The 288358-nt window shown below is 45.5% G+C and overlaps 4 protein-coding genes and 1 long non-coding RNA gene across 10 annotated transcripts in view; 3 read left to right on the top strand and 2 right to left on the bottom strand.

Moving 5' to 3' along the window:
• The window catches only part of LOC143694784 (uncharacterized), a 13226-nt gene extending 1506 nt beyond the window's left edge, over window positions 1-11720 (top strand). Inside the window, exons 2-4 of one of the 3 annotated variants that reach the window (XR_013183499.1) lie at window positions 362-554; window positions 6522-6582; window positions 8881-11720. This is a non-coding gene — a long non-coding RNA (uncharacterized LOC143694784). Of the gene's footprint in view, window positions 1-361; window positions 555-1803; window positions 2973-6521; window positions 7126-8880 lie in introns of those variants that run through there. The other 2 variants (XR_013183497.1, XR_013183502.1) reach the window with 2 other exon arrangements.
• Window positions 11721-147375: 135655 nt separating this feature from the next.
• Window positions 147376-175249, bottom strand: SNAP47 (synaptosome associated protein 47). Of its 2 annotated transcripts, XM_077183243.1 has the most exons (5): window positions 175158-175249; window positions 160160-160712; window positions 157714-158198; window positions 152268-152389; window positions 147376-149560 (listed from the first exon to the last, which is right to left on the bottom strand). In XM_077183243.1, exons 2-5 carry the CDS (start codon window positions 160651-160653, stop codon window positions 149414-149416), a joined length of 1248 nt encoding a protein of 415 aa, XP_077039358.1. In that variant the 5' UTR covers window positions 160654-160712; window positions 175158-175249; the 3' UTR covers window positions 147376-149413. The 2 variants fall into 2 exon arrangements, with proteins under 2 accessions (XP_077039358.1, XP_054504044.2); XM_054648069.2 differs by lacking the exon at window positions 175158-175249 and having other exon boundaries at window positions 160160-160735.
• A 31-nt stretch (window positions 175250-175280) lies between these two features.
• On the top strand, window positions 175281-198035 carry JMJD4 (jumonji domain containing 4). Its single transcript, XM_077183154.1, has 7 exons — window positions 175281-175398; window positions 182392-182875; window positions 187410-187575; window positions 188683-188808; window positions 192586-192853; window positions 195533-195679; window positions 196521-198035. The coding sequence occupies exons 2-7, from the start codon at window positions 182617-182619 to the stop codon at window positions 196830-196832; spliced, it is 1278 nt and encodes a 425-aa protein (XP_077039269.1). The 5' UTR covers window positions 175281-175398; window positions 182392-182616; the 3' UTR covers window positions 196833-198035.
• Window positions 198036-198245: 210 nt separating this feature from the next.
• Window positions 198246-246558, bottom strand: ALS2CL (ALS2 C-terminal like). Of its 3 annotated transcripts, XM_077183030.1 has the most exons (26): window positions 245322-245441; window positions 242986-243103; window positions 241901-242093; window positions 240920-240985; window positions 239872-240037; window positions 238118-238246; window positions 236274-236393; window positions 234836-234912; window positions 234223-234289; window positions 233552-233748; window positions 229432-229497; window positions 228447-228545; window positions 227302-227460; window positions 225951-226062; window positions 224335-224412; window positions 220345-220463; window positions 214946-215119; window positions 214004-214097; window positions 212656-212813; window positions 211578-211640; window positions 208352-208525; window positions 207020-207062; window positions 206743-206804; window positions 202257-202406; window positions 199889-199985; window positions 198246-199654 (listed from the first exon to the last, which is right to left on the bottom strand). In XM_077183030.1, the coding sequence occupies exons 1-26, from the start codon at window positions 245439-245441 to the stop codon at window positions 199592-199594; spliced, it is 2964 nt and encodes a 987-aa protein (XP_077039145.1). In that variant the 3' UTR covers window positions 198246-199591. The 3 variants fall into 3 exon arrangements, with proteins under 3 accessions (XP_077039145.1, XP_077039098.1, XP_077039195.1); XM_077182983.1 differs by lacking the exons at window positions 198246-199654; window positions 199889-199985; window positions 202257-202406 and adding an exon at window positions 203372-204172 and having other exon boundaries at window positions 245322-246558; XM_077183080.1 differs by lacking the exons at window positions 198246-199654; window positions 199889-199985; window positions 202257-202406 and adding an exon at window positions 205338-205880 and having other exon boundaries at window positions 245322-246556.
• A 14155-nt stretch (window positions 246559-260713) lies between these two features.
• TMIE (transmembrane inner ear) lies at window positions 260714-274711 on the top strand. Its single transcript, XM_077182906.1, has 4 exons — window positions 260714-261033; window positions 263924-264041; window positions 272106-272255; window positions 274191-274711. Exons 1-4 carry the CDS (start codon window positions 260947-260949, stop codon window positions 274295-274297), a joined length of 462 nt encoding a protein of 153 aa, XP_077039021.1. The 5' UTR covers window positions 260714-260946; the 3' UTR covers window positions 274298-274711.
• Window positions 274712-288358: the final 13647 nt, after the last annotated feature.

Raw genomic sequence — 288358 nt, 5'->3', positions numbered from 1 at the left:
AATAAATCCCAAGCCCAAGCCCAAGCTGTAGAGCAATTCTGAGCAATGCAGCTCAATCCTCCCTCTGGCTGGGGATGGGGAGGGAAGGGGATGGGGGAGAGAGAAAAGGAGGAGGGGGCAGGACAAGTTCGTGCTTAGATGGGAGCACATGGAAAAGGGAGAAACTCCCAGCGTGTTTCATCTGAAAGAGAAGAAAAGGGGGGGGAAAAAAAATCCCAAATTCCGGAGCAATTCTGAGTGATACAGCTGGTTGGGGATGGGGAGGGGAGGGGATGGGGAGAGAGAGAAAAGGAGGAGGGGGCAAGACAAGTTCGTGGTTATGTGGGAGCTCCCACCCATTTCCTTTCCTTGCCCTTCCCAGGCATGTCAGAGCCGGCAGCCAAGACAAATCCAAGTCTCCCGACGGACGGACGGACAGACAGACAGACAGCACCGCTCACCGGGAGGGAGCCCAGCCCTGCAGCGGCGGCGGGGAGGGGGAAAACATGGCCAAGGGGGCAGTGCCCTCTGCTGCCAGAGCACCGGTGTGGATGTGGAGGATTCCGAGGAGAAAAGTGAGGGACCGGGGCTCTGGGAATGTGTGGATGAGCAGCCCGAGAGGGGAATCTGAGCGCGGTTCGTGTGAGGGCAGCAGGGGTCACCTGAGGACTGCCCGAGGTGAAGTGGATCCGACAGTGTCCGATTCCCTCTGATACACCTCAGGGTTTGGCTTTTATATTTTCAGATTCTGTGCTGCTTTAGTGTGTGGGTCTGAGCTTCACATCAGGGCATGCTGAGCTCTGTGCACAGAGCAGGGAGACAAAACAATTCCTGCTCCAGCTGGGCACCAAGGACAAATGATCCAAATCTCAGCCCAAGAGCACAAACCCCGTGGGCTGGAGAGAGAAAACCAAGCAGGGTGGGACTGCAGGGGCTAAAGCTGGAATGGGACAATGAACTGCAAGATGCAAATGGAGCAGAACTGATCCCAGGGAGAGAGCCCGGGAGCGCTGGTGCATTTTGGGGCCATTTTGGTTCATCTTGGGTGCAGCCCTGGCTGGGCTCTTGTGCTGCCCAAGGTGCATCCATGGAGGCCTTTTCATAAATCCCTGCTTTATTCTTTAGCTCTGCCCAGCCTCTGTTCTAGGGCAGCCTGCACAAGGCATCACTCACTGCTCTGATCCCATGAGTTTCCATGAGGTGAAGTCGATCCCATGATGTCCCACTCCCTCACTGCTCTATTCCCATGAGCTTTGATGAGCTGGGATCTTTGTCCATCCTTGGATTCCTTGAGCTGGAGTCCTTGGAGCTGGGATCTCCTTGCTGGGGAGTTCCCAGAGCTGTGTTGTGATGCCAAAGGTGGTGGCACAACCAAAGCCTCTGGATGGGATCCCTCACCTCCACGCGATGCTGTGGACCAGAGCTGGAGCTGGGCATGGACCACAGCAGCTCCACAGGGAAACAGAGGGCAAGTGAGAGGGGTGGGAGGAAGCTGCACCTGTTCAACACCTCCCAAAAAATATCTCCATGATAACTTGTGAAGGCTGACCTAGAACAGAGACTAGACAGAATTAAAGAACAAAATAGAGATTTATTAGAAGGCCTCAATGGATACACCTTAGGCTAAATCAAATAGATTTGGATTATGAGTCTAAACATTCATAATTTTTAACATTATCTCCATCACAAACCCCTTGCAGCTGTAGCTCTTAGTTTTTTCACTCTTTTACCTTTCCCATCTTTCTCCTGTCCATCTTCTTCCTCTATTGATCCCACCCAGTCCCCAAAACAAAAGGTTTTTGTGTCTTTCTCACATCTGTCCAGGTGAGATAAAAGGAATCCAAGGATTGCCATTTTTCCTCCGCATTTCCTTCTCCTCCATGCCATGGAGTGTTCCATGAAATCAGAACTGGTGTCCCACACCTGAAAGGTGCAAAATAGAAGAAAAGGATCCGTTGGATGCTGTGGAAATTGGGGGTTGCAGCACAGGGTAAGAACCAGGATTCCCATTTCCAAGGCAAAGCTGGAATTTCAGGGAACACCTGCTTAGTTCTGACGTGGAGTGTGAGCAAAGCCAAGGAATTCCAGATTTTCAGCCTCTTCATCAAAATCAACGAGAAGGAAACTGAATCAGGAGCTTTGGGAATTGCAGGAACTGCAGCCAGAGTTTGTGTTCACACCTACACCTGCAGTTCATGAGCCCTGTGGGACGGGCTTTGTGCAGATTGGAAAAGCAGGAATGATGTAAAGCCCTCATCATACGTCTTCCTGACTCATGGGTATCATCACATCCATGCTGGATGAGGGGCAAGGAAATGGGATTCTCCACTTGTGGTGTGCTTTGCATGGCATCTCCACAGCAGGTCGTGTGGGGAGGAAAGGATTCCAAGAGTTATTGGAAAGCTCATGGATTGGGATGAGGAAAGGAGAGGTGTGAGGTGTCCCCAGCTCCAGAGGCACTCCCGGCCTCTCTGGGATCCAGGCAGCACTCAGAGCTCTTTGGAAGGTTATGGATGAAGGAATATGAGAGCAGCCACATGCTAAACTACAATGGAACTAAATAAAGTCCAGACAGGCCAGGAGTTGGACTTCCATGATCCTTGTGGGTCCCTTCCAGCTCCAGGTATTCCATGATTATATGATTAAAACAATGAGACATGTGGGATCCCCTATCTAAGTCTCTGATTTATTGCCTAAGAAGGTCAAGAACTCTTTTCACCACAGGGTTCCAACTTCAGGGGTCAGAAGAAATCCAGGGACCTTTTCTCTTGTATAAAATTTTCCAGTAATTTTGAGGAGGGGCTGACCTGAGCCTGAGGTCACCCAAAATATTTCTCTCTCTTTCACTCTCCTCTCCTGTGTGTCACTGCTTGGAAAAGATTTGTACAGGACCTCATCCATGCAATGACCTTGTGACATCCTGGGATCACCTGGGGGAGGCCGGATTGGTGCCTTGAGAAGGCTGAGCCAGAGCAGAGGCTGGACAGAGCTAAAGAATAAAGCAGGGATTTATTAAAAGGCCTCCATGGATGCACCTTGGGCAGCACAAGAGCCCAGCCAGGGCTGCACCCAAGATGAACCAAAATGGCCCCAAAATGCACCAGCGCTCCCGGGCTCTCTCCCTGGGATCAGTTCTGCTCCATTTGCATCTTGCAGTTCATTGTCCCATCCCAGCTTTAGCCCCTGCAGTCCCACCCTGCTTGTTTTTCTCTCTCCAGCCCACGGGGTTTGTGCTCCTGGGCTGAGATTTGGATCATTTGTCCTTGGTGCCCAGCTGGAGCAGGAATTGTTTTGTCTCCCTGCTCTGTGCACAGAGCTCAGCATGCCCTGATGTGAAGCCCAGACCCACACACTAAAGCAGCACAGAATGTGAAAATATAAAAGCTAAAACCTGAGGCATCAGGATAATCTAAAATTCCTTATCAAATTCACCTCATTTTCATCTGGGGAACACAAAACCTCTGTTTCAGGGTTTGTCCTCTCAGGCCATGCTGAGGGTGAGCATTGAGGCTGTTGGATTTTTAGGACACGGCCGCCAAGTCAGACACTTGAGAAAAGCCAAAATGAGGAACTGGAGAAGCCAAGGAATGATTCAGAACAAGTGCAAGACAAGAGAGTGGGAAGCCACAGCGTCTCCTCTGCATGTCCAAACAGGGCAAGGATCCCACAAGGCAAAAACAAAGTCAGGTGGGCTGGGAAGAGGCAAAGAAAAGGCGTCAGAGCTGAGAGAGGCGGGTGCGAACAAGCCACGGAAATGTGGCCGCAGCCAAGCTGCACATGGAGCAGCCAAAAGCAACTGAGAGACTCCTTCTGATCCCGGAGGGGTGGAGAAACCACAGCTTTGGGTTTCTGCTCCTGTCCAGAGTCTCCTGGGGCATGGACTGTGGGCAGCTGTAACCAGGAAGGTCAAGAGGAGGAGGAGGAGGAAGGTGAGGGTGGAAAATGGACCAGGGGAAATATTCTTCTTCATCCCTGGAAGTGTCCAAGGCCAGGCTGGAGGGGCTTGGAGCACCCTCGGGGGTGGAAGGTGTCCCTGCCCATGGCAGGGATTGGAACAAGATCATTTTCAAGGTTCCATCCAACCAAACCCACTCTGGGACTCTGGAGGAAATCTTCAGGGCTGTATTATAACTTAACTTCATCAGGTAGCTGCTAATCTCAAACATTAATTAATTAAAGCCTCAGTACCTGAACTGATGGTTTTCCTTTCCCTTTGGAGAAAGCATCCATTAAGAAAAGAAAAATACATTTTCAATCATCCTCCCCAAAGACTCAAAAATAAGAAAAAAAAGTCATCCCCCCCCCAAAAAAAACCCCCATGATTCACAAGGAATAATAAAATAAATTAAATAAATTAAACAAAACAATATCTTAATAATTAATTTATAACTATCATATAGTATTAGTAATATTATTAAATAAAGCTGGTTCAGGTTTTATTATAAAAAAGGAATAGTGAAATCTGAGACTTCCATCCTTATTTATGTAGGAAGGGATGATGCAATAAGTTGATAAAACACTTTTGCCAATCTTCACAATATTTGATATTTTTCTTGCAGTTTCAGCTTGAAGGAATTAGTCATTATATGGGGAAATGAGCTCTTTTAAAACAAAACAAAAAACAAACCAATTTTCAACATTTTTTTTAGCTTTCATAGTGTTCAAACAAATCCTGAGGAAGTCAGCTTTAAAAGAAAAATAAATATCATCCTGTTCAATGAATTTTTAAATCAGAATTTAAGGTCTTCCTCTGTCTTTTATATATCTCATTTCTCCCAGCTTTTCTCTGCTTCCTGAGAGGATTAATCAATTAAAAAGCTATTATTCATTCACGCCACTTTAAAAAGATTTATTCTATTTTAATACCTATTAATGAAGACAAAGTTAAATTTGTTTGGAATATCATCATCAAAATAGGATCGCAGACATTTATAACAAAGGCATTTAAAAAAACTATCAAGAATTAATTTCATTTCCCTGCCTTTCTTAAGTACAGAATCTGTGAAGAGCCTAAACCGTCTTTGGAGGCACAGAAATTAAAAATTTGCTAAATTCCAAGATAGGAAATGGAATTGAGGATGCCACTTACTTTATTTTAGGACGACTGAATGAAAGTAGGATGGTTTCCCCTTACAGAATGTGCATTTCCCTACTGATGCCTTGTGCAGGCTGCCCCAGAGCAGAGGCTGGACAGAGCTAAAGAATAAAGCAGGGATTTATTCAAAGGCCTCCATGGATGCACCTTGGGCAGCACAAGAGCCCAGCCAGGGCTGCACCCAAGATGAACCAAAATGGCCCCAAAATGCACCAGCGCTCCCGGGCTCTCTCCCTGGGATCAGTTCTGCTCCATTTGCATCTTGCAGTTCATTGTCCCATTCCAGCTTTAGCCCCTGCAGTCCCACCCTGCTTGTTTTTCTCTCTCCAGCCCACGGGGTTTGTGCTCTTGGGCTGAGATTTGGATCATTTGTCCTTGGTGCCCAGCTGGAGCAGGAATTGTTTTGTCTCCCTGCTCTGTGCACAGAGCTCAGCATGCCCTGATGTGAAGCCCAGACCCACACACTAAAGCAGCACAGAATCTGAAAATACAAAAGCCAAATCCTGAGGCATCACTACATTCTTGATAAACAGGGCCTGAAGTGATTATTGAGGCTTTGGTGGAGTTCCCAGCACTGCAGGCAGCTGGGATGACATTCTTGCCATCACCAGATAGAAATTCCAAAGAATTATCTTTCCCTAAGATGCAGGGAGAGGGAACTGTTGGAATGACCCCAGGCAGGAAGTGGATCCCAGAACTGAAGCCAGGCTGGAGAGCTGGGAATGTTCCCCTGGAGAGGAGAAGGCTCCAGGGAGAGCTCAGAGCCCCTGGCAGGGCCTGGAGGGGCTCCAGGAGAGCTGGAGAGGGACTGGGGACAAGGCCTGGAGGGACAGGACACAGGGAATGGCTCCCAGTGCCAGAGGGCAGGGATGGGTGGGAGATTGGGAATTGGGAATTCCTGGCTGGGAGGGTGGGGAGGGGCTGGGATGGAATTGCCAGAGCAGCTGTGGCTGCCCCTGGATCCCTGGCAGTGCCCAAGGCCAGGCTGGACAGGTCTTGGAGCAGCCTGGGACAGTGGGAGGTGTCCCTGCCCATCCAGGGGGGGCACTGGACGATCTTGAAGGTCCCATCCAACCCAAGCCCTCCCAGGATTCTGGGATTCTTGTCACATCCATAACCTGCTCGCTTTTCCCAACACCTCACTGAGGTCACATCCCTTGGAAGAAACCTCCACCAGCTCCAGGGACTGAAGAGGGCATTTCCATCACCACATTTCCCTAATCCCTGTCTCTGTATTGTCTGCAAACAGTAGGAGAAGGGGAGGGCAGCCTGGAGAGCTGGGAGTCACGGGCACCTCGAGCTGGATGGAGGACAGGAACCAGCCACGCTCGTTAGTCCTTAAATTAGCAAAGCGCTGCCAGGGTAACGGCTGTCTCCACAATATTGTTGTCTTGACTAAACAACTTTCCCTAAGCTCCGTTGAAATAATCTGTTTTTTCACCTGCAGGAGTGAAACATTCGAGCCGACATTCCAAGACGGATCTGGTTAAGGCCATAAAAATTTTGTGGTAACCTATATATTATTTTTATGCATATGCTTAACACGATGTGTTTTATGAATGTGCTAAAGTGCAATAAATCACCTAAAATGTGGTGTAAAACACTTCGGGCTCTTAGCAGAGTATCAGATGCTCGCACATATTCCACACCACCGTGGGCTTGTGCAGATGCGGGAGGGTAGGGACATGTCATCTCCTGGGAATAGCAGGAAGATGGGAATGTGGCTTCTCTGCTGCATGGGAGGTCGGGAGAGCAGCCCCTGGCCCTGTGGTGGATTAGCAGCCAAAATGGAGGCAGAATGTGTGGAAGAACCCAGCCTTTACTGGGAGTAATCCCAACAACTGGAGTTTCACAGGAATTGTCCTGCAAAAGAGAGGAATTCTGCCTCTTCTGGTGGATAAAAAATACACTGAAATTCCTGGTTTTTGCAGAAGCCCAACATGAGAAGTCCTAAACTGAATCCCTCAGCTGGCTCTGCTGAGGGTCAGGATCCAGAGGCCTGGATTAACCTCCTGCTCCCAGCTCCCTCGGATGTATGGATCTGGGATTAGAGCACCATTCCATACCACGTCCTTCATTCTTACAACTCCAGCAAGTGTGGCCTAAGTTTAGATGCTTAAGTCAGGCTGGAAAAGCATCCAAAAACCTTTTCATGTTAAGGGATTGGAAAAATCTGGAGATGAAGGTGCTTCAGAATTTTTCATATTCTCATATCCTGTTCATCGTCTCCAAGTCATGGTGGAAAAACTGGCATGAAAGAAAATTCTCTGCTTTACTTAATTTTTTTTAATTAAATGTGGGCATAATGATCCTTTTTGCTTATAACACTTACAAAACATTAAAAATTAGTTTAAAAAAGGGATTTATCACGGGAATTTGGGCAAGGATTTGATAGCATTGGTCTGCAGATTTGATATCCTGCTCCACTGATCATCAGTGAAGGACATGGTGGGAATCTGGGAATGTTGGAGTTGTCCTGTGCAGGGCCAGAACTGGATCCAGTGATCCTTGTGGCTCCCTTCTAACTCAGGATATTCCATGATTCAATATCCCAAAGCTTTAAATGTGTAAAAATCAGGTGGATTTAAAAAAGAAATGGTGCTCTGAGCAGAGAAGGGATAAAGAAGTGAGTGTTGAATTTAACTTTTTTACAGCTTTTTGACTGCCTGGCATCAGGGAGCTCTTCCTGAGGTGATTTCAGTTGTCCAGGAACTCCCAATCCCTACACCCTGGAGTTTAGGATAAGGCAGCTCCAAGAGAAGCATCAGATGGGTGAGGTGGCAGGAGAGCTGGAAATATCCCAAAAAGTTTCATATCCTGCCCGTGCCCCACCAAAACCAACACATTTCCCCAGAGCACTTCACTCTCATCGAGGTGAGGAAGTGTTTTCCAATGGAAAAATATTCCATGTCACCAGATCTCATAAAAGGTCACTTCAGGCCCCAGTAAAATTAATTTGGGTTCTTTGAAAGTGGGCATCCACAGGGACCAGGTAATTTTTTATTTGTTTTAACAAATAATTTGTTTGTTTTTGCTTGAGGAAACTCCCGTTGACTTTGGCTGAGCTCAGGTTTCTGCCCTAAGGACAGAAAACTCCAAGTTATGGACTTAAATGGCTCTGGAGAGACAGGATGGATAATTATGGACTGGGAGAACTTTTTGGGGGTTAGGAGTGAGAGGAAAAGAAGAAGCAGGAGGAAACAGGGGCATAAAATGTCTGAAGAGCAAAGCCTGCTCCTTTGTTTTAGCGGAAATCCATGGGATTTTGTATCCCTATAGAGATCTCTCATGGACCAATTTAGAATCAGCCTCAATATCCCAAAAAACCCAGAAAATCCCATAGAATCCCAAACCCACAGGAGTGGCTCTGGAAGGGCAGGAGTGTGCAGTATCAGTCAGTGTTTGTTGGTATCAGGGATAAGCCCAGATCCTGTGCCTGGAAGTTTGGGAAGTCTCCTGTCCTAGTGGAATTCATGGAATCACCAACCTGGTGGGGGGATCACCACAGTGGTTTGGAGCTCTTCTCTCTCTGCCAGCAAAACAGGCACCAGAGGGCTTTGGAAACATGGGAGAGGAAAGGAATAAAAAGGGGGGAAAAAGGGGAAAACAGGGAAATACAGGACAAGGCAGCAGTGCCAGGATCAAACACTCGGGGCTGGGTTTGGGATGCAGAGATGGATTCACGTTCTCAGGCCAGGACACAGGGGGACAGGAGGATGTGAGAGCCATGGGGTTCTGTGTGGGTGAAGAAGAGGAGAAAACTCCACTACCCCCATTTTTTTTTTTTATTTTCCTGTCCTTTTCAGCACGTCAGTCCTGAATTTCAAGGAGTAAAAACAGGGAGACTCCAGTGGGAAAATGTTGGAGAGTTGCTGATGGCCCTTAGGGCGTTTCCAGGTTAACCATCCTGGAAACATGGAATATCCTGAGCTGGAAGGGATCCATCAGTACCATCAACCCAACCCTGGACTGATGCACAGACACCCCAACAATCCCACCCTGGGCATCCCTGAGGGCATTTTCCAAATGCTCCTGGAGCTCTGGCAGTTTTGGGGCTGTGCCCAGCACCCTCTGGGGGAAGAACCTTCTCCTAAACCCAACCTAACCCTCCCCTGACAGGGATAATGGTTCCACCACTTCCCTGGCATCCTCTTCCAATGCTTGACATTAGAAATATTTTTTTCCTAATATCCAATCTAAACCTCCCCTGGTGTAAATTGAGGCCTTTTCCTCTTGTTCCTTGTTCTGTGATCCAGAAGAATCTGCTACCCTCAGATTTAAATAAAAAATATTTTAAAAAACCCAGAAAATTATTTCAATAAATCTATATTTAAATGTCACAAAACAACGTCCTAAAGGATTTTTGGCAGCTCAGTTGAAGTGCCTTTAGAAAACCAGATTAATTTGAACAGACAAGTTTAAAAAATCCAGCTCATGTGGATTCCCACTTCCAAATTTGGAAGGGATATCTTCCTTTTGCTTCTGCTGTAAATATTTCAAGAAGAAAATAGAGCATTCTCTTTGTTTCTTCTTCACAGTCCCAATTATTAAAATGGGATTAAAATATTGATTTATTACAGCATGGAGAGGGATAAAACTCCAGTGTTTTCATGTAATTCGGACCAAGGCTCCCTTTTTATCTCTGCTGCCAAGAGCTGGAATAATCCCTTCCCATGGCTGCCTGAGCTGGAAACGTCTGCCAAAAGCATGGAGATTCCCAAACTACTGCTGTCTCCCAGGGATCCATGAAAAAGCAGCTTCCAAATGCTTCCTCTAGGCAGACAAAAATATCAAACTGCTCAGAATTAGGAATGGCTCGAGGAAATTTAGTGATCTGCTACCCCAAAACCTCTCCCTAGACCTAAAGTCAGAGACATCAAAGCTTGGACTGGCCTCAAGGCTTAAATTTCCAATTATTTTTAAGTCCCACAGCTTTAAGTTTTTGAAGCTTGGGAGGGTTTATGCCTTTCTTTTCTCACTTAAAGTGCCCCGAAATGTGAATTATGTCGTGACCTGGAGCAGCAGAACAAATCTGAGCACATATTTCAGGTCACCCAGACCTCCAGACAACCTGCAAGTGGTAACAACCTTTCATCACTTCTCCCTTTTTCCTGCTGGAAGTGGGAATATTGCAACCCACTGGACTTTGTGCTGCTTTCCCTGTGGAGCAGCTGGTTTGGATCTGGAAGTTGTGTGGCTGCACTTGAGTTGGTGCTGAACCTGAATTATTTTGTCTCGCTGGGCTGCGCCGTTGTTGAGCCATAAATTTTCCTGCCTGGAAGAATTGTATCAGAAATTTTGAGGGAGAAGGAAGGAGGGGAGTGGAATGGACAGGAGAGAGAAGGAAAAGGAAAAAAGTAAAACAATATCTGTGACACTTTTTTATTTTCCAGTATATTAATGTTTTTCTTTCTTACTTTTTTTTTTTTTCTTTCCTGCAATGTTGAAAATAAAGGAAAAACAATTTTTTTCTATCCAGCTCATGAAACTCCAATGCCAACACAGTGGTGAATAATCTGAATAATCTCACTTTTCCAATTCAATTGCTTCCCAGAGCTGGGAAAGGGAAGGATCCTTCCAGCAGGAGCAGCCCAGCAGGCCCTGTCCAAGGTTCTAGTCCAGCTCCCCACCAGCAGCATTCCCTGATATCCTCACCCACATCCCAAATTTATCCTAAAGACCCCTTGGGAACAGCTCCTGACTGTAATTATATGGTCAGACATCCCAACCTACCTGCAAGGAAAGAGGGAAGAGCAGGGAGATGGGGACAGGTTTGAGTGGTTTTTTCCATGGGTTTCCAGGTGGTGTTTATGGAGTTGTCTGAATCCATGGGAGATCCTCAGGGAACAGCATTTTGTTCTGAAAAGTGGGAATTTCAAGGTTTGGGGCTTTTTTGGGGCTTTCTACCAGTGGTTTGTGGCTTCCAAAGCTCCTGGGTGGGTCCACGCCCCACCCAAAGGACACATGAGGGTTATTTGTTGCTAATTAGTCTTTCTGCTCAATGGAGTAACAGTTATGTAATTAACACAAGCTTTGGGAGAATGGCCATTTATACAAGAATTAAGATTCCCAAGGTTTTTAGGACATTGCATTCCCCAGGGCCTCTCAAAGCCCAGATTTTACACACAACATGCATAGCCAAGTTCCAGAAATTCCCCTGCATTGTGCCGGTCGTCCTGGGCAATTTATGAGGAGAGGAAGAAAAAAATTATTATTATTATTATTATCATTGCCATTATTATTAGTATTATTACTCCTGGGAGTGCCAGGTGTTGCTGGGAAAAACAGATTTTGTTGGTGGCAACCAGCACAACCAACTTTCCCTTCCATAGCCTGGGGAGATCCAAACTTGGCACAGCCCATGGACACCTTCACCAGGACAATCTTGCTGCTTGAAACAACACCTTGCTTTGTGTATTCCTTGAGCCAGCCTGGAATTTAATCCCTGTTTCTTTAGAACTGAGTCACACCAGGCTGTTGATCTGAGCAGTCATTCATGAGGGATGTTTCATGGAAGGCTGAGGAAATCTAAGACTGCCGCAGGCTGGCATGAAAGCCTTGGTGGTTTGTAGCTTGTCCTCAAGAATGGATTTCTCATCCAAATACGTGACCTGAATATATTTATAAAATAATTAATCTGCGGGACCACATCTGTGCTGGAATTTAATAAGTGGTTGGAACAGTCTCTAACAGGATCTTCAGACTTTAAGCATCCTCCCAATTTAGAGATGATTTCAGTGTTTGAACATTCCTGGTACCACAGGCTGTCCAGGGAGCTTTTGGAATGCCCAGGCCAGGTTGGAGGACCCTGGGGTAGTGGAAGGTGCCCCTGCCCATGGCAGGGGGTGGCACTGGGTGATCTTGAAGGTCTTTCCAACCCAAAAAAGCATTCTGTGTCACTGACATATTTTCTGAAAATTTCCTTTGCCAGGATCTCTTCTCTATGGAAGCTGGGAAGCTTCAGCTTCTCTATGTTTTGCTCCTCTGGAATGTGATTTGTTTACCAAGCATGTGAACTGTTTTTAATTAATGGCCAATCACAGCCAGCTGTGTCAGACTCTCTGAGTCTGTCACAGGTTCTTATTATTCATTCCTTTCTAGCTTTCTGATGTCTCCTTTCTCTTTCTTTAGTGTAGTTTTAGTTTATCATTTTCTTTTAATATAATATAGCATCATAATATAATAAATCAGCCTTCTGAAACGTGGAGTCACGATTGTCATCTCTCACCTCATCCTGGGGACCCTCAAACACTGCCACAGTTCTGGGATTCTTTACACACACAGATGACAAGGACGCAGGGGATGATGGATTTTCATATCTATGTCTAATTTTAGGTGATTAATCCAAAAAGTAAAGCAGAGAAGGATCAGGGATAGGGAAACATGGAATACAACCGGTCCGACCCTGGATGGACACCTTGAGCTTACTTGTGTCCAGTTCCCGCATTTTCTATTTCTTTCCACATCTTTCCTTGGCCTTTTATTCCCAGATGTTCCTTTTCTCTTGCTCTTAAGACAATGGTGGCTTCAGGCTGTCCCCAGGTCGTCCCTTTTTTCCCTTGGCCAGAGCACGAATCCTGGATAAAATTCCCTGGCTGGCACTGGTTTTGTCATTTCCTCTCCCAGGACGTGGAGCACCCCATGACCTCACCATGAGCAGGAACAGCTTTGGGGCTGGATTTACACAAAAAAACTTCCATAGCTCCTGGGGGCCTGAAAGGGAAGGGCCAAAGCTTTCCTAGATTCTCCCCTTTTATTCCATATCTCGGGATATTCTGATATCCAGGCAGTGAATGAGGAGGAGTTGCTCAAGTGTTGGTGCTGCAAAGTCACCTTCCCAAAATCCTCTCCCTTTTGCTACAGTGTGAGAAGGAGAAAATTCCCATTTCACAGAGTGGTGTTTTAAGATTTTGGCTTATTAGGGCCTGTGGGAAATGAGCAGTAATCCATGAGGGTCAAAAATATTTTAAGTTTCAAATCTTCCCTGTGTGTCCTTCTCTACCAAATGGCAGCAGGTTGCTGCTTTTCCCCAATTAAACGTCCACAGACTCTTTTTTTTATCTTTCATATTTCACTTATATTTTCTTTTAGGATAAATTGAGTGGGTCTGGATTAAAAGTCAAAAGAAATTTACTTTCATTTCATGTATTCATGTATTTATTTAATGTATTTTGGGAAAGCCCTGTCAGAGACAGCATTGAACACTGCCTTTTTGTCTCCCTCATCATTTGTGCCAGAGGAAAATCAGCAGGAGATGCTGTCAAATGGCTCGGAGATGGTTCCAGAAAAACCACACTCCCCAAATCCCTGGAGGCAACATCTCCAGGGGTCAGGAGTTCCCAGGTATTTTTCAAACCTCCCCAATCCTGAACCTCCCGAGAGCCAAACCCAACAGAATGTCTGGCTGTAATGACAGATATATTAATTAAACACATTACCCACCAGGAATGTGTCTGTTGTCACCTGCAGGAAAGGAGAGCGATCCCATGGCCCATGGGTTTCATGGAACGTCAGATGATGTCGGCTGCCCGTGAGGAACAAGCCAAACTCTGTTCTCCCCCAGCAGAAGGGTGCTTTGAAACCATGGGATATCAGATATTTGTGATTCCAGAGGTTTTTCCAGGCTCCTCCTGCCCATCCTGTTTTTCTGGTTCTGCTCCCCAGTGCAGGGGATGAGGCAGGACCTGCATTGAGGCTGTGGATCAGCCTGGGGGAAAATCCACAGGAGACCTGGGGTGGTGGGAGGTGTCCCTGCACACAGCAGGGCTGGAGCTGGAGGATCCTCAAGGTCCCTTCCAACCCAAACCATTCCATGACTCTATGAATTCCTTTTATTTAACATTCTCAAGAATTCACAAGGATGTTCCACAAAACCTGATGCTCACTAAAGCCTGAGGATCCCCTTCTCTAAATCCTCTTATTTCATTTTATTTTATTTTATTTTATTTTATTTTATTTTATTTTATTTTATTTTATTTTATTTTATTTTATTCCATTTTATTTTATTCCATTTTATTTTATTTTTTAATTTTTATTTTGTTTTTTATATTATTCCATTTTATTTTATTCCATTTTATTTTATTCCATTTTATTTTATTTTTTAATTTTTATTTTGTTTTTTATATTATTTCAGTTTATTTTATTATATTTTAATTTTTTTTTTTCTGTTCTACCTCATGTTCACACAAGCTAAAGTGGCAAATGAGACTTAAAACTTCCGTGAAGTTCCCAGTTTTCCAAAAAAAAAAAAATCTTGCCAAGTTTATGAATTCCCATATTCTGTGCAACGTGGCACCCCAAATCTCACAAAAAAAATGTGAGAGTTCACATTTTTCTTTACATCTTCCCATGACACCAGGCAAAAATTAATTGGCTTCCGCAATTTATTTGTATACATCACGATGGGAGGTTCATTTGTTGGGCTGAGGACATCTGGTGACCCAAGAAGCTGCTGCTTTGCCGCCTTTCTGGAATTATTTTCCAGCTTGGCATAGCCCCAAGAGCCACCATTGCTGGTGGCACTCTGGGAACCGGAGAAGTGACCTCTGGAATCAAACCCAGGAATTGCCTCAAGCTAAGCTCCAGGTAGGATTGGAAGGAACAGGAGTTCTCTGAAGAGCTGTAGGTCACAATTTCCAATGAGATCCCAGAAGGGAAAACTGGGAAAGGCAACAACATTTTTCTTTTGCCACGTTTCAGGGATTAACGTGGAGGAGCACAAGCGTTTTCTCTGTGTGGAGGAGATGAAGAACAGCTCCACTGTCATGAGAGAACCAGCAATTAATGGGCTCAGAGGGTTTTATGTAAGCATTAACGTTTTAAGTGCTTGGTATTTGTAGGGCTTGTTATTCCTGGATATTCCTCCCGAACCTGTTGAGAGACATGAAGCAAATTTCTGGAAAGTTTCCCCGGAGTTTCTTCACGCAGAGCAAAGCTTGTTGTGTGTCTTCTTGGCTTCGGGATCCCAGAGATCCTGTGCTGTAGGAACATGAAATGGGACTGCATTCCATCAGCTCCTGGTGTTTGGTTAAGGTTTGGGACTAACACACCCATCTGGGCTCGTTTCCATTCCTCTCTTCCTCCGTGTCACACCCACCTCGCCCGTGCAGGCCAATATTCCTCTCAAAATGAAGGTTTTTAAGGATCCATAGAATGTTTTCGTTTTCCCCCTTCTCCAGTGACACTCATCAGACTGTCTGAGTCTCTTAGGGCCAGAATTATGCAAGAAAACCCCAAATTGGGCCAGCCTAAGCCCACCCAAAAAGTGAGGGCTGATGTTTCTCTCTCCCAGGCTGGAGGTGCAGCGAAATCCGCTCCACCGGACTGAATTCCAGCTTGATTTGGTGGGACAGGACCATGGAAAAGCAGGAGAACTGAGCCTGGAGCTCCAAAATAAAGGCTGTAAACACAGCCACGGGAACAAGAATCGCATTTTCCACATGCAGTGAGTGAGTCTGGCCTGAAAAGGCAAAGCCCTGGATTCCATCTCCTGATAGAGGGCTCTGCAATGGTCCATTGCCTTGGTTTGGAAAGACAGGTGCCTGCTAAGGAAGGCAGGAGCCTCCCCTGAAATGGAGAATGTGAACCCTCCCCACCCCTCCCAATTGCTATGAATTTTAAATTAAGGGGCTCTCAGGCAAAAAATATGGGAAAGCAGGAATAACAGTTCTTTAAGAGGGAAAGGAAAAAAAAATAAAAGGATAAAATAAACAATGCAGTACACAAGAACAACAGTGCCAGAGTCAGAACCCAGCCTGACACCCTGTGGGTCAGGGTGCTGGCAGCAGAACCATTGGAATTGTGGCTCAGCCCTCCTGCAGTGTCAGGGGTGGCTCTGCTGGAGCAGGGATCCTGGAGAGAAGGATTTATTCTGCCTCTGAAGATCCAGGGGAAGAAGAGCCAGCTGCTGTTCCTCTGGGGAATCCAGTGCAGAAGCTGTGCTGGTGTTCCAGAATCTCCAGATTATATCCAGGTAGGAATGCTTGGCTGGTGTTCCAGAATCTCCAGATTATATCCAGGTAGGAATGCTTGGCTGGTGTTCCAGAATCTCCAGATTATATCCAGGTAGGAATGCTTGGCTCCTCCCCCTGGGCTCACATCTCCCAATGGGATGCTGCAGTTCTTATCAGTCATGCAGGGACATTCCATGGCTGTTATCAGCAGGTATCTCCCCAGAGGGAGGAGTGAGTGTGGTCACTCAAAGAGAGAGATAAGGCAAACTGCCCACTTGACAGAAGACATCTGCCACACAGATGGTAATGGAAAACATCTTGCCTTGCAATCTGGAACATCCATGGAACTCACCCTGGTTCTGTGTTCCTGATTCCATCCCATGACCACATCCCTGTGCCCTGCTGGGGTGGAATGGAGCTCTGGACAATCCTTTCCCTCATTTTTGTCCAAGGGAAATGGGAACGCCCGGCTCAGAGAGTGTGATCTGTGCACCCGGCCTTCAGCTCACACCTTGGGCTGGGCCAGGCTCACACTTCTGAGGCCTGACCAGGGTGAGCAGCTCGGTAAATTCCAGAGAAAGGATGGTTATTTATATGTCAAAGGTTAATAAATATGTTTATTGGGATTAATTTGGGGGCTATGTTTATGTATTATTACTAATTCATTTATTAATAATCATTCCCTCCTTGCTCACAGGATTACTAGCTCATTCAGGCAGCAGGACTTAATCACATATAGAGTTTGTTAATGAAGATTTCTGTTATTAAAACCAATATTTGGGGTGTCTTTTTTTAGCAGAATAAAAATCAGAGTTAAAAGCATGGAAAGAAAAGAGAAAATAATTTCATACTGCAGCTGTGGAGAAGTTGGATTTTACCCCCATTTATGCTCAGAATTCTACATTGATGTATGACTTCAAACCTTTATTTTTTCCCTCAAAGCTGAATTCTTGCAGATCTTGGATTTACTCCAAGAACTCTTAGAGATGTTGAAGTTGAGTAGAGATTTTCTTGAAACAGTGCTGAAAATGACAAAAGTTTTGAAAAATTGTCCTGCAAGAATCAGGCCAGTCTCACCTGAATTCAAGTTCCTCAAGTTGTATCAGAATTTCTCTTGAATCAAAATAGAGACACAGATCTCTGGATGAATCAGAACATGTATCCCCAGTCCATCTGTGGAGAATCCACCAAATTCCTAATTTAGGCAAAATCATTCCAGATAGGTTAATTCAGGTCCTGGGGCCTCAATCCAAACTCCAAACTCAGTGGAAACTGAGGTGTCCCATTTCCTTTTGCCTCTGTTCCCCATTACAGAATTCTGTGCCACTGTTTGCCACAAGAACTATAAAAACACTGTCTTAAAAGGTTTGGATAAATGGGATATTATATTAAAATGTGTGCAAATGTGAACAGAGTAGATTTGCAGCGGGTGCCTGTGAAAGAAACATGGAAAACGGGCTGCACATGAAGAAAATCATGGATATTGTTTGGTCTCATGTTTGTGAGGTTGGTGTTTATCCTCAAAAACACTCTGGAAGCAGCTGAGGTGAGCGTTCATCTCATCCATCCCCAGCACCCGGAATCATGGAATCTTTTAGGCTGGAAAAGACCTTTAGGGTCACCAAATCCAACCCTCAGCCACCACCACCGTGGTCACCGCCAATCCATTTCCTCAAGCGCCACATCAACACATTTTTGAACACTTCCAGGATTGGGGACTCCATTTCACTGGGCAGCTGTGCCAGGGCTGGACAACCCTTTCCATGAAGAAATTTTCCTGAATGTCCAACCTAAACCTCGCCTGGTGCAACCTAAGGCCATTTCCTCTCATCCTGTCCCTTGTTCCTTGGGAAAAGAGCCCAACCTGCAGCTCCCCCCTCCTGGCAGGAGCTGTGCAGAGCCACAGGGTCCCCCCTGATCCCTCTTTTCTCCAGGCTGAGCCCCTTCCCAGCTCCCTCAGGAGTTCTCCAGCCCCTTCCCCAGCTCTGTTCCCTGCCCTGGACACGCTCCAGCCCCTCAATGTCCTTCTGCTCATAATGAACCCAAAACTGACCCCAGGATTTGAGGTGTGGCCTCAGCACTGCCCAGCACAGGGGGAAAATCCCTTCTCCTGGTGCTTCTCCTACAAACCAGGATGTCTTCGGCACTTTTGGCCACCTGGGCACACCCGGGCTTGTGTTCAGTCTCTGTTGACCAAAACCCCCAACCCTTTTCCCTTGGGCACATTCCAGCCCCTTTAATGATGATGTGGCAAAAAAAAAAAAAGAAAAGGTGGATCCTGGTGTGATCCTGCGCTAAAACACAGGACTGACTCTGTGCTAAAACATCCCTGGATCCCAGGCCTGCCCTAACGTCTCTCATCTGCAGCAAAAAATAGATTTTCACCCAGACAGAGCTGTGAGCGGGTTTGTGGTGCTTGGCACTTGTCCTGACATGTCCCCTGCTGCCACAGCCATGGGGGATGAGTGACATAAAAGCCATTTTTGCCAGGTTTTCACTCCTCCCATCCTCGGGAAGCTATTCTTGGATGGGTCAGTACGGCCAAGACTCAGCTCTTCTGCACCAACAAACTCATGGAAAAAAGGCTTGATTGTATCGGAGACTGCAGCGCTGGGAACTTTATCTCCCAAAATGTCTGATCCCCTGCAAGAGGCAATCCCAGGAATTCTGGCGGGTGCAGCAGGGAGTTTGCTTTAGCATAGACTTTCAGGGAAGAGGGGCTGCTGGATTTACTGGAGCTTCCTTTGCTGTGAAAAGGATTCTGTTTAAAATGCTGAGTAATCCATTGCACAGCAGCTCCTGGGGGCTATTTTGGGAATAGAATCATTGGCTTCGTGGAATTTTTTCCAGGCTGAGAACCATCACCTTCTCCCAGCTCCACAAAGGGCCTTTAACAGAGACATTTTCTTCACAGAAACAGCCAAGAGATAATGGCAGGGTGAAAATCCAGGGAAAAACAAACCTTCCTTCAGAGGGACATGGTGGGATTTCTGAGATGTTCCAATGGCCCTGCTTTGCCACCTCTGTGCTGACATAAAATTGTTTTCCCTCATTTAATTATCCTAATTTAATTATCTCAGCCTGGCAATGAGTGCTGGTGCAGGGAATCACTGAATTACGGAATCCTTTGGAAACAGATTCATGGAATGGTTTGGGTTGGAAGGGACCTGTAAAGGTTTTTTAGTCCAAACACAATGAAATGAGCAGGGACATCCTCAGTGAAATAAGGTCAAGGTTAATCAGGTTTAATCAAGGTTAATTCAAAGCCTGATGAAGTCACAGCTGTTGTGAGCAAGAAAGTTAAAACTGAAAGAGAACTTTTTGTGCCCCGGAACACAACAATTTTAACTTTTAGAAAAAAAGATCTCGGTGTGATTTTAGCCCAACTTTCTCTTTACAAACCAACTTGTGGTCATGGTTGAAGAGGGATCAAGATCCAGGGACCATTCCCTGTTGGTTTGATGCAGCCACAAGGATTTAGAGCTGGAGACAGGATCATGTCACACAAGTCATGATCACATCATGTCCTGAAGTGCTAATTGGAGTAGTGGAGATGAAAAGTCAAAATGAAACTAAAAACACAGCAAACGCCCCTCCCTATTTTAAAGCTCCAGATCAGTTAAACTCAGTTCTGACCTACTGAGAAGGAAATTTACAATTTCATTGAATAACAGATAAAATCAGGTTGCAAAAAAATAATTTGGTTTCATCTTTTGAACTTCTGCTGCCTCTGAGGACCCCTTTTCATACAGCCGGTCAAAAGCTATCCCTGATGAAACCTTTCCCTTACAGGAAGTGTGGCTTTTATCATAACTGACAAGGAAAATATCACGAATGATGAAATGTTTCAATTTCCCAGTGGGATTTTTTTTGACTTCTCAAGTGTTTCAATTCAGCCAGGGTTTAAATGTCCTGCTGGGGGTGAGCTTTCTCTGGGGCAGAGATTACAGAGCTCCAAATTGCTGATGAGAAATTCTCAACCCCAACACAAAGTGCAAACGATACTCCTCCCTGCAATGAGCCCCGAGGCAATCAAAGCTTTAAAGGTGGATTATTCAAAGAATACGGTTTAGAACTGGCCCAAAATTCCAAGTTTAGGGCTCTTAAATTGGGGCAATTCTCATCCTAACCAGATGTGTTTAAATTATTTTAACTGAGGTGGTCATTGGAGAGAAGAACGAATTTGTGCCCAAATTAGGCTTAAAAGTCTTAATTTTAAACTCTTGCAATTAGCAATGATAAATCCTTGTCTCCAGCTCCTCTGAAGCCTCTCAAACTAAGACCACATTTTAATTTAGTCATTCCTAGTGACTAAAGCCTTGGAGCTGGTCCCACAAGGAGCAGATTCCCAGGCTTGGGTCTCCATGAGCACCTGGATTTGGTGGTTTTCCTCATGGAGCTGTGATTTCTGGGGTATTTTTTACACTTCCACCAGAGAGATGTCCCTGCTCATGGCAGGGGGTTGGAATGAGATGGTTTTCAAGGTCCCTTCCAACCCAAACCCTTCTGGGATTCCACATTGCTCGTTCCCCCGTGTTTTGCAAAATTTAGGAGATGCTTTCTGCATTTTTAACTCGCTGCTTCTCCACTTTCCTCCTTGATGCCTCAATCCAGATGGTCCCAGTCCCAGCAGGACATTTTAAGCTTCTTTCAGACTAACTGCTTGATTAATTCACTCTTGTTTAAATTATCTAATCCTAGGCAGGGTTTTCCAGTATCCCACCCGTGTTGGAACATTCCTCCCACGGCATTAAACAGGAGCCGTGTTTTCCTTAAATATCATCCATAATTATTTGGTGTCATTCTCTGTTGCCTGCAAAATCCCCTCTCATTCTTCCTTTATTTTTTTTAGACCTCTTTTCCTGATGATTTGTATGTGATAGTTGCAGCCCAGACCAGAACAGGAGGGCTCATTCCCGTGTCTCCCATCGGATCACGGATTCCGTGCATCCCATCGGATCGCGGGAGTTTGGATCTCCCACATGGGATGGGAATAAATTTTGGAAGAGAAAGTTCTTCCATTATTTTTTTTTACACCTCTTTTCCTGATGCTTTGTGTGCGATGGATGCAGCCCAGACCAGAGCAGGAATGTTCATTCCCACATCTCCAGAATCCCATCGGATCATGGGAGTTTGGATCTCCCACGTGGGATGGGAACAAATTTTGGAAAGGGAAGTTCCCCATGGCTGTGACACAGTGCAAAAGAACCTTGGCAATCCTGACACCACCCTCAGCGTAGCTCAGCCTCACAACCCAGTCAGGGATGAGCTGGAATTGTTTCCATGTTTGTCTGGCTGGAGCTCCAGGACACAAAAGATTTAATATGGAAGAAGTCGGAACAAGTTCGGGATGAGCTCACCTCGATTTTTCTGCCATTCCCAAGGCTCGTTGCATCCTGTTTGTATATTTAATGAAGGGATCTGCAGCTTCTAGCTAAAATTTTTGATTTAAATGCTCACAATTTTATAAAAATAAAACTCTGAGTATGAAATATTTACCATCTCATGAATTCCCCCAGTTCCCAAAGATTTCATGTTCCTTAATGACCATTGGAAGTCTTTTAAAACAAACTGACAGCAGTCTATTCTCATGAAAAGGAGTTTTTAAACTGTTCTTTAGCTTAAAGCTGGGACCTGGGATGGCTCTGCCTTTGTATAAAATCCATGGTAGATTTTGGAGAGTTGGAGAATAAGGCAAGGAATTATGGGAATGATTCTCAGTATGGGAATAAGGCAAGGCAATGCTTTTTCCCAAGTCAGACACACAATATATTTAATATGGATAAAGTTGGAGCAAGTTCAGGATGAGCTCACCTTGATTTTTCTGCCATTCCCAAGGCTTGTTTCATCCAGTCTGCAGATTTTAAGGAAGGGATCTGCAACTTCCAGCAAAATTTTTTGATTGAAATCCTCACAATTTCATAAAAATAAAACTCTGTGTATGAAGCATTTGCCATTCCATGCATTCCCCCTGTTCCCAAGGATTTCATGTTTCTTAGTGGCCACTGAAAGCTTTTCAAAACAGACTGACAGCAACATTCTCTGATAAATAAAATGTTTTGAAAATGTTTTTAAAATGTTTTTTTGCCAAAAGATGGGAGCTGGGATGGCTCTACCATTACATAAAATTCATTGTACATTTTGGCGAGTTAGGGAATAAATTATGGAAATAATTCCCAGAATGGGAATAAGGCAAGGCAATCCTTTTTTCCAAGTTGGGGTAGCTCTGGGCTTTTTTAAAATAAAACTCATTGACAGAATTAAAGTTTTTTAGTTTATTTGTGTATTTTTATCCATGAAATGAATTTATCCACACATCAAACGTTACATCACCATCCACCCAACAAATCCCAAACTCTTCCTGCTGCTTACAGTGCTCAGAATTCCCATTTGTTTCCCAGACATCCTTTTAACCAACATTTAGTTGGGAAAAATATCAGTGAGTGAGAAAAACTGAGCGACAACATCTGACCTTTCACCATGGCCTGGAAGAGTGTTGGAGTTTCAGGGACGACAAGTCAGTTTTCCTTAATCCAAGCTAAAATTATCCCTAAAAAATTGGATTATGAAGCTAAAGAATGGACTTTCTTTCACTTTGACTCAAAAAGTTGGGTGGGAAATAGTATTTCATAGCAAAATTTTATTTTTAAGGAATATTTTCCTTGATTTCCTTTTATAAAGAAACTTCTAAAATAAGTAAATGTTTGTAATTGGAGTAAAAACTTCTGTTCAATTTCAGGATGTTGACTGGAAAGGGAAATTTTCAAATTTTCCACCATAAATATTTGGTGAGGAGTGATTGAAATGACGAGAGCTTGAAAACCATTTTGGGATTCTGGGATTTGTTCTTCTTCCTCACCATATTAGAAATTAAGAATTTCCTCTGCCCGAGCATCCACTTTTCCATGAGACTCATGGAGCTGCTCCATGGAATTTTAGGGATGACAAGTCACTTTTCCTTAATCCAAGCTAAAATTATCCCTAAAAATATTGGATTTTGAAGCTAAAGAACTGACTCTTTTTGACTTTGACTCAAAAAGTTGGGTGGGAAATAATATTCATAGCAGAATTTTATTTTTAAGGAATATTGATTTCCTTTCCTAGAGAAACTTCTAAAGTGGTGAATGTTTATAATTAGGGACAAAACTTCTGCTCAATTTCAGGATGCTGCCTGGAAAGGGAAATTTTCAAATTTCCCACCATAAATATTTGGTGAGGAGCCGCTGCTTTTTCAGCTGAGTCAAAGACTGGAGCCTCATTCCCATGAGTTTTTAGTGGGATGATGTTATTTTATGGCACTGCTCTGCCAGGATCCAGCAATTCCATGGATTTTAAGGAGGACAGAACCCTAGAGCTGCCACCTTTTCAGCTGACCGGGACCACACACCACGGATCCTTTGGAATTGGGTAATTCCAGCCCTCCAAGTCGCCTCCTTCTGTCCCTACTTGTCCAAGGAAATGGATGGCTCAGCTCATCTCTCACTGGAAAACTCCTGGAATCCTGGCAAAGCAGAGCTGGGCGAGGCATTTTGTGCTCGGACAGCAGGGCAAGCACAGGAATTGCTGTGGAAAACTGGGGGTTTATGGAGATGGAATTATTGGGATTATCCTGTGAATATCCCACCTCTGCGGCAAAATTTTGGGATGCCCTTTTCCCAAAGCTGCTGGAAGGCAGCAGGGAGTTTCCAGAGAGGTCATGGATTCCCCATCCCTGGAAGTTCTCAGGACCAGGTTGGATGGGGCTTGGAACCACCTGATCCAGGGAAGGACATCCCTGTCCTTGGCAGGGGTTGGAACAATGTGAGCTTGAAGGTCCCAAACCATTTCGGGATTCTGGGATTTCTTTCTTCTTCTTCCTGGCCACGGGGAATTGTGCATTAGAATTTAAGAAGTCCCTCTGCCCAAGCATTCACTTTTCATGGAGCTGCTCCATCCACAGAGCTTCCCCTGCCTGAAGGAGAATCCATCGTAATCCATCATAAATGATCCCTGTTCTTTTTGCTGCCTTTCCTGTGGTTTTCATCCCAACAGGTTCATGGAATGGCGCCGAAGAAATCCCAGCAGACACAATATTCACGGGATTCATCCCGAAGTTTTTCGGAATATTTTTATTTATATATTCTCAAATTATATGGAAACAAAATTTATAAATTCCATTTTTTTAGAGGCAAACTGAATATTTTCATATTTATCACCTTGATAAAAATAAGACTGAATGATGTAACTCATTCACTGAAATATTTTCAGAAAACCATCATTGTAAATAGGCAAAGCAGATAAAATAATCTATCATTATCCCATATTTCTGACTGTATCTTTGAAAAATTAACATTTTACCCATTGCCACATGTAGTGTGGGCTTGAATCAGGCACTTGATCTTATCTTAATCTGTCTGATGACTCATTTGTCCCTAAAATAATTTATTTTAAATTTTAAAAATCCATATTCCTGGGAGTGATTTAAAGCATCACCTGGAATATTTTTTCCCAGAATCTTGTCCAGGTTATCCAGGACAATTCCATGAAATAAAAAACCCCACAAGGCACATCTGGCACAATGGTTGTATATTGAATTTTTTCATACTCAAACATATGCAAAAGATGCACAACACAAACTCATCCCTTTAGGAAGGGGAGAAAAATTGGGATTTGCTGCCATGAACCAGCTAAAAATGAGGGAAGTCGTTCCTAAACTTTAGTCAGCTCTGCAATAAATAGTTTCGATTAAAAAAAACTTGGAAAGTTTTGTGATTTTAAACCTCATTCCCAGCATTTATTATTAAATTGTAAATTATTCCCAGCATGAAGCTTTTTTTGTTTAACACCTATCCAAAAGGAGCCCCTTCTCCTGCTCAAACCGTCGGGTCCAATTGCAACCCAAACAAGGAGGGATTGAACAATGCCCTTGGGTTTTTCCTGGGAAGATGCCATGAGGAGCAGCCACGTGGGATAAATCCCTCCTCGGTGTCAATCCCGGCCTCCCCTGAGTGGGAAAAGACAACAAAAGGTGTCCCAGAAAGAAGTTTGGGATTGGTTTCCAAGATAACAACGAAAATAAGCCTGGAGGTGTTTTTGAACGAGCCCTGGAGGCTCGTGGGTGGTCACGGCCACCTCGGTCAGACTTTCCATGGATCCTGACAGGGGATGTGTGTGGTTTTTCCTGAATAATGGGGTTTTGATGGAGATTAGCTAATCTTGGGTGTGTCCTTCTAGGGAATGTCACGGAAGGAGGGACGGGCTGGGAATGGGAGCGGCGAGAAGAGGAGCTGAAAGGAAGGAGTTGCTGCAGGAGACAAGACCCAATCATCCAAATATTCCCTTCTGGCCTCGGACGGAATCTTTCCAGGACAAGGAAAAATGCAGTATTTAAAGTGGTTTAGCTGACACAATCACTCCTCTGGGATTTATTCCATGCTTCTTCCTTCATATCTCTTTTGCATGGATAATCCTGGTGGTGACCTAACTGGAAACCCCTGACATTTGGTGTCATTGAACCAGCTAAGAAGGAGCTGCTGGAAAAAGGAGAGCAGATTTCTTAGGGAAAACATAAAAATAAAGAACTCCTCAGTGTTTCTTCCCCTTTCTGAAAAAATTTTCTGGTGAAAAATTAATGGCCAACTCTGAATTTACTTTTTTTCTTAGTTCAATATCATATTTCTGTGAAAAAATGTTGTGTTTGTGTGTGTTTCTTCTTTTTATTTTTTTTTTTTTTTTTTATTTTTTTAACCAAAATCTTAAGGCCTGACCTGGTCTAGCGCTGCTCATCACTTGGGTGCTCCAAGGAATCGAAGTTTGGACCAGAGAACTCTACTGGTACCTTCCAACCAATCCTACAATTCCAAAATTAAGGAGGCACAAGGAAAGAAAATTATTTCTGCAAGGAGTCCTGAAGAAATTACTCCTTGAATAGATGAGAGATGACTTTAACTCCTCTCTTTGGTTTTGTGACTTCCACAGGTTCTTGTGAAAATCCCACCCACTGGACCTGCGGAATTATGGAGAGATTTTCCATTAATCCTAGAAAAGCATGAGCCTAAACCCCACCTATATCCAGTGTCAACCCGTTATTCCATTTCCTTCAAAACCCCCAGGTGATATCCATGGCTACATAATTTATATATATATTTATAGTCTCCTGTCAGTCAACCACTCAGAAATTATTGGCATGGAAAAGAAAGCAAATTTGTCAGGATAATGCGGGTTTTTTTTTAAGTTCCAAACAGATCCAGGACTGTGAGTTCTTGGAAAACAGGATTTGAAGAGAACTCAAGGTGTGTGGACTTCATGGGAAAATTCCTTATGTAGTGTTAGGAGAATGAAAAAATATATCAGTGAGATAAAAATCAGCTGATGTATTGGAACACTTCAGACAGGGAGGTAAATTTGGGCTCCAGGAGTCATTCTGGTGTTAAATTCTGAATACTTGGCCTTCAACACTCAAATTTGAATTTAAAAGATAGAATAATGAGAAAACGCAATGATTGAACTGATTTGACATTCAGGCCGTTTTCAGGAGGGGAAGGGATTTGTCAGAATGAACTGAGGAATAAAAGAAATTATTTTGATTATTGAAATTATTTTGATTTTTGAAATGAATAATCAAAGTATGACTTGGTTGTGCCCTGCATGGTTTCATTACAAGATTTTCATTACTACAAAATCAAGCTCTGAGAAGAATTACAGAGGCTGGAAATTCAGGAAAGACATAGAAAAGATTTTTTTTTTGCCCAGGACTAGACAGAAGAATTATGCAAGAAATAAAACTTTATCACTCTTAAACAGATCTTGAATTAAAACCTCGAGGGATTAAAGGTATTCTCAAAAATATTTTGTTCATTTATTTGAGGAGATGTTAATTCCTTGAAAGAAATCTTGAATCTTTTCCGGATTTATCCAGGGAAACCAAGGATTTGAGCCTGAACTCCAATTCCTGTGAGTGTCAAAATCCCCTGGCTCTTTAGGATCCATTATTTTCTCTTTTCCCCTCTCTCTGTTCATCATTTTTGTTATATTTTAATTTCTCAAAGTCCCTCATTTTCCTTCCTAGCTGGCAGGAAAAAGAATTCCCAACCTGTCAATGCCTTTTCCCACCGCCCAGCAGAGATTATTAATAAATGGCGAGATTTCCCAAAGTTCAGATGGAAACAACATTCCTGGAGTTCTCCTCCACTATTTCAGCTATCCCTGACTTCTTCCAGAGTGGTGTCAGCTGATTTTTATAAATACCTGTGAAGACACTGAGAGAATTTGGTAATAAAATCATCTTTGAGGTGGTCCGTGAGCAAAGGGAATGAAAGAAAAACCATTCCTTCAAGAGACAAGACTAAAAAACAAATTATGCTATGGAAGAAGAAAGTTAAGATGTTTAAAGAGGGAGAAAAGTGGGTAAATCATGGACTATTTATTTGTTTCAAACAGAAACAAGGGGAATTCAGACCAAAAAGAGCCCAGATGCCCAGAAAGACCAAGGGAAAAAAAAGATAAAATAAACAAAACTGACATAAAACCAATTAAATGTCTCACTACAGACAGTAGCAAGTTTGTAGCTGCAGCAGGAGCTGCCAATGCACACATTGATTTTATTGGAGCTTTTAACACTGTCTCACATGACATTCTCAGAAATAAACATAGAATGGATTAAATACCGTGGGTTGGAGGCAAAAAAGTGCTGGAAAACCTAGTGGGAAAATAGGTACAAATGGAAATTTATAGCGAGAGAGTTCTGCGAGGGAAATGTCTGACAATGAATAAGGGGGAGGTGATGAACCATCATCATCATCATCATCCTCATCATCTTCATCAACATCATCATCACAATCATCATCACCATCATCATCGTCATCATCATCATCATCATTGTCATCATTGTCATCATCATCATCATCATTGTTGAGGATTCGGAGTGTAGGAGAAAGGAAAAGAGTTCAGATTTTTGATAGCAGTAAAAAACAGGATGGACCAACACAAAATTTCCGTGATCTGATTGTTTATAGAGAAAAAAAAAATAAATAAAAAGAGGATTATAGTCAGGAAGGAGCAATAGAAGGGGGTGTGGGGAGTTGGGGGTAAAAACCTCTACAAAATTTGGGATGCTCAGAAATTGGTTCCCCTGAACCCCTGCAGGGAAGATTTTGGGCATTCTGGTGGGTCCTAAGTGAGTAGAAACCAATTTCCTCTGCCTGTGGCCAAAGGAAAAGAGCATCTGGGAATGTGTGGACCAGTGCCTCTTAGGAATGACCTAGGAATGGGAGGTCCTGTCCTTTTTTCCTTGGAGACTCCCAGAATGGTTTTGTTTGGAAGGGAATTTAAGGATCATCCAGCCATGGGGACACCTCCGACTATCCCAGGTGATCCAAGTCCCATCCTGGCCTTGGACACTTCGAGGGATCCAGGAGGAGCCACAGCTTCTTTGGGAATTCCATCCCAGCCAGGAATTCCTTCCCAATCTCCCATCCATCCCTCTGGCACTGGGAGCCATTCCCTGTGTCCTGTCCCTCCATCCTTGTCCCCAGTCCCTCTCCAGCTCTCCCGGAGCCCCTTTGGGCACAGTCAGTTCTCTCTGAGCCTTCTTTTCTCCAGGCTGAATGATCCCATCTCTCCCAGCCTTTCCTCATGGATGCTCCATTCCCTCTCATCACCTTCACCTTCAGTGACAGCATTTCCAGAGATTCCCTCGTCCGGCTGACTTGGGACACACAGGATGAATTTTCATGGCAGCACCTCCCACAATTCCAATGCCAAACCCCAGAGCTTTCCCAGCGGGACAGGAGATCCAAAGGAAAACACTGGGCTTTATTTTTAAGTGGGATCCGATGTCTCTGCAAGGGACCAAGGCAAACACCCAGCTCCAAGTTCCTGAATTTGTAGGTATGGATAGTCTGGATCTGAATTTCATGGCTCAGCCCTCCTCTAAGTGGGACTTTTAGTGCTGCCATGAAAAATCCAACATTCCATCTGCTATATTCAAATCCCTCCTTATATTTTCCTTTGGAGACCTCCAAATGCTCTTAAAGCAGCCGAGCCTCTTCCTGAAGAATGCTGTTTATGCTTTGCTCCGTGCAGTTCCAACTTGATCCATTTCTCCACGTGGGACACTGGAGTGGGAATGCAAACAGGCTGGCAGGTTTTATTGGATCACCTTTTATTAGGAGGAGAAATCCCCACGCACCATCAACAATGATTCTTTTTACAGCAGCCCCCCTCACACACTCCTTGTGTGCCCTTGACAGCCAAAATTTGCTCCTACTTTGAGATTTTTTATTTTCTCTCTCCCACTGTGATGAAGTTTATCCACTGGAGCTCATGTGGCCACCTGGATCATGGAATCATGGAATGATTTTTGGTTGGAAGGGACCTTAAAGATAACCTTTTTCCACCTTCTGCCGTGGGCAAGGACACCTCCCACTGTCCCAGGTGCTCCAAGCATCATCCAGCCTGGACTTGGACGCTTCAGGGACCCAGGGGCAGCCACAGCTGCTCTGGAAATTCCATCCCAGCCAGGAATTCCCAATTTCCAGTCTCCCATCCATCCCTGCCCTCTGGCACTGGGAGCCATTCCCTGGCTCCTGTCCCTCCATGCCTTGTCCCCAGTCCCTCTGCAGCTCTCCTGGAGCCCCTCCAGGCCCTGCCAGGGGCTCTGAGCTCTCCCTGGAGCCTTCTCCTCTCCAGGGGAACATTCCCAGCTCTCCCAGCCTGGCTCCAGAAGAGCTCCAGTCCTTGGAGCAGCTCCGGGGCCTCCTCTGGATTCATTCCAACAGATCCACAGGCTGTGAAGGTTCTCACACAGATCCAGGGAAGGTTCTCAAATGGATCCAGGGAAGGTTCTCACACAGATCCAGGGAAGGTTCTCACACAGATCCAGGGAAGGTTCTCACACACATCCAGGGAAGGTTCTCACACAGATCCAGGGAAGGTTCTCACACAGATCCAGGGAAGTTTCTCACACAGATCCAGGCAAGGTTCTCACACAGATCCAGGGAAGGTTCTCATGTGGATCCAGTGAAGGTTCTCACACAAAACTGGTGAAGTTTCTCACACGGACCCAGTGAAGTTCTCACACAATGTGTTGGCTGCCCACAGCATGGCCAACTCCAACCCCTTTGGAATAACAACCTCATGTTTGGTTTCTCAAGCATCCAAAATCTTCTGAGTGGGTTACAGCAGGGAGTGCTGCCAATGAGTGAAGGCGATGGCGGACAGAGGAGAAGCAGGATCTTCATTTCTCCTTCCCCACATTCTCCCATTTTCCACAGGAGGAGAGATCCCACAGGGATGAGGTCAGGAACTGATGATTGCAGGAAGCTTTATGAGCTTTGATTTCCGCTATATATCTTTAACCTCCGAAAATATCTGGTTAAAACTCCTCATGATCATCCAGCATCACCCCTGGAGAGACAAAAAAAGCACAAATTCAGTCATGGGTTTTATTTTCAGCCATTGCTTCTCTTGTTTTGCTGCCTTTCGTTTGAGCTGTCCAACGCCCAAACTTCTGCTCATACAGAGAACTCTTCTGATAATCCAGTTCTTTTTTCCACCAAAAGTATCCACTGGCAGCATCAATGTGACACAGATTCTTGGAGTTCCATGTTCCAGAAAGGAGTAATTGTTATTAAAACAGAAATTTCAATTTTTCTTGAAATTGCTGTGAGTTTTGTGTGAATGAGACCACCTTCATTGTTAGAGAACATAAAGCTGGGAAAGGGAGGGAAGAAAGAAGGAAAAGAAAGGAAAAATCTCCCTTGGCAAGGTGGAAGTTTTCTGTGAATACCCTGGGAGCAGCATCCCAATAAAGGGTTTTTTACAGTAAATTATTCCCAAATTTCTTCTTGGTTATTCTTCCTGTTAATACTTAAAAGGGGGAGGATAAAAGATGAATAATTAAAAAAAAAAAAAAAAGAAATTTTAATAAAGAAAGAAAACTATTAATTAAAAAGAAAAAGAAAAACAGACATTGGGGAAGATACTGCAAGAAATAAAGGAATCAAAAGAACAAGAAAAGGGAATAACAACAAAAGATCTTTGTGGTAAAATCGGGGCGGGGGGGACAAAAAAAGGAGGGGAAAAAAAGGAAAAAAAGGATTCTGGCGCTAACCCCGAGCAATTTGCACCTTGTGCCCAGCTCGTAACTCTCTGCTCCACAGCTCCCACAGCCCAGGATTTATGGCTGACAGTCCCAAAGTGGTTTGGAAATGGCACAGCCCCGAGACCTTGTGGTGGGGCTGAGGGATGGTTGAGAAAACAAAACCGAGTTAATTTATGGGAGTGTTCCTTGGGGCTGGAATTCCAGCTCTCCTCTCGTGGAAAAGTTTTGCACGCACACACACAGACACAAAATCGCCTCTTCTTTTTTGGGTTCTGACTCTTTCTGTCTTAATTCTCCTCATTTTTGCTTCCCATTTTTGCTTCAGAACCTCTACTCACCCCAAAGAAAATCCCATTACATTCTTTTAAAAACTCTCATTCTTTTATTTTCTATTTCATTTCTGAAACCATTTCAACTACGGATAATAAAATTTCCTTACTTTTTAGAATTCCTTTTTCTTCTGTCTCACATCCTGCTTACTCATAAACATTTTGGAAATTTCCTTGAAAAATGCAAGCATGACATTAGTTTAAAAAATTTAAATAGTAATTTCAACAAGCTTCAGACATTTTTTAGTTGTTGAATTTTGAGAAGATCAGGGAAGTAATTGTCCTTTGAATCTCCAAAAGTGGGTCCTAGGAAAAAAATATCATGTATTTTCTGACTCTTCCTTACATGATAAATGTGATTTGGGAGAAAATCCTGGTTTCCACTGGGTACTGGGTGGATCCTACAACTGAAATCTTCCTTCCCCTCTGGATTCAATGCAGGAAGCCAGGGGAGGGGAAGGGAGGCAGATGTGGAGCCAGTAGATTGTGCTCCAGCATTCCCAACATTTGGAATGTCTGCAAATGTCTGCATTGGAAACATTTGGGATCCAGCCAGGAAGAAAGAGCTCGGTTCCCACTGGGAGAGCTGAGGAGATGGGATGGGTTTGGATCACACTGAAGGAGATGATGTTTTCCAAACTTTTCCTGGGAATTCTGGCACGGGTTAAATGAGTCACACAGCGACCAATAGCCCGGTCTGGGGTCTGCAGGTGCAAACCAGCAGTGAACAGCACAGCTGGGCTATAAAAGGTGTCACATTTATCAGATTTATCACATTTATCAGATTTATCAGTATCAAGTAGTCCATACTTTGTCCTTCCTTAACATTATCCTTTGTCCCATGTACCTGATTTCTTCTCCCAGTCCCTTGTGTTTTTCCAGGAGCAGATTAACATTCCCAGGTCACTTCTGGGCTCTGCTTAATGGTTTCCACTGCCAGAGGGCAGAGATATCGGGATACTGGGAAGGAATTCCTGGCTGGGAGGCCCTGGCACAGGTGCCCAGAGCAGCTGTGGCTGCCCCTGGATCCATGGAATTGTCCAAGGCCAGGTTGGATGGGGCTTGGAGCAGCCTGGCTGTGGATATCTCTCTCTGGGAATGAGAAACATCATAGATACAATATTTTTCCCCCTTTTTCCCCTTTTCCCCCATTTTCCCAATTTCCCCCACTTCCCCCATTTTTTCATGTTTTTTCCCCATTTTTCCCATTTCTTTTTTCTATTTTACCCTCATTTTTCCCATTTCTTTCCCATTTTTCCCCCATTTGTTCCCATTCTTCCCCAATTTTTCCCACAAGCAAATCCTTTCCGTGAGACCCACCCAGACAACGCCACCTTGGACCTTCCCCTTCATCCCTGCCCGCCTAAACCCAGCTCCAGAGGCTTTGCTCCAGCCTGGCCCTTCCCTGTCCTCCCTATCAAGGCGAGGATGTCACCCGAGGCCAGAGCTGGGTGTAAAGCTCCGAGATAGCCCCGCTATCGCCTCCCCCTCGGGGTGAGAAGAGGCGTTATCAGCCCGTCCAGAGATAAGGAGCTCTGCCCTGAGTGACAGCGCCAAGATAAATGGCCCCGCACTGACTTGTTGATAAGGCCCCCGGCTTAAATCCAAGGGAGCTCCCTGATCCAGGAGCTGGAATACAGCCCCGCCAGCCAGGACAGGGGTTGGGGTGGCCTCCAGCAGCTATTTTTGAGCACAGCTGAAATAGCTTCCCAACAAAAAGGGTTAATCCACCCCTGGCTCTAAGCCCCGGCTTTGGCATCACCTCCCGTGGGATGCAGGAATCGGTTTGGGCTCCCAGGCTTTTGTTTCTCAGCCACCAGGGTGGATCCAGGGAGGAAGACAATCCCACCCTGTGGATGTGAACTCTGACTTTTGTCTTGGCCCCTGATCTTGTCCAGTTCACCATCAAATATCCATCAGTAGCATCCTTTGGGATCCCAGGAGATTGCCCAGTTCACCAGCAAGGATCCAGCTGTAACATCAGGCTCCTTTTGGGATCCCAGGAGATTGCCCTGTTCACCAGTAAGAATTCAGCTGTAACATGCTTTTGGGATTCCAGGAGATTTCTCAGTCCACCACCAAGGATCCATCAGTAACATCCTTTTGGGATTCCAGGAGATTTCCCACTTCACCAGCAAGGATCCAACTGTAATATCCAGCCTCCTTCCAGGATTCCAGGAGATTTCCCAGTTCTCCAGTAAGAATTCAGCTGTAACATCCAGACTGTTTCCAGGATCCCAAGAGATTGCCCAGTTCACCATTAAGGATCCAGCTGTAACACCCAGGCCACTTCCAGGATTCCAGGAGATTTCCCAGTTCACCGGCAAGGATCCAGCTGTAACATCCAGGCTTCTTTTGGGATTCCAGGAGATTTCCCAGTTCACCAGTAAGAATTCAGCTGTAACATCTAGACTATTTCCAGGATTCCAGGAGATTTCCCAGTTCACCACCAAGGATCCATCAGTAACATCCAGGCTCCTTTTGGGATCCCAGGAGATCCATTGCTCTTGTCAGAAACTTCTCCTAAGATTCCCAATTTTCCAAATTTTCTGTGTCTCATCCCATCCATTGGAATTATCCCCCTACAATAACACTAAATAATTGCTCACCCTCTTCCATGCTCCAACTCTTCCTGGAATTTCAGGTTTCATTTCTCTCCATTTATTTGCTGTCAGTCTGTGTTACATCCTTCAGGTTTTTTGGTGTTCTTGAATAATCTGACAGCCAATTATCAATTAATTCTGATCAATGTATTGATGAGTGTGTAGACCACATTCTGTCTTTATAGAATCATGGAATTCCAGGATGTTTGGGTGGCCAGGGACCTTCAAGTTCGTCTCATTCCACCTCCTGCCATGGGCAGTGACACCTTCTACTATTTTAGGTGTCTCCAAGTCTGGTCCAACCTGGTCTTGGACATTTCCAGGGGTCCAGGGGCAGCCTCAGCTCCCTTGGGAATTCCATTCCAAGGCCTCCTCACCCTCCCAGCCAGGAATTCCTTCCCAATATCCCATCCATCCCTGCCCTCTGGCAGTTTAAAGCCATTAAATAGAGCCCACAACTGAACTGGGAATGTTTGGTGAACTCAGGAGATGCCAAGACTTCAAGGCCAAAATCTAATTCAATTTCAAGTTCTTGACCACTTCAATCGAAAATTAATTAATTCTGAGGCAATTTTTGAAATTTCCAGCTTAGAAGAGACTGAAAAACCCCTGTGGCAACCTCAGAAAATTTCCTGAGAGTCGTCCTATTGCTCTGAGGCAGCTGCAGAGATTTTGGGATCCTTTCAGAAGCAAAAATTTCCCAACACTCTGGAACATTTCCCCCAAAGCCGTGGTTCACTGCACTTTTCCTTTTGATGAAGAACTGAATAGCAGAAAAAAAACTTTTGTTGGACCGTTTTCCATAAAACTCTTAGGATCTCCTGCTGCTTTCTTTCCCATATGTTTATTTTGTGGACCACCACAATGGTCTGTATGAATTATTGGTGGTCTGCGCTCTTTAATGTGGAGACTTACTGCTTTATAATATATTTAATATTTTTTAATGTTATTTTGAGTCAATATTTTCATTTTTTCAATAAAATATTAACTCGAAAAATGCCAAAAAATGTAATCACCGTGGAGCTTTGTGTTCTTACACTCACATAAAAATATTATGGTTTTTAATGAAAAAGCAACTCATAAAGTATTTTCTGTTCAAAATCATTTTGGAAGTTATCAAAATTTTTGGCTTATTTAAGATCTACATTCTAAGTAGTACAAAAATGGGTTTCAGTAGCAAAGAGGAAAAAAATTACACCAGTTTTAAGAAAAAGAAAATATGGGAATGAGAATTTTAATAGGAAAGATATTAGGAAATAGTTTATTGGGAAAAGGGAATTGACTTTCAGCACTCAGAGGTGGTAATTAGGTGCCAATACTGAAATTGTTCACGACATCAGCCTGGCCATTTTTCAGTGGCTCTGGTTGCCCGTTTGGGATGGGATCAGACACCTCCCATGCCTTGGATGCTCCCCAAGGGGATTTTCACTGCCTGGGCTTCCACCACAATTCATGGAAAGGAAGGGGAGGAGAGGGAGCAGGAGCGGCGACATTCCCAGCACCCCACCAGGCTCCTGCTCTGAATCATCCCAATTTATTTGTTGACAACAGGAAATCCCAGCAGCTGAGTCAGCTGAGAGTGGAACAAATGTTTTCTTGGGATGAGGATCCACTTCTTCCAAATTTTGGTCCGTGTTTTATCAGACGTAAAATGCTTGTGTAAAAAAAAAACCAATTTTTTAAAATTTCAAATGCAGCTTAGGATATTTTATCTGTTGATTAAGACAAAAATCTGAATTTGTCCCAAATACCAGCACCTTGATGCCAATGAAATTCCCAGTGGGAATGGATTTTGGGAGGGGAGGCGTGTCTCCTTTTAAAAGAGGTGTATTCATGCATGTGTGCCTCTCTCTGTGCATAAATAGACACCCTCACACACATTCCATGTTTGGAAGCACTTTGGAGTAGAAAGTTTGGCTTCCCAAGGAATTTTCTGTGTTTCCTGGCAGCCACTTCCAGCCAGGTTAACCTGATATTTCCCACAGAGCTTCAGGCCAGGGAATGTGATTATAAAACTTTCCCATCCAGGCTACATTTTAAACCAAACTCATGATACCGAAGGATGGACAGATTCCATTCCCAGTGTGTTTGTGTGTGAGGAGTCCAATGGATGGGAAGGCTTTAGAACCTCCATACAATATTTTTCCTTCTTTATTTTCCAGTTTTTTCCCATTTCCCCCCTTTTTTTTTCCTTTCCAGAAGTGAATCAACGGAAGAGAAACCATTGGCCAAAGGAACCGGGTCCATCAGAGCTGACTGGGGTTGAACTCTTGGAGCCAAATCTGAACCTCAAAGACCCACCACAGTCTTACACTGAAGAAAATAAAAGAAAAACAGAAAAAAAAAAATTATCAAACTCCTCATTTTTAATGGTATTTTGCGGCAACGTAAGTGCGGAATTCCGAAAAATCAAATCAGCATTCGTGGAATAAAATATACAAGCAGATAATTTAAATAGAGCCAGAGATTGCTCCCTCCAGGCTCAAAGCTTGGAGAGAAAACCACAAAAACAAAGACACTGAAAAACCAATTTCCCCCAGAACAGCCCTGATTAATCTGTTCTCTGTGCAGACCTCACATGAGAAAATTGATAACGTGCTGTGATTCCCTTCAGCCTTTGGATCCCAGTAAATTTTATCATGGAATTCCAGAATAGTTTGGGTTGGAAGTGTCCTTAAGGATTATCTCATCCCAATCCTCTGCTGTGGGCAGGGACACCTTCCACGATCCCAGTGTAATTAATTATTATAATGAGGAATTCATAATGTCCTATCTCTAATATATTCTGGAATTACGGTGGAAAACCCAAGTGACTCCAGCAAGTATCCATCTCCTCACAGCAAATTATTATAAAAATAATCTATAAAAATGAATTTATTTCCATTTTTCCTCTGAGGGACAAAATCAAAGAAGAGCCTAGGAGAGCCTGCCAGCTTTGCTTGATTCATTTTATAATCTCAGTTATGAACTCCATTCCCTCTCGATTCTTCAGGAATTAATTTCTTCAGGAGTAGGAATTTCACCTAAAATAACATTTAAAAACAGCAATGTCCCGGTTTGTGGCACCACTCCCAGAATGTCCCAGAGGAGAAATTCCATCCCAAACTCTCATCTGCCCCATGCCTGTTCCTGGGCTGTCCATCAGCCAAGGAGCCCATTCTGATCTTAATTTCCAAATGTGCTTAATGGGACTCCTATCCAAGAATTTTTTAGATGGAAATTATCTGAAAATTTATTTTCTCTAAAGAAAGACGTGGAGCTCCTGGGTGGAGTCGGGTGAAGGGCAGCACAAATAACGAGGGGACTGGAATATCACCAGGATGTGGGGCCTGGGGCTGTTCGGGGTCAAGGAGAGAAAATTGAGGATCTTATCAAAGTTTGGAAATGTCAGCCAAGCGTGGACCAGGTTCAGCTCCATGGGGTCCAGCCATGGGACAAGGAACGGGCAGGAACTGATCCCAGGAAGTTCCACCTGGACGTGAGGCAGAACTTGTGCCCTGGGCAGAGACCAGAGAGGGGCTGGAGCCTCCTCCCTGGGGATATTCCAGATCCATCTGGACACATCCCATGTGCTCTGGGGTGGAGCAGGGGGATGGGACCAGTGACCCACCGTTCTCCCTCTCCAGCCTGACCCATCCCGGAATTCTGGGATTCTGTTGTTCACCCACATTCCAAGCACCAGATCACTGAGTTCATCCCTGTTTTATCAACCTTTTGGTGAAAAATGACCCCAAAACTGGAGGTGGCCAGTCATGTAAATAATTTGTCAGGCAGGATTAATTCCTGGGATTTACTGGCAGCCACTCCTGTTACTAATCCAAAATTTAAAATCTGTTAAAACCATCCCCATATCGTTTAAAAACCTGAAAAGTTTTGCTGCATCCTTAAATAGATTTTTTCCCCCCATTAATTCCTAGAACTGACCCAGAAACTGCATCCAAATGTTTTTTTTCCTCCTAAAAGGCAGATATCCCTAAAAAGCACCCCTCCACTGTTACTTCTGACAGATTTTGAGAATGGAAAGTGAGTTCTTAAAACATGAAAAAGGAGTTCTGGACAAATATTTGGCCATTTGAATTTAAAGATGGCCAAAATCAGCAGCCCTGGTTTTTGTGAAATTCCCATGGAAGATCAAAGGGAATATGGGGGGAAAATGCTCATTTTTTGTGTTTATTTTTAGGCATCTCCCAAGGGTTTCTTCCTAAAAAGCTTCTTGGTCTGAGCTGTTGTGTCTCCCCATTCATTTTAATTGGAATAAATTGATTTAAGACGATTTTGGCCAGATTTAAAAAGAATGTGATGAATAACCACAATATTTCTGAGCAGTCTATCTCACCTTTCTAGGAGTTACTTTTCAAAAGTGTGATAATGTTTCTTTAGATGAAGGTTGGTTTATTTTTCCCCTAATTCTAATCTCGAGGAGCATAAATGTCCCTGGAGAAATTGGTCACTTCATAATCTTCAAACATAAAAGCAGAAAAATTTGATTTTAGAGTAATTAATGACCTCTGGGCTTCACTAAATGATCCCATGGCCTTAAAGAACCATGGAAGAAAAGAGGATTGGTTATTCCACATGGATAAAACTCCACTTTGTATCCCTGTCTTCCTTCAGATCCCTCCCAATCTGATTGTATCCCATCTTACTAAAAATTAGGATGAATTACATGGATGGATCTTCCAGAATAGCCAAACAAAATCAAACCAAATTGAAGTAAAACATGAACATTCCACAAAAATAACAGCTCCCATCACTGCCCTAAATCACTGGAACATCCTAAAATTCTTTTTCTGTTTTGGGCTCATTCCCACTTTTCCCATCTTGAATTTTGCTTTGGTGTTTGTGGTTTTCCCCTCTTTAATTATTTTTTTCCCATTGGAGTGTGAACGCAAATATCACCACCAAAACCCATTCCCAGTAGGATGGAAGGGAGACACACACAGGGAATATCCACCATCTCTGGAGCATTCCAGGGACCTCGCCAACATCTGGCCCACCCATCCTTAACTTCCCAGCCCAAATCACCACTTCTGAAGCCTCCTGGTGCAGGCCCAGCCTTGTAAAGCTGAGCTTTGCCTGCACTTGTGCTGTTGACTCAGCTGCCGCGGGTATCCGGTCACTTGGGCTCTGGAGCTCCAGGCAGAGGTCCGGAATTCCGGCCAAATCCTCCTTCCCGAGCTGCTGGCTGCAGGAACTGGCACAGAGGCCCTCACTAGCCCAGTTGGCCACCTGGATCCAGGCTGATCTTTGACCCTTTTCCTGGCACGTCTGAGTGTTGTAAAACTCCATTTGTTGGCAGCCTGGGGAAATTCTGGGATATTTTTTTTCCGCAGATGTCCGCAGGAACCACGAGCTGATGTTTCCCGGCCTTCCCAGGGTTCCTCTCTTTATTCCCAGACCTTACGAAGTCCTCAGTGAGGTGAAAATTCTTCTGTGGGAAGCAGGACAGGGAGGGACAATCCAGGGGTTGATTTCACAGCCAGTTTTTCAGGGATGCACAGCAAACAATCCCTGCAGACTGGGACATCTTTGCTTGGCAATTCTTCGGGATTGGTTTCAGATGGCAAAGATCTCACTTGAAAATAGGGACTGGGAGCCCTTCAAACTAAAATCTACAGATGAAGACCTGGAAATGGATGCAGTGGAGAAGATGTGAGTGAAGGAATAAAAGATAGGAAGGAAGTGATGCCTTGTGCAGGCTGCCCTAGAGCAGAGGCTGGACAGAGCTAAAGAATAAAGCAGGGATTTATTCAAAGGCCTCCATGGATGCACCTTGGGCAGCACAAGAGCCCAGCCAGGGCTGCACCCAAGATGAACCAAAATGGCCCCAAAATGCACCAGCGCTCCCGGGCTCTCTCCCTGGGATCAGTTCTGCTCCATTTGCATCTTGCAGTTCATTGTCCCATTCCAGCTTTAGCCCCTGCAGTCCCACCCTGCTTGTTTTTCTCTCTCCAGCCCACGGGGTTTGTGCTCTTGGGCTGAGATTTGGATCATTTGTCCTTGGTGCCCAGCTGGAGCAGGAATTGTTTTGTCTCCCTGCTCTGTGCACAGAGCTCAGCATGCCCTGATGTGAAGCTCAGACCCACACACTAAAGCAGCACAGAACCTGAAAATATAAAAGCTAAACCCTGAGGCATCAGAAGGACCCCACATTTAAAACTTTCATTTACCTTTTAAACTTCTAATCCCAAAATTCTAGCCAAGCTCCTGAAGAAATTTGTGGGTTTACTGAGCAGTGTTTAGGGAAGAAAGAAACGAAGATTTTGGCAAAGTGATCAGGGGATGGGGATAATTAAAGAAAAGAAAGGAAGAAGAAGGGAAATTCAGATGATGATCTACATGGAAGGCAGGGAGAAGAAAACATCTTCCCTCTTAGCTGCTCCCTGCTGGAATTTTCTGTCAAAGAAATGAAATATATTCATGGAATCACAGACTCCCAGGATGGTTGGGGTTGGAGAGACCTTAAGGATCATCTCATCCCATGGGCAGGGACATCTCCCACTGTCCCAGGGTGCTCCAAGCCCCAATGTCCAGCCCGGCCTTGGACACTTCCAGGGATCCAGGGGCAGCCACAGCTGCTCTGGGCACCCTGTGCCAGGGCCTGCCCCCATAACAGGCATGAATTCCTTCCTAAAATCTACCTAAATCTATCTAAATATTCAACTAAAATTAATCTATCTAAATATTTAATTTACATAAATAGTAATGCATTATTGACATTGCCAAAGACAGCAGAATAAACAACCAATTATTCCTGCCTTTTTCCTTTCCTTATTTGTTTTCCCCCCTATTTAAACAGGTCCAGGCTGAAATCTTCTCCTCAGGGAATTTCCTCCTCCAGTTCTAAGATCCAACACCCCAAATTTTTGGGAGAAGTCATCCCTCAGATCCCAGCATGACTCAATCCCCCTCACCAAACACAACATTATCCCTCAGGAATCCAGCACTCACACACACCCAGTGCTCCCAGCCAGCCCCTAATCCCAGGAAAATCGAGGTGGCAACGCATCTGAAAACACTGCTGGGGAGTTTGGATCCAGGCATATTTTTCTCCAGTCCCTTTCCCATTATTCCTGACTCATTTTTCCCTCTGGTTCATTCCTGACCAGGGGCTATTGTCTTGTGTTTGTGACATCACAGGCCATCGCCATGGCAACAGTGATGATGTCACAGGGGTGGAATTAGCGCCTATTAACAGGAACAGGCGCGGGGAAGGGATGAATAATGACTTCAGGGCCTGGATTCGACACAAATTACCAGGAATTTTTTGGACAGGAAAAATCCTTGAAAGGTAAATGGGGCTTATATTTAAATATTATGTTTTCATTGGGCTTGGCCGGCGAACAAAAGCTGATATTTGAGTTATAAAACTGCAAACACCGGGGCAAGAACAGCTGGAGGGTCAGGAAAGTTTTTTTCCATGCAAATGAGCCAAGGATTGTGACTTTATTTGGAATGCTCACGGACAGGAGCGTGTGCCCCAGAACCCAGCAAAGCCCAGGGCTCATTAACATTGAGTTTCTCAGCCTGACAGAGAATTGAGTTGTGTTTTACCACACTTTGCTCTAAGTTGTCTTTGCCTTCATGATTTGCCTCTGTTTTCTGATTAACCTTATCATTTTCTCCTTTTTCCAGCCTCAAACCCTTTAGGTTTGGATGAGGATGGATTAGCAGCAGCACCCTTCACCCATCACCAACCAGCAGGAATAAAACCACTGCTGAAATGCTGAATTTTATTAAAATCACTGAACACACAAATTCTGTTCTGGATTAAACCAGAACTGTAAATATTGACTTTTTCTTTTTCCTGTTTTCTTTTGTTTCCTGAGGGGAAAAAATGAGGACTAAGATAAAGAATGATGGATTTAGATGGGATCTTGGGAATGAATTCCTGGCTATGAGTGTGGGCGAAGGCTGGGATGGAATTCCCAGAGCAGCTGTGGCTGCCCCTGGATCCCTGGAATGTCCAAGGCCAGGTTGGACACTGGGGCTTGGAACACCCTGGGACAGTGGAAGGTGTCCCAGCCCATGGCAGGGGTGGCACTGGATGATCTTCCAGCCCAAACCATCCACAAGCTTTTTTCCCCTGGATTTTGGACCAGCGGAACTTTTCCAAACAAAGCTGGTCCATGGGTAGGAGATAATCCTGGGTAGAAAAGGGGATTTCATTCTGGCATGGGTGAGGTGGTGCCTTTCCTGGACAATTCCTGCTGAGCCAAATCACCCTGGCACACAGGTGCTACTCTCACCTTATTTCCTTTATTTTTCTGTTCCTTAGTCACATCCACAATTAAATCTTCTGAGCCCACAAGGTGTCCCCTGCCCATGGAACTGGATGATCTTTAAGGTCCCTTCCAAACCATACCACTCTGGGATTCTGGGATTCATTGGAAGTGTTCAAATAAGAATTCCAGCCACCTGCAGCTTTTCCAACATCCAGGAGGGAAACGGAGACACCTCCAGAGGCTGCTCCTGCCGCTGCCCCCTTGTTTGTGCGGGGACAGCAAAGGCCCAGGAATCCCAGCCCTGATAACTGGAATATTTTAGGGTTAGGACGGGGAATTTGATGAAATGTGAGAGGTGATTTTATCCGAGGAGAGCCACTTGAGCACGGAATCGCCACCTCTGACCTGCAGTTCCACGAAGCTCCAAAACAACCCCTTCACCGAGCCATCACGGCCCCACTTGTCACACTGTCCTTGCTGGCACCTTCCCCCCCTCTCCTCGATCTCTGCTATTCCTTGGCATTTAGTGTGACATTTTCATACTGATTTAACAACAACAACAAAAAAAAAAGTGGTTTTTTTTTCATAATTTCTTTCCTATAACAAAATAATAGCAGTGCGCAGTTTTTCCCTTTTCACCACTTCCTAAGATTTCTCTTTTTTCCTTCTTATTTTTCAGAATGAAACTGGGAGATTATTTTGCAAGGAAAAAGAAAAACAAAAAAAAAGAAAAAAAGAACATGAACAGGAAATTGTAGCTATTTAATTGTATCTTTTAATTCAAAATTTAGGTTTTAAAGGATCAGGCTCTGAGATTCAGATGGAAGTTTCAATTCAGGTTGAAAAACTTGTTTCAAGTCGAAATTGCTTCATCTTCAGCACCTTGGGCACACTCAGAGAGGATTCCCAATGTGCCCAGGAGCTCCTGACAGCTGGAACTCCCTGTGTTCATTGTGACATTTTCCTACTGATTTAACAACAAAAAAAGTGGTTTATTGCACTATTTTCTCCTATAGCAAAACACAATTTTTCCTATAGCAAAATAAAAGCAGTATGCAGTTTTTGCAATTTTCCCTTCTTACCACTTGCTAAGATTTCCTTTTTTCCTTCTTATTTTTCAGAGTGAAACTGGAACATTATTTTGCAAGGAAAAATAAGGAAATTAAAAAAAAAGGAACATGACCAGGAAATTGTATCTTTTTAATTCTAATCTTTTCATTCAAAATTTAAGTTTTAAAGGCTCAGACTCTGAGATTCAGATGGAAGTTTCAATTCAGGTTAAAAATCTTGCTTCAAGTCGAAATTGCTCCATCTTCAGCACCTCGGGCACACTCAGAGGATTCCCAATGTGTCCAGGAGCTCCTGACAGCTGGAACTCCCTGTGTTCATTGTGACATTTTCCTACTGATTTAACAACAAAACAAGTGGTTTATTGCACAATTTTCTCCTATAGCAAAACACAATTTTTCCTATAGCAAAATAAAAGCAGTATGCAGTTTTCCAGTTTTCCCTTTTTATCGCTTGCTAAGATTTCCCTTTTTCCTTCTTATTTTTCAGAGTGAAACTGGAACATTATTTTGCAAGGAAAAATAAGGAAATTAAAAAAAAGGAACATGACCAGGAAATTGTATCTTTTTAATTCTAATTTTTTCATTCAAAATTTAAGTTTTAAAGGATCAGGCTCTGAGATTCGGATGGAAGTTTCAAATCAGGTTGAAAATCTTGCTTCAAGTCAAAATTGCTCCATCTGGGCACACTCAGAGAGGATTCCCAATGTGTCCAGGAGCTCCTGAGGGCTGGAACTCCCTGTCCCAAGCACCTTCTTGGGCTGAGTGTTTTTCCAGAGGCCCCAGGGCTCCCCCTCCATCCTTTGGCAGGTGCCAGCAGCAGCGCAGCCTCCGGGCAGGAGGGTGCAAGCCAAGCCTGGAGGGTGCTGTCAGCAGGCAGGGATGTGCCGGGATGGAGGCTCCGGAGATCCCGGGCAGGTGGAAAATGTCCCTGGCTGGAGGCTGTGTGCAAATCACCAATGGGATGGGAGTGCTGGGAATGTGCCTGGAGCTGTGACACCGGCTGGGGGCTGTGCACAAATCACAAACGGGACAGGGCTGCTGGGAACGGCCTTGAGCTGTTTTATTTTCCAGCATCAGTCTCATTCCATGGTTATGACAATGGGAAGATGCCAGCAGCTCACATCCTAGGCAGCAGACCAAGAACTTAATGTTACAACTCAATTTATAAGTTTTTTGACCAATCACACAAAGCAAAAGCACATTGACAGTAGTTCCATCCAACCACTATAAGCACAAGTACCTTTGGTTAAACAGTGCTTGCTTATTTCAAATACAATACCTGCTTGTGAGCCTTAAAACACAATGCACAGAGCTCCATTATTAAGCTTAGAACTCCCCAATATCTCACTAGATAAACTTTTCTGTAGCTTAGGGAGTTATTCTAGACAAGTGTTAATACACAGATCATTGTTCTATTTGTCTTTACTTTTCTACAGTTTAAACAATTTTTCTGCTGACCAATCTCATGGCTGCTGCTTAGCTCCAATCACAGTTCTACTGCCTCTGAGGCCTGCCTTTTGCAGCTTTCCCAAAACCCTCTGATTTTGTGGATTCCCACAAGTTGTTTTATTTTCCAGCATCAGCCTCATTACGTGGTTATTGTTGCATTGTGATTTCAGGGTTTACCTCAGAACCTCGGGTCCCTCCCCTGATGATCTCTCCCAGGTGTGTCAGCCACCTCTCCTTCCCCTCCCCGACCCCTGCCCAGCACTGTCTGTCAGTCCTGGCATTCCAGAAGGGCTTCGAGTGATTGGGCAGACCCAAAGGATGCCCTCTACCCCTGGGGGGCATTGGGGCCATCCAGGTGTCCTTTGTCCCTTTGTCCCTCCCCTCCTGTCCCTGCTTGGTGGCTCCCTGCCCCTTCCCTGCCCCTCTCCCCGGGGTTCAAAGGAGCAGCAGCCACGGGCTCAGGGAGTTCTGTTGGAGCTGGTGCTGCATTCAGAGGCCTGTGGGCCAGAATAAAGCTCTGGATCCAAACCCTCCCTCAGAACCGACTCCTTTCCTTCACCATCACCTTAAAGCTTCTCTGCCAGAGGGAAACCTGAGGAGCAGCCCCTGTTATGGGGGGAAGCTCCATCCCAGCACCACCAGAGCTCCTGCAGGCCGGGACTTGTCAGGGCCCAGCTGCAGGCCTGGACAGCAGGGCCCAGCTGCAGCACCAAGCCAGCCAAAAGTGTCTGTGGGGTGAAACACCACACACCCAGCAGCCAAAAGTATCTGTGGGGTGAAACACCACAGACCCAGCCAAAAGTGTCTGTGGGGTGAAACACCACACACCCAGCCAGCCAAAAGTGTCTGTGGGGTGAAACAGCACAGTTGCCGCTATTTGGTTCAGCACCAAGGCCAGACAAGCTCAGGCATGTCCTGTCTGGCTATATTGGTAATTATTCCAATAGTTATGACAATGGGAAAATGCCATCAGCTCACATCCCAGGCAGCAGACCAAGAATTTGATGTTACAACTTACTTTAAAAGGTTTTTGACCAAACACACAAAGCAAAAGTGTGGTGTTGTGAGGTCCCAGGACGAGGTGAGAAATGAGAATTTGAGTCTATGTTCTCAGAAGGCTGATTTATTATTTTATGATATTATATTATATTATATTAAAAAAATTATATACCAAAACTATACTAAAGAAAGAGAAAGGATGCATCAGAAGGCTTGACAAGAATGATCATGAGAGCTCGTGACTGACTCCTCAGAGGCCGACACAGCGTAAGGGGATTGGTCATTAATTAAAAACAATTCACATGGAACCAATCCAAGATGCACCTGTTGGTAAACAATCTCCAGAACACGTTCCCAAACAAACATTGTTCTATTTGTCTTTGCTTTTCTACAGTTTAAATAATTTTTCTGCTGATCAATCTCATGGCTGCTGCTTAGCTCCAATCACAGTTCTACTGCATCTGGGGCCTGCCTTTTGCAGCTTTCCCAAAACCCTCTGATTTTGTGGATTCCCACAAGTTGTTTTATTTTCCAGCATCAGCCTCATTACATGGTTATTGTTGCATTGTGATTTCAGGGTTTACCCTGAAAATAATTATCAGATAATTATTGATTTTATTCTTTTCTGGGGCCTCTCAGCTTCCCAGGAGAAGAAATCCTGGTGAAGGGATTTTTCAGGAAATATCATAGTGACACAAAAGCACATTGACAGTAGTTCCATCCAACAACTATAAGCACACATCCCTTTGGTTGAACAGTGCTTGCTTATTTCAAATACAATACCTGCTGGTAAGCCTTAAAACACAATGCACAGAGCTCCATTATTAAGCTTCAAACTTCCTAATATCTCACTAGATAAACTTTTCTGCAGCTTAGGGAGTTATTCTAGACAAGCATTAGTACACAGAGCATTGTTCTATTTGTCCTCACTTTTCTACTTCTTACATAATTTTTCTGCTGACCAATCTCATGGCTGCTGCTCAGCTCCAATCACAGTTCTGCTGTCTCTGAGCCTGCCTTTTGCAGCTTTCCCAAAACCCTCTGATTTTATGGATTCCCACAATCCCTCCTCTCGTTCCACCTAAAAAGAAACCTTCGTAACCATTTATTATTCATGATAAACTACCTGTCATTTATTAACTACTTTGCATTTTGTAGCTTCACTACAATATATCTGCTTATTACTTACTCAAAGCATCTTTTCACTCCAATATATCTGCTTGTTACTCATTTAAAGCCTCCTTTTGCTCTCTGGGATTTCACTCCCTGCTCCTGACAGCAGGATCAGGGCTGCCCATCCGCCTCCCCCGGATCCGCGACCCCGCGGATGCCGCGCGGAGATAACGCTGCGGGAGATAACGCTGACCCGGGGTGTCCCCAGCTTGTCACTCCCCATCCCAAACATCCTGAGGAGAAACAGCCCCCCTGGGACAGCAGGCACAGCTCCCACATTATCTGCCCTGCTCTTCAGGAACTTTCGTGCGTTTAACACAGATTTTTCTCTCTAGAAATCATAAAAAAAAAAACATATTTTGAATTTTTGAAGGTGTTGGAAGATGTCCCAGTGAAGTCAGCGTGATGTAAGAAGTCACTAAGTAGTGCTTGTTTAGAAGGGAGGTTGCTTCCTAAGAGGCCCCACACAAATTACTTTGTATGTATGTAAAAATATGTAAAAATGTAAAATAAAAACATGTATATGTAAAAATAAAAATAAAAATAAAAATAAAAGAATGTAAAATAAAAATAAAAATAAAAATAAATACACAGAAATAGAAATGAAAATATGAAACCAAATTAAAAATAAATAGAAATAGAAATAGAATATAAATAATATAAATATAAATATAAATATAAATATAAATATAAATATAAATATAAATATAAATATAAATATAAATATAAATATAAATATAAATGTAGTACTTCACAGACACAGCTGCTCACATGCGACTCCACACAGACATTTGAGAGGGAGCTCCTACTTTGATCATCTCTCATTTTAACCAGGGAAAGGTGGTGTTGGTTTTATTCCGTTTTACAGATGGGATGAGCCCAGGATCAGGGATTTAGGGCTGAGTTTAAGAAGTGTCTCACAAATGAGATGAGCTGAGAATCAGGGACTAAGGGCTGAGTTTGGGGAGGATCTCACAGATGAGATGAGCCCAGGATCCAGGATTTAGGGCTGAGTTTAGGAAGTGTCTCATAGCTGAGATGAGTCCAGGATCAAGGATTTAGGACTGGGCTGGGGAAACATCTCACAGCTGGGATGAGCCCAGGATTAAGGGCTGAGTCTGGGGAATGTCTCCACACCCTGGATGAATGAAGTCCACGTCCTTGCTTTTCATAATCCTTCCCTTTGAACCTCTGGGTTCCTAAACAAGATCAGTGTGGCAGAACTTGGTTGACCTTTGGAGATGTTTTCCACACCGGACTGACCTTCCTCAGGCTTCAGTGAAGTTGTGTGACTGTTTGTGGGTAGGACAGGGAAAATCAATGTTGGGATAATGAGAAACACCCGCTGGAAAAGGTTCCCCTTGCTGCAAGGAGCAGATGCAGCACATCTGGCACCAATTCCCAACCATCCAGCAGCAACAGGCCACGAGAAGCACCGAAAAACAGCAGCCCCAAATCCTGGGCTGATCCCAGCCCCTGCTGATGCTCATGTTTTTATGGAAGTATCAGTGGCCAGGGTCTCTGTACAAATCACAAATGGGACAGGGCTGCTGGGAACGTGCCTTGAGCTGTTTTATTTTCCAGCATCAGCCTGATTCCATGGTTATGACAATGGGAAGATGCCAGCAGCTCACATCCCAGGCAGCAGACCAAGAACTTAATGTTACAACTCACTTTAAAAGTTTTTTGACCAATCACACAAAGCAAAAGCACGTTGACAGTAGTTCCGTCCAACCCCTATAACCACAGGTACCTCTGGTTAAACAATGTTTGCTTATTTCAAATACAATACCTGCTTGTGAGCCTTCAAACACAATGCACAGAGCTCCATTATTAAGCCTAGAACTCCCTAATATCCCACTAGATAAACTTTTCTGCAGCTTAGGGAGTTATTCTAGACAAGCCTTAATACACAGACCATTGTTCTATTTGTCCTCACTTTTCTACTTCTTACATAATTTTTCTGCTGACCAATCTCATGGCTCCTGCTCAGCTCCGATCACAGTTCTGCTGTCTCTGAGGCCTGCCTTTTGCAGCTCTCCCAAAATTTTATGGATTCCCACATGGAAGGCTTCCTGCCTGGCCGCTGGGGTGGCTCTTCCGCGGCGGGTGAGTCACTGGGAGCGTGAGGAGCCAAAGCTCTCCACCTCTCAATCCCTCATTTATCACATCCCTCCCCTCCCGGCTGTCTGCACAGGCGTCATCGCCCCGGCTGCGGGGCCAGCACCGCTGCGAGCAGACAGAAATGGTGAAACCAGCAATATAAAATTAAAATATTTCTGCTGGTGTCGCCCTGTATCTCCATCTGATCTTGCATTTAACACCGGGCCAGACAGGCCTGACAAATCCCACTGGCTCTGAAATGTTCTCATTCTAGGGAATGCACCATAGGGAAAGTATTCATCCCTCTTGGCCTGGATAAATATACAGGTACAGATAAATATGTGCACAGAGAGAGATTTTTAAAATACGCACACCCACGTGCGTTTTATGACCCTTCACCCACATATCCATAAATCTCCAAGCTCTTCCATGTAAATTTCCCCTGGAGTTCAGCTGCAGATGGTTATTGATAAAATATGAACTAATGCTCACAACATCCCCGTGTGTTTAAGGTGGAATTGAATTTCAGTAATCTCAGCCCACTAAAAGTCAAATTTTGAGGCTGGATCAGTTTTCTGGGTTTCTTGAGAGCCAATAAAAAGGGACAGGTCCATCCAGGGGATGATTTGATCAGGTTCAGGATTTATTGGTTAGATATAGATGTCAAGTGGGAAGCAGCACAGAGAGGGAGAGAGAAATGAATTGGGAATATTTGGGGTGACATTTAGATGCTTGTTCAGAGCCCTAAGACCAGTTTTCAGCGCTGGCGAGTTCCTCTGAGCTGGACACAAAAATTCCCATTCTAATCCTTGGGGAACTACTCAGTGTAGCCGTGTGGACCCTGAGGAATAACACAGGTGAGCCCAAAATAGTTATCTGTGAGCTGATGGCCTGAATTTTGGCCTCTGCAGAAACTGAACTCACTTCAGGCAGGTCGCGGTTCTCCAAATAAACTTATGGAACTCCAGATTAATGGAGACATCAGCTTAGGGATCCCACCCATGGCACAGGACCTCTGGGAAACCTGCATCTGTCTGAAGCAGAGCTGGAGGACCCACAGGCTTCACCAAAATATTTCAATATCCAAAGCTTTGAAGCATTCAAAGAGCCTCAGAATTCCAAGGACTGGGAGCGAAGGAGATAATCAGATGATAATTAGCCACAGAAGGATGTGGGCCTCAGCTTGCATCACAAAGTGTGGGACCGCAGGAGGAGCAGTGGAAGAGGCATTTATCTCCTGACTGAAGGACAAACCTCCCAGAATTCTCGTGAGAAAATTTGAAGAAAGGGACCCTGAGGATTTTCCTTCACCTGAAGCATTCCAGAGAATCTTCCTCTTGATTTCTTCCCAGTGCCATTCACCTGGATAGCAAGTGTTTAGGATCAGCTCCTTTTTAGGTTTTGCAGGAATGTCAGTGGTCACCAGGAATGCAGCTTGACAGAGGAAACGGCTGAAAAAAGAAGAAAAAGTGAAGCAAAAAAAAAAATTAATAAATTACAGGGTTTGATCTCCATGTCTCCATTAGAGATTCGATGTCCATTGGAAATAAAATTCTTGTTTCTAGCAATTATTGTTGCTATTTTTGACTCATTAGTTGGATTGGCCAGTGATTGTTTAGGAAATTATTATAATCACATATGGAAACAAGGGTTAATGAATATGAAGGTATAAATTTATTTAATTAATTAATATTTTCATCTTTCTTTGAGAGCAGCAAATGCCAAGTTGCCCCTAAATGCAGCACATGGAAGATCCTGGGATTGTCCAACAGTGGAATGACAGCCCTAATCCCCCCTTCCCAGTTAAAAATGACCAAAAATGATGGAGACTCCAGAATTTCCTTGAGAAATTCCACAGCTGTTAAGTCTTGCAGGAGCTGAGCTCATGGGTGTGATTCAGCGGCGATGAATTTCCAGCACGGGGCCCTCAGAGGCTGGACCCAGCACTGGGCAGCAGCTGGAAAACCACACAGCTTCTGCTCCTGAGCCATTGGGAGCGGGAATTCCGCGCCGGAGGCTGAGCAAAGCCGGGATGGGCAGACACCCGTGGCAAGGGGAGAGGTCTCAACCAGGGCATGAAGTTCACCTGGGGGTCAGAGCAGCTCTCAGCTGAGGAGAGCTCGTTTTTTTCTTTTTTTTTGGTCAAAAATCCACTGACTCAATCCAAAGCGTTCCACTGGCAGGGTTGGAGTTGGTTTGGAGATGATGGAAAAGTTCTGCAGCTTCCAATTCCCTGGTTTTGGAATTTGCAGGTGCTGGGATGAGCCGCGGGCTCCTGCTTTGCTCAGGGGCTTCAAAGCTCAACTCAGACATCAGGGAAGAAAAATTAATGCAATTGCTCAGGCAGGTAAGTATTTAAATTTGGACATTCTCCAAAAATGCATTTTTTAAAAGGAATTTTGTATGGTGTTGAATAAAGGGAAAATTATCCATGACACAGCGACACTGATGAACCCAAAGGAGGGCTGAAGGCAGCCATGACCCTCCAGCTTTTCAATTTAGGGATTTCCAGGCTTAATCCCATAATTGTGCTGCTCAAAGATTCCCTTTCTTTGCAGAAAAATGTCTCAGTACAAATCAGAACAAGGCTTCTTAACAACAACTGAATGAAACAGCAAATTCAAATAAATTCAGAAGTTTCAATCTGAATTATGATAAAATAATCTGCTTTTGCCATTGGAGACTAAAGCAAGGATTTTATCTGAGTTTAAATTCAACAAGAGTGAAATATTTTGAATATTGGCTCCTAAGAGTAGAAAATCCCATGTGAAGTTTCATCATTTCAAGATTAAACCACCAAAAATTTCAAGATTAAACCACCAAAAATTTCAGCTGATCAGCCTGGAGTTCATAAAAAAAAACAGATATGGGCTCCTAAAAATCTTCTGGTCCATCCCAAAAAACAAAAGGAGTTTGATTTGAGTTTCAGGTCCCAAATATTTCAGACAAAGGCTGTGTAAAGAGATTTCTCTGGCACACACACAGGATTTCCTACCAGCCTTGGCTTTACCAAATAGATTCATTCCAGTTAAATTTTGGGATTGTCTTCTCCACAAATTCTTCTGGATCACACAGGATTGGTGGTGGGATAACAAATCCTGCAGCAGGGCGTGCAGGGATCCCCCCCTAAAGGTAATTTCTCTTTGGAGGAAGTCATGGCCATAGAAATTAAATAATCATCAAGCTTTTGATGATTAAATCCATGTCTATATTGGTAAATGAATAATGAAATAATAATGAAATCATCTTCTCTCCTGCCCTGACCACTCAAAATCTTTATGCAGAGTTGAAAATCCCAGTTCTTCCCATTCAGTGCCCATCAGGAATTTTCCTTTGGCTGACTTCAGATCCAATTTGTGCACACTCAGGTTAGGAACATTTTTCTCATTCCCAGAGAAATTTGTGAGAATACAAAAATGCTCTTTATGAGAATATTAAAAATGCTCTTTATTTTTTAATATGGAGACAACACTTGAAGTGTGCCAGAGGTTTCTTGATCTCTTCCCAGGAAGTCTGGGAGGGAACAACCAAAGTTGATTATTTTCCTGAACTTTGGGAGAAATTCAGCTTCAGAGGCTCTGTGGCCACCACTTGGCTTCTCCAAGGTCGTCACTTACTCCAGGATCTCCTCATTTTGATGGAATATTGCACGGAAAAATTGGAATAGTACCAATAATAGGGGTTTGTCTTTTGTGGGGTTGGTTGATTGAGGGTTTCTACCTGTGTGGGGGGACAATCCACTGTTTTCCAGGAATTTATTCCTTATCTGTTCTACTTAATATGGAATAACAAAAATAAATCCTTGGCTTAGATTCTACCTCAGACAAGCAGATAATTGGGATTTACTTTGGACATTTTCTCACCTGCCTCTAACATTTTGATACTCCAAGACAATAAATATTGGAAAAAATAAAATGAAATAAAAGTTAACACACAGAACTTGAGTGAATTAAAACTTCCCAGGAGGCACCTCAATAGCTGAAAAATACAGGGCAGGATTTTTAATTATTAACAACATTATTTTTCATGAAGTTATTTTTTGAAATATTCAACTTTTTACACTGTTCTTGTACCTTAAAAGAAGAAATATTATTATTATTATTAATTATCATATATTATAAAATAGTGTATTATTCATAGTATATATAATTCTATATTATTATTATTATTGTTATTATTACTACTACTACTACTATTATTTTCTGTACAATTTTGATAACTTTTGATACCATTTTCCCATCAATATTAATGAATAATATAATAATTAATATTCCAGTTTAATGAACCCTTTTCTAACAATGTTCTTTTTTAATTCATCTCTTATTTCATTTTATTTTTCCAATGGCAGAACTCCTTATTCTTCCTGTACATTTTATGTCCTAGGATTTTTTTGGGAGGTATTTTTATGATTTTATTTTTCCATAGTTTATTGCAATATGGCTTTATGGACCCCAAGTGCACCATAATAAATGATGGGAAAAATAACTTACAAGGGCAATAATCCCAGTTATGACTGCTATGGAATATCCAAGAAGGATTTTTAGGAGCTCCAGCAGCCTGGGATGAAGTTTAGTTTATCTGCAATGCTGCTGGAATTTGTCCTTTTTATTGGGGATATTCTGAAACACTTCAAAAATGCAGCTTAATTCCCATGCTGGTGCTTCATGGAAAAGCTCTGTCCTGGAAAGGATTATGGTTAAATCCCAAAAATCCCAGGCAAGGATCCCCACAGGCTTCCCTGGGCTTTCAAACTTTCCCCAGTAACTCATCTCAATTTAATATTTAATTTCATATTTAAGGAGGCAGCAGCGATAAAAACGACGGGAGGAGGAAGTTTCCTGGTGGATTTTGACAGAGGCTTCTTCAAAATTATCCAGGGCTCCATGAATCCTTGGGGCTCGGGAGCAGTGGATAATCCTGGTCCTCACTCGTGGTCTTTCCAAGGTTGCTTTTCTTGCTCTGGATTTGAGGGATCAATAAAAGGCTGGTAAGAATTTAAATTTGCAACTCACGAGAGCCAGGCTCATCTCCTCCCTTCCTTGGGCTTCATCCAGAGATCTTCCAGGAGAGGGAAGAGGAGGGGAAAAGGACCTGGCACCACTGCTTGCCCCTTGTTTGCAGCCAGGAAACACAAAGTTACCCCTCCAAACCTGCGGAAAATCTGGGAAAGTTTGGTTCATCTCCGCTTTCTTATCTGTGTCCATAAAGAGGTGGCACCAGCTCCCCGTGGCCTTTTCCATCTGCTTCAGAAGGACTGGGAAAACTTTTCCCATTCCTGCCTGGAGCAACCTCAGCTGATCTCCACAGGTCCTTCCAAGGATTTCCAAGGGCTGCTCTCTGATTTGGTCACACAATTTACACACAAATTATGAAATTATACACCACGATGTATTTGCATGTTTGTGTCCATACCCACGTATTTCATAGTTTATATTTATTTACTTTGTGTCTCCTTATGCCTTGTTTTGGACGCAGAAACCATAATCACATTAAGAGGTCAAGAAATCTTTAATTTTTTAAATTTTTTTACGTGATTCCAGGTTTAGAAAGGAGAAAACAGGAAAAGGGAGTTGTGGTAGAAGATGGGAAAATGAGGAAAACACCCCAGTGCTACAAAGAGATGAGCAGCGATGGTGTTGTCTCTAAGAAATTATCTGTTCTCCTCCCAGTCCACCCACTTTCCAGTTAAACAAAAGCAAATTTTCCTCTTTTTTCCCTCTGGGAATGGGGAGCCATTGCCTTTGCTCTCCAGGACAGAATTTGACAGCTCCCATCAGGAACGGGTGTGAAGTTGCCCAGATGTGTCTGCTGAAGGAACCATTTTCCTGGTGATGACAGAAGCCTGGCGAGATTCCCAATCAAAATTGGAGTGGGATTTTCCGCCCCCCCCCACTCTTTCCAAACAAAAAAAAAAATCAGGAAAAGAGAAACCTGAATGCATCAACCACACATAAATGAGAAATCTCCTTATTTCTTTTTTTTTTTTAAGGTTGTCAGAAAAGACAGGAAATCTTAACACTGCCCTCCCCAGGGCCTCATCTATCAATCAGGTCTTTCCTTTGGCTCCAGGATATTCCAGCCCTCTCCCTCTCTTCCTCAATTTGTAGTATCTTGTACAGGAACCCCAGGCCATGTTTAATATGTTTGGGTTTTACACTGACAACGCAAAGGTCAACATTTAAGTTAGATTATGGAATCAGAGCAGTCCCTTGGGATCAACACAGAGCCAAATAATTCCCATTTAATTGTCCTCCTCTCCCATCCCCCCCTTCTCCCTCCAAACAGCAAAGTCCTGTTATTTCCTCATTCCCTCGGCCTCGGAATTATATCAGGGCTGATCTCAGGTTTATGTGAAGCTGGGATCAAATTTTCCAAAGTACTTAAGCGAGGCTTTGGTCATAAAAGACTGAGGCATTTGGGAAGGAAGAAGACTTTTTTTCCATACTGAAATCCTAGGGGATTTGGTGGGACAAAAGACACCTGAACTCCGTGGTTTTGTAAGACAGAGAAAGGGATAAATGCAATCTTTTGTCTTGGTATTCAATTAGAAACATTTTGGTGTTTGGGTATAGGCTGGAAAGGCAAAATCTGGAGCAGGAGCTGGGGAAAACGGTGAGTGCCAAGGGGAACCCAGGATGGGAATAAACCTGAGGGCCACCCACTGTAAATCAGGCAAACCACACCAAAATGTAGCAAATCCCGGGGAATCACACATCCCATGGATGAAGTTGGAAGGGATTCATGCCTTGTGCAGGCTGCCCTAGAACAGAGGCTGGACAGAGCTGAAGAATAAAGCAGGGATTTATTCAAAGGCCTCCATGGATGCACCTTGGGCAGCACAAGAGCCCAGCCAGGGCTGCACCCAAGATGAACCAAAATGGCCCCAAAATGCACCAGCGCTCCCGGGCTCTCTCCCTGGGATCAGTTCTGCTCCATTTGCATCTTGCAGTTCATTGTCCCATTCCAGCTTTAGCCCCTGCAGTCCCACCCTGCTTGTTTTTCTCTCTCCAGCCCACGGGGTTTGTGCTCTTGGGGCTGAGATTTGGATCATTTGTCCTTGGTGCCCAGCTGGAGCAGGAATTGTTTTGTCTCCCTGCTCTGTGCACAGAGCTCAGCATGGCCTGATGTGAAGCTCAGACCCACACACTAAAGCAGCACAGAATCTGAAAATATAAAAGCCAAACCCTGAGGCATCAGGAGCACTGGAGATCCTCCTCAAGCAGGGTCCCCTTTAGTCAGGAGAAGCTCTGGAACACTCATCCTTCCAGGTGTGCAAGGCACAGCCGAGGCTGACCTGATCCACAGCTGGTTCTAGTCCTGTCCCACCTGGGATTTTGAGACCTTTGCTTGTCTCTTCCAAATAATATTTCCATCATTTGTTGGTTCTGATAATATCAGATGGCTCTGAAATTGCCCTTCCCAAAAACACATTTCTAATCCTCCTAAAGGTCCTCAGAAATCTGGAACACGGTGGAAGAAATTGGAGAGTTTGTTTCTTCCTCCAATTTATCCCACAGCCTTCCATGGTTTGATTTTCATCACAGAACTGGAAATTTGGATTTCCTCACGTGGAAACAGATGAAATCCCTCATGCCATGCCTGATTCCCAGGATGAATTAGCAAGGAGAGGGGATATGAAACGATCTCAAGGCTCGCCAAGGTTTCTGAAGTTTCTGGCCACCATTATTGGCCACCCAATTCCAAGGGCTGAGCATTAATTTGTAGCCGAGGAAAAATCTTTGGAACGAGTCCTGTGAGTGATTAGAGGTTGTGCCCCTGAATTCATAACAAATTATTTTAATTGCTGTGCTGGCCAAACCTCTCTGTGTGCATTCTGTTGTGTATCTAAAGAAGGATGGAGATCAGAAATTCCAATTTGAAATACATTTTTTTATCCAAACACACAAAATACCCTCAAACAGCTGAAATTTTTATCCTCAGGTCCTTGGAACTGGCTTGGACAGCTGAGCAGTTGCTTCTAAGATGAGTTTTTCCAGGTGAAATCACACCCTGATTCAACGAGGAAATTCCCAGCATGGATTGTCAGGATCCCGTGATCCCCAAGTTTGCTGACGTCACTAAAATCAGGATTTCCTCCCTGGATTGGGTGTCTGGTGCCATTGGATTCCTCTGCGGGGTGCTTGGATAAGACTGAGATCCTGAGGTCCTGTGTCCTTCCGGAGCTGCCGTCCGAAATCATGGAATCATTAAGGATGGAAAACACCTCCAAGATCATCAAGTCCAACCTTCAACCCAACAGCCTCAGGGTCACTAAAACGGGTCACAAAATGCCACATCTCCTGTTTGCTGAGCCCCTCCAGGGATGGAAACCCCACCGCCTCCCCGGGAAGCCGCTTCCAATGTTTAACCATTCAGTCAGGAATTTTCCTGTAGTACCTGACCTGAACCTCCCCTGGAGCAAGTTTAAAATTAATATAATTGTTTAATAAATTAACAGATCCTCTTTTTTGTTTGTTTCTTTCTTTTCAGTCCGGATTATTATCCCTGGTTGGAAAATGTTTCCTGGGAGAAGCCAGGACAGGGGGCAAATACAGTTACAAGCAATATCCATGTTTTTATTCCTGAAACATAAACCCCTGGCAAACTGATGGAAGGAAATCTTGGAGTTTTATCCCAAATTTTTTCTTTGTCTTGGGTTTGAGGTGTTGCATGATTTTTTGCTTCCAATAGCAAAGGGAATATTGATTGGAGAATGTATCCTGTGGGATCGTGTCCTGAGTGGATCTCTGGAAAAGATGAGCTTTCTGATTTCCTTATTCTCCAGACACTTTTCCTGAAATTGTTTATTGTGGTTCGAAGAAGGATAATTAGAGGGTAATTATTCCCATCCTTGTGTTCTTAACACTTTGACTAACTGGGAAGGAATCAGAAGGGAAGTTCAGTGGATAGAGGAAGGGGCTGGAAAAACAAAAAAAACCTTATATTTATGCCTCAAACCACCCCGAGTGGTACAAACAAAGTCAGATCCATGAATTCCCTAAACTGCATCACCTTTAAAACCTCCAGAGCAGCAGGGACATTCCATAGGTGCAGGAATCAGTTATGTAGAGAGATGAAACTCAGCACCAATGGCATCTTTATGTAAATATTTAAATTCAGGCTGCAAAACACCCACATTTTATTGATACCTCTAAAATACATGACAAAAGTTGCTGCATTTTTGGAGATTAAATTTAAATGAGAAGATGTGGGAGCTGTCAAGGAGGAAAAGTCTCTGCAGCCAGGGCGAGGCAAATAAAATAACCCTGGATTTTATCCATAATTCCCTGCTGCAGGAATGCTGCTTTACCATGAGCAGAGGAGAGGGGAATATTTGTTGCCTGGCCTGTAAATTGAATTTAAAAAGGTAAATTCAGCAGCCCATTCCTGTCCTGCTGGAACAGCACTGGAGAACATGGAGACGGATTAAGCATTCCCAGAAAGAAACATAAAAGAATATGAAACACATAGAAAACAATGCATTAAAAAAAGAGGGGGAGGGGGGAAAGAAACCATTTTTATTTTTTATTTTTTTTTAGGCCATGCACAGAATAATTCAAAGCAAATGTGGAGCCTTTCTCTACAACGAGACAGCCACAGAGGGTCACGTGAGCTCTGTGGTGGTTTGGTTTCTTGCTAATCCACACATTATCCCAGTGGTCCTGGAATTATTACTGGGAAATATCCCTTGAATGGCCGCATTTGCCAACTGGCTGCTTTGTATTTATTTTGTAATTATCCTGATTATTTGATAGATGAATTCTGGGCTGGTTTTCTCCCCCTCCCAGGAACAGAGAAGCATCAGCTCCCCATACGTTTCTCATCTTTGGGATCAAACGGATTCGTGGAAAATCTGCTTTGCTGTGGGCAGGACTCGGGTACTTTTCCACTGCCGGATGTTTGGAGAAGGGTTTTAAGCACACACACACAAACCTCCACACTTTTTTCTGGTTTTTTGGTGCATAAACCATTCCCTGGCTGCAGAGACAGCCCAGCTTGGCTTTGGTGAATGGAGGATGAAGCTTTCCACGCTCCAGAACCTGCTGCAAGTTGGGATTTTACCACAGGGAGAACTGATTCCAATGGCTGCTCCCATTCCCGACTGCCAGCCCCATTCCCAGCTCCCATTTATGTATCCATGAGGTGAAATGAGGGAAGAGGCTGAACCTGAACCCCAAAATTGGTGTTGCCCCAGGTTTGCTCCCGGGTCTGGCCCAGGGTGATGTCAAACAAGGGCTTGCTCCGGATTTGGCTCCCAAATTTAATGGATAAAGGACGGAGCTCTCAGTACCCTGGGCTGGCGGAAGCTGTGCCTGCCCATGGAACAGGGTTGGAATTGGATGATCCCTAAAGTCCCTTCCAATTCCGGGAATCTGTGATGGAATGAAAGACAAAACTGCTCTGGGCATGCGTTGCTTTCCATGACAGTTTTCCCAACCCTTCCAGGACCTTAAGGACATCACCAGGACACTTTCTCTGCCTTGAGACCATTTCATTTCCATCCATTCCATCCATCATTCTGCTATCCAGAACATCCAAACCCAAAATTGTCCAAGCCCAGTGCTGCAGAGTTTGGGGCAGATTTGGTGCTACACCTGCACCCAGAACTTTGTAAATTTGGGGTCAAAAAGCCAGGGTCAAAAGACCCCACTCACATCAGGGAATATTTTTATTGGTGTTTTCCTTCTTTTGCCATTTATTTCCAGATCTCAGGAAGAGACACCAGTGCCCAGCTCACTCTCACTCTTCCTTGGGAGGTTTGGAGTCTCCATCCCTGGAGATGCCCAGGGCATCGGTCACTGGTTGGACTCCGTGATCCTGGAGATCTTTTCCAACCTCGGTGATTCCAGAATTCCGTGATTTTCTTGTCCACCCAGCTCAGATGGGCTGTACTGAGCTGACAGAAGCGGCCCTGGGGACATAAACCCTCAACCTGAGAAGCTTCGTCCTTCTCTTGATGCTTGCAACAGCTTTCCTCAAGCTGCTTCCTAGAATGGGATTCCCAAATTAAACTGCTCACTGTGCTCCCAGGCAGAAGAGCCCTGCTTGGGCCTGAAGAATTCCCTGGAAAAAACAGTCATTTCCTGGGAAAAAATGGCCAGTCCCTGGAAAAAAGGGGCCATTCCCTGGAAAAAAAGGACCATTCCCTGCCAAAAATGGCCCTTGATCTGGAAAGCTCCATCTCCAACCCCTGAAACAATTTCTCCCAGCCCAGGGATGTGCTGAGGGTGTTTCTATTTAAAACCTGAGCTAAAAGGAGCTGAGGGAAAGCAGAAGGAGAAGGAGGAGGGGGGGGAAAGAAGGAAAAAATAAAACCCAGGGAAGGAGGGGTGGGGAGGAGATGGTGGAGCCCGTTTCCATGACACGTGAAGTGTGTGGGGTGTGACAGAAATCCCATGACCTGGTCCCACAGTGACAACGGCACCTCGGGAGCAGTGGAAACAGGAGCTCAAATCAACCTCATAAGTGGAGATTAGGAGGCTGTGACAATTCCCCTCGGCCAAATCCTTCCCTGGAGGGACTGAGGGATTCAAACCTGGTTGGTTTGGAATGTCCCTCGTGGTTCCCATGACCTGCAGATAACCCAGAGTGAGGGGGCAGCGTGTCAGGGCAGCCCCGGGGGGATCAGGGCCATCCTCACCCCCTGTGCTCCCAAAAACACAGCGAGGGTCTCTGTGGAAACCCAGGGCACCGGGAATGTTTCTGTGTCTGCTCTGGGCTGCCCTGACCCCCAGGGCAGCTCTGACTCTGACCCTCATCCATGGAGAAAGTTTCCCAGACTTCAAGATAGACTGGAACCCACAAAAGTGTGAAATAGATTATAGAGAGCAGTGCAGGTGTGTCACTGGGTGAGAAATTGAGGTTTTGGAGTTTTTAGTGTGTTGTGGATGGAAGCAGATGGAGGGCACAGGGTGTCACCCTGGGTTTCTGCTCCATGCTTCCTCTTCCTCCTTCTCCATGGGTTTGGGTGGCATTTTGTAATTGGGCAGAAAAGTCCCCATTGCAGCTCTGTGGGATCAGTGATTGGGTTCAAAGGGAAAATAATCCAGGTGTCAGCTCTTCATTGGGCAGTTTAGTCTGAAAAGGCCTTGGAACAAGAGATTGTGGTCATTTTGTGCCTTCTAATGAAAAGCTGCTGAACTCCCAGTAGTGAGGCTGTTTTAGTGATAAGAAATAATAAACACCTGAGTGTGAACATGAACTACTGTCTCAAGTGCCTTCAATGCAGACCCAGAGAAACCCACAACTGGAACCAACACAGGTCTCAAAAGGGAATCAAATCTTTGGGACAGAGAGGGGTTTAGAAACACCCTGGAAAATATCTGGATTATCCCTGGTAGGGGAGACGTGGATATTTTAATGTTTCACTTTCCATGTGCCCTCTGGAGCAGGGAGCTGCTCCAGATGATCCCACTGTGGTTCCTTCCAGCCTGACCCATCCTGGGATTCTGGAATTCTCTGTGGCTGCAGCCTCCCTCCTAACACCTAAAAAGAAGGAATTCCGCTTGCCCTTCCCAAAAGTCTTGCCTGGAGCTGGGATTGGCCGCGTTCAAGCCATGTGTTTAAAACCTTGGCATCAAATCTCCTCCACCTGCGTTCGCTTTAAACTCTGCCTTATTACCAGCTTAATAAAAACTGATATTAATGTCTTCATTTCATTCTGCAGGGGCTGGGATTATGAGCCTGGCAGCCAACCAAGGGCTTTGCTGCAAATTGCACAGCAAAGGCCTCGTGCAAATGACATTTTATCCCTCAGGTTATGAGTAAAAGGATTTTTCATAGGCAAAGGAGGGAAATAAAGGTGATTTCTGAATAAAAGAGGGTGACTGAAGTGCTACCTTTTGGTGAACCAGAACTGCTCAGACAGCAAAGTTTTCTTGATCATTTTGATTTAGCTTTTTTTCTGATTAGGAACTGTAAAATATTCTTCTGTCACCACAGACATGAAGGTGAGAGTGCAGTGGTTGTGATCACTCTTGGGAATTTATTTTTTTTTACATGGTGCCTTATTTTGTCCTTTATTTGCTGAATCCCCAGCTACAAGAATTACCTGACTCTCAGACTGTTGTTTTTATTCAAAAATCATATTTTTTTCCTTTCAGGAGTAAATAAACACTTGAAAACACGATGCCCTAAAGCCCCTAAAATCAAAATTCAAATCAAAGGGATGCTGTCATTGTCAGTGATTTAGACTCATGGAATCATGGAATGGTTTGGGTTGGAAGGGATCTTAAAGATGAAATTCCAATCACCCCCCCCCCGCCATGAGCAGGGAATCTTTTACTTGATCAGGTTAGAAAAAGAAAATCAATTATTTTTTATGGATCTTTATTTTTTTTCCTTCATTTTTGGGGGCAGGGGCTGCAAAACAAGGCCATCATTGCACCCATACCCTGCAGCCAAACTCAGCTGAGCAAATTCTTCAGGGTCAAGTCCCAATTTCTCCTAAAATCTCCATCAGCAGCTGGTCCTGTCAAACCTTCCCTCATATTTTTGCCGTCAGTGCTGTCCCTGGTGAGGTTTCTGACCTTGGCATTTCACGCTTTCATTTCCAGTCCTGGTGGCCTCGACTTGACCAACTGGATTTTTATTCTGATAACAACTGGGTGAGTGACGCTCAAATTATCACAAAAACCGGGTCAGTGACACTGGGATTATCAAGGAAAATTGTTCTGTTTCCATTGACTCTTGCACTAATTTTAAGACCAGAGGCTCAGCCTTGGGTGCTGTGGTCAGTGAACTCTCTCCACACTCAGTGAGTGTTTTACAACAGCTTTATGTGCTGCCACAGCCAGCAGTTGAGTTATTCCTGCTTTAAAATCATTAATTCTGCAGGACCGGTGGCTTTGAGCTCTGGAAATTACTGGGTTTGTCAAAAATGTGGCTTTGCGTTTCCATCCCGTCCTTGTCACCACTTGCTGAAAGGTTTTGAGCTTTGATTCTTCAAGAATCTTCAAAATTCTTCACCAGAGCCTCCAGTTCTGTCCGTGGTTTCTTGGAATTATTGGGATTTGTGTTACTGATTTCAACAAGGGCAAAATGGGGGCGCTGGAAACCAAATTTATTCATCCCCCAACATCCAACTCCTTGAGAAGATGGAGAAGCAAAGTGAAGAGGGATAAAAGCTTTTGGAAGAACCTCCAGCATAAATCCCTGGAAGTGTCAAAGCTGCAGTGAGGAACAGAGCAGCTCCCTGGATTTGGTGTCTGAAGGAGCCTTTGGAGTGATTCCTTCTCCATGGAATTGATTGGAGACTTTTCCAGTTTGCCCTGAACTCATTGGAACTTCCTGGGCTGCCACTCCCTCTTTACCAATTTGTTGATAAGTAAAATTTTTTTTAAGTAAAAAAAAGAGAAAAAAAATCCTTTGATTCAATTTCCTTTTGTTAAGATTTCCTTAAATGTTGTCCTTGATGGTTGTTTATTTTATTACAATTGAAAGGGGCAGTTGTGGACACGCTTCCCACTGCTGAGGTGTCTTAGCCTGGAGAATTCCTGCCTGGAATTACTGGATGCTGCTCAAATTCCTGAAATCCAGAATCCAGTCTTAGCCCAGAGAATTCCTGCCCGGAATTGTTGGATCCTGCTCAAATTCCTGAAATCCAGAATCCAGTCTTAGCCTAGAGAATTCCTGCCCAGAATTGCTGGATCCTGCTCAAATTCCTGAAATCCAGAATCCAGTCTTAGCCCGGAGAATTCCTGCCCGGAATTGTTGGATCCTGCTCAAATTCCTGAAATCCAGAATCCAGTCTTAGCCTAGAGAATTCCTGCCTGGAATTGTTGGATCCTGCTCAAATTCCTGAAATCCAGAATCCAGTTTTAGCCCAGAGAATTCCTGCCTGGAATTGTTGGATCCTGCTCAAATTCCTGAAATCCAGAATCCAGTCTTAGCCTAGAGAATTCCTGCCTGGAATTGTTGGATCCTGCTAAAATTCCTGAAATCCAGACTGAGGGAAATCTTTTTCTGGTTTGTGACTCAGGTGATCCTGGAGAGCGTTGTGTTATCACTTAGGGTTCCTGGGATTGGTGTTTTCCATTTAGGATTGATCTCTTCCTGCTCTCTACAATCCCATAAAAGAGGATGGAGCCAGCTGGGATTGGTCTCCTCTCCCAGGGAACAATGGACAGGACAAGAGGAAACCACCCCAGGTTGTGCCAGAGGGAGTTTAGGTTGGATTTTAGGGAATATTTCTCCACAGAAAGGGTGGCCAGGCATTGGAACAGGATGACCAGGGAAGTAGAGTCACCATTCCTGGAAGGGTTTTTAATTGGATGTGGCACTTGGGGACAGGGACTGGGTGGATTTGGCAGTGCTGGGTTCCTGTTTGGACTCGATGAGCTCAGAGGGCTTTTCCAACCTTAATAATCCTGTGATTGCCAGAACCCCCCAAATCCTCACTGGAGCAAATCCTCTATTATGTCAAAAAACTGGGATTGGGGGAACAGGTACAGCTGAGATTATCCCAGAACAGGACAGGTACAGGGAATAGGTACAGCTGAGATTATCCCAGAATGGGATCAGTACAGGGAACAGGTACAGCTGAGATTATCCCAGAACAGGACAGGTACAGGGAACAGGTACAGCTGAGATTATCCCAGAACAGGATCAGTACAGGGAACAGGTACAGCTGAGATTATCCCGGAATAGGATCAGTACAGGGAACAGGTACAGCTGAGATTATCCTGGAACAGGATCAGTACAGGGAACAGGTACAGCTGAGATTATCCCAGAATGGGATCAGTACAGGGAACAGGTACAGCTGAGATTATCCCAGAATAGGACAGGTACAGGGAACAGGTACAGCTGAGATTATCCCAGAATGGGATCAGTACAGGGAACAGGTACAGCTGAGATTATCCCGGAATAGGATCAGTACAGGGAACAGGTACAGCTGAGATTATCCCAGAATAGGACAGGTACAGGGAACAGGTACAGCTGAGATTATCCCAGAACAGGACAGGTACAGGGAATAGGTACAGCTGAGATAATTCCAGAAATATTCCCAGAGCAGGGACTGCATGGACATCCTGGAACTGTCCTAATTCCCTTATTGTGGAGTTGATTCCTTGTTTTCCAAGGAATGGCATTTTCCACACCAGGTGTTTGGAATCAGGGATAACTGCTCCATTTTCCCAAAAATGTCCCAAAAGGTCAGGTTATGTACAGAAATTTAAGAATGGCATTTTCCAGCTCTGACCCATCGTATCCAATGAAAAATTATGTTTAATTGGTTTTGTTTAGTATCTTCCATTCACTGAAAATTTCATACAGTTAACAGAAGTAACAAAAAGTATAAAAAATCCCCAAAATGTTCTAAAATTCTGTTATGAAACTAACTATTTTTTAATTTAATAATTTTAAAGTATTTCTTTTTTATTAGTTGTTATATTGAATTAACACAAGAGCTATGACAGATTTTAGTGCTAAGGATTAAATCCCAACTGACCATCCTATTCCATTCCCATTCCATGGAATTAGAGAATCATGGAATATCCTGAGCTGGAGAGATCCACAGGGATCATCCAGTCCAAGCCCTGGCCCTGCATGGACACCCCAAGAATCCCACCCTGGGCATCCCTGGGAGCATTTTCCAAATGCTCCTGGAGCTCTGGCAGCCTTGGGAATGTGACCATTCCCTGGGAAGCCTGGGCAGTGTCCAATCTCCCTCTGGATGAGGAACCTTTCCCTAAAATCCAACTGGAATCTTTCCCTAAAATCCAACTGGAACCTTTCCCTAAAATCCAACTGGAATCTTTCCCTAAAATCCAACTGAAACCTTTCCCTAAAATCCAACTGAAACCTTTCCCTGAAATCCAACTGGAATCTTTCCCTAAAATCCAAATGGAACCTTTCCCTAAAATCCAACTGGAACCTTTCCCTAAAATCCAACTGGAATCTTTCCCTAAAATCCAACTGAAACCTTTCCCTAAAATCCAACTGGAATCTTTCCCTAAAATCCAAATGGAAACTTTCCCTAAAATCCAACTGGAATCTTTCCCTAAAATCCAAATGGAAACTTTCCCTAAAATCCAACTGGAATCTTTCCCTAAAATCCAACTGAAACCTTTCCTTAAAATCCAAATGTAACCTTTCCCTAAAATCCAACTGGAACCTTTCCCTGAAATCCAACTGGAACCTTTCCCTAAAATCCAAATGGAACCTTTCCCTAAAATCCAACTGGAACCTTTCCCTAAAATCCAGCTGAAAGCTTTCCCCAAAATCAAAATTAAACCTTTCCCTAAAATCCAAGTAGAACCTTTTCCTAAAATCCAACTGGAGCCTTTCCCTAAAATCCAACTGGAATTTTTCCCCAAAATCCAACTGGAACCTGCCCTGGCACAGCTCCAACCATTCCCTTGTCCTACCATGCTTCAGGTTCTCCTGAAAATTCCTCCAAGGTGAGGATGCAGCTTTTCCAGAGGGTAAAACTTTGGGAAACAATCCCTCATTTTCCAGGCCCTCATTCACCACTCATCCATATTTACCACCCAAACCTTCAGGCTTCCAAAATCCTGGAATTGTGAAGAGCAGGAAAGCACAAAGGTGGGATTGTCTGGGAATTTTTTTTTTTCCACGTCGCTTTTGCTGTCGCTGATCCTTTTAGGAAGGATATTCTGGTTTCCAGGGATTTTCCAGATCACAGTTGTCCCTTCCTTGCAGCTCCATGGTGTCACCGACACCTTGAGCAGGGCAGGGAGGGGCCTGGACTCCCTGGAGGTGTCACAAAAGCCATTAAATGTCACAACCAGGCCTGAAGTCGCCTCTTGGCAGGTGGAGCAAGGTGGTTCCCTCCAACCACTCCCGTTCCAGGGAGAATTGGCAATCCCAAACATTTCTTTCCCTGTTTTAGCACAAGCAACATATTTCAAAGAAAATCACAATTAGGAATGTGCCACTCATCCCTGCCCAAGTTTTAATTGGTTTATGTACAAACATTCACATTTTATCTTATGATTCCACTTTAATTACAGCACACAAATATTCCTGGGATTATTTTTTAATCTTTTTTTTTCTTTTTTTTTTTTTCCTGCAATTCCTGCAGAAAACAAGCTCAGAAAAACGGGTGGACCTGTTTTCCTTGTAGTGGAAGTTTTGTTTTCCAAACCAAGCCACAGCCTCGCTGCCTGGGCCTTGCCCTGGTGAAGAGCTGCTGAGAAATAGGCAGAGATAGGAGCCCTTGGGAAGGGAAGCAGGAGCACTGATATCCCTCGGAAAACATCCCTGGGCGAACTGTCAGCACCGGGGCTGATAAGGAAGGCACAGCCTGGGATTTGGGAAGTGTGGGAGGCACCGGGTGAGAGGAGGCACCGGGGGCTGGCTCAGTTAACCCTTGCTGGACTCATTCCTTGCCTCCCAAATCCACCTTCCCACACCTCTCCACATCCCCTTCCAAGTTAAGGCTTTTATCCCAAAGTGCTGAGCCTACCCAAGGCTGGGTATCCTTGCTGTGATCCCTTTTCTCTCCACCTGAACACCATAAATCCCTCTTGTCCCCTCCTGGAATTTCTGCCGTATTCCTCCTCCTCTCCAAAGCACAACCTGAATTCCACCTGTCATTCTCCAGCCTTGAGCCCTTGGGAATTCAGACACCTGCTCCTGCAGGAATCCTCTCCTGCCCAGGAGGAGATCCCCGGGACACAGCAAAGGGAGGAAGGAAGAAGGATCAGAGGAGAAATCCATGTTAATTAGTGGATTCTGGGACAGTCCATTCAACGAGCACGCGGGAGACTGGGAATACTCCAGTGGGAATCATGGAATAGAATAGAATATCCTGAGCTGGAAGATTCCCACAAGGATCATCCAGCCCAGCTCCTGGCCCTGCCCAGGATAATCCCAACAATCCCACCCTGTCCCTGAGTCGTGCAAACCCTCCTGGAGCTCTGGCAGCCTTGGGAATGTGCCCATTCCCTGGGGAGCCCGGGCAGTGCCCAGCACCCAGAACCTTTCCCTGATATCCTAAATGCCTCTGGCACAGCTCCGTGCCATTATCCTGCCAGCACGATGGGGTTTGGCAGAAGGGATTTGCTTTGGGAAAATCATTTTTGCTGGAAAACACTTTCATTCCCTCGGTTTGAACCGTGAGTTTGAACCACAATAACAGCACAAAACCAAAAACCCCACAAATTTTTGTTTGTAGGGAGTTTATATTCCCTAATAAAGGACAAAAGTGGGAGAAGAGGAATTTTTGGGTTCCTGAGGGATGTGGATGCTCTTCCCAGAGAGTTCCTGGGTTCTTTTCAGTCCTGGCTCCCTCTTCAGTGAGAATCGGGGGCAGCAAATGGGTAAAAAGTTTCCCGTGAGGATTGAACATATGGAATAGTTTTCCCAAAGAACGAAGGACACACCAGGAAATCAGCAAGGCAGAGAAAGGTTTGATGCTGGACAGGATCAAAGGATATAAAGTCAGGAGTTAAAAGGGGGAAATGAGCAGGGAGGGAGAGTTTATTCCAATAAAATCTAAAATGCAAGGAAATGAATGGGGGTTTCCAAAGTGCTCCACACAGCCTGGAGGTGAACTTTGGAATTCCCTGAGGGATGGTGACAGCATTTTATACCCACCCAAAACAAAAACCCCAAACCCACGGATTCATGGATCAAGGAATGCTTCCTTTTTTATTGAAGGGAATTATGTGAGTGTCCAAACAAATGAAATTCCAAAGTTTACAGACACATCCTCATCAATTATTTCTCCTGGAATTAGCCACTTAAATATTTTTTAATGAGGATTCAGGTGAGCCAGAGAAATTTTTCCAGGATAAAGATTCAGAATCAAGAAATGATGGTTGATTTCCTAATTTATCACTGGCACATTCAATGAAATAATCAGCCAGGAACCGGGAAATATTTAAGCATGTGTTAAAAAAAACCTGCCCCACAAAAATAAGAAATTGAAAATATTAATAAAATCAACCATATACATAAATATTTGGAAGAACTAGGGATGTGTGCTGGGAATGATGTTCTCAGGCAAAGGGAATTTTGTCCCTGGAATGACAGCAGGAGGAATTCAGGAGGCAAATGCTGACACACTCCCCTTGCTGCTCCTATCCAAGGGGAGAGGAACAGCCTCAGGTTGTGCCAGGGGAGGTTTAGGTTGCATATTTAGGGAAAATTTTTTCATGGAAGGGGTGGTCAGGCATTGGAATGGGGAAGTGTTGGAATCATCACACCTGGAAGTATTCAAAAAATGTGTGGATGTGGCATTTGGGGACGCGGTTTTGTGGTGAGGGAATGGTTGGACTCGATGATCTTGGAGCTCTTTTCCAACTGAAATTATTCAATGATTCCTGACAATTTGAAGTGTGGAGGTTGTTTGGGGTTTTTTTTAGGTATTCTGAAGATCTCCCAACCCCTCCTCCCTTGGAGTCATTCCTGGATTTCAGTGCAACCCCCTCATTCTTCACTCATTGATCTTGGACACCCCAGAAACCTGGAAAACTTGAGATTCACAGGAAAACATCCTCTGTGATTATTACAGAGACAAAACACCTGGAATTTTTAAATCCTTATGGAATACTGAAGGGATTTTCCCTGGATCCTCCAGGATTCTCTGGATAAGCAAATTAATTTTTTTTCCTTACGACTGATGGGCCTTACTGGTGACATAACCCAGCACTCGGAGCTTGAAACCAGCTGGGAACGATGGAAGCTGCTGGAATAAATTGGGAGAGGGAATTCTGGATTTGTCAACAGGGCAACAGCAGCACAGCCAATCCCAAAGGGATTTGGGATGTCAGTTACTGGGAAGGTTATGGTTTTGTGGGAAGAAGGAACAGAAAAAGAGTTCAGGGAATGCTGAACTCCATGAAAAAACAGCCAGGAAAAGAAATCCCTCACTTCAGCAGCAGGAACCTCAAAGCTGGACATGGTCAGACTCCATTGGTGGCAAGTTGGGAATTGGATCCCATGCCAAGAGCAGGAGACTTCCAGCCAAAGCAGCTGCGGGTTTATGGAGGCAAGGAAAGCCTTTAACAGGGCTCTTGGGAATTCCCAGTTCAACGGGATCACCGCAGAATCCCAAAGGCAAGAAAATGGGAGCTGGGCTTTTAAATGGAAGAGTGAATGAAGTGGATTTTTTTTTTTTTATGTGTTACAGCCCCACATTTGGTGTCCCCTCAGAGCGTTATCCCAGATTTTCCTCTCAGGATCACAGGGATGTGTCCAGGAAAATCCCAGCACAGCCTGAGCCGGCATTCCGAGGCTGGCAGCATCATTACTGCTCCCTCCAGGGCCTGGTTTGTGCTGAGGTTGGACCACACAGCTCAGCCTTGCTCAGGATAGCTGGGAATGATATCCCAGGGAGCAGAATTGGGAAGATTTTTAGTGGATGAGGGCAGTGGAGTCAGACCAGGCACTTACACATTCCAGCAGTGGAACATCATCAAATCCTTGTAGGAATAACTTTCAAAATGCATTTTTCTTCACAGATTATCTGCTACAATCCCATTGCTCCAGGAGCTGGGGTGTTTTGGGTAATGATCTGCCAAAAAAAAAACCCAAAACCAACCCTGCCCATGCAGGAATCTGCATCAAAACTTGCATTACCCAATTAAATTTTTAGCAGACGCAATAATTCCTGCAAAGTCATGGATTTGTCCATGCCATTGGGTTTAAATGCATCCCAAGGTTGGCTGGGATCGCCACCTTGTCATTCCAAGGTGCAGAAGGAATTCTTGGAATCCTCCAGAGCTGAAACTGGGAGCGGCTGCAGCAGCTGTTAAAAACCTGTGGATCTGCTAATGAACGCGGGAACAGCTGCCCTGGATCAGGGAAAAGGTCACTCCAGCCCAGCATCCTGCCCAGGAAGAGGACAAAGACCTTTGTCCCCTTTTCTCAGCTTCTGGGGGAAAGAAAATCCGGAATCTCTGTAGGGCAGCGGGCACGGAGAGCACAGAAATTCACCCACAAACCGGTAAGAGACTCTGGAAGTCTGAGGGGATCCCACAAGGGATGAATTCCCAGGATGGTTCCGATGGAATGTGAAACAAATCAATATAAATCCTTTTTCCAGGGAGATGCCACTTCCCAGAGGATGAGGAGCTCATCTTCGAGGAATCCTGGAATGGTTGGGCTGGAAGTGACCTTGAGGACCATCTGTGGCCAAGGGCTGGGACAACCTCCACCAGCCCAGGCTGTTCCAAGCCTGTCCCACCTGTCCTTGGACACTTCCAGGGACAGGGAACACCTCCACCTGCGCCTTCCTCTGCAACCTCTCAAAGCAGAGCTCAAGAGCCATCTCTCCTGCTTTTGTTGATCTTTCGGCACAAAAAAGGGACCTTATCAGTTTTCTTATCAATTTGGAATGTGCACATTCTTTACCCAGTGGCTCCTCATTGGAAAATGTGAATTTCAACCAAGTGTCAGCTCTTTTCCTTGGACGTGGAGTCCTGTGGACCTGGCAGGAGAGCACTTGAGATGATCCATGGAGATAAGGAAGTTGATGATTGACCAATACCTCTCTGCTTTGCCAAGTTATCCAAAAATAGGTTCGTAAACCTGTGAGAGATTCATGGAATCACAGAATTTTTTAGGCTGGAGATCTCCAAGGTCATTGAGTCCAACCATTCCCAAGGCCACCACTATCCCATGTCTCCAAGTGCCACAACCACGTGGATTTAAAATCCATCCAGGGATCCACCCCTGCCCTCAGGCCATAAAACCCTTTTGATGAAGAAATTTTTCCCAATATCCAACCTAAACACACCCCCAGAGTTTGGATCTGGGGAATTTTTAATGCCCCTTCCAACCCAAACCACTCTGGGATTCAAGGATTCTGGAATTCAGAGAGATCCACTCCTGATTCCCCTGGACATTTTTGTGGGGAGAACATCAATGGAGAGGGAAAGAAATCAAAACCTTTAAGTTTAAATTTGTTCTTCTCTGCTTTTACAGACACAACCCAAAGTCTCTGTGTGCTTCTCCCGAGTTCAAACTGAGAGGTTGTTCCCCTTTGGAAGTGTTGAGGGATGTCTGGATATTCCATGGTGCAGCAGAGAATTCCTGGAAAGGGACAATGGGGAAAATGTGGGTCCTGCATCACCCTGCAGAAGGCACATTCATGGAATCACAGAATGCTTTGTCCCAAACCACTCTGGGATTCAAGGATTCTGGAATTCAGAGAGATCCACTCCTGATTCCCCTGGACATTTTTGTAGGGAGAACATCACTCGAGAGGGAAAGAAATCAAAACCTTTAGGTTTAAATTTGTTCTTCTCTGCTTTTACAGACACAACCCAAAGTCTCTGTGTGCTTCTCCCGAGTCCAAACCCCACCGAGGGGTCGTTCCCCTTTGGAAGTGTTGAGGATATTCCATGGTGCAGCAGAGAATTCCTGGAAAGGGACAATGGGGAAAATGTGGGAAAATGGAATCACAGAATGGTTCATGTTGGGAGGGACCTCCAAAAATTCCCTCGTATTCTGGACTCCATTTCCACACTCCTGGCATTGCCTCTCCCTCCCTTTTCCCACCCCCACTCCCAGTTAGGAATGACCAGGGGCCGTTTTGGGCTCCCGACCCCCATGCTGAGGCCAGCCCAGCGATTCTGGGGGTCAGCTCTTTGCACAAACATCCCTCCCTCGGTGCAGGGCTGCTCCAGAGGCCTTTGCCCTGTTCCCCCAGGAGCTGCAGCAGGAAATTCTCTGGAGCTATCCCAGGGCTAATTAAAGGAGCAGCCCGGAGACCCCGTCACCTCCTGAGAGTCCCCAGAGCTGCTCTGGCCTCTGTCAGGGCTCGTGACAAGGTTAATTCTGGAGGAGGCTTCTTCACTCAGGGGCCACTGTTTGACAGACCCTGCTCTAAGCTCGTTAGCTGTAATTAACAGGCTTTTTCCACGACAAATTAAAGCTCCCTCAGTGTTCTCCTGGCAGCTCTTCCCTTAGGAATAATGATCACTCTCTGCTGTCACTGCCATGTCTTGGGCAAAGCTGCTCTGGGCTTTGTGCAGCTTTAATTAAAACAAAGTGGTTTTACTCCCTGGGTTTATGTTTGGTGCCCTTTGCTTTGCTCTTCTCATTAAAATAAGAAAGAAATCTGGGATTGGGGTTTCTCTTTGGGATTTTTTTTTTGAGGATGACTCAGCTGGAGTTCAGTGTCGCTAACAAGATTTTACCAACACAGAGGATTTATATATCAGGAAAAAAGAGAAAATAATATTCCTTACTATGGAGCTATTATCTCCACTATTATCATTAATAAGTAGTGTAGTAATTATCCCTACTACTATATATTAATAATAAGAAGTATTATCCCTACTATTATATGTTAATAATATTCCTTTTCCACTCCATGAATTTTTGGATGTGTTTGGGGCTGACATGGGAATGAGAGGGGAGAATGATGGGGCTGGATCAGTATTTGATGAAAAACTTTTCAGGCCAGGCTGGAATAGTGGAAGGTGTGCCTGCCCATGGCAGGGGGCAGGTGCTGGATGATCCTTAAGGTCTCTTCCAACCAAAACCATTCCAGGATTCCCCGCTGGATGCTGGGAATGTTGAGTGCTGATGATCCACAAGGAGCTCCTGATCCACAAAGAGCACAAACCAGGACTGTGGGGTTTCATTTATAAACTTCTTGAGAGGGATCAAATTGCCTCAAGTGTCATTTCTTGATGTTCTTCCATCCTGCCAGATGCCACCACCTGCAAAACATGGATCATGAAGTGATGATTCCCTCCATGGAGCTCTTTCGTTTCTCCAGTAGTGAGAATTGGAAAATACTGCCAGAAAAACACCTTTCCTTCCTTCCTTCCTTCCTTCCTTCCTTCCTTCCTTCCTTCCTTCCTTCCTTCCTTCCTTCCTTCCTTCCTTCCTTCCTTCCTTCCTTCCTTCCTTCCTTCCTTCCTTCCTTCCTTCCTTCCTTCCTTCCTTCCTTCCTTCCTTCCTTCCTTCCTTCCTTCCTTCCTTCCTTCCTTCCTTCCTTCCTTCCTTCCTTCCTTCCTTCCTTCCTCCACTTCCGCCACTTCCGCCACTTCCGCCACTTCCTTCCTTCCCTGAAGAGCGTGGCCACAAATATCCCCTAATTTTACATATTTTAATTTAGCCATTTTAGGCTGCCTCATAACTGGCAGGAGAATGCAAACATTCCATAGGGATTTTCCCAGCCATTCCCAAAGGAAAATACAAGGCCAAAAGAGTCGTAATTTGTTTTGTGCTCCCAAAAACCGAGGGACTGAGACCTAAAAACGTTCACTACAGAGCCAAACTTTCAAGATTCACCAGGAATCCCTTCCACTAAAGGGACTGGACTGGCTGGGATGCCAGATTCCAGGAAAATATCCCAGGATTTGAGCTCCCTCTGCCCTTCAGTTCCCTCCCCACAGTGGGCATTTGGCTTGGGAAGAAACCTTAGTGCGAACATCACAGGATACAAATCCCACAAGGAGCTCTGCTGCAATTTCTTGCAATTTCTGGATACTCAGGAGCTGCAATGTTGACATTTTTATTTATCAACAATTCCTTAAAAACAGTGATTAGGAATATCCATATCTCTCCCTGCTGCAACAGAAAATTCCTTGCTCTTAGTGGACAATTCTTGGAAAGCTGATCCCTACACCAAATAAAACTCTAGGAATTGTTTAACCTCCACAGCTCAGCTTTCCATGACACACAATTTTATTCTCGGCCTGCTGGTCAGAAGGTGAAGGCAGGGAATGAACATGGAGAGATCCAAATCCCAAATATTTTCCTTGCAGATGCTTAGTCAAGGCTTAAAAATAAACCACCCCGTGAGCAAACAGGAATATTTGATTTGGTCTGGAGGCAAACACACTCCAGGTTTCCACTCCTTGATTTTTTATTTTTTTTGTAGGGAATTTTTGAAGTGATCCCTTGGCCCTCAGCCAATCCCCACTTTTTATGATGTCCGAGAATCCATTTGCTCCAAGTTCTACATTTCCCTCATTAAACAGCACTAAAAAGGGAACTCCAAGCCACAAGACCACACACGTTGGCATCAGACATCCAATATCCAGAGCTGGCACGATCCCATAAATTAATGTTTGCTCCCATCTAGTGGGTGGAAGAAGAAATTGTCTTTAGGTGGAATATTATGCAAATTTCATTTGCATTGAGCTGGGGGGCGGGATTTATGGGAGTTTTGTTCCTTCTTGGAGCTGTCGGGTTTTAGGCCTGATCTAAGATTTTCGCGCATATTTGTTAAATTTAGTGCTGTGTTTTCATGTAGGCCTCAAGTTTCAGCATCTCGCAGGCCTCAAATCACAGCATCAGCCAGGAGAAACTTAGATTGGATATCAGGGAAAAAAATCTTCATGGAAAAGGTGGTCAGGGCTTGGAAGAGGTTGCACAAGGAAGGATCGGAGTCCCCATCCGTGGAATTGTTCAGAAAATGTGTGGATGTGGCTCTTGAGGACAGAGTTTAGTGAAGGTGGAGCTGCTGGGTGAGGGTTGGACTTGATGACCTTGGAGATCTTTTCCAACCTTAACAATTCCTCAATTCCATGGGTTTTTTCTGTATTTAAGACCATCAAGTTCAACCCTCGACCGGCACCACCACCATGTCCTCAAGTGCCACATCCACACATTTTGGTTTTTCCACATTTCCAAGGATGGTGACACCACCACTTCCCAGCCCATTCCAGCCCTTTCCCTCAGGATTTTTTTTTTCCCTAATATCCAATCTTAACCTCCCCTGGTGAATAATTAATAAGAAGTAATGATGGGGAGAACAATGAGAACCATTAATATTCCAAGTCATTAAATAATATTTATTTTTAAAAGGATTTCTGGGGGATCCTGGGAAAAGCCCCATGGCTCACAATACACAGGGGAAACAACTCCAGAAAATCCAAGACATGCTCAGACTTTGGAAAAAGGACAGAAGGATTCAGGAATATCAAGAAAGTGCAACTGGAACCAGAGAGGAGGTCAGAAGGAGGCCTGGATTGTCCTTTTCTGTGTTTCCCCAGGACATGGACATGAGAATCGCCTTCCAATTCCAGCCCCTGACTCCATCTCTTACAACATTTGGTGAACTCCATCAGCTTGAAGTTACATTTTGACCTTTTTTCTCTATAAATTAAAGAATTTCCTCCTTTTTTACCTCCAGAAGGCAGAAAAAACGCTCTGCACTGTGTGGTTATAACATGGCACAGACTTCTGCAATGGTTTTAAGCTGAAGGATGGCAGGGATAGAGGGAATATTGGGAAGGAATTCCTGGCTGGGGAGAGGCTGGGATGGAATTCCCAGAGAAGCTGAGGCTACCTCATCCCTGGAAGTGTCCCAGGCCAGGCTGGATGGGGCTTGGAGCGCCCTGGGATAGTGGAAGATGGGAATGAGATGATTTTATAAGGTCCCTTCCATCCCAAACCATTCCAGGTTTCTGTGAAATCAAGGGAAGGTGTTTGGGTTTCCATCTCTTCCTTTTGAGGAAGCGTCAGAATTCCCAAGCCCTGGAAGCAGACACAGCTTTGGTGCTCACAGCCACGCTCTGGACCATGCCTCAGAATTACCTCCCCTTTTTTCAGAGCTATTTCAGCTTCTCCTGCTGCAGCAGCCCTATTCTATCTGCTGAAATAATTATAATTAACGCAATAATGAAATAATTCACCAACGAGTTCCCTGCAGAGCCTGAAGTTTCCTGTCCCTCCCTTTAAATGTGGCCTTGTTTGCTGAGGACCAAACTTCTGTATTCCAACAAAACTCCTTGGGCTTGTTAAAGGGTGACCTAAGAGGGACAGAGGGATCCAATTCCACCTTTGGGGCTGGGATTTAGGAAAACCTACAGGTGTAAATAGTTCCAGCTTCCTCACATCCCAGGAATTTATTGTCTCCCTTGGAATTTCTTGATACATGAACATTTTCTTGAGTTTTTTCCTACAAAACCTTCTTAAGAATTCTTCTCTCAGGTGAGGTTTTTCAGAGCTCCTTTTAAAATCTTTCTTATCTCTCAATTTCTAATTGATAATTTAGGGAGGTAAATGAAAGAGTCTCGATTTATCTGAGACGCTGTAGGATATCCTGGTTTTCAGATGCTTCTCCAGAAAGAAGTGTAGGTTGGGGGAATAAATAAACCCATATTAATAATAATCACATATTAATAAATAATCCCATAATAAATAAATCTCCAGGGTTATCCCTCATGGGATTCCTGGTTCCTGGTGGGATTTCTGAGGGAATTGTTGGTGACCAAGTCTTGGGGCTTTCTTGGTTTAATGTGTGATGTGTGTTAGGGAAGGAAGGAGCTGGAGAGGGAAGGTTGTCTGGAAAAGTGGGGATTCTGGGCGTATGGGATCTGTCTCCAGGGAGCATTAGTGCCTGCAAAAAAAGCTGGAGAGGGACTGGGGACAAGGCATGGAGGGACAGGAAAAGGGACAATGGCTTCGAGCTGAAAGAGGGGAGGTTTAGATGGGATTTTGGGAAGGAATTCGTGGCTGGGAGGGTGGGCAGGGGCTGGGATGGAATTCCCAGAGCAGCTGTGGCTGCCCCTGGATCCCTGGAATGCCCAAGGCCAGGTTGGAACAGCCTGGGATAGTGGAAGGTGTCCCTGCCCATGGCAGGGGTTGGAATTAATGAACTGTCAGGTCCCTTCCAACCCAAACCATCCTGGGATTCTGTGATTCCATGATTTGGGCACCCCTCCTCTGTTTATGTATCTCAAATCCTGTTGATATTTCATTTCCACCCCTATTCTTTTTTCCTTAAAATTTTTATGTCTTTAATATCTGTGCCATGTCTTCAATTCTGCGCCACCTCCTTCTTTGAAACCCATCAGTAGGATTGAAACAAAACAATTCCATGACTCAAGAAATTTTAGGGCAGGTCTTATATCCCAGGATCCCAGAATTCCAGAATGGTTTGAGCTGGAAGGGGCCTTAAAGTTCATCTCATTCCCACCCCTGCCATGGGCAGGGACACCTTCCACCATCCCAGGGTGCTCCAATTCCCATCCAACCTGGCCTTGGACAATTCATCGGGGTCCTCAGTTTTGATCTGAGGCATTAATCATTGAAAAATTTACCCAGCTTTGAATTCTTGGGAATGAAAACCCCAGAGAAGTTGAGCTGAACTCGACTTTCTTTCCACCAGCAAGTTCTGCCTCTGATCCACGAGGAAATGTGTAATGGGAAAGGGAAGGAATGGAAAGAAAATAAATTGAGGATGGAATACAACAGGAAGGAAAGTGGGAGTCTCTTTTTAGGAGAACGCTTGGATTTATCCAGACCTAATCTGCTCTTCCTGTTTTGGAGTGGGAAGATGGAACAGCAGAGCCACCAGGAGCTGCAGGAGAAGTTTTGGAGCTCCTCCTATTTCCAAAGATAACGGCTCAGACCTTCCATGGGCGAGCACCAGGCGGAATAAAGTTGGCAGGATCTGATTCAGCTCCAGGGAGTGCCTCCTTCCATGTTTACCTTTCTTTCCTGGGATAGAAGAGGCTTTTTCATGGCTTATTTTCAACTGGGAGTCACCCACCCACCCACCCCAGCTGCTGCCTCTTGCCAGCAGCTCCCAGGTGTTCTCCAGTGAAAGCAGGACCATGGAAGTGGCAGTGAGGGATGTGGAGACAGCTCCAAGAATTAAATTTACATCTCCCAAGCTGCCCCGGGGCAGCTGTTTCCTATTTGGGTGTTTTTTTAGGTTGACATTTGGGAGAAATTGGAATATTTTGTCATTTCCCTCCGTGCAGATGTACAGGAGGGAGAGGTCCGGTCAGCTGGGAGCTCGGGATCAGCTGGAAAGGGGGAATTTTCCCTGCAGAAAGGGTCAGATTAAGGAACAAAACAGGAACCTATGTTTGACTCCTTGCTCTGAGGGCAGGCTCAAGTTTAGTCTGTTATGGAAAAAAAAAAAGGAAAAAAAATCCCAATTTTCTTGCTTTTGTACCCGGTGAATGTTTTGCAGAGAGCTTTAAGGAAAAGCAGCCGGGGCTCTGAGAATTCCCTCTTCCCTATGGAATTTTAGGACCAGGTTTGCAGAGACTTAAAGAAGAGCAAGTGGGGCTCTGACTATTCCCTCTTTCCTACAAAATTTAATTCTCCGAGAAAATATCCTGGGTTGGGTAAATTTGATTTCTTCTGAAAATTCTGGATGACTCTGAGCATGGGGTTGATGAGCCATAAAAATATGTAAGACACTGGAGGGGAAAAATACCAAACAAAATCAAAACCAAACCCAAAACCCCAAACCATCCCCTCAAAAATCCCAAAAAACCAACACCACCTTGCCAGTGATTCCTAGGATGACCTTGGCCAACTCATCTGATCTCTAATCCAGGAGAACCCACTGGAAATGAGTCCTTGGCCCAGGAAAAATCATTATTTTTTAGGAGCCCTGTGGCTGCCAGGAAGAGTTTATTCCTTTCTGGATCAATGGCAAAATTATGGGTTTGGAACAGGAAAAAAAACCCGGATGATTTAAGAATGGACCAGCTTGGAGTCAGGAATGATGAGTTACATGGAGACAACATCTCCTGCTGTAATAAAAGGTTTGGAGAGCTTCTCTTCCCCCCCCATCCCCCCCCAAAAAAAAACCCTCATGGATCTTTGGTTCATTGAGCCTGGCCCAGGAAAAACTGCAGGGAAAAATGTTGTGGTGGAACTTCAAGGAACAAGAGGGGTTACCAAAGTCCTACCCTAATTCTGGAAAAATCTAATGGAAAAAAAATGGAGTTGGAAGGGAGGAAGAGGTTGTGATAAGAGGAACAGGATGGAAAATCCAAGTATTTTGGTAACTTGACCAGAGCATCCCGGGTTTGGGGACGGGATCATGTGTGGAAGATGCCTTGAGGGGAGCTTGGTGGTCAAGAAGTTCCCTTAAAATTCCCATTTGATTCTTATCTAATCCATGGGGAAAGGCTTTTTTCGGAGTTGGATGATCCCAGAGCTGTGACATCACTGGAATTACTCCATGGGAATGTTACTCCAAGGGAATGTTACTCCAAGGGAATGTTACTCCAAGGGAATGTTACTCCAAGCTGTAGGATGCGGGGAGGGATAGGGAGAGACACAAAATCCCAAAGTCAGACCCTGTTTTAACACCTGCTGGTGCCAGAAAAACCAGGAGAACAACTCTGGGACAGCATAGAGATGAAAACAGGAAATCAATCCCCTGAAAATTCAAAAGCAGCGGATAAGGCATAAAATGAGAATAATTTTCCCCCGTGGGTCCAGACTCCAAAGTCAGGAACAGGCTCTGAGTTGTCCCAGGGGATATTTTGACCCAAAGTCCCAAATCCCAGAAGTGACTTTGGATGATGGAATATTGAAGATCCTTTATCCCAGTCCCTCCTCCTCTCCCGTGCATCTTCCCTGCTCTCCGACATCTTCAGTCTAGACAGGATAATCCCATTATGTTCCCTAATTCCTGCTCCTTGCTAAAATCAGCCTGGATGAGATTCCATGCCAGATAAGGCAGAAAATCCACCCGAGCCCATTTGATCTCATTAAACGATGCCTTAATTCCTATCTCTGCCAATTAGAGGGATGTGTTCTGTGGAATCCCAGGAAGGCAAATTCCATCAGTTTCTTCCCTGTCTCCTGATTTCTCATCTGGCTGCAGCCAAGGATTTTCAGGAATGAGGTAGGTAAGGGTAAAACTCACATTTTAAAGGGATCTGTCCTCTTTTCCAAGGCCTTTTTTCCCTTCCTGCCCCACAGGTGGGATAAAAAGGGCTGGAAACTCCTCCAGATGCTCAGCTTGTAAAGGAGGATTTTCCTGCTTTATTTCACCTGCCGGGAATATACTCTGGGGGAAAAAAATGGGATTTTCCAAGGACGTTTTTGCTCTGTGCTAAATGAAGATGCTGCAAAAACTTGACACACAAACAAGACAGACAGATGTGTGGAATTCCCTATATTCCCAGCCAATTCCACCTTGGATTAAACACTGATCCCTTCAAGCACTCCTTGCACAAACTCCGGAGCTAAATAGGATCAATCCCAGGATAAAGGGATGAGTTTATGCTGTCCTAGAAGTGATAAACAAACTCCTCTTCATCCAAAGCTGTGAATTGGCTTCAGAAGTGCAGAATCAACTCCTGCTCCGAGGGGAGAAGCAGGATCCAGCTGTCCTGGCTGCTGCTCAAACTGGGAGCAAAGAAACCTGGAAAAGCTCCAAGATTTGCCTGAGACCGTTTGCTCCCACAGGGCTGTGAGGGATCAGAAGATCACAGGGAGGAGAGAGGGGCTTAGAGACACTAAAACCACTTAAATTCAAGAGCTGTCAGAGCTCAACATCTTCAGTGCTGAGTAAAATAAAAAAAAAAATAAAAAAAAAAACAATTTATTTCCCCGTGGCTGCAGAATGAGGAGGATTTTGTGCTGCAGAAACAAAAGGGGCTTTCAGGGAATTTTGGTCCTAACATTTATGGATCATAACAGGTCCAGCCAGGGGTTTTGGGAGAAGGAGTCTCCCATGGTTGGAGGAACCTAAAAGAGGTTCGGAACCTAAAGGAGGTTTCCAAAGGGAGCAGGTCTTAAAGGAATGCTGACTTCAAATCACAGAATCATCGTGGAATGGTTTGGGTTGGAAAGGGGTTAAAGCCCATCCCATTCCACCCCTGTTACGGGCAGGGACACCTCTCACCATCCCAGGTGGATCCAAACCCCAATGTCCAGCCTGGCCTTGGGCACTGCCAGGGACCCAGGGGCAGCCACAGCTGCTCTGGGAATTCCATCCCAGCGTCTCCCCAGCCTCCCAGCCAGGAATTCCTTCCCAAAATCCCATCTAAACCTTCCCTCCTTCAGCTCAAAGCCATTCCCTGTGTCCTGCCCCTCTGTCCCTTGTCCCCATTCCAGCTCTCCTGGAGCACTGAAAGGGGCTCCGAGCTCTCCCTGGAGCCTTTTGAGCCTTCTCCTCTCCAGGCTTTCCCTGTTCACCGAAGATTTCATTCTCTGTCACGCATTTGGAACAAACCAAACCCTTGCAGGAGAAAAACAATTTAAAAACCCAGAGGCAAAACTGAACCAAAGGAGCCCCAGAACCGAGAGCTGAGTGACGCGAACGCCGCCAGTTTGAGCCTCCGGGCCAAACCTCGCTCCTGTTTAATTAACAGAGCCAACAACAGCTAAAAACAGAGCCCTGGAAAATCATTAATCACCGTGGGACAGGCAGGGGGTGGAGAGGAGGTGGGTGGATGGATGGAGCAGGTAAGCAAACACGGAGTTATCAGCACAATATCATTTCCCGGATGGAGAACATCCGCGCTCCTGCCTCCTCTAAATATAACCAGGGGTGCCAGGGTTGCTTGGCTACCCCGAGGTGGGAACAGGATGGAGATGGCATTAATGAGCTTCTCCTTGCCTGGGTGTTCTGCAAAAAATAGAAATTCATCATTAACGTCCTGCTGGGCCACAGGTGCCGCTTCTTCTTCACTAAAAAAAAAATAAAAAATAAAATATGGCAATGTCTTCCCACCCGGGGATCGAAGGATATTGCAAAGCCCTGAGAACTCACAGCTTGTCCCATCCAGGACTGGTGTGAAAACCAGGATATTTCACCTGAATAAACACTCCCTGTCTGCTTTGCAATGCCCTTTGCAATGCCCTTGGCTGTCTTTGTGTTCCTTTAAAAATCAGAATAACCTGCATGTGGTTTTAGGCTTGTTCTGAGGAATAACAGATTACAGATAATTTATGGACAAAGGAGAAAATTGCAGAAAATCAGACTTTTTTTTGAGCCACAACTAAAGATAAGAAAGGAATAAGTTTAATCTTGTTTTCTGGAAGCTGCCTTGTCTTGCTATTGATGTAAAACACACAAAAGGCAGGATACAGAAACCTTTTGAATAACCTGCAACTGATTTTAGGTTTGCTCTGAGAAATAACTGTGGCGTGCACAGATAATTTGAGGGGAAAGAAGGAGAAAATTGCAGAAAATCAGAATTTCTTGGAGCCACAACTAAAGATAAGACAGGAATAAATTTAATCCCTATTTCTGAATGCCATCTTGCCTTGCTGTTGATGTAAAATACACAAAAGAGAGGATAGAGAATTTTTTTAATAACCTGCAACTGATTTTTTGTTTGTTCTGAGGAATAACTGTGCTGTGCAAAAATAATTTGGGGGGAAAGAAGGAAAGCATTGCAGAAAATTGGACTTTTTTGAGCCACTACTAAAGATAAGAAAGGAATAAATTTAATCTTGACTTCTGGACAAGATCTTGCCTTGCTGTTGATGTAAAATACACAGAAGGCAGGATAGAGAAATTTTTAAAATAACCTGTAACTGATTTTAGGTTTGTTCTGAGGAATAACCGTGGTGTGCAGAGATAATCTGGGGAGAAAGAAAATTGCAGCAAATCAGAGTTTCTTGAGGCCACTACCAAGGATAAGAAAGGAATAAATTTAATCTCAATTTCTGGGTGCTGCCTTGCCTTGCTGTTGATGTAAAATGCACAAAGGGCAAAACAGAGCAGGGGAACAACCAGATCCTGGAGCTGCCTCCTGCCCCACAGAGCTGCAGGAGCCTGGACAGTTCCTCTGGAGCTGCCCACGGAAGGGATGTGCCTGATTTCCCCTCCTTTCTGAGGACTCAGCGGCAGGTTGGGTCTCAGGAGCTTGGCTGGGATTTGTTCCTCTCCTCCCTGCATCCCTTGGGAATTCAGACAGTTCAAGGAGAGCCCAGGAAAGCCTTCAACAAATCCTGACATCCAAGAGGAGCCAAAATCTCCAAACCCAAGGCTCTGACTTATTCCTGCTGCTCCCTCTGAGTTTCCAGGAGCCACCACGGCCCTTCCAGGTGGGATGTGCATCCATCCCTGTGGAGTCTCTGTTTCTTTTTTGCCAGGGTCAGGATTAAATGTGTGAGATGGAATTTCTTGTTGGGACTCAGATGTTTATCAGTTCTTATCTCTGTCACACTCTCACAAACCCTGAGTTCTGCAGCACTTCACTCCAACAAACTAAAAATGGAGCCCATCTCTCTCTCTGCAAGGCCTTTGAAGGATCAACTGTCCAGTTAAGAAGTGACACCGAAATTATTTTCACTTTTAACCCAATAACCAACCACCCATGGCTGCAATGGGGACTTTTTATCCAATTACACACAAAACCACCCAAACCCATGGAGGAGAAGGAGAAGGAGAAGGAGAAGGAGAAGAAGAAGAAGAAGAAGAAGAAGAAGAAGAAGAAGAAGAAGAAGAAGAAGAAGAAGAAGAAGAAGAAGAAGAAGAAGAAGAAGAAGAAGAAGAAGAAGAACCAGCTCCCACCCTAAAACTTCCATCTTGCTTTATATCCATTCCTGTATTCTTAAACTCTGAGTTTCCCACCCTGTGATCTCACACACTTCTATCCAAACTCCACATCCACAATCCCAGTTCTGTCATTCCATTTTGGAAGCTTCTCCAGGGCCTCAGGTCAGTGCAGTGTTCTCTTGGGGGTCAGTGCCTGGCAGCACAGAAATCTGAAATTCTCAGCAGCCAGGAATCCAACACATCCCTTACTTGATTCCATCCTTTTTCCACCCAGCACCTCTTCCCATGTGCTGTGCTCCAGGTTTGCTCCGTGTTTATCCTCATTCCATGCACCAACAAACAACAGAGGCGCTTCAAAGGCAAAGCTTTTTTTAATCACCCAAAAGTGAGGGACAACTCCTGCCCTCCTCAGAGGGGGAACAGTAATTGTTGACAGGGCTGGAAAAAATGTTCTCCTCAGGAATATAAACAGGCTGGAAGGAGCTCATGGAGCCAGATGTGTCTAGGAAGTGTTTAGGACTTGGGACAACATGAAATTTCCATCCCATTTTTATTAATCAAGAAAAGGAGCTGGGTGGGGGATTTTTTTCTTCCCCTGGTCAGCACCAAGCTGGAAAATTGATGTCAACAATGTTCCTCTTTTTTTTTTTTTTTTAATCTTTTTTTCCCATCTCTCTGCCCATTCTCCTGTTTTAATTAGAATTTAAATTAAACTAGAGATGGTCTTGGGAATGTTCTGCTGGAAACAGTTTGCTTTTCCCATGTTTCAATGGTTTTCTTCTCCTTTCTCCAAGCTGAACATTCCACGTGTTTTAAGGCAGTTGCACATCCCCTTCCTTGACTCATTCCCAAGGAAATGGATTCCAACAAGTTCCCCAAGGAAGTGGATCTCAGGAGTTTTGATTTTACAGCATCTCGGATGCAATACCAGGACTCCAAAAAAACCAGTGGGAATGAGAGATGGATTTAGTCCTGCTCTGTTCCAGTCTTCCGGAAAGGTTCCAGATTGTGAACTCACATTCCTTGGAGATTTTTGAACTTCTGGGATCTCTGTTTCATGCAGCAAAAATTGGGAAGCACAGCGATATAGAAGAAATTTTACTCATCCTATCCTCTGGGAATTCATCCTGACTCCATACTTGGAAATCTTTGGATTGGGAGAGCTTTGGAGACCAAGTTGTCTAAAGGAATGGTCCCTAGAATTCTTATTCTTCGGGCCAAAATCTGGGGAAAAATCATGGCAAAGTGAACTTTCATTTTCCTTGGAAATTGTTCTGTGCAAACAATGGAGAAGAGACTCCAGATTAGTGTGGGGTCCTCAGGGACCATGGAATATTTTTCCCCTCAACAATTCCATGGGGGCCAGGGCCCTGCCACGCAGCTGAGGAATGTTAACTTTGATGCCTCAGGTTTTGGCTTTTATATTTTCAGATTCTGTGCTGCTTTAGTGTGTGGGGCTGGGCTTCACATCAGGCCATGCTGAGCTCTGTGCACAGAGCAGGGAGACAAAACAATTCCTGCTCCAGCTGGGCACCAAGGACAAATGATCCAAATCTCAGCCCAAGAGCACAAACCCCGTGGGCTGGAGAGAGAAAAACAAGCAGGGTGGGACTGCAGGGGCTAAAGCTGGAATGGGACAATGAACTGCAAGATGCAAATGGAGCAGAACTGATCCCAGGGAGAGAGCCCGGGAGCGCTGGTGCATTTTGGGGCCATTTTGGTTCATCTTGGGTGCAGCCCTGGCTGGGCTCTTGTGCTGCCCAAGGTGCATCCATGGAGGCCTTTGAATAAATCCCTGCTTTATTCTTTAGCTCTGTCCAGTCTCTGTTCTGGGTCAGCCTGCACAAGGCATCAACTTCCCAAAATTATCCAGGAATCAATCCCGGTGTTCTTCTTTCCTTGCTGTTGGAATAAGAACAGATGAGGGCGTGAGGGCTCAAGGCACAGGGAAAAATAAAGATACACGTGGGATAACAATGGGTATTGTTTCCCACATGGTGGGAATTGTGTTGTCTTTGCAGTGGGTGGGGAATTTCCCATGGATTATGTGTGTTGATTCCTGCCGTGCTTTCTCCGCCCTCTCCAGCCTTGTTAGGAATAACAGAGGAGCTGGAATATCCTTTACCTCGGACTGTCCCATATCCTGCATTTTTCCAAGTCTCCTTCCTTCCTTCTTTCCGGCACAAATTCCTCCCATCAGGTCTGCAAGGTCAAGGATTGAAGGCCAGGTTTGCCTCCACTTCTTCCCAAGTGAGAGAGCTCTGAAAATCCCTCTGGATCCACTTCTCCAGTGAGAGAATTCCCACTTTTCTGCTCTGTCAGGCTTTGCTTTGGAGCTCCACCATTCCCAAATTAAAAACAGAGTGTTCTCCATGGATTTAGGAAAGGCAGCTGCCCCCTAGCTGAGCATTATTCCATTAATATTTTTAATAATTTTTTTTCCTTTTTTTTCTAATTTTAATAAATTTTTACTATTCCTTTAAATTTTCATATTCCATCCAATTTTATAATCATAGAATTGAATTATTTTGTCAAATTCCATCTGAAATAAAACACCAATGGTTTAATTTCTATCATTATAAAAGTAATTATTATGCAAATTGATTTAACAACAGAATTTCTTATTAAAACAGGAAGAAAAGAGATAAGAAAATATATTCCATGTTTTATATTCTGGACACCGTCTTTAAATCAGCCCTTTTTTCCAGTCTAGATGAGCAAAAGTCATCCCAAATTTGCTTTTTTTCTCACACATCTGTCTCCTTCCATGACCTTTCATTCCTACACCCCCCAGGCTTCCTAGAAAAATCCTTGGAAAATCAATAAATGCTCTGAGGCTGGAGAGATTATGCTCCAAATCCTGAAATTTGGAGCTGGCATTGACAATATTCCAGAGAAGTCAGGGAGGATGAAATAGGTCAGGTAATTTTTATCTCCAACCCAAACCATTCCCAAACCATGATCTGAGATTTTTCCATCCAGATTTTTCGTTCACATTTCGAGATTGGAGCGAGGGGATAAAACGCCTGATTTTTCCCTTTGGATTTCACAAAATTTGTAGAAGATACAATGGGAACATCCAAAGATTTAGGTGGCCACATTTCTGGGAGAGCTGTCCCAGAAGTTCATTCCCTGTCTTTATTTCTACACCAAGCCTGGAAAAGCAGCTCGTGTCTCCTAAAGTCACAGGAACCCAATAATTGAATTTATTCGCGTTCAATTTACTCGAGGGGGCTCCTGAAATTTCCCTCTGGCAGAAATCCCAGCTGAAGTATTTGCTCCTTGGGGAATGGTAATTCCTACCATGCTGGAATGGCCAATCCACACGTTTGGGGCTTCAGTTTTTACTTCAGCACCATAAAACTGAAGCTGGAGCAGCTGAGGCCTTGTAAAGGCAGATTTGCGACTCACCCCCACCCTGAGGCAAAATATTTGTTTAAAGGATGCTGGAATAGGATCCCAGTGGGAACAAATTAAGGGAATTCGTGCCTGTAGAGTATTAGGGAGATGGGAAACATTATTATTTTTTTAGTTGTTTTATTGTTTTCGTTTGGGAAAACAATGTTTTTTAATGATGAGGAGAAATTATCTGCAGGAATAGGGCTCAGTGTTGGCAGGATGAACAGCAGGAGCAATAAAATCTGGTCACACACCAGAAATAGCATTTTAATCAGGAATTTAAAGATGGAATCCCAAAATTCTTCATTTTTCTTCACAGAGGCCAGGTTGGATGGGATTAGGAAAACTCTGGGGTAGTGGAAGGTGTCCCTGTCCATGGTGGGGTGAAATTGGACGAACTTTAGGTCCCTTCCAACCCAAACCATTCCATGATTCTATAATTCCCAATCTTTTCACATCCTTGGAAGCTGCTGGCCTCAATCCACTTTTCCTCTTTTATTTCCAGGCCACTTTCTCTCTTTCCATCCCCCTCTGCCAGGACCTGGGGGTCTGAGCAAGGAGCAGGTGACGCATTTTTCCCAAAAGTGAACATCCCTCTTCGATAGCAACAACCCAGTGGATCTCAAAGCTGTTCTGGGGCTGACCAGGGAGCAGGAATGGGAAATTTCAGCACTTGGAGTAGCTCACCCAGGGCTGCTGGCTGAGCTGATGGAGCAGGAATGGGAAATTCCAGCCTCTGGAGGAGCTCACTCGGTGCTGCTGGGGCAGGAGATGACCTTGGGACAGTCTGCAGCTCCTTCTGCTGGGCACACAGCATCACTTGTCTCCCTCCTCCTCCTCTGGGATAAAATTAAACAGGATATCACAGCAAGTCATGTTTATTGCTTCAATTTATGGAATTTCATCAGAATTTTCCATCCTCATATTCCAGAAGGAGATGCAACTTGGAATGTATGGCCAGGCCCGGGGAGCCGTGGGCAGCTGTTTAACAGCTGGACCCACAAAAAGTGGAGGGGATGCACAGCAGCAGCTCCCGTGGTGAGGAAAATCCCTTTTCTTATGTGCTGGAAGCTCATAAGTGACTGACTCATCCCAGAGAATCCTTTCCTTAAAGACTTACCAGGAGCTGGCATCATTATCTGTTCCTCATTCCCACTAAGCCAAGCTCAGCTGTGGTAAAACACGTGAGCACATCATTCCCAAAACTCCTAAAAATTGAGGAGAGAGAGGAAAACAACCCCAGAGGGGCTGAACCCAGCTCCTCTCACCCATCCTGGCTCCTTGGTGTTCTTTATCACCTTGAGTAAGTCAGGTTCCTGGCCAGCCAGGACCAACACCACCAAAAAGCTCAGCCTAGCACAAGGATGGGAGTTCCTCCCATTGTTCCAATTCCTCCTCTCCCAAAGCAAGGTCTCCATCTGGGCTTTAAACCAGGCTCAACAGGCAGGATCTGTTGGGCATGGTCCCCATCCCACATGGATTAGTGGGGACCTGTTCATTTATTTCTATGTGGCCCAGAAGTGCTCAGAGAACAGCTTTTAAATATTTTTTTTTTCTCTTGATCCACTTCCCTTTGTAATTTTTTTATCTCCTTGAATAGATATCAATGGGATATCAAGGGTCTCACCACCCTCACAGCCAAGAATTCCTTCCCAGTACCCCATCTCAACCTTCTCTCCTGCACCCTCAGGCCATAAGGACTTTGGGAAGGTGATTTTATTTTGGCTTTGGAAGGAGAGCCCACCATGGAGAGAAGGAGAATCAGTGTCAGAATTATTTTCCCGTGCTGGTTTGTGACATCTGCACCACCCTTCCCATCCCTGCAGCAGACAGGAGAGAAAGGAATGTCCAATCCCAGATTTAGTGCATTAAATTCCAGGATTCCTTTTTAAAGTGTTCTTTTTTTCCTCCTTCTAAAAAAAATTTTCTGGACAAGAGTCTCAGGATTGAGATTCTTCAATGTTTGATCATTCTCTGGAAGAAAAGAATTGGAGGTGTGGGGTGGCAAGAATCCATGGTGGGGAATTGTCTGGCGTTTCCCCAGAATTGGAGTGGAAGAACACAGAAACCTCTGACAAACCTGGCACCAAACCTCTGACAAACCTGACACCAAACCTCTGACAAACCTGGCACCAAACCTCTGACAAACCTGGCACCAAACCTCTGACAAACCTGGCACCAAACCTCTGACAAACCTGGCACCAAACCTCTGATAAACCTGGCACCAAACCTCTGACAAACCTGACACCAAACCTCTGATAATCTCTGATGATCTGAGAAACAGGAAAAGAGGGAGAAAGAGGTTCAGATTCTTCCCAAAATTTGTCTTTTCGTTGGTCCCTACCTGAGCAACTCCTCCCACTGGAGTTAAAAAATTCCTGTTTGACACTTGTCAGGTTATAAATGTCAGCTGCAGGTGAGCCAGACTCAGTTCACTGCTGGGGGAAGATCTTTCTGCAAAGTCTGGAATTTTGGGGGATTTAGGACCTAAAACCAGCGGAATGGCTCGGCCCAAACCTCTGCCTCACACAATATCCCATTTCCTAAAGCTGCAAATCCCAAATGAGTGCAAGGAATGTATGGAAATGCTTCCATCAAATCCTCTCACAGTCTATAACAATTCCTGCCTTTGGGATTTCCTGAATTGGACACAATTTCTGCTCATTTTAATGGCTTTTTGTGTCATTGATTTTTTTTTTTTTTTCAAGTTTCCCCCATGAACTCAGGAAAACTTTCAGTGTCTAAAACCCCCGGGATCAGGGAGTTCCACACCCTCCCTACCTAGAGTGACCCCATATCCATAAGAAACTCCCGTGTTTTGGGGGTTTTGAACCACAAATTTTTAGGGTTTGCAGTGGAATGTTTCCCTTTTCCCCAGATGGAATTTGAAGGGAAAATTTACCCCAGATTCCGGGTGTTTTTTCACTCAGTTGTTTTTTTTTTTACTTCATTGTACCAAGGTCGTTTGAATTTTAATCCTCGTTTGGGACATACCTTGAAGTCCAGAGCAGATCCTTCCCTTTTCCACCTCCCCTGTTCTGAATGGAAGTGTGAATACCAGCACAGAGGACAACGTGTCCCAGCTGGATTCATCCTTCCTTTTGGATAGCAAACCCTTGGGAGCTGCCTCCACATCCAGTTTTATCCCTGCTCCTGCACCCAGCATTTACCTGGGTCCTGTTTTCCCCTTGTCCTCGTCTAAATGGATTTAAAAGCTGTGTGGATGTGACACTTGGGGACAAGAGGTGTCCTTGGCATTCCTGGGGACAGCTTGGACTCGATAATATTCATTTCTCCCAGTTCAGCTTTTTCTGGATCCTGGATTTTGAGTTTCTGTGATTCTCTTACTCCTTAATTACATCAAATAAGGACTCTGAGAACTTCCCTCTCCCACTGGTGGAGGCAAATTCCTGTGGCCGCTTTGTGTCCCAGAAAACACTTTCCAGCTGCCAAAATAAGGTGGACACTGTCACCTACCTCCTACAATGTCCCTAAGTCACAGCCACTCCTCACACTCCCCTAGGATGTGGTTTTGTACCACAGGCTGGACCCCACCATGGCTGGACTTTGTTTAGATGAGGCTTTGAAATACCCAAGATTGACATCCAGCATTCCCAGGGGTTTAAAATGGGGAAAAAAAATTGTATTAACTTAGATTTTATCTTTTTTGCCAGTTGTGGGGTGAATGTGAAGTTGTGGGGCTTTCCTGGGCAGGAGATTCCCCCCAGACTCCTCCTGCTTGTAATTACCCCAGTGCAGTGCTGTCACCTGGATGGGGACGGGCTGGAGGTCAGATTTGGGGTGAGCTGAGCACCAGCGTGCCAGGCTGGGTGGGGACACCCTGGAACAGCTTCCCAAAGAAGCTGTGGCTGCCCCTGGATCCCTGGAATTGTTCAAGACCAGGTTGGGCAGGGCTTGGAGCAGCCTGGGATAGTGGAAAGTGTCCCTGCCCATGGCGGGGGTGGCACTGGATGAACTTAAAGGTCCCTTCCAACCCAAACCATCCCAGGGTTCCATGAGAGGCTCATCTCAAGCTCTGTATAATCAACAGGGATGGATATTTTTGCTCTTAAGAGGACATTTAAAACAGTTCAGAAAAAGAGATTTTTTTTTTTATATATGATTATTTTTCCTCAACAGATTTGTAAACTGCGAGAATCTGTCTTTAGGCTGGTTGAATGTGGAATTTTTCAGCTGATGGACTCTCTTAACTGTTTTGTAGTGCCCTGACTGCCAGCTGAGGTGGTTTTACAAACGAGGATTGGGTCCTGTTTGAATCAGAGTTGAGCTGAGCCAGGAGTGGAACCTGGGCAGGAGTTTGAATTTTGAGAGAGACTCCAAACAACAAAAACCAGGAGATGTGCAAGATATTCCCCCAGGGAGGAAGGGAAAAGGGTCGGAAACGATGAAATGATTCCTCCAAAACGTTCTTCCCATGGCTAAGAAATGTCAAAGTGCTGTGAGGCCTAATGAGCACGGAAAAGGAAAGGGACAAGATACCAAATTCCTGGAAAAGCAACAAAAAACATTCCCTGACTGGAAGCCACAGCCAAGGTTTTCATGAAGTGTTTGAAGGAGAGATCTGGGGACAGGATAGTGCGACATGATTCCTCCTAGGTGCCACTTCCATGACGCTCCAGCCTTTGGATGGATCCCAGAAAACCACAGGGTGGGAGGGACAGGAGAATGCTGAAAGCAAAGGGCTGAACAATGGGAGGAAATGCCTCGGAGATAATCCCAGCGGCTCGGAGATCTCCTTACCTAAGGAAATGAATTGCCCTGGCCCACACGCCTTCACTGAGCCCACTCCTGTCCTGGCGTCCATCCACACCTCAGGAAAAGTGTCCAAGTGTGCTTGACAGGAATGGTTTCCCAAAGAAAGCTCAAGGCTGCCTCCTTTCTCTCCTCCTTGGATTGCGATTTCCTATGGATTAGGTGTGAATCCAAGTGGGAATCCTTTCCAAAGGAACCTGCTGCCGCTGATCTGCTCAGTCACTCAAACCGAGGAGCCAAACATCTTCCCTTGCTCAAATGTCTGCATCTTCAGGCACATCTGGGTCCCCTGAGGTGGGATTTTGGTGGAACACAAGGAAAATATTGGAATTCTCAGCAGGGCCAAACATGACTCCCCTGTGGAAGCAATCCTGGGATTTGAATCCATTGAGGCCAGAGGTTTTCCTTTGAGCTGCTGCAATCTGGAATGACATTCCAGTAAAATTTTCCATCATTGTCCAGTAATTTTGAGGACACGTTCCACCTTTGATTGAACAAACGCAATCAGAAAATACAAGCTCCAAAGTCTATTCCTGGGGTTTTTTTACCATTCTTTGGTAGGAGATGATTGTATAACAACATGGGTTCTTTTCCTGCTGCCACCTGGAAATTCTGAGCCATTGCCTGACATCCAAGAAATCCTTAGAAAGGTCAGAACTTGTCACGAGAGTCTAACAAAGTATGACCTAAATCCAGCTGGGAGAAGCTGTGGGAATGTGGCCTAGATTTGTCCCCTTGAGTTGGCACACCCAATGCAGGCACCCTAAAAATTTAGGGATAGAAAAGATTTTCATTCCCACTGACTGAAGAATGTCTCCAGTTTTGCTTCTCTCCCTGTATCTGCCATTTTTCCAGGGGTTAATGGTTTCTTTTGGAAGCCAATTAGATCTGGGACAAATTCCATTCACAGATAACAACTGCGATCATGGATTCGCCGTGTCCACGGAACGATTCCGTCACACCCAAGCACATTCAGCTTGGATCCAGCTCATCCCATCTGAGCCTGAGCACTTCCAGGCTGGAATGGCCACAGCTCCAGGAACCCTCTAGGCTGGAATGGCCACAGCTCCAGGAACCCTCTAGGCTGGAATGGCCACAGCTCCAGGAATTGCTGCTTCCTCGGAAACAGGAGGGGAGAACCAGGCCGTGGTGCCATGGAGGTGCCGGGCAGAGCCCAGAGGTGCTGCCTCCCTCTGTGAGAAGAGATGACCTTCAAAACCCCTCTGCTGTTCCTCCTCAGAGAGACTGGAGTCTCCCAGAAGGATCCTGGCACCTCTCAGGGATGGTGCCAGCACTTGGGATGGGGAAGTTCCATGAAAATCCAGGCTGGATGAAGGTTGGAGCAACCTGGGATAGAGGAAGGTCCCTGCCAATGGTGGGGTGGAACTGAATGACCTTTAAGGTCTCTTCCAACCCAAACCATTCCAGGATTCCAAAAACTGCAGCTCGGGCCTGTAGGAAGGGCAAGGCACCTCCAGCTCCAGCTGTTGGAAAAGGGATTTGGAGGAATCCTCACAAGCCGGAAGGGTTGGAGTAAATCAGGTGCCAGAAGATTCCAGCTTTTCCCACCTGTCCTCCCCCTTTCCTGCCAGCCCTCAGCCATGGCACCTCCAGGAATGGTGCCCAGATGTCTCCTCCTTGCCCAGGAATAACAAACACCTCCAGGGCGGTCTCTTCCCTTCTCCATGGGCAATTCCTCGTGTGAATCTGACTCATTTCCTGTTTTGCCCAGATGGAGAGGAGGCACCTGGTGCCCGGCAAGTGCCAAAAGTTGCATCTTTGGCCTTTGGGGAGGGTGTGGGGATGGTTGCTGGGCTCCCTGCATCACCAGACCTCTCCATTTGCCAGGAAAAACACCACCTGATCTGCTGGGAAGCAGGACAGGAGCTGGGATGTTTGCAGCGCTTTCCAACCTCCTGGTTGTGTCTTACCCTCTGGGTTTTGGGAGTTGGACACCCAAAATCCATCTTACAGCTACACCACGGGGTGGGATGGCATCCTGGGCCCCACTCCCCAGCTCACAGTGGTGTCTTGGTTTGGGAAGACAGGTGCCTGCTAAGGAAGGCAGGAGCCTCCCCTGAAATGGAGAATGTGAACCCTCCCCACCCCTCCCAATTGCTATAAATTTTAAATTAAGGGGCTCTCAGGCAAAAAATATGGGAGCAGGAAATAACAGTCCCTTAAGAGGGAAAGGAAAAAAAATAAAAGGATAAAATAAACAATGCAGTACAGTAGAACAACAGTGCCAGAGTCAGAACCCAGCCTGACACCCTGTGGGTCAGGGTGCTGGCAGCAGAACCATTGGAATTGTGGCTCAGCCCTCCTGCAGTGTCAGGGGTGGCTCTGCTGGAGCAGGGATCCTGTAGAGAAGGATTTATTCTGCCTCTGAAGATCCAGTGGAAGGAGAGGCAGCTGCTGTTCCTCTGGGGAATCCCGTGGAGAAGCCATGCTGGTGTCTCAAAACCTCTGGATTATATCCAGGTAGGAATGCTTGGCTCCTCCCCCTGGGCTCCCATCTCCCAATGGGATGCTGCAGTTCTTATCAGTCATGCAGGGACATTCCATAGCTGTTATCAGCAGGTGTCCCCTCCCAGGGAGGGGTGAATGTGGTCACTCAGAGAGAGATAAGGCAAACTGCCCACTTGACAAGGTAATCTGCCATGCAGATGGGAATGGAAAACATCTTGCACTGCAATTTTCAACAAGTGGGGAGGTGATTGGGAAAACCATGGGCCAGATGTGGATAGTCCTACCCAGGCCTGGAATATCCATGCCCAACCCTCGGGAAATGATTGTGAATAGGGGAGAAGAGGGGAGCTCGGTGGTGATTCCCAAATTAGGGATCTCCTTGAGGGATGTGTGGTGGCAGGGAACGGGATGAGAGGGGCACCAGTGACCTCATGGCCCAGCAGGGAGGGAGGGAGCTGCTCCTCCTTCCTTTCTGCAGGGACCTCCACACCTCACCTCATCCCAGACACATCCAAGCAGGAACCACCTCTGGTGAAAAAGGTGTCACCACAGAGCTTCTTCCCCTTTTCCACCTGTCCTAAAACCACCCCCGATGGATCCAGCCTGGCCACCCCGAGGAGGATCCAAGGAAAAGCAGAAATCTCCAGGATGGCTGTGATTAAAGGCTGCCCCACCATGTGACTCCCAGCAAACATTCCCCAAACCTCCGCCCGACTAACGAGAGGCTGTTAGTGCCAGCTAATTAGCAGCCAGCTTGTGATTGGAGCCCCTGGCTGCAGGGAAATTAAGTCAGAACAAAGGGAATGAAATCTCCTGAACGGAAAATTATTGGGGGTGGGAGCCCAGGACAGTTCCAGGAATAAACTTAATAGGCTTAGGGGTATTTAGGTGTAACTAAAGCAGAGCAGGGCTTCACATGCTGCTCGTTAATTTACTCCATCCTCTGGATGAGGGGGACAGAAAGGAGGGAAATCCACGGAGGGGAAGGAAAGCAAACAGGAAAATGTCTGCAAAGGGAAAATAAAATATTTCAGGCAACCTTCAGGATTTACCCCCAAACAGGGAGAAGTGAAGGAAGGTGGAAGAGAGGTGGTTTTGTAATGCGGGCACAGCTTGACGGGACAAAAGGTACAGAGGTGGCTTTTGTCACCTTCTCCTCCTGCCCAGCTGCCTCACAGAGACCTTTTCCATGCATTTCATGGAAATGGAGAGACTGACCACGGCAATCCCTCCCAAAGGGAGGATGTTGGAATTTCAGGTGGATTTCTTTCCTCTTTCTTTGTGCTTTAAAGCTACAATTTCAAGATACTCCTGTTCCCAATTTAGCTGATTTCTTCCTAATAACTGCCCTTGTTTTTTATCCATAATTAATAACCAGTCTTATTGGAAACCACTGGATTTTGTAAAGCATTGGCACAGGACAATTCCTGGCCCAGTTTTTAAAGCAATTTAAATTCCCCACTCCCCCAGGCCTCCAGGAGCTCCTGGTGTTCAAATATTCCTGGACAGATCCCTGTGAGCTTCCAGTCTGAATTTAGACCCAGAAATCTTTCCCACTTTTTAGCCCACAGGAAACCTAAATAAAATATTTATTTTTGCCACAATTTCTACCCTTGTTCAGGCTCCCGAAAACTAAAAGATCCTGCAGATATTCCACAGGCAGCACCAGTGAACTCCCTGAATTTCCAATCAGCAGCTTTTGTTATTCCAGATTCCCTCCTTTCAGTAATGACATATCAGAAGAAAATCATCTCAGAAAATGTTTTTATCCCAAAGTTTCTCCCGCTGCAAAATCAAATCCTGAAGGATTCACCTTGAAGGGGAATGGGTCATTTCCAGAGTGAAATTTTCTTTGCACAGGTGCAAAATTTCAGACAAATTTTCATTTATTAAACAGATGACAAACCACCAGGGAAAGATGGAATGTGAAATTTAGACAGGACATTGATTATAGCAGAAATTATTTTGATAGGAAAAATCAAATATATGGAGATACAAATCAACAAAGAATGACAATAAATTTGTTTTCTTTGGTCGGGGAGAGATTAAGTTCAGTGGCCTGATGAGTTCACGGCTTAAAGCTCAGCTTTAGTCCCTGCCCATGGGCAGCATCTCCAGGTGAACGATGAGCTCTGGCCTAGCTAAGCCTTGGTGGGACAGAGCTGGGCTTTGGCCTTGGGCGTCCCTGAGGAGTTTCAGTCTCATTTTTAGCTCAGTTGACACTCATGGGGTTTGGGGTTAAACATCACCCCATGGAGCCCAAAACCTCACCCTTTAATTCTCTGGAACTCCAGAATAAGAAATTAATGGGACTCCATTAATTCCTTAATTAATTCATTAAAAAGATCCCTTTGCAGCACCCTCAGCGGGTGCATAACAAAGAGGGGACGCTCTGAGACCTTCCTGGAATTCCCATCCTTGTCCATCCTGCAGGAGGAACAGCCCCTGGCTGTGTCCTGCTTGTCCTGGTTCACTGCCCCAGCAAGGCCAGAGGATTGGCTGGAGGTGAAGATTCACCCAAACTCAGATTTCACATTTTTCCTGTCTTTTAATGATTTTTCAGAAGGAATTCGGCAGCAAAAGGGGAGTTGGATCATCCCAGAAATTCCCAGTCCCAACTCACCAACCCAATTCAGAGCACAGCTACATAATTTTATTTATTTTATTGGGATGTCAGCACATTTGGGGTTTTTTTCAGTCCAAAATCCATTTGATTTAGTTGAAATTCCCAATTAAAACAGTCTAATCAAATTTCTTGGAGTTTACACTCACAAAACCCATCAGGTTCTCACTGTAAGTGATTCTGGCCAAAATTAATTGGATGGAAAGGGTCAATTAAATCATTAAAAGTGGCTGCACAGCTCCTCCAATCCCTCTGGACATGGGAGATTTCTCTGCTTTTAGCAATGCAGGAAAATTCAGGTTGTTAAAGGAGATTTCCCCCCCTGGAATCTTGGATAAAGGCAATTTTAGGGGATAATGGATATTTAGGAGTTAGGACTTGTCTTTATTTCATTTTTTTTTGGTGTGAGAGCTTAATAGAGGTAAAACCCAAATTAAAATCATTTTTTATCTCTTATCAAACCAGTGATGAGGGAAAAGTCCCAGGATTTCCACAAGGATCATTCCTTCTAATATCCACACATGGAATTGGGCAGCTCTCCTTAGTCATCCAAGCTGGGAGAATAAAATAAAATGAAATAAAATAAAATTAAATTAAATTAAATTAAATTAAACAATAGAATAAAATAAATTAAAATATAATAAACTAAAATTAAAATGAAACAAAATAAATATAAAATAAAATAAAATAAATATAAAATAAATAAAGAAATAGAAATAGAAATAGAAATAGAAATAGAAATAGAAATAGAAAATAGAAAGTTATGGAAAGCTCTCCCAGGTTATCCTGAAGATTTCCAGACCAGAAGGATTCACCTGAGGTACCTATGGGGAAAATTGGGTGGCTGGGGACAGCATTCCAATGAAAAATCAAGGTGGAATGGGAACTTTTTGAAGACAATTTTCCCATTTTTCCACGTGCTTTAATCCACATTTCAACCCCTGCTCATGTCTGATTATTTCCTTGTTTTCCTGATGATTTCCTGAATGAATATGTGGAATTTTTCTTTCTGTCCTGAGTCAAACAGGGACAGTCCAAGGAGCTGAAATTACCCGACAGGTTGTCCCCCTGCATTGTAATAAATATTCCACGTCCCCTTGTAATAAATTTTCCTTCTCCCCCTCCAGAGGCAGAAAAGCAGCCCCAGCTCAGGAATGTCATTAGAGAGGGGCTTTAAAATAAAGCAGGGCACACAAAAATGTGATGATTTGTCAAAAGCGCAGCCTGCAAGGTGTTTAAGGCATGAATTTCCTCCTAATGAAGCCTCGCCGAGGGAATATTGGATTCGGCCCGGAATGGGAGCGATGATGTGGCACAGATTTATGGCTGTCCCCCCGTAATTCCCAGGAAAGGAGCCCCACATGGAAGAGCTCGTAAAATAACCCCCAGCCAAGCCTTGCCTTGGCTCTGAGCCACGGCTGCCAGGAGGTTCGGGATTTTGGGATGCAGCACGGATCGGCGGGAGCGCGGATTTGGGGCGGGTTTACCCTTGGGATGGGAGAGCCCTCGGGATCCTTTGGTTCCAGGAATTGCAGGGGGTCAAACAGCATGAGCTGTGGGGGAAAGGAGCTGGGGGGGCTCACCTGGAGAAGGGAAAATTCCAGGGAGAGCTCAGAGCCCCGTAAGTGCCTGAAGGAGAGCTGGAGAGGGGCTGGGAGCAAGGGGTGGAGGGACAGGACACAGGGAACGGCTCCCCATTGGCTAGATGGGATTTGGGGAAGGAATTCCTGGCTGGCAGGGTGCGGAGGGGCTGGGATGGAATTCCCAGCGAGGCTGTGGCTGCCCCTGGAAGTGCCCAAGGCCAGGCTGGAGCACCCTGGGATGGCAGGAGGTGTCCCTGCCCATGGAATGGAACTCGGTGATCCCCAAAGGTCCCTCCCATCATCCCGTGGTCGCCTGAGTGGCCAGGAGAGGGGCACAGACCCTTTCTCCCTTGTTCTCTTCCCATCCTTCTACCCAAGCCACCACTCCCCGTCCCTGGCCAGAACCAGGGTGGGGGGTCATGGAAAGCCGAATTCCAATGTGAGGAAATCACGGTTTGTGCCAATTTTCCTTCATTTCAGGCAGGCACCAGGTGGGATTTACAGAGGCAGGAGAAAAGTTGCATTTCTGGAATGGCAATGGGAGAAAGTTTTGCTTTGGCAGAGCCCTAAAAAAAAAACGAATTGCTCTCAGAGGCAGCACCATCATGGGATTATCACATCCCAGAATCCTTTAAAAAGGAAAAACCTTTAAATCCATGGAGTCCAAGTGCTCAAACCCACCGCTAAACCACATCCCTGAGTGCCACATCCACAGGTCGTTTAAATCCCTCCAACCTGCACTTCCAGGAGGACGCAGAGTCACAGGGGCACGGCAGAATTCCCAAAATAAAACCCAATATTCTCCATGGGCCCCTTCTGGAACTGAGAGCAAGTCAGGGCACGGGACAATTTGGAAAAAGAGGTTGGATTTTGCAATGCCCAGGAAGCTCCTTCCTCCCCACAGCCTCTCCAGTTCCAAAACCCTGTGAGGTCAGGGCTGGGCCGAGCACTGATAAGGATGTGAGAGGACTTGTCCGAGCAGGTGGAGCTCCAGGATTGGGGTTTTTTTGGGATGAGTTTTCCAGCTGGCTGCATTTCAGTGCAGGAAGTGGAATGTGCGCGTTGGATCCTGTTCAGCAGCACTTGGCATCAGCAGAGCCCAAAAGGGACAACCTTGACCCTGAAATTCCCCAAGGGACTCCAAAACCTCTTTCTTTACCTACTAAATAACCTTTTTTTTTTTTTCCCCATTTTTTCCCAGTCTTTAAGGAGGAAAAATTGTTCTGTGGTGCCTGGAATTGTGGGATCATCCTGGGAGATAAAGGTCACGGAGAAAGGAGGTTTGGATCCCTGTTTTATCCAGAGGAATTCTGAGGTCCAGAGAGGTCACACAGCAGGTCACTGGGATTAGAATCCACGTCTCTTGATTCCCAGCCCAAAATTTAATTTGGAGTCAAATTTGACTTGACAGGATCCTTGTAAGCCTGGAATTTTACAGGATATAAAATTAAACGATCAGTTCTGACTCGAGCACCTTCCTGACTTCAACAAACAAATTAAAAAATTAGGGAAAAGGGAAAAAAAAAGGCACAAATTGAATATTCAGTTCACATGTTGATCTCAATCCAAAGAGATAAAAAAAGTGGGGGGGGGGGAAAAATCCAAACCTACAGAACATTTCTGTCCAAAATTCAGGCTGGCATCTCCCAAACTCCCCAACCCTTTGGGATCTGTCCCAGGTAATTTGAAGCAGCTGACATTTCCCCTCCATGAAAGAATAAACATTTAATTTGCACTGCCGAGCTGGGAGGAAGAATTCTAATCCTGTTTGCTCCAGCTCAGCCAAAATCCAGGGAATGGGAGCTCTTCCCTAATTACTGCTCCCCATGGAGCAAATAATTCAATTAGGGATCCCAACGGGGAGGATGGGGCCAAAATAATCCAAACCCAAGATTCAGAAAATGGGATTTAAGTCCCATCCACTCTCCTGGATCAGCAATTCCCAGGTGGGAATGGGCCAATGGTGTTGGAAGGTCGGATCTGAGAGGGTTTGGGATTGATGGCTTCCACAGGGATGAGCTGGTGGCACTTCCCGGGTGGATTCTTGGTTGTCATTCCTGCTCCAAATCCTCCAAATCCTTCCTGCTCCATTCCTCCAAATCCTTCCTGCTCGAAATTCTCCAAATCCTTCCTGCTCTTTTGGAGGTGCTCCTTGGCAACCTCTGTGTAAAAGCAAAGGGTCCAAGGGGTTTCTGAGGAAAGGAAAATCTTTCCTAGCCAAGGGTGGCTCCTATGGAAGAGCCCACCAGGAAAGATTCCAGCCAAATCCAAAAAATCCATGGTTTTTTGCCCTTTTCATTACATTTTATGTCCCTTTTCTGTCACTCTGGCACTCATTTTTTATCATTACTTTTCCCTCTAACACATTTTTGGGATCACTTAGGAATGGGGTGTAGCAAAACTGCTCAGAGACATGAAAAAATGACATGGGATCACGGACAGAAGGAAAGAAAAATTATTCTGGAAGCAAAAATACGGAAGGAAAATTAGGAAATGTCTTAAGTATGGGAGAGATTTTTGCAAAGATCATGTGTACATGGAATATTTCTTCCAAGGAAATGCTAAAGACATTGGATTGGGACAGGATTTCCTTGGGCTGCTGACGATACAAAAATGGAGTCAAGGAGGGAGCAAACTATCCAGACATGGAAATTTGGGATGAATCCAGGGAATCTTATTTTAGAAATCCCTTGATGGCCTGCAAAGGGAGCCCAGGGTGAAGGAGCTCATCTGCAGGGGTTCAAAGAGAAATCTCCAGAGATCTGGCAGGAATATGATCCCTGGGAGAGCTTTCCAGTGGCTCCTGTAACAGGATGGATGGATCTGTCGCTTTGGGAAAAAGCTTGGAGCCTCTGTTATTAGGGATTGAAATTCCACAAATATTCCCTGAGTGGCAATTTCTGTATTTGATGCTGCACTTGGATTACCGTGGAATTACGGATTATCATCTTTGAAACCTCTCAGGTGCTTTCCTGAAGAATATTCCTGTGGGCAGAGGCAACCCCTCGAAATTCAGCAGGAATATTCTCTCTTATCCAAAGCAGGATATTTCTCCTGCACTGAACAATTCCCACCCGGAGCGAGGATGGAAAATCAAACAGGATCTGTGTTCCAAAGAGGTCTCCATCCCCTGGAGCGCCACGTCTGCCCCACGTCCCCCCTGATGTCACCGTCCCCATGGCAGCAAAGCGGCGTCGCCGTGGGAGGAGGGCGGCGGGGATCGGGAATGGGATCAGTGTCTCAGGTTCCTCTGGAAAAGCAATCCAAGGGAAAAGGGGAGGGGAAAGAACGGATCAGCAGGGAAACGGTGTCCTCTGCACTGGGGGATTGTCGTGGGTATTCCAAGTCCCAGCTGAAGGGACATCTTGGAGTTTCTGGGAAAATTATGTCTATGGAAAGATAGAGAAAGATAAGGGAAGAGTTAAAGATGCCTGAAATCATCACATTATTCCAGGCAGGATCCTAAAGCCTGGATCCTGAATCCATCCTAAGGGATGGATTGGGTTGGAAAGGACCTCAAAGCCCATCCAGTCCCACCCTGCCATGGCAGGGACACCTTCCACCATCCCAGGCTGCTCCAAACCCCATCCAGCCTGGCCCTGGACACTGCCAAGGGCATCCAAGATAATCTTGATTATCCCATGGATCACACAAAGGATTTCCAAGCATTTGTTTCTCTCCATATCAGATTCCCCAATCGCAAAAATCTCAGTTTGGCTTCAATACCACCACTAATCTTGGGGTTAAAACTGAGGTTCAGCCCAAACTAAGAGAGTGATTTTATTTCCAATGAAGCAGCTGGTGAGGTGTTGGTTTTAATTAGGTGTTTAAATATTAATTAAAGCAAAAACTTTGAATGCTCAAGATCTAAAACCCCACAAAAATTATTTCAGATTTTCACTTTTCCTTCATCTAAATGTGCGCCCAAGATACTTCCTGGAGGTTCTATGTAAACTTACAAAAATATTAGTTTCTATTTTATCAAAATTACATATTTTTAATTAGATTTATTTCTACTTTACAATTATTTATATATCAAAAAGCAAATTCTTTGCCGATCCTTCTCAAAAAGGTTTACAAAAAATACAATATAAAAACACAGCTTTCAATAGAAAATGGAATTTCCAGACCATGAAATCCAAGGGATGCTACTGCAGGAATTGGCCAGGAAGTGATGGACAGAAGATTTGTTTTTCCATAAGTTATGTAAGCAAAAATTTGGGCACATTTCCAGAAAAATCAGGGATATCCATCAATTGCCACCCTGCCTTTAATCCCTTCCCAAATCCAGACAAAAATCCTATCCCACTGCCTGATTTTAGTTGTTATCCAAGCTAATCCACCCTCCCGAAGGAAATGCAGCTTCTCAGGTGCTCAGGATGCAAACCCCCTCTGTTTTTTGCCATATTTGTCCCAAGCCCTTTCCAAAATTTGAGGATGGAGCACTGGAATGTGTAAATGTGGGATTGAACTCCCTTGGTTCCCTCTGTGCTAACGAATTTGCAAATTGACACAGATAAATGTGGGTCAAGAATCAGGAGAAGGCCAAATCAGTCCAAAAGGCCAAATCAGTCCAAAAATTCCAAATAATGACCAAATTTAGGGCAACCTGGACAATTATTTGGGATACACTGGCTGTGCTAATTAGGGGGTGAATTCCATTGTATGGATAGAGGGAACAAGTGTGGGGAAATTGGACATGGAGAGGACAGAAAAGGGCCTGTGACCACGTGGATCAGCAGCTGGAAACCTCAAATGTGTCCATGGACACCCCTGCTCCCCATGGAGACGCAGAGCTGTGAGCTCTTCCTTTGGGATAGAGATCCACAGTGCACCCATGGAAAGTTCTGGAGCGTCCCCAGGACCTCCAGCTCCAGGGAAACCTGTTCCCTGGAAACTCTCCTGGGTTTCGGCACCTCCCGTGGCCTTTGGCAGCTGATTCCTGCCCAGCTGGGACTTCCAGCACATCCCAGATGATCCCTGCTGTCCGTTCCTTGCTCGAGTCGCCCAAGGAGGCGCCAAAAGAGGCGCGGGGAGGAATTTCAGTCCTTTCCTGGGCTATGGATCCACCCAGCTCTGAGCTCTCCCGGGTCACATCCCAGGATTCTGGGCCCGCCTGCTCCCCTCAGAGCTTTCCCATCCCACGCAGGGCACTTTGAACTCGTTCCAGTCCCTCCAGAAGGAGACAGCGCTTCCTGCTCCCAAAGCCAGCCAGCTCCTTAATCCTCTTATCCAGCCCCGTGGTGCCAGCTTGTCCTGGTGTTCCTCCCTGACCTCACCCTGATACCTCCTTCACTGGCTTCCATTCCCCCTCCCTGCACGAGGAACGTGCTTTAAATGGAATTTTGGGGTTTTTTTGGGAGAGAAACCCCAGAGGAAATGGGCTTGAACAAAATTCCAGCCCCAGTGGCGCCACCTTGTCCTGGTGTTCCTCTCTGACCTCACCTTGATTCCTCCCTCCACAGGTTCTGCTCCCAATCCCTGCACAAGGAATCTCCTTTAAATGGAATTTTGAGGTTTTTTGGGAGAGAAACCTCAGAGAAAATGGGCTTAAACAAAATTCCAGCCAATTCCAATTCCAGTGGTGCCAGCTTGTCCTGGTGTTCCTCTCTGACCTCACCTTGATTCCTCCCTCCACAGGCTCTGCTCCTAATCCCTGCACGAGGAATCTCCTTTAAATGGAATTTCAATTTGCAATTTTGGGGTTTTTTAAGGAGAGAAACCTCAGAGGAAATGGGCTAAAACAAAATTCCAGCCCCAGTGGTGCCAGCTTGTCCTGGTGTTCCTCTCTGACCTCACCTTGATTCCTCCCTCCACAGGCTCTGCTCCCACTCCCTGCATGAGGAATCTGCTTTAAATGGAATTTCAATTTGCAATTTTGGGGGGTTTTAGGGAGAGAAAACCCCAGAGGAAATTTGCTTTAACAAAATTCCAGCCAATTCCAATTCCAGTTTTGCCACCTTTTCCTGGTGTTCCTCTCTGACCTCACCTTGATTCCTCCCTCCAGAGGCTCTGCTCCCACTCCCTGCGCAGGGAATCTCCTTTAAATGGAATTTTGGGGATTTTTAGGGAGAGAGAGCCCAGACCAAATGGGCTAAAACACAATTCCAGGTCAACCTTTTCCATTCCCCACCTGGCTGTGACCTGGAACAAGTCACTGAAGATCTCCCTGTCTGAGTTTTCCCAATAAAAAAAACTGGGATAAAAGCACTTCCCCACTTCCCTACTTTAGACCAGACATGGTTTAATCCCTTCATATTTCCAAAGTGCCTTGAGTTCCTGAAATGGAGAACTGGCTTAGATTTTCTCAGGGAGAAATTTTGGGATGCACAATTTGAGATTAAACTGGTCCTCCCTGTGCTCAGCTGATTCCTTCACCACCAGGAGTTTTCAGGGAATCTCCACTGAACTGACTGTGGTTTTACATTAAATATGGATAAGGAATTTTGCCACAGAAAGGATGGACTTTTAAAAATTCCAAATAATTCTGTATTAGGAATTTCCTGCAGAAGTGATCCCTGAATTTGTGTTTTAAGGCTCAGACAGGGATTGGTGGTTTGCACCAGGAGAAAATCCAGTTTTCACTGATTTACCCACAGATTTAATTTTTTTTTTAATGAAATAATCCTCTTTTTTTTAACAAATTCCTGCTAAAAACTGTAAATATCATCATTTTTCTCCAGACAAATTAAGACTCCTGAGATTTTTCCCTGAGTTCACTTTGTCCAACTACAGGCAGATCCTGCGCTTTACCAGGAGGAGAAACACCAAAACCCAAGGGCACAAAATTAAATTACTTTCCATATTCAGCTCTAATTAATTCCCTGATTTTTTCAATCCAGAGGTCTTGGCCTCTAAAATAATTTCTCCATCTTCCAATACCTTTCCAAAGTGATGACCCAGCTCAGAGAGGGATTTTTAGAGGATTTTGTGGATATTGAAGGAAACACTCTGCTCCAAACTCTCATATTGTCTTATTAACAGCTTCAGTGTCTGCAATAGCTCCTCTCCCACTTCCCACCTCCTTTCCAGGCCGGAAGTGTTTTGATTCCAGGAGTAAATTTGGCATTTTCACCAGGTGACTCCTGATAAGGTGCACAGTGAACATTTAAACCTGATTAAGATGACACCTGTGGCATGTCAAGTAAAAGAACCATTTAAAAAAAAGTAATTCCCTATAAATTACAAAAACAAACAAGGCAGAAGCTGGATGAAATCCTAATTTTTCATCTGTCCTTCCCTTTTTTCCCTCAACAGCTGCATGATTTTTGAAGGCTGTGCAGACACATCCCTCTTTATTTTTTTTTTTTTCCTTTTCCCCTTTAAATTTCCTTGAAAATTTTCCTTGACAATTTTGCTTTAAAACTTTTTTGGCTTCTTCTCTTCACCCCCCCCCCCCACCCCTGACCTTCCCTACCCCATTTCCCAATCATTTTCCAGCGCCCTCCCAGCAAATTTGTCACCCAATTCCAAAGGAAACATCACCCTTGGATGGCTCCTTCTGCTTCCACCGGTGACCTTTGGAAACCAAACAGCCCAAGGCAAACAGCAGGAGATAAGGAAGGGTTTGGAGCACAGGTTTTATTTGCTCCAGGTGGGATTGATAAAGCTGGCCCTGGATTCTGCTGGCAGCTGGAAAAGTTGTTCCTGTGTCCCTGTGGGAAGGGGTTTAACCCTTTGGCTGCATCCAGGTGGGAATTGTTTGGATTCTTTCCTGACCAGGCACAAGAAAAGGCTTCAAATCCAGGATTTTTCCAGATGATAATTTGGGATTTAAGCACCCAGTTCCAGCAGGGATGAAGGGGGGAAATGGGAATTTCTGTCTTTGTTATCAGGTTGATAATTTATTTTGGGTGGCTCTCATTGTTTCTCTGGTCCGTGGTTTCCTTATCACGGCCGTGGAGATCAGACTCAGGGAATGAGGGGCCTGGAATGGTTTGAGTTGGAAGGGACCTTAGGGATCGTCCTGTTCCAGGGACATCCCATAACGCCCTTGGGGCTGACTGATGGAAATGACTATGGAAAAAAAAAAAGAGCATCGAGCCTGTAAATCCAGAATTCCCAAGGCCGCCACTAATCCACGTCCCCATGTGCCACATCCACATTTTAAAATCCCTCCAGAAATGGGCGTTCCACCACTTCCCTGGGCAGCCGTGCCAGGGTTTGAGAAACCTTCCCAGGAAGAATTTTTTCTCTTTTTTAATCTAAACTTCCCCCTGAAATTTTCTCTCCGAGCTCCCAAAATCCCTGTGGCAAGCCTTGCACTTAAAGCAGGTTTTTTTTCCCCACTGAAAGGAATTCAAGTTCAAAATCTGTATTTTCCAGAAATGTCCCAAAACCTGGGAATTCAGGGATTCCCTCACTCTGCTATGTGTAGGAGCACATCCAAGGGATCCTTTCCTCCTGGATTAAACCTCTCCACATGAAGACACTGATCCCTCCTCCTCTCATTCTGTCTGGCATTCGGTGTCTCCATGATCCAGGGATTGGAGACCCCCATCCCAAAAAAGTGTGGATCTGGGCAAAAAGTCCCAGTGGGACCGAAGCTTTGGGAGGGGATCAAAAAGCATTTAGAGGCACTAAAGGCATTCATTCCAGACAGCAGGATGGAGAAGGGGCACCACCAGCCTGGAAAAGTCCCGCAATTCTGGGAAAATGAGCAGCCCAAGGGATGGTTCCTGTGTCTCTGTGTGATTTGCTCGTTTCCGTTTGGGGTGACCACATTCCAGCTGAGTTCTGGCTGGTCCTGTCCACAGGATAATCCAGGATCCTGCAGTATCCATGATTCCCTGGCATGTGGAGAGAGGTTTGTGTTACGGTGGCAGGGAGGGGGACAGGAAGGTCCCTGGGCTCCGCTTCCACCTTTGCCTGCATGGAAGCCCCCGGGTTGTTGATTCCATGGATGGAATGAATGGAGGCATCATGGCATTCCAGGGAGCCGTTTCTGCAGGAGCAGGAGGGATGACAAGCTTGGATTCCAAACTCTGTTTTCCCACTCTCCTGTTCCATGCTGGGACCTGCCTGGCCCCATCCCTTCTTCACAGGTTTTGGCTTTTATATTTTCAGATTCTGCGCTGCTTTAGTGTGTGGGTCTGAGCTTCACATCAGGCCATGCTGAGCTCTGTGCACAGAGCAGGGAGACAAAACAATTCCTGCTCCAGCTGGGCACCAAGGACAAATGATCCAAATCTCAGCCCCAAGAGCACAAACCCCGTGGGCTGGAGAGAGAAAAACAAGCAGGGTGGGACTGCAGGGGCTAAAGCTGGAATGGGACAATGAACTGCAAGATGCAAATGGAGCAGAACTGATCCCAGGGAGAGAGCCCGGGAGCGCTGGTGCATTTTGGGGCCATTTTGGTTCATCTTGGGTGCAGCCCTGGCTGGGCTCTTGTGCTGCCCAAGGTGCATCCATGGAGGCCTTTTAATAAATCCCTGCTTTATTCTTTAGCTCTGTCCAGCCTCTGCTCTGGGTCAGCCTGCACAAGGCATCACCAGCTCGTGGAATTCCAGTGTTGCCTGAGCTCGTGGACCAGCCAGACACTTCCAAATTCTGGGCACATCCCTCAGGGGATCCAACAAGATCCAAACAGCCCCTTTATCCCAAGGCCTCCAATCCCAGGAGCAGAGCAGGTTTCAATCCTTCCCTTAATAACCCACATGGAATATTCCATCAGTTCCTCCCACCTTCTTTTTCCCTCGAGAGCATCCAACTCCTTGGGCCTCCCCAGCCTTTGGGGGTGATGCCAGAGGGGCTGAACCCTGGGATCTTATCCCAGAGGGCAGGTTCGGTGTTTCCCCTTCCCTCACCCCATTTTTTCCCCGTTCCTTTGAGGACTGAGGAGCTGCTGGAGGTAGGCAGTGGCCCTTGAGTTGTTTTTCCAGCCATTATTCCCGTGGCAGGGCGAGGTGTGAGGCGAGGCTGCTGAAAAAAGAGGATTTTGTGCATTTATTTAACAGGTGACATAATCCAGCCCCTTTCAAAACACGGCAGCCTTGGGAGCTCTCCTGGGAGCCAGCCCTGCAAATCCTGGTGGCCGTGGGCTCTCCGAAGTGTAATTAAGGCAGGAGTTGATTGACTGAGGAAAAATAGAGGAGGCAATGAGGGAAAACAGCAGCTCCTTTGCATTCCTGCTCTGCTTTGTGTTCCAGCTTGGAAACTCCCTCAAGGAGGGACAATCCCATGGCTCAACCACCCCAAAGCCAACAGCGAAACCCTTCCTTGGCTTTAGCACAGCCAAGAGCTCAGCCCCAAAATAAATTCAATTCTCTGCTGACACTGGTTTGGATGATTCTCTCCCACCTCTCTCAATCTGGAGCAGCCCAAAGTGGTCTGAACCAGAATAATCCAAACGTGACAATTGCAGATAATAATCGCCTACTTCACCTCCACAATTCAAGCTCCCTGAAATGAGTTTTCATTCCATGTGCTCGTCCCATCCTTCATTTCCCACGAGACACCCAGCACACCTGGAAAAGCAGTTCCCAAAAAATGCGCCAGGGAACGTTTTGTCCTCATGGAGAAGTTGTTTCCTTCAGGAGAGCTCAGAGCCCCTTCCAGGGCCTGAAGGGGCTCCAGGAGAGCTGGAGAGGGACTGGGCACAAGGCATGGAGGGACAGCCAGGGATCCAGGGGCAGCCACAGCTCCTGTGGGAATTCCATCCCTTCACCACCCTCCCAGCCAGGAATTCCTCCCTAGGATCCCATCTAAACTTCCTCTCTGTCAGCTCAAAGCCATTCCCTGTGTCCTGTCCCTCCATCCCTTGGAAATTTCCTCTCTCCACATTTCCTGCAGCTCCTCCAGATCCTGGAAGGTCACACTGAGCTCACCCCAAAGCTTCTCCTCTCCAGGGGAACATTCCCAGCTCTCCCAGCCTTCCCTCCCAGCAGAGCTGCTCCATCCCTGGGATCACCCTGGAGCCTCCTCTGGGCTCTCTGCAGCAGCTCCAGCTCCTGCCCGTGCTGGATCCAGGGCTGGGGCAGCTCTGCAGGTGGGGCTCACCCGGGACAGGTCATGACAGCTGTGACACCACCGGCATCTGGAAAATTGGAAAATAAATAAATTTTTAAAAATTTGTTGAAAATATGGGAAAACAACAATGGCAAAATCCTCCGAGGAGCTCAATCCCTGTCTCCAAAGATGGCAAAAAACAATTCCAGCTTTGAGCACTCCCATTTTCTTGATCAAGGAGACAACACTTCCATCTCGACATTCCCATGGTACTTCTGGATGTGAACCAAAATGCCACCAGTAGGAGACATTTCAGAAACTGCCACAATTTAGTGTAACCACACAGAAGTTAATTTACACCAAGTTCCTCAAGCAGAAGTCCCAAAATTGTATTCAAAAAATAAAGAAATATCCAAAAATTGCAGAATCACAGAGGGTTTTGGGGTAGGAAAGACCATCTCATTCCAACCCCATTCCATTGGCAGGATGTGGACACAGCCACACAAATATTAACATTTATAAGTAAAAAATAATTTATCTGGTTTGGGAGCCAATAAAATAAAGAGAATAATTAGATAATAAGATAAAATCATCAGATAAACCTGCTCCTTTCCCCCGTAACATCCAGGTGGGTCTTCTCCAATTTCTCAGCTCTTCCTGACCAACCCTCCCTCCAACCTCAGTTATTTTTCCCATTTGGACACCAAACCTCCCCCAGCTCTTTGCTCTTAAAACCGCCGAGTTTTCCTCTGAGGGGGGCAGAGCACGGAAAGCTCAGGGAATTAGGTCACGTCTTACCCCATAAAATTTAGGATGCCGAGGGGACTGGGAGCTCATTCATCTCCTCAGCCTGGGCTGGGCTGCTCCTGGTGGAGCGGAGTTCATAAACCTGGAGATGGGATAAGGGAGGGCAGGAGTCTCCCTGGTGTTTTGGTTTTTTTTCCCTTCAGCTTGGAGGGGTAACCTAAAAAAAAATTTAAAAAAAAAATGGTCACCAAACACCTGGAGCAGCACCTAATTAAGCAAAGTGGGATTTAATTAGGCAGGATTAAATACTCTGGGCTCTCTGTGGCTGGTTTGCTCAGAGCTGGGATAAAATCCTGCATTTCCCACCCTCCTGGGGGAAGAATTTGGGGGAGGTATGAAACAGCAGTGGCTTTGATGCTTGATGTTCCCCGTGTGGATAACTGGGATTAAAATTCATGGGAAAAGGGGGGGTGCTAAAAGTTTTGCTGGGTTGGGCTGGAATTCCACCCCAATTCCTCGTGATTTGTACTGGGATGGGGGTGGCTCGGAGAAGCTACCAAAAAACCCCATTAAATTTAAAATATGGAGTGGGGGGAAAGTGATTCAAATAGGAAATTTAACCCTGATCATTTCTCCTGGTAAGTTCAAGCAACACATCAGCATTGCAGAAACACAAAGCTGGAAAAGGAAGAATTTATGCTGATTTGTAAAATTGGAAAAATAAATTTTTAAAAATTCATTGAAAATGTGGGAAAATGACAATGGCAAAATTCCCCGAGGAGCTCAATCACTTCACTGCTTTGGAAGGGCAGAGGTGTTGAGGCAGAATATTTTCTTGGGGATGTAAAGATCCTGATGGAGCTTTTCCTCACAGGATTTTCCAGCTGAGTTTGTGAGCACACTGGAAGTACAAGAATTCCCCCTTTTTCTGCCTGTCAGGGATTCCAGGCATTTCCTCTGCCAAATCCAGGGGAATTCCTTGGAATTCAGTCTTTTGTGACTTGGATCGAGATTTTCTTTGCCCTGTTGACTTTTTGGTCAATTCTGGGTTGTTTTTCAGTTTCTTCTGGTTTAGCTTTCCTTGGTTTAAACTCGATGTGGATTGAACGTCAAAGGATTTCCCTTCTCCTTCCCAGATGATTGTTTTAACCTCAGTACAGCACAAAAAGCTGACAGGATCCATGTGGAGGTAGGGTTGGTCCTATCCTGGAAGGTGGAAAATCAAGGAAAACACATCCAGGAGAGTTCAAATAATTTGGTTTTAAGGAAATTGTGTTCCATTTGAATTCCCAGTGCTGAGTTCTGTCCGTACTGGGAATGCTTGGAGGAAATCCATCAGGACCTCTTGGAATTGTGAGTGAACCCTGAAATTCTCCTGATGGGATGAGCTGTAGGTGTGAAACCCCCTGACTTCCCACTCGTGTGGGAAAATACAGAGGAAATTCAGATTTCCTTGGATAATTGATGTTATCCAAGGAATAAACCAAGGGAATTCATTCCTACAAGAGTTTTGTCCCTAAAATCCAAGAAGAGGGAGAAAATCAAAGTTCTTTACCTTTGAATTCCCAAAATCCTCAGCTTATCCCTCTCCCCTCTCCTTCCCTGCAGAATTCCCATGGTTTGAGAGGCAGCAGACAGCCTGGGAATCTCCCAACAATTCCTCCCTCCCTGCTGGAATTCCTCAGCTGGAATTTCATCATTCCAAACTTCCTCCTCCCTCAGCTCCCAATCAGCCATGAGAGCTTTTATTTCCTTGTGGTCAACCGCTCTTCCCTCAAAATAAATTCCCGGGAGGAAGGGTTGGATTTCCTCCTGCAGGCTTTGAGCTCCTGGATTAGCACTTTCCTTCACAGCTCCAGCACCTCCTGACAGGAGGAATTTGTCCCACAGCCTTTGGGGAAACCTTGGGATAACGAAAATGAGGGAAATCTGACAGCAAGAGGCCGATTCCAGTTTCCCTCATCCCAACTAAATTCCAGGCTAAATCCCGACTCAGGATGAGCTCTGAGAGGCTCCTGCCCTGCAGAAAAGGCAAAACAACTTTAATTGAAGCTTTTAATTAAAATTTAAATGCTGGTTCCTTTAACATTCCTATTCCTCGATTTTTCTTGCATTTTTAGAGACCTAAAATCCCACAAATTGCTCTCCCATCCTGAATTTTCCACAGATTCCTTGGCTGCTAAAAAATGGTCGAGTTCTGACAGGAAAATTGATGAGACCAGAAGTTCTCCCCCAGCCAAAAGGAAGTTTCACCATCAGCTCTATTCCAATGTTAGGATTAATTCCTCTGTGTGTGGGTTTTATGGAAATCTGGTTGAAAAATATTCACTGGATCTGATTGGAAAATATTCACTTGTTCTGTATCCCGCAGAAAATCAGGAGTGACTGGAATCATCTTCATGGTTTTGAGGGTGTGGGTGGACAAACAAGAGCAGAATAATTTGTCATGATGGGGAATTGCTTGGGAATGCCAGAGGGTAGGAATAGATGGGATTTTGGGAAGGAATTCCAGCCAGGAGGGTGGGGAGGGGCTGGGATGGAATTCCCAGAGCAGCTGTGGCTGCCCCTGGATCCCTGGCAGTGCCCAAGGCCAGGCTGGAGCACCCTGGGATGGTGGGAGGTGTCCCTGCCATGGCAAGAATGGAATTTGATGATCCCTAAATCCCCTCCAACCCAATCCATCCTGGGATTCAGGCTCGGAAATCACCTGCCCTCCAAATCAATCAGGATTTATTTGCTTATTCCCAGATTTTTAGGCTTTGTGTGGAAGCTCAACTTTCCCATCTCCCCACTGAATTTTTATTTATTCACCAACCCCACATCTGCCCTCCAGCAACTCCAAGACAACTGAAGGAAAGACCCAAAAAAGGGGGAAAATGAGTGGTTTGTCTGGAAATTTACAGGGCACAAAGCCCAGGCAGCTCACGGAACGAGAGCGGGTTTAACTCCACCCTGGGACTCGTGAGGAGAAATCAGAGACAAATCAGAGCTGGGAAATAAAACAGGGACCTTTCTACCTGTGCATTCCACAATCTCCAGCCATTCCCGCTCCATCCAAAGCCTCCAGGTGGATTTTATGAGGCTGGGGATGGATTTGGAGCCTCAGGTCAGGAGTTGAATTTCCAGGGCTGATGGGATTTGCTGTCTGGACAGCCCTGAGGGGAATCCTCATTAAAACGACTCCGAGCCACACGTGGAGCTTTACAGCTCCTGGAAGGAATTCCAGCCAGGAAAAAGGATTGCTCCGTGCTGGAATGACAAATCTGCTGCTCTGTAGAGCCTTTGGAAGTTTGGGAAGTCCAACCCGAGCCAGTGATAATTAACGCTGTGGATAATTAATGCAGAGATGCCACCCGGGGTTTGTGATGCCTCGGAAACGTTTGGAATGTGAGCAACGGCTGTGGCCATGATATTTTATGGAAAATCCCTTTTGCCAGGATTTTTCTCCTGAGAAGCTGAGCGGCCTCAGGAACGAAATGTGAGCAATGGTTATCTGCTGCTGTGGAATGCAACAGGTGCATCTGGGATTGGGCTCGTGTGGTTGTTTCTCATTAATGGCCAATCACAGTCCGGCTGTGTCGGACTCTCTGAGAGTCACAAGATTTTATTATCATTCCTTTTGTTTCCTTTCAAGCCTTCTGATGAAATCCTTTCTTCTATTCTTTTAGTACAGTTTTAATATAATATATAGATAATAAAATAATAAATCAGCCTTCTGAAACATGGAGTCAAGATCCTCATCTCCTCCCTCATCCTGGGACCCCTCTGAACCCCACCACAAATGGGATTCCACTCCAGCTGTCAATCCCTGCTCCAAGGCTGGAAATTGAAGGATTTGGAAGCTTTCACCCCAAGGATTCCTTTTCCAGGAAGGGAATTCAGTCTGGAATGGAGCCCTGAGGAGTTTGTGTTGTTTAAGTTCCAACATGGATGGGAGCATCCCAGAGAATCATCCAGAGCTGCCCCAAAATCCAAGGGAGTTCCATCCTAACCAGCCTTGGGATGTGAGGAATGGAGGGTGCTGTTCCTGGAGCTGATGGATGGCATCCAACCACTGGCATCCCAAAATCTCTGTCTGTTTTCTACACTGAGGTAAGTGAAGGGTTTGTGATGCCTCGGAAACGTTTGGAATTTGAGGAATGGGATTCCACTCCAGCTGTCAATCCATGCTCCAAGGTTGGAAATTGAAGGATTTTGCAGCTTTCACCCCAAGGATTCCTTTTCCAGGAAGGGAATTCAGTCTGGAATGGGGTCCTGAGGAATTTGTGTCGTTTAAGTTCCAACATGGATGGGAGCATCCCAGAGAATCATCCAGAGCTGCCCCAATATCCCAGGGAATTGGATCCCAACCTTCCTTGGGATGTGAGGAATGGAGGGTGCTGTTCCTGGAGCTGATGGATGGCATCCAACCAATGGCATCCCAAAATTTCTCTTTGTTTTCTACACTGAGGTAAATGAAGGATCAGACTCCGGGGATTGGGCTGCAGATATCCGCAATTTTTAGAGGAATTTTTTTGTCCCAAAATTTTTATCCAAAAACCAACCTGCCCAAATCCTCCAGGTGCAGCAGCTTATTTTTTTATTCTTAAATTAAATATTACCGAGAGCATCCTAAAGAAATTCAGGAGATAATTTAGTGACCAATTATGATTTCTTACAACAGAGCTCCATCAATTCGGTTGACATTTAAATTTCCAGTTTTCCAGCCTGCTAGGAAGGAATTCCTGACTTTTTTTTGTGAGGGCGGGGAGGGGTTGGAGTGGATTCCCAGGAGAAGCTGTGGTTGCCTCATCCCTGGGATTGGGATGGTGGAAGATGTCCCTGCCCGCGGCAGGAGATTTGGGACTAAATGATCCCTCAATCCCTTCCATAAAATGTTACACTTAGCATAAAAAAAATACGTTTTTCCTCATAAAAATAATCACAAAAATTAGCAATGTATCAATAAAATCAACTTCTAAATAAGCAATATATCAATAAAATCAGCTTCTATAAAATATTTATATATAAATTATTAATAAAAAAAGGATTCCAGCCACTCTTGCCCCGAGCTCTACAGAGCTACGTTCTACCTACATTAAAAATTATTCTATACTATTATTAAAAATTATTAAAATTATTACACATCATTCTAATTAAAACTTCTATTATACATAATTCTATTTAAAAATTCTACAATTCCACATAATTCTGCCATTAAAAATTAACAAGAGTTTCGTCAATTTGTTCCACAAAGTGCAAAATCCTGAAAAACTGTGAGGGAAGGTGAGGCAAAGTTTTGGAATTTATCTGAGCCTTTTAAATGGGTTTGTTACATTAATTAATCTCTGCACAGAGAATTAATTAATATAATCCCTAACCCGGAGTGCTTTGGATTTTCTGGGTCATTTTTGGGCTGTCCAGCCCTGGGGTGGGGTCCCCATCCCTGAGGGATTTAAATCTTGGATGTAAAACTAAAAATAAAAATTGGAAAAATGGTAAAAATTAAAAATGGTGAAATGGTAAGAATTAAAATGGTGACATGGTAAAAAAAAAAAAGGCAAAACCAAAAAAAAAATTGTTAAATGGTAAAAAAAAATTGTAAAAATAGAAGTAAAAATGTAAAACAATAGCAAGGAAAAGTGGTAAAAAATAAAAACTGGGAAAAACAAAGCCAAAAAGTTGTTAGATAGTGAAAATTAAAATAAAAAATTGTAAAAGTAAAAATGGTAAAATTGTAAAAATAAAATAAAAAATGGTACAAATAAAAATGGTAAGAATGGTAAAAATGGTAAAAATAAAAGCCAAAAATTCTTAAATGTTAAAACTAAAACTACAAATAAAAAGTAGCCAAAATAAAGCACCAAAATGGAAAAGTGGTGAAAATAAAAATTAGAAATTGTAAAACTAAAACTAAAAAATGTTAAATGTTAAATTTTAACACTAAAATAAAAAATGGTAGAAACAAAAATGAAAACTTGTTAGATGGTAAAAAAAAAAACCAAAAATTGGGAAAATCAAATTTAAAAATGGTGAAATTGTAAAAATAAAAAAATGGTAAAAATAAAAAAAGGAAATTGTAAAAAAATTAAATGGCAACGTGGTAAAAATAAAAAAAAATTGTAAAAACACCAAAAGAAATTGTTGAATGGCAAAAATAAAAGTAAAAATTGTAAAATCATAAAAATTGTAAGAATGGTAAGAATGGTAAAAGTAAAATCTAGAAAGTGTTAAATGGTAAAACTAAAACTGCAAAATAAAAATGGTCAAAATAAAACTAAAAAATGGTAAAATGCTAAAACCAAAGCTAAAAATGGCTAAAATGAAAGTTTAAAATTGTAAAAATGAAACTTATATTAACAAAAAGGTAAATTGGTGAAAATTCCATCCATACCATTAAATCCAACTGTGCTGTCCAACCTCCAACCCCAAGAATTCTGAGTTTATTTCATGTTTTGTAGATTAATTTTTTATAACCCTGTCACAACAGTAGGTTCTCTAAATCCCATTTTTGTTTTTACCGTTTTTATTTTTACCATTTTTTTATTTTTTACTATTTTTCTACTTTTAAATTTTATTTTTGCAATTCTTTGGTTCTATTTTTGCTATTTTTTAGTTTTAATTTTACCATTGAACCATTTCTTTGTTTTAGTTTTACCAATTCACCATTTTTAATGTTTATTTTTACCACTTTCTCATTTTTGTTTTCATTGTGACTATTTTTTGTTTGTAGTTTTGGTTTGACCACTTAACAATTTTTAGTTTTTATTTTTAATTCCAGCGGTGCCAAGGTCTGACAAATCCTTGGATTTCAGCTGCAGGATGCACAAATTTAGCCCAGTCTCATCTTTCAATTGTAATTAACTCAAAATTCCTCCCAGAGCAGCATTAGCAGGAACTGTGGCATTGCCAGTTGGATAATCCTTAAAATACTCCACAAATGGCAGAAAACCTGGGTTTAATCCCCATTTTTGCTTGTTTTGGGCAGAAATTGGGATTCCCGTCTCACACAGAGGGACCCAGGATGGGTCAGGTTGGAAGTGGAGAAGGAATTTATGACAGGAAATATTTGAAGGGAATAAGAAAAATCTGGGAAGCAGAAAAATATTCCTGAAGAGGAGAGCAGAGAGGTGCAGGACTCACTTTGTGGGTTCATTTTCTCATCCATGAGAGGGGGATTTTTCCTTAAATCCCAGTTTTTCCCACTGGAGCTGGCAGGAATTTTATTTCCAGCAATCCTGGTCAAGACAGGATTTTCAGCTGGATCGCTGGGAACCCTCTCACTCTCCAAAATTCCCTGAGAGGAGCAGGGAGCCAGTGGGATTTGGGATCTTCTCCCAAGGAAAAAGGGACAGGATGGGAACCTCAAGTTGTTCCAGAGGAGATTAAGGTTGGATTTTGGGAGCAATTCCTTCATGGAAAGGCTTTTCCAGCCCAGGGCAGTGATGGAGTCCCCACCCCTGGGAGGATGTAAAATCAGTGGGAATAAATCTCTGCCTGGTGGGACACAAAACATTTCCCATTTAGAGGCTGAATTCCCACTCCAAGGTCTGGGACCCTCCTCCAAATATTCCAGGGATCCAGGTAGATCTGCCTGAACTGGTTTCTAATTCCACCTCTGAAAGCAAAGCTGTTTTTCCCTTGTATTTTTGTTTTCCTAATCCAGGGAATGCATTTATTCCTTGGAATAAAAATGTTTAGACACAGCAAAAAGAAATGTTTATTTCCATAACCTTTTCCAACTTTCCAGTAGGAAAATTGAACCCAAAAGAAAATTGCAATTACTCTTTTAATTTGCTTTTTGCTTTTTTTTTTTTTTTTTTTTTTTAATTAAAATCATCAGTTTTGGTGGTGTTTCCAAGAAATCTTTGTTACGAGGGTTTGTTCCCTAAAAAGAAGGAATAAAGGAGTGGGAATGAGATTTTTGGGATTCAAAGGCTGCCAAAAGGTCCCACATTTTGGCACAATCCAGACTTTCTTTGTTAACCACTCATAATTTCCTTGAGATGCCAATAGAGCTGATGGGGGCAGCCCAGTGCCGGCCAAAGCCAGCAAAACCAGAGGGTGCTCCGTAAATTCCAGGTCTCCAAGGGTTTGGATGGGAGCTGGGAGGGGGGAAAAACCTCGGGAAGACGTCCCCCATGCCTGTTGGAATGAGGGATGATCGATCCTGCTTCCCGCTGCCTGTCCTTGGTTGTGGCTCATGTTCAATATTCCAACAGCTTCCATGGTTTTCATCTTCAGAGTTCTGGCGGAATTACGTCGTCACAGCCCGATCTCCATGGAATTCTGGAATGGCTTGGATCAGAAAGGACCTTAAGGATCATCCGGCTGGCTCCGGGCAGGGACAGCTCCATGGAGATCGGGTCGCTCCAAGCCCATCCAACCTCCTGCCAGTGCTGTTCCACCAACCCACGAATAGAATTCCTCTCGTTATCCCATTGGAAAACTGGACATTCCAAGTACAAATATTTGTGTAATTCCCCTCTTCAGGCAGAGTTTTCCCTAAAACCATTGGATTCTGGGCAGCAATGTTGAAAGGCTTGGATCTCCCGTGGGTTTCTTACAGCTTTGGGGTAACCTCACTGTGCTTTTCCAAGACCCGAAGGAGGTGACCAGAAAGATGGAGAGGGAATATTTCCAAGGGATGGAGGGACAGGACAAAGGGGAATGGATTCAAACATTACAGAGAGGAGGTTGGGATGGGATTTTGGGAAGGAATTCCTGGCTGTGAGGGTTGATGAGGTGCTGGGATGGAATTCCCAGAGGAGCTGAGGCAGCTCTATCCTGGTAATGGTCCAAGGCCAGGTTTGGGCAGCCTGGGATAGCGGAAGCTGTTCCTGCCCGTGGAATGGGATGATTACGTTCCCTTCCATCCCAACTCATTCCATGATTCCATGACCTTGGAGCCGGACCTCCTTGCACAGGCAGGATTTTCCCGTGCCTGTGGATGAGGTGTTCCCATGTTCCCCCCACTGAGGATGGAGAACATGGCCATAAATGGATGCAAATCCCTCTGGATCCTGCAGAATGCAAACACTGGGAATGTGCTAAGCTATTCCGGAGGAGACAACACACACCCACCCCAAATCCCCCTTCCCAAGTGGAAATTCCTCATTATCTCCTGGTTGGGTTTGCAAATCTGGAAAAAGAAAAAAACAACAAACAAGGAATATCGGAAAGGACGAAACTCCCTGGCGTGAGGAGCAGTGCCAGGAATTCCTTCCTTCCGAGGGCAGTTGTGGATGCAAACCACCGGCAGCAGCTCGTTCCTAGCAATAACAGCTATGTCATATTTCCTGGAACGCGGGCAGCGCGGAATATCGTCGGAAAAGGAAAATAAACACGGCTTCACTCCGTGAATCACCGGCCATAAATCCTCACCGAGGGAAAAAGAAAACACAACTCGCACAACTCAGGGAGCCCTCAGGCAGCGGCAGAAGGGTTTGCTGATCCCTCAGTGATGCCCCACTGGAGTCCATATCCTGCTTTTCCAAGCTGGGATAAAGCTACAGCTGGATAAAGCAGTGATGAACCACATCCTCCTCCACTTTCTGAAGAGGGATGAAGTCTGACATTCAATATGGTTTTTTCTGGGTTTAAAACTCCCTTTAATGGGTCCTTTTTCTCTTTCTACCTCTTTTTTTCCCCTTTTTTTTTTTCCCCTTTTATTTTTTAAGGTTGCTTGCCTTGGAAGGGAGAGGGAAACTCCCCCAAAATCCCATAAAGTTGCCACTCCTGGCAGCCAAAATTTCCATTAATTTCTTTTTAAAATATAAAGGATCGAATCTTAATGGGTGAAAATAAACTGAGCCCATCAGAAGCTCTGCTGAGCTCTGTTCCCAAAGCTTCCAAACACACAGGGAGCAGCATCTCCAAATTCCTGTAGGATTTGGGGAAAAAACACGGAATCCTGGAATGGTTTGGGTTGGAAGGGATCTTAAAGATCAACACATTCCTATTCCCAGGACAGGAACACAGCTGGAACCAAGAGAGTTGGGAATTCCACTTGAATCTCATGTTCTGCATTAGAAATAATCATGGAATTATGGAATACCCTGAGTGAGCCACAAGGATCATCCAGTGCAGCTCCTGATCCTGCACAGACACCCCAACAATCCCACCCTGAGCATCCCTGGAGCAGTGTCCAAACATTCCTGGAGCTTGGGAATGTGCCCATCCCCAGGGGAGCCTGAGCAGTGCCCAGCACCCTCTGGATGAGGAATCTTTTCCTAAATCCAACCTAAACCTCCCCTGGAACAGCTCCATAAATTTGGGGGAGTCTTTTGCTAATCATTTCCAAGCCTGTAAGAGCCCCAAGGAGATTCTCATCCTGATGGAAGGTGGAACCTGTGCAAGGTGGGAATTTTTCTGGAGCAGCACAAGGATTATTCTGGTTGTCCAGGTTTGGCCTTGGGTTCATTCTGTTCAAGTCAGGACAAACCTGGATAATTACCCAGGGAATTACATCCCTAAAACTCTCACCTGGCGTAGACAAATAAAGAAAAAACCCTCACGACGAGGAATTTCCCAAAGAAACTTCTGCCTGGAGGCATTTTTGGGGAATATCCCTGCAAGTCAGAGCTCGGTGCTGTCTTTACCCAACACCTGCACAGCTGAACGCGGCATGGAGGGTGGAGCTGAGGAAATTCCGGGAGGCTCCACGTCCCTTTTGACATCCTACACCCTCTGAAGCCATTCCAGCAGGTCAGAGGAGTCCCGGAGGCTGGGGTGGCTCTCCAGAGGGATGTGGAGATCCCTATCTCCCTCCCTCAGAGGCACAAATTGTTCACCTGGCCACCGGCAACAATGGAGGCTTTGAGGCCATCGGTGGCCCAGGCATGGAAAAAATTCCTTCCAGGACACTTCCCTCCTTTATATCCCTGCTAATCATCGCTCTGCTGTCAGCAGGGAGCGTTATCAGCCTTCAGCCAGGCATCAAGCAGAGACAGAGGGATCCCTAATCCTGCCCTGCCCTTCCCAGAGACATGAAAGGGAAAGAGAAAAACCCTGGGAAAGGCCAGCGCAGGAATTTGGGAGCCGGGAATCAGGGATGGGCAGGTGTTGCCTCTCTTTGCCTGCTGCCCCTCAGTTTTGCTCTTCTCCCCATTATTTATTTCTTGATTAACAAATTCCGTTCTGCCCCAGAGTTTTGGGAAAATGTTCCATCAAAACCGGCTCCCAAACGGAAACTGGGGGTTGGGATCCTGGGGTTTTGAGTTGGGAATGCACCTGCTTCCTGTAAGAGGGAAAATAATAATTAAAAACATCTATTTTTAACTAATAATAAGAGACATACACAATGGGAATGTTTTTATGGGATCATGGAATTGTTTGGGCTGGAAGGGACCTTCAAGATCATCTCGTTCCATGGGCAGGGACACATTCCACTATCCCAGGCTGCTCCAAGCCCCATCCAACCTGGCTTTTGTTCTGGATCTTGATTGATCCAAATTCAAATTGATTGATCCAGATCGATCCAGATCCTGATTCCAGGTTGATCCAAAATTCCAACCTTCCTTTACCTCTCCCTGCTCCAAGCGGAAGGTTGGATTAGAGATGTCCCAGGAAAAATCCCAGCCAGCACATCCATATTCCTGTAGCTCTGGGGTTTATCAGCTGGAAAGGAAACTTGGGACACCCTGGGATAAATCCCCATTCCTTGTGTTCCATTATTTAATATTTAATCACTCGATATTTCACCAAGGCAAAATCAATTGGAAACATCGCTTTGCTTTTTGTTCTCCTCCTCTGATCCCTGCTCTTCTTTTCCCATTATAGTCCAAACCAGATCCACAAAAAAAAAAAAAAAAAACCACAAAAAAGGACCAAAAAACACTCCCAAAAAAATCCCTCAAAATGTTTCTTTTTTTTTGTACAAATCATCCCTTGTGGGACAAATCAGGGTCTGCAGATTGCTTTAAAAATAGGAAAGGAGGTTAAAAATAAAGGTTCTTCCAAACATGGACATTTTAATGGATGAAATTGAATATGAATCTGATAATTAATATTTTCAATAACTTGGTGAACTTTTGCACAGAATTACCCCCAAGATTTATGAAGACAAAGATCCAGGAGTTATATCTGATATTCCAGTTGGTTTTCCATGCCATTGGAAGTGAAGCTCTGGAGCCCAGCTGGAAGTGAGCTGAAGATTTTCCTCTGCTCAAAAACCTAATTTTTAAATAATTTTAAACTAAATTAAAATTTGAATTTAATTTAAATTAGGCCTAATTTAATTTAAAGCCTTACTTTTAATTCATTTTAAACTAAGCTTAGAAATAAAGCCGTGTGAACAGAATTCCAGGGTGGCTTGGGCTGGAAAAGACTTCAGGATCATCCTGCTCCATAGGCAGGGACACATTCCACTAAAACCAGTATTAATTAAACCTCACCCGCCAGGTTCTCAGCTTCTTTGATTCCCTGTTTGCATGGAAAAATCCCAAAGTGTGGAACTCTTCCCTTGCTGGATTGTGTGAAGGGAATGGGATTGGGGAAGCGGAGCTGGAAGTGGGGCTGGACCAGCTCCCGATTGGCCCCCGTCGCACCTCAGTGTTACACAACAAAAACCCCACTGTTCCACACCCCCCGCGATTCCTTGGCTTCCCACTGCTTGTGTGCCGCAGGATTCATGCCAAGAGTGGAGGTGGGGGTGTCAGGAGGTGGAACTGCTCTGGTTTTCAGGAGCAGAACCCTCAGTGGGTGATCTACAGCTGTGTAACTGAGCTCCAGATTTCAGGAATGTTTTTTAAAAGGAAGCCGAGGATGTGGGATCAGATTTGGGATGTGCAGCGGGTGAGGAGCAGAACCCCAAAATTCTGATCAGAAATCCCAAAAGAGTTCACCAGGAAGGAGTCTCCTATCCTGGATCACAGGTGGGTATTCCCAGTGAGCTTCCAGGACAATCCCAATGGATGGACACAGCTGTAACCTCCCCATCCCAGAGATCCATGGACCGAAGGGGTTTTCCTTGAGAAAATCATATCCCAGGAATGCTGTGAGGTCAGATAGTGACAGCTGGTTCATCCCATGGTCCCATGATCTTCAGAGGTGGATTGGGAATGCTCATCTCCAGGAGGTCTCGTTCTCCATTCAGCACAGGGAAAGATCAACAATTTATCCTGGAGTCCCAGAATCCCAGAATTCCAGAACGGTTTTGGCTGGAAGAGACCTTAAGGATCATCTTATCCCAGTCCATTAGCAGGGATTTTACAATCCCAAGTTGCTCCAACCTGGCCTTGGACACTTCCAGGGATTGCAGGAACTAAATGACCCCTGAATCCCTTCTAACACAACCCATTCCATGATTCCATGATTCCATGATTTCATGATTCCTTGATAACCCCCCTAAAATCCTCCCTAAAACAAGAGGAACACAAGAGAAAAGTAAAAGAATCTCCAGAAAAAGCTGATTTACTGTGGGGAGGGAACGAATCCAGCTTATCCCTGATTTCCCTGACACTTTGCACTGGATTTATTGGACATTTTAAGCGGGTCCTCTTGGCTCCTTCCGCACTCCAGGGAGTCAAAAAGAAAACCCTGGAATTTTGATGATCCTCAAACATTTCTGAAGTTCCCGTGTCCCTTGGCTCTGGCTTTCCATGGATATCTGAGATGGAACCCTCAGCAGCATGGACCCCACTCCATTTTCCCATCAAAAAATCCTCATTTTCTCACCCATTTTGGCAGAATTTGGCTTCATTAAGGAGTTCAAGACCCTGAGACGAGAGATTTAACAGCAAAACAGAATCCAGACACGACTGATTGCCCCCAATGATTCTGCTCCTTCCCGCTCCAGAAGGTTTTCCAGAGTTCCTAAGGAATGACAGGAAATTTAATAGCTTGGCTTCTGTGGAGGCAGCTGCTAAATGGCATCACTCTTCCCAATCCCAAACTGAACCATTTGTTGTAGTCACAGAGAAAAAGAAAAAAAAGGGAATATTTCTGTTTATTCAGAACTGATCAGCATAAAAATTGTGGGATCGAGGAGAGGGTTCTTTGTCATCCCAAAAATTCCAGTGTCATTTCCTTTATTTCTTTGTCTGTGATGAGAATGGATCTGGTGAGAACCCAAGGAATAAAAAGTGGTTTTCCTGAGCTCCTCTCACTTTGGAGGGAAAGTGGGAAAAGGAAAATGGGTTTCTTTGGAATATTTGGGCAGAGAATTCCAACATTCAAGGTTTTTTGTTGGAGAGAAATTAATTGGAAAACACAGCCGAAACATTTCATCCCATAAAAACATATTTTTTAACTTGTAGTTGTCAAAATTAAATAAAATCGAGAAAAATTCAATATTTTCAGGGTGGAAAAATGAAAGTCTTTCAACAAACTCTCCCAAAATTTGTCCCTGAAACAAAGGATGTTTTCCAAAGTCTTAGATCCATGCCCTCCCCATGAGATCATGTTTCCCTCAGGAATGAGCCCGACTGGAAAAGCAAACAGCAGCAACCAAAGGGTTGGGAATGGCATTGGAGAGCAGCAGGAGCTGATCTGTGGGATTTGGGAGCGATTCTGGATGGCCTCAGTGGTTCCCACACCTACAACCAGTGCTCCATGAGGGTCTGCATCCATATTTTTTCATTATTTTTCATTTTGTTTTCATTAAAGCCACATCTTCTCAAGTGTCCGAAGTCATCCCTGCAGCTCAAGGCAGGAATGTGCCATGAATAATTCAGCAAGGCAGGTTATCCTTGAAAACAGATCTTTATCCCAGTTTTCCACTGGATTTCATGAGATATCTCCCAGGGTAGAGTCCATAGGAGAAAAAAAGAATAATAATAATAATCCAGCTTATTATCCAAAGGTGAGGGAAACGACTCACAACTGCAGCACATCCTTCTGTCCCAAGGAATGTTTGTCCTGGAAAACAGATCCAGATTGGAAATACCCAAGTGAAGGTGCAGGAAAGGGAGCTGACACCTCTTCCCTCCAGAGCCTTGGAATTATCCTTGGGTTTATCCCTGGGATATAAATGCTAAAAATCCACACACACATCCTTGAGCAGCCACAGGCGTGAGAAGATGGACCAGGAGATCACAAAACCACAGGATCACGGGATCATCTCAGTTGGAAAACATCTCCAGGATCTTGGAGTCCAAACTCCAACAGGACAGATGAGAACATGGAGAAAGTGGCTGAGAACTTTGAGGAGATCACAGAATTGTAGGATCAGAGGATCATTTCAGCTGGAAAAGACTTCCAGGATCATGGAGCCCAGTCTGTGATGAAGATGGCTGAGAACACGGAAAAAGTGGATGAGAACATGGAGATCACAGGATCAAAGGATCATTTTAGTTGGAAAAGAGCTCCATGAATCCCACCTGTGACAAAGATGCCCGAGAACATGGAAAAGGTGGGTGAGAACATGGAGGAGATCCCAGAACCACAGAATCATTTCAGTTGGAAAAGACCTCCAGGATCCTGGAGTCCAAAACTCTGACAGGGCAGATGAGAACATGGAGAAGGTGGATGAGAACTTTGAGGAGATCACAGAATCACTTCAGTTGGAAAAGACATCCAAAATCATGGAATCCAACCTGTGACAGAAGATGGATGAGAACATGGAGAAAGTGGCTAGAGAAGTTTGAGGAAATCACAGAATCATTTTGGTTAGAAAAGATCTCCAGGATCATGGAGTCCAACCTGTGACGAAAGATGGCTGAGAACATGGGAAAGGTGGATGAGAACATGGAGATCACAGGATCACAGGATCAAAGGATCATTTTAGTTGGAAAAGAGCTCCATGAATCCCACCTGTGACAAAGATGCCTGAGAACATGGAAAAGGTGGGTGGGAACATGGAGGAGATCCCAGAACCACAGAATCATTTCAGTTGGAAAAGATCTCCAGGATCCTGGAGTCCAAAACTCTGACAGGACAGATGAGAACATGGAGAAGGTGGATGAGAACTTTGAGGAGATCACAGGATCACTTCAGTTGGAAAAGACATCCAAAATCATGGAATCCATCCTGTGACCGAAGATGGATGAGAACATGGAGGAGGTGGCTGGGAACATGGAAAAATCAGCTATTCTGCTGCCAAACCCAGTCTTGGTGTCACTCCCGCACCTCAAGACCATGGAGATGCCTTTCCAGAACATTCCCCCAGGCAGGGCCATTTTCCAGCCAGGAAATTCAACTCCCAGCACTGCCATTTTGAGTGAGCTCCTCCAAAGCCACCCGGGTGTCCCTACTCCAAATGCCAGAGGAATTTTGGACACCAGCTCCAGGAAAAGTCACTCGGGGATCCCTGCTCTTCACTGGACTGGGAAGGAGCTATCCCAGGAGCTGGGACAGATCCCAGCTGGCTGTGGATCTGCCTGGAGCTAAAGGGAAGTGTCTGCTGCCTTTGGGAAGGGCCTAATCCTGAAATTCCTGTCAGAGGCCTCATTCCTGCGTGCTCGGGGCCTGTCAGAGAATCAGGGCATACAGCTGCTCTGAGAGCTCCGATGAGGGGAGAGAGAATGATGCATCTGACTCCACGGATATCAGAAGGATAATTAATTACTTTATTATACTGTATTATTCTACACATCTAAAACTGAATCTGCCGAGCACCCAACCCTGCACACCCTGCACAGAATCTCGTGGCTGTCACTGACAGTCCCAACTCACACACACACAGACCTGGGCCTGACAGGCCAAGAAACCCAAACACCCAAATCACTGCGGGTGAACAATCTCCACATTGCATTCTGCTGTGGCACAAACGCAGGCACAGCAAATGAGACAAGAATTGTGTTTCCTTTCTCTGAGGTTCAGAGAAGGTGAAAGCCAGAAATATTCTTGGGAAGAATTGTGCCTTGCTTTTCTCTGTGAAGAGAAATGTGGGGCTGCAATGGAATATCCTGAGTGGGAAGGGACCCGCAAGGATCCTCCAGAACACAGACACGACAATCCCACCCTGTGCATCCCTGGCTGTGCTATCCAAATGCTCCTGGAGCAGCACTGGGAATGTGCCCATTCCCTGGAGAGCCTGGGCAGTGCCCAGCACCCTCTGGGGAAGAACCTTTCCCTGAAGCCTGGAGCTAAAGTTGTCTTTGGGAAAGGCAAATCCTGAAATTCCTGTCAGTGGCCTCATTCCCGTGTGCTTGGGGCCTGTCAGAGAATCAGGGAATATCCTGAGTGGGAAGGGACCCACAAGGATCCTCCAGAACACAGACACGCCAACATTCCCACCCTGTGCATCCCTGGGAGCAGTGTCCAAACCCTCCTGGAGCAGCCTTGGGAATGTGCCCCAGGGAACCTGGGCAGTGCCCAGCACCCTCTGGGGAAGAACCTTTCCCTAAAGCCTGGAGCTAAAGGGAAGTGTCTGCTGCCTTTGGGAAGGGCCTAATCCTGAGATTCCTGTCAGAGGCCTCATTCCCGTGTGCTTGGGGCCTGTCAGAGAATTATGGAATATCCTGAGTGGGAAGGGACCCACAAGGATCCTCCAGAACACAGACACGCCAGCATTCCCACCCTGTGCATCCCATTTATCCAAATGCTCCTGGAGCAGCCTTGGGAATCTGCCCATTCCCTGGGGACCCTGGGCAGTGCCCAGCACCCTCTGGGGGAAGAACCTTCCCCTAAAATCCAACCTAAATGTGGCACAGTTTGTGGCACCTCGATCTTGGCTGGTCCTTGAACAGCATCTGCATCTGGCTTGGATGCATGGATTGGCTCCAAGGAGTTTTGCTGCCATTCCTGCAGGATGGGTGCTGGGTGTTCATGGACTGTTGGAGCTGCTGCTCCCCAGGCTTGGCTCTTCCAGGGACAGCTGGCTCCTGGAATGTTGTCACCAGGCCACGGAGCCAGCAGGGCTCAGCTGAGGGGTGTTTGCCACCACCTGGTGAAGGAGCCTCACCTCATCCTTCCTTTGTTCTCTGCAGGGAGTGACAGCTTGGAGATTCCCTTCTCCCTGACAATTCCAGCCACTGGGAAAGACTCAAAGGAAAATCAGAAAACTGAAGGAAAATCAGAAAACTCAGGGGGAGCCCAAAGGAAGAGGCAGCCACGTTCTTCCCACTCGATGTGTGAACCTCAACAAATCCACCTTGGATAATCATTCCATTGCTCCCGCACCCAGCACACCCCAATTCCAAGCCTTTCCCAGTGGCAGGAATGCGCTGTGGTCCTCTTTAGGATCAGGGACGGAAACAAAGCTGAAATCCCATTTTCCAAGGGATGGGGAAATTTTGAAAATTCCCAAGGTCAGGCGGACAGCCAGAGTTGAGGATAAGGAGGTGGAACCCAGAGGGAAAGAGGGAATTCCTGCAGGAGGGAACTCACGGGCTGTAAAGCAGCAAGTGCTTAAGGCCAGACCCCATAAATCCCCTAAATGAGATGCTGGTGACATTATAGACCCGGCCTGTTGGTTTTTCCAGCTGAGCTGCAGACCACAGCAAGTGATTTATATTCCAGGAGTTGGGATGGGGGGAAAGCGAGAGCAGGAGGGGGGAAGGGGAAAAGGGGAGTGACTGGTGGTGGTTAAATTCCCAATTGATTCTTTTCTTCAGGAAGGAGGAGAAAAAGGAAAGAGTGACTTGGGTCTTGGTGCCGGGAAGTGAAAGTTGCAAATTGGGGATGAGAGGGGAAAAAAAGTGCTAAAAATCCTCTTTTCCAAGCTGCATCCAAAGGGGAGAGAGGCACCAGCTCCTGTGGGAGGGGTAGAGCACAAACTGGGAAGGAGAATGGAAAGAGAATGGGAATATGTATGAAAGGCTGGGAAATTTGGGATTCTTCAACCTGGAGAGAGCTCCAGGGAGAGCTCAGAGCCCCTGGCAGGGCCTGGAGGGGCTCCAGGAGAGCTGGAGAGGGACTGGGGACAAGGCATGGAGGGACAGGACACAGGGAATGGCTCCCAGTGCCAGAGGGCAGGCATGGATGGGAGATTGGGAATTGGGAATTCCTGGCTGGGATGGAATTCCCAGAGCAGCTGTGGCTGCCCCTGGATCCCTGGAATGTCCAAGGCCAGGCTGGAGCAGCCTGGGACAGTGGGAGGCGTCCCTGCCATGGCAGGGGTGGGATGGGATGAGCTTGAAGGTCCCTTCCAATTCCTCCTCCTTATCCCAAAACCTGGGAACAGCGGTGGGTATGGAGAAGATTCTGGAAGGGGAAAAAAAACCCCTTGGGTTTAACTTGACCAGAAAACCAAACTCTTTACAAAAAGCAACAGTTTGAGAAAAACTCCAGAAATCCACCTGAGCACTTTCTCCGGGATTTGATGGACAACAAAGGATTCAATGATCTTGGATGATCTTTTCCAACCTTAGGATTTGATTTTAGGATCAATGGGCTCATTCCTAAATCATTCCGGTTTAGGATGGATGGGATTCTACTCATCCTGAGGCCCCACTGACATGGCAGAAAACAGATAATTAGGAAAATGTAGATGTCTGTATTTAATCGGATCCATTTCATGCTGGAATTCTGATCCTGACAGTTGCAAAGAGGGAAAATATATTTAGGAATACTATGGAAAATATACTCAGGAATATTATGGAAAATATATTTGGGAATATTATGGAAAAACATCCTTAGGAATATTCTGAAATGTATTTATTTATATCCTCTGATGCACACAGAGAAATGGAACAAGAAAATGGCCAAACCAGTGCCAAAAATCACTGAGATTTCCTCATGGAATTCCCAGAAACTTCCATAAATTTTTTTGAAATCCAAGGAATTGTCCTTGTGACTGAAATTTGCCTGGAGAACAAGGAAGAACAAACAGAATTTGAAAGGTGGGGTTTTCCTTGACAGAGGAAAGGGAACAGCATTGAAAGGAAAGGAAATGTTTCCCTCCTGGCTGTTTGTAAATATCCCAAGGGAACATTTTGCCCTGATTTGAAGGATTCCAACGAGCTGGGGTCGGTTTTTCCAGCTATACCAATCCATACATGGAATTAGGTGGGATCCTGCTCCGGGAACACGTCCAGGTGGAAATCTGGGCTGTATCCTGTGCCCAATCCAGACTCACTGGATTTTGGAGATCCAGGAAGAAGCACTGGCTTTTATGAGGTGACATATTTAATCCCAGGCTTCAAACAGGAAATATCATTTTTAAAATGGCTTTTAATTGTTATTTGTCCAATGATTTACAGCTCATTTCACCAGGAAAAAGTTTATCCCTGCTGTGACCAACTGAAATATTCCTTGGATGTCACCAGCGTCCCCATTTTCCTCTTTTCCCTCCTTTGTTTCTTACCTTGGATCTTCTCTTTAGGTTCTTCTTTTAGGATCTTCCCCCTCACTGCAGCAATCCAAGGATTTCCGCATCGATTCCATGCCCGCTTTTCCAATCATTCCACCCACCAGGGTGGCTTTCCAGGGATTTCAAGCTCAAATTTGGATGAGACACCAGTGGAAAAGAGGAGGGATGGAATTACAGAGTGAAGGTTCCAGGCTCTTCCCCAGATTTTGGGAATCACCCCAGGATCAGCTTTTAAAGTTGATCCCAGCATTCACAGGCTGTAAAAATATAAATCCAGAGGGATGGATCCCTATGGGGTTTGGGACAGAAACCCAGGAATGGGATAGGGAAAAGAGCTGCTAGAGCAGGTGGAAGGTCCCGGTGTTTTTACAGCTGGAGAACCAGGATGCTCCCACCTTTTCCCCAGCTTCGAGGCAGAATTCAGATTTAATAATTCCACAACTGCTCTGGAGGGCCCACAGCTCCAGGAGATTCTCCCAAGATCCATCTTTGCTGCCAGAGTTGGACTTTTCCAGAACTTCAGAGCAGGGAAAAGGATTTTCCTGGTACAGCAACTGAGAGGAGATTTAGGGGGAAAAGTGGGAATGTTGAGCGCTTTTCTGAGCACAATATTCCCGTCTCACCCCCACTTCTCATTCCAAGGCAGTGCTAATTCCCACATTCTGGAATTCCTGAGCACAATATTCCCATCTCATCCCCCTGTTTGCTCCAAGGCAGAGCTAATTCCCATATTTTATGATTCCTGAGCGCAACATTCCCATCTCATCCCCTGCTCACGCCAAGGCAGAGCTAATTCCCAAATCCCGGGATTTCTGAGCACAATATTCCCATCTCACCCCCACTTCTCAGTCCAAGGCAGTGCTAATTCCCACATTCTGGAATTCCTGAGCACAACATTCCCATCTCATCCCCCTGTTTGCTCCAAGGCTAATTCCCACATCCTGGGATTTCTGAACACAATGTTCCCACCTTGTACCCCTACTCGCTCCAAGGCTGATTCCCATATTCTGGGATTTCCAAGCACAATTCCCATCTCATCCCCCTGTTTCACTCCAAGGTTAATTCCCAGGAATTTGAGGTCAGCTGAGTTCCCACTTTCAATGAGCTCGGTTTCACCTGAGGCTCCTGCTATTCCCAAATTTTACCCATCCAGGCACTGCGTTTCCCTTCGGAAGAGTCGGGTAATTCCCCACAAATCCTTGGGAAAGACTGACCCCTTCTGGGAAACCAACCCACAGCTGCTCAGGGAATCTGGAAACTGCTTCTGTGCCCTGGGATTTCCCCAGGAATTCTGGGCAGCAAACCCTCTGCATTGGCCATGAAACCTTCCCAAGGAATTTTCTGGAGATGTTTTCCTAAGGATGCTTTTTCCTGCTGCCTTCCACCAGCTGATTTCATATTCTCCCTCACATTCCCGGATTTTTAAGCTCAGTGATGCCCCCTCAAATTATCCAATTCTGCATCACCGTTCAGCCTCTCCCTCCCGCTTCTTCCCTAACATTCCAACCCTTTTTCCTAGTGTTATTTGGCATAATCCCACATGTCCCATGGGATTTTCCCCATGTTCCCATCTCCAGGGCAGCCAGATCTGGGATAGAGCTGGGGGACGGTGTGGGATTTGTGTGGGATCAGGTCCTTGGCCACACCAGTGACTGGGAATTGTCCTTTCCACGCCCTTTGGAGATGATCTCATAGATCAGGCTGAGCAGGAGCAGGATTTAGAGTTCATATCCAGCTCCAGGATTATTGGGCAGACATTTAGGGATATTAAAATCCACTGGTGAATTCCTGGCCTTGGGAGTTGTCCTGCGAAGGATTCCCAAGCAGGGATTTTAGGAAAGACTCAGCTTCTTTGTGGATTTTCCTTTGCAGGATTGACCACCAAAATCAAAGAATTTTAGGATAATTTAGTTTGAAAAAGACCCTTCAAATCCTCAACTCAACATTCCCAAGGGCCTGAAGGATGTTTGGGAATCAAAGTGTCTCCCTGACCCTCCAGATTTCTGCTCTCCAACACAATGAGGAGAAAATCCCGAGTGCTGCATAAATTCCCAGTCATGACTTGAATGATTTCACACCTCATGGAGTTTAAGCACCCAGATTTGATGTTCCATTGTCCCTTTTGGACACAGACTCTGCAGGGGGACAAATGTCTGCTCTGGGAATGTGCTCCCTCTCCAGCTGGGAGAGGAGCAGTGCCAGCTCTTCCAGACATTATGGAAAAATCCATGACCTCCGAAGGCTTCTCCCAGGCTGCTCATGGATGAAGATTCCCTCAATCCTAAAACCTTTCAATCCGCTCATATTTAGCGATGGAGCGGCTCTTTTTGCTGGACAGGGAAAATCCCATTCCTCGAATGCTGTGGCATTCCTGAGGTGGTGCTCTCCATGCTCTGCTTCCATAGGGTGTGGAAAAGCTTTTCCCTCTCTCAGGGTTTCATTTCCCCACCGTTCCGTTTGCGGTGTCCTTGCCGCGGGTCAAGCGCGAGTGGTGTGTCCAGAATGTTCCCTGACTCAGGGATTTCACTCCTTGTCCTAGAATCACCAAATCCCAGGTCAGTTTGGGTTGGAAGGGACCCTAAGGATCATCTCATTCCAACCCTGACACCTTCCACTGTCCCAGGCTGCTCCAAGCCTCGTCCAGCCTGGCCTTGGACACTTCCAGGGGTATCCAGGGGCAGCCACAGCTTTTCCAGAGCCTCGCAAGGAGGAATTTCCCCATAACTTCCAATCTAAATCGTCCCTCTTTTAATTTAAAACCATTCCCATTTTTCCTATCACCACCTGCCTGTGTAAAAAATCCCTCTCCCTGTTTTTTACAAGCCTCCTTTAAGCACTTCCTTAAGACCACAAATCTCCCTGGAGACTCCTAATTCCATCTGTCTCCCTCCAGCTCTCAAATCCACTGAGATACTTAAATCCAGCTGGAATTTTTGTCCCAGTGAGGAATTATCACCCACTGGAATCAAAAATCAAAGAGGGGGGGGGCTTTGCAGTGGATCCAAGGGGAATAGGAGGAGGGGGAACTGGCCAGGATCGTCTCCGTGATCCCTCCAGGGGCACTGGAAATTCCAGTGGCATTGGACCAAGCCCCTCAGAGGCTGCAGGTGATGGGATGGGATAAATGGAATGCAATTTTTCCCTGTATGGAAAACAAACCTCCATGAAAAGCCGCTTTTTCCACATTATTGATACGAAACTCCCAGAAGTTAATTAAAACCAAAGGTAATTAAAGCCAGATGCAAGAAAGGATTTTTGTTCCCAAGACTCCCTGCATGACTCCCAGTGAGTCCAGGTGACTGGGAACAATCCCAAAGATTTTCTGGGATCATTAGTGGGGCTGCAGGGCCACAGCCACAAACTGGGAGCAGGTTCTGCTGAGGAGCACGGCCCTTAACTCCCCTGGAAGGCAATGGGAGCTGTAAACCTCTGTATTCCCGGGAATTCCAGGGGGATCCAGCCAGCATCCCTTCAATCCATGACGTCAAGGGAAGAGGAGGGGGATCCATCCCATCCTGGAAGACCCGAGCCTCATGAAATGGGAATTCTGTGCAGGAATGAGAGAGCTGAAAAGTCAGATTCCGGTGTGAAGAGTACTAGTGGGAACCTTGAGGGATGGCACAGCATTCCAGGGATTTGCACCTCCCAGAGCAGAGCCTGGAATTCCCTGTCTCCAATCCCTGAACTTGTCCACAGCTGTCTCCTTTCCTTTCTGGATATTCCAAGTGCTCCAGAGAGGAGATGGGATGTTCATAGGGAGCCACGGTACTGGGCCAGCCTGGGGTGATCCAGGTGTCAAATCCAAGGCTGGAATGACCTTGCCATGCAGCGATTCCCTTCCAGGTATGTGAAGGTCCAGGTGTCAAATCCATGTCTGGAATGACCTCCATGAGCAATGGTCCCCTTCCAGGTCTTGGCCATCCAGGTAGGAAATCCTTGGCCAAGATGGTCTCCATGTGCAGTGATTCCCATTCCAGGTCTGTGGTGGTCCAGGCAGGAAATCCCCAGGTGTGAAATCCATGTGTGGAATGACCTCCACGTGCAGTGATTCCCATTCCAGATCTGTGGTGGTCCAGGCAGGAAATCCAAGGCTGGAATGACTTCTCCATGTGGTGATCTCCTTCCAGGTCTGTGTGATCCAGGTAGGAAATCTTTGGCTGAGATGGTCTCCATGAGCAACAATTCCAGGTCTGTGGTGATTCAGGCAGGAAATCCATGTCTGGAATGACCTCCATGAGCAATGATCTCCTTCCAGGTCTTGACCATCCAGGTAGGAAATCCTTGGCTGGGATGTGCAATGATTCCCATTCCAGGTCTGTGGTGATCCAGGTGGGAAATCCAAGGCTGGAATAATTTCCATGTGCAGTGATTCCCATTCCAGGTCTGTGGAGATCCAGGCAGGAAATCCAAGGCTGGAATGACCTCCATGGGCAATGATTCCCATTCCAGGTCTGTGGTGATCCAGGTGGGAAATCCAAGGTTGGAATGACCTCCATGGGCAGTGATTCCCATTCCAGGTCTGTGGTGATCCAGGTGGGAAATCCATGTCTGGAATGACCTCCATGTGCAATGATTCCCATTCCAGGTCTGTGGTGATCCAGCCTCAACTTCCCTGACTTCTAATTAGGGCAGCTCATCTTCTCTGGGAGGGGCTGGATCATGAATATTAATTAAAGTACGGTTAGTTTTCCTGAATATTAATTAAAGTTTCCCTAATATTAAGTTAAACTGCTCAGGGATGAAAAGCAGGAAGCAACCAGGAGTCAGGAATTGTTCATGGACCCTTTCCACTCTCTCTCCGAGCTATTTTGGCTTAAATCTATTTTAATTCTTGAAAATCCTGCTTTAGGCGTTTCTGCAGTTATTTAAAAGCTCATTTCAGCCCAAATTAATTGGGTTAATTTAGGCAGCTAAGCTCGGCTCACTTAGGAGCAGCTTAAGGACGAGTTTTGCAATGCCATCCATTTGGCTGGACACCAGGATTTCCATTTGCCTGGAGCTTTGGAATCGTTTAAAACCCCCAAATTTGAGACCTTGTGGAATTTCCCACTTTTCCTGGTCAAGCATCCCTACCCATTCCTGGTGTAGCAGCTCCTGCCTCTGGCAAGAGGAGAATTCCTGAGATTTCCTCCAAATCGCTGGCTTCAAACAGAGAACATCCCCGGAAGGGATTTCCAGCTTTTCTGGGCATGGAGCAGGAGGTCCAGAGCCATCAGCAGATCCAGGCTGGTTATGAGCTCACCTCACCTCTCCGAGCAATCTCCGTCTAATTCCCAGACTTCTTCCCACTCCTGGAATTACCCACATTCCCCCAGTGTCCACTTCCGCGAGCCATAAATCAGTTTTGTGCCTCCCTTCGTTTTCTCTGTGCCCCAAATTGTCCTGATTGAGGCCAATACCCATTTTTATCCATCCTTTATTAAACATTGATCTCCCAAAATTTTAATCTCACAAAATTCCCTTCTACGCTCAAGCCCAAGTAAAAAATTCCACGTAATCTTTCTCCCTCCGAAATTTTCCAGGCAACTTTCCCATTTTACCCATATTCCTTACCAAACAGAGTGAATTATTTTTCATTAAAACCTCAGACACAGTGGGTCAGTCTTGATAAACCTCAAATTTCTTCAGTTCTTTCAAGGAGCAAAAAAAAACCCTATTTTTTTCTGTCTTTCTTTTGAATATTCCCATAATATTCCCATGGTCAGGAATTGGGAAGTTCCAAAGTGATTTTGTGAAGTTTTTTATGATTTCCAAGCCCCCCTCGGTTTGCAGGATAAATAGATAATTTATTTTCATGGCTCTCCCCTGCTGGCTCCCATTGGAATTGTTTTGCTTCCCGCAAAGCTCAAGGCCCTTTCCCTCGGAGTTTTAATCCTCTTTTATAAAGTTTTGGATGTTTTCACATTCCAGGAGTCGCACCAGTATTTCCTCCTTGGAGAACAAGCCACACTTTCCCTCTTTGGACCCCGCCAGTGCCAACCCTGGAATCTGTCACGCTGAGAGAGCAGCCAGGATTTGGGATTTGGAGAAAGGAGCATCAGGGACTGCGAGGATGAGATTTGTGAGTGGATAAATTCCACTAAAATTCCAGTGTGGCAGCAAAAAAATTCCTTTTCCAAGTTCAAAATCTCTTCTCTCCTTTATGTTTTTGGGTTGTTTTTTTTTTTTTTTTTTCCCATTTCCTTGGCATTCCTGCATCCACCCCTTCATCCCTAATTCCACACAAACCCAACCCTGTTCAAACTTCGTTCACTTCTGCCTTAACAAGGGGGGCTCGGATGTTCCATCCTTTCTGCTGGAAAGAAATTTCCTGGATACTCCTGGCATTCATCCCAAAAGATTGGTGAGTTTCCCTAAAAATATTGTCATGCCATGAGAGTGGCTGATGGAATTAAGGTGTCAGGCCTGAACGTGGAAAAAAATCATGGAATTGTTGGGATTGGAAAACCCTTTTTCTGTCAAACCATCCACCACAAAGTCCCCACAAAGTGCCACATCCACATGGATTTTCAATCCTTCCAGGGATGGGGATTCCACCACTGCCAGGGCTGGCCAAGCCTTTCCATGAGAATATTCCCAGAAACCCAAACCTCCCCTTGAGGCATTTCCCTGGGAGCAGAGCCCCCAGGGGAGGCTCGGGGGTGGCTGTGCCCAGGAATTGGGATTTAGAAACGGAACGGGAGCGGGATTGTCATGGAATCATGGAACCATGGGATTCCCTGAGCTGGAGGAGGCACCCACGGGGATCACCCAGTCCCAATCCTGCACAGACACCCCAACAATCCCACCCTGAGGGCATTGTCCAAACGTTCCCGTGGTTCTGGCAGCCTTGGGAATGTCCCAGTTCCCTGGGGAATCCCTTCCCGTGCCTCACCACCCTCTCCCAGCCATCAGGGGCTAAACCTAATCCAAACCTTTCTCAAGCGCATTGTGCTTCAGCTTCCTTAGAACAAAAAACTGGGAAGGATGTTCCTGAAGTCGGGCCTTCATCCATAAAAACTCCTGAGGTATAACCTGACTTAAAGAAACAAAAGAAAAAAAATTAAAAAAAATTAAAAAATAGGACAAAAGCTGAAAGAAAATTTCCTTCAATTTTGGCAGAGGAAAAGGAGACAAAATGTAGAAAAAGAGACTGAAAGTTTTTGTTTCAGTGGACACGTGGGTGGCACGGGGCAGAAGGTTCTGAAATCCTTTTCAGACAGCAGAATTTATCCTCAGGTAATTCGATTTTTCCCTTCATCTTCGTTCCACAAAGCTTTTCCAAGCACGTGTGAGAGCATCAGCGTTCCCACAGAAACCCCTGGGACCACGTGTTCCCAGATAAGCGAGGGTTGGAGCACGTCGAACACTCGGGATTCCAAACAGAGCAGGGACAACAAAGCAAACACAAAATAAACAGAATTTCCCCCTCTTAAAAAAAAAATAAAAAAGAAAGAAAGAAATTAAAAGGTTTGGAATATTTATGTTTCGCTTTGTTCTTTTTCTGGGAAAATTCCAACTCTCAGAGTCCAAGGAAAACCTCAGATTTCTTTGGGAGTCAGAAGCGTGTTCCCAGCTGGTGCAACCACCGAGGGAGTTTTGGGAATGCTGCCACCAAAGTCCAAAATCATGGAATTTTGTTGCTAAAAATTCTGATGGTTTTAAAGACGATCTTAAGAGTTTCTGAAGAGAGGGATAAAGCAACGGAATTCCAGGACATGGAGAAGTGGAATTGGAGATTCCAGCAAACGCAGGATGGTTCTTCTCCTTGAGGGAATGAAGGAATGGGAGAGATGGGAAGGAGCAGGACCTCCAGTTTCCACCAGCGTGTCCAGGGAAGAGAAGGGAGCTGGAAAGGGCCTGGAGAATTCCTGAGAAAGCTGGGAATGTTCATCCTGAAGAAGGGAAGGCTCCAGGGAGAGCTCAGAGCCCCTGGCAGGGCCTGGAGGGGCTCCAGGAGAGCTGGAGAGGGACTGGGGACAAGGGATGGAGGGACAGGACACAGGGAATGGCTTTGAGCTGAAGGGAAGGTTTGGATGGGATTTTGGGAAGGAATTCCTGGCTCTGAGGGTGGTGAGGCCCTGGCACAGGTGCCCAGAGCAGCTGTGGCTGCCCCTGGGTCCCTGGCAGTGCCCAAGGCCAGGCTGGATCCCCCTGGGATGGTGGAAGGTGTCTCAGCCCAAGGCAGGAGGCGGGAATGGATGGGATTTAAGGGATGGGATCCAAACTAAACCATTCCAGGATTCCCTGAGCAGGTTAAAGTCTCCCCCGGCTGCCCCTGAGTTTATAATCAGATGAAATCTCAAATATTGCTGATCTGGGGCATAACCAGCCTTGTCCTCCCCTCACCAAAGGCTCCCTGAGGTATCCACAAGGAATTTCAAGGAAAGAACAGCTGTGCTGCTCATACTCACCAAATGATGGGCCCGAGGAGACGCCGGATCTTTCCCACCCTCGGCCAAAAGTCTGGATGGCTGCACCAATTTTAGCAAATTGTTTGTGCCAAGGAATGTTCCGGACACTCGGCTCCAGCTCCCAGTAAACTGTGAGAACAATCCATGGCACCGCTCTCCCCTTGGTCAATAATCACCTCCACAAAGCGTTCCTGGAAAATCGTTGGGAATTTGTTGCTCCTGCCTCCAGGGGATTCAGGCTTGTGTACAAGCAAAGGAAACAATGGGCTTGATTGGGATGTAACATTTTCATTTAATTAAATTTAATTAAAGGGTGGGGCTTTCTGCCTGCTCCATTAATCTGATTAAAGCAGGCTGGAATTTTGGGAATAGGGGCCAGTGCAGGTGTGAGCGTGTGATGCCGACGTTGGAATGGGATGAGGAAAACATCCCCTTTCCTGTCAGGATATTGCTGCCAAACATTTCTGGTCACGGCAGCTCCAAAAGCCAAACAAGGCCTGAAAACCACAATAAGGATGGAAAAATCCTTTGGGATAGAGGCAAAGATTAAAAAAAAAAAAAGGGACATGAGGAATGATAACAATGGAAGTATTGAGGATGGATTGATGGGAGAAGATGGAGGGTTACCAAATCCAGGGGAAAAAAACAAAGGGAAAAGGGATTGGTCATTCCTGGTTTCAGTGGAAGAACCAGAGAGGCTCAAATTAAATCACAAGTGGAGTTTCCAGCACAAATTCCTTGCCAGAGAATCCATGGAGGCCTGAAACCGGCAGGATTCCAAAAGCAGAGGGATCTCCAGCTCCACCACCTCCGGACACGGGTTAACTGGGAGAAGAGCAATGGACACCTGCCCTGCCCCATTCCCACTTCCAGGAACCAGCAGGGAGGCAAGGAGGGACTTTGGGCTGGCCCAGCGTGGCCATTCCATGGTCAGACATGGATCTGGGGAGAGAAATCCATGCCAGGGACTGACCTGGGACAGGAAATCCCAGTCGCTCATCCTGGGTGCTCCCCACTCCTTGTCCAGGGCTGGAGAGGGACTGGGACAAGGCATGGAGGGACAGGAGCCAGGGAATGGCTCCCAGTGCCAGAGGGCAGGGATGGATGGGAGATTAGGAATTGGGAATTCCTGGCTGGGATGGAATTCCCAGAGCAGCTGTGGCTGCCCCTGGATCCCTGGCAGTGCCCAAGGCCAGGCTGGAGCAGCCTGGGACAGTGGGAGGTGTCCCTGCCATGGCAGGGGTGGCACTGGATGATCCCTAAATTCCCTTCCTACCCAAACCATTCCATCTACAAACCCACCCATCCCACTCAAGACCTCGGATTTCCTGCAGCTGAGCATCCACCAATGCAACCCAAGAAAAATGACCCCAAAGTTGGGCCAGAATCAGAAAAAAAAAACATTTGAAGCTCATGAGTCCCTGTCATCCTGAACGTTACAATAAACAGGGATCAGCTCAGTTTTATTCCTCGGGCAGCAGGAATCTTTTCCAAATGGATGAGTTTTAAGCAGCTGTCACCAGCCCAAGGCCAGGTTGGACAGGGCTTGGAGCACCCTGGGACCGGGGAAAGTGTCCCTGGATGGAGCAGGATGATCCCTAAGGGCCCTTCCAACACCAGCCTGGAATTCTGGGATTCTCTGATATTCCAACACCAGCCTGGGATTCTGTGATTTTCCAACACCAGCCTGGAATTCTGGGATTCCCTGATATCCCAACACCAGCCTGGGATTCTGGGATTCTGTGATGTTCCCCATCCCACCAGGAACGCCATTCCCCACTCATCACCAACCTCCTGAGCTGCTGTCCTGAGGTGACAGAATCCCAGAGATTCCTGCTCAGCTCCCATTGGCTCCAGATCCTCCATTCCTCCGCCTGCAGAGGGACAGGGTGGATCCAATCTCCTGGAAGCACAGGAAACCCCGGGAATCAGCACCATTGGGATCTTCCCTGTCCGCTGTTTTCCCCCTCTGGATGAAGCTGAAGCCTTGAGGGAAAGGCCCCCCTGCTCCCAGAGCTCTCCATGGAGCCATCCAGCCTTCCCAGGTTTTATTTGGAAAACGTGAGCACTTTGTGGCAAACACCATTTAAAATTTCCCATTTTGTTGTCGTCGTTCCGGCCGATGCAAAAAAAAAAATCCCAGGATTTCTAATTCCCATTTATTAAACTCCATTAAAAAGGTAAATATAGCAACTCCCCTTCGGAATGGCTTCCTTTCCCTTTTCCCTTTTAATTGATTATTTCTCCAAGGTAAAACCTTTCATGCAATGGCCAAACATCAGTATTAATTAGATTAATTAGCGGGGGGGAGCTGTTAATTATTTTTTTTTTCGAGGGCTGTAAAGCAGAAATGAAACAAAACTCACTTTATATTCCCAGACAAGTGTGTGTGTGTTTATATATTCCCTAATTCCTGCCAGTTTTCCTCCTTTTTTCTCCTTTCAAAGCACTCCAAGCAATAACCCTGGGGATGAGAGAACCCTTTCTGTTTATCCTTGTTTTCCTTCCAATGAGGAATAAGCTCCAAGGGCATTATTTTAACAAGGCCCTCGTAATCCTTTTATGGGGTTTGTTGAAAATAAGACCCAGCACTGCCAGACACCAGGCAGCAAAAAGCTGCTTAGTGCCAAACCCCTTGGCACTGGAGGAGCTGGGAATTGGCAGGGTTCTCCTCCTGTTTTCTGTCGGAATCCGCGCTTTCCTGGGAGCCCAAAAGGAGGGGGAGTTCAGGCAGCACCTGGAGCGCGGTCCCTGCGCTCCAGCAGTGACCAGGACGGAATTTGCTCCGGTTGATTCCAAGGCGGGATGAGCCTGAAGGAACTGGAGGGCCTCAGTGCTACAGGCATGGAATTCTTGAAATGCCACCAAGACGTGGGTCCCAGATCCTGGTGGAAAAACTCAAGGTGCCCACGCTGCTCTCCACGGGGAAACACTGGAGAGCACAAAGCCTAAAAATCCTAAACCGGAGAGAAATTAAAAAATCATCAAACTTGATATTAAACACGATCCCAGGAGGGTTTAAGGCAACGGTTTTGTTGGAAAAATGAGGATCCAAAAGAAAGGTGCCCAGGAGATCCAGGGAAGGGGGAATTCTGTCCCTGAGCTCAGGTGAGCCCCACCTGCAGAGCTGCCCCAGCCTGGATCCAGCACGGGCAGGAGCTGGAGCTGCTGCAGAGAGCCCAGAGGAGGCTCCAGGGGGATCCCAGGGATGGAGCAGCTCTGCTGGGAGGGAAGGCTGGGAGAGCTGGGAATGTTCCCCTGGAGAGGAGAAGCTTTGGGGTGAGCTCAGTGAGGCCTTCCAGGACCTGGAGGAGCTGCAGGAAACGTGGAGAGAGACAATTTCCAAGGGATAGAGGGACAGGACACAGGGAATGGCTCCCACTGCCAGAGGGGAAATTTAGATGGGATCTTGGGAAGGAATTCCTGGCTGGGAGGGTGGGGAGGGGCTGGGATGGAATTCCCAGAGCAGCTGTGGCTGCCCCTGGATCCCTGGCAGTGCCCAAGGCCAGGCTGGACACTTGGATCACCTGGGATGGTGGGAGGTGTCCCAGTGTGGATTTTCCCCTTTCCCAACAGCTCCAGCAGTTGGTAGCCAATAATTTCCCTGTGATCCTGGATTTTCTTCACCTCCAACCTTCCCAATCTGAGCCAAAAGTCCAAACGTGCCCCCACCTTGCCCTGGCTGCTCCCGGCCCTGCTCCAGGGAGCTGCCACCTCCTCCTGATCCTTTCAATCCAAAGGAAAAGTGTCCCCAAGGGTCAGACGAGGCCCTCAGTCAATCACTTCCCACATGGATAACGAGGAGCATTGACAAATTTTTACAAAATCCCCATCATCTCCCCTGGCTGCTCCCCCTCTGCCCAGAGCTCATCCCAGCGCTCCCATTTTCCATCAGGAAAAGCCACAAAGGGAAGGAGCCACCCAGGAAAAACAAACAGGGCCTGGAGGTAAGAGCAGGGGGGAGAACAGGAGATAAGGGAAAGGATCAGACTCTCTGTCCCTGCTCTTTTCTCCCTCTCTGCTTCCTGCCGGGAGCAGCTCTGCCCTCCCACCTGTGCTTCAGGTGACAACACAGTAAAACCACCCTGACTCATGCCAGGGTCAGGTTTTTCCTGAGGTTTTCCAGAGGCACCAGCTCTGAAATCCTAAATTCTCATGTTCTTATCCCGTGCTGGAGTGTCCCGGGTTTGTCAGGAGATGCCACAGGAATTTTGAGCCTTGGGAACAGGTTGGTCCCTGATCCAGCTGACAAGGCCACAAAAAATGCAAATGTTTGAGGTTTTCCATGTTTTCCAAAGGCACCAGCCCTGAAATCCTAAATTCCCATGTTCTTACCCAGTGCTGAAGCTGGAGAGTCCCAGATTTGTCCCAGGAGGTGCCATGGGAATTCCAAGCCTCGGGAACAGGTTGGTCCCTGATCCAGATGACAATGACACAAAAAATTCCAAAGTTAATCATGCCAAAAGTGAGGTTTTCTATGTTTTCCAGAGACACCAGCCCTGAAAACCTAAATTCACAGGCTCTTATCCCGTGCTGGAGAGTCCCAGGTGTGTCAGGAGATGCCACAGGAAATCTGAACATCAGGGACAGGTTGGTCCCTGATCCAGCTGACAAGGCCACCAAAAATTCCAAAGTTAATCATGCCAAAAGTGAGGTTTTCTATGTTCTCCAGAGGCACCAGCCCTGAAATCCTAAATTCTCATGTTCTTACCCCGTGCTGGAGTGTCCCGGGTTTGTCAGGAGATGCCACAGGAATTTTGAGCCTCGGGAACAGGTTGGTCCCTGATCCAGCTGACAAGGCCACCAAAAATTCCGAAGTTAATCATGCCAGAAGTGAGGTTTTCCAGGTTTTCTGGAGGAACCAGCCCTGAAACCTAAACTGAGAAGTTCTTAACCCAGTGCTGAAGCTGGAGAGTCCCAGATTTGTCCCAGGAGATGCCACAGGAATTCCAAGCCTTGGGAACAGGTTGGTCCCTGATGCAGCTGACAGTGGCACCAAAAAATTCAGCTGGAAAAGCTGATCCAGGCCTCAAAAAAAACCCCCGAAGAATTTCAAGTTATCCCTGTTCCCTCATTTTCTCCATCTCTCAGGGAATCTCATCATAAAATCCTGGAATTTGGATCGGAAGGGACCAACCAGGATCATAGAAGTCCAAGTCCTGGCCTTGCACTTGGGTTTCCCATCCCAATTCCCACAGCCTGGGCTTCAGGAGTCTCAGGGGTGGTTTGGGATTGTCAGGGAGGTGATCCTGGCACTTCCACAGCTCCAGAATGTTCTGTCCAGATTCCAAGCGGGAGTCATGAGGGGAAATGGCTCCTCCACCACCCAAATCTCCCCCTTCCTTTGAAATTCCCAGCTTTTGGGACCACAAAACCCAAAACCAGAAAAACTGGCACATCCAGGTGGCTCCAGAAAAGAGGGAATTTGGAGTTGTGGCTCTCTGGAAGTGGAGCTGCTTATCCAGAGTTTGGATGAAGCCTAAAATCGATCCCGCACACTGAGACACAACACAAATCATCAAAACCACCAAAAAATGGCAAATGAACCCAATTCAGAGCTGCTCCACTTTTCCAACAAAGTATTTTCCCTCGGGACAGAGTTTAGGGATACGGGACTTCCCAAAAAGCCTTCCCAAGTCTTTGGAATTACTGGAGATTTTGTGGAGCAAAAAAAAAAACCCTCCCCATCATGGAATGAGGGAATCCCAGGATGGTTTGGGTTGGAAAGGACCTTGAGGATCATCCATGGGCAGGGACAGCTCCCACGGTCCCAGGCTGCTCCAAGCCCTGTCCAAGCTGGCCTCGGGATCACAGCAGGGACATTCCCAGTGGGATTCATCCCACAGAGCTCCAGGCATCAAATCCCACAGGGATACTCCAGGGCTGGAGCCAGGCTGGAGAGCTGGGAATGTTCCCCTGGAGAGGAGAAGGCTCCAGGGAGAGCTCAGAGCCCCTGGCAGGGCCTGGAGGGGCTCCAGCAGAGCTGGAGAGGGACTGGGGACAAGGCATGGAGGGACAGGACCCAGGGAATGGCTGCCAGTGCCAGAGGGCAGGGATGGATGGGAGATTGGGAATTCTTTTTCTTTTTCCTTTCCTTTTCCTTTCCTTTCCTTTCCTTTCCTTTCCTTTCCTTTCCTTTCCTTTCCTTTCCTTTCCTTTCCTTTCCTTTCCTTTCCTTTCCTTTCCTTTCCTTTCCTTTCCTTTCCTTTCCTTTCCTTTCCTTTCCTTTCCTTTCCTTTCCTTTCCTTTCCTTTCCTTTCCTTTCCTTTCCTTTCCTTCCCTTTCCTTCCCTTCCCTTCTTTTCTTCTCTTCTTTAATTTTTTTAAGGAATTTGGCCCAAGGTATTTCCTTGTAAATTGGAACACGATTTTTTCTTTTCATGATTTCCATGGATTAAAAAAAAAAACCACCAAACAAACAAACCCCAACCGTGGTTACAACCAAGGAGAGAGAGGGGGAGGAAACCTCACCCCATTCTCCAGGGGTGTTTATGAGCTTAAGTCTTCCCAATTTTTTTTTTTTTAATGGAAATGTAGAAAAAGATGCATTTCAGGAGTTTTTCCCTTTTTTTTTTTTTTTTTTTTTTCCCCTGCCCCCCCCCCCCCCCCCTTCATCCCTCCATCCCTAATGGCTCTCCCAAAAAACATCCCGTGGGCATTTGCTGCAATAAAGCACAAAAACGAGGCCAAACCGCCCGAGAGGAGCCAAACCCAAGCCGGAACGGGATTTTTCTCACTCTGGGAATTTGCTGTGCTTGGAAGCGGCAATCCATTAAAAAAAAAAAGTGTGGAAAACCAGGGAGCCCTAAGGACACGGAGAGCAGCTGGCATCGGGATCGGGAGTTTCGCTCCGAGGATACAACAGGGGCGGCTTCCAAGATGTTTCCTCTCTCTTTTTGGGAAGCGTTTTCCCAGCTTGACTCACCTCCGGGAGCTGGGAAGGCTCTGGAGAGGATAAGGAAGAATTCCCAAATCCAGGAATCTCCTCTGATGATCCATGGGGAGGTTGGAGGTTGTTCCAGAGGGAGCCATCCCTGAGGTTCTCCGGAACCTCCATTTTGGGTCCTGTTCCCACATTTGGCACCTGGGACACGGAATTCCCGTTTGGAATCCCTCAAATCCCTCAAATTTGGGATTCCCCTATGGAACTTCAAGCTGGTGTGGGATTCCAAAGAGTTTGGGATCTACGGCCAGCAATAGGAGTCAGGAATACGGCACAAAAAATCCCAGAGAATCCCAGAATGGTTTGGGATGGAAGGGACCTTAAGGATCATCCCATTCCAATCCACTTCTCATGGAAAAAGGGGCTTGGAGCAACCTGGGATAGCCTCTGGAACCTCCATTTTGGGTCCTGTTCCCACATTTGGCACCTGGGACACGGAATTCCCGTTTGGAATCCCTCAAATCCCTCAAATTTTGGGATTCCTCTATGTGGAATCCCACACCAGCTTGAAATTCCAGAGTTCGGGATCTAGAGCCAGCAAAACGAGCTGGGAATAAGGGCACAAAGAATCCCAGAAAATCCCAGAATGCTTTGGGATGGAAGGGACCTTAAGGATCATCCCATTCCAATCCACCTCTCACGGAAAAAGGGACTTGGAGCAGCCTGGGACAGTGGGAAGTGTCCCTGGGGACGGGGCTGGATGATCCTGAGAAATCCCTTCTGCCCCAATCCATGTGGGAATTCCATCCAGCAGCACCTCCAGCTCCTGCTTTCCAGCTGGGTGTTCCCACCACGTCCTGATTCCCGGGATTGCTCCTCCCCAGGGCAGGATTTCTTCTTGTAAAATCCACGAGGATCCCACCAGCCTGTTTTTCCAGGATCTTGAGGCTCCTCTGGAATATCAGCCACTCTTCCCAGCCTCGGAAGACCATGGAATTCCAGAATGGTTTGGGCTGGAAGCTTTAGGCCCATCCAGGGCCACCTTCCAGCAGGGAATATTTTCCATATTTTCAATCCCAAAGCCCAACCCCACAGAATCCATGAAATCCCATTCCACAGGAAAACAGGGATGGATTTTTTTCCCCGCAAATTCCCAGCCAAGTGATGACAGGAGAGAAAAATCACAATTCCAAGAGATTTAATAAGAAGGAATTACAGGTGGAAAATCCTTCTGGCACATGGAATTCAGCCAATGTACAGCTCCAGGATGGGTTTTCCAAGGAATATTCCAAGGTTTTTTGGGATATGTTGGACTCAACACAACCCACAAAATACGGAGTCGGTGCTAAAACCACACGACAATAAAAAATATGGCACAGAGAACACCCAAAAACCGCTCAAATCCCAAAGATTTCCTTTGGGGAATTCTGGGTTGGACTTGTCCCACTCCCAGATCCCATCCCAGCCTCAACAAACACGGATTTGGCGCCAAATCCACTTGGAAATCCATGGAAAAATGAGGTGCAGGACCTTCCTTCTCCTCTCAGGACAAACCAGCAGCGATTTGGGGGTGGGGAACAACAGGAGGAACTCCGGGAGGATTTTATTCCCAGGAAATAACTGATGGATACGGAATTATCACCGGATTTTCCAATAAAGTGCATGCCAGGAAAAACTTGGAATAAATCTTACTCCAGTCCTAACTAAGCTGAAGGAATACAAACCTTGCAAACAACACCCTCGACAGGTTTCGGTGTCTTTTTCTCCCCAAAATTAGGCTGGATTCCAAAAAAATGGGAAAAATTCCCGTGGAATCCAAGGATTTGAAGCTTCACTGTTTAAAAATATTGCACTGAAAGTGTCGGATTTGAAAGCAACACCAAAAATACTTAAATTAAAATAAAAAAATAATTTAAAAATAAATATTTAACAGCAGCTCCCTGGAGGTAAAGGAGCTGGAAAAGGTAGGGATTGATGAAATGGGAATTTTTCCTGTGGAATATCAAAAATTTCAGGGGGGAATCTCTGCTCTCAACGGAGCCAAGTGTAAACTTCAGACTTTAATTGAAAATATTCCCTTTTTTTTTTTTAGGAATTCTGGAAAAGCCTTGAAATGTTTCATCACCACTGAGTGCAAATAAATAAAAAAATCAGGATCAGCTCCAAAGGGTTTTAGGGAAAGAGCTGGAGAGGGAATTCATGGGCTGGAAAGCAGCGAAATGAAAAAGCACATTAATGAGTGAATCAATTAATTAATGAATTAAGTCAGGTTTTGTCACATCCCTTCCTATTTACAGGGTTTGGCAGTGGAGAATCCACGAGTTCTGTTTCATCCCAATTGGAAATTTGGATCTTCCCACCCAAAAAAAGCTTCCAAACCTCATCCAAGATCCAAACCTTCTCCAAGATCCAAACCTCATCCAAGGTCCAGCAGTGATCCAAGGTCCAAATACTGTCCAAGATCCAAGCTTCATCCAAGATCCAACCATCATCCAACATGCAAACCTCATCCAAGATCCAAACACTGTCCAAGGTCCAACCATCATCCAAGACCCAACCATCCAAGATCCAACCATGGTCCAAGATCCAATCATTGTCCAAGATCCAACCCTCATCCAAGATCCAAACACTGTCCAAGGTCCAACCCTCATCCAAGGTCCAAACCTCATCCAAGGTCCAAACCTCATCCAAGGTCCAAACAGTGTTGAAGATCCAAACTTTATCCAAGATCCAACCATCCTCCAACATGCAAACCTCATCCAAGATCCAAACATTATCCCAGGTTCAGCCCTCATCCAAGATCCAACCATCCAAGATCATTATCCAAGATCCAACCATCATCCAAGATCCAAATCTCATCCAAGGTCCAACCATCATGCACGATCCAACCATGATCCAAGATCCAACGCTCATCCAAGATCCAACCATCATTCAACATCCAAACCTTATCCAAGGTCCAACCCTCATCCAAGATCCAATCATTCTCCAAGATCCAACCATCATCCAAGGTCCAACTGTGATCCAAGGTCCAAACACTGTCCAAGATCCAAAACTCACTCATCCAAGATCCAGCCACCATCTAAGTCCAGGAACTGCTTCAGGAACTCACTCCCAGCAGCGCCATTTTCCAAACCTCATCCCAAACCCCTCCCAAAGTGTCTCTGGAAAAACCAGTCCTGAACATCCCGGCTCCCCCGCCCTCCTGCTCCGGCCGGGAAGCTACGTCAGCTTCCTCATCCTGCGGTTCTGCCGCTCGATGGTGAGCGTGGCGCGATCCACGGAGCTGCCGATGGAATCCAGGGCCTCGTCCTGCCGCTCCAGCTCCGCCTCCGTCTCCAGGGCCAGGCCCTTGAGCTTCTTCAGGATCTGCCAGCGGGAAACACGGAGAGCTCGCGGTGAGGGCTTGGGAGCAATGGGATAATTCATGGACTGACATCCCAGAATCCCAGAATTTGGGGGATTGGGAGCAATGGGATAATTCATGGACTGACATCCCAGAATCCCAGAATTTGGGGGCTTGGGAGAAATGGGATAATTCATGGACTGACATCCCAGAATCCCAGAATGTGAGGGCTTGGGAGCAATGGGATAATTCATGGACTGACATCCCAGAATCCCGGAATTTGGGGGCTTGGGAGAAATGAGAAAATTCATGGATTGACATCCCAGAATCCCAGAATTTGGGGGCTTCGGAGAAATGAGAAAATTCATGGATTGACATCCCAGAATCCCAGAATTTGGGGGCTTCGGAGAAATGGGATAATTCATGGACTGACATTCTGGAATCCCAGAATTTGGGGGCTTGGGAGCAATGGGAAAATTCATGGACTGATATCCCAGAATCTGGGGGCTTGGGAGCAATGGGATAATTCATGGACTGACATCCCAGAATCCCAGAATCTGGGGGCTTGGGAGCAATGGGAAAATTCATGGACTGACATCCCAGAATCCCAGAATCTGGGGGCTTTGGAGAAATGGGATAATTCATGGACTGACATCCCAGAATCCCGGAATTTGGGTGCTTGGGAGAAATGAGAAAATTCATGGATTGACATCCCAGAATCCCAGAATCTGGGGGCTTGGGAGCAATGGGAAAACTCATGGACTGACATCCCAGAATCTGGGGGCTTGGGAGCAATGGGATGATTCATGGACTGATATTCCAGAATCTGGGTGGGAAGGGACCTCAAGGATGATCCAGTTCCAAGCAGGGACACCTCCCACCATCCCAGGTGGATCCAACCTGGCCTTGGACATTCCAGGGATCCAGGGGCAGCCACAGCTGCTCTGGGAATTCCATCCCAGCCCTTCCCCATCCTCCCAGCCAGGAATTCCTTCCCAGCATCCCATCCATCCCTGCTCTCTGGCAGGATATTTTTCCCATTAGAAAAAAATAAAACTAAATAAATTAAAGTCAAATAAAATCAAAGAAATAAAGTGTAAAAGAAAGAATAAAATTTTAAAAATTAAAATAAATTCTAAAAATTAAAATAACATAAATAAAATAAAGAAAAATCAAACACATGCAATTTAAAAAGAATAAAATCAAAAATTTAAAACAATTATATTTTAAAAATAAATAACATAACATAAATAACACAAATAATAGAAATAAAATTAAAATAAAAATAAAAGAAAACAAAATAAAATAAAATAAAATTTAAAATAAAAAATGGAAAATAATTCTATAAAAAATAAAATAACATAACAAACATAAATTTAAAAAAATAAAAATAGTAAAATATAAATAACAATTAAAATATAAATAAAATTAAATAACATTAAATAACATTAAATAACATAAATTTAAAAATAATTTTAAAATAAAAAATAATATTAAATTAAATAAAACCAAAATAAATTCCTGTAAAATACCATAAAATACCATCCAATAAAATAGCTGGAAAACTGCAGGGAAATGAATTAGCAAAGAATTCCAAAAAACTAATAAGTCAAAGGGAAAAAAATAAAAAGAGGCCCCTCAGCTTGGGAAGGACCTGGGGACACTGAGCACATCCAGAGGGGACAAGGAGGCTGCAGAGGGGCTGGGAACACAAACCCTGTGAGGAAGCCCTGAGGGAGCTGGGGGTGCTCAGCCTGGAGCAAAGGAGACTCAGGGCTGCCCCCATCACTCTCTGCAGCTCCTGAAAGGTGCCTGTGCTCAGCTGGGCCTGGGCTCTTTCTGCAGCAGCACTGACACACCCAGAGCACACAGCCTCAAGCTGCACCAGGGGAAATACAGGTTGGTGTGGAAACCCAGGGCACTGGGAATGTTCCTGTGCCTGCTCTGGGCTGCCCTGACCCCCAGGGCAGCACTGACTCTGACCCTCATCCATGGAGAAAGTTCCCCAGACTTCAAGATAGACTGGAACCCACAAAAGTGTGAAATAGATTATAGAGAGCAGTGCAGGTGTGTCACTGGGTGAGAAATTGAGGTTTTGGGGTTTTTAGTGTGTTGTGGATGGAAGCAGATGGAGGGCACAGGGTGTCACCCTGGGTTTCTGCTCCATGCTTCTTCTTCCTCCTTCTCCATGGGTTTGGGTGGCATTTTGTAATTGGGCAGAAAAGTCCCCATTGCAGCTCTGTGGGATCAGTGATTGGGTTAAAAGGGAAAATAATCCAGGTGTCAGCTCTTCATTGGACAGTTTAGTCTGAGAAGGCCTTGGAACAAGAGATTGTGGCCATTTTGTGCCTTCTAATGAAAAGCTGCTGAACTCCCAGCAGTGAGGCTGTTTTACTGATAAGAAATAATAAACACCTGAGTGTGAGCATGAACTACTGTCTCAAGTGCCTTCAATGCAGACCCAGAGAAACCCACAACTGGAACAGCCACAGGCTGGATAGCAGGGAAAAGTTTTTCACAGGAAGAGTGAGAAAGTTCTGGAATGGCTGCCCAGGGAGGTGGTGGAGTCCCCATGCCTGGGTGTGTTTAACAAAGCCTGGATGTGGCACTGGGGGCCAGGGTTTGGTTGAGCTGTTGGGGCTGGGTTGGACTCTGTGACCTTGAAGGTCTCTTCTAACCTGGTCATTCTGGGAATTCTGGGAATTCCGGGAATTCCATCCCCATTTTTACCTGTCGGAGCTCCTTGGCTTCCTCCTGGGATATTTTCTGCAGCTGCACCTGCTCCTTGTCCGGCCCTTCGGCGCTTCCCGCCGGCGATCCGGGATTCACCGCGGCTCCCAGGAATCCCGTGGCTGCCAGAGAAATTCCACATTAAGGAAAAATTCCTGCCTGGAAAGGAGGGGGAGCTTCAGGAACTCCCAGAGAAGCTGGGGAATCCCTGGGAATGTCCAAGGGTAGCTTGGGATAATGGAATCGCCGCTCATGGAATCCTTAAGGATCGTTCTGGAATTCTGGGATAAAAGCAGCTGAGCTGTGCTTTGCTCCATGGGAATTTGGGAATGCCCAGGATCCAATTTTTCCCATTAAATTCTGGTTTTCTGGGAATATTCAAACTGTATTCCTTACAATTTCTCTTCATTTTTCTCTTTTTTAAAATTGTCTCTTTATTTTTTCTTCATTTAACTCTATTTCATTTTATTTATGTTTGGTATTTTATTTTTATTTTATTTTTATGCTATTTATGTTATTTTATTTTCTTTTTTAAATAATTATTTTGTAAATTTTATTTCTTACTTAGGGAGCCTTTGGAAAATGCGATTATTTGGAATGTGGGGATTCATGGGAATTCTCAGCTGGTTTTTGGGAGAAAATTGGATCAAAGCTGTTCCAAAATTTCAGTGTTTATCCCAAAAAAAAAACCACTGGGAAAAAGTGTAAAGCAGCTAAAAAAAATCCAGATTGTTGTTGTTGTTGTTATTGTTATTAACATTAATAAATAATTAATAATATTTTAAATAAAATACCCAGTAAGGATTGGATAAAAAATAATTCCCTAAATTACTTTTCCACATGGAAGGAAGCCAAAATGGACTTTTTTGAGAATTTCTATAAATTTAGGCATAAACTGAAGGCAGGGTTGGTGTAAACAAAAGGTGCAAGGATTGTGGCAGTTTTGAGGGAAAATTCAGAATTTTCCCAGAGATTTCCATGCCCTGCAGGGTTATTTCTCCCAAAAATCCTTGGATCAATTCCCTATTGGAAAACACAGAGAGGGGAACAGAAAAATCTATTTTTTCCCCCTCCTGATTTGAGAAAAAGGTAAAAAATAAGGAAAAAAATCAGTTTTCCATGGAAGAATCCCAAAGGCTCCCACACAGTCCGTGAGCGCCACCTTGTGACGGAACGGGAACGGTGACAAATCCAAGGAAAACACAGGAAAACCTGGAAAACCAGGATTTCCATCAGCTCCCCTCTGCTTCCCAAGGTTTTCTAAATTAACCAGGGAAGGAGAACAAAATCCAGCTGGGAAACAGCAGGAAAACCTCTGGAAAAGGGCTGGAGATCCAATTATTTCCTGGAATTCCATCAGGAACTGGGAATTTTTTGGGATAACAGGAAATTACAGAGGCCAGAATTTACTTCCTTAAAAATCCAGCAGCTTTTCCAAGCTGGAATATTGCTCAAAACCAGGATATTCCCCTTCCCTGCTGGAATTCCAACCAGAAATTGGTGGATTTATGAATTTATCCCAATTTTCCAGTTGTTTTTGGCTCTGGATCCATCTTCTCTTTGCTCCTTTGGGATTAAAAATTAGGAAAAAAAAAAAAAAGGATTCAGGGATGTTGGGAGGAATAAATTCCAAGCTGTTGAAAATTCCAAGACTGGGTTAAAAAAACCCCGTCCTGGAATTTTAGGATTAACAGTAGGGAATATCAAATTTCTTGTTGGGAATTTTCAGTCTCCAAAGTTTTCTTAAAATTACTCCAAAATCTCAGGAATTCCCACACCTGGACTTGTCTAATATCAAAATCCTGGGGTTTTTAATATGGGGAAAATAAGGTTTATCCCATGTTTTAATTCAAGATTCCAGGACATCTGGGAAAAGTGTTCAGGATTTAAGGGAATTAAAGGTTTAATATAAATATTGGATATTGCACATGGGATATTGGATATTAAATATGGGATATTGGATATTGGAAATTGGATATTTGATATGCAATGTGGGATATGGAATATGGGATACTGGACATGGGATACTGGATATAGGATATTGAATAGGGGATATTTGATATGGGATATGGGATATTGGATATGGGATATTAATTCTTGGATATGGGATATTAGAAATAGGATGTGAGATATCAAATACTGGATATTTGATAGGGGATATTAAACATTGACTGTGGAATATTGGATATTACACACTGAATATTGACTACTGGATATGGGATATTAAATATTGGATATCAAATACTGGGTATTATTTATTGGATATTGGATATGGAATATTGGATATTAAATATTGGCTATAGAACATGGAATATCCAATATTAAATGCTGGATACCAGATATGAAATATTGGCTATGGGATATTAAATAGGGGATACTGAATATTGGATATTGAATAATAAATATTGGATATTAAATACTGGATATGGAATATTGGATACTGGCTATTGGATATTGAATACTGACTGCCAGATAAGGGATATTGGATATTAAATACTGGGTATTTTTTAATGGACATTAATTATTGACTATTGGATATGGAATATTGGATATTAAATATTGGCTATAGAACATGGAATATCCATTATTAAATGCTGGATACCAGATATGAAATATTGGCTATGGGATATTAAATAGGGGATACTGAATATTGGATGTTGGATATTAAATATTGGATATGGAATACTGGATATGGAATATTGGATACTGGCTATTGGATATTGAATACTGACTGCCAGATATGGGATATTGGATATTAAATACTGGGCATCAATTATTGGATATTAATTTTTGGCTATTGGATATGGAATACTGGATATTAAACATTGGCTACAGAACATGGAATATCCACTGTGAAATACTGGATACCAGATATGGAACATTGGATATGGGATATTAAATACTGGGTATTATTTATTGGATATTAATTATTGGGTATTGGATATGGAATATTGGATATTAAACATTGGCTACAGAACATGGAATATCCATTATTAAATACTGGATACCAGATATGGAACATTGGATATGGGATATTAAATAGGGGATACTGAATATTGGATGTTGGATATTAAATATTGGATATGGAATACTGGATATGGAATATTGGATACTGGCTATTGGATATTGAATACTGACTGCCAGATATGGGATATTGGATATTAAATACTGGGCATCAATTATTGGATATTAATTTTTGGCTATTGGATATGGAATACTGGATATTAAACATTGGCTACAGAACATGGAATATCCACTGTGAAATACTGGATACCAGATATGGAACATTGGATATGGGATATTAAATACTGGGTATTATTTATTGGATATTAATTATTGGGAATTGGATATGGAATACTGGATATTAAACATTGGCTACAGAGCATGGAATATCCACTGTGAAATACTGGATACCAGATATGGAACATTGGATATGGGATATTAAATACTGGGTATTATTTATTGGGTATTAATTATTGGCTATTGGATATGGAATACTGGATATTAAACATTGGCTACAGAGCGTGGAATATCCACTGTGAAATACTGGATACCAGATATGGAATATTGGATATGGGATATTAAATATGGGATCCTGAATATTGAATATCAGATGCTGGACATGGGTTACTAGATATGGAATATTGGATATGGAATATTGGATACTGGCTTTTGGATATTGAATACTGACTGCCAGATATGGGATACTGGATATTAAATACTGGGTGTTAATTATTGGATAGTAATTATTGGGTATTGGATGTTAAATACTGGATATTGGATATGGGATATTAAATACTGGATACTGAATATTGAATGCTGGATGTTGGATATGGGATATTAAATACTGGATACTGAATATTGAATGCTGGATGTTGGATATGGGATATTGGATATTAAATACTGGATACTGAATATTGAATGCTGGATGTTGGATATGGGATATTGGATATTAAATACTGGATACTGGATATGGGATACTGGATATTGGCTATTGAATACTGACTACCAGATTTGGGATACTGGATATTAAATAGCAGTTATTATTTATTGGATATTAATTATGGGTGTGAATTATTGGCTATTGAATATTGGATATTCCCTTCCAGCTGGGAATTATCTCCAGGAAAAGCAGCAGCAGTGCCAAAGGCTCTGAAGCGCCCTGCAGTTTATTCCTTGGATTTATCATGGACTCACTCACCATGGCCTCTGGAATACTCCTTGGAAAAACTTTTGGAGCCTGGAACCCCCTGGCACCCACCTGCCTGCCAGATGGATGCTCTCAAATCCACCTGATATTGAACAGTGGATAATGGATATGGGATACTGGATATCAAACACTGGATAGTGGACATTAAACACTGGATACTGGATATCAAACACTGGATATTGGATATTAGATAAGGGACACTGGATACTAATTATTGGCTATTGGATAGCAATTCTTGGATGTTAATTATTGGCTATTGAATATTGGATATTCCCTTCCAGCTGGGAATTATCTCCAGGAAAAGCAGCAGCAGTGCCAAAGGCTCTGAAGCCCCCTGCAGTTTATTCCTTGGATTTATCATGGACTCGCTCACCATGGCCTCTGGAATATTCCTTGGAAAAACCTTTGGAGCCTGGAACCCCCTGGCACCCACCTGCCTGCCAGATGGACGTTCCCAAATCTGCCTGATATTGAACAGTGGATATTGGATATGGGATACTGGATATCAAACACTGGATATTGGACATTAAACACTGGATATTGGATATTAAACACTGGATACTGGATATTAAACACTGGATATTGGACATTAAACACTGGATAGTGGATATTAAACACTGGATATTGGACATTAAACACTGGACATTGGACATTAAACACTGGATACTGGACATTAAACACTGGATATTGGATATTAAACACTGGATACTGGATATCAAACACTGGATATTGGACATTAAACACTGGATACTGGATATTAAACACTGGATACTGGATATCAAACACTGGATATTGGACATTAAACACTGGATAGTGGACATTAAAACACTGGACATTGGATATTAAACATTGGACATTGGACATTAAACACTGGATAGTGGATATCAAACACTGGATATTGGACATTAAACACTGGATATTGGACATTAAACACTGGACATTGGATATTAGAAAAGGGACACTGGATATTAATTATTGGGTATTCATTATTGGCTATTGAATATTCCCTTCCAGCTGGGAATTAACTCCAGAAAAAAAAGGCTCTGAAGGTACCTGGAGTTTATTCCTTGGATTTACCCTCACCATGGGCAAATCCACCATGCCCTGAGTCACGCACCATGACTCACCATGGGCAAATCCACCCTCACCATGGGCAAATCCACCATGCAGGGCCAGTTTGCCTCTGGAATACTCCTCGGAAAAAACCTTTGGAGCCCGGAACCCCCTGGCACCCACCTGCCTGCCAGATGGACGTCCCCAGATCCGCCTGAGGGGACTTCCTGGCTCCGGCAAATCCAAGGGCATCCTCCAAGAACTGGATTTTCTTGCTGAACTGCACCTGGAGGACGGGGATGGCCTCGGGCATGCGCGCGGCCAGGAGCCGGTAGGAGGTGTCGGGTTTGCCGATGAACCTCTGCCGGACGCTGATCTCGTAGGGAGTGTGCACCCAGATGTCATCCACGTCACGGGCCTCGAAGCGGTGCAGGAGCTGGGAATTGCAATCCTGGATCTCCAGGCCCGAGGGAAGCAGCGTCAGTTTGCCGGGTTTGGCGCTGGAGTCTGTCCTGTGGGTGATGATCACTGGGATTCGCAGCAGGATTCCCTCCTGGCTTCTGGGATCTGCAGCCGCGGGGGTTTCCTTGGGCTTCGCTTCCACAGGGGTTTTCCAGAGTTTGGTGCTGAAGGGCCACCAGGAGGGAGATTCCAGCTCTGTTAACAGCCTGGAGGACAGAAGGGAGAGTTGGGAGAGGGAAAAGCTCTGGATATTCCAGCAGCTCCAAGAAAATCCCCACAGACACGGGAATTCCTTAATCCCTCCTCAAAGGCATCCACAATTTCCCAGGATGCAGGCGGTTCAAACGCCACCTTCTCCTCATAATCCATTGGAAAAACTCCCAGAATCCCAGCTGGGAATTAAGAAATGGAAGTGGATTTTTCCAGGTCCCTTTCCATGTGTGTGTTCCTCAATATTCCCATTCCTGCCCATCTATCACCACTTCCAAGGCCTTTTCCTGCTCCTTTTCCTTCACCCCCTCAGCCCAATGCCACTTTTTCCTTTGCTCCTTACCTAAATCCCCAGATAAAACACTAAAAATTCCAGCTTGAGGCTCCAAATTCCAGCAGAAACTTCCCAGAAGTGTCCAGACCCCACCTTTCCATCAGTTTTGGGGCAGCTCCCTAAGGAAAACATTCCCAGCAAACAGGGGAGGGAGCCAGGGCTGGAACTGTTCAGGTTCAGCTCCTACTCCAAGGACAAGGAAAATATTCCCCTTTTTTTCAAAGGAAAACCAACAATAATCATCCTAAAAATCCCAACTGAATCCCGTTTTCATTCCCTGTTTTAAGTCCATTAAAACTTTGGGATACTCCCAGGAATTCCCTGCTCTATAAATTCAATAAAACTGGGAAGAGCCCTCTGGAATTCCCTGCTGCAGCTCCGAGCTGGGTAATGTTTGGCCACCCTTGAATCCGTGGAATTCCAAGTCCCTTCCCACACCCTGAGTCCCTTCCCACTCCTCTCCTCGTGCTCCAGAGCTGCATTCCCCTCACTCCTGCTGGAATTTTATCCAGAGGGCTCCAAGATAAGGAAACACTTGGCACAAATATTCCCAGGGAGCCCTGGCTGCTCCCTGGGTGTTGGAATATTGGATATTCCAATCCTGCCACGAGCTCGCCCCAAAACTCCCAATTTTGGCTTCTTTCCTTCTTTCCCATTCAATCCAAAGTGTTTTAAAGGCTTGCAGATATTCCTAGAAAATCAAAGCAAAGGATTTCCAAGGAAGCTGTGGGGGAAAAGGGAGGGAAGAAAAGAGGGTGGGAAAAGGGAAAAAAGGCAGGAGAGGAAAAAAGGGAGGGAAAAAACAGAGGGAAACAAAAATGGTGGGGGGAAATCATGAGGGACAAAAATGGTGAGGGAAAAAGGGCGGGAAAGAAAAAAAGAGCAGGAAGATAGGGAAGGGAAAAAACAGAGGGAAACAAAAATGGCAGGGAAAAAATCGTGAGGGAAAAACAGCGGGGAAAAAAGGGCAGGAAGGAAAAGGCAGGAAAGAAGCTGGCACAGCTCTGGATTTCCCAGGAATGGCAGCAGGGATGGGCACTGCAGACACTGCTCTTATCCCAGTTTTATTCCTATGGAATAGGGCACAGGCTGGAAGGAGATTGGGGCACTCCTGAATTCCCAGAGCTGAATTCCCAACATCTCCTGAGCCCATGGACACAAAGGCTCGGACTGGAAGGGATCCTAAGGATGATCCCAGTCCATGGGCAGGGAATTCCCACTGTCCCAGGCTGCTCCAGCCTGGCCTTGGGCACTGCCAGGGACCCAGGGGCAGCCACAGCTGCTCTGGGAATTCCATCCCAGCCAGGAATTCCCAATTCCCAATCTCCCACCCATCCCTGCCCTCTGGCACTGGGAGCCATTCCCTGGCTCCTGTCCCTCCATGCCTTGTCCCCAGTCCCTCTCCAGCTCTCCTGGAGCCCCTCCAGGCCCTGCCAGGGGCTCTGAGCTCTCCCTGGATTTTTCCCTCCTCCAGGGGAACATTCCCAACTCCCTCAGTGCTTCCTCATGGAGCTGCTCCATCCTTCCAATGAAAAATCCACAGTTTCATTTCCCGAAGCCCTCCCCCAGGAATTCCAGGCCCCCCAAACCATTCCCAGCTCCGGGAACGCTCCCATTCCAAACCTGTCAGCCACATCCATGTCCCCCTCGATCTTGTGGAGTCCCCTCATGATGTTGTCGAACTGTTCCCCCTGGGAATGCAGCACCTTGGCCGTGTCCTCCAGGCGTTTCTGGGACCCCTCCAACATTCCCGTTAATTCCTTGCCCTTGCTGGATTCCAAGGCCGCTCCCGCTCCGGCCTCCTGGCTGGACAGCAGCTGCTCCCTCCAGAAATGCTCCAGGATGTTGAACACCACATTCCTGTTGGGATGCAGGGAGCTGAACCAGTGCTTGGTGCCTTTCTCCAGGATGGTGAGGGAGCTGAAGATTAAATGGGAAGATTCCTTCTTGATCTCGCCGATCCCGGAAAGACGGAAATCCACCAGGAGCTCTCCCGTTTTGTCAGCCGTGAATTTGATGGAAGCGGGAGTCAGGGCGAGCTTCCCAGGGATCCATTGTTTGCTGGTGTCCAGGTAGTAGGAGCAAGGCCAGGAGTGGATCCGGATGTCCTCGTTCATCAGCTCGCTCTTCCCGGCCTCCTCCCCCAGGGAAACGCTCTCCAGTCCAGCAGGAGACACTAAAATCCAAGGGGGAAAAGCAGGAATCCTGAATAAACACACGTGAATCGATCCTGGCTCTTTTCAGCTGGATGTCCAAGGAACTTGGGAAGCATTTCTAACCACAGGAATATTCACTCTGGAAAAGCCCATCATGCATTTTCTCAATAATTCCATTCACATCCTGCAATATTCCCATTCCTGTCTCATCTCAGCTTCCCACAGATCAACAGGCACCGAGGAAAATCCACAATATCCCAAAATTCCAGATTTCCTCTGGAAAACCCCATCAACATCACTGGCCATGCATTTTCCCAATAATTCCATTCATATCCTGGAATATTCCCATTCCTCTTACCTCGGTTTACCACAGGCCAGCAAGTACTAAGGGAAATCCAGGACATCCCAAAATTCCAGATTTCCTCTGGAAAAGGCTGTCAACATCACTGGCCACAACACGTTCCCGAGAATTCCATCCATATCCTGGAACATTCCCATTCCCAGCTCATCTCAGTTTCCCACGGACCAACAGACACAGATGAAAATCCACGATATCCCAAAATTCCAGATTTCCTCTGGAAAGGGCTGTCAGCATCACTGGCCATGCATTTTTCCAATAATTCCATCCATATCCTGGAATATTTCCATTCTCAGCTCATCTCTGCTTCCCACAGACCAACGAGCACTGAGGAAAATCCACAATATCCCAAAATTCCAGATTTCCTCTGGAAAACCCCATTAACATCACTGGCCATGCATTTTTCCAAGAATTCCATTCATATCCTGGAACATTCCCATTCCTATCTCATCTCAGCTTCCCATAGATCAACAGGCACCGAGGAAAATCCACAATATCCCAAAATTCCAGATTTCCTCTGGAAAACCCCATCAACATCACTGGCCATGCATTTTCCCAATAATTCCATTCATATCCTGGAATATTCCCATTCCTCTTACCTCGGTTTACCACAGGCCAGCAAGTACTAAGGGAAATCCAGGACATCCCAAAATTCCAGATTTCCTCTGGAAAGGGCTGTCAACATCACTGCCCACCCCATGTTCCCAAGAATTCCATCCATATCCTGGAACATTCCCATTCCCAGCTCATCTTGGTTTCCCACAAACCAACAGACACAGATGAAAATCCAGGATAGCCCAAAATTCCAGATTTCCTCTGGAAAGAGCTGTCAACATCACTGGCCATGCATTTTTCCAAGAATTCCATTCATATCCTGGAATATTCCCATTCCTATCTCATCTCAGCTTCCCATAGATCAACAGGCACCAAGGAAAATCCACAATATCCCAAAATTCCAGATTTCCTGTGGAAAAGGCCATCAACATCACTGGCCATGCATTTTTCCAGTAATTCCATTCATATCCTGGAATATTCCCATTCCCAGCTCATCTCAGCTTCCCACAGACCAACGAGCACTGAGGAAAATCCAGGATATCCCAAAATTCCAGCTCACCCATATTTACAAATCCCTGCTCTTTCCCCTTCCCCTCTGGCATCTCAAATCCAGGCACATTAAACACACTGCAGGAATTCTCCTGGAACTGTCAATATTCCTTATGAATTCCCAGTATTCTCCAGGAATTCCCAGTATTCTCTGGGATTTGTCAATATTCTCCAGGAAATCCCAGCATTCTCCAGGATTTGTCAATATTCCCCGCAAATTCCCAGTATTCTCTGCTAATTCCCAGTATTCCCCAGGATTTGTCGATATTCTCCAGGAAATCCCAATATTCTCTAGGAAATCCCAAAATTCCCCAGGAATTCGCACTATTCTCTGCAAATTCCCAGTATTCCGTAGGAAATCCCAGTATTCTCAAGGATTTGTCAATATTCTCCAGGAAATCCCAGAATTCCCCAGGAAATCCCAGTATTGTCCAGGAAATCCCAATATTCTCCAGGAAATCCCAGTATTCCCCAGCAATTCCCAAAATTCCTCAGGAATTCCCAGTATTTTCCAGGAAATCCCAGTATTCTCTGTCAATTCCCAGTATGCTCCAGGAATTCCCAGTATTCTCTGGGATTTGTCAATATTCTCCAGGAAATCCCAATATTCTCTAGGAAATCCCAAAATTCCCCAGGAATTCACACTATTCTCTGCAAATTCCCAGTATTCCATAGGAAATCCCAGTATTCTCAAGGATTTGTCAATATTCTCCAGGAATTCCCAGAATTCCCCAGGAAATCCCAGTATTGTCCAGGAAATCCCAATATTCTCCAGGAAATCCCAGTATTCCCCAGCAATTCCCAAAATTCCTCAGGAATTCCCAGTATTTTCCAGGATTTGTCAATATTCTCCATGAATTCCCAGTATTCTCCAGGAATTCCCAGTATTCTCTGGAATTTGTCAATATTCTCCAGCAATTCCCAGTATTCTGCAGGAAATCCCAAAATTCCCCAGGAATTCGCACTATTCTCTGCAAATTCCCAGTATTCCCCAGGAAATCCCAGTATTCTCAAGGATTTGTCAATATTCTCCAAGAAATCCCAGAATTCCCCAGGAAATCCCAGTATTGTCCAGGAAATCCCAATATTCTCCAGGAAATCCCAGTATTCCCCAGCAATTCCCAAAATTCCTCAGGAATTCCCAGTATTTTCCAGGATTTGTCAATATTCTCCATGAATTCCCAGTATTCTCCAGGAATTCCCAGTATTCTCTGGGATTTGTCAATATTCTCCAGGAAATCCCAATGTTCTCTAGGAAATCCCAAAATTCCCCAGGAATTCGCACTATTCTCTGCAAATTCCCAGTATTCCATAGGAAATCCCAGTATTCTCAAGGATTTGTCAATATTCTCCAGGAAATCCCAGAATTCCCCAGGAAATCCCAGTATTCTCCAGGAATTCCCAGAATTCCCCAGGAAATCCCAGTATTTTCCAGGAAATCCCAGTATTCCCCAGCAATTCCCAAAATTCCTCAGGAATTCCCAGTATTTTCCAGGATTTGTCAATATTCTCCAGGAAATCCCAATATTCTCCAGGAAATCCCAGTATTCCCCAGCAATTCCCAAAATTCCTCAGGAATTGCCAGTATTTTCCAGGAAATCCCAGTATTCTCTGTCAATTCCCAGTATTCTCCAGGAATTCCCAGTATTCTCTGGGATTTGTCAATATTCTCCAGGAAATCCCAATATTCTCTAGGAAATCCCAAAATTCCCCAGGAATTCGCACTATTCTCTGCAAATTCCCAGTATTCCGTAGGAAATCCCAGTATTCTCAAGGATTTGTCAATATTCTCCAGGAAATCCCAGAATTCTCTGCTAATTCCCAATATTCTCCAGGAAATCCCAATATTCTCCAGGAAATCCCAGTATTCCCCAGCAATTCCCAAAATTCCTCATGAATTCCCAGTATTTTCCAAGATTTGTCAATATTCTCCATGAATTCCCAGTATTCTCCAGGAATTCCCAGTATTCTCTGGAATTTGTCAATATTCTCCAGCAATTCCCAGTATTCTGCAGGAAATCCCAATATTTTCCAGGAATTCCCAAAATTCTCCAGGAATTCCTTCTGTCCAAACAATCCCAGCTTCGGAATGGGCAATTCCACCCCTGGAATGGCTTCTCTCCACCCTTCCAGAAGTTTCTTGGGTCCAAGGGTTGGAATTTTCCTGGAATGTCTTCCTCATGGCTGTGGTTTCCAGCAGCAAGGCCTGCTTCCATCCCATAATTAATTTGGGAATGCTGATGACATCACTGGGAATTCCTCCATGATCCAACATCTTCTCCAAGGCTTGGATATTCCAGGAGCTCTGGAATTCTGCTGTGCCATTAATGAGATTCCCACTCATTGCCCTCCTTAATTCCACCCCAATCCGCTCCCTCCAAGAAAAGTTGAGGAATTCTCAGGAAAACAAAAAATTCCTTCTTCAGGAATGCTGAATTCCTGATCCCACCCTGAGATCTCCCAGTGTTTTCAGGCTGCTCCATCAATAATTCCTTAAAAAGTCCAGTTCCAGAGATTTTTTTGATTATTGATTTAATAAATAATTTTAAATTATTATTTTTAATAACTATTTTTAAGTTAATTAATTTTAAAATTGTTTATTTTAATTAAATACATTCAATATTCCCATATAATTAAGATGAAGATTAGTCCATGCTATATCCCAAAAAAATCCTTTATTTGGTTTCCATCCCTTATTTCCATGGATTTTTAAGAACATTCATTATCAATGTCAGAGATGAAATGGAAAAAAAGAAATCAGCCATAAATTGATAAAAAAATTGGAATTTAAAGTGAAAATTCTCCACCTCTTTTGATCCAATAAATCCACAACCCTCAAGAAAACTGTGGGAAAAGAGGGAGCAAAATCCCAGGAAAATTTGATTTCAAGGAGTGGTTGCAGCCAAGTTTTCAGCAAGGAAAAAAATTCCAAAGGAAAACACAATCAAGGCTGTTCCCAACAGGAAAATTCCTTTAATAATCAAGGATTTATATTTAATAAATTAAAATAAATTCTTCCTGAGCCTCATCCCAAGTTTCTTATCTGGATTTGCATCCATGGAATTTTCAGGGAGGAATTTTCTCCCTTAAGGATTTTTTCCAAAGTTTTCACCAAGGAAAAATTTCTAAAGACAAATACAACTGAGGCTGTTCCCAAAATGAAAATTCCTTAAAATATAATGGATTTATTTCATAATAAATTAACATGAGCTCTTCTTGATCCTTAATCCAAGCTTCTTACCTGGATTAGGATCCATGGAATTCTCAAGGAGGAATTTTTTCCCAAGTTTTCACCAAGGAAAAAAATTCTAAAGGAAAATTGAACTGAGGCTGTTCCCAAAGTGAAAATTCCTTTAAAAAAAATCAAGGATTTATATCTCATTACAAATCCAAAATAAATTCTTCCTGAGCCTTATCCCAAGTTTCTTATCTGGATTTGCATCCATGGAATCTTCAGGGAAGAATTTGCACCCTCAGGGATTTTTTTCCAAAGTTTTCACCAAGGAAAAACTTCTAAAAACAAATACAGCTGAGGCTGTTCCCAAAATGAAATTCCTTTAAAAAAAAATCAAGGATTTATATCTCATTACAAATCCAAAAGAAGCTCTTCCTGAGCCTCATCCCAAGTTTCTTACCTGGATTTGCATCCATGGAATTTTCAGGGAAGAATTTTCACCCTCAGGGATTTTTTTCCAAAGTTTTCACCAAGGAAAAAAATTCTAAAGGAAAATTGAACTGAGGCTGTTCCCAAAATGAAATTCCTTTAAAAAAAAAATCAAGGATTTAAATCTCATTACAAATCCAAAATAAATTCTTCCTGAGCCTTATCCCAAGTTTCTTATCTGGATTTGCATCCATGGAATTTTCAGGGAGGAATTTTCTCCCTTAAGGATTTTTTCCAAAGTTTTCACCAACAAAAAATTTCTAAAAACAAACACAGCTGAGGCTGTTCCCAAAATGAAAATTCCTTTAAAAAAAAAATCAAGAATTTAAATCTCATTACAAATCCAAAAGAAGCTCTTCCTGAGCCTCATCCCAAGTTTCTTATCTGGATTTGCATCCATGGAATTTTCAGGGAGGAATTTTCTCCCTTAAGGATTTTTTCCAAAGTTTTCACCAAGGAAAAACTCCTAAAGACAAATACAGCTGAGGCTGTTCCCAAAATGAAAATTCCTTAAAATATAATGGATTTATTTCATAATAAATTAACATGAGCTCTTCTTGATCCTTAATCCAAGCTTCTTACCTGGATTTGGATCCAGGGAATTCTCAAGGAGGAATTTTTTCCCAAGTTTTCACCAAGGAAAAAAATTCTAAAGGAAAATTTAACTGAGGCTGTTCCCAAAGTGAAAATTCCTTTAAAAAAAATCAAGGATTTATATCTCATTACAAATCCAAAAGAAGCTTTTCCTGAGCCTCATCCCAAGTTTCTTACCTGGACTTGCATCCATGGAATTTTCAGGGAGGAATTTTCTCCCTTAAGGATTTTTTCCAAAGTTTTCACCAAGGAAAAATTTCTAAAGACAAATACAGCTGAGGCTGTTCCCAAAATGAAAATTCCTTTAAAAAAAATCAAGGATTTAAATCTCATTATAAATTAAAAAGAAGCTTTTCCAGAGCCTCATCCCAAGTTTCTTACCTGGATTTGGATCCATGGAATTCTCCAGGAGCATTTTCCCCCCTCAGGGAGGAATTTTTCCCCCTCAGGGATTTCTTTTTTCTCTTCAAGTTTTGAGAAAAACAAACTTGAAACTGAAGGCAAACGCAGCGGAGGCCGTTCCCAGAATGAGAATTCCTTAAAAATCCAGGATTTGTATGGAGTAAGGAAGGAATGCAAGGGCAGCAGGGCAGAGCCGGCACTTCCCGGGTTTTGTACCGGGATTTGTCACTGTCCCTGTGACTCCTGACTCACCTGGCAGCCTGAGCTTTACTCAGCTCCTTGCTGGGCCCGGGGGCAAATTCCCAAGGAAAATTCCAGCTGGGAATTAAATCCTTTTTTTTTTTTCCAAGGAAAAATATCCAGTTGGGAATGAAATTCCTTTTTTCTTTTCCAAGGAAAAATCCAGTTGGGATTTAAATCCTTTTTTTTTTTCAAGGAAAAATCCAGCTGGGATTTAAATCCTTTATTTTCCCAAGGAAAAATCCAGTTGGGAATTAAATCCTTTTTTTCTTTTCCAAGGAAAAATCCAGTTGGGAATTAAATCCTTTTTTTTTTCCAAGGAAAAATCCAGTTGGGAATTAAATCCTTTTTTTTTCCCAAGGAAAAATCCAGTTGGGAATTAAATCCTTATTTCCCAAGGAAAAATCGAGTTGGGAACGAAATCCTTTTTTTCTTTTCCAAGGAAAAATCCAGTTGGGAATTAAATCCTTTATTTCCCAAGGAAAAATCCAGTTGGGAATTAAATCCTGGGTTTTTTCTCCAAGAAAAAAAGCAACTGGGAATTTTGGGAATTAAACCTTTTTTTTTTTTTTTTTCCTTTTTCCCCAAGGAAAAATCCAGTTGGGAATTAAATCCTTTTTTCCCAAGGAAAAATCCAGTTGGGAATTAAATCCTTTTTTTCTTTTCCAAGGAAAAATCCATCTGGGATTTAAATCCTTTTTTTTTCCCAAGGAAAAATCCAGTTGGGAATGAAATCCTTTATTTCTCAAGGAAAAATCAAGTTGGGAACGAAATCCTTTTTTTTCTTTTCCAAGGAAAAATCCAGTTGGGAACAAAATCCTTTTTTTTTTTTCCCAAGGAAAAATCCAGTTGAAAATTAAATTATTGTTTCTTTTCCAAGGAAAGATCCAGTTGGGAATTAAATCCTTTGGTTTTTTTTCCACAAGAAAAAAAAAGCCATTGGGAATTAAATCCTTTTTTTTTTTTTCCTTTTTCCCAAAGAAAAATCCAGTTGGGAATTAAATCCTTTTTGTTTACAAGGAAAAACCCAGTTGAGAATGGAATCTTTTTTTTCTGTTGCAAGGAAAAATCCAGTTGGGAATTAAACCCTTTTTTTTTTCCCAAGGAAAAATCCAGCTGGGATTTAAATCCTTTTTTTTTTCAAGGAAAAAAACAGTTGGGAATTAAATCCTTTTTTTTTTTTTGTCCAATTAAATAATATTTAATTGCAACAGTTCTGAAAAATTCTTCTCTCTCCGAGAAGAAATTTCAATTTCCAATGAAAAGACAAAAGAATTTTTCCCCAAGATAAAGCCAAAGAAATGGTTGGAATTCCTGGAAAAGCAAGGGGCAGGATTGTCCTGGATTTCAGATGAGAACCAGGGAATGGTTTGGGGAGGGATCTTAAAGATGATCCAGCTCCAGCTGCCATGGGAACACCTCCCACTGTCCCAAAGATTCCACAAGAAATTCCAATTTTTTCCCCAAATGTTTCCTCACCATTTGCTCTCAGATCAGATCTGCACTCTTCCATTATCCACACTCTTTTCTTTAGGGAGTAATCGGATTTTTGGCCACATCTGCCCCAAAATCCTGGAATTCCATGCCCAGCAAGGCCTGGCAGCAAATCCATGGAAAGGTTGGGATTGGTGGGAAAATAAAACAAAAAAATCAAATTGCTTCTGAATTCTTTGTAAACTCAGAAATAGTTTGGAAACTTGGGAATGCCACAATCCTTCATCCAGAAGGCATCTGAGGGATTCCACAAGAAATTCCTTCAGCTTCTTCCCAAAATATTCCCTCACAACTTGTTCCCAGATCAGTCTTTTCCTATGGAGACTCTCCCATTATCCACACTCTTTTTTTTAGGAAATAATCGGATTTTTGGCCAAATCTGCCCCCAGGTCCTGGAATTCCATGCCCAGCAAGGCCTGGATCAGCAGCAGGGAGATGTGGATTTAACATCTGGCAGCAAATCCATGGAAAAACTGGGATTGGTGGGAAAATAAAACAAAAAAATCAAATTGCTTCCGAATTCTTTGTAAATTCAGGAATAGGTTTGGAAACTTGGGAATGTCACAGGTTTGGAAACTTGGGAATGTCACAGGTTTACAAACTTGGGAATGTCACAGGTTTGGAAACTTGGGAATGTCACAATCCTTCATCCAGGAGGCACCTGAGGGATTCCACAAGAAATTCCTTCAGCTTCTTCCCAAAATGTTCCCTCACAATTTTTTCTCAGCTCAAATGGGGACTCTTCCATTATCCACACACTCTCTTCTTTAGGGAGTAATTGGATTTTTGGCCCCATCTGTCCCAAAATCCTGGAATTCCATGCACAGCAACCCCTGGGATTCATAACAGGGAGATGTGGATTTGACATCCATGGAAAGGTTGGGATCAGGGGAAAAATAAAACAAAAAAAAATCAAATTGCTTCTGAATCCTTTGTAAATTCAGAAATGGTTTGGAAACTTGGGAATGTCACAGGTTTAGGAACTTGGGAATGTCACAATCCTTCATCCAGGAGACACCTGAGGGATTCCACAAGAAATTCCTTCAGCTTCTTCCCAAAACATTCCCTCACAACTTGTTCCCAGATCAGTCTTTTCCTATGGAGACTCTCCCATTATCCACACTCTTTTTTTTAGGAAATAATCGGATTTTTGGCCACATCTGCCCCCAGGTCCTGGAATTCCATCCACAGCAAGGCCTGGATCAGCAGCAGGGAGATGTGGATTTAACATCCATGGAAAAACTGGGATTAGTGGAAAAATAAAACAAAAAAAATCAAATTGCTTCTGAATTTTTTGTAAACTCAGAAATAGTTTGGAAACTCAGGAATGTCACAGGTTTAGGAACTTGGGAATGTCACAATCCTTCATCCAGGAGACACCTGAGGGATTCCACAAGAAATTCCTTCAACTTCTTCCCAAAATGTTCCCTCACAATTTATTCCAAGGTGAGATCAGAACTCTTCCATTATCCACACTCTTTTTTTAGGAAATAATCAGATTTTTGGCCACATCTGCCCCAAAATCCTGGAATTCCATCTACAGCAACCCCTGGCAGCAAATCCATGGAAAGGTTGGGATTGGTGGGAAAATAAAACAAAAAAATCAAATTGCTTCTGAATTCTTTGTAAATTCAGGAATAGGTTTGGAAACTCGGGAATGTCACAGGTTTGGAAACTTGGGAATGTCACAGGTTTGGAAACTTGGGAATGTCACAATCCTTCATCCAGGAGACACCTGAGGGATTCCACAAGAAATTCCTTCAGCTTCTTCCCAAAATATTCCCTCACAACTTGTTCCCAGATCAGTCGTTTCCTATGGAGACTCTTCCATTATCCACACTCTTTTTTTAGGAAATAATCGGATTTTTGGCCACATCTGCCCCCAGGTCCTGGAATTCCATGCCCAGCAAGGCCTGGATCAGCAGCAGGGAGATGTGGATTTAACATCTGGCAGCAAATCCATGGAAAAACTGGGATTGGTGGGAAAATAAAACAAAAAAAATCAAATTGCTTCCAAAGTCTTTGTAAATTCAGGAATAGGTTTGGAAACTCGGGAATGTCACAGGTTTGGAAACTCGGGAATGTCACAATCCTTCATCCAGGAGACACCTGAGGGACTCCACAAGAAATTCCTTCAACTTCTTCCCAAAACATTCCCTCACTATTTATTCCAAGGTGAGATCAGAACTCTCCCATTATCCACACTCTTTTTTTAGGTAATAATTGGATTTTTGGCCACATCAGCCCCAAAATCCTGGAATTCCATCCACAGCAACCCCTGGCAGCAAATCCATGGAATGATCAGGATTGGTGGGAAAATAAAACAAAAAAAATCAAATTGCTTCCGAATTCTTTGTAAATTCAGGGATAGGTTTGGAAACTTGGGAATGTCACAGGTTTAGGAACTTGGGAATGTCACAGGTTTGGAAACTTGGGAATGTCACAGGTTTACAAACTTGGGAATGTCACAGGTTTACAAACTCGGGAATGTCACAGGTTTACAAACTCGGGAATGTCACAATCCTTCATCCAGGAGACACCTGAGGGATTCCACAACAAATTCCTTCAGCTTCTTCCCAAAACATTCCCTCACAATTTTTTCTCAGCTCAAATGGGAACTCTCCCATTATCCACACTCTTTTTTTTAGGAAATAATGGGATTTTTGGCCTCATCTGCTCCCAAATGCTGGCATTCCATGCCCAGCAAGGCCTGGATCAGCAGCAGGGAGATGAGGATTTGGTATCCAGCAGTGTCACGGGGATTTTGCAGGAATTTTTTTCCTGGAACATCATCCAGCGGCTGCTTCCATAAAAAGGAGCTGATTCACCTTTGGTGAGATCACCCAATTAACCAGGAGCGTTACTAATTAGTTAATTAGGGGGAGGAGCTGGCACCATCCCTGGGTGATGTTCCCATCAACATTTCATTCCCAGGTTTTTTGGGAATGATGGCCGGAACATTCCTGCACTTTTTGTTGTTTATTTTCTCTCCTCCTGCTCAGCTGAGGATTCCACAGGGTGGTTTATTCCCAGAAATAAATCTGGGAAATGCTGAGCTTCAGACTCCTGAGAGCTACAGTCAATAAATGAGTTTATAAATCCTACCCAGGCACTCTCCCTCTTTTTTTAATTAAAGACTCAATTCCAGGATTAATAAATCCACAAATTCCACATTTAGGATTTTCCAAGCTGTGAAGTATCCAGGCCTGACCTCATTCCTTCATTCCCAAGCCTCTCTGCTGTTTCCTCACCCCAAGCTGGAATTCCTCCCTCCTGCCAAGGATTTCCATCCCTTCCTCTTCCTTTTTTCCAGGAGTTTTCCTCCTCCCCACCCCAATGGAGCAGAGAATTCCAGCGGTTTGGGTTGAGAGGGACCTTAAGGATGATCCCATTAATGGATCCTCCACTATCCCAGGCGGATCCAAGCTGACCTTGGACATTTCCAGGAAGGAATTTTCCAAATATCCAACCAAAAATCTCCCTCTGCTCCTTGGCCCTGTTCCCTGGCAGCAGAGCCAGACCCCAGAAGTTCCCCCTGAGCCTCCTTTTGCTCAGGCTGAACATTCCCAGCTCCCTCAGGATTCCCAGCCCACGCTCCCACACAACTCAGCGTCACCTGCTGGGAAGATGGAACAGGAAAACCTCATCAATGTGATTGTCTGGCAAAAGATTTGGAGAATATGGAAACTGTGAGTGAGATTGAAATGAAAGCAAGCTTTGAGATCCCTCAGTTAGTGAACAACTGGAAAACAATGGTGTGGCTGGACTGAAGGTAATCAAACAACACCCTCTGCCTGCAGACAGCTCCAAGGGTCAGAGCAGACCCCACCAGCTTGGCAGAAGGGACCCAAAGAGGAGATTTTAGGGTTTAAAATGTAGCACAGGATGGTAATGCAGGAATGTGTCCCCTGATGACAGAGTGACAAAACTGTCCTTGGTCCCCTTAGAAGGAAATGAGCCCAGGAGTTTCTGTGGGAACCCAGGAAATTCCTGTGGCTGCCCTGCAGGACTCGAGCCCCTGCCCAGGGGGCTCAGAGACCCTGGCACAGAGCCCAGACCCCCCTGTGCCTTTGACTGAGCCCTTGGAAAAAACAATTACCAACCTTGTATGAAGGATTACAAGCCAGGAGAATGATAGTGAATTTATCATGGGGTGAAAAATAGATTTTTGGGGTTTTTAGAATGGGGGCTCAGGGGGCAAGATGGAGGGATCTGGGCATGTCCAGCCTTTCTCCTTCTCCTTCTTGGCCTCCATCTTCTGCTGTGATTTTGGCACTTTTGGGTTGGTTTAGAGTAGAAGTTCAGTGTCTAACACAGGTGATGGGTATTGGGAGGTAATTGTAAACATTGTACATGTAGTTTTTAGTATAAAAAGATAACACAGCCCTGGGGTAGGCAGAGTGCCTCTGTCTGTGCTGCTGAGCGGAGCTGGGCTGGACAGGAGAAAGAATTTTATAGATAAGGAACAATAAACAACCTTGAGACCGAGAAATGCAGAGCTCTGACTCCTTCTCTGGGCACTGGGCTGGGAAAAGAGACTTTGTGACACATCTCAGGGTCACTGTGAGCAGCAGAGAACCAGAGAAGTTTCTCTCATTGATTAAGTGAAAAGGCACCTCATAGGACTGGGGGACTCCATCTCAAACCTAAGGACAGCTAATCAGACAGAAGCCAAACAGTCCTGCCTGAGCAATTAACTAGAAAAAGAGTGAACAAAGAAACTAAGGGCTCTTGTGAGGAGCAAAAACCTCTGGCACCTGGCTCAGTTTTTCTCTGTTTGTTATTTTCCCTTTTATTAAACCTTTTTGTTTCCAACACTGCAACAGAAGCCGTCCTGCTGATTTTTATGCCTCCAAAGGTGACTGAGGTATCTCAGGTGTGTTACAGGCCTCCTGGAGCCCATTACACCTGGCTCAAAGCAAACACTCTAACATGGATTGTACTGATTCTTACAGGCTGTACGTAAATGCTATAGGATTTGTAGGCTGCATTAGACTGGTTAGTGAGAATTAGAGTATTCAACACAGAAGAAGATTTATTGTAACAGGAACCTCACTCTCTCATCCTCTTTTACTCTCTTCTCTCTCATCCTCTTTACCCCTCTCTTCTCTTGGGCCTGCTCTGAGCTGTGCCTGGCAGCTCCCAGCAGGGCCCTGCCCCCAGCCCCTTTGCAATAAACCCCAAATCCCAAAAGGCCCCTGCACCCAGACCCTTTGCAATAAACCCCAAATCCCAAAAGGCCCCTGCACCCCGGCCCTGTGCAATAAACCCCAAATCCCAAAAGGCCCCTGCAGCCAGGCCCTTTGCAATAAACCCCAAATCCCAAAAGGCCCCTGCACCCAGGTCCTTTGCAATAAACCCCAAACTCCAAAAGGCCCCTGCACCCAGGCCCTTTGCAATAAACCCCAAATCCCAAAAGGCCCCTGCACCCCGGCCCTTTGCAATAAACCCCAAATCCCAAAAGGCCCCTGCACCCAGGTCTTTTGCAATAAACCCCAAATTCCAAGCCCTGGCTGCAGAGATCTCTGGTCTCTGTCCATCCCCACTGTCCTACCTCACTTCACTCCTACAGTTATCCAGGAATTTATTAATCTCCCCCAATCCCCTCACCCGGGTCCCTTCCCTACCCATCAATTCCCTCTCCAAATCTCTGCCCCGCTCCCAGCCCATCCCAGCCCCGCTCGAGCCTTCCCTCGGTGCCAGCTCAGCCCAGGATCCAACTCATGGAGCCTCCCAGCCCCATCCCGAGCCCCTCCATTCCCGGCGCCCTCTCCAAGCCCCGGCTCGGAGCCGCCGTCGCTCCCCGGTTCCCGATGTGGAACCTCCCCAGCCCCGGTTTGAGCCCAACCCAAGCCCCGACACAAAACCCCCGGTCCGAGAACCACACCGACCATGGATCAGAGCCCCCTCAAGCCCCATTTCCAACCCCGAGCTCCACCTCGAGCCCTTCTCACCCCATTTGGAGCCAATTCCATTCCCTCCCACCTCAGCCAGGCCCCCCGGCCCAAGACCACACCAGCCGTGTTGTGTGACTCCCCCCAGCCCCATTTCCAACCCCAAGCTCCACCTCGAGCTTCTCCCGTCCCATTTCGAGTCCCTCCAGCCCCATCCGGACACTCCCGGTCCAAGACCACACCGACCACAGACTGGAGCCCCCCCAGCCCCATTTCCAACCCCTCTCCACCTCCAGCCCCTCCCGCCGCATTTCGAGTCTCTCCAGCCCCATCCGGACCTCCCCGCCTCGGTCCAAGATCACTGCGGCGATAGATCGGAGCCCCCCTTTCCCTGTCCGGAGCCCCCCCAAGCCCCAATTTGTGACTCCTCCAGCCCCATTTCCAGCCCCAAGTTCCACGCCCAGCCCCTCCCGCGCCATTTCCAGTCCCTCCAGCCCCATCCAGACCTCCCTGTCCCGGTCCGAGACCACCGCGGCCACGGATCGGAGCCCCTCGTTCCCTGTCCGGAGCCCTCCCAAGCGCAAATTTGTGACCCCCTAGCCCCATTTCCAACCCCAAGCCCCACGTCCAGCGCCTCCCGCCCCATCTGGAGCCTCCCCCAGCCCCATTTGGAGCCCCCCCGGGCCCGTCCGAGCCCCCCCGGCTCCCCACGCACCTCCCTCAGTGCGGCACCGACCCCGCTCCGCGCCTGCGCCCTCCGCGCACTCTTATTGGCTGAGCCCCGCACATCTGAACGCTCCTATTGGCTAAACCCCGCGCCGCTGCGCTCCGCTTTTCACCTCCCCCCCGGCCCCCACCCGCCCGACGCAGAGGTTCCGGCGGCACCCGCCATAGCCATTCATTGTCGCTGCCGACGCCGCCATTCGCGCCGCGGGGCTGCCCTAAGGGGAGCGGAGGTGAGTGTGGCACCCCTCGGGGTGCTCCCAGTTCCTGCGGGCAGCTACGGTGCGGGTGGGACGGGAGGGCGGGGCGGGGATGGCGTGTGCGACGCCCTGTGGTGTCCGGGTCCTCCCCCCAACACTGGGGATGGCCGTGGGGGGAATCCCCTTATGGAGGTTCCCTAATCCCGGTGTTCCCATGGAGATCTCTGAGAAGGGAATTCCCTTATGGAGGTTCCCTAATCCCGGTGTTCCCATGGAGATCTCTGAGAAGGGAATTCCCTTATGGAGGTTCCCTAATCCCGGTGTTCCCATGGAGATCTCTGAGGGGGAATTCCCTCATGGATGTCCCTTTAATCCTGGTGTTCCCTTGGAGATCTCTGAGGGAGGAATTCCCACATGGAAATTCTTTATTCCCACTGTGATATCCCAGTGCTTCCTTGGAGCTCCATGAGGGAGGAATTCCCTCATGCATTTCCCTTAATTCCTATATTCTCTTGGAGATCTCTGAGGAGGGAATTCCCTCATGGATGTTCTTTAATTCTGATATTCCCTTGTTGCTCTGTGAGAGAGGAATTCCCTCATGGATGTTCCTTAATCCCAGTGTTCCCTTGGAGATTTCTGAGGGAGGAATTCCCACATGGAAATCCTTTATTCCCACTGTGATATCCCAGTGTTTCCTTGGAGCTCCATGAGGGAGGAATTCCCTCATGCATTTCCCTTAATTCCTATATTCTCTTGGAGATCTCTGAGGAGGGAATTCCCTCATGGATGTTCTTTAATTCTGATACTCCCTTGTTGCTCTGTAAGAGAGGAATTCCCTCATGGAAATCCTTTAATCCCACTGCCATATCCCTTGGAGATCTCTGAGGGAGGAATTCCCACATGGAAATCCTTTATTCCCACTGTGATATCCCAGTGTTTCCTTGGAGCTCTGTGAGGGAGGAATTCCCTCATGGATTTCCCTTCATTCTGATATTCCCTTGGAGATCTCAGAGGGAGAAATCCCCTCATGGATGTTCCTTAATCCTGGTGTTCCCAGGGAGATCTCTGAGGGAAGAATTCCTTCATGGATGTTCCCTAATTTCAATATTCCCTTGGCACTCTGTGAGAGAGGAATTCCCTCATGTATGTCACTTAATCCCGATATTTCCTTGGAGCTCTGTGAGGGAAATTCTCTCATGGATTTCCCTTAATCCCTCTGTTCCCTTGGAGACCTCTGAGGGAGGAATTCCCTCATGGATGTTCTTTAATTTTGATATTCCCTTGTTGCTCTATGAGAGAGGAATTCCCTCATGGAAAATCCTTTAATCCCACTGCCATATCTCTTGGAGATCTCTGAGGGGGGAATTCCCACATGGAAATTCTTTATTCCCACTGTGATATCCCAGTGTTTCCTGGACCTCATGGGTATCCCTTAAATCCAATATTCCCTTGCAGATCTCTCAGGGAAAATTTCCTCATGGGGGTTCCTTAATTTCAATATTCCCTTGGAGCTCCATGAGGGGAGAATTCCCTCATGGAAATCATTTTATCCCACTGCCATATCCCAGTGTTCCCTTGGAGCTCTGTGAGGGAGGAATTCCCTCATGGATTTCCATTCATTCCAATATTCTCTTGGAACTCTGTGAAGGAAAATTCTCTCATGGATTTCCCTTAATCCCAGTGTTCCCTTGGAGATCTCAGAGGGAGGAATTCCCACATGGAAATCCTTTATTCCCACTGTGATATCCCAGTATTTCCTTGGAGCTCTGTGAGGGAGGAATTCCCTCATGGATATCCCTTCATTCCGATATTCCCTTGGAGATCTCAGAGGGAAAAATCCCCTCATGGATGTTCCTTAATCCTGGTGTTCCCATGGAGATCTCTGAGGGAAGAATTCCTTCATGGATGTTCTTTAATTTTGATATTCCCTTGTTGCTCTGTGAGAGAGGAATTCCCTCATGGAAAATCCTTTAATCCCACTGCCATATCCCTTGGAGATCTCTGAGGGAGGAATTCCCACATGGAAATCCTTTATTCCCACTGTGATATCCCGGTGTTTCCTTGGAGCTCTGTGAGGGAGGAATTCCCTCATGGATTTCCCTTCATTCTGATATTCCCTTGGAGATCTCAGAGGGAGAAATCCCCTCATGGATGTTCCTTAATCCTGGTGTTCCCATGGAGATCTCTGAGGGAAGAATTCCTTCATGGATGTTCCTTAATTTCAATATTCCCTTGGCACTCTGTGAGAGAGGAATTCCCTCATGTATGTCCCTTAATCCCGATATTTCCTTGGAGCTCTGTGAGGGAAAATTCTCTCATGCATTTCCCTTAATTCCTATATTCTCTTGGAGATCTCTGAGGAGGGAATTCCCTCATGGATGTTCTTTAATTTTGATATTCCCTTGTTGCTCTATGAGAGAGGAATTCCCTCATGGAAATCCTTTAATCCCACTGCCATATCCCTTGGAGATCTCTGAGGGGGGAATTCCCACATGGAAATTCTTTATTCCCACTGTGATATCCCAGTGTTTCCTGGACCTCATGGGTATCCCTTAAGTCCAATATTCCCTTGCAGATCTCTCAGGGAAAATTTCCTCATGGGGGTTCCTTAATTTCAATATTCCCTTGGAGCTCCATGAGGGGAGAATTCCCTCATGGAAATCATTTTATCCCACTGCCATATCCCAGTGTTCCCTTGGAGCTCTGTGAGGGAGGAATTCCCTCATGGATTTCCATTCATTCCAATATTCTCTTGGAACTCTGTGAAGGAAAATTCTCTCATGGATTTCCCTTAATCCCAGTGTTCCCTTGGAGATCTCTGAGGGAGGAATTCCCACATGGAAATCCTTTATTCCCACTGTGATATCCCAGTGTTTCCTTGGAGCTCTGTGAAGGAGGAATTCCCTCATGGATATCCCTTAATTCCTATATTCCCTTGGAGATCTCAGAGGGAGAAATCCCCTCATGGATGTTCCTTAATCCTGATGTTCCCACGGAGATCTCTGAGGGAAGAATTCCTTCATGGATGTTCCCTAATTTCAATATTCCCTTGGCACTCTGTGAGAGAGGAATTCCCTCATGTATGTCCCTTAATCCTGATATTTCCTTGGAGCTCTGTGAGGGAAAATTCTCTCATGGATTTCCCTTAATCCCAGTGTTCCCTTGGAGACCTCTGAGGGAGGAATTCCCTCATGGATTTCCCTTAATTCCTATATTGTCTTGGAGATCTCTGAGGAGGGAATTCCCTCATGGATGTTCTTTAATTTTGATATTCCCTTGTTGCTCTGTGAGAGAGGAATTCCCTCATGGAAATCCTTTATTCCCACTGTGATATCCCAGTGCTTCCTTGGAGCTCCATGAGGGAGGAATTCCCTCATGCATTTCCCTTAATTCCTATATTCTCTTGGAGATCTCTGAGGAGGGAATTCCCTCATGGATGTTCTTTAATTCTGATATTCCCTTGTCGCTCTGTGAGAGAGGAATTCCCTCATGGATGTTCCTTAATCCCAGTGTTCCCTTAGAGATCTCTGAGAGAGAAATTCCCTCATGGAAATCCTTTAATCCCACTGCCATATCCCTTGGAGATCTCTGAGGGAGGAACTCCCACATGGAAATTCTTTATTCCCACTGTGATATCCCAGTGTTTCCTGGACCTCATGGGTATCCCTTAATTCCCTTGGAGATCTCTCAGGGAAAAATTTCCTCATGGAGGTTCCTTAATTTCAATATTCCCTTGGAGCTCCATGAGGGGAGAATTCCCTCATGGAAATCATTTTATCCCACTGCCATATCCCAGTGTTCCCCTGGAGCTCTGTGAGGGAGGAATTCCCTCATGGATTTCCATTCATTCCAATATTCTCTTGGAACTCTCTGAAGGAAAATTCTCTCATGGATTTCCCTTAATCCCAGTGTTCCCTTGGAGATCTCAGAGGGAGGAATTCCCACATGGAAATCCTTTATTCCCACTGTGATATCCCAGTGCTTCCTTGGAGCTCTGTGAGGGGGGAATTCCCTCATGCATTTCCCTTAATTCCTATATTCTCTTGGAGATCTCTGAGGAGGGAATTCCCTCATGGATGTTCTTTAATTCTGATATTCCCTTGTCGCTCTGTGAGAGAGGAATTCCCTCATAGATGTTCCTTAATCCCAGTGTTCCCTTGGAGATCTCTGAGGAAGGAATTCCCACATGGAAATCCTTTATTCCCACTGTGATATCCCGGTGTTTCCTTGGAGCTCTGTGAGGGAGGAATTCCCTCATGGATTTCCCTTCATTCCGATATTCCCTTGGAGATCTGAGAGGGAAAAATCCCCTCATGGATGTTCCTTAATCCTGATGTTCCCATGGAGATCTCTGAGGGAAGAATTCCTTCATGGATGTTCCTTAATTTCAATATTCCCTTGGCACTCGGTGAGAGAGGAATTCCCTCATGTATGTCCCTTAATCCTGATATTTCCTTGGAGCTCTGTGAGGGAAAATTCTCTCATGGATTTCCCTTAATCCCGGTGTTCCCTTGGAGACCTCTGAGGAGGGAATTCCCTCATGGATGTTCTTTAATTTTGATATTCCCTTGTTGCTCTGTGAGAGAGGAATTCCCTCATGGAAAATCCTTTAATCCCACTGCCATATCCCTTGGAGATCTCTGAGGGAGGAATTCCCACATGGAAATCCTTTATTCCCACTGTGATATCCCAGTGTTTCCTTGGAGCTCTGTGAAGGAGGAATTCCCTCATGGATATCCCTTAATTCCTATATTTCCTTGGAGATCTCAGAGGGAAAAATCCCCTTATGGATGTTCCTTAATCCTGGTGTTCCCAGGGAGATCTCTGAGGGAAGAATTCCTTCATGGATGTTCCTTAATTTCAATATTCCCTTGGCACTCTGTGAGAGAGGAATTCCCTCATGTGTGTCCCTTAATCCTGATATTTCCTTGGAGCTCTGTGAGGGAAAATTCTCTCATGGATTTCCCTTAATCCCTGTGTTCCCTTGGAGACCTCTGAGGAGGGAATTCCCTCATGGATGTTCTTTAATTCTGATATTCCCTTGTCGCTCTGTGAGAGAGGAATTCCCTCATGGAAATCCTTTAATCCCACTGCCATATCCCTTGGAGATCTCTGAGGGAGGAATTCCCACATGGAAATCCTTTATTCCCACTGTGATATCCCAGTGTTTCCTGGAGCTCATGGGTATCCCATAAGTCCAATATTCCCTTGGAGATCTCTCAGGGAAAATTTCCTCATGGAGGTTCCTTAATTTCAATATTCCCTTGGAGCTCCATGAGGGGAGAATTCCCTCATGGAAATCATTTTATCCCACTGCCATATTCCAGTGCTCCCTTGGAGCTCTGTGAGGGAGGAATTCCCTCATGGATTTCCATTCATTCCAATATTCTCTTGGAACTCTGGGAAGGAAAATCCTCTCATGGATTTCCCTTAATCCCAGTGTTCCCTTGGAGATTTCTGAGGGAGGAATTCCCACATGGAAATCCTTTATTCCCACTGTGATATCCCAGTGTTTCCTTGGAGCTCTGTGAGGGAGGAATTCCCTCATGGATTTCCCTTCATTCCAATATTCCCTTGGAGATCTCAGAGGGAGAAATCCCCTCATGGATGTTCCTTAATCCTGGTGTTCCCATGGAGATCTCTGAGGGAAGAATTCCTTCATGGATGTTCCCTAATTTCAATATTCCCTTGGCACTCTGTGAGAGAGGAATTCCCTCATGTGTGTCCCTTAATCCCGATATTTCCTTGGAGCTCTGTGAGGGAAATTCTCTCATGGATTTCCCTTAATCCCGGTGTTCCCTTGGAGACCTCTGAGGGAGGAATTCCCTCATGGATTTCCCTTAATTCCTATATTGTCTTGGAGATCTCTGAGGAGGGAATTCCCTCATGGATGTTCTTTAATTCTGATATTCCCTTGTTGCTCTGTGAGAGAGGAATTCCCTCATGGAAATCCTTTATTCCCACTGTGATATCCCGGTGCTTCCTTGGAGCTCCATGAGGGAGGAATTCCCTCATGCATTTCCCTTAATTCCTATATTCTCTTGGAGATCTCTGAGGAGGGAATTCCCTCATGGATGTTCTTTAATTCTGATATTCCCTTGTTGCTCTGTGAGAGAGGAATTCCCTCATGGATGTTCCTTAATCCCAGTGTTCCCTTGGAGATTTCTGAGGGAGAAATTCCCTCATGGAAATCCTTTAATCCCACTGCCATATCCCTTGGAGATCTCTGAGGGGGGAATTCCCACATGGAAATCCTTTATTCCCACTGTGATATCCCAGTGTTTCCTTGGAGCTCTGTGAGGGGGGAATTCCCTCATGGATTTCCCTTCATTCTGATATTCCCTTGGAGATCTCAGAGGGAGAAATCCCCTCATGGATGTTCCTTCATCCTGGTGTTCCCATGGAGATCTCTGAGGGAAGAATTCCTTCATGGATGTTCCCTAATTTCAATATTCCCTTGGCACTCTGTGAGAGAGGAATTCCCTCATGTGTGTCCCTTAATCCCGATATTTCCTTGCAGCTCTGTGAGGGAAAATTCTCTGATGGATTTCCCTTAATCCCTGTGTTCCCTTGGAGACCTCTGAGGGAGGAATTCCCTCATGGATGTCCCATAATTCTGACACTCCCTTGGAGCTCCATAAGGGAAAATTCCTTAATGGAGGTTCCTTAATCCCAATATGCCATTGGAGCTCTGTGAGATGGGAATTCCCTCCTGGAGATCCCTAAATCCCCTTTTCCCTCAGTGTTTCCCAAATCCCATCCCTGCAGCCTCTTTGCTTTATTCCCTCTGTGCTCACCATTCCCTCTTTTTTTGGTTTCTTTTCCATTTTTTCCCCTATTTTTATTCTGCAATTGCTCCAAATCCGTGGGAAAAGCTCTGTAGTAAGTGGGAGGTGCCAGATCTGGCAACAAAGGGATGATCCCAGAGCATTCCCAAACATTTCAGGAATTTCTTTCCCTCCACCCCTTCAATTCATTAATTCCTTGGGAATATCCCACTGAAATTTTCTTTTCCTGCTTTTTTAGGACGGAACCAGCTCTGACAAGAGGAAAAAACATCCATAAAAAACATCCATTTCCCAGCTATCCCAAAAACCATGGAAAATCCAAATTATCCCAACACTCATTCCCCCTCAATCTCCCCATGATTTTCCACACTTTTAAATCCTCAAATCCCATTTTTAGCAGGGATTTTTTTTGGGATTCTTTTTCCAAATTCCTTGGCTCAGCCAGGAATTTTTTCCAGCCTGCATGGACAGAGCAACCTTTGCCTGTTCCACCGCTTTTTTCCGGGATTTTGGGAATTCTTCTCCGGGTGCTCTCCCTGGGGGCCACGTGGATTTTATTGACAAAGCCGATTCCTTCACTTACTCCGATTTTTTCCGGGATTATCTCATTCCCAACCATCCCTGCATTTTCTCGGCCAAGTTCACCGAGGATTGGGGCAGCAGGAAAAATTGGGTGACGTGGGATGGGAAACCCAACTTTGAGCATCTCCTGCAGAAGTTTGGTAAGTCCTAGGATTTTTTCCAAATCCTAAAGAATTCAGTATTTTAGGACTGCATTTTAGTGATAAAAGCACTAAAAAAAACAAAATTCCATGATTTTCCTAAACTAATACAGTTTTTTTTTTTTTCCATTTATTCACGCCCAAATTTTATTTTTTATTTATATTGAAATAAATTTTAAATATTGGAGAATTTAATTATTCCAAATCCTATAGGATTCAGCTTTATAGAATTGAATTTTAGGGATAAAAGCACTTTGAAAACCCTAAATTCCAAGTTTTCATCCTAAATTAATCCATGGATTTTTTTTCCATGGGAAACCCAACTCTGAGCATCTCCTGCAGAAGTTTGGTAAATCCTGGGATTTTTTTCCAAATCCTAAACGGTTCAGCTTTTTAGGATTGAATTTTAGGGATAAAAGCACTAAAAAACCCCAAATTCCAAGCTTTTGTCCAAAACTAATCCATGGATTTTTCCCATTTCTTCACGGTCTGGTTTGCAGATTCCAAGCTGAAATTTATTCCCCCGTTTTCTTTATAATTAATTATTCAAATAAATTCAAAATCTTGGATCATTTAATTATTCCAAATCCTAAAGGATTCAGACCTAATCAATATCTCCCTCTTAATGGATTTAAGGGGAAAATTCCCTTTAAAATAAAAAGCTGGAAAATTCAGGTCACAGCAAAGAAAAACCAGGAAAATTTGGGGCACATGGAATAAACAGCAGGAAAATCCAGGTCACTTAAAATAAACAGCTCTGGGTTTGGATGGTGTTTCCCTGGAATATTGGGATGGTTCCTTTGGAATATTTGAAGCCCGGAATTCCGTGGGGATGAGCTTGAGGAAGGTGATTTGATGAATCTTCCTCATTCCCAAGGAAAATTCCTGAGGGATTTGTAATTCCTGGAGTTTGTTAGCTTGAAGTGATGGTTCTGGGATTGGGATGGTTCCTCTGGAATATTTAAAGCCCGGAATTCCGCAGGGATGAGTTTGAGAGAGGTGATTTGATGGGTCCTCCTCTTTTCCAGGGGATTTGTAATTTCTGCATCATTTTTCCCTGGAATGATGGTTCTGGAATATTGGGATGGTTCCATTGTAATACTTGAAGCCCAGAATTCCATGGGGATGAGATTGAGGTGATTTGATGGATCCTCATCATTCCCAAGGAAAATTCCTGAGGGATTTGTAATTCCAGGAGTTTGTTAGCTTGGAGTGATGGTTCTGGGATTGGGATGGTTCCTTTGGAATATTTAAAGCCTGGAATTCCGCAGGGATGAACTTTAGGGAGGTGATTTGATGTGCCCTCCTCATTCCCAAGGGATTTGTAATTCCTGGATGGTGTTCCCCTGGAATGATGGTTCTGGAATATTGGGATGGTTCCTTTGGAATATTTATACAGTCCAGAATTCTGCAGGGATGAACTTGAGGGGGAAGTGATCTGATGGATCCTCCTCATTCCTGCAGAGGATTCCCGCGGGATTTGTAGATCCTGGATCATTTTCCTCTGGAATGATGGTTCTGGGATTGGGATGGTTCCATTGTAATATTTGAAGCCCAGAATTTCATGGGGATGAGATTGAGGTGATTTGATGGATCCTCCTCATTCCCAAGGAAAATTCCTGAGGGTTTTGTAATTCCTGGATTTTGTTAGCTTGAAGTGATGGTTCTGGGATTGGGATGGTTCCTTTGGAATATTTAAAGCCTGGAATTCCGCAGGGATGAACTTTAGGGAGGTGATTTGATGGGTCCTCCTCATTCCCAAGGGATTTGTAATTCCTGGATGGTGTTCTCCTGGAATGATGGTTCTGGAATATTGGGATGGTTCCTCTGGAATATTTAAAGCCTGGAATTCCGCAGGGATGAACTTTAGGGAGGTGATTTGATGGGTCCTCCTAATTCCCAAGTGGTTTGTAATTCTTGGATCGTGTTCCCCTGGAATGATGGTTCTGGAATATTGGGATGGTTCCATTGTGATATTGGAAGCCCAGAATTCCATGGGGATGAGATTGAGGTGATTTGATGGATCCTCCTCATTCCCGAGGAAAATTCCTGAGGGATTTGTAATTCCTGGAGTTTGTTAGCTTGGAGTGATGGTTGTGGGATTGGGATGGTTCCTCTGGAATATTTAAAGCCCGGAATTCCGCAGGGATGAACTTTAGGGAGGTGATCTGATGGGTCCTCCTCATTCCCAAGGGATTTGTAATTCCTGGGTGGTGTTTCCCTGGAATGATGGTTCTGGGATTGGGATGGGTCCTTTGGAATATTTGAAGCCTGGAATTCCGCAGGGATGAGATTGAGTTGGAGGTGATTTGATGGGTCCTCCTCATTCCCGAGGAAAATTCCTGAGGGATTTGTAATTCCAGGATTGTATTTCCGTGGAATGATGGTTCCGGGATATAGAATATTCCTCTGGAATATTTGAAGCCCAGAATTTCAGAGGGATGAACTTTAGGGAGGTGATTTGATGGGTCCTCCTCATTCCTGAGGAAAATTCCTGAGGGATTTGTAATTCCAGGATTGTATTTCCCTGGAATGATGGTTCCGGGATATAGAATATTCCTCTGGAATATTTGAAGCCCAGAATTCCGCAGGGATGAACTTCAGGGAGGTGATTTGATGGGTCCTTCTCATTCCCAAGGGATTTGTAATTCCTGGGTGGTGTTTCCCTGGAATGATGGCTCCATGATTGGGATAGTTCCTCTGGAATATTTAAAGCCTGGAATTCTGCAGGGATGAGTTTGAGGGAGGTGATTTGATGGGTCCTTCTCATTCCCAAGGGATTTGTAATTCTTGGATCGTGTTCCCCTGGAATGATGGTTCTGGAATATTGGGATGGGTCCTTTGGAATATTTGAAGCCTGGAATTCTGCAGGGATGAGCCTGAGGGGGACGTGATTTGATGGGTCCTCCTCATTCCCAAGGGGTTTGTAATTTCTGGATCATTTTTCCCTGGAATGATGGTTCTGGAATATTGGGATGGTTCCTTTGGAATATTTATAAAGTCTAGAATTCTGCAGGGATGAACTTGAGGGGGAAGTGATCTGATGGATCCTCCTCATTCCTGCAGAGGATTCCCGAGGGATTTGTAGATCCTGGATCATTTTCCTCTGGAATTATGGTTCTGGGATTGGGATGGTTCCTTTGGAATATTTGAAGCCTGGAATTCTACAGGAATGGGTTTGAGGGAGGTGATTTGATGTGCCCTCCTCATTCCCAAGGGATTTGTAATTCCTGGATGGTGTTCCCCTGGAATGATGGTTCTGGGATTGGGATGGTTCCATTGTAATATTTGAAGCCCAAAATTCTGTGGGAGTGAGATTGAGGTGATTTGATGGATCCTCCTCATTCCCGAGGAAAATTCCTGAGGGATTTGTAATTCCTGGAGTTTGTTAGCTTGAAGTGATGAGTGTGGGATTGGGATGGTTCCTTTGGATATTTAAAGCCCGGAATTCCGCAGGGATGAACTTTAGGGAGGTGATTTGATGGGTCCTCCTCATTCCCAAAGGATTTGTAATTCCTGGATGGTGTTTCCCTGGAATGATGGTTCTGGGATTGGGATGGTTCCTTTGGAATATTTGAAGCCTGGAATTCTACAGGAATGAGTTTGAGGGAGGTGATTTGATGTGCCCTCCTCATTCCCAAGGGATTTGTAATTCTTGGATCCTGTTCCCCTGGAATGATGGTTCTGGAACATTGGGATGGGTCCTTAGGAATATTTGAAGCCTGGAATTCCGCAGGGATAAGATTGAGTTGGAGATGATTTGATGGGTCCTCCTCATTGCCGAGAAAAATTCCTGAGGGATTTGTAATTCCTGGATTGTGTTCCCTTTGAACGATGGTTCTGGAATATTGGGATGGTTCTATTATAATATTTGAAGCCCAGAATTCCACATGGATGAACTTTAGGGAGGTGATTTGATGGGTCCTTCTCATTCCCAAGGGATTTGTAAATTATGGATCATTTTTCCCTGGAATGTTCGTTCTGGAATATTGGGATGGTTCCATTGTAATATTTGAAGCCCAGAATTCCGTGGGGGATGAGATTGAGGTGATTTGATGGATCCTCCTCATTCCCAAGGAAAATTCCTGAGGGATTTGTAATTCCTGGATTTTGTTAGCTTGGAGTGATGGTTCTGGGATGGTTCCTCTGGAATATTTGAAGGCCAGAATTCCACAGGGATGAACTTCAGGGAGGTGATTTGATGGGTCCTCCTCATTCCCAAGGGATTTGTAATTCTTGGATCGTGTTCCCCTGGAATGATGGTTCTGGAATATTGGGATGGTTCCTCTGGAATATTTAAAGCCTGGAATTCTGCAGGGATGAGTTTGAGGGAGGTGATTTGATGGGTCCTCCTCATTCCCAGGGGATTTGTAATTCCTGGGTGGTGTTTCCCTGGAATGATGGCTCCATGATTGGGATGGTTCCTTTGGAATATTTAAAGCCTGGAACTCTGCGGGGCTGAGCTTGAGGTGGAGATGATTTGATGAATCCTCCTCGTTCCTCTGGAGAATTCCTGAGGGATTTGTAATTCCAGGAGAAGCCGTGGTGCCCGTTGCCAACTGCGATGTCAAGGAATACAATTCCAACCCCAAGGAGCAGCTGCCCTTCAAGGAATACGTGGAATATTGGCGGGAATACATCAGGAACGGCTACCGCTCCCCCCGGGGCTGCCTCTACCTCAAGGACTGGCACCTGAGCAGGTCAGGGCTCATTCCCAACACTCCCGCACTGGGAATGTCCCTCTGGACAAGGGAAGGATCCATGGAATCCTCAGAGCCTAAAAGGGCTCCAGGAAAGCTGGAGAGGGATTTGGGATAAGCATGGAATGACAGGAGCCAGGGAATGGCGGCTTCCCACTTAATTTGGGAAGGAATTCCTGGTCGGGATGGATTTTTCTGAGAAGCTGCTCCATCCCTGGAAGTGCCCAAAGCCAGCTTGGAGCAGCCTGGGACGGTGGGAAGTGTCCCTGGCATGAAGTTGGAACTGGATGTTCTTTAGGATCCCATCCAACCCTAAAAATTCCATGATTCCATGATTTTCAGTTGTGGAAAATATTCCAGCATTCCCTGAGGGATTCCAAAGTCTTGGCCCCCAGCTCCAAATAGAGCTCTGAATTCCTAAAATCCCCCCTATTCCCTCAGCCTGATTCCCAGCTTTTATTCCAAGCTCAAGATCCTTTTCAACTCAGTTTGGGCAGGAATTCCTGGCTGGGAGGGGGGGGATGGAATTCCCAGAGCGGCTGTGGCTGCCCCTGGATCCCTGGCAGTGCCCAAGGCCAGGCTGGAGCTGCCTGGAACAGTGGGAATTGTCCTTGGCCATGGAATGGGATGATCCTTAAGGTCCCTTCCCAGCCAAACCATTCCATGTTTTCTCCCTATGGAAAAGGGCACTGGAACATCTCCTGCCATCAGACCTGGAGTGGGATTTGAGTTGGGATTATTCCATGGCCATGTTGGATTTAGGATCCTTTAGTATCCATTGGCTTTTCTGGGAGCATTCCCACTCCTTCAAGTTACCTTCCCCCAGCTCTGGAAAAGAACCTTGGGAAGGAATTTTCCCTGTGGGAATGGGGAGGGGCTGGGATGGAATTCCCAGAGAAGCCGTGGCTGCTGCTGAATCCCTGGAAATGCCCAAGACCAGCATGGAACAATCTGGGATAGTGAAAATTTGGGATAAGCTGCTCCTTCAACTCCCTTCCATCCCAAACCCCTGGAATTCCATCCTAAAGGATCCACCTTGCTCTTCCCACTGCATTTGGGGCATCCTGTTTTCCTGAGCTGCTTTTCCAAGTTGGTTTTGTTTTCCAGAGCTTTTCCAGAGCAGGATGTTTACACCACTCCCGTGTATTTTTCCTCGGATTGGCTCAACGAATATTGGGATGCCGTGGCCGTGGATGATTTTAGGTTCGTGTACATGGGACCCAAGGGATCCTGGTAAGGCTCTCATCCCAAAAAACTGAATTTTCCAGCTGAATATCCCAGGAAATTATCCCATTATCCATCAGGATAACCAGGCAGGTCTCCTGGTGTCCCAGCTGGCTCTGGATGGGAGGGGAAACGGAAAACCCCAAACTGGGCCCACCAAAAAAAAAAAAAAAAAAAAAAAAAAAGGGGATCAGGGAGATTAGGGGAGAAATTCCCTTGGGATCAGCCACTTGGGATGTGCAGGGATAACTCCAGTGTTTTCCAGGGGAAAATTCCAGGTGAAATTTCCAGCCCGGGGTTGGTTGTAAAGCTGCATTTTGGGGTGTTTTTATCAGAACTTCCTGCCCTTAAAGGGATTTCTGGGGTAAATTAAGGAGGAGAAGCGCAGAGGATGTAAAACATTCCATTATCCAGCCAGAATTCCATCAGGAATTTTGGGATCAGTATCTATATAAAATGGCCTTTTAATAGGCAAAACTCCATCATCCAACCAAAATTCCATGAGTAGTTTTGGGATTGGTATGGATACAGTGGCTTTTTAATAGCCAAAACTCCATCATCCAACCAAAATTCCATGAAGAATTTTGGGATCAGTATGGATACAGTGGCCTTTTAATAGCCAAAACTCCATCATCCAACCAAAATTCCATGAAGAATTTTGGGATCAGCATCCATATAATAGCCTTAATAGCCAAAACTCCATAATCCATCCAAAATTCCATGAGGAATTTTGGGATCGGTATCCACATAATGCCCTAATAATAACCAAAACTCCCATCATCCAACCAAAATTCCATGAGGAATTTTAGGTTCAGTATGGATACAGTGGCCTTTTAATAGCAAAAACTCCATAATCCAGCTGAAATTCCATGAGGAATTTTGGGATTGGTATGGATACAGTGGCCTTTTAATATCCAAAACTCCCATCATCCAACCAAAATTCCATGAAGAATTTTGGGATCAGCATCCTTATAACAGCCTTCTAATAGCCAAAACTCCATAATCCATCCAAAATTCCATGGGGAATTTCAGGATCAGTATCCATGTAATGCCCTATTAATAACCAAGACTCCCATCACCCAACCGAATTTCCATCAGGAATTTTGGGATCAGTATGGATACAGTGGCCTTTTAATATCCAAAATTCCATCATCCAACCAAAATTCCATGAAGAATTTTGGGATCAGCATCCATATAATAGCCTTAATAGCCAAAACTCCATAATCCATGCAAAATTCCGTGAGGAATTTCAGGATCAGTATCCACGTCATGCCCTATTAATAACCAAAACTCCCATCACCCAACCAAATTTCCATCAGGAATTTTGGGATCAGTATGGATACAGTGGCCTTTTAATAGCAAAAACTCCATAATCCAGCTGAAATTCCATGAGGAATTTTGGGATTGGTATGGATACCGTGGCCTTTTAATATCCAAAACTCCATCATCCAACCAAAATTCCATGAAGAATTTTGGGACCAGCATCCTTATAACAGCCTTCTAATAGCCAAAACTCCATAATCCATCCAAAATGCCATGAGGAATTTTGGGATTGGTATCCACATAATGCCCTATTAATAACCAAAACTCCCATCATCCAACCAAAATTCCATGAAGAATTTTGGGATCAGTATGGATACAGTGATTTTTTAATAGCCAAAACTCCATCATCCAGCTGAAATTCCATGGGGAATTTTGGGATCAGTATCCACGTCATGCCCTATTAATAACCAAGACTCCCATCACCCAACCGAATTTCCATCAGGAATTTTGGGATCAGTATGGATACAGTGGCCTTTTAATAGCCAAAACTCCATCATCCAACCAAAATTCCATGAAGAATTTTGGGATCAGCATCCATATAATAGCCTTAATAGCCAAAACTCCATAATCCATCCAAAATTCCACGAGGAATTTCAGCATCAGTATCCACGTCATGCCCTATTAATAACTAAAACTCCCATCATCCAACCAAAATTCCATCAGGAATTTTGGGATCAGTATGGATACAGTGGCCTTTTAATAGCAAAAACTCCATAATCCAGCTGAAATTCCATGAGGAATTTTGGGATTGGTATGGATATGGTGGCTTTTTAATATCCAAAACTCCATCATCCAACCAAAACTCCATGAAGAATTTTGGGATCAGCATCCTTATAACAGCCTTCTAATAGCCAAAACTCCATAATCCATCCAAAATGCCATGAGGAATTTTGGGATCGGTATCCACATAATGCCCTATTAATAACCAAAACTCCATCATCCAACCAAAATTCCATGAGGAATTTTGGGATCTGTATGGATACAGTGGCCTTTTAATAGCCAAAACTCCATAATCCAGCTGGAATTCCATGAGGAATTTTGGGATTGGTATGCATATGGTGGCTTTTTAATATCCAAAACTCCATCATCCAACCAAAATTCCATGAAGAATTTTGGGATCAGCATCCATATAATAGCCTTAATAGTCAAAACTCCATAATCCATCCAAAATTCCACGAGGAATTTCGGCATCAGTATCCACGTCATGCCCTATTAATAACTAAAACTCCCATCATCCAACCAAAATTCCATGAAGAATTTTGGGATTGGTATGGATACAGTGGCCTTTTAATAGCCAAAACTCCATAATCCAGCTGAAATTCCATGAGGAATTTTGGGATTGGTATGGATACAGTGGCCTTTTAATATCCAAAACTCCCATCATCCAACCAAAATTCCATGAAGAGTTTTGGGACCAGCATCCTTATAACAGCCTTCTAATAGCCAAAACTCCATAATCCATCCAAAATTCCATGAGGAATTTTGGGATCGGTATCCACATAATGCCCTATTAATAACCAAAACTCCCATCATCCAACCAAAATTCCATCAGGAATTTTAGGATCTATATGGATACAGTGATTTTTTAATATCCAAAACTCCATCATCCAGCTGAAATTCCATGGGGAATTTCAGGATCAGTATCCACGTCATGCCCTATTAATAACCAAAACTCTCATCACCCAACCGAATTTCCATCAGGAATTTTGGGATCAGTATGGATACAGTGGCCTTTTAATATCCAAAACTCCATCATCCAACCAAAATTCCATGAAGAATTTTGGGATCAGCATCCATATAATAGCCTTAATAGTCAAAACTCCATAATCCATCCAAAATTCCACGAGGAATTTCAGCATCAGTATCCACGTCATGCCCTATTAATAACCAAAACTCCCATCATCCAACCAAAATTCCATGAAGAACTTTGGGATCAGTATGGATACAGTGGCCTTTTAATAGCAAAAACTCCATAATCCAGCTGAAATTCCATGAGGAATTTTGGGATTGGTATGGATACCGTGGCCTTTTAATATCCAAAACTCCATCATCCAACCAAAATTCCATGAAGAATTTTGGGATCAGCATCCTTATAACAGCCTTCTAATAGCCAAAACTCCATAATCCATCCGAAATGCCATGAGGAATTTTGGGATCGGTATCCATATAATGCCCTATTAATAACCAAAACTCCCATCATCCAACCAAAATTCCATGAGGAATTTTGGGATCTGTATGGATACAGTGGCCTTTTAATAGCCAAAACTCCATAATCAACTGAAATTCCATAGGGGGAATTTTGGGATCAGTATCCATATATTGGCCTTTTGACTTAGCCAAAGTCCATAATCCAACCGAAATTCCATAAGGGATTTTGGGATCAGCACCTCGGCTTCTCGGCGACTCGGATCCCTGTTGGAATTTTTCCGGGATTGATTGCCGCCCATCCCTGATTTTTCCCAGGACGCCGTTCCACGCCGACGTCTTCCGCTCCTACAGCTGGTCAGCCAACGTCTGCGGCAGGAAGAAATGGCTCCTGTATCCCGCAGGACAGGAGGAATTCCTCAAGGATCGCCACGGGAATCTCCCCTTCGACGTGACGGCTCCAGATCTTCGGGATAAGAGGATTTATCCGCGCTACAGCCAGAGCCAGCCCCCTCTGGAAATTCTCCAGGAAGCCGGAGAGATCGTCTTCATCCCCAGCGGGTGGCACCACCAGGTTCATAACCTGGTGAGGGCATGGATCCCGCTGGGAATTGCTCTTGGATCAGGAAATGGGATCCCAAAGGTTTTGTTGGGATGGGTGGAAATTGGGACTTCCAGGGGAAAAGGTTGATCTGTTCTCCTGGGTGATGTTGGGAAGGAATGGTTTGGAATGGTTTTCCCAGAGAAGCTCCATCCCTGGAAGCATCCAAGGATAGCTTGGATGAGGCTTGGAGCACCCTGTAAGAGTGGGAATGGGATGATCCCTAAGGTCCTTTCCCAGCCAAACCATTCCAGGAATTCCGTGGGATAGAATTGGGGTGAGGAGGAGGAGGAGGAAGATCCTGGGAAAGAGGAAACAGTGGAAATCCTTCCCAGGAAGGAGGAATTCCAGCTTGGAGCACCCTGTAAGAGTGGGAATGGGATGATCCCTAAGGTCCTTTCCCATCCAAACCATTCCAGGAATTCCATGGCATGGAATTGGGGTGAGGAGGAAGATCCCAGGGAAAACTAAGAGGGAAGGATGAAAATCCTTCCCAGGAAGGAGGGATTCCAGCTTGGAGCACCCTGGGATGGTGGGAATGGGATGATCCCTAAGGTCCTTTCCCACCCAAACCATTCCAGGAATTCCGTGGCACAGAACCAGGGTGAGGAGGAAGAGGATCATGGGATAAAGGAAGAGGAAAGGTTGGAAATCCTTCCCAGGAAGGAGGGATTCCAGCTTGGAGCACCATGCACCATGGATAGTGGGAAGTGTCCCTGCCCATGGAATGGGATGATCCTTGAGATCCCTTAAGATGGGATTTTTGGAGTGGCACATTCCATATTATCATCCCTAATCACTTAATTAGTGATTTATTACCAATTATCCATGGATTATCCCAAACTTTTCCCTCAGGAAGACACCATCTCCATCAATCACAGCTGGGTCAGCGGCTGCATTTTGGGAATTAGGGACATTCTGGGTTTCTAAAGAAGGAATCAGGTTTTTGGAGCAGCACATTCCATATTATCATCCCTACTCACTAAATTAGTGACTAATCACTAATTGTCTGTGGATTATCCCACATTTTTCCCACAGGAAAACACCATCTCCATCAATCACAGCTGGGTCAGCGGCTGCATTTTGGGTGTTAGGGACATTGTGGGTTTCTAAAGAAGGAATCAGGTTTTTGGAGTGGCAAACCCCATATTATCATCCCTAATCACTTAATCAGTGACTAATCACTAATTATCCATGGATTATCCCAAATTTTTCCCTCAGGAAGACACCATCTCCATCAACCACAACTGGGTCAGCAGCAGTTGGGAAGCAGTTGATTCATTTTGGGAATTAGGGACATTTTGGGTTGCTCAGGATTTTTGGAGCAGCACATTCCATATTATCATCCCTAATCACTTAATTAGTGACTAATTACTAATTGTCTGGGGATTATCCCACATTTTTCCCTCAGGAAGACACCATCTCCATCAGTCACAGCCTGGTCCGCAGCCGCATTTTGGGAATTAGGGACATTTTGGGTTTCTAAAGAAGGAATCAGGTTTTTGAAGCGGCAAACCCCATATTATCACCCCTAATCACTTAATTAGTGACTAATCACTAATTATCCATGGATTATCCCAAACTTTTCCCTCAGGAAGACACCATCTCCATCAGTCACAGCCGGGTCAGCGGCTGCTTTTTGGGCGTTAAGGACATTTTGGGTCGCTCATGAGTAGGATTTTTAGAACAGCACATTCCATATTATCATCCCTAATCATTTAATTAGTGATTTATTACTAATTATCTATGGATTATCCAAAATTTTTCCCTCAGGAAGACACCATTTCCATCAACCACAGCCGGGTCAGCGACTGCATTTTGGGAATTAGGGACATTCTGGTTTGCTCAGGAATAAGATTTTTGGAGCGGCAAACCCCATATTATCATCCCTAATCACTTAATTAGTGACTAATCACTAATTATCCATGGATTGTCCCAAACTTTTCCCTCAGGAAGACACCATCTCCATCAGTCACAGCCGGGTCAATGGCTGCATTTTGGGCGTTAGGGACATTTTGGGTTGCTCAGGATTTTTGGAGCAGCACATTCCATATTATCATCCCTAATCACTTAATTAGTGACTAATCACTAATTATCCATGGATTATCCCAAACTTTTCCCTCAGGAAGACACCATCTCCATCAATCACAGCCAGGTCAGCGGCTGCATTTTGGGAATTAGGGACATTCTGGGTTTCTAAAGAAGGAATCAGGTTTTTGGAGCAGCACATTCCAAATTATCATCCCTAATCACTTAATTAGTGACTAATTACTAATTGTCTGTGGATTATCCCACATTTTTCCCTCAGGAAAACACCATCTCCATCAATCACAGCCTGGTCCGCAGCCGCATTTTGGGAATTAGGGACATTTTGGGTTTCTAAAGAAGGAATCAGGTTTTTGAAGCGGCAAACCCCATATTATCATCCCTAATAACTTAATTAGTGACTAATCACTAATTATCCATGGATTATCCCAAACTTTTCCCTCAGGAAGACACCATCTCCCTCAGTCACAGCCGGGTCAATGGCTGCATTTTGGGCCTTAGGGACATTTTGGGTTGCTCAGGATTTTTGGAGCAGCACATTCCATATTATCATCCCTAATCACTTAATTAGTGACTAATTACTAATTATCCATTGATTATGCCAAACTTTTCCCTCAGGAGGACACCATCTCCATCAACCACAACTGGGTCAACGGGTGCAACGTGGCCGTCATGTGGAGCTTCCTGCAGGACGAGCTGGCGGCCGTCCAGAGGGAGATCAGCCAATGGAAAGATCCCATGGACGACTGGCACCTCCAGTGCCAGGTACTGCCCAGTCCTGGATCATCCGGGGAGCCGGAATTCCGGGATTCCTGGAGTAACTCGCAGCGGAATTTCCGTGGGTTTTTGAGGAAGCAGGAGTTGGGGACGGCTTTGTTTTGTTGGGAAATGCTTCCCCGTAAAAGTTTGGGAATGTTCCCTGTGAAAGTCTGGGAATTGCTTCTGGTTATTGGCTGTGTCCAGGTTGGAATGTTGGTTGGAAAGATGGAGAACTTCAGGATCAGAGCTGGGAATGTTCACCTGGAGAAGGGAAAATTCCAGGGAGAGACCTCAGAACCCCTTCCAGAGCCTAAAGAGGTCCCAGAAAAGCTGGAGAGGGATTTGGGATAAGCGTGGAATGACAGGAGACTGGGAATGGTTTCCCATTGGGAAAATGGGGATTTAGATGGGATTTTGGGAAGGAATTCCTGGCTGGGATAGAATTCCTAGAATTCCCCGAGAAGCTGTGGCTGCCCCCGTATCCCTGGAGCTGGGAAAGAATCCAGAGGACCAAACTCCATAATCCAACCAAAATTCCATGAGGAAGAGGATGGGTGGGATTCCTTCCAAAATCTTCTGGGTGAACCAAATTCCAAGTTTATATCTGGAAGCTGAAGCTATTCCCTCTCCTTGGGTTGATTTCCTTCCAAAAACGAATATTTGGGAAAATTCCCACAAATAATACTTGGAAAAAGAACTCGGTGTCTTTGGATCCAGAAGCAATTCCAATGAAAAAAATTATTAAACATAATTACTTATGATTCCAAAGAATTCCCAACTTTGCCAAATCCGATTTTAGGGATTTTTCCTGCTGCCATTCCCATTCTCACTCCATTTCCCCCTTCAGCTGATCATGAAATCCTGCACGGGCATCGACTACAAGGAATTCTACAACTTCCTCAAAGTCATCGCGGAAAACCGGATTTCCATCCTGGAGAAGGGCCTGGATGAGGAATCCTCGTCCCGGAACGATTCCAGAGCTGCCATCTCCACCCTGGGAATGCTGCACGCCGTCTTCGACCTCAAGAGGACGGTGAAGGTGCTGAGCTCGTTAAGCGCTAACGAGGATTTCCGGAAGCTGGACCTGACTGCCCTGTCCCCTTCCCCGGAGGCGCTGCTCCAGCACCTGGAGTCAGCCATCGACACGGCCCTGCTCTGAATTCCCGCTTTTCCAAGGTCTTTTCCAAAGGGTTTGGGGGAAATGGACTTGGACAAGAGCTTTACTCCCATGGGAAGAGGGAGAATGGAAGGAGGGAGAACATCTGGGAAGGAGGGAGAACATTTGGGAAGGAGGGAGAACATTTGGGAAGGAGGGAGAGCATTCCCAAAGATTCTGAGTGGTTTTCAGGAATTTAGGGAAAAACCACCCCAGCCAAAGGAAAATCCCAAACTTCCTTAGGATTCTGAGCATCACTCAGGGCAAAAATTCCCTGTGGATCATCTGGTGTTGGAATGATGCAAATTCCCCATGCTTAAGCTCAGCTTTGTTAAAACCTCTCCTTTTCCAGGTGCAGCTCAGCTTTTCCATCCCTTTTTTCAGGGAATTCCAGCTGCTGAATTCCATGGAAGCCTGAGCTGGAGCCAGGATTTGGGAATGTTGATTCCATGTCTTCCAAAGTGGGATTTCCAAAGCTGAGACGCTCAGGATTAAATTTAATTTAATTCAACTCCAAGCAAAACCTGCTTTGACTCAATCCCAATAAAAACCAGGAATGGGAATATGCTCCCAAAATCCCACGCTCTATCCCAAGCCCCAGAATTCCCTCCAGGAAAGATCAGGAAAGTCCTGAGTGGTTTGGAGGAATTGGGGAAAAGAACGATCCCAGCTGAATGAAAATCCCACATTTTTTAGGATTCTGAGCAGGCACTCAGGGAAAAAATTCCTTGTGGAATTTTTTTGTGGATCCAGCACCTCCTGCACGCTTCCACAGCACAATTCCCACCCAGAATATTCCCAGTGGAACCTCCCCCTCCTGCTTTTCCTTGGAAAAATCCAAAACCTGGAAGCACAAATGGCTGCACACTGTTAACCTTCAGGCCTCGCTTGAATCCTTCCCGAAATCAAAGCCAAGAAAAACCTGGAATTTCCAGAAGTTTTAGGAAGTCAAACTGAAAATCCACCTCGTTTTTCCTTGAATTCCTTGGAATTTTTACCCCCCTGCACTTTGCATGTCCTTTTGCAGTAGGAATTTTGCATTTTTTTTTTCCTTCATTCTCAAAAATATCAAGGAGCCGTTTTTCCTCAATTTAGGAAATTCCTGGATTCTTGAAGATGACGAAGATTGGAATAAGGAGCACGCAGAGCCTGGAATCTTCAAAATTCCAAAGTTTTATTTAAATAAAAATTCCTGGCAAACTTCCAGTGAGATTCTCTCGTTAATATATTAATTCTTAATTAGTTAATACAGTAATGAATCTGTTATTAATTAAATGATAAAATCTGGGGAAAATGAGAGGAAAAAAACTGGAGGGTTTTGTTTTCCCAGAGTCACCTGGATAAGGCAAAAAAATTCCTTGGAAAAATGAAGAAATTCCTGGGAAAAATGACAAAACTCCCATTTATTTAAAAAAAAAAGAAAATCCCATTTATTTGGACTTCCAATTCTTCATTCCCAAAAATATCAAGGATCCACTTTTCCTTCATTTAGAAAATTCCCAAATTCCTGAAAACAAAGAAGATTGGAAGAAGGAGGACGTGGATCCTGGAAGTTCTTCAAAATTCCCATAATTTTATTCAAATAAAAATTCCTGGCAATCTTCCCATGGGATTCTCTCATTAATCCAGTAATCCTTGTAATTAATCTGGTTTTTTATTAAATGCTAAAATTTGGGGAAAATGGGAGGAAAAAACCTGGGGGATTTTGTTTTCCCAGAGTCACCTGGATAAGGTAAAAAATTCCTGGGAAAAATGAAGAAATCCCAAGGGAAAAATGACAAAAATCCCATTTTTAGAAAGCTTTGGATTTCCAACTCTTCATTTCCAAAAAATATCAAGAAGCACTTTCCTTAATTTAGGAAATCAGGAAAACTCGGGACAAACAGCTGGAAAAAGCTTGGGGAGTTTTATTTTTCTGGATAAGAAAAAAAAAATCCCAGGAAAAATGACAAAAAAAAAGGGATAAAAACTGTCAAAAATAAGATTTTTTAGGGCTATTTTTAAATTCTTTTGGGATGCTGGGAACAGCATCCCGAATACCCATGGGGAATATCCCAAATATTCTTTTTCCAAAGGGAAATTCCAGCTCAGAGCACAAAGCCCCTCTGGGGTGGGCAGGGCACAAATCCAGCTGGGATTGGAGTTTTTATTCCAGAATTTCTGGTTGTTTTCCCGGAATTGCCCAAAATCCGGGAGAAATCCGTGGTTTTTTCCAAGCCCTCCAGAATTCCAAGGTGTGGGATCAGCCCTGAGGTCTCCCAAGGACAAATAAAAATCTTGGAGCATGGGAAAAGCAGGAAATTTGGGAATAGCAGCTTCCAAATGGAATTGGAAAAGTCCTGAGTTGGGAAAAGTGGGAAAAGGAGTGGCAGGAAAAATCTCCTCTCATTCCAGAAATTTTTAGGAGTTTTGGGATGAGCTCCCCTTCCCAGTCCAAGAAATCCCATTAAAAATTGGGTTTTCCCAAAGAAATTCTTTCTTTTTCTGGGAATTCTCCAGTGCAAAAAGACAAACCCCATCCTGAGCAGGGAAAGGAGATTTTTCCCGGGAATTATTTGCAGGAAAAGGGGATAAAACTCCAAAAAAAATAAAAAAAAAAACCTTGGAGATGGAAATTCCAGCCCTTCCAGTGTTTTTGGGATCAGGAAAACCTCGGCTGGGGAGGAATTCTTCCCTTTGAAGGCAGCCAGGGATAAAATTCCCGCTTTTTCCAGTGGGGTTTGGTCCAGAAAATTCAGGAAAATTCAGATTTTCCCCATGGATCAGGAGCTGTGGGAGTTTTCCTTTGGATGGAGCCGGATCTTCTGGATGTGTTCATAGCACGACTGGGGAGGGAACAGAGCAAAAATCAGGGAAAAATTTGGGAATTCTGGGATCGAATCCAAGCTCCTGCAGGCAGAGAATCCCTGCTGATCCCAAGGAGAATTCCAACAGAATCCAATCTGTCCGGAATTAAGGAATTAGGATTTTTTTCCAGCCCAACAAGGGAATAAAATCCTGAAAATTCCAATTCCCGAAAAGCTGGAATTTTGCTGGAATTCCTGGAAAAATCCCCATACCTCCAGTGCTGTCAGCAGGAAGTCCAACATTCCTCCCTGGTTGGTCGGATCCATCAAATCCCGGATCAGGTGGATTTCAGCTCCCAGGTGTTGGATCCTAGGGAAAAACAGATCCCAAAATCCAGGAAAAAATCTCAGGGCACGTGGAGGGGCTGGAATTTTAGAGAGGAGGAGGAAAACTCTGGAATTCCAGTGCTGGTGCATCCGGATCTGCTGGAGGGATTTGGGATCTCAGAATTCCAGAATCCCAGAGTCCCAGAACTCCAGAATCACAGAACTCCAGGTTTCCAGAATCATAGAATTCCGGAATCTCAGAATCCCAAAATTCCAGAATCCTGAAATCCCAGAGTCCTGGAACTCCAGATTTCCAGAATCAGAGAATTCCAGAGTCACAGAATCCAAAAATCTCGGAATCACAGAATCCCAGAACTCCAGATTTCCAGAATCAGAGAATTCCAGAGTCACAGAATCCAAAAATCTCGGAATCACAGAATCCCAGAACTCCAGAATCCCAGAATCAGAGAATTGCAGAGTCACAGAATCCCAGCATTCCAGAATCCCAGAACTCCAGAATCCCAGCATTCCAGAACTCTGGAGTGTTTGGGGTTGGAAAGCTCCTTCAGGATGATCCCTGAGCAGGGACTTCCCATTATCCCAATTTTTTTTCCCAAGCGCTTCCCACCGGGAACACCTAAAGGGATTCAGGAGCCACAACTGGGGATGCTCCATCCCAAGAAAATTCCGGATCCATCCATAGGAAATTCCAATTGCTGGATGGAATTTGGGATTCCTTATCTCCCAACAGAATCCCAGTCCCTGCTGAGGGTGGAAAATTTCTGTAGGATTCCCAGAATTCCAGAGTGTTTGGGGTCGGAAAGGTCCTTACAGATGATCCATGGGCAGGGACCTCCCACTGTCCCAATCTTCTGCGGGATAAGAGATGGACACTCTGGAATTCTGGGATTAAATGAATCTCATTTTCCATGAAAACCCTGGAATATCATCTGGGCTAAGGGATGGACACTCTGGAATTCCAGAGTAAAAGGAATCACTTTTTCCATGAAATATTGTCTGGGATAATTCACAGACACCCTGGAATTCTGGGATTTCCATGAAAACTCTGAAATATCATCTGGGATAAGAGATGGACACTCTGGAATTCCAGGATAAAAGGAATCACTTTTTCCATTAAAACCCTGGAATGTTGTCTGGGATAAAACATGGACATTCTGGAATTCCAGGATAAAAGGAACCCCATTTCCACTGAATATCCTTTGGGATAAGACACGGACACTCTGGAATTCTGGGATAAAAGGAACCTGATTTTCCATTAAAACCCGTGAATATCCTTTGGGATAAAACACGGACACTATGGAATTCTGGGATAAAATAAATGGAATCTGATTTTCCATGAAATATTGTCTGGGATAAGACAGAAACACTTTGGAATTCTGGGATAAAATCAATCTTATTTCCATGAAATATCCTTTGGGATAAGACATGGACAGTCTGGAATTCTGGTATAAAAGGAATCTGATTTTCCATGAAAACCCTGGAATATCCTTTGGGGTACGGCACAGATACCCTGGAATTCTGGGATAAAAGGAATCTGATTTTCCATGAAATATTGTCTGGGATAAGACACGGACACTTTGGAATTCTGGGATAAAAGGAATCTGATTTTCCATGAAATATTGTCTGCGATAAGACACGGACACTGGAATTCTGGGATAAAAGGAATCTGATTTTCCATGAAATATTGTCTGGGATAAGACACGGACACTTTGGAATTCTGGGATAAAATCAATCTTATTTCCATGAAATATCCTTTGGGATAAGACATGGACAGTCTGGAATTCTGGGATAAAAGGAATCTGGTTTTCCATGAAATATTGTCTGGGATAAGACACGGACACTTTGGAATTCTGGGATAAAAGGAATCTGATTTTCCATGAAATATTGTCTGAGATAAGACACGGACACTTTGGAATTCTGGGATAAAAGGAATCTGATTTTCCATGAAATATTGTCTAGGATAAGACACGGACACTTTGGAATTCTGGGATAAAAGGAATCTGATTTTCCATGAAATATTGTCTGGGATAAGACACGGGCACTTTGGAATTCTGGGATAAAAGGAATCTGATTTTCCATGAAGTATCCTTTGGGATAAAACACGAACACTCCAGAATTCCACATTTATATCCCAAAAAACCCAACCGCACCTCTGGGGGGAAGGAAAACCAAAAAAAAAAACCCCAAAAAAATCCCACAAAAACCCGACACGTCCAACTCCCCCAAAATCCCAGAAGTTTTCATTGGAATTCTTCCACTCGGAAACATTCCAGAGGGAACAAACTGGGCCCACCTGGCTCGGGACACGACGAACACGAGGAGCGGCAGGAGGTCGTCCATGGGCAGGCGGTAACCGGCGCCCAGCAGCCGCGACACCGTCAGCTCCAGCTCCTCGTAGGTCTGCCGCAGGACCTCCAGCTTCTCCCTGGGATCCACCGTGGTGCTGTGGGACAAAAGAGCCATGGGAAAGCCGCACCCGGAAAAACGGGGTTTAAAATGAAAAAATTAGGGATGAGAGGATTGATGGATTGGGGCCAAAGGGTGGAGGAAAGAAGAGACACCGAGGTTGGGCCAGGGGATGTTCCAGGGTGGAATGGGACATTCCTGGTGTCTCCCGTATGGAAAGGGAAATTCCTGGTGTCTCCCGTATGGAATAGGACATTCCTGGGATCTCTCAAGTGGAATGGAACATTCGTGGTGTCGCTCATTTGGAATGGGACATTCCTGGGCTTTCCCGTATGGAATGGGACATTTCTGGAGATCCTCTTCCAAAGGATCTCCAGCTTCTCCCTGGGATCCACCCTGGGGCTGCTGGGACAAAAGAGCCATGGAAGAGAAAAGCTGCACCAAGAAAAACCGGGTTTAAAAAGAAAAAACATAAAATGAGGGATGAAAGGATGGATGGATTGGCTCCAAAGGGGAGGCACCGAGGTTGGGCCAGGGGATGTTCCAGGGTGGAATGGGACATTCCTGGGGTCTCTCGTATGGGATGGGACGTTCCTGGTGTCTCCAATATTGGATGGGACATTCCTGGGATCTCTCAAGTGGAATGGGACATTCCTGGTGTCTCCCATATGGAATGGGACATTTCTGGAGATCCTCTTCCAAAGGATCTCCAGCTTCTCCCTGGGATCCACCGTGGTGCTGCCAGGATAAAAGAGCCATGGAAAAGCTGCATCCAGAAAAGCAGGATGGAAAAAATAAAAAATAATTTAGGGATGCAAGGATTGATGGATTGGGGCCAAAGGGGAGGCACCGAGGTTGGCCCAGGAGATGTTCCAGGGTGGAATGGGACATTCCTGGTGTCTCCAATATTGGATGGGACATTCCTGGTGTCTCCAATATTGGATGGGACATTCCTGCTGTTTCCAATACGGAATGGGACATTCCTGGGGTCTCTTGTATGGGATGGGACGTTCCTGGGGTCTCCGATATTGGATGGGACATTCCTGCTGTTTCCAATACGGAATGGGACATTCCTGGTCTCTCTCATATGGAATGGGACATTTCTGGTGTCTCCCATATGGAATGGGACATTTCTGGAGATCCTCTTCCAAAGGATCTCCAGCTTTTCCCTGGGATCCACTGTGATGCTGTTGGGATAAAAGAGCCATGGAAAAGCTGCATCTAGAAAAGCAGGATGAAAAAAAAAATTAAAAATTAGGGATGAAAGGATTGATGGATTGGCACCAAAGGTTGGAGGAAAGAGGAGACACCGAGTTTGGGCCAGGGGATATTCCAGGGTGGAATGGGACATTCCTGGGGTCTCCCATATGGAATGGGACATTCCTGGTGTCTCCAATATTGGATGGTACATTCCTGGGATCTCCCAAGTGGAATGGGACATTCCTGGTCTCTCTCATACGGAATGGGACGTTCCTGGTGTCTCCCATATGGAATGGGACATTTCTGGAGATCCTCTTCCAAAGGATCTCCAGCTTCTCCCTGGGATCCACCGTGGTGCTGCCGGGACAAAAGAGCCATGGGAAAGCCGCACCCGGAAAAACGGGGTTTAAAAAGAAAAAATTAGGGATGAGAGGATTGGTGGATTGGGGCCAAAGGGTGGAGGAAAGAGGAAGCACCAAGGTTGGGCCAGGGGATGTTCCAGGGTGGAATGGGACATTCCTGGGCTTTCCTGTATGGAATGGGACATTTCTGGAGATCCTCTTCCTCAGGACCTCCAGCTTCTCCCTGGGATCCACCGTGGTGCTGCCGGGACAAAAGAGCCATGGGAAAGCAAAGCTGCACCCGGAAAAACCGGGTTTAAATGAAAAAAATTAGGGATGAGAGGATTGATGGATTGGGGCCAAAGGGGAGGCACCGAGGTTGGGCCAGGAGATGTTCCAGGGTGGAATGGGACATTCCTGGGGTCTCTCGTATGGGATGGGATGTTCCTGGTATCTCCAATATTGGATGGGACATTACTGGGATCTCCCAAGTGGAATGGGACATTCCTGGTGTCTCCAATATTGGATGGGACATTCCTGGTGCTTCAAATACGGAATGGGACATTTCTGGGATCTCTCGTATGGGATGGGACATTCCTGGTGTCTCCAGTATTGGATGGGACATTCCTGGTCTCTCTCATACAGAATGGGACGTTCCTGGTGTCTCCCATATGGAATGGGACATTTCTGGAGATCCTCTTCCAAAAGATCTCCAGCTTCTCCCTGGGATCCACTCTGGGGCTGCTGGGATAAAAGAGCCATGGAAAAGCTGCATCCGGAAAAACGGGGTTTAAAAAGAAAAAATTAGGGATGAAAGGATTGATGGATTGGGGCCAAAGGGGAGGCACCGAGGTTGGGCCAGGAGATATTCCAGGGTGGAATGGGACAGTCCTGGGGTCTCTCGTATGGGATGGGACGTTCCTGATGTCTCCAATATTGGATGGGACATTCCTGGGATCTCCCAAGTGGAATGGGACATTCTTGGTGTCTCTCATATGGAATGGGACTCTCCTGGTGTCTCCCATATGGAATGGGACATTTCTGGAGATCCTCTTCCAAAGGATCTCCAGCTTCTCCCTGGGATCCACCGTGGTGCTGCCAAGATAAAAGAGCCATGGAAAAGCTGCATCCGGAAAAACCGGGTTTAAAAAGAAAAAATTAGGGATGAAAGGATTGATGGATTGGGGCCAAAGGGGAGGCACCGAGGTTGGGCCAGGGGATGTTCCAGGGTGGAATGGGACATTCCTGGGGTCTCCAGTATTGGATGGGACATTCCTGGGGTCTCTCGTATGGGATGGGACATTCCTGGTATCTCCCATATGGAATGGGACATTTCTGGAGATCCTCTTCCGGAGGATCTCCAGCTTCTCCCTGGGATCCACCGTGGTGCTGCCGGGATAAAAGAGCCATGAAAAAGCTGCATCCAGAAAAGCAGGATGGAAAAAATAAAAAATAAATTAGGGATGAAAGGATTGATGGATTGGGGCCAAAGGGTGGAGGAAAGAAGAGACACCGAGTTTGGGCCAGGGGATATTCCAGGGTGGAATGGGACATTCCTGGTGTCTCCAATATTGGATGGGACATTCCTGGTGTCTCCCATATGGGATGGGACATTTCTGGAGATCCTCTTCCAAAGGATCTCCAGCTTCTCCCTGGGATCCACCATGGTGCTGCCAGGATAAAAGAGCCATGGAAAAGCTGCATCCAGAAAAGCAGGATGGAAAAAATTAAAAATAAATTAGGGATGAAAGGATTGATGGATTGGCTCCAAAGGGGAGGCACCGAGGTTGGGCCAGGAGATGTTCCAGGGTGGAATGGGGACATTCCTGGGATCTCCCATATGGAATGGGAAATTCCTGCTGTTTCCAATACGGAATGGGACATTCCTGGTGTCTCCAATACAGAATGGGACATTTCTGGAGATCCTCTTCCAAAGGATCTCCAGCTTTTCCCTGGGATCCACCGTGGTGCTGCCGGGACAAAAGAGCCATGGGAAAGCTGCACCCGGAAAAACCGGGTTTAAAAAGAAAAAATTAGGGATGAAAGGATTGATGGATTGGGGCCAAAGGTTGGAGGAAAGAGGAAGCACCAAGGTTGGGCCAGGGGATGTTCCAGGGTGGAATGGGACATTCCTGGGATCTCCAATATTGGATGGGACATTCCTGGGGTCTCCCGTATGGGATGGGACATTCCTGGGATCTCCCATATGGAATGGGACATCTGAGGATTTGAGGAATTTCGGGCTCTTTTGGGAACTGGAGCCCAAGGCTTTGGAATCCCTCAGGGAATGCTGGAATATTTTCCCTCCATGCTGATGCCAAGCTCGTCTGCTTTGCCTCAAGACCCCAACTGGAACAATTCAAAATCATGGAATCATGGAATTTTTGGGGTTGGATGGGATCCTAAAGAACATCCAGTTCCAACCCCATGCCAGGGACATTTCCCACTGTCCCAGGGTGCTCCAAACTGGCTTTGGGCACTTCCCAGGATCCAGGGGCAGCCACAGCTGCTCTGGGAATTTCATCCACAGAGATGGAATTCCATCCCCACGTTCCCAGCCAGGAGCTCCTTCCCAGGAAATATCTGTGCCAAGTGGAGGACACTGAGCAGGGAACTGCTGGATTTCATTATTGATGCCTCCACAAAATTTTGGAGGGAAAAATTCCATGGAATTCGCTTTGAACCAGAAAGCACATCCCAAACAACTTTTCCTTAAATAATGAACGGAATTGCCCAGGAATGCTTTTGAAACAGGTAGAAATTCCTGGCATATCCCAAAAATTAAAAAAAAAATCCCTGGATTTGAGTGGGAAGAGCCAGGCAGGGACTCACATGAGCTTCTGCAGGCACTCGGTGGCAGACAGGAAACATTTATCCTTGATCAGGGAGCGCCTCTGGAAAAGAGACAGGGATACCTTGGGAATACTGGGGGCAGCGATTCCGGAACCATCCCCCAAGATCTCCATGGAAATCCACAGGCAGCGCCTCTGGATGGGAGCTGATCGTGGAGCTCGGATTCCTGGGATTCATTCAGAGAAGCTCTGTCCTCATCCAAGCCCAATTCCATGTCCCATTCCCATTCCCAGCTGGCTCCAAGGGTTTTCCTTACCTGGTTGGAGGTCAGGGTGAGATCTTTGAGAGGCCACAGGTGCCTGGAAAGGGAAAAGCGGGATTTAGGATGGATTCCATCCTGAATCCCGTCGGTTCTTCCATCTCCTCCCCCAAGGTGCTGCCAAAGCCTCGGAGGCTCCACTCGCTCCTCTCCTGGTCCTGCTCCGGGTGGGATTTGCCTCAGGAACCTGGGAGCTCCCATCCCATGGATCCACTTCCCTGGGAGCCTCCATCCAATGGATCCACTTCCCTCCATCCCATGGATCCACTTCCCTCCATCCAATGGATCCACTTCCCTCCATCCCATGGATCCACTTCCCTCCATCCCATGGATCCACTTCCCTCTATCCAATGGATCCACTTCCCTCCATCCCATGGATCCACTTCCCTACATCCCATGGATCCACTTCCCTGGGAGCCTCCATCCAATGGATCCACTTCCCTCCATCCAATGGATCCACTTCCCTCCATCCCATGGATCCACTTCCCCGGGAGCTTCCATCCAATGGATCCACTTCCCTCCAACCCATGGATCCACTTCCCTCCATCCAATGGATCCACTTCCCTCCAACCCATGGATCCACTTCCCTGGGAGCCTCCATCCCCATGGATCCACTTCCATCACAGCTCCCATCCCATGGATCCATTTCCCTGGAAGTTCCCATCCCGTGGATCCACTTCTCTCCATCCCACGGATCCACTTCTCTCCATACTATGGATCCACTTCCCTGGGAGATCCCATCCCATGGATCCCCTTCCCTGGGAGCCTCCATCCCCATGGATCCACTTCCCTGGGAGCTCCCATCAGAGTTTGCATTCCTCAGGGATGATCCTGGGATAATCCATGAGAAATTTTGGCACTTTTGGATCCAATTCCTCTCATTTCTTTGGAAGGAATCCAATTGAGACCCTGGACCTGCTGTGCTCCTGAAATCCCGGAGGAAAATTCCCAAGCTGCTTTCCATCACTTCCAGAGGTGGATCCAGAAGCAGGAATGGTGGAGGGAAACACCTGCCTCCACTTTTTCCATCTTTTCAGTCAGTATTCCTACATTTTAACAGGGAATACCCTGGAACGAACATTCCTTCTCCAAGACATTTATCAATTCTGGATGATTTGGAACAAAAAATTTGGGAATTCTCCACACAAAAATGAGGATTAGCAGGGATAACAGCAGTTTTCCAGTACCAATTCTCCTTCCAGCCAAACATTCCCAAGTAGGAATTCTGGGAGAAACTCCCAGTGAAAAACTGGGGAAAAACCAACGATGAATCAAAAAACTACTCAACTCTCCCGGGATTTTCCCTGGGGATGGGAAAATCCCACTTACTTCTGCACATCCAGGAATTCCAGGAGCTGGATATCCGGGAAGAGGCTGAGCTCCACGATTCCCTGGCAGTAGAGCTCGTCCTCCCGCTGGTGCTGGAGCATGTAGAGCATGGAGAGCTCGGGATAGAATCTGGGCAGGATCAGGGGCAGCACCAGCCTGGAGCCCTTCCCGAGACTGGAAAACAGGGAAAAAAAAAAAACAACCTGAGATTTTCCAGGGAAATCCATGTGGATATTCCCAAACCTATGGAAGAGGCGTTTCCGAGGGGTTCTCCTTGTTTTCCGCTCTTCCGAGCTTGGCGCGGTTGGGTTGTGGTGGCCACAAGTTGATCCAAGAGGTTCTGGTGCTCCAGGAGATCTCCAGGGAATTCACTGGGAGAAACCTGGAGCTCCAGATCTCCGGAGTCACCAGGAAAAACCTGGAGCTCCAGGAGATCTCTGGGGCCACTGGGAAAAACCTGGAGCAGCAGGAGATCTCCAGGAAAATCACTGGGAGAAACCTGGAGCTCCAGATCTCGGGAGTTACCAGGAAAAACCTGGAGCTCCAGATTTCGGGAGTTACCAGGAAAACCTGGAGCTCCAGGAGATCTCTGGAGCCACTGGGAAAAACCTGGAGCAGCAGGAGATCTTTGGAGCCACTGGGAAAAACCTGGAGCAGCAGCAGATCTCCAGGGAATTCACTGGGAAAAACCAGGAGCTCCAGATCTCCAGAGTCATCAGGAAAAACCGGGAGCTTCAGGAGATCTTTGGAGCCACTGGGAAAAACCTGGAGCAGCAGGAGATCTCCAGGGAATTCACTGGGAAAAACCAGGAGCTCCAGATCTCGGGAGTCATCAGGGAAAACGTGAAGCTCCAGGAGATCTTTGGAGCCACTGGGTAAAACCTGGAGCAGCAGGAGATCTCCAGGAAATTGGAAATTCACTGGGAGAAACCTGGAGTTCCAGATCTCTGGAGTTACCAGCAAAACCTGGAGCTCCAGATTTCGGGAGTTAGCAGAAAAAAACTGGAGTTCCAGATCTCCGGAGTCACCAGGAAAACCTGGAGCAGCAGGAGATCTTTGGAGCCACTGGGAAAAACCTGGAGCAGCAGCAGATCTCCAGGAAAATCACTGGGAGAAACTGGAAGCTCCAGATCTCGGGAGTTACCAGGAAAAACCTGGAGCTCCTGATCTCGGGAGTCACCAGGAAAAACCTGGAGCTCCAGATCTCCAGAGTCATCAGGGAAAACGTGAAGCTCCAGGAGATCTTTGGAGCCACTGGGAAAAACCTGGAGCAGCAGGAGATCTCCAGGGAATTCACTGGGAGAAACCAGGAGCTCCAGATCTCGGGAGTCACCAGGAAAACCTGGAGCTCCAGATCTCGGGAGTCATCAGGGAAAACCGGGAGCTCCAGGAGATCTCTGGGGCCACTGGGAAAAACCTGGAGCAGCAGGAGATCTCCAGGAAATTCACTGGGAGAAACTGGAAGCTCCAGATCTCGGGAGTCATCAGGAAAAACCTGGAGCTCCAGGAGATCTTTGGAGCCACTGGGAAAAACCTGGAGCAGCAGGAGATCTCCGGGAAATTCACTGGGAGAAACCTGGAGCTCCAGATCTCTGGAGTTACCAGCAAAACCTGGAATTCCAGATTTTGGGAGTTACCAGGAAAAACCTGGAGCAGCAGGAGATCTCCAAGAAATTCACTGGGAGAAACCTGGAGCTCCAGACCTCAGGAGTCACCAGGAAAACCTGGAGTTCCAGATCTCCAGAGTCATCAGGAAAAACCTGGAGCTCCAGATTTCGGGAGTTACCAGGAAAACCTGGAGTTCCAGATCTCCGGAGTCACCAGGAAAACCTGGAGCTCCAGGAGATCTCTGGAGCCACTGGGAAAAACCTGGAGCAGCAGGAGATCTCTGGGAAATTCACTGGGAGAAACCGGGAGCTCCAGATCTCGGGAGTCACCAGGAAAACCTGGAGTTCCAGATCTCGGGAGTCACCAGGAAAAACCTGGAGCTCCAGATTTCGGGAGTTACCAGGAAAAACCTGGAGCAGCAGGAGATCTTTGGAGCCACTGGGAAAAACCTGGAGCAGCAGCAGATCTCCAGGGAATTCACTGGGAAAAACCTGGAGCTCCAGATCTCTGGAGTTACCAGCAAAACCTGGAGCTCCAGATTTCGGGAGTTACCAGGAAAAACCTGGAGCTCCAGATCTCGGGAGTCACCAGGAAAAACGTGAAGCTCCAGGAGATCTTTGGAGCCACTGGGAAAAACCTGGAGCAGCAGGAGATCTTTGGAGCCACTAGGAAAAACCTGGAGCAGCAGGAGATCTCCAGGGAATTCACTGGGAGAAACCAGGAGCTCCAGATCTCCGGAGTCACCAGGAAAACTTGGAGCTCCAGATCTCCAGAGTCACCAGGAAAACCTGGAGCTCCAGGAGATCTTTGGACCCGCTGGGAAAAACCTGGAGCAGCAGGAGATCTCCAGGAAATTCACTGGGAGAAACCTGGAGCTCCAGACCTCGGGAGTTACCAGCAAAACCTGGAGCTCCAGATCTCGGGAGTCATCAGGAAAAACATGGAGCTCCAGGAGATCTTTGGACCCGCTGGGTAAAACCTGGAGCAGCAGGAGATCTCCAGGAAATTGGAAATTCACTGGGAGAAACCTGGAGCTCCAGATCTCTGGAGTTACCAGCAAAACCTGGAGCTCCAGATTTCGGGAGTTAGCAGAAAAAAACTGGAGTTCCAGATCTCCGGAGTCACCAGGAAAACCTGGAGCAGCAGGAGATCTTTGGAGCCACTGGGAAAAACCTGGAGCAGCAGCAGATCTCCAGGAAAATCACTGGGAGAAACTGGAAGCTCCAGACCTTGGGAGTTACCAGGAAAACCAGGAGCTCCAGATCTCCGGAGTCACCAGGAAAAACGTGAAGCTCCAGGAGATCTTTGGAGCCGCTGGGAAAAACCTGGAGCAGCAGGAGATCTCCGGGAAATTCACTGGGAGAAACTGGGAGCTCCAGATCTCGGGAGTCACCAGGAAAAACCTGGAGCTCCAGACCTTGGGAGTCACCAGGAAAACCTGGAGCTCCAGCTCTCGGGAGTTACCAGGAAAAACCTGGAGCTCCAGGAGATCTTTGGAGCCACTGGGCTATGATCCTGGCTCAAGCAGACAAACACCAGCTCAGCACTTCCTGAATTCCAGGACCCCTGGTAAATCCCACCGGGATCTGAACACGGAACCTCTGGAGGCGCCACCAACCTGGGATCCGCATCCTCCGAGGGCGCGCGGCCCTTCCGCTCCAGGGCCACCCGGAGCAAGCCCCTGGAAGAGCAAAAGCAAGGATGAGTTCCTTCCCTGGTTTCGTTTAAGGATAATTTGTTCCCAGAGGAGGAGTGGGAAATCAGTGAAAATCCCTGGAATTCTGACGGAGTTGTTGCAGTGTTCCAGGGGTTTCTGCTCGAGCAGCAGAAGCGCCAGGAATGGCTGAGAATTCCAGAATTTCCACGGATTCTAAAGAGCACAGTGGTCACAGTTCCTGACCCCACTCTGGATGAGCAGCTGGGCTTTGTCTTGATTTCCCAGAGAATCCTGGAATGGTTCAGGTTGGATTTCAGGAAGGAATTCCTGGCTGGGAGCGTGGGGAGGGGCTGGGATGAAATTCCCAGGAAATCTGTGGCTGCCCCTGGATCCCTGGAAGTGTCCAAGGAGAGGCTGGACAGGGCTTGGAGCAACCTGGGATAGTAGGAAGAGACTGGAGCTGGATGAGATTTCCCACCCAAAGCATTCCATGATCCCGTTTTTCCTTCAGTCATGGATTTCCAGCCACAGGGATTTGTGCTCTGATTGACACTGACGCCTCGAGGAAGCAACTCTCCCAGGAACTCCTGGAGACTCTCAGGAATTCCAAAGAATTCCAAAGAACTCCCAAAAATTCTGAAGAATTCCCAAGAATTCCAAAGAACTCCCAAGAATTCTGAAGAATTCCCAAGAACTCCCAAGAATTCCCAAGAATTCTCAAGAAGTCCCAAGAATTCTCAAGAATTCCCAAGAATTACAAAGAACTCCCAAGAATTCTGAACAATTCCCAAGAATTACAAAGAGCTCCCAAGAATTCCGAAGAATTCCCATGAATTTCAAAAAATTCCCAAGAATTCCAAAGTACTCCCAAGCATTCCCTAGAATTCCCAAGAATTCCCAAGAATTCCCATGAATTCCCATGTACTCCCAAGAACTCCCAAGCACACAGGACCACAACTAAGGCCCAGCTCCCAATCCCAGGATCCCAAAGATCCATTCCACGCTCCCGCCCCATGGAAAAGCTCCAGCCTGGACTCACTGGTAGAATTCCCAGATTTTCTTGGAGTAGAACTTGACCTCCTCCTGCGCCATGGCCAGCAGGTGCCGGTTGGCGCCGATCCCGGAATACGTCGCCTGGAACGCCACGGCCAGAGCCCTGAGCAGCTTTCCCAAGGGATGCAGGGAAGATTCCAACGCCTGGAAATCCCAATTTCATGGATCAGGAGGAGAGGAAAAGCCCCAGATTCCTCCCGGGATTCCCAGCTGGGATTTGGGATCTTCTGGATGCCGTAAATGCTCCCTGCTCCCTTTTCCAGTTGGGATTTGCTGGGATATTCCAGAGGGAACAAAAGGCGCTCCAAGGAAAAGTGGGTGAGGGAAAAATAACCTCGCTATTTATTAGACAAATTCTTGATTATTAATTTCTCTATTCTCTGGTTTTTAAACAAATTCTCTATTTATTTTTTAATTTTTAAATTCTCTGGTTTTTAAACAAATTCTCTATTTATTATTAAATTCTCTATTTACTAATAAATTCTCTATTATTAAAATCTCTATTATATGAATTTTTTATTCTTAAATTCTCTGTTAATCATTAAATTCTGTTCTTTAATTATCTATTATATAAATTCTTTATTTATTCTTAAATTCTCTATTATATAAATTTTCTATTATTAAATTGTCTATTTATTATTAAATTCTCCATTGTTAAATTATCTATTAATTCTCTATTCTTAAATTAGTTATTACAGTAAATTCTCTACTGTTAAATTCCCAATTTATTATTTAAATCTCCATAATTAAATTGTCTATTTATTGTTAAACTATTTATTATTAAATGCTTTATTCTTAAATTCTCTATTTAATATTAAATTCTCTATTATTAAAGTCATTATTATTCAATTTATTGATTATATCAATTCTCTATTTATTAATAAATTATCTGTTTATTATTAAATTATCCATTATTAAATTCCCTGTAATAATGGATAATTTAATATAAATAATAATGGATAAAATAAATTTCATATAAATAATTAACTATTATTAAATAATAATTAATAATTAATTATAATTAATAATTAATAATTTCATATAAATAATTAATTTCATATAAATAATAATGGATAAATCATATAAATTTCTTATTTCTTATTAAATTCTCCATTATTAAATCCCCTTTTTTAATATAAATTCTTTTATTAGTAAATTCCTTATTTATAATAAAAATTCTTTATTATTTATTTAAAAATTCTCTACTATGAAATTTTTTCTTCTATAAATCCTCTGTCATTCGATTATTTATCATAAATCCTGGATTTTGACCGTTTTAATAATGAAAATTTTAATAATTTCTGATAATTTTATTAAACCATTTCAATCCTCACCTTCTCCAAATAACCCTGGAGCGACTCCGGCTCCTGGTGCTCGGTGAGATCTTCCAGGATCTCCTCAATTTTCCAGGAAATCTCCTCAGAGCCTCTGGAAAAGAAACCAAGAATTGAGGGAAAACCACCCATGAACAAATCCCAGCTGGAAAATTCCAAAGGGGCATCCAAGTCATTTCAATAAATTCATTTCCCATGGGTGCGGATCAATCCCAGCAGCAAAAATTCCAGCTGAGGCGGGAAATTCCTGCTCCTTTTTCCTGAGCGGGAACAGCTGGAAAATTCTTGGAATTACACAACATTCCCGGGTGGGAATGAGGGCCTGCATTCCCAACAGGAATTCCTGGGATTTTCTCTTGGACAGAGCAGGAATTCCCAGGATTTCCTCAGTAAAAGTTCCCGTTCCTTCGGCAGAACAGGAATTCCCAGGATTTCCTCTTTGGGAGAAAAGGAATTCCTGGGATTCCCTCGTTGGCAGGAGAGGAGTTCCTGGGATTTCCTCGGTACCTTTGGCAGAACAGGAATTCCCAGGATTTCTTCTTCAGCAGAACAGGAATTCCTGGAATTCCCTCAGTAAAAGTTCCTGTTCCTTTGGCAGAACAGGAATTCCCAGGATTTTCTCTTTGGGGGAAAAGGAATTCCTGGGATTCCCTGATTGGCAGAACAGGAATTCCTGGGATTTCTTCTTCAGCAGAACAGGAATTCCCAAAATTTCCTCGGTAAAAATTCTTGTTCCTTTGGCAGAACAGGAATTCCTGAAATTCCCTCATTGTCAGAACAGGATTTCCCAGGATTCCCACATTGGCAAAACAGAAATTCCCAGGATTCTCTCTTGGCAGAACAGGAATTCCCTGGATTTCCTCAGGGATTCCCGGGATGCCCTCACTGGCAGAACAAATATTCCCAGGATTTCCTCAGGAATTCCCGGGATTCCCTCAGTACCTCTGGCAGAACAGATATTCCTGGGATTTCCTCAGCTCCTTGCTGGTTTGGATGTGGAATCCCATGAAAGATTCCTCCATTTCCTCCTTGCAGCCAGAGTGGAGGAATTCCAAGAATTGCTGGAAGATTCCCGTCCATCTCTTCTCCACTGGGAATTCCTTGAGGCCCAGCTGGCTGGAAAACAACACAGGATTGTGATTTTCCATGGTCTTCCCAAATTCTTGCGGATTTCCCCCTCAAATATGGGAACGTTCTCTGGGATTTGATGGAAACACAGGGCGGGGAGAGCTGGGAATGTTTTCCTGGAGAAGGGAAAATTCCAGGGGCTCCAGGAGAGCTGGAGAGGGACTTGGGACAAGGGATGGAGGGACAGGTCACAGGGAATGGCTTCCCATTGGAAAAATGGGGATTTAGATGGGATTTTGGGAAGGAATTCCTGGCTGGGATGGAATTCCCAAAGAATCTGTGGCTGCTCCTGGATCCCTGGAAGCGTCCAAGGCCAGCTTGGATCCACCTGGGATAGTGGGAGAATCCATGGAATGGGATCATCCTTAAGCTCCATTCCCACCAAAACCATTCCCAGATAATCCTAAATGGATTCCATAAATGGGAATTCCTAAATGGGAATTCCATAAAAACCCTTCAAGTCTCTTGTCCTGACAACAAAAATCCTTTGGGGGAAAAAAATTCCAGATGCGTGGGACACAAATAATCCGGAATTTTTGATTTCCTGCTCCATTCACTGCTGGATACTCCTAAATATTCCTATTTAAGATTCTTGATCTCCTCAGAATTCCTGCAGAAAAGCTGGAAAAGAGTTGAGCGACCACTCCCAGGAGCTGCTCCCGCCTGGATAGCTCAGGGAAAAGGAATTTCCATCCCACAGATGCTCTGAGTAACTGGGAATATTTTAGAGGGGAAAAAAGATGGAATTGAACTGGGATTTGGGAGGGGAACTGGGATTTGGGGGGAATTTGGGCTGGAGAGCATCAAAACATCCATTCCTCCTTCCCAATGGGAATTAATTCCACAAAAATCCCAGGACTGCAGTCCAACATCAATTCCCTGCTTCCCTATTGGAATTAACCCCAATTCCAGCATTTCAGTCCAACATCCATCCCTGCTTCCCTATGGAATTAACCCCAATTCCAGGATTTCAGGAAGGCATCCATTCCTGCTTCTCTACGGAATTAACTGCATCAGAATCCCAGGATGGCACTAAAAAAATCCATCCCTGCTTCCCACATGGAATTAATCCCAGGATTGCAGTCCAGCATCCACTCCCTCATTCCCACATGGAATTAATCCCAGGATTGCAGTCCAGCATCCACTCCCTCATTCCCACATGGAATTAATCCCAGGATTTCAGTCCAATATCCATCCCTGCCTCCCACCGCACTGAACCCCCCGGGCTCCATCCCTCCCTGTCCCGTTGCCCATAAATCCACACTGGGATCAATTCCCAGGAATTCCTGCGGGGCTGGATGCGGAGCATTCCCATGGCCTCCCTTCCCGAGGATCCCATCCCCAGGACCCCGTTCCCAAGGCCCCGTTCCCAAGAATCCTCTTCCCAAGGACCCCATCCCAAGGATCCCATTCCAAAGACCCTGTTCCTGTGGATCCCATTCCCCAGGATCCCAAGGATCCCATTCTCAGGATCTCTTCTCGAGGATCCTGTTCCCGAGGACCCCAAGGATCACGTTCCTGAGGATCCCATTCCCAAGGATCCCATTCCCCAGAATCCCGTTTCCGAGGACCCCCTCCTTAGGATCCCATCCCAAGGACCCTGTTCCCCAGGATCTCATCCTGAGGACCCCGTTCCCCAAGATCCCAAGGATCCCCTTCCCAAGGATCCCATCTCGAGGATCCCGTTCCTGAGGACCCCAGGAATCCCCTTCCAGAGGATCCCAAGGATCCCCATCCCGAGGACCCCGTTCCCCAGGGCCCCATTCCTGAGAATCCCCTTCCCAAGGACCCTGTTCCCCAGAACCCAGTTCCCCAGGATCCCATCCCAAAGATCCCAAGGATCCCGTTCCTGAGGGTTTCATCCCCAGGATCCCATCCTGAAGATCCCCTTCCTGAGGATCCTGTTCCCCAGGACCCCGTTCCCAAGGATCCCATCCCAAGGATCCCATTCCCGAGGACCCCACGGATCCCCTTCCTGAGGATCCTGTTCCCCAGGACCCCGTTCCCAAGGATCCCATCCCAAGGATCCCATTCCCAAGGACCCCAAGGATCCCCTTCCTGAGCACCCCATTCCCAAGGATCCCATTCCCAAGGATCCCAAGGACCCTATTCCCCAGGACCCCAAGGACCCTAAGGACCCTGTTTCCCCAGGACCCCATTCCCCAGGACTCCAAGGATTCCACTCCCCAGGACCCTGTTCCGAGGCACCCCAAGGATCCTCATTCCCCAGGACCCCAAGGATCCCTGTTCCCCAGGACCCCGTTCCCCAGGACCCCAAGGATCCCCGTTCCCCAGGACCTCATTCCCCAGGAACCCATCCTGAGGACCCCAAGGATCCCCATTCTCCAGAACCCCGTTCCCCAGGACCCCAAGGATCCCGTTGTTCCCCAGGACCCCATTGTTCCCCATGATCCCATTCCCCAGGACCCCGTTCCCAAGGACCCCAAGGACCCCGTTCCCCAGCACCCCACTCCCCAGGACCCCAAGGATCCCACTCCCCAGGATCCCAGTCCCCTAGACTCCGTTCCCCAGGACCCCAAGGATCCCCATTCCCAAGGACCCCGTTGTTCCCCAGGACCCCGTTGTTCCCCGTGATCCCATTCCCCAGGACCCCAAGGATCCCCATTCCCAAGGACCCCGTTGTTCCCCATGATCCTATTGTTCCCCAGGACCCCGTTGTTCCCATGGTCCCGTTGTTCCCCATGGTCCCGTTGTTCCCCATGATCCCATTGGTCCCCATGGTCCCGTTGTTCCCCATGATCCCATTGCTCCCCATGACCCCATTGTTCCCCAGGACCCCGTTGTTCCCCATGATCCCGTTGTTCCCCATGGCCCCATTGTTCCCCATGATCCCGTTGTTCCCCATGATCCCGTTGTTCCCCATGGCCCCGTTGTTCCCCATGGTCCCGTTGTTCCCAGGATCCCATTATTCCCCATGATCCCGTTGTTCCCCATGATCCCGTTGTTCCCCATGATCCCGTTATTCCCCATGATCCCGTTGTTCCCCATGGCGCCGTTGTTCCCCATGATCCCGTTGTTCCCATGGTCCCGTTGTTCCCCACGGTCCCGTTGTTTCCAGGATCCCATTATTCCCCATGATCCCGTTGTTCCCCATGGTCCCCTTGTTCCCCAGGACCATGTTGTTCCCCACGGTCCCGTTGTTCCCCAGGATCCCATTATTCCCCACGATCCCGTTGTTCCCCATGGCCCCGTTGTTCCCCATGATCCCGTTGTTCCCATGGCCCCGTTGTTCCCCATGGTCCCGTTGTTCCCCAGGACCCCGTTGTTCCCATGGTCCCATTGTTCCCCAGGACCCCGTTGTTCCCATGGTCCCGTTGTTCCCCATGACCCCGTTATTCCCCATGGTCCCGTTGTTCCCAAGGACCCCGTTGTTCCCCACGGTCCCGTTGTTCCCATGATCCCGTTGCTCCCCAGGATCCTGTTATTCCCATGATCCCATTGTTCCCACGGTCCCGTTGTTCCCCACGGTCCCGTTGTTCCCCAGGATCCCATTATTCCCCATGATCCCGTTGTTCCCCATGGTCCCCTTGTTCCCCACGATCCCGTTGTTCCCATGATCCCGTTGTTCCCCATGGTCCCGTTGTTCCCATGATCCCGTTGTTCCCCATGGTCCCGTTATTCCCCATGATCCCATTGTTCCCATGGTCCCGTTGTTCCCCAGGACCCCGTTGTTCCCATGACCCCATTGTTCCCCAGGACCCCATTGTTCCCCGTGGTCCCGTTGTTCCCCACGATCCCGTTGTTCCCCATGGTCCTGTTGTTCCCATGATCCCGTTGTTCCCCACGGTCCCGTTGTTCCCCATGGTCCCATTGTTCCCCATGATCCCGTTGTTCCCCAGGACCCCATTGTTCCCCACGATCCCGTTGTTCCCATGATCCCATTGTTCCCACGATCCTGTTGTTCCCCATGATCCCATTGTTCCCCATGATCCCGTTGTTCCCCATGGTCCCATTGTTCCCACGATCCTGTTGTTCCCCATGATCCCGTTGTTCCCATGATCCCATTGTTCCCATGGCCCCGTTGTTCCCCAGGATCCCATTATTCCCCACGATCCCGTTGTTCCCAATGGTCCCATTGTTCCCATGGCCCCCTTGTTCCCCATGATCCCATTGTTCCCCATGATCCCGTTGTTCCCATGATCCCGTTGTTCCCCACGATCCCCGTTGTTCCCCACGATCCCATTGTTCCCATGATCCCATTGTTCCCATGGTCCCGTTGTTCCCCACGATCCCGTTGTTCCCCATGATCCCGTTGTTCCCCATGATCCCATTATTCCCCATGGTCCCGTTGTTCCCCATGATCCCATTATTCCCCATGGTCCCGTTGTTCCCCATGGTCCCGTTGTTCCCCAGGATCCCATTATTCCCCATGATCCCGTTGTTCCCCATGATCCTGTTGTTCCCCACGATCCCGTTGTTCCCCACGACCCCATTGTTCCCCATGGTCCCGTTGTTCCCCATGATCCCATTGTTCCCCATGGTCCCGTTGTTCCCATGATCCCATTGTTCCCATGGCCCCGTTGTTCCCCACGATCCCGTTATTCCCCATGATCCCGTTATTCCCCATGATCCCATTGTTCCCCAGGACCCCGTTGTTCCCCATGGTCCCGTTGTTCCCCATGGTCCCGTTGTTCCCCACGATCCCATTGTTCCCCATGGCCCCGTTGTTCCCATGACCCCATTGTTCCCCGTGGTCCCGTTGTTCCCCACGATCCCGTTGTTCCCCATGATCCCGTTGTTCCCATGATCCCGTTGTTCCCCACGATCCCATTGTTCCCATGGTCCCGTTGTTCCCCACGGCCCCGTTGTTCCCCATGATCCCATTGTTCCCCACGGTCCCGTTATTCCCCATGATCCCGTTGTTCCCCATGATCCCATTGTTCCCATGGTCCCGTTATTCCCCACGATCCCGTTATTCCCATGATCCCGTTGTTCCCACGATCCCGTTGTTCCCCATGATCCCGTTGTTCCCATGATCCCATTGTTCCCCAGGACCCCGTTGTTCCCCACGATCCCATTATTCCCCATGACCCCATTGTTCCCATGATCCCGTTGTTCCCCACAATCCCGTTGTTCCCATGATCCCATTGTTCCCATGATCCCATTGTTCCCCACAATCCCGTTGTTCCCATGATCCCATTGTTCCCACGATCCCGTTGTTCCCATGGTCCCGTTGTTGTTCCCGCTCTCACTCCGGCTGCCTGTGGGGCTCGGGGGCCGTGCTGAGCACGCCCTGGGTGCTGAGGCCGCGGCCGCCCCGCGAGCTGAACGTCCCCTGCAGCACGAAGCCGTTGGCCAGGGACAGCTTCCCCTGCAGAAAGAGTCACAAATTTAATCAGAATTGTGCATTCCACGCATTTTTAATCAAAAATTAAACTATTTATTTCTATTTCTCAATTATTATTAAATTCCCTTTTATTATTGAATTCTCTATTATTAAATCCCCTTTTTGTTATTAAATTCTCTATTAATTGTGCAATTCCCTTTTTATTATTAAATTCCACAGAGCCTTCTCTGAGGAAAAAATTCAGAATTATAAATTAAATTAAAAACTATGAATTTTATTAGTTTTTAAATTAAAAAAATTACTTAGTTCAAGTTCTCTGTGTCAATTCTATATTCAATTCTCAATCATTATTCAATTCTTTGTTGTTAAATTCTCTATTTGTTATTAAACTTTCTATTATTAAATTCCCATCTATTATTAAACTCTCTATCATTAAATTCCATTTTTATTATTGAATTCTCTATTTATTATTAAATTCTCTTTTATTGTTAAATTTTGAAGCGCCTTCCCTGCAGAAAAATCTGGAATTAAAAATTAAGTTAAAATTTTAATTTAAAAAAATACTTATTTCAATTTCTTAACATCAATTCTCTATTCGATTCTCTATTATTATTAAATTGTTTGTTATTAAATTCTCTATTATCAAATTCTCTATTATATAAATTTTCTATCATTAAATTCTCTATTGATTATATAAATTCTCTGCTGATCATTAAATTCTCTATTATATGAATTCACTATTATATAAATTCTTTATTATTAAACTATCATTAAATTCTCTATTATTACATAAATTCTTTATTATTAAATTTTCTACTTATTTTTAAATTCTTTGTTATTAAATTCTTTATTTTTTAAATTTAGTTATTAAATTTAGTTATTACATTTTATATCCTTAAATTCTTTATTTATTATATAAATTCTTTATTATTTAATTCTCTATTTATTAAAAAATTCTTTGTTATTAAATTCTCTATTAATAAAGTCTCAATTATTAATTCTTTCCTTTTAAATTCTTTCCTTTTAAATTCTCTATTTATAATTAAATTCTCAATTATTATTCCACTCTCCATCATTCAATTCTCTATGAATTATTCCAATCCCAAACATGAAATCCAACTCAATATCCCAAATCTGGCTTGGAATTCCAGCCAGAAAAGTGGGAAGCACATTCCAGCTGCACCTAAATCCTGGATTTCTCTGGATTTGCCACGAAATCCAAACAGGAATTTTGGAGGGAGAATATCCCAGCACTGGAACCAACCCCTCAAAATCCACCCCAGAGGTTTCCCAGGGATTCCCAGATTCCAAGGAATTCTTGGATTCTCCACCATTTTCTCAGCCTGGAATGTCCTTGGAGGAGGAAGGTGATGACAAATTCTTCCTCGGCTGCCAAAGCTCGTTAGCATTAATTAATGAGCATTAATTGTGCCATCTCCCAGAATTCCTGCCAGGCTCATCCCAGATTTCTGGAAAACTCGTTTTCCCTGCCCTGGGGATTTTCTCAACCCTTTGGAACAGGAATTTCTGTTGGAATCCAACCACAAAAGCTGGGACGTGCCAGGGCAGGGCCCGGATTGCGAAATCCCAAATTTCCGCTGCCTCGGTCACGGCAGCTCCGGGCTCTGCATCATTTCCTGTGGCCCCAAAGCCTGGAATGGTTTTGTTTTAAAAATAAAAAAGGGATCTCAGGTGCAGCTGCAAAGCTGCAAAAAAACCAGCAAAAATCCCAAAAAAAAACCTGATAAAAACACTCAAAAAAAAAAACCCACAAACTAAAAACTCAACCAAAAATGTCCCATAAAACCCAACTAAAAACCCCCCAAACCCCCCCAAAAATCCCAAAAACTCAACCAAAAATGTCCCATAAAACCCAACTAAAAACCCCCCAAACCCCCCCCCAAAAAATCCCAAAAACTCAACTAAAAATGTCCCTTAAAACCCAATCAAAACCCAATAAAGAAACTCCAATAACTCAATCAAAAATATTCCATAAAACCCAACAAAACCCCCCAAAAAAAGAAAAAAAAAATCCCAGAAACTCAACCAAATGTGTCTCGTAACACCCTAATAAAACCCAAGAAAAAAAAAAACAACAAAAAAACCACAACAACAAAAAAAAAAACTCAACCAAAAATGTCCCATAAAACCCAATGAAAACCCAACCAAAAAACCCCAATAACTCAATCAAAAATGTCCTTTTAAAACCCAATTTAAAAACCTAAAAAAAGAGAGAAAAAACCCCAAAACGTCAACCAAAAATGTCCCATAAAACCCAACTAAAAACCCCCCAAACTCCCCCCCAAAAAATCCCAAAAACTCAACTAAAAATGTCCCTTAAAACCCAATCAAAACCCAATAAAAAAACTCCAATAACTCAATCAAAAATATCCCATAAAACCCAACAAAACCCCCAAAACAAAAGAAAAAAAAAATCCCAAAAACTCAACCAAATATGTCTCGTAACACCCTAATAAAACCCAAGGGAAAAAAAAAAAAACAAAAAAACCACAACAACAAAAAAAAAACTCAACCAAAAATGTCCCATAAAACCCAATGAAAACCCAACCAAAAAACCCCAATAACTCAATCAAAAATGTCCTTTTAAAACCCAATTTAAAAACCTAAAAAAAAGAGAGAAAAAACCCCAAAACGTCAACCAAAAATGTCCCATAAAACCCAACTAAAAACCCCCCAAACCCCCCCCCAAAAAATCCCAAAAACTCAACTAAAAATGTCCCTTAAAACCCAATCAAAACCCAATAAAAAAACTCCAATAACTCAATCAAAAATATCCCATAAAACCCAACAAAACCCCCCAAAAAAAGAAAAAAAAAAATCCCAGAAACTCAACCAAATGTGTCTCGTAACACCCTAATAAAACCCAAGGGAAAAAAAAACCCACAAAAAACAAAAACTCAACCAAAAATGTCCCATAAAACCCAATGAAAACCCAACCAAAAAACCCAATAACTCAATCAAAAATGTCCATTTAAAACCCAATTTAAAAACCTAAAAAAAGAGAGAAAAAACCCCAAAACGTCAACCAAAAATGTCCCATAAAACCCAACTAAAAACCCCCCAAACCCCCCCCCCCAAAAAATCCCAAAAACTCAACTAAAAATGTCCCTTAAAACCCAATCAAAACCCAATAAAGAAACTCCAATAACTCAATCAAAAATATCCCATAAGACCCAACAAACCCCCCCCAAAAAAAGAAAAAAAAAATCCCAAAAACTCAACCAAATGTGTCTCATAAAACCCTAATAAAACCCAAGGGAAAAAAAAAAACCAAAAAAAACACAACAACAAAAAAAAACTCAACCAAAAATGTCCCATAAAACCCAATGAAAACCCAACCAAAAAACCCCAATAACTCAATCAAAAATGTCCTTTTAAAACCCAATTTAAAAACCTAAAAAAAAAAAGAGAGAAAAAACCCCAAAACCTCAACCAAAAATGTCCCATAAAACCCCTTCAAAAAATCCCATAAACTCAACCAAAAATGTCCCACAAAACCCAAAAAAATCCAACAAAAAAACCCAGAAAACTCAAATAAATGTGTCCCATAAATCCAATAAAAAAAATCAAAAAAGAGTAAAAAATATCCCAAAGCCTCAAGCAGAAGTGTCCTGAAAAACCCAAGAAAATAAACCCCAAAAACTCAACCCAAAAAACCCAAACCAACCAAACCTGAAGTAAACAAAACATGAAAATGCCAAATTCTTCTCAAAATTCCCAAAATCTCCAGCTGCAGCTTTCCTTCTGTGCTAAACATTCCAGAAATTTGGAAAATGGGGGTTTTATAGGAAGCTGGGGGAAGCGGAGCAGGAAGGAATAAAGTTGGGAGATGAATCCATGGAAAATTCCCGGAGAAGAGGGAGGAAATTCCAACCTTTCCAACAAATGTCAGCTCCTCCGTGAAGTTCCCTTCGTAGACGGAGTCGTCTTCCAGGAGCAAAATTCCTGAGCCCTTGGGATGAAAGGAAAGGTCAGGAATTCATGGAATTAACTTCCCACCCGGTCCAATTGATCCCAGAAAAATTGATGGGATGCAGATTCCAAGATTTATTTTTTTTTTAAAGCCAAACATCATCTTTCAATGTTTGGGGGAAGCTCCAGGGAAAACCCACAGAGAGGGAGGTCAGGAAACTCGGAACAATAAAATTATTCCATGGATTTTCTATGGAAAAGGAACAAAAAACCAGGAAAAGCCACCAAGGATTGCCACAGAGTCAAACTCGTGGTGCTCCCAATCCTGGGATATTTTAGGGAATTCTTTGGGAAATGATTCCAAGAAAACGGCAACTGTGTGGAATTCCCTGTGGGAAAGGGATCCAGAAGGATCAAAATCCAAGTCCTGGCACAGGAGGCATCCCAAGAATCCCTGGAAAATCCCAGAGCTTTGGCAGTGTTGGGAATAGGCCCATTCCATGGGAAATTATTCCAGGGAATAATTCCTGTCCATAGGGAATTTTCTGTCCACTGGGATTTATTCCATAGTTTAAACCCAAAGGTTTCTTCATCCCCAAACCAACTGGGATCACTTCCAGAGCTGGAATATTTTCCTCTGGAATGAAAACACCCCAAAAAAAATTCAACCAAAAATGTCCCATAAAGCCCAATAAATAACCAAAAAAAAGGAGAAAAAAAATCCCAAAAACTCCATTAAAATGTTGCATAAAACCCAATAAAAAACTCCCAAAAAGGAAAAAAAAAATCCCAAAACCTCAATCAAAAATGTCCATAAAACCCAATAAAAACTATTTTTCCCTGATTCGGGAAGTGGGAATGGGGTTGTTGGGTTTTTTTTAGGGTTGGTTTTTCTTAAGGATGTTTTTATTCCAGTACCAATTCCCTTTGCTTTCCCACCAAATTCCCAACGTCCCATGGACTGGACAGGTGAATTGCCACTGGAAAAGTAAGGGTTTCATGATTTCCAGGAAATATGGAATGTTATGGAATTCTTGGAATGGCTCGGGTTACAAGGGACTTTCAGGATCCATGGGCAGGGATCTCCCACTATCCCAGGGTGCTCCAACCTGTCCTTGGACACTTCCAGGGACCCAGGGGCTGCCACAAATCTCTGGGAATTCCATCCCAACCCCTCCAATCCAGGAATTCCTCCCCAATATCCCAAAAATCCCTCTGGAAGGGGAGAATGAAACAAGACTTAACCAAGACCTTGCTCTTCCAAACCATGAAAATCATGGAAAATCCTGAAGGGCCCACAAGGATCCAAATCCAACCCCTGCCCTGCACAGAGATCCCAACAATCCCATCCTTTCCTGGAGAGTTTTCCAAACATTCCTGGAGCTCTGGCAGCCTTTGGAATGTGCCCATTCCCTTGGGAATGTCCATCCTGAGCACCCACTGGGAGCAGAACCTCTCCCTGATCTCCAACCCTCCGTGTCCTCCGGGATGAATTCGGGGATGAAACCTCAGTCCCGCCCTCGGCGGTGGATTCCCCATCCCAGGGATTCCCAGATTCCACGGGAATCTCGGACTCACCACCATTTTGTCCACATGGAATGTCCTCTGGTAGCAGAGCCCTGACTGGGTCACCACGATGCCTTCTCCATGTCTGTGGTCATCCAACCACATCCCGATGTACCTCTCCCCTCTGCAATGCAAGCAAATCCCAGGTCACGGATTTTTCCGTTTTCCCAGCTCTCAATCCATCGGCTTTGTCCTGCCCAGGGTGATTTTTCCTGACACATCGCTCCAGGCTGGATGTCCCACACAAACCGAGCTCCGGGAATGTTTTCCAAGGAATTCAAGCCTTACATCCCCCCCCTCATCCATCCCAAATCTCCAGGGTTTATCCCACCAAACCCAAAGCTGTCTCATGTCATGGACACATTCTATGAAAAATCCTTTCACCAGGATCTTTTCTCCTGAGAAGCTGGGAAGCTTCAGCTTCTCCATGTTTTGGAATGTGACTTTGAGAATCCTTTACCCAGCGTGTGAAACTGTTTTTACCTGACGACCAACGACAGCTGGGGTTATTCTGCTGAAACTATCCTTGTATTTTTGGCAAAACAAAGCTCTCCGCACTTGTTAAGGCCAGCATGATAGTGGGCATTATGGCTCTGTTGGGAGTATTAATTTTGCCGTGGTTTTTGCGCGTGCCTACAGAACACGGTGCAAAGGATGGTATCTGCTGCGTTTAACCAGACCACGCTTGTCCAACAGAAAAACAGGGGAAGTGTGGAGAGCCTTGTGGGCAGCTGGCTGGCTGAGAAAGGGCACACAGACATGATACCGCTGGATAAGGAACAAGGAGGCAAATCTGGGATTCAGCAGTCAGTGTCCAACCACTGACAAGGACATTGTGCCCTTGGTGCAGCAACAGGAGAGAGGAGAGGATCTCTTGCCAAAAATATGAGGATAGTTTCAGCAGAATAACCACAAGAATGTAGAAGCAGTAACAAAATAACCATAAGAATATAGAAGTAGGCGTGGTTGGCCGATAAGTAATTAACCAATAATGAGCTCAGCTTTGCAATATGTATGAGCCTCATTAACACCAATATTAATATGTGTGAACCATCAATAAAGTTCGAGGCTTGCTGATCACTCATATTGAGTGCTGCATTTCCCACAGACAGCCCCACCTGTGCCGAGGCTGCGAGCAGTCACAGGATTTTATTGCCATTCCTTTCTATTCCTTGCCAGCCTTTCTCCTGTTATTTTAGTGTATTTTTAATACATCATTTTCTTTTAATATAATATAATATATAGATCATAAAATAATAAATCAGCCTTCTGAAACACGGGGAGTCGAGATTCTCGTCTGTTCCCTTGTCGGGGCTGCCTGCAAGTTCAGCAGTCCCACACCTGAGATCCATCCCACCTTTACCTCTCCTTGTCCTCCCAGACTCCGTATCCGTTCTTTCTGTCGTTTTCCCACTGTCCCGTGTATTTGAAGGGATGCTCAGCCGAGAAGTTCTCCAGGATCCCAAAGCCTTGGCGCACGCTGTCCTTGAAGTAGCCCTTGTAGACCAGGTCATTCCCATACCTGCAGGAAGAGGGATGGAATTCCAGCCTGGGAATATCTGACAGCTACTCCTGGAGTAGAAAACCAGGGAAGCAAGGAGACCCGGCTCGTCCATCTCGAAATATTCCAAAGATTTTTCTGACAGTGCTGAATTTGGATCCTTGTTTGCTGTTAGGAATGTGCATCCCTCAAACCAGACATTCCAGAGCTTCCCAAATTATCCAAGGACTCAACACATGGGCTTGGAGCTGTCCTGGGAGAGGCCACTCAGGCCTTGACCTCTCACCAGCCTGGGCACAGGAAGCTCTGGTGAATCCAGGCTGGAAAATCGGATCCATAGGAAGGAGGCCAAGCCTGGATCCAGCTCTTTGTGGTGGCCACCAGCCCTTCCCTGGATTGGTCCCTCTGGGAAGAGCAGCTCCGAGAGAAACGAAGGAGCAGAACATCCAGGCTGGAGGACAGGCCTATCCCAGCTGGAATGTTGGGTCTGTCCTACTTGGCATGAGAAATCAGGGATAGGGATGAGCAGGAACCAGGGGCAGCCCAGTGTTCCCAGCAGCCAAAGCATTTGGGGTGACTTCGGAGGAGAAAATTCCAGGGAAACCTCAGAGCCACTTCCAGGGCCTGGAGGGGCTCCAGGAGAGCTGGAGAGGGACTGGGGACAAGGGATGGAGGGACAGGACACAGGGAATGGCTCCCAGTGCCAGAGGGCAGGGATGGATGGGAGATTGGGAATTGGGAATTCCTGGCTGGGAGGGTGGGGAGGGGCTGGGATGGGATTCCCAGAGCAGCTGTGACTGCCCCTGGATCCCTGGAATGCCCAAGGAAAGGCTGGAGCAGCCTGGGACAGCAGGAGGTGTCCCTGCCCATGGAATGGCGTCATCCTTAAGCTCCCAAACAATTCTGGAATTCTAAACACCCACAAAGCGTTTCCAGACCAGGCCGCAAAGATTTCAGGGAACATTTCCCACTCCAAACCCCTGGAACCCGCCCTGGATTTTACTTACTCACAGATTCCGTAGCCCCTCATCTTGCCCTGGTGCCAGTGGCACTTGTAGCAGTCATAGCGATCCTCGGAGCGCCGCGGCACCAGGCAGATCCCAAACCTGCCGGGGGCACAGCGGAAAGGTCAGCATGGGAAAAAGAAAAAAAATCAACGTGGAAAACAAAGTCAACGTGGAAAAAAAAGTCAACGTGGAAAAATGGCAATTCCATTGCAGTGGATGAAGTTTAAAAACCAATTTGAATTCCATGGGATTGGGTTTCTCCTGTAAAACTCCTCATTTAAGTGAGATTTGTTAAAGGATCTAAAAATAACTTTGAGACACTTCCTAGGAATAAATTTCCCATGGATTTTGGGATTTGGGATCAGGTTCCAGCTGGATGGAAATGTCTGCACTGACAGCAGCAACTCCATTGTAGCGGATGAAGTTCAAAAAACCAAGGATTGTCCAAATTCCCAACGTTTATGTGCTTGGATCAGCCCTACCTGGGACACTTCTCCCAGGTGCCACTGGACCAAAGGAAAGCTCATCCCTTTGGGAGCTGCATTCCCAGATCCTGATCCTTCCTTCTCCAGAGTTTCTTTCAGTGCTGTTTTCCCCCTCTTTCCCCCTTTCCCATTTTAGGGGCTGAGTTAAACGTTCTGGGATTCCCAACACAAAGCGCTCAGGATATATTTTTTTCTCCCTTGGAAAAATGAGGAATCCTAAAGTCCTATTTCCAATAAAATTGAGATAAATAATACTTGAATTTCATGGATTGCTTTCTTAAATCATGAGGAAAAACTCATTTAAGGTTTTAAAGAGACCTAAAAATAACTTTAAGACACTCCCTAGGAAAAAAAATCCCACAGATTTTGGAATCCGGGATCAAATTCCAGCCCCGGGATCAGTCAGTGTCAGTCCCCTCCCTTCAGGCTCCAACCTCTGGCAGGAACCATTCCCTGTTTTTCTTTTCAAAACAGGGAATATCCCGTTTTCCAAGGCTTACCCGTGCTCCAGGCCCTCCTGGAAATCCCCGACGTAGTTGCGTCCATCGCTCCACTTCAGCGTCCCCCTGGAACCCAAGGAATTCTCTCACAAGGGACATCACAACATTCCCAGATGGAACAGCACCTGCTAAAGCCCAGCCTAAATATTTAGGCCGCCTTAGATGGAGCTTGGAGTCCTGTGGAAGGTGCCCGTGGCAGGGGAGTGGAATTGGATTTTTCCCAAAGTTCTTTCTGACCCAAACCATTCCCAGAATTTATGCCAAATATCCAAAATATTCCTCGGAGGGCAGAGACACAAAAGGCAGCCCCAGGCCTTGGTTTCCAGCAGGAGGATTTAATCCCATAATGTTTTCCTGCTCTGGGCTGAGTGGGAAGAATCCATTCCATTCCCTAATCCCAAAAGTATTTTCTGGAGGTGCTGCCTCGTGCCTTTAGGACCTTGCACCTGATCCTGAATTAATTACAGGGATTGATCCAACGGGAGCTCCTGCCTGGCCCATCCCCGTGGACACGGTGACACCACAGCCTGGAATTCCAGCGGCTCAGCCACCGGGAAAGCACAGAGGGAAACCATTCCCAAGGGATCGATCATCCCATGTTTTGTGGGGGCTGGAAAAGTGATTCCAGGAGGAGATCCCACAGCAAGGAGAGCCGGGAATGGGCAATGCCAGGGAAATTCCTGCCCGGCCGCGCCCGGCTCCGGAGCGATTTCCCTCCCTCCCGGAATCCCGCTCCACCCACACCCACTGAGAGCTTTAATTCCGGCCTCATCCCAGAAAATCGCATCCCTGCACATTCCCCAGCCGGACACAATGGAATTACAAAATCCTGGAATGCTTTGGCTTGGAAGGACCTTCAAGATCATCTCATCCCATGGGCAGGGACACCTCCCACTGTCCCAGGGGGATCCAAGTGTCCAACCTGGCCTTGGGCACTGCCAGGGATCCAGGGGCAGCCACGGCTGCTCTGGGAATCCCATCCCAGCCAGAAATTCCTTCCCAAATTGAGCTTAAATGGATCTTGAGCTTGGAATAAAAGCAGGGAATTAGGTTGAGGAAATATCAGGGATTTGAGGAATTCTGAGCTCTTTCTGGAGCTGGGGGTCAAGGCTTTGGAATCCCTCAGGAATGGTGGAATATTTTCCCTCCACACTGATGCCAAGCTCATCTGTTTTACCTCAAAATCCCAACTGGAACAATTCAAAATCATGGAAACCTGGAATTTTTGGGGTCGGATGGGATCCTAAAGAACATCCAGTTCCAACCCCATGCCAGAGACATTTCCCTCTCTCCCAGGGTGCTCCAGCCGGGCCTTGGACATTCCAGGGATCCAGGGGCAGCCACAGCTGCTCTGGGAATTCCATCCCAGCCCCTCCCCACCCTCCCAGCCAGGAATTCTTTCCCAACATTTAATCCAAACCTCCTCTGGGTTGGTTTGCCAGGGGATGGCGCAACACCAAAACCGTGAGGGGGTTGTTTGACTTTCACCCAGGTTGTTGTTTCAAACACCTCCACGAGAGTGGCTCTTTTCCAAGTTTTCCAGAGGATTGGTTGGATGTGTTGGCAATTTCAATATTTTAATTTTAATTTTAATTTAAATTGAAATCTCCTTTGGCTTTGTGGGTCTGAGTGGGGAAAGGGGAGCAGCCAAAGGGGTGAGGGAACAGCTGGAGCTGGGCCAGGTTGAGGTTGGATTTTAGGGAAAAGTTCTTCCCCCCGAGGGTGTCGGGCACTGAACATTCCCCAAGGAATGGGCACATTCCCAAGGCTGCTCCAGGAGTTTGGACAGGGTGGGGTTGTTGGGATCTGTACAGGGCTTGATCCCTGTGAGCCCTTCCCACTCAGGATATTCCCTAATTTCCTGTCTGCTCCGGGCACAAGGATGTTCAAGCCACATCTGAGTGGGAGTCTGGCCTTCTCCCAGCCCAGGTCACCTGAAATTCCAGGACAGGCACTGGAGGACTCTGGAATTCCAGGACAGCCAGTGGAGAGCACTGGTGTTTTTGCCAAAGAGCCCAAATTCCCACTCCCACAGCTCCGCTCCCGTGCTCCTCCCTCGGAAACCCCAGAGCGGCCACCAAGGCCAGGATGCTGCTCTGGAACCTTCCAGCAGTAAAATCACAGCAGAGGAATTCCAGGAGTGGGAAGGGAACTCAAATCCAAGGAATCGAATGCCTGAAGTTCCTGAATTCTGCCAGAAATTTCCTGGGATGCCTCACCCGAGTCACTCCATGGGGCAGGAGAGGTTTGGATTAATTCCAGTTTTCCAGCCCTGAGGCAGGAGGGAACAAAATCCTGGAGATGGTTTTGAGGGAGGGAAGGTGGGGATGACCCAAAGGTCTCCTGCCCTGAACTCTCCTTTGATGCTGTTCCAGGGCTCGGCACGATCTCTTCCATGAAATATTCAGGATTCAGTTTTGGACTTGGGGCTGGAACTGGATCCAAATCCCTTCCAAGCCATTTATATTCTGGATTCTTTCATCGTTTTAAGGCTCTCTCAAAGTGAGTCTCTCTCCATCCTTTTTGCTTCCAGAGCAAACTGTGTAAAACTCATGGGAAATAAAATTTCCCAATGTTTTGGTGGCTGAGGAGCTTGGTCACATTCCAGGTTTCTTCCCCAAAATAACCAGAGTGTTCTCTATCCTATGTCCAAGAAATTTTGGTCGGGAACCTTTGATTTACAGACATCCCCTCGCTTAAACTTGGATTTACTGAACAGTTCCCAATATTCCCACCTGAGCTCCTTTTGGATTTAAGTTTTTCTTAATTCCTGGGATAAAAGTTTGGATGTTTCAAGTTTGGATAAAGTTCAAAGAGATTTTGCTGGTGGAGAATAAAATAAAACAAATATAAATAAAATATATAAATAAAATTCTCCCCAAAGGGTTTTTATTGGGGATTTTCCTCATCACGAGGGTGAGATTTTCATATCCCAGGCTGAGACCTCGATTTTAGGCCAAGCCTAAATCCTAAGTAGAGGCACCAGCTCGTGTAGCTTCAGGGTGACCAACATCACGTTTCTGGGGCAGCCTTCAGGATTTAATCCATAAACCACCAATGAGACGCCCACAAAAAATCCCAAGTTTTAGAACTCAGGCTTTGCTAAACCTGCTCTCCAGGCCAGAATTCCCTCTGGGAATGAGTGAGGCAGGAATCAGAGAGCCGGGCCTGGATTCACATCCACAGCATCATTAAGGATCAAATTTTGACCTTATTCCCACCCTGGAAGTGCCCAAAAAAGGAGCAGACCCGTGCTGAGGTGGTTGAGTGACCTTGGAGATCATTCCCAGCCTTCACGGAAATGCCAAACCAGCACTTCCAACCTTATTCCCGCTTGGAAAAGGTGCCCAAAAGGTTCCTTACTTGCCATGGAGCTTCCCCAAGAGCCACTCGCCCTCACGGGTGTGGCCACTCTGAGCCTGCCCAGAAAAGGAGCAGCCCCTTCATGATCTGTTTGAGTGACCTGGAGAGGTTTGGGCTGACCTTGGAGATCCTTCCCAACCTCCACAGAAACTCCAAACCAGCACTTCCAACCTTATTCCCGCTTGGAAAAGTGACCTAAAAGGTTCCTTCCCAGAGCCACTTGCCCTCATAGGTGGCCCCCCTGAGCCTGCCCAGAAAAGGAGCAGCCCCCTCATGAGTGACCTGGAGAGGTTTGGGTTGACCTTGGAGATCATTCCCAGCCTTCACGGAAACTCCAAACCAGCACTTCCAACGTTATTCCCGCTTGGAAAAGAGGCCCAAAAGGTTCCTTACTTGCCATGGGGCTTCCCCCAGTGCCATTTGCCCTCGTAGGTGGTTCCCCTGAGCCCATCCAGAAAAGGAGCAGCCCCTTCATGAGTGACCTGGAGAGGTTTGGGCTGACCTTGGAAATCTTTCCCAACCTTCACAAAAACTCCAAACCAGCACTTCCAACGTTATTCCCACTTGGAAAAGAGGCCTAAAAGGTTCCTTCCTAGTGCTTCTCGCCCTCATAGGTGGTTACTCTGAGCCTGCCCAGAAAAGGAGCAGCCCCCTCATGAGTGACCTGGAGATCTCTCCCAGCCTTCACAGAAACTCCAAACCAGCGCTTCCCAACTCTCTTCCCCCACCTGGAGAAGGAGCCCAGGAGGTTCCTTACTTGCCATGGGGCTTCCCCCAGAGCCACTCTCCCTCGTAGGTGGCCCCGCGGAGCCGTCCCTCCATGCGGAAGACGTAGGTGAAGAAGCGGCGGGACGGGGCCTCGCTGCCCTCCCCGCTGCGGCCCCAGAGAGGGAAATCCCGCTTCCCGTTCAGCGCCTGGCGCACGGCCTGCTCCAGCTTCCACCTCCACACGGCCTGTGGGCACGGGGAACGGGGAATGAGCACAAACCCCTGGAAAACCAACCGGAGACAGCCCCGGGAAAGCAGCGGGGAGCTTGCGGGTTCCCGTCAAAGCCCATCTGCAGCTTCCACAGGGGTTCTCCTCCTGGAAGGTGGATACTGCAGCAAGGCACAACAGCTGTGAGGGAGGAATCTCCACTTGGATGTTAAAAAAAGAGGGAAAAATTCCACTTGGATATGAAAAAAAAAAATAAATAAATACAAATTTCAAGTTGATTTGCCTATGGGATAGGCCTGTTCTTCAGGCAAAGCAGTAGGAAACCGATGGGTTCCCACCAACATTCCTCACCAGCCATCAACTCTGAGCCACCTCTGGCCATCTAATCCAGGATTCTGTTGGAAAAGGGAGCCAAAAATCCCATCCCACCCTCACCAGAATCATTATCCAGTTTTAAATAATAAAGAGATGGGAATACCCCAAAGCCTGACCTTCATCTGAGGGTCCTTGGTGGAGAGGATGAACGTCTCTTCCGGGGTTGTGATGCGTAGGCTGTGCCTGGGAGGGAAAAAAAGGATGGAAAACACAATTCCCAATCCATCAGCTCTTCCCATTCCCCTCCTGGGGATCCTGGTGCTTTCCCAGGTGGTTCTTCTGGAGAGATCTCAAGTTCTCCAGGTCTGGATTTAAGAATTTTGGGATTCATTGGCAGTGAAGAGGATGAGAGGGAACAGCCTCAGGTTGCGCCAGGGGAGGGTCAGTTTGGACACCAGCAGGAATTTTTTAATGGAAAACATGGCCAGGCATTGGAATTGCCCAGGGAGGTTTGGAGGGCCCATCCCTGGAGCTGTCCAAGGAATTCTGGGCTGGGGACAAGGTGGAGATGGGACACAGGTTGGATTAGATAATCCTGGAGAGCCTTTCCAACCTCAGAAATCCTGGGATTTCAATCAGGTAGCAAATTCCAAGCTGGTGAGATCCCATTATCCATATCCCAACCCCATGGCTCAGAAAGGACTTGGGACAAAGCTTTGGATCATTTTCCCATCAACCTGAACATTTTTATTCCTTTTTTTTAACTCCCAGCGGGAATCTCTCACTCACAGTCCTGGAGCCGATTTCTCTCCGCAGTTTTCATCCACCCACACCAGCTTCAGATCAAAACTTTGGAAGCTGTTTCCCTGGAAAAAAAAATGGGAAAAGATGGTCCTGCTATTGCTGGAAACATCCATGGAATGGCAGAGCTGGAGCGGCAGCACAAATTCCCAACTTTTTGGTCCATCCACCCAACATCGGGAGGAGAGACCTTGGACATGGAAAAGCCACCGGAAAAGGAGGGAAGTTCCCAGCTGAACACTCCTAAAGCTCTTCCAAAATTCCATGGCCACATCCAGGAGTAAAACACTCCCACATGACCCTGATCTCCACAGGAATTCCTTCCCTATCACATGGCAACATTCCCAAATCATTCCAGCCAATATTCCCAGAGATTTTTGGTTGCTCATCCCTGGAAGTATCCAAGGAAAGGCTGGACAAGGCTTAAAGCAGCCTGGAACCATGGAATGGAGTGGGAATGGATCATCTTTGAGCTCCCTTTCCATCCAATCCATTCTGGGATTTATTTCGGATTTGGACTCCAGGTGGCACCACCAAAAGTATCCCAGAAATCCCAAATTTAAGGAGCCATTTTCGGGATCAGCAGCACCCGAACAAAACAAACTCCAACGATTGGAATAAGAGGAAAATTTTAATTTCTCATCTCCTCTCCCTGCCTCACATCCGGGTGTTCACACAGAGTTGCTGCCTGAAGGGATGGAGTTTTCCAAGGAATTCCACAGTGTTTTCCCAGATATGGGAGACCAGAAAAGGAAGGGACATCAAAATTCCCAACCAGGTCAATCCCAACTCAGTTGGAATTCCCAAACCTCCATAAAGCTCGGCAGCAGCAGGTGAGACACAGATGGAAATCATGGATTGAACATGGAGATGATTCCATGGATTTGCTGATCCCATGTTCCCATCCCAGCCACTGGCACGATCCAAGCTGGAATTCCCTCATGGGAACGCATCTCCACACCCCAAAATTCCTAAAATAGCCCCAAAACCACCTCCAATGTCTGCAGCCGTGGCACAAACATGGAAAATCCTGTTTATCCCAATGCATGGGAGCTCATGGAATGTCTATCCTTGATCCATCAAATCCCTTGGGATAACCAAGGGCCAAAATTCCCTGTGGAAAAGGGTGTGGACAACTCAAAAGGTGCCTGTGATGGTGGACAATCCACATTTCCTGGGAAAATGTTCTCCGGATGTCCTGTACTCCTTCCCAGATTTCCTTTATTTTCCAGAGCCAACCACACACGGATGGCTCTGAAACGAAGTGTTCCCAACTTTCCTAACAGCCAAACTCCGCTGTGCGTTCAACACCAAAAACCTGGAATTTTACCACCATTCCCATGGGAATTCCTGTCATTTCTGCCATTCCGCTGGAATTTCAGGTCCGTTTATCCGTGCTCTCTTCCCGGGAGGATCCCAGGCTCACCTGGATGAGCACCAGGACGTCATCGAAGAGCAGGAGCCGCTCGGAGCGGGCGGCGCCGGGCGCCATGGGAAGGTTCCTGCTGTCCTCCAGGAGCCGCCTCTCAGGGACACACAGCACGTCCTGGAGCAGCAGGAAAAAAACAGGATTGGGAGAGGACATGGAATTCCAGGCAGGAGTTCCTGCAGGGATCAGCTGGCTCGGGGCTCCAGTGACAGTGACACACTTGGGGCACAAACTCGGCTTTGAAACCCCGGGGAGCTCCTCCAGCTCCTCCACCCAGCTCTGCCCTGTTGAATTCCAGCCTCAGATTCCCGATCCATATGAAATTCCTGATCCATATGAAATTCCTGATCCACATTAAACTCCCTCTGACTCAGGGTTTCAGTGGCACCACTGGACACAAAACTCAACACTAAAGTCCCCAGGGAGTTTCTCCAATTCTTCCACCCAGCCCTGCTACGTCAACAGATCCTTAATCCATACCAAATTCTCAATCAAAATCAAACTCCTGATCCATATCAAATTCCCAATCCATATGAAATTCCTGATCCCTATCAAATTCCCGATCCCTATCAAATTCCCTCTGACTCAGGGTTCCAGTGACACCACAGGACACAAAACTCAGCGTTAAAACCCCCAGGGAGTTTCTCCAGCTCTCCCACCCAGCTCTGCTGCCAACTTCAATCCTCAGCTCCTCGATCCACATCAAATCCACGTCACATCCGTATCAAATTCCCAGTCAAAATCAAACTCCTGATCCACATCAAATTCCCAATTCACACCAAATTCCCTCTGGCTCGGGGCTCCAGTGACACTGACACACCTGGGACACAAACTCGGCTTTGGAACCCCCAGGGAGCTCCTCCAGCTCTTCCAGCCAGCTCTGCTCTATTGAATTCCAACCGCAAATTCCCAATCCATATCAAATTCCTCATCCTTATGAAATTTGAGATCCATATTAAAATTGCTGATCCCTATTAAATTCCCAATCCACTTTGAATTCTTCATCCTTATCGAATTCCTGATTTATATCGAATTCCTCATCCTTATCAAATTCCCGACCCATACTGAATTCCCAATCCACCTGAAATTCCTGATCCATATCTAATTCCTGACTCATACCAAATTCCCAATCCATATCAAATTCCTCATTCTTATCAAATTCCCCATCCACTTCCAATTCCTCATCCTTATCAAATTCCCCATCCACTTCCAATTCCTGATCTATACTAAATTCCCAATACATATCTAATTCCTCATCCTTATCAAATTCCTGATCCTTATCAAATTCCTGATCCATACCAAATTCCTCATCCTTATCAAATTTCTGATCCTTATCAAATTCCCAATCCATATCTAATTCCCGATCCATATCTAATTCACAATCCATACCAAATTCCTCATCCTTATCAAATTCCTGATCCATATCCAATTCCTGATCCATATCCAATTCCCGATCCATATCTAATTCCTCATCCATATCAAATTCCCAGACCACTTCAAATTCCCGATCCATACCAAACTCCTCATCCTTATCAAATTCCCGATCCATACCAAACTCCTCATCCTTATCAAATTCCCAATCCATACCAAACTCCTCATCCTTATCAAATTCCCAATCCATACCAAACTCCTCATCCTTATCAAATTCCCAATCCATACCAAACTCCTCATCCTTATCAAATTCCCGATCCATACCAAACTCCTCATCCTTATCAAATTCCCGATCCATACCAAACTCCTCATCCTTATCAAATTCCCGATCCATACCAAACTCCTCATCCTTATCAAACCTGCAGCGCACACGGAATTCCCGATCCCTGTTCCATTCCCTCGGGACTCACGGTGAATTTGTAGCCCAGGGATTTCCAGAGCTCCTTGGTGAAGACGGCCTCATCCAGGACCTGGCCGATGAAGGATTCCAGCTTCCCAAATTCCTGCGCCACACTGGCCACCACATCCCGCTCCGAGCCCTGGAAAAGGACAGGAAAACTCCAGGAACGCTGCAAATTCGGGTCAAGGGAGGTCCAGGCTGGATTTTAGGGAATATTTATCCATTTAAACATTAAATATTTATTTATTTCATATTTAGCAATGTCCAGGCAGGATTTTTGGGAATATTTAGCATCGTGTCCTTCCTGGAATGAGGGAGATCCAGGCTGGATTTTTAGGGAATATTTAGCAAAGAAGGTCCAGAGTGGATTTAGAAAAGAAGCCCAGGTTGGATTTTAGGGAATATTTAGCAAAGGAGTTCCACGCTGGATTTTGGGGAATATTTAGCAAAGAAGGTCCAGGCTGGATTTTTGGGAATATTTAGCAACGTGTCCATCCTGGATCAAAAAAGGTCCAGGCTGGATTTTTGGGAATATTTAGGAAAGGAATTCCAGCTTGGATTTTTGGGAATATTTAGCAACATGTCCACCATGGATCAAAAAAGGTCCAGGCTGGATTTTTGGGAATATTTAGAAAAGAAGGTCCAGGCTGGATTTTGGGGAATATTTAGGAAAAGAGTTCCAGGCTGGATTTTTGGGAATATTTAGCAAAGAAGGTCCAGGTTGTATTTGAGCAACCCAAAATATTGGGAATATTTAGCAATGTCCAGGTTGGATTTTAGGGAATATTTAGCAATGTCCAGGTTGGATTTCTGGGAATATTTAGCAATGTCTAGGTTGGATTTTTGGGAATATTTAGCAACATGTCCACCATGGATCAAAAAAGGTGCAGGCTGGTTTTGGGGAATATTTAGGAAAGGAATTCCAGCTTGGATTTTTGGGACTATTTAGCAACGTGTCCATTCTGGATCAAAAAAGGTCCAGGCTGGATTTTTGGGAATATTTAGGAAAGGAGTTCCAGGCTGGATTTTAGGGAATATTTAGCAACACATCCATCCTGCATCAAAACAGGTCCAGGCTGGATTTTAGGGAATATTTAGCAAAGGAGCTCCAGGCTGGATTTTGGGGAATATTTAGCAAAGAAGGTCCAGGTTGGATTTTAGCAACCCAAAATATTGGGAATATTTAGCAATGTCCAGGTTGGATTTTTTGGAATATTTAGCAACATGTCCATCCTGGATCAAAAAAGGTCCAGGCTGGATTTTGGGGAATATTTAGCAAAGAAGGTCCAGGTTGTATTTTAGCAACCCAAAATATTGGGAATATTTAGCAATGTCCAGGTTGGATTTTTGGGAATATTTAGCAATGCCCAGGTTGGATTTTTGGGAATATTTAGCAACATGTCCACCATGGATCAAAAAAGGTCCAGGCTGGATTTTTGGGAATATTTAGGAAAGGAGTTCCAGGCTGGATTTTTGGGAATATTTAGGAAAGGAGTTCCAGGCTGGATTTTTGGGAATATTTAGCAACGTGTCCACCATGGATCAAAAAAGGTCCAGGCTGGACTTTAGGGAATATTTAGGAAAGGAGTTCCAGGCTGGATTTTAGGGAATATTCAGCAACGCGTCCATCCTGGACTAACCAAATTCCAGGCTGGATTTTCAGGAACAATTAGCGAAGGAGAGATCCAGGTTGAATTTCAGGGAATATTTCTTCCCACCAAACCCATAAAGAAGATCCCCCTGAGCATTCCAGGGAATCCCCACCTCCTGGAGCTGCTCCTGGAGCTGTGAGAGGAGCTGCAGGTAGCCCTGGATGTGCTCCCGGAAGGGTTTGTGGAGCACCAGGTGCAGGGCCAGGCCCAGGGAGCTCTCCGAGGTGAAATCCCGCAGGAATTCCTTCAGCACCGCCTTGTGCAGCTTCCAGGCGTCGCTGGAAAATTGGGAATGATGGGAAAGGGTCGTTAAATTATCCTGGAATTCCCACTCTTCTGTTTTCCGGACTTTCCGCGTTGGGTGAGGATGGAGAAAGCCGTGAAAAATCTGGGAATGTGCTCCTCAGAAATTCAGGTTTGCAGTTGTTGCTTCCATAAAAATCTGGGATTAGTGGGAATTCCCAGCCAGATTCCCACCCCTTCCTTAAATCCCCAAATCCTAAATTTGCAGCTCTGGAAGGAGCTGGGGGTGGTTGGAAAGAGGGAACTGGGAAAGAGGGAATCCATCCATGGATAACAGGAGCCATGGAAAAATTGGGAATGTGCTCCTTAGAAATCCATGCTTTCATTCCCTGCTTCCATAAAAATCTGGGATTAGCGGGAATTTCCTGCCAGATTCCCACCCCTTCCCTAAATCCCTAAATCCCAAGTTTCCAACTGCAGAAGGGGCTCAGGATGGTTGGAAAGATGAAAATCCAATCCTGGAATTGGACGAGGCTTGGAGCAACCTGGGATAGCGGGAGCCATGGAAAAATTGGGAATGGGCTCCTTAGAAATCCATGCTTTCATTCCCTGCTTCCATAAAAATCTGGCTTAAGTGGGAATTCCCAGCCAAATTCCTCTCTCCAATTCCATCTTTTCCCCAAATCCCAAGTTTCCAGCTCCAGAAGGAGCTGGGGGTGGTTGGGAAGAGGAAAATCCAATCCTGGAATTGTCCAAGGTTGGAAAGGGCTTGGAGCAACCACAGAGGGAGCTGGCCTAGGACAGGATGAGAGGATTTTTTTTGGGAATTTTCCAGACCATTCTGGAATTCTGAGATTCTCCGGTGTCCCTGTATCCCAAGGATTCCCAAAATTCCCAAGGATTTTCCACCCGCTGACCTCTTGCTCCTGGCGGCCTGCTCGAAGCCCTGGACCACAACAAAGTTGGCGAAGGTGACGAAATACCTGGAAAAAATTCCAAGGAGGAGTTTGGGAGGGAAATTCAGGATGAATTTATGGATCCCAGCTTTTTGGGAAGTTCCCTTAATCCCATAAAAGCACCTCTGGAAAAATGCAGGCCCAGACGTTTGCTGGATTGGGATCAAAGGCTGGATCAGATCTTGGAATTCTTTCCCAATCTTAATTCCAGGATTTTTTGGCAGATTTGGATAAGGCAAAAGTGCTGATAATCCTGGGATCCGCTTCCATCAGATTTTACAGAACGAAATTCCATAAAGGAATTTTCTGCTCCGAGCTGTTCATTCACAGACTCTTCACCACAGAATTCCCAAGAAAATTGGGAAAATTTGGGAATTCTGGGATGGAAATAATGGAATTGTCACACTCCGGCTCCGAACTTTATTTTTCCAAGTAAAACTTGGAATTTTCTTTTTTTCCATCTCATATTTCCCAAGATTTTCTTCCAAGATCAGCATTTTCTGTAGCAAAAATTCTCAGTACATCCTACGCTTTTTTCCCAGCAAATCCCACATTAAACCTGGGTTTAATTGCAAAAAAAAAACCAGGAATAAAATCTCAGGAAAATTCCTCTGGATCATCCAAAACCTCATCCACCTGGGAAATCCCAAACTGGGAAATCCCAAACTGGGAAATCCCAAACTGGGAAATCCCAAACTGGGAAGGCTTTGGCCGCTTCCATGGAGAAGCAAAAATGCGAAATTGAAGATTTTTATGGAATTTCAGCTCTCCGTAAAATTTCATTCCCGCTGGGATCTCTGATCCCAATCCAAAACCACAAAATCCTGGAAAAATCCAACCCAACCCATTTTCCAAGGATATTTTCTCTCTGTGGGCTCTCATCCCAATTTTTCCCAATATTCCCAATGGGATCCACCCAATCCCGAATATTCCAGCACTCACTGGATGTAGAGACTGAGGAAAATCTCTCCTTTCCAGAGGATGTAAAAATCCTGGATACAACCGGAATTTTCCAGCTGGGATTTCCCCCTCAGGATCCGGGAATTCTCCTCCGTGAAATTCCAGAGGGTTTGGAAGCGATCATTGAGGAGCACAAAGAGCTGGAAGTTCTCCTTTTCCTTTGGATCCTGCGGCTCTGGGAGGGAAAAATTGGGAAAATCCTGTGGGAAAAGTGGAATTCCAAAGGGATTTTGTGGAATTTTGTGGTTGAGAAATTCTGGGAAATGAGAAATTCCAGGAATTTTCAGAGCTGTTTTGGTTGGAAGGGATGAATTGAATAATTTGGGAATGTAGAGAGAAGAAAATATGGGAAAAATGAAAACCAGGGGAAATTCCAGGAATTTTCAGAGGCCAAGGAGCCGTTTTGCTGGAATAAATTGAATAATTTGGGAAAATAAAAGGGAAAAAAATGGGAAAAATGGAAAAAACTGGGATAATTCCAGGAATTTTTGGAGCCCATGCAGCCATTTTTCCTGGAAGAAATAAATAATTTGGGAATATAGAGGGGGGGGAAAAAATGGGAAAACATAGATCTGAAAAAAGGGAAATTCCAGGAATTTTTGGAGCTGTTTTGACTGGAAGGAATCCAATAATTTGGGAAAAAAGAGAGTGGAAAAAAATGGGAAGAATGGGGGAAACTCCAGGAATTTTTGGAGGCCATGGAGCTGTTTTTGCTGGAATGGGACAAACTCCATCCCAAACTCTCTGCACGCTGATCCCGCTGCCCCAGAGGGAAAATTCCCCCCTTTTCCCAAAGAACCATTCCCAGTTTCCTTGGAGTCATCCCAAAAGGAATTCCTGGAAAAGCCCCAGCCAGGAAAATCAGGGCCATGAATTTCCCTGGATTGGGGACGCTGATCCCGATGAAAACACGGATTGATCCCAAAAAACCACCCTGGCCTCGTTCCCCGTTCCCTATTTTAAGGAAAACATTCCCACAAAACATTTCCTAACAGGAATTCCAGCCAGAAATCCCTTCCCAGATCAATTCCAGGGGGGAATTCCAGAGAAAAATTCCCAGAATTTACCTGCCTGGAGCAGGGGTTTGAGGATGAGGGCGTCGATCCGGGCCAGGCAGGAGGAGAAGTTTTCCTCCAGCTGGAGCAACAATCCCAGAATCCCTGAAATTCCAGCTGTGGACATGGCCTGGAAAACAGCGGGAATGAATCAAATCCCTGTAAATCCATTGGATTCTATCCCCAAGGTTTTTCCTTGGATTTCCAGCAAAGCTTCCCTGCCCTTGGCCCCACTCTGGGGTGGGGCCGATCACAAAATTCCTCAGGAAAAGTTGGGAGAGAAACTGAAACCAAACAGCCCAACCGGAGACAGCCCAGCCCAGTTTTCCTGAACTTTCCCAAATTTTCCCGGATTCCCGATGATCTCAGAGCCGGAAAAGCCTGGAATTAATCCCTTGTGTTAATCTTGATGGGGATTTTCCCATTCCAGAGGGGTTTTTCCAGGACAAAATCCCGGAAATCCAAAAGATGAAAGAGAAATCTCTTCCCACCACTCTCATTCCTGCCCTGCTCGTTCCCAGCCCTCTTTGCCAAAATTCCCAATAATCGGGAAAAGCCTGAAATTCCTTGCGTTAATCCTGATGAATTCCAGAGGGGTTTTCCCAGGAGAAAATCCTGGAAATCAAGGGATGAAGGAGAAATCTCATCCCCATCCCACCCATTCCCAAATTCCCAATGATCTCAATGCTGGAAAGCCTGGAATTAATTCCTTGTGGTTATCCTGATGCATTCCAGAGGGGAAAATCCCAGAAATCCATGGGATGGAGGAGAAATCTCTTCCCACCCATCTCATTCCCATTCTTCTCCCTCTTTTCCCAAATTCCCAACGATCGATCTCAGGGCCACAAAATATTGAGAAAAACCTGGAATCGATCCCTTCAGGAATTAATGGAATATCCAGCAGGATTATTTTTATTTTCCCAAAGAAAATTCCCCCCAATTCCCAAAGAAAGTCCCCCCAATTCCCAGAAAGAATTCCTACAATTCCTGGATGAATTTCCCACAATTCCCTGAGAAATTCCCCCGGCGCTTTCCTGCCCAAAGCCTTTCCCAAGGGAATTCCGGGTGCTTTGCATGAGGCCTTTTCCAACACCTTTGGAATGTCAACATTCCCAAACAGGTCAGGCCTGTGGCCCAGCTAGGCCGGGATTAACTAGAGCTGGTTTTAGCAAGCAGAACTAAACCCGGGAGGCTTCCCTAGGTTTGTTTTGCTCCTATTCCCAAAAAAAATCCAACTCTGGAATCAGGAATCCCCAAATTACCAACTTTAGTCCCTGTTCCTCCCTGTTATTCTGGAATTCCTCTGGAATTCCCAGATTTTTTGGCCTCCAAAATGCACTCCAGGCTGGTTTTTTGGGATAATCCCACCCACATTCCCAAAAATTCCCATTTTCCTGCTCTTTGGGATTGAAGCCACTGCAGGGAGCAGTTGCACATTCCAAAGGGGTTTGCCCTAAACAGCCTCAGCTTTAGGCCAGGCCTACGTAAACCCAATTTAAACCCAGTTTAAACCCAGCTCCAAATTATACCCAAATTTAAAACATGCCCCAAACTAAACCAAAGTCTAAACCCAGCCCCAATTTAAACCACAGTTTAAACCCAGCCTCAAATGAACCCAAAATTTAAACCAAAGTTTAAACTGAACCCCAAAATAAACCAAAGTTTAAACCCAACATAAACCCAAGTTTAAACCCAGCCCCAATTTAAACCCAAGTTTAAACCCAGCCCCCAACGAAACCACAGTTTAAACCACAGACTAAGCCCAGCCCCCAAATAAACCAAAGTTTAAACCCAGCCCCTCCTCTGCCTTTAATTCTTTATTATTTTTAAAAAGCCTCCAAAGCGCCGCTTTGCACCCAAAACCGAGCCTTGGATCCCGGCTTTCCATGGAATTCTGGAGCTCTGGGAAGGGATTTTTTGGGATCACCTCCCCCCGGACAGGAACCTGCTAAGCCGAGTTTATCAACCCGGCTTTAATCCTCGATCTCTTGGCACCGCCGCGGCTTCTCCAGCTTTGTTTCATCCGCCCTGGAATTCCAGGCGAGGCTGGAAAATCCCTCCCTGCAGGAGCGGAGCAGGATCGGGGAGTCCCGCCTGGAAAAGCCGCGGCGGGAGCAAGGACCGGGCTTAGTTCGGGGTTTCGGTTTCGCCGGCAGTGAAATCCCTTAAAAAGACCTGGAATTCCTTAGGGAAAAGCGGGGTTTTGTGGGAAAATCCGCTCCGCGATTTGGAATTTGGTCCCGGTTCTACCTGGGGGAAGCATTCTCAGGTTTCCTCCGGACTAAACCAAAGTGATCCCAAAACCAAGCAGGAAATCCCAGAATTTGCTGGATTTTGGGGTGACCCACCTGGAATGAGGCAGCGCAGGAAAACTCCCGGCTGGGAAAATCTCCGGGAGGCGCAGAAATCCGGGAATTCTCGCTGTTCCCGAGGCTGGAATTTTTCCCTCCCATATCTCCCTCCCACATTTGGAGGCTGAGCCCCAAATCCCAAACACCCACGGGAGCCGGGATTACAAAATCCCAAATCTTGGCTCCCCAAAGTTCCTGCTCCTCCTCTTCCCCCCGACTTTTATTTTTTTTTTAATTTATTTATTTAAATAATCCCGGATTTTGTCAGGCCGGATTTTGTCAGGCCGGATTTTGTCATCCCGGATTTCGGGGAAGTTGAACTTTCGGGAAGTTGAAATTTCGGGAACTGAAAGGAAAAAAGGCTCAGGAGGGGTTTTGGGCAAGTTTCGTTTCTCAGCCTCGCTCTGTTCCCACAGCGCTTCTCCCCCCTCCCAAAAAATTAAAAAAATTTGGGATTTTTTTTTTCCTCCTCCTTCCGGGCTCGCTCCCATTTGCTGGGAACTCCAGGGATTCCTTGGAAAAGGAGATTTTTCCTGCCATTCACAGGCGGCGCATCCCTTCCGCATTAAAACCCCAAAAACAGCCCCAAAAGTTCCCGAATCCCCCGGGCAGGAGCTCCCAGAGTTCTCTGCTGCACCCCGAGCTTTAACTCTTTCCCTTCCTCCTAAAAAAAAAAATAAATAAAATCCTAAATCCAACCCTAAAAATCCCAAATCCGTCGGTCAGGAGATCCCAGGCACCTCAGCCACTTTTAACCCTTTCCCCTCCTCCTAAAATCCTAAACCCCAAAATTCCCAAATCCGTCGGTGAGGAGATTCCGGAGTTCTCAGTGTAGCTCAGCCAACTCCAACCATTTCCCTTCCTCCTAAAAAATCCTAAATCCAGCCCCAAAAATCCCAAATCCATCCCGCACACCTCAGCACCTTTAACTCTTTCGCCTCTTCTTAAAAACCCTAAACCCGACCCCAAAATTCCCAAATCCATCCGGCAGGAGATTCCGGAGTTCTCTGCGCAGCTCAGCCACCTTTAACTCTTTCCCCTCCTCCTAAAAACCCTAAACCCGACCCCAGAATTCCCAAATCCTTTTCTCAGCGGCTCCCGGAGTTCTTTGCCGCACCAGGGATTATTTTCCGTCCTCCTAAAAATCCTAAATCCAACCCCAAAATTTCCGAATCCATCGCTCAGGAGATCCCGGGCACCTCAGCCACCTTTAACCATTTCCCCTTCTCCTTAAAACCCCAAACCCCGCCCCAAAATCCCTAAAACCTTCTCGGGAGATCCCAGACACTTCAGTCCCAGGGATCGTTTCCCCGCCTCCTAAAAAAACCCTAAAACCAGCCCCAAACTCGAATCCTGCTCTCAGGAGCTCCCAGAGTTCTCTGCTGTGCCTTAACCTTTAACACTTTCTCCCAAAAATCCTAAATCCGACCCCAAAAATTCCCAAGTCCTTCAGGAGTTCCCAGACACCTCAGCCACCTTGAACCATTTCCCTTCCTCCTAAAAAATCCTAAATCCGACCCTAAAATTCCCAAATCCATCCCTCAGGAGATCCCACACACTTCAACCCCAGGAACTCTTTCCTCACCTCCTAAAAAAATCCTAAAACCGACCCCAAACCCACAAATCCCTGGGTCAGGAGATCCCAGAGTTCTCTGTGCGCCTCAGCCACCTTTAACCATTTCCCTTCCTCCTAAAATCCCTAAATCCGACTCCAAAATTCCCAAACCCTTTTAAGGAGACCCCAAACACCTCAGCCACCTTTAACTCCTTCCATTTCCCTAAAAACCCTAAATCCGACTCCAAAATTCCCAAATCCATCCCTCGGGAGATCCCAAAGTTCTCTGTGCGCCTCAGCCACCTTGAACTCCTTCCCTTCTTCCTGAAAAATCCTAAATCCAATCCTAAAACACCCAAATCCATTCCTCAGGAGATCCCAGGCACCTCAGCCCCAGGAACTCCTTCTGCTCCTCCTAAAATCCCTGAATCCAACCCCAAACCCCAAATCCACCCCTCAGGAGATCCCAAAGTTCTCTGTGTGCCTCAGCCACCTTGAACTCCTTTCTTTCTTCCTGAAAAATCCTAAATCCAGCCCTAAAAGTCCCAAATCCATCGGTCAGGAGATCCCAGGCACCTCAGCCCCAGGAACTCCTTCCGCTCCTCCTAAAATCCTTAAATCCAACCCCAAACCCCAAATCCACCCCTCAGGAGATCCCAGAGTTCTCTGCTCCCGCTCGGCCACCTTTAACTCTTACCCTCCCTCCTAAAAATCCTAAATCCGACTCCAAAACCCCCAAATTTGTCTCTCAGGAGATCCCGGACACCTCAGCCATTTTTAACTCTTTCCCCTCCTCCTAAAATCCCTGAATCCAACCCCAAACCCACAAATCCATCCCTGAGGAGCTCCCGGAGTTCCCTGCTGCACCTCAGCCGCTCTTCACTCCTTCTCCTCCTCCTAAAAAATCCCAAATCCAACCCCAAAACTCCCAAACCCTTTTAAGGAGACCCCAGACACCTCAGCCACCTTTAACTCCTTCCGTTTCCCTAAAAATCCTAAATCCGACTCCAAAATTCCCAAATCCATCCCTCGGGAGATCCCAAAGTTCCCTGTGCACCTCAGCCACCTTTAACCATTTCCCTTCCTCCTAAAAAATCCTAAAACAACCCCAAGCTCCCAAATCCTTCTCTCGGGAGCTCCCAGAGTTCTCTGCCCCCCCTTTAACTCTTTCTCCTCCTCCTGAAAAACCTCAAACCCAACCCCAAAATTCCTAAAACCTTTTAGGAAGACCCCAGACACCTCAGCCACCTTTAACTCCTTCCCTTCTTCCTAAAAAATCCTAAATCCAGCCCTAAAAGTCCCAAATCCATTCCTCAGGAGATCCCAGGCACCTCAGCCCCAGGAACTCCTTCCGCTCCTCCTAAAATCCCTGAATCCAACCCCAAACCCCAAATCCACCCCTCAGGAGATCCCAGAGTTCTCTGCTCCCGCTCGGCCACCTTTAACTCTTACCCTCCCTCCTAAAAATCCTAAATCCGACCCCAAAACCCCCAAATTTGTCTCTCAGGAGATCCCGGACACCTCAGCCATCTTTAACTCTTTCCCCTCCTCCTAAAATCCCTGAATCCAACCCCAAACCCCCAAATCCATCCCTGAGGAGCTCCCGGAGTTCCCTGCTGCACCTCAGCCACTCTTTACTCCTTCTCCTCCTCCTAAAAAATCCCAAATCCAACCCCAAAACTCCCAAACCCTTTTAAGGAGACCCCAAACACCTCAGCCACCTTTAACTCCTTCCATTTCCCTAAAAACCCTAAATCCGACTCCAAAATTCCCAAATCCATCCCTCAGGAGATCCCAAAGTTCTCTGTGCGCCTCAGCCACCTTGAACCATTTCCCTTCTTCCTAAAAAATCCTAAATCCAATCCTAAAACACTCAAATCCATTCCTCAGGAGATCCCAGGCACCTCAGCCCCAGGAACTCCTTCTGCTCCTCCTAAAATCCCTGAATCCAACCCCAAACCCACAAATCCACCCCTCAGGAGATCCCAGAGTTCTCTGCTCCCGCTCAGACACCTTTAACTCTTACCTTCTCCTCCTCCTAAAAATTCCCAAATCCAACCCCAAAATTCCCAAACCCTTTCAAGGAGACCCCAGACACCTCAGCTCCAGGAACCATTTCCCCTCCTCCTAAAGAAATCCTAAATCCAACCCCAAAATTCCCAATTTTTTTGCCTTGCAAGTCCAGAATTCCAGGATTTTCACATTCCTGGAAAACGGGGGATGTGGAGCTGCGATCCCAAAACCCAATCCCGCTTTTTTTCACCGCGACAACGCAAACCTTTCCCTAAAGGGCGAGGGAGGGATTGGAAAACAAATCCTGAGGAAAAAAAAAACCAGGATCAGCAGTGGGAATTTGCTTTGTGGAGCTGTTGGAAACCAGGACAGAATTCCAGGGTTAACTCCAGAAAATTCCCTTTCAGGAAAATCCAGTTGGGATGAGCAGGAGGATTTAGGGAAGAGTGGGATGGGATGGGATGGGCCGGGAGAGGCTGGAATTCCATGGGAATTCCCGGGGCTGTTCCCCCACCTGGCTGCCGCTGGAATTTCTCCAGGAGGTTCCAGAACCGGTCTGGCTCGACCGTCAGGTCCTGGGAATATTTTATTCCCAGGGAATTCTCAGCCCTTGGATCGGGACCAAGGGTTTGTCCCTTCCTTCGGAGGGTTCCAGGCTGGATTCGTCCCGTTCCAGCTTTTCCAAGGGCGTTGTCCAAACATTCCTTGGGTTCCGTCACCACTGGGATGGATTTTCCTGTGGCCTCAGGGGTTGGTGGCCTTGGAGTGACCTTTCCATCCCTATCCAACCTTTTTCCATCCACATCCAACCTCTCCATCCACATCCAACCCTTTCCAACCTTCCCATCCCTATCCAACCTTTCCATCCACATCCAACCTTTCCATCCACATCCAACCTTTCCATCCACATCCAACCTTCCCATCCCTATCCAACCTTCCCATCCCTATCCAACCTTCCCATCCACATCCAACCTTCCCATCCCTATCCAACCTTTCCATCCACATCCAACCTTTCCATCCCTATCCAACCTTTCCATCCCTATCCAACCTTCCCATCCACATCCAACCCTTTCCATTCACATCCAACCTTCCCATCCCTATCCAACCTCTCCATCCACATCCAACCTTTCCATCCCTATCCAACCTTTCCATCCCTATCCAACCTTTTTCCATCCCTATCCAACCTCTCCATCCACATCCAACCTCTCCATCCACATCCAACCTTTCCATCCCTATCCAACCTCTCCATCCACATCCAACCTTCCCATCCCTATCCAACCTTCCCATCCCTATCCAACCTTTCCATCCCTATCCAACCTTTCCATCCCTATCCAACCTTCCCATCCCTATCCAACCTTCCCATCCACATCCAACCTCTCCATCCACATCCAACCCCTTCCAACCTCTCCATCCACATCCAACCTTTTTCCATCCCTATCCAACCTCTCCATCCACATCCAACCTTTCCATCCACATCCAACCTTTCCATCCCTATCCAACCTTCCCATCCACATCCAACCTTTCCATCCCTATCCAACCTTTCCATCCACATCCAACCTCTCCATCCACATCCAACCCTTTCCAACCTTCCCATCCCTATCCAACCTTCCCATCCACATCCAACCTTTCCATCCACATCCAACCTTCCCATCCCTTTCCAACCTTTCCATCCCTATCCAACCTTTCCATCCACATCCAACCTCTCCATCCATCTCCAACCGTTCAAACCTTTCCCAACCTTCCCATCCATCTCCAACCCTTTCCAACCTCTCCATCCACATCCAACCTTTTTCCATCCACATCCAACCTTTCCATCCACATCCAACCCTTTCCATCCACATCCAACCCTTTCCATCCACATCCAACCCTTTCCATCCACATCCAACCTCTCCATTCACCTCCAGCCATTCAGAACCTTTCCCAACCTTCCCATCCATCTCCAACCCTTTCCATCCACATCCAACCCTTCAGAACCTTTCCCAACCCTTCCCAACCTTCCCATCCCTATCCAACCTTTCCCACTCAGCTCCAGCCTTTGGATATGGAGGAGAGACAGGAGAGACAAAGTTTTGGAATTGGTTGCTCTGGAGAACCTTTGGGTCCCTTCCATCCCAAACATTCCAGGAGTTTTTTCCTGTGGCCGCCAGAGTTGGTGGCCTTGGAGTGACCTTCCCATCCCTATCCAACCCTTCCAAACCTTCCCATCCCTATCCAACCTTTCCCATCCAGCTCCAGCCTTTGGATATGGAGGAGAGACAGGAGAGGAAGTCTTGGAATTGGTTGCTCTGGAGAACCTTTGGGTCCTTTTCATGCCAAACATTCCAAGACTTTTTTTCCTTTTTACCTACCAAGACTTGGTGGCCTTGGAGTGACCTTCCCATCCACATCCAGCCTTTCCCAACTTTTCCATCCTTATCCAACCTTTCCCATCCACCTCCAACCTTTGGATATGGAGTGGAGACAGGAGAGATGAAGTTTCAGAATTGGTTGCTCTGGAGAACCTTTGGAGGTCCCTTCCATGCCAAACATTCCAGGAGTTTTTTCCTGTGGCCACAAGAGTTGGTGGCCTTGGAGTGACCTTTTCATCCCTATCCAACCCTTCCAAACCTTCCCATCCATCTCCCACTTTTCCCATCTACCTCCAACATTTCCAAACCCTTCCCAGCCTTTCCCATCCCTATCCAACCTTTCCCAACCTTCCCATCCCTATCCAACCTTTCCCATCCCTATCCAGCCTTTCCCATCCCTATCCAGCCTTTCCCAACCTTTCCAAACCCAATCCAGCCTTTCCCACCCCTATCCAGCCTTTCCCAACCTTTCCAAACCCAATCCAGCCTTTCCCAACCTTCCCATCCCTATCCAGCCTTTCCCAGCTCCATGGGGACAGCCTGGCCCTGTCCCACGGGCCTGGAGGCCACCTCCAAAGGTGAGGGACATCCATAATGATCCACAAAAAACGGGATCCGGGATCATCCAGCTCCTGCTCCAGCCCAGGACATCCCAAAAGATTTCCGGGATCACCATCCAAACATTCCTTGGGCTCCATCAGCACCCGGAGCTGGGCAGGAGAGACAAAATCTCGGAATTGGTTGCTCTGGACAAACTCCAGAGGTCCCTTCCATGCCAAACATTCCAGGACTTTTTTCCTGTGGCCACACACGAGCTGGTGGCCTTGGAGTGACCTTCCCACCCATATCCAAGCCTTCCAAACCTTCCCATCCCTATCCAACCTTTCCCACTCAGCTCCAACCTTTGGATATGGAGTGGAGACAGGAGAGACAAAGTTTCGGAATTGGTTGCTCTGGAGAACCTTTGGAGGTCCCTTCCATGCCAAACATTCCAAGACTTTTTTCCTGTGGCCACACACGAGTTGGTGGCCTTGGAGTGACCCTTCCCATCCCTATCCAAGCCTTCCAAACCTTCCCATCCATCTCCCACTTTTCCCATCTACCTCCAACATTTCCAAACCCTTTCCCAACCTTTCCCATCCACCTCCAACCTTTCCCAACCTTTCCATCCCTATCCAACCTTTCCCAACCTTTCCATCCCTATCCAACCTTTCCCAACCTTTCCCATCCCTATCCAGCCTTTCCCATCCCTATCCTGCCTTTCCCATCCCTATCCAACCTTTCCCAACCTTTCCCATCCCTATCCAGCCTTTCCCATCCCTATCCAGCCTTTCCCATCCCTATCCAACCTTTCCCAACCTTTCCCATCCCTATCCAGCCTTTCCCATCCCTATCCAACCTTTCCCAACCTTTCCCATCCCTATCCAACCTTTCCCAACCTTTCCCATCCCTATCCAGCCTTTCCCAGCTCCATGGGGACAGCCTGGCCCTGTCCCACTGGCCTGGAGGCCACCTCCAAAGGTGAGGGACATCCATAGTGATCCACATTCCCAACATTCCATCCAACTCAGGGATTTGGGGAATATTTATCCCACTGTTCTGTTCCGTTCCCGATGTTCCATCCGATTTAGGGGTTTGGGGAATAATTATCCCACTGGTGCATCCCATTCCCAACATTCCATAGGAACCGGCAAGGATCTGGGAATATTTATCCCTTCATTATATCCCGTTCCCAACATTCCTTCCAATGTAGGCATTTTGGGAATATTTATCCCACTATTGGGATGTATATCCCACTGTTACATCCTGTTCCCAACATTCCATCGGGACCGGCAGGGATTTGGGAACATTTATCTCCTTATCCCAACTTTCCATCCGACTCAGAAATTTTGGGAATATTTATCCCACTGTTCTATCCCATTCCAAACATTCCATAGGAACCAGCAGGGATCCAGCAGGGATTTGGGAATATTCATCCCATTCCCAATGTTCCATCCATCTCAGGGATTTGGGAATATTTATCCCATTCCCAATGTTCAATCCCTGTCAGGGATTTGGGAATATTTATCCCATTCCCAATGTTCAATCCCACTCATGGATTTGGGAATATTCATCCCATTCCCAATGTTCCATCCCTGTCAGGGATTTGGGAATATTTATCCCATTCCCAATGCTCTATCCATCTCAGGGATTTGGGAATATTCATCCCATTTCCAGTGTTCCATCCTACTCCGGCTATTTGGGAATATTTATCCCATTCCTGATGTTCCATCCATCTTAAGGATTTGGGAATATTCATCCCATTCCCAATGCTCCATCCGTGTCCAGGATTTGGGAATATTCATCCCATTCCCAATGTTCAATCCCACTCATGGATTTGGGAATATTCATCCCATTCCCAATGTTCCATCCAACTCTGGGATTTGGGAATATTTATCCCATTTCCAGTGTTCCATCCAACTCTGGGATTTGGGAATATCTATCCCATTCCTGACGTTCCATCCCTGTCAGGGATTTGGGAATATTCATCCCATTCCCAATGCTCTATCCGTGTCCAGGATTTGGGAATATTCATCCCATTCCCAATGTTCCATCCCTGTCAGGGATTTGGGAATATTTATCCCATTCCCAATGTTCCATCCATCTCAGGGATTTGGGAATATTCATCCCATTCCCAATGTTCCATCCATCTCAAGGATTTGGGAATATTCATCCCATTCCCAATGTTCAATCCCACTCATGGATTTGGGAATATTTATCCCATTCCCAGTGTTCCATCCATGTCCAGGATCTGGGAATATTTGTAGGAAATGAGGCACAATTCCCATGGATCAGCATTTTCCCAAATTCCCAGCTCCCCATCTTCCCTTGCACCTTCGGATCCCTTCCTAACGCTCCAGAACATCGGCACAGACATTCCCAAATCCCAAAATTCCCGAGCTGGAACCCCTGGATCCCCACAAAATCCCACAGGAACAATTCCAGAGGCATCTCCGGGAGCCAAAAATTCCCTTTTACCTCGGGATCAGCCGGGATCCGGATTCATGGGAACGGGGATTGGGCTCCGGCTCCTTTCCAGCCCCAATTCCAAAGGGAAGGACGCGAAATTCTTGGAATTCTTGCAACATTCCCGGTCTCCATGGAAACCTCGGCCTGGAAAATTCCATCGGCTGCAACCCGAGCCGGGAAGGGCCCGGGGAGGATTTAAAGGGAAACGGCACCAAATTCCCAAAGATTTCCCGAATTCCCAAAATTCCTGGATTTTCCCGGATTTTCCCCGTATTTAATAAAAATAAATAATAAAATAAAATAAATTAAAATAAAGAAAAATTTTACATTAAATACAACAAAATTTAATAAAATAATTTAAAGTAAAATTAAAATAAAAGTTTAAAACTAAAATGAAATCTAATTAAAAGTAAAAAAATTATTTTGTTTTTTGCCTCATTGTTGAAATCAAAAATAGAATCAAATCAATTAAAAATGGAATTAAAAGTAAAATAAAATTTAAATATCCAAATAAGGATAAATAAAAGTTAAAATAATGACATAGAAAGAAAAACAACAATGAAATGAAATGGAAATGAAATAAAATTGAGTAAAAGTTAATAAAAAATAAAGCAAGAATTAAATGAACAAAAATAAAAGTAAAAAAATTAAAGAATTAAAAATTTAAAAATAAAGTTTAAGATAAAATAAATTAAAATAAAAATATAGAAAAATGTAATAAAAATTAAATAAGAACAGATAAAACAAAATAAAAATTGAATAAATTAAAAAAGAAAAATTAAACAAAAAATATTAAATACGTTAGAAATTTTAAAAATTTGCAAATGAAAATAAAAATAAAGCTTAAGATAAATTAAAATAAAAATAGAGGAAAAAATGAAAACTGAATAATTAAGAATAAGAAAAAGTGTAAAATAATTTAAAAAAATTAAAATCTATGAAAAAAAATAGTTTTTAAAAAATAAAATAAATATAAATAACTAAAATTGAAATATGATAAAATTGAAAATATTATTATTATATATTATTATATATAAAATATTATTATTATTATTATTATTATTATTATTATTATTATTATTATTATTATTATTATTATTATTAACCTCTGGGAATAAAAGGAATGACCTGGAATTCCCATCCCAGACTTCCCAGAGTTGATATTCCAGAATCCTGGAATGGATTCCCAGAAAAATTCCAACTTCCATTTCCAGACCTCTGGGAATAAAAGGATGGAAGTTGGAATTCCCATCCCAGAATTCTCAGATTTGATATTCCAAGCACCTGGAATGGATTCCCAGAAATTCCCTGAACCAGATCCCAGATTTCCATAACCTCTTCCCGAAGGATAAAATTCCATCCCCCAAACCCCTGGGAATAAAAGGAAGGAGCTGGAATTCCCATCCCAGAATTCCCATTGATATTCCAAGCCCATAGGATGCATTCCCAAAAAATTCCCTGAACCAGATCCCAGATTTCCACAGAGTTTCCCAGAATTCCCAAACCCCTGGGAATAAAAGGAAGGAGCTGAAATTCCCAACTGATGGATGAGACACCAGGAATGACCCGGAATTCCCATCCCAGAATTCCCAGATTCGATATTCCGAGCCCATGGGATTCATTCCCAGAAAATTCCCTGAAGCACATCCCGGGATTTCCATAACCTCTTCCCGAAGGATAAAATTCCATCCCCAGAGTCCTGGGAATGAAAGGATTGAAGTTGGAATTCCCATCCCAGAATTCCCAGAGTTTAAACTCCCAGCACCTGGAATGGATTCCCAGAAAATTCTCTCATCCACATCCCGGGAATTTCCATTCCCAAAGCTCCAGGAATAAAGCAAGGAGCTGGAATTCCCATCCCAGAATTCCCATTGATATTCCAAGCCCATAGGATGCATTCCCAAAAAATCCCCCAAACCAGATCCCAGATTTCCACAGAGTTTCCCAGAATTCCCAAACCCCTGGGAATAAAAGGAAGGAGCTGAAATTCCCAACTCATGGATGAGCCACCAGGAATGACCTGGAATTCCCATCCCAGAATTCCCAGATTCGATATTCCGAGCCCATGGGATTCATTCCCAGAAAATTCCCTGAACCACATCCCGGGATTTCCATAACCTCTTCCAAAAGGGTAAAATTCCATCCCCAGAGTCCTGGGAATAAAAGGAAGGAGCTGGAATTCCCAAATCATGGGCAGGAATGACCTGGAATTCTCATCCCAGAATTCCCAGAGTTTAAACTCCCAGCACCTGGAGTGAATTCCCAGAAAATTCTCTCATCCACATCCCGGGAATTTCCATTCCCAAAGCTCCGGGAATAAAAGGAGCTGGAATTCCCATCCCAGAATTCCCATTGATATTCCAAGCCCATAGGATGCATTCCCAAAAAATCCCCTGAACCAGATCCTGGAGTTTCCCAGAATTCCCAAACCCCTGGGAATAAAAGGAAGGAGCTGAAATTCCCAACTCATGGATGAGACACCGGGAATGACCTGGAATTCCCATCCCAGAATTCCCACATTTGACATTCCAGCACTTGGAATGAATTCCCAAAAAAATCTTCTCATCCACATCCCAAATTCCCACGGTGTTTTCCAAAGGGAGAACTCCTGGAATTCCACTTTGCTGTGGATTTGGGAATTCCAGCTCCCCAGGGATTGGCCAGGCCCAGAATTCCCAAACCTCTGGAAATTCAGGATTTCCCCGCATTTGATCCCTTTTGCTTCCAGAGGGAATTTTTTAACCAAACCCCAAAATCCTGGGAAATCCTCAAGATCCCCCGGAGTTTTATCCCGATTTTTGGGAAAACCGGGAAATTTGGAAAATGCGGGAAAATAAAGGAGGAGAGAGCGGGAGAGGGATGAGGAAAATCTTGGATGCAGGAGCCTCATTCCAAAAAAAAAGAAATTTGCTGGAAAAGCAGCTCGGGGAAGAATTCCTTAAAATCTTGGGAGCCCCAGCCTGGAATTCCAGAGGAAATTCGGGAAGCGGGAATTCCCTGTCTCGCTGCTGCCGCCGCGTGGCTCTTCCCGCATCCCCAATTCCCAAAGGTTTCCCCGGGAAAATTCCCCCAAATCCGAAGATTCTGAATTCCTGGAATGTTCCGTGATTAAACCTTGGAGCTGCTGGAATTCTGGGAATGGTTTGATCCCGGAATTCTGTGGGATTCCCTAAAAATGTTGGGATGCACCCGGATCCTTTTTGTACCGCCTGAAAGCCCCAAATCCCGGGAATTCTGAAATCAAGGAAGGTTTTGTGGGATTTTGGGATGGAATTCCCAGAAAAGCTGGAATGTCCCTGGAATATCCCATGGGATCCCACAGGAGCTTTAAACCCCCAAAAATTCAGGAATTCCGCAAAATTCAGGGGCAGGAATGCATCCCTGAAATCCCGGAATTCCAAACTTCCAGCTTGGCCTCAATCCCAGGGATTTGGGGTTTTTGGGGTTTTTTAAGGAAAAAAAAAATCAAGAATTTCACACCCAAAAGCAACAGGGCTTGGGGAAAAAACTGAAAAAAAACCCCAAAAACTGGGAAAAATGGGGGGAAATAGGGGAAAAAATGAAAAAAAAAACTGGGAAAAAAAAGGGAAAAAAACTTGAAAAAATGGGGGGAAAAAGGGGAAAAAACTGAAAAAAAAGCTGGGGAAAAAATGGGGGAAAAATGAAAAAAAAGACTGGGAAAAAAATGTGGGAAAATAGGGGAAAAAACTTGAAAAAAAAAAACTGGGAAAAAAAAAAGAAAAAAAAAACTGGGGAAAAAAAGGGGGGAAAAACTGAAAAAAAAAAACTGGGAAAAAAATGGTGGAAAAATAGGGGAAAAAAATGAAAAAAAAAACTGGGAAAAAAAATGAAAAAAAAACTGGGAAAAAAAGGGGGAAAAAGCTAAAAAAAACCTGGGAAAAAATGGGGGAAAAATAGGGGAAAAAACTTGAAAAAAAAACCTGGGAAAAAAAAAGGGAAAAAAAACTGAAAAAAAAACTGAGAAAAAAATGGGGGAAAAAAACTGAAAAAAAAACCACTGGGAAAAAATGGGGGAAAAATAGGGGAAAAAATTTGAAAAAAAAAAAATGGGAAAAAAAAGGAAAAAAATGAAAAAAAAAGACTGGGAAAAAATGTGGGAAAATAGGGGAAAAATCTTGAAAAAAAAACTGGGAAAAAAAAGGAAAAAAAAATAAAAAAAAACAACTGGGAAAAAAAGGGGGGGAAATAGGGGAAAAAAATTGAAAAAAAAACTGGGAAAAAAAAGGGAAAAAAACTTGAAAAAAAAAAAGGGAAAAAAGGGGGAAAAAATGAAAAAAAAACTGGGAAAAAAAGGGGGAAAAATAGGGGAAAAAAATTGAAAAAAAAAAAAATGGGAAAAAAAGAGGAAAAAAAAAGAAAAAAAAAAAAAACAACCTGGGGAAAAAATGGGCGGAAATAGGGGAAAAAATTTGAAAAACAAAACTGGTGAAAAAAAAGGAAAAAAAATGAAAAAAAGAAAACGGGAAAAAATGGGGGAAAATAGGAGAAAAAATTTGAAAAAAAAAACTGGGAAAAAAAGAACCTGGGAAAAAAAATGGGGGAAAAATAGGGGAAAAAACTTGAAAAAAAGAAACTGGGAAAAAAAAAGGAAAAAATGAAAAAAAAGACTGGGAAAAAAATGGGGGAAAATAGGGGAAAAAATTTGAAAAAAAAAACTGGGAAAAAAAAAAGGGAAAAAAAAACTGAAAAAAAAACCTAGGAAAAAATGGGGGGAAATAGGAGAAAAAAACAAAAAAATAGGGAAAAAAAGGGGAAAAAAAATGAAAAAAAACCCTGGGAAAAAATGTGGGAAAATAGGGGAAAAAACTTCAAAAAAAAAAACCTGGGAAAAAAAAGGAGAAAAAAACTGAAAAAAATAACCTGGGAAAAAATGGGGGGAAAAATAGGTGGAAAAAAATTTGAAAAAAAAAACCTGGGGAAAAAAAAGGGAAAAAAACCTGGAAAAAAAAGAACCTGGGGAAAAAAATCGGGGAAAAATAGGGGAAAAAACTTGAAAAAAAAACTGGGGAAAAAAAAGGGAAAAAACTGAAAAAAAAACTGGGAAAAAATGTGGGAAAATAGGGGAAAAATAGGGGAAAAAAAAAAACTGGGAAAAGAAAAGGGGAAAAAAACTGAAAAAAATAACCTGGGAAAAAATGGGGGGAAAATAGGGGAAAAAACTTGAAAAAAATGGGGGAAAAAAGGGGAAAAAACTGAAAAATACACTGGGAAAAAAAGGGGGGAAATAGGGGAAAAAACTTGGAAAAAAAAACTGGGGAAAAAAAGGAAAAAAAAAAAAAAACCAACCTGGGAAAAAAAGGGGGGAAAAATAGGGGAAAAAAATTGAAAAAAAAAACTGGGAAAAAAAAAAGGGAAAAAATGAAAAAAATGTGGGAAAATAGGGGAAAAAATTTGAAAAAAAAAAACTGGGAAAAAAAAGGGAAAAAAACTTGAAAAAAAAAAGGGAAAAAAAGGGGAAAAAATGAAAAAAAAAAACTGGGAAAAAAATGGTGGAAAAATAGGGGAAAAAAATGAAAAAAAAAACTGGGAAAAAAAAAGAAAAAAAAACTGGGAAAAAAAATGAAAAAAAAACTGGGAAAAAATGGGGGAAAAAGCTGAAAAAAAACTGGGAAAAAATGGGGGAAAAATAAGGGAAAAAACTTGAAAAAAAAAACTGGGGAAAAAAAAGGGAAAAAAAACTGAAAAAAAAAACTGAGAAAAAAATGGGGGAAAATCTTGAAAAAAAAAAAAAAAGGGGGAAAAAAAGGAAAAAAAACTGAAAAAAAAACCTGGGAAAAAAATGGGGGAAAAATAGGAGAAAAAAACTTGGAAAAAAAAAAAACAGGGAAAAAAAAAGGGGAAAAAAAAAGAAAAAAAAACTGGGAAAAAAATGGGGGAAAAATAGGGGGAAAAACTTGAAAAAAACCCCAGAAAAAACCCCAGTAATGCCTTGGAGCAGTGGGAATCGGGAATTCTCCCTTTGGAGCGGCGGGAATCGGGAATTCCTGCCCTGGAACAGCGGGAATCGGGAATTCTCCCTTTGGAGCAGCGGGAATCGGGAATTCTCCCCTTGGAGCGGCGGGAATCGGGAATTCTCCCTTTGGAGCGGCGGGAATCGGGAATTCTCCCTTTGGAGCCGCGGGAATCGGGAATTCTCCCTTTGGAGCCGCGGGAATCGGGAATTCTCCCTTTGGAGCAGCAAGAATCGGGAATTCTCCCTTTGGAGCGGCAGAAATCGGGAATTCCTCCCTTTGGAACAGCGGGAATCGGGAATTCTCCCTTTGGAGCGGCGGGAATCGGGAATTCCTGCCCTTTGGAGCAGCGGGAATTCTCCCTTGGAGCAGCAAGAATCGGGAATTCTCCCTTTGGAGCAGCGGGAATTCTCCCTTTGGAGCGGCGGGAATCGGGAATTCCTGCCCTGGAACAGCGGGAATCGGGAATTCTCCCTTTGGAGCCGCGGGAATTCCTGCCCTGGAGCCGCGGGCAGCGCTCGCGGTGCTCCCGACCCCCCCTCCCGGGGCTCCGTCACCGACACCGCCTCATTAATGTCATTAATTAATGAATGATTTAATGAAGGGCCTCCTGCGCTGCTCCGCTGGAAAAGCCAGGCCGGGACTTTTCCCCAGATCCCAAAAAATTCCAGGCTCGGCAGGAGGGGGGAAAATCCCCGGAAAAGAAGAGAAAAGAAGAGGAGAAGATGGCGAGGGATCCAAGCTGGGAATTTTGGGGATTTTCCTGCCTCGTCCTGCTCCGATCCCGACTTTCCCTGGCGCAGCTGATCGAGGTGAGGAAAACAATCCCGCGGGAAAAGTGGGAATGAGGGCCGGGAATGCGGGATTTCCCTGGAAAACAACCGGCCGGGAATTTAAGGTGGATCCAAGGAGGGTTTTTGTGGGAATTTTTGCTGCTTCCTGAAAGGCTGGGTTGGGAATTTCGGGTTGGAATCATCGCGGGGTTTTTCCCGGTTTTCCAAGGATTTGAGGAGCGGGGCAAAAATGATCCCACGAATTCTATTCCTGATGGATGTGAAAGATTTGGAAAATGTTGGGAATATTTGGGATGGCTTTTCCTTCTCCCCCCACCTTCCCTCATTGCCAGTAATCCCGGATTTTATGGAATTGTGGGATTTCATGGAATTGTGGGATTTCATGGGATCCCTGCCCCTCCACAGGACCTTTTCCCTGAGGATGACTCTGCATTCCCCAATTGATGGAAAACCTGGGAATTCTCTGGGAGGGGAGAGCAGCTCCTGAGCCCTGGCTGCAATTCCAGAGGGAAATTCCTGCCTGGAACACAAATCCCAGCTCCCAAAAACTTTCACTTTTCCCTCTGGATCCTTTTCCCTGCTCCACCTGGGAATTCCTGCGGCAGAATCTGCCTGCGATTTTTGGGATTAGAAAATTCCAGCAATTTCCCGGGATTTCAAACTTCTCATCTTTTCCATATTTTTTTTCCCCAGGATTTCTGGCCTCTCATCCCTGCCCTTATCCAGATTTTTTTTCCCAAGGATTTCCAGCCTCTCCTGATTTTTTACAGGATTTCCGGCCTCTCATCACTCCCTTCCCATTTTTTCCCAGAATTTCAAACCTCTCATCCCTTTCCCACATTTTTCCTGGATTTCCAGTCTCTCCTCCTTTCCCTTATCCTGGTTTTTTTCCAGGATTTCCCTTTCCACATTTTCCCCAGGATTTCCAGCCTCTTCTCCCTCCCTTTCCCATTTTTCCCCCACAATTTCCAGCCTCTCACCCCTGCCCTTATCCTGATTTTATTCCAGGATTTTCCTTTCCTGATTTTTCCCAGAATTTCAAACTTCTCATCCCCATCCTTGTCCATATTTTTTCCAGGATTTCTGACCTCTTCTCCCTCCTTTCCCATTTTTTTCCAGGATTTCCCTTTCCTGATTTTTCCCAGGATTTCCAGCCTCTCATCTCTTCCTTTCCCATATTTTTTCCCAGGATTTCTGGCCTCTCCTCCTTCCTCTTTTCCTGATTTTTTTCCAGGATTTCCCTTTCCCATTTTTCCCAGGATTTCAAACCTCTCACCCCTGCCCTTATCCTGATTTTTTCCCAGGATTTCCCTTTCCATTTTTTTCCCAGGATTTCTGGCCTCTCATCCCTCCTTTCCCATATTTTTCCCAGGATTTCCAGCCTCTCATCTTTTCCCTTTTCCTGATTTTTTTCCCAGGATTTCCAGCCCCTCATTCCCAACCAAATCCCTGCTTTTTCCCCATCCCACCCTACCTGAGCATTCCATGAATCCAGGAATCCTCTCCAGGGCCAGGCTGCTGCTCCAGGAAGAATTCCAGGTTTTCTGAGCTGTCCAACCATTCCCAAGGGGAGAAATGAGGCAGAACTTCCCCTGACAGTGCAGAATTCCCAAATTATCCTTGCCTGAATCCCAAGGACGGCCCAGCCAGCCGGAAAATTTCCCATTTTATTCCAGACAATTCCCAGAAAACAGAAATGAAACATCCAAGCCCCAAAAATCGGGATAAACAGCGAGAATTCCTGGATCTGCTTTGTTTATTCCAGGTTTGTTTTTTTTTTTCCTTGGAAAAGCAAAAGCTCTGTGAGGAGTTTATTCCTGGAAATAATTGGATAATGGAATTACCCTGAAAAATTGGATTCTGGCTCAGCCAGGCTGCAGCAAACAGAGGAGGAAGAAAAAGCTGGAGAGGAAAATAATCCTGGCAGCTGGAAAAATTCCCAAAAAACCCCAAAAATAAGGAAAAATAAAGGGAAAAAAAGCAGGGGGAATATCTGAGAATGAGACAAAAATCCCTTTAAATCTTGGATTTGATTGAGGAAAACTTGTCCGGCTCCCAGGCCTTTGGATAAACTCCCAGAGCTGGAAGCTCTCCCAAAATTTGGGAAGAGAACCAGAAAATCCTGGGATGGGTTCAAAATCCCCAAATCCCAGGATTAGCCCTTAAATCCCAACAAATCCCTAAATCCCAGGATGAGGCCATGATCCCAAACGTCCTTCCCTGCTCCTGATCCCAGAGATCAGCAAACAATGGGAGATTGAGGGATTTCCCTGGGAATTGGATCCTGGGAGGATAAATTTGGAATAATCCTTTATTCCCACTTTGGGATAAAATTCCTGGAGGGATTTCTCAGGAATTCCACTTCTCAAAAAATCCGGATTTTTTTTATTGGGCACTGGGTGTATTCCAGCAGTTTTTAAGCTGCTGTTCCAAGATCTTCCCTAAAAATCCCCTGGAATATTTTGTAGGATTTCCGTCCTTTAGGTTTAGGCTGAGTTTACCTTTCTGTTAAAAAATTCCACAACTTTTTATCCCAGAATTTCCTTGTGGTTCCATCCTGTTTCCTTCGGGATCCGCGGCTTTCCCACATCCCGGGGCTGTGTTTCCATTAAAATTCATTGGAAAAAATGAATTTTTCCAGGAGTTTTTCCAGGAATTTCCTCATCCAGGCCCTCACTGGCAGAAATCCCAACCCTAAAAATCCGTTGGAAAACTGGAGAAAGGAATTCCAGAGCGAGCCAATGAACGGCCGGGAAAAGGAGATTCCTTAAAAATCCCTCCAACATTCCCAAATCCTTGAGGCCTCCCCATTTCCCGTGCCCTTATTGCCTTCTGGAGTATTCTGTGGGAATTTTTCCGTCCTGATCCGCCTTTTCCCGCCGGATTTTCCCTGTGTTGTTATTCCCAGGCCACCACGGCGCCGCCCAAGAAGAAGCCGGAGCCGGTGACGTCGGAGACCGTGGTGATCTGGGGGCTGCGCCTCTGGCAGGTGGTCGGGATCTTCGCCCTCTTCGTCCTCTCCATCAGTGAGTCCCGCAATTCCCGGGAATTGTCCCCCGGAAGGGCTCCCCAGAAGGGCGCTCTCGCCGGAATCCCGGGAATGCGCAAAGAGGGGGGGAATTCTCCGGTGGGAATCGCCGGGGATTCGTCTCGGGAGCACCCGGAGATGTTCCAGGGACGGGAATCGGCTCCAGCACCCGCGTTCCTGCCCCAGGGCAGGATGGAGCCGGGAGCTGTGGAATGGCTTGGGCTGGGAATCATGGAATGGTTTGAGTTGGAAATCCTGGGATTCTTTGGGTTGGGAATCATGGAATGCTTCAGTTTGGGAATAATGGAATGATTTGGGTTGGGAATCCTGGGGTTCTTTGGGCTGGGAATCATGGAATGCTTCGGTTTGGGAATAATGGAATGATTTGAGTTGGAAATCCTGGAATGTGCTGGGTTGGCATTTGTGGAATGATTCGGGTTGGGAATCATGGAATTATTTGAGTTGGAGATCCTGGGGTTCTTTGGGTTGGGAATCCTGGAATGTGTTGGGTCGGGATTTGTGGAATGCTTCAGTTTGGGAATAATGAAATTCTTTGGGTTGGGAATCATGGAATGATTTGAGTTGGAGATCCTGGAATTCCTTGGGTTAGAAATCCTGGAATGCTTCGGGTTAGGAATCCTGGAATGTGTTGGGTTGGAATTCGTGGAATGATTCAGGTTGGGATTCCTGGGATTCTATGGGTTGGGAATCATGGAATGCTTCAGTTTGAGACTTTTGGAATTATTTGGGTTGGGAATCATGGAATTATTTGGGTTGGGAATCATGGAATGATTTGAGTTGGAAATCCTGGAATCCCTTGGGTTGGGAATCATGGAATGCTTCAGGTTAGGAATCATGGAATGTCGGGATGGGTCGGGATTTGTGGAATGCTTCAGTTTGGGAATTTTTGAATTCTTTGGGTTGGGAATCATGGAATTATTTGAGTTGGAAATCCTGGGATTCTTTGGGCTGGGAATCATGGAATGGTTTGAGTTGGAAATCCTGACGTTCTTTGGACTGGGAATCATGGAATGATTTGAGTTGGGAATCCTGGGATTCTTTGGGTTGGGAATCCTGGAATGTGTTGGGTCGGGATTTGTGGAATGCTTCAGTTTGGGAATCATGAAATTCTTTGGGTTGGGAATCATGGAATGCTTCAGTTTGAGAATTTTGGAATTCTTTGGGCTGGGAATCATGGAATGATTTGAGTTGGAAATCCTGGGATTCTTTGGGTTGGGAATCATGGAATGCTTCGGGTTAGGAATCCTGGAATGTGTTGGGTCGGGATTTGTGGAATGCTTCAGTTTGAGAATTTTGGAATTCTTTGGGTTGGGAATCATGGAATGCTTCAGTTTGGGAATAATTGAATGATTTGGGCTGGGAATCCTGGAATGTGCTGGGTTGGCATTTGTGGAATGATTCAGGTTGGGAATCATGGAATGATTTGAGTTGGAGATCCTGGGATTCTTTGGGTTGGGAATCCTGGAATGTGTTGGGTCGGGATTTGTGGAATGCTTCAGTTTGGGAATCATGAAATTCTTTGGGTTGGGAATCATGGAATGATTTGAGCTGGAGATCCGGAATTCCTTGGGTTGGGAATCCTGGAATGCTTCGGGTTAGGAATCCTGGAATGTGTTGGGTCAGGATTCATGGAATGCTTCAGTTTGGGATTCCTGGGATTCTATGGGTTGGGAATCATGGAATGCTTCAGTTTGAGAATTTTGGAATTCTTTGGGTTGGGAATCATGGAATGATTTGAGTTGGAGATCCTGGAATTCCTTGGGTTGGAATTCGTGGAATGATTCAGGTTGGGATTCCTGGGATTCTGTGGATTGGGAATCATGGAATGCTCCAGGTTGGGAATCGTGGATTCTCTTCAGGTGTCCGGGAATTCGGGATTTCCTCTGGGCTGGAATTCCCCACTGAGTGTGGGAATTCCAGAGGGATTTCCCAGCACTAAACTGGAAATTCCCACCCGGAATCACTTTCCAAGAAAATTCCATCCCTGGGAGTAATCCCAAAATTTCCTGGATTCCCTTCAGGTGTCCAGGAGTTTGGGAATTCCTCTGGGCCGGAATTCCCAGCCGAGTGTGGGAATTCCGAAGGATTTCTTTCAGGTGTCTGGGAATTCAAGGAGAATTTCTGTGGGATGGAATTGAGAATTCCAGAGGGAATCCAAAATGGAGATTCCCACCTGGAATCTCTTTCTAAGGGAATTCCTTCCCTGGGAGCGATCCCGGAGCTTCCTGGATTCCCGTCAGGAATTCGGGAATTCCTCTGGGCTGGAATTGAGAATTCCAGAGGGATTTCGCAGCTCCAAACTGGAAATTCCCACCTGGAATTCCTTCCCTGGGAGTGATCCCAGAGTTTCCTGGATTCCCTTCAGGTGTCAGGAATTCGGGAATGCTGGAATTGCAGCTGGGAGTGGGAATTCCGGAGGGATTTCTCAGTGGGAATGCGGAGCAGGAATGGCCCAAGCTCCACCCCCATCCCTGCTGGGAATGGGATTTGGGATGGAGAAAATCCATGGAAAACAGGGAACTGGGCAATGGAGTGAAATGGAAAAATAGGGAATTAAAAATGTAAATAAATATAAAAATATGGAACTAAAAATAGCAATAAATATTCAAGTATAAAATTAAAAAATAAAAATAAATAGAAAATGTTAAAATACAATTAAATCAGAATGAGTAAATACATTATATTGCATTGCAATGGATGAAATGTGAAAACTGGATATTAAACAATGGAAATAAATAGAAAAGTGAAAATGAAATTAGACATAAAATAGGAAATTAAAAAATAGAAATAAATACAGAAATGTAACATTTTAAAACAGAATTCGTATAGCACTATAAAATTCAAAATAGAATTAAATATAAAACATAAATTTAAAAAAGGAAAAAATTGTAAAACAAAAACTAAAACAAGAACTAAACATGGATCTAAATAAAATAGAAATACAGGAATTATGCTTTAAAGGTAATTGGATTGTTAATATAATTTTAATTCATATTATTGTATTACTATATCAATGACCTATTAATTTTAAATAACAATTTTTATTATTATAAAGTATTACAGTTATAATAAATTTAAAAATAAAATATTAGAGTTATAATAAATTTAAAAATAAAATATATTTTTATTATTAATATAATAAAATTATATTAATGGAATAACGTATTTCTATGTTATAAATGATAATAATTTGATTGTAACTGTAGTTGTCATTAAGAACTTTATTTTCACTGTTATTACAATAAATAGGGAAGTAAAATGAACCAATTTAAATTATATTTGTGGAAAAATATATTAATATTTAGCACATATGTTTTATGTTATGAACAATAATTTCTATAACATTACAATTAATAAGAAATATCATTTTATTAATTGTCCTAATAATATTAATAATAACTTATTAAATATCCAATAAATACGTTTATATTAACGTTAATATTAATGAAATTGAACTAAATAAACCAAATAAATCCAGGAATCTGATCCGAGTGTGGATTCTGCCTCCCGGCACATCCCACAAGGTGGCACCATCCCATAAGGAACGGGGGAAATTCCCAATTCCAGGTTCCCCCATTCCCAGGAACTCTCCCAGATTCCCTTGTTTCCTGCTCCCATTCCCAGAAACCAACCCAAATCCTCATTTCCCGTTCCCGGGAACTCCCCCAGAATTCCACAGTTCCCTCCCCTATTCCAAATAACTCCACCAGAATTCCATGGTTTCCATTCCAAGGAACTCCCCCAGAATTCCACATTTCCCACTCTCATTCCCAGTTAAATCCTCCTTTCTCCCTCTCCATTCCCAGCGAATCCCTCAGATTCCCGTGTTTCCCATTCCCAGGAACTCACCCGGAATTCCACATTTCCCATTCCAAATAACTCCCCCAGAATTCCGTATTTTCCCCCTCCCATTCCCAGTTAAATTCTCATTTCTCCCTCTCCATTCCCAATAACTCACCCGGAATTCCTTTTTTCCCATTGCCATTCCCAGTTATCCCCAGAATTCCTTGTTTCCCACTCCCATTCCCAGGAACTCTCCCAGATTCCCTTTTTTCCTGCTCCCATTCCCAGTAACCAACCCAAATCCTCATTTCCTGTTCGCGGGAACTCACCCAGAATTCCACATTTCCCTCCCCTATTCCAAATAACTCCACCAGAATTCCATGGTTTCCATTCCAAGGAACTCCCCCAGAATTCCACATTTCCCACTCTCATTCCCAGTTAAATCCTCCTTTCTCCCTCTCCATTCCCAGCAAATCCCTCAGATTCCCATGTTTCCCATTCCCAATAACTCACCTGGAATTCCACATTTCCTATTCCAAATAACTCCACCAGAATTCCATGTTTTCCATTCCCAGTAACTCACCCGGAATTCCACATTTCCCATTTCCAGTAACTCAGCCAGAATTCCGCATTTCCCATTCTCAGTAACTCACCTGGAATTCCACATTTCCCATTCCCAATAACTCACCCGGAATTCCACGTTTCCCACATTTCCCATTCTCCGTAACTCACCCGGAATTCCACATTTCCCATTTCCAGTAACTCACATGGAATTCCACGTTTCCCATTCCAAATTACTCACCCGGAATTCCATACTTCCCTCTCCCACTCCCAGTTAAATCCTTGTTTCTCCCTCTCCGTTCTCAGGAACTCACCCAGACTCGCATTTCCCTCTCCTATTCCCAGGAACTCACCCAGAATTCCACATTTCCCATTCCAAATAACTCCCCCAGAATTCCGTATTTCCCCCTCCCATTCCCAGTTAAATTCTCATTTCTCCCTCTCCATTCCCAATAACTCACCCGGAATTCCTTTTTTCCCATTGCCATTCCCAGTTATCCCCTGAATTCCTTGTTCTCCGCTCCCCGTTCCCATTCCCAGCGACCAACACAAATTCTTGATCCCCTCTCCCATTCCCAGACTCGGAATTCCACATCTCCCATTCTGAATAACTCACCCAGAATTCCACATTTCCCACTCCCCATAACTCCCCCAGAATTCCATGTATCCCATTCCCAGTGACTCACCCAGATTCCCTTCTTTCCTGCTCCCATTCCCAAAAACCAACCCCAATCCTCATTTCCTATTCCCAGAAACTCACACAGAATTCCTTTTTTCCCATTGCCATTCCCAGTTATCCTCAGAATTCCTCATTTCCCTCTCCCTTCCCAGTAACACCCCCGGAATTCCATGTTTCCCAGTCCCAAGAACTCCCTCAGAATTCCTCACTTCCCTCTCCCAGGAACTCACAAAGAATTCCACATTTCCCTCTCCCATTCCCAGTACCTCACCCAGATTCCCATGTTTCCTCCTCCCATTCCCAATATCCAACCCAAATCCTCGTTTCCCTTGCCCAGGAGCTCACCCAGAACTCCACATTTCCCATTCCCAATGACCAATGCAAATTCTCCTTCCCATCTCCCATTCCCAGGAATTCCCCCAGATCCTCATTTCCTGTTGCCATTCCTGGGAACTCACCCAGAATTCCAGGTTTCCCTCTCCCATTCCCAGTTAAATCCCGGTTTCTTCCTCTCCCATTCCCAGTACCTCACCCAGAATTCTTCATTTCTCCCTCCCAGTAACTGACCCAGAGTTCCGCATTTCCCATTCCCAAAAACTTCCCCAGAATTCCCTGTCTTCCACATTTCCCACGCCCATTCCCAATTAAATCCTTGCTTCTCCCTGTCCATTCCCAGTAAATCAACCAGTCTCTCGTTTCCCTCTCCCATTCCCAGGAACTCCCCCAATATTCCATGTTTTCCATTCCCAGGAACTCACCCAGAATTCCACATTTCCCTCTCCCATTGCCACTAAAATCCTCCTTTCTCCTTCTCCATTCCCATAACTCACACAGAATTCCACATTTCCCATTCCCATAACTCACCTAGAATTCCTCATTTCCCATTCCCAAGAACTCACCCCAGAGTTCCTCACCTTCCTCTCCCAGTACCTCACCCGGAATTCCGTATTTCCCGCTCCCATTCCCAGCAAACAATGCAAATCTTTGATCCCCTCTCCCATTCTCTGAAACTCACCCAGAATTCCACATTTCCCATTTCCAGTACCTCACACAGAATTCCATATTTCCCATTCCCAGTCCCAGTCAAATCCTTGTTTCTCCCTGTCTATCCCCAGGAACTCACCCAGAATTCCTCTTTTTCCAATAACTCATCTAGAATTCCACATTTCCCCGTCCCTCACACTGAGTTCCACATTTCCCACTCCCAGCCCCTCACCCGGAATTCCACGTTTCCCACATTTCCCATTCCCAGTAACTCACCCGGAATTCCACGTTTCCCACATTTCTCATTCCCCGTAACTCAGCCAGAATTCCACATTTCCCATTCCCAGTAACTCACCCGGAATTCCATACTTCCCTCTCCCACTCCCAGTTAAATCCTTGTTTCTCCCTCTCCGTTCTCAGGAACTCACCCAGACTCGCATTTCCCTCTCCTATTCCCAGGAACTCACCCAGAATTCCACATTTCCCATTCCAAATAACTCCCCCAGAATTCCGTATTTCCCCCTCCCATTCCCAGTTAAATTCTCATTTCTCCCTCTCCATTCCCAATAACTCACCCAGAATTCCTTTTTTTCCCGTTGCCATTCCCAGTTTTCCCCTGAATTCCTTGTTCTCCACTTCCCATTCCCAGCGACCAACACAAATCCTTGATCCCCTCTCCCATTCCCAGACTCGGAATTCCACATCTCCCATTCTGAATAACTCACCCAGAATTCCACATTTCCCACTCCCCATAACTCCCCCAGAATTCCATGTATCCCATTCCCAGTGACTCACCCAGATTCCCTTGTTTCCTGCTCCCATTCCCAATAACCAACCCCAATCCTCATTTCCCATTCCCAGAAACTCAGCTGGAATTGCTCTTTTTCCGTTGCCATTCTCAGTCATGCCCAGAATTCCTTATTTCCCTCTCCATTCCCAGGAACTCCCAGATTCCCGTGTTTCACACTCCCATTCCCAGGAACTCCCCCAGAATCTCTCACTTCTCTCTCTGAGTGACTCATCCTGAATTCCATGTTTTCCATTCCTAGGAACTAACCCAGAATTCCTCATTTCCCACTCCCATTCCCAATTAACTCCTTGTTTCTCCCTGTCCATTCCCATCCCTCACCCTGAATTCCACGTTTCCCATTCCCAGTAACTCACCCAGAATTCCACATTTCCCATTCCCAGTTCCTCACCCAGAATTCCACGTTTCCCACTCCAATTCCCAGTTAATTCCTCGTTTCTCCCTATCCATTCCCAGGAACTCCGCCATAATTCCAAATTTCCCATTCCCGATAACTCACCCAGAATTCCACGTTTCCCGATCCCATTTCCAATTAATTCCTTGTTTCTCCCTATCCATTCCCAGGAACTCCCCCAAAATTCCTCTTTTCCCATTCCCATAACTCACCCAGAATTCCATGTTTCCCATTCCCATCCCTCCCCCAGAATTCCACGTTTCCCATTCCCATTCCCATCCCTCACCCAGAATTCCACATTTCCCATTCCCAGTCCTTCACCCAGAATTCCATGTTTCCCACTCCAATTCCCAGTTAATTTCTCATTTCTCCCTATCCATTCCCAGGAACTCCACCATAATTCCAAATTTCCCAATCCCAGTCCCTCACCCAGAATTCCTCATTTCCCATTCCCCGTCCCTCACCCAGAATTCCACGTTTCCCATTCCCATTCCCAATAACTCCCCCAGAATTCCGTGTTTCCCATTCCCATTCCCGTCCCTTACCCAGAATTCCACATTTCCCATTCCCATCCCTTACCCAGAATTCCTCATTTCCTATTTCCATCCCTCACCCAGAATTCCACGTTTCCCATTCTGAATAACTCCCCCAGAATTCCTCATTTCCCATTCATTCCCATCCCTCACCCAGAATTCCCAATAACTCCCCCAGGACTCCGCGTTTCCCGTTCCCAATAACTCCCCCAGGATTCCCCATTCCCAATAACTCCCCCAGGACTCCGCGTTTCCCGTTCCCGTCCCTCACCCGGCATTCCCGTTTCCCATATTCCCAGTTATCACCCTGTGCTGCATTTTCAAGTGCCGGATCCCGCGCACGCGGAAGGAGATCGAGGCGCGCTACGCCCAGCGCCAGGCGGCCAAAAACTACGCGGACAAACTGGAGACGGTGCCGCCCCTCGGGGAGCTCACCGAAATCCCCGGAGGTAATTCCCGCCTAATTTTTGGGGATTCTGGGAACGCAAAGCTCCTCAATGAACTCAAGAGACATTCCCGGAGGTAATTCCCACTTTTCTGGGGGGGATTGGGGCAGTGCAAATTCCCTCAATGAGATCACTGACATTCCTGGAGGTAATTCCCACTTTTTTGGGGATTCTGGGAGTGCAAAGTTCCTCAATGAGCTCAGCAACATTCCCGGAGGTAATTCCCACTTTTCTGGGGGATTGGGGCAGTGCAGATTCTCTCAATGAGCTCAGAGACATTCCTAGGTGTAATTCCCACTTTTATGGAGCGGGGGATTGGGGCAGTGCAAATTCCCTCAATGAGCTCACTGACATTCCTGGAGGTAATTCCCACTTTTTTTGGGGGGGATTTTTGACAGTGCAAATTCCCTCAATGAGCTCACCAATATTCTTGGACCTAATTCCCACTTTTTCTGGGATTCTGGGAGTGCAATGTTCCTCAATGAGCTCACCAACATTCCTGGAGGTAATTCCCACTTTTCTGGGGGATTGGGGCAGTGCAAATTCCCTCAATGAGCTCACTGACATTCCTGGTAATTCCCACTTTTTTGGGGGGGAGTATTTTGGCAGTGCTGAAGCCCTCAATGAGCTCACCAATATTCTCGGACCTAATTCCCACTTTTTTTGGGGATTCTGGGAGCACAAAGTCCCGCAATGAGCTCGGCAACATTCGGAAATCTGAGCGAATATTTTGGGGGATTGGGGCAGTGCAAATTCCCCCAGTGAGTAAAGAGATTTTCTCAGATTCAATTCCCGCTTTTTCTGGGATTCTGGGAGTGCAAATTCCCTCAATGAGCTCGCTCACATTCCTGCAGGTAATTCCCACTTTTTTGGGAGGGATTCTGACAGTGCAAAGCTCCTCAATGAACTCAGAGACATTCCTGCAGGTAATCCCCACTTTTTTGGGGATTCTGGGCGTGCAAAGTCCCTCAGTGAGCTCACCAACATTCCTGGAGGCAATTCCCACTTTTCTGGGGGATTGGGGCAGTGCAGATTCTCTCAATGAGCTCAGAGACGTTCCCAGATGTAATTCCCACTTTTATGGAGCGGGGGATTGGGGCAGTGCTAAGGCCCTCAATGAGCTCACCAATATTTCCGGAGGTAATTCCCACTTTTTTTTGGGATTCTGGCAGTGCAAATTCCCTCAGTGAACTCAGACACATTCCCAGAGGTAATTCCCATTTTTTTGGGGATTCTGGCAGTGAAAATTCCCTCAGTGAACTCAGACACATTCCCAGAGCTAATTCCCATTTTTTTTTGGGGATTGGGGCAGTGCAAATTCCCTCAATGAGCTCTCTGACATTCCCCAGACGTAATTCCCACTTTTTTGGGGGGGATTCTGGGAGCACAAAGTCCCTCCTGTGGTGCCACCACCAAGTTCAACCCTCCCAGTGTGGACTCAGGATATTGGGATAAAATCCTTTGGATAAGAGGGAACTTTTCCGTCGGTTCGAGTCGGAATCATTCCTTCATTCCCAAATTAAGTTTGGAAAAGCTTCTCAAATCCGTCAAATCCTATTTTGAACGAAATCCCACTAAAAAATCCTGTGAAATTCCACATCTCCTGGTTTTTGGAACCCTTCCAGGGATGGTGATTCCAACACTTCCCAATCCTTAATCTCTTTTCCAATCCGGAATTTTTTTTCCCTAATTTTCAATCCAAACTTTTCCTGGGACAGCTGGAGGCTGTGTCCCATTTACCCATCAACTTCCATCTCTCACCCTCCTTGGTTAGAAGGAGAATTCCATGCTGAAAATTCCCAGTGGGAATCAATTTAATCCCAGGGCTGGGGAGCACCAATGGAGTGAAATTGGAGTGGTTGGAATCCCGCATTCCCGGTTTTCCCTGCTGGAATATTTCTCCCCCGCTGCTCTCACTCTCCTTTCCTGATTCCATAGGCTCTCCCGAAAATCTCCTCCCTCTCTCTGGCCATGGCCAGCCCAGACCTCTCCACTCCCTGCCTGTGCTGAAGGAAGAGGATGAGATGGTTCTCCAAGGAATTTAGGGAATTTCGGTTCCCGGCCGCCTGTGGCTTCTCTCTTCCAAGGGGATCCGTCAATCCTTGGATTTGCTGCTTCCCCGCTCCTGGATTTTTCCTGTTTCCTCAACACCTTTCGATGCCTTTATTTCCTTCTCTCTTGTGTCTCTCCGGGAGCTGTAATTCCATAAAAACGGCATTTCCAAAATTTGGGATGCGCTGCTTCAATCCGTGGGAGAAGAGGCAGATCCCAGCACTGTAGGAATTCAGGAATTCCTTGGAGAAATTCAATCCTACAACAGCAAAATGCAGAATAATGAGTTGAACAACGGGAATTTGCACAAATCCCGGGATTTCAGGGGTGCCTGAAACTGGGAATTCCCAGCCCTCCCTCTGGAGCTGAACCCAATTCCATGAATAAATCCTTGTCCTTCCACTGAATCCTTGTCCTTCCAGTTAATCCTTATGGGATGAGATGGTTCTCCAAGGAATTTAGGGAATTTCAATTCCCAGCTGCCTGTGGCTTCCCTTTTCCAAGGGGATCCATCAATCCTTGGATTTGCTGCTTCTCAATTCCAAAAAAAAACCTCACTGGGAGCAATCAGCTGGATGGGAACGTCCCCAGTAGGAATGTTTTCCCTTTATCCCAGATTTCTAGCAGGGAGCTGGAATTTTGACAATTCCTGGGTTGTTGAATCCACATCAATTCCTTTTCCATTTTTTTTTTTTCCTCTGTCCTTGGGAACAGCTCAGGCTGCAGAAGAAAAAAAAGAGGAAGAAGTTCCCACTGTGTCCGGAAAAGTGGACAAGGCTCAGGGAAAGAAGGATGGATCCAAAGACTCCAAGAAAAAGGACGGAGAGAAGGAGCAGAAGGAAGAATCCAAGAAGGAAGGGAAGGACGGAGCCAAAAAAAAAGACGGAGAAAAGGGGGAGAAAGGGGAAAAAGGAGGAAAAGAGGAAAAAGGAGGGAAAGGAGAAAAGGGGGAAAAGGAGAAGGGGGAAAAGGGAAAGGACACAAACGATAAGAAACAAGGGAAAAAGGGAGAAAAAGACGGCGAAGCTGGAAAATCTGGAGCTGCCAAAACCGATGGAAAAGCCGGCGGGAATTCCAAAGCTCCGGCAAAGAAGAAGTGACATCCCGGAAGGACAGTGCTGGAATTTTTTTTGGGAATGCTCCAGCAAGTTGCTGGGGGAGGAGCACTTGGAGCAGGATGTGCTTTTCCAGATATTCCTGTGGGATGCTCTTGGATGCACGGATTTCTTCCCACTTGGAGACGGAGCTGCCAGGATTCGTCTCTGTGAAGGAAAACTGGGAATTTGGTTGGATAATCAAGAAAAACATCCGGTGGGAATGGGATGGAACTGACCTGAAAGCTGGAATGGGAATGAGGACTTTGGATAAACACGGGAATGCTCAGGGATAAGGATCTGAACTCAAGGAGAATGGGATTCATCCCAAATTTCTTCTCCTGGAGAAGTTGGAGAAAGATTTCCTGGCACTCAGCACCTCCCCGTGGGGAATTTTAGGGATTATGTAAATTCCCAGAAAATCCCGAAGGATGGAATTCTCCAAGGCGTGGGTCCTTTGGATTCCAAGAGGGTTTTGGACACGTGGGAATTTTTCCTTCCTTCTCTGGTGCCTCTTTTCCTGGATTGCTGCAGGAAACGCCAGGAATTCCATCTTTTACAGGAGATTAATCCACACGTTCCCAATTTTTTGCTGAGGAAAACCAGCTCTGAGACCAGGAACTCTGCTCCGCTTCCAGGTGGCTGCTATTCCCTCCCTTCCTGGGAATTCCTGAGGGGTGGATTTATCAGGGGCGGTGTTTTCCAGCTGTTTTGGGAATATTCCAGCAATTTCTGCCTTAAAATTTCCAGCTGGGGGGATTTAACTCCAGATTTTTTTTGGGGGGGGATAGCCTGGAAAATCTTGGGATAATTGAAAGTCAGGATATCCTGGAACTGTCTCCTCCATAGGGAGAATTCCCTCCAGTCCCTTATCCCCAGGAATGGGATTTATTTTCTATTGAATCGATAGAAACGATCAATTTTCCCGCTGGTTTTTTCAACACAGATTTTTCAGTGCCAAGATATTTCCCATTTTTCCCTTATCCCGATTTTCCTTTCCCTTCTCTCCCACCCAACTCCTTCTGAGCCTGGAAAAATGAAGGGAATTTCCTGTCTGAGCGAGGTTGCTCAGCTCCAAGAAGTCCCAAAATTCCAGAGCACCTGAAAAGGTGGAAAACTCCAGGAGAGACGTTGGGAGTGATGTCCAGAACCATGGAAATGTTTGGGGAGAGAATTATCCAGGGAAATCTGAAATTCCAGCTTTGGGAATTCTGCCCCTGGACACAGAGGAGTCCAAATCTTGGAATGGCACTGATGGAAAAGTGGGAATATGGATACAAAGATTGGATTTCTTTGGAATTTCCATCCCAATCCCGAATTTTCAAGGCCCCGTCTAATCAGGAATCGTGACAATAAAAAGGATTTTTCTGTTGGATTCAGGCTTTGCTCCCTGGGATCTGCTGGATCCGTGGGAATTTTGGGAAGGGATATTTGTGCCTTAAAAACTCCAGGATGGGATCCAGCTGGGATTGGGGCAGGAAAACTCGGATTCCCTGTCCTGCAGTTGGAATTGTACTGGAAATTTGGGATGTGGCTCCATTTGCAGAGGGATTTATTCCCAATCCAAAGGTTTCCAGGAGGAAAATCCGCTCCTTTTCTTTTCCATGGATTTCCTTCTCCCTCGTCCAACTTCCATCCCTTGCCCATTAAAAATAATCAAAAACCAAAATAAAATATTCATTGAGATTGGGGGGGATCCTTTAAATCCACCTCGATCCCTTTTTTCCAAGCAAATATTCCAGATCCTGTGGATCAGATCCGAAAGATTTGTGGGAATGTCTTACTGATTTTAAAAAAGGGATTTTCTGTTTAAAAAAAATAGAATTTATCCTTTGGGAATAATTGGGTTTGGAATTACCAGGACGGGGATGAATGCAGGGAATTCATTCCTGGGATCAGGGAATCCATTCCTGGGAATTGGGAATCCATTTCTGGGATCAGGGAATCCGTTCCTAGAGTTTCCAGGGATCATCCTGCCCATAAAACTCATCCCAATTCCTGAAGAGGAAACAGAGGGAAGAAATTCCCAGTCCTGATCCGATGTTTTCCCTGTTCCAGTGGGATCTGGAAGTCAGGAAGTGAAAAAAAGGTGGAAAATTCCAGCCCGGAGCAATTCCAGCACTTTGGGAGTTGCTTTTCCACCAGCAGATGGAGAAATTGCCTTGGAAAAGCCACAGCCGCAGAAAGGAATTTTTAGTGGGAAATTAGAAAAATTAGATTTATTGTCCTGTATTTGGGTGGAAATGGAATTCCAGAAGCCAAAAGTTGCATTTAATTCCCAGAAATCCCAGGGAATAATGGCAGGATCACTCATTTCCTTGGATTCAGGTGATGCTGGTCCTGGAGGAGGAAAAATCACCCAGTCAGGACCAGGAATAAATTCCAGGATCTCCACGTATTCCAGAAATTCCCACTAGAGGGGATCTTGTCTGGGATATTAGACCCAGTTTTAAGGAATTTGGGCTTATTTGGGATGGGAAATTAAGCCTGGATTTGGGAAATCTTCCGGCCAAAGTTGCTCCTGGTGTGGATTTCTCCCGATTTTCTCCCTGGGTTGGTTTTCCATGGAAAACAGAAGGGAAAATTGGGTGTTCCAGCATTTGTTAGACGCATTCCCAGTGTCCCTGGAAAGGGATTGTGCTGTTCCCTGTGTCCTGCCCCGGCGGCCGGGAATGCGGAGCCCATGGAAACGCCTGGAAAGGGGGAACGGGGCTGGCTGAGCCCCGCGGCGGCAGCGGCAGCGGGAGCAGTGACCTGAGTCCCGGGCTCTGGTGGGACATTCCCGGGACATTCCCGGGACATTCCCGTCCTCTGTTAAGCAGCTCCTGGAAAATCCCCCCCGGGAGTACCAGGCACCTCCTGACCCCGCTTGGAGTGAATCCAGGGAAGCAAATCCATGGAAAACACGGCCCAGCAAGGTCCTGCTGTCACCCCGGGGAACTTCCCAAGGGCAAAGCCGGGCTTGTGCCTTTTCCAAGGTAATCCCAAGGACAAGGAATGAGGGGTGAGTGAGGGTGAGCAGGAAAACAAACTCCATGGGGTCTTGTGGAATTTTCACCTCAGCCGGATTTTGGTGTCGGGATCGTGGATGTCTCCAGAGAACTCCGAGTTATCCCTCTCCACACAGTCAGTGGGAGGAATGAACATTTTGGGAATATTTCCCATCAGCCCAGAATCTCTCCCTCGCTTCGGGAATTCTTCCCTTGATCCCATCAAGGGTCTTTCCCTCTTGGACTGAAACCAGGGAAGCAAATCCATGGAAAACACGCCCCAGCAAGGTCCTGCTGTCACCTCTGGGAATTTCCAAACGGCAAAGTCAGGTTTGTGCCTGGGGGTGCCTTTTGTGTCTCTGCCCTCCACAGGAAATACCTGTGGGATTTCCAAGGTAATCCCAAGGAAAAGGAATGAGGGGGGAATGTGGGTGAGCAGGAAAACAAACTCCATGGGGTCTTGTGGAATTTTCACCTCAGCTGGATTTTGGTGTCAGGATTGTGGATGTCTCCAGAGGAATCCACATTATCCATACAATCTATGTGGAGAAATGAACATTTTGGGAATATTTTGCATTATCCCGGTTTTGGTGTTTGCCGTGGGAAGAGAGGAATCTCTCCCTCAGTTCAGGAATTCCTCCCTTAATCCCATCAAGGATCCTTTCCTCTTGGACTGAATCCAGGGAAGCAAATCCATGGAAAACACGCCCCAGCAAGGTCCTGCTGTCACCCCGGGGAATTTCCAAAGGGCAAAGTCAGAGGAGCTCCCAGTTTGAGGCTTTTCCAAGGAAAAGGAACGAGGGGGGAGTGTGGGTGAGCGGGAAAACAAATTCCATGAGGTCTCCTGGAAGCGTCACCTCAGCCGAATTTTCATGTTGGGATCGTGGATGTCTCCAGAGAAATTATCCATATAATTTATATTATTATCCATTAATCAGTTGGAGAAATCCACATTATCCATACAATCAGTTGGAGAAATGAACATTTTGGGAATATTTCCCATCGGCCCAATTTCAATGTTTGCCGTGGGAAGAGAGGAATCTCTCCCTCAGTTCAGGAATTCCTCCCTTAATTCCATCAAACATCCTGGAGAAAAGGAAGCTCACGGGGGGACCTTCCGGCTGTGACAGGAGGGGAGAGCCCGGGGGAAAATTTGGGATCTGCTCCCTGGGAGCGGGGACAGGAGGAGAGGGAATGGCCAGGAGATGTTCAGGTTGGACATCAGCGGGAATCTCTTCATGGAAAAGGTGGCCAAGGATTGGAGCTGCCCAGGGAGGTTTGGAGTCCCCATCCCTGGAGGGATTTATTATCCACGTGGAAATTGGGGTTTAAAGCACGGACTTGATGATTTTAGGGGATTGAAACCAATCCATGATTCCATAAAAAAAGAAAAAAAAAAGCAGGAGAAGAAGGGCTCTGAAGCCACCTGGCTTTCCAGGAATGGAAGAGGTAAAGTTCAGGTATTCCAGTGTTTCCTGAATATCCATGGAATGCACTGGGTTTTCCAAAGGGTCTCCAGAACACTTCCATCCGGATGGATCCCATGGATCCCAGAAGGGTCTGGGGAGGACAAGGGAATGCTCAGGAAAAGCCAGGAATGACACGAGAATCCCAAATCTCTGAAACTGAGGGGGATCTTCCAAAGCTTTTCTTTCTGCCAGCTGTGTGTGAATTTTATTGGAGGATTTATCCAAATCCCAATTTATTTCGGTTTTTTCATTTGGGCAAAGTGAAACACTCTTCTTATTTATGGAAACTTCTGGATCATGCTCCCATTTTCTGTGGGAATAAGGAAGCCAAACTCTTCCAGAATCTCTTTCCCTGCACTCAGTTCAGTGTCAGCACCAGTAATGAGGTGTTTGGATTGAAATCCCAAAATCCTGGAATGGTTTGGGTTGGATCACCCCATTCCAACCCCCTGCCATGGCCAGGAACAGCTCCCACCAGAATGAAAGGGTCAGGGAGCCTTATCCAGGTTGGAACTATCCAAAATCAGGGAAGCACTGCAGGAAAGAGGAGTGGTTTCCATGGCAACCGTCCATCCCTGCTCCCACCATTCCTGTTTCCATTCCTGGGTTTTTTTCTTCCAGCTTCCTGCACTTCCCTGTCCCAGTCTGGCGCTTCCTGAAAGCCAAGGAAAAGAGATGCTGGAATCCAAAATGCAGGGAATTCCCAGAACTTTGGGCTTGGAATTAAAGCCAGGATTTGATCTGAGACCTTGGGAAAGGCTCCCAAGCTCCGAGGTGCTGGAAGGGAGAACGGGGATTTGTGGTTTAAAGCAGAGGCGCGTTAAGCTGAGAAGAGGAAAGTTTAGAGGTTTGGAGTTTGAGAAGAGCAAATATTAATTTATATTTAATTATTATAATTAACAATTAAAAAATAAAAGCAGTTACAGAGGCAAGCGAGGAGTTTGGGATGCAGCGCTGTGGGTTTGTGTGCCACGAGAGGATCGGCTAAGGGAGCTCACACCGTAGCACGGGTCTGGAAGATGAAATATTTGAGGATTGGGTCAAAACCAAACATAAATATCTTTTTGGCAGTGTTCTATTGGTCAATAAATCCTTAAAAGGTCTTTAACTCAGGGTCCTGTGACCTTGTGAGCCGTGCAGTGAAGGTGTGAGCTGAGCTCACCCTTCCTGCCTGTGTGGAAGATAAGAAAATAAATCCCAGCATCAAAAACAGCTCAGAGGTCCTGTCTCGGACTCATCTGAAATTCTTTCCAAAATCCCCATAAGAGGCTCCCCCAGCGCGGGTGCTGCTGCTGCTCTGGGAGCTTTTCCCTTTTCCTTCCAGGATTTGTCGCCAGGAACTCGGGAGATCGCTGCGAGCAGGGCAGGTTTAGCTCGGAGACCAAGAAAAATTCATCCTTGGGAGGGTGGGGAAGGGCTGGGATGGAATTCCCAGGGAAGCTGTGGCTGCCTCTGGATCCCTGGCAGTGCCCAAGGGCAGGTTGAACACTTGGAGCAGCCTGGGACAGTGGGAAGTGTTCCTGGCATGGGGTTGGAACTGGATATTCTTGAAGATCCCATCCAACCCCAAAAATTCCATGATTTCCAATTGTTCCAGTTTGGATTTTGAGGCAAATCAGACAAGCTCAGCATCAGCACGGAGAGAGAATATTCCATTATTCCCTGAGGGATTCCAAAGCCTTGACCCCCAGCTCCGGAAAGAGCCCAGAATTCCTCAAATCCCCAGTATTTCCTCAATCTAATTCCCAGTTTTAATTCCAAGCTCAAGAACCTTTTAAGCTCAATGTGGGAAGGAATTCCTGGCTGGGAGGGTGGGGAGGGGCTGGGAGGGTGGGGAGGGGCTGGGATGGAATTCCCAGAGCAGCTGTGGCTGCCCCTGGATCCCTGGCAGTGCCTAAGGATTGGACACTTGGAGCAGCCTGGATTAGTGGGAAATGTCTCTGGCATGGGGTTGGAACTGGATGTTCTTTAGGATCCCATCCGACCCCAAAAATTCCAGGTTTCCATGATTTTGAATTGTTCCAGTTGGGATTTTGAGGTAAAACAGATGAGCTTGGCATCAGCGTGGAGGGAAAATATTCCAACATTCCTGAGGGATTCCAAAGCCTTGACCCCCAGCTCCAGAAAGAGCTCAGAATTCCTCAAATCCCTGATATTTCCTCAACCTAATTCCCAGTTTTAATTCCAAGCTCAAGAACCTTTTAAGCTCAATTTGGGAAGGAATTCCTGGCTGGGATGGGATTCCCAGAGCAGCCGTGGCCGCCCCTGGATCCCTGGCAGTGCCCAAGGCCGGGTTGGACACTTGGATCACCCTGGGACAGTGGGAGGTGTCCCTGCCCATGGGATGAGATGATCTTGAAGGTCCTTCCAAGCCAAAGCATTCCAGGATTTTGTAATTCCATTGTGTCCGGCTGGGAAATGTGCAGGGATGTGATTCTCTGGGATGAGGCCGGAATTAACGCTCTCAGTGGGTGTGGGTGGAGCGGGATTCCGGGAGGGAGGGAAATCGCTCCGGAGCCGGGCGCAGCCGGGCAGGAATTTCCCTGGCATTGCCCATTCCCGGCTCTCCCTGCTGTGGGATCTCCTCCCGGAATCACTTTTCCAGCCCCCACAAAACATGGGATGATCGATCCCTTGGGAATGGTTTCCCTCTGTGTTTTCCCGGTGGCTGAGCCGCTGGAATTCCAGGCTGTGGCGTCACCGTGTCCACGGGGATGGGCCAGGCAGGAGCTCCCGTTGGATCAATCCCTGTAATTAATTCAGGATCAGGTGCAAGGTCCTAAAGGCACGAGGCAGCACCTCCAGAAAATACTTTTGGGATTAGGGAATGGAATGGATTCTTCCCACTCAGCCCAGAGCAGGAAAACATTATGGGATTAAATCCTCCTGCTGGAAACCAAGGCCTGGGGGAGCCTTTTGTGTCTCTGCCCTCCGAGGAATATTTTGGATATTCGGCATAAATTCTGGGAATGGTTTGGGTCGGAAAGAACTTTGGGGAAGATCCAATTCCACTCCCCTACCACGGGCACCTTCCACAGGACTCCAAGCTCCATCTAAGCCGGCCTAAATATTTAGGCTGGGCTTTAGCAGGTGCTGTTCCATCTGGGAATGTTGTGATGTCCCTTGTGAGAGAATTCCTTGGGTTCCAGGGGGACGCTGAAGTGGAGCGATGGACGCAACTACGTCGGGAATATTTGGGATTTTGGGTAATTTTGGGATCAGCAGCTCTGACCGGGAGGATATTTGGGATTTGGGGTAATTCTGGGATGAGCAGCTCTCACTGGGACGATATTTGGGATTTTGGGTAATTCTGGTATCAGCAGCTCTGACCGGGAGGATATTTGGGATATGGGGTAATTCTGGGATCAGCTGCTGTAATGGAGAGGATGTTTGGGATTTGGGGTAACTCTGGGATCAGCAGTTTGTACAGGGAGGATATCTGGGATTTTTGGGGAATTCTGAGATCAGCAGCTCTCACTGGGAGGATGTTTGGGATTTGGGTTAATTCTGGGATCAGCAGCTCTGACTGGAAGGATATTTGGGATTTGGGGTAATTTTGAGATCAGCAGCTCTGGCCAGGAGGATATTTGGAATATGGGGTAATTCTGGGATCAGCTGCTGTAATTGGGAGGATATTTGGGATTTGGGGTAATTCTGGGATCAGCTGCTGTAATTGGGAGGATATTTGGGATTTGGGGTAACTCTGGGCTCAGCACCTCTGTCCTGGGGGATGTTTTGGGGGAAAATCATTTCAGCTTCGCTGTCCCACCCCCACCTGGCATTCCCAAACTCCACTTGGGCTTTGCCGCAGCTTTTGGAGGCTGCTCCAGCAGGGAATAAAGAAGACCTTGAGAGAAGACAGTGGTGTGACTGTGCCCCGGCTAAATCCAGTTTTAATGCCCTCCAAGTGCAGGTCCTAATTTGCAAATTGCCGCTCTGGGATCACAATCCCAAATCCCACACGGAGCTCGAATAGAAACAAATCCCCAGGGATCAGGTGGGAGCTGATTAAAGGCAGAAAACCACAAAATTTTGCTTTTTTCTTGCATTCATCACTTGGGCTGAACTCTGGGTCTGGTTTTGCCTTTCCAAAAAAAAGAGGCTCCCACAGTGGCTGAGTTGAGTTTTTTATTTTTATAATTTTTTTCCCCTCTGCCTGGAAGGATCCTCGCCTCATTTTTGGGTGGTCAAATATAGATTGAGCACCTTGGGTTGTTATTTTTTTTTTTTGGTTTGTCTTTCAGAATAGCCCAGATCTCCCCCAGCGCTGTCTGGAATTTAATTGTGGGGTGCACACGGAACATTCTTCCTGGAAAAACGAGGGAGGAGGTGGAGTAGTAAAAATGGTTCAACCAGAAAAGCAAACAAAAGCAGCCCGGGCCGTTAATTAGGACTGAAAATAGAGTTCTGTGGGATATTCTGTGGGATTGTTCCCGGGAGGGGATCAGGGGCCTTCGGAGCCGAGGTTTGGGAAGGGAGGAACATCCAGGTGGGGGAGAGCAGAGCCAAGCTGCAGCCTGTAATTTTCCAAAATGAGAAAATTTGGAGCAGGAGCCGTGGGATTTGAGGTCAATTCCCGAGGAGATGGAGGGGCTGCGTTAAGCTCAGCTCAGCATTTTCACCCGGCTTTGCTCCAGGAAGGAAATTTGGGATAAAACTGAGATTCAGCTGCTCAAAAAACTGTTTTCTGCTTCCTTTATCCCAGCAATAATCCTGTCATTTATGAATATTTTCTTTATTAGAGAATGATTAATTAATTACGATAAACATTATAATTATTAATCATTATGTCTTATTTATTTCCTCATACAAACTCTTGGATCAATGCTAAAATCCGTGGGCTCAAAAAATAACCTGGGAAAGGACAATTTTCCTACAAACCAAAAAAAAAAAATCACCCAAAATGAGTGGAAAAGTTCTGCCAAAAAAAAGCTTTAATAAAATTTTTGGGTGAATGCTTTTGGGTTTTTTTCCCAGAATCAAATTTCTAGGAGGTTTTGATTGAGAGGTTGATAAGAAGTGATTGTGAATTGATAGGAGGTTATTAATTGTGGATTGATAGGAGGTGATTGTGCTGTTGATAAGGGGTGGTTGGGAATTGATAAGAGGTGATTGTGAGGTCGATAAGAGGTGGTTGGGAATTGATAACGGGTTAATTGATAAGAGGTAATTGTGAGGTTGATAGGAGGTGATTGGGAGGTTGATAAAAGGTGGCTGGGAATTGATAACAGGTTAATTGATAAGAGGTAATTGTGAAGTCGATAAGAGGTGGCTGGGAATTGATAACGGGTTAATTGATAAGAGGTAATTGTGAGGTTGATAGGAGGTGATTGTGACATTGATAAGAGGTGGTTGTGAGGTTGATAACAGGTGATTGTGAATTGATAAAGGGTGATTGTGAGGTTGATGAGAGATGGTTGTGAGGTTGGTAAGAGCTGATAGTGTGGTTGATAAGAGGTGATTGTGTGGTTGATAAGAGGTTAATTGATAAGAGGTGATTGTGCAGTTGATAAGAGGTTAATTGTGAATCGATCAGAGGCAATTGCGAGGCTGATAAAAACGTCATTGTGAGGTTGATAAGAGGTGATTGTCCTGTTGATAAGAGGTGATTGTCCTGTTGATAAGAGGTGATTTATCTGCTCTGCAGCCAGTCTGGAGGAGGAAGAGGGAGTGCTGAGGTGGGAGAAGCCGTGGGCCAGCAGGGAGCTGAGCTGGAAGCGGGGCACACATGGGACGCAGTGGCCACTTATCCTGAGGGGAAGGATCCTGCCAGCCAGGAAAAGGGAATTTGTGTGCACTCAGCGGGGTTTGGGGGTGGTAGATCGCTTTCCTGATGCCACAAAAGCCAGCTGGAACAGCTCTCTCTCCTTGAGGACATTATTCCAGGCCCTGGAGCAGAGCTGTGCTTTATGGAGCCACAGATTCCCCATTTCCGACGTGGGGAGCTGGCACCAGGGGCAGGGATTTGGGGTCGCTCTGCTTGAATATCATGGAAGGGTTTGGAAGGGACCTTAAACTCCATCCCAATCCACTGTCCCAGGCTGTCCAGCCTTGGACACTTCCAGGGATTCGGGGGCAGCTTCTCTGGGAATTGGGAAGAGCAAAACGTCCTCGAGGAGCTTCAAAGCCTCCAAGGGGCAGGAGGATTTCCAACCTTTCCTTGCATTTCCCAGCTCCTGAAGGTTGGGAGGTTAAACTTTGTAGTCAGATGTGAGAAATGGGCTTGTAAAGAATTCTCAGAACTTGATAGAAAGTTCGTGTATGGTCTTCTACATTTATTTATGCAAACTCTGAGATGAAGCCTGCTGGCTTGGGAAGGCCATGGAATGGAGATGACATTGCTGGGAGAGAGAGAGAGATTGAGCTGGAAATAATTTCCAACGAGTTTCAAAGCAGGGCCTTGCAAACAGACCAGATATTACAGAGAATGAGAACTGTGGAAGATGCATCGCAGCAGGACCACAAAACACCAGGCGGGGCGGAGGGGCCGGGGATTGGTGTTGGAGGTACTGGCAGCGTTGTGTGGCGAAAGCCAACAGGCTGGAAAACATTTACAGGGGTTTGTGACCAGGAAATGAGTTGGGTTCTGATGGATCGGGGTCGAGTTTTACACCTCTCACGTCTCAGCCTTCATCGAGGCTGATAATGGAATAAAATCTCTCTAAACGCCTCCCGGTTGCTCCGTCTCTGTAAAAGCTGGGAAAACCAACAGCCTGGGATGGTCCTTTCCCTCTTCCCACTCTCCTCGCTGGGAGCCAGAGATGTTTCCTTGGTGTCCCTCTGCTTTTCCTTGCCCTGACATTCCATGTCTGCGCCTCTGGAAAAGGCGTTTGAATAAGTCTGACAACAGGAATAATCCAGCAGGAGCTGAGGATCCATTTTGAGGAAAATCCAAGTGGTTTTCCTCAGAGTTTCTTGGGAATACCCCATGTCCTGGCAGTCTGTGACCCCACTGGAATTTGTTTTGTGCTACCTGTGTAAAAGAGGCAATACAGAATCCTGGAATTCCGGAATCTGGGTTGGGAGGGATCTGAAGGATGATCCCATTCCCACCCCTGCCATGGCAGGGACATCTCCCACTGTCCCAGGCTGCTCCAACCTGGCCTTGGACACTTCCAGGGATCCAGGGGCAGCCACAGCTGCTCTGGGAATTCCACTTCAGGGCCTCCCCCATTTTTTTTTTCACATTTTGCAGCTTTGTTTTCTTTGATCTCCTTCCATCTCTCCTTCCATCTCCCTTTCCAAAGGGAAAATTCCCAATTTTCCCTTTGGCTTGCCCCTGCCTATCCCTTCTCCTTTGCCTCTTCTGGCCCCATTCCACAAATCCTCCATCCTCTGGGATTTTCTTGGCACTTCCCACTGGAGTAAAACCCGTGAATTTCATTCACGCCTGTGCTCAGTTCTCTCCCAGGTCACAAACAAGGATCTTATCTCCCACTGATCCATGGGGATATCCCACAGCACTGCTTCCCTGCCATGCCATGGAATATTAGGGATGATTCGTTACCCTCAGCTCTTTATTTGCAGCATTTTTGGCCTGGGCAGCTGCTCAGAGAGAGGTTGAATTTAATTTCTGTGGCAAGAAGAAGTTTGTGGCGCAGATCAGAGATTTTCTATCTGCTGGAATCGCTTTAATCCACTTATTCCATCATAAAAAGGGATGGGCTCCATGTGCATCTGAGTTTAATCTGTTTAAGCTCATGTAAAGTTCATCAAAATTAACTGGAAACAGCAGCTCAGCCCCGCTTCTGGCTGCAAAGATTGAGGCTGGAATTAACACGGAATCATGGAATTGCTGAGGCTGGAAAAGATCCTTTAGGATCAACAAGCCCAAGCATTAATCCACTACTACCAAGGCCTCCACTGAGCGTGTCCCCAAGTGCCGCATCCACGGGGCTTCAAATTTCTCAGGGATCCCTCAGGAATTGTCTCCAGCTCTGGACAACCTTTCTAGTGAAGGGAATTTTCCTTACATCCAGTTAAAACCTCTCCTGGCACAAATTCCCTCTTCCCTTTTCCCTGGGAGAAGAGGTTGACTCTGCTCAGCTCCCTGAGATTTTGGGAGATTCTTCCCAGATCTGAAAAATAAACCCGGTTCAAGGAGCCTCAGGAGCCAGGCCAGGGAAATCCAGGAATTTCTGTTTGGAAATCCAGGAATTCCGCCCCATCATTGAGCAGTGTCTCTACACCTGCCTCAGACAAACTAATCCATCACCCCCTTTTTCAACTCTTCCCAAAGGATTAAATCCTACTTTTCAAAAGGGGATTAAATGAAATCCAAGCGAATTTTTGTGCACGGAGAGAACTGAAAGAGAGGTGAAAAAAGATAAAAGAAACCACGGTTTGTGAGGGAAGGGCACGTTAGGAACAGTTTTTAATCTCATTAAAATATCTGGATTTCTTTGTTTTTAAGGGAAAACCATTTCCTGCTGCATATCCACATTTTTCCCTTTCCTTCAGCTGCCTCCACACAGTGTCAGGGATTGAATTTAATTTGGCAC

The sequence above is a fragment of the Agelaius phoeniceus genome, chromosome 1 (genome assembly GCF_051311805.1).
Source record: "Agelaius phoeniceus isolate bAgePho1 chromosome 1, bAgePho1.hap1, whole genome shotgun sequence".
NCBI classification, from domain to species: domain Eukaryota; kingdom Metazoa; phylum Chordata; class Aves; order Passeriformes; family Icteridae; genus Agelaius; species Agelaius phoeniceus.
The sequence above is the reverse complement of the archived record's forward strand: the minus strand, read 5'-3'. Positions and strand labels throughout refer to the sequence as shown.

Excerpts from the sequence above, each read along its gene's own strand:
- SNAP47 (XM_077183243.1), bottom strand. The coding sequence starts at position 160,653 with ATGAACGAGGACATCCGGATCCACTCCTGGCCTTGCTCCTACTACCTG. Across the intron at positions 158,199-160,159 it reads GACATGGATGTGGCTGACAG|GCTGTTAACAGAGCTGGAAT; the intron begins GTTTGGAATGGG and ends TCTGTCCTCCAG. Across the intron at positions 149,561-152,267 it reads AAGCCAAGGAGCTCCGACAG|ATCCTGAAGAAGCTCAAGGG; the intron begins GTAAAAATGGGG and ends TCCCGCTGGCAG.
- ALS2CL (XM_077182983.1), bottom strand. The coding sequence starts at position 245,441 with ATGTGGGAGGGAGATATGGGAGGGAAAAATTCCAGCCTCGGGAACAGC. Across the intron at positions 238,247-239,871 it reads TCCAGGAGCAGCTCCAGGAG|GGCTCGGAGCGGGATGTGGT; the intron begins GTGGGGATTCCC and ends GTCCTTTTCCAG. Across the intron at positions 228,546-229,431 it reads CAGGAGGGCCTGGAGCACGG|GTTTGGGATCTGCCTGGTGC; the intron begins GTAAGCCTTGGA and ends TGCCCCCGGCAG.
- TMIE (XM_077182906.1), top strand. The coding sequence starts at position 260,947 with ATGGCGAGGGATCCAAGCTGGGAATTTTGGGGATTTTCCTGCCTCGTC. Across the intron at positions 261,034-263,923 it reads CCCTGGCGCAGCTGATCGAG|GCCACCACGGCGCCGCCCAA; the intron begins GTGAGGAAAACA and ends TGTTATTCCCAG. Across the intron at positions 264,042-272,105 it reads CCTCTTCGTCCTCTCCATCA|TTATCACCCTGTGCTGCATT; the intron begins GTGAGTCCCGCA and ends CCATATTCCCAG.
- JMJD4 (XM_077183154.1), top strand. The coding sequence starts at position 182,617 with ATGGACAGAGCAACCTTTGCCTGTTCCACCGCTTTTTTCCGGGATTTT. Across the intron at positions 188,809-192,585 it reads ATGGGACCCAAGGGATCCTG|GACGCCGTTCCACGCCGACG; the intron begins GTAAGGCTCTCA and ends GATTTTTCCCAG. Across the intron at positions 192,854-195,532 it reads ACCACCAGGTTCATAACCTG|GAGGACACCATCTCCATCAA; the intron begins GTGAGGGCATGG and ends CTTTTCCCTCAG.